The 244519-nt window shown below is 39.2% G+C and overlaps 2 protein-coding genes, 2 long non-coding RNA genes and 1 pseudogene across 10 annotated transcripts in view; 2 read left to right on the forward strand and 3 right to left on the reverse strand.

The window, feature by feature from the left end:
- Nucleotides 1–30083, reverse strand: part of LOC114886584 — a 259298-nt gene extending 229215 nt beyond the window's left edge. For 2 of the 3 annotated variants that reach the window (XR_003791364.1, XR_003791363.1), the window contains exons 1-2: nt 29444–29665; nt 22296–22346 (exon numbers count right to left, since the gene is read on the reverse strand). This is a non-coding gene — a long non-coding RNA (uncharacterized LOC114886584). Of the gene's footprint in view, nt 1–22295; nt 22347–29443; nt 29666–30008 lie in introns of those variants that run through there. The other variant, XR_003791365.1, reaches the window with a different exon arrangement.
- GRM5 (glutamate metabotropic receptor 5) overlaps nt 1–34283 on the forward strand; it is a 555198-nt gene extending 520915 nt beyond the window's left edge. The window contains exons 9-10 of one of the 2 annotated variants that reach the window (XM_029207228.1): nt 13410–13505; nt 29468–34283. In XM_029207228.1, the coding sequence (XP_029063061.1) occupies nt 13410–13505; nt 29468–30356 (985 nt within the window). In that variant the 3' untranslated portion in view covers nt 30357–34283. The remainder of the gene's footprint in view (nt 1–13409; nt 13506–29467) is intronic. The other variant, XM_029207229.1, reaches the window with a different exon arrangement.
- Nucleotides 34284–40738: 6455 nt separating this feature from the next.
- LOC114887542 lies at nt 40739–41135 on the reverse strand (annotated as a pseudogene).
- A 70339-nt stretch (nt 41136–111474) lies between these two features.
- On the reverse strand, nt 111475–202257 carry LOC114887275. 2 transcript variants are annotated; one of them, XR_003791519.1, is made up of 4 exons: nt 202044–202257; nt 154578–154734; nt 113472–113533; nt 111475–112781 (listed from the first exon to the last, which is right to left on the reverse strand). It is a non-coding gene; the product is annotated as an uncharacterized LOC114887275 (long non-coding RNA). The 2 variants fall into 2 exon arrangements; XR_003791518.1 differs by having other exon boundaries at nt 113418–113533.
- Nucleotides 202258–202335: 78 nt separating this feature from the next.
- Nucleotides 202336–242982, forward strand: CTSC (cathepsin C). Of its 3 annotated transcripts, XM_029208051.1 has the most exons (7): nt 202336–202615; nt 205062–205207; nt 222762–222928; nt 225938–226093; nt 228287–228402; nt 235144–235275; nt 242029–242982. In XM_029208051.1, the coding sequence occupies exons 1-7, from the start codon at nt 202444–202446 to the stop codon at nt 242529–242531; spliced, it is 1392 nt and encodes a 463-aa protein (XP_029063884.1). In that variant the 5' UTR covers nt 202336–202443; the 3' UTR covers nt 242532–242982. The 3 variants fall into 3 exon arrangements, with proteins under 3 accessions (XP_029063884.1, XP_029063887.1, XP_029063886.1); XM_029208054.1 differs by lacking the exons at nt 222762–222928; nt 225938–226093; nt 228287–228402; nt 235144–235275; nt 242029–242982 and adding exons at nt 210197–210281; nt 211942–212292 and having other exon boundaries at nt 202355–202615; XM_029208053.1 differs by lacking the exons at nt 222762–222928; nt 225938–226093; nt 228287–228402; nt 235144–235275; nt 242029–242982 and adding an exon at nt 210197–211087 and having other exon boundaries at nt 202355–202615.
- The last annotated feature ends 1537 nt before the right edge of the window (nt 242983–244519 follow it).

Below are 244519 nucleotides of genomic sequence, written 5' to 3' on the forward strand. Positions count from 1 at the left end.
AAAGCATCAGCAAGTCTCCTAATGTAACACAGCTAGTTTATGATATCCTTATGAGATGGAGGCAAACTCTGGGAAGCAGGGGTAGATTCAAGTTTTGTGAGACTTAAAGTTCATGCAGTTGGGGTCGGCGGGGGGGGCTCTATTTAAGAGAAAGGTTGAAAAATGTGAATACAAAACTGGGAACAGGGCCTTGCAAGGGACTACTGTGAATGAGGGGCCCTGATTCCCCATTAGCTTCAGAGCAAATCTGCTTCCATAGAGAAGCACGGAGGTGTGGGCTCCAATGGCTCTCAGATGGAGAAAACCAAGTTGCTAAGGGCAAACTGTAATCGAGGTCAACACTGAAGAGGGATCAGGCTTCCAATCTTCTAGGGTAGTAAGGGTCAAAAAAAAAGCAAAGGCAGCGGCTCAAGCCAGGAGATCAGGAAAAAGATGAAAAGCTTTGAAAAACAGCACACTTGCCTGTGTCCCTTAAGCCATTTAAAATTTAAAGACAGAATAGCACAACAAATGGCCCAGTTAGTGTTTATAACCAGCATTTTAGTGACAATATGCATCATAATTAACCAATCCAGTAACCTTGGGCAAGTTCCTTAATCTCCCCGTGTCCTAGTTCTTCCTCATTTGTAAAATAGGGATAATAGAAGTACCCAGTTCAAAGGGCTGTTGCAATGATTAAATCAGTAAACTTTGGTATAGAATGTGTCTGGTCTATTCCGAGGGTTCAGTAAATATTGGCTCTCACTGTCATTATTACCCAGCTTGGTCTGACTCCAAAGCTTTTCCAGTTTCCATGCACAACGTTAGGAAAAGTTCCTGCTGGAAAACTACACATCAGTCTTTAGGAAGAATAAATTACTTTGTCTGAAAACTCCTCAACCCTAAGATAGCAACCAGCAATGTTAAATTAATGCTACTGCAATGTTTCTTTCGGCTGGTCCTGCTCTCATATGGAGACCCTCCTTCTGGTCAACATTCTGCTCCTCCCTGAAAAGTTTTCCCTATTGAGGATGTTGTGTAAGCTTGTAAAGCACCTTGGAATTAGTTTTAAAATCTGTATCTTTTCTACTGATTGTGAAACAAATAGCAATGTCAAAGGAAAGTACACAATGAAAAGGCAATGACTTAAAGATGATTCATATCTGAAAACAAGTTCTTATCCTAAGTGAGATTAAAATACAACCTTTGGGAGTTCTCTGGAAGCTAAATGAAAGGGTTTACTCAATACAAAATTTAACACTTTTCCACAATATTGCTATGCTGTAATTTATTAAACTATTCTCCAGTGGTTTGTTTTCTCTTGTTTTGTATAGTTTTTGCCATTTTATATATCACTGAAGGGAAAAATCTTTGCAAAGAAGCCTTCAAGCTTCTGTTGAATTCTTTCTTTAGGATAAACTCCTCTGAATAGAATTACTGGGTCAATATAGCTGATTCTTTACATTTGAATTGGTTATTTGCATCACTTCTTCAACTGTCAACTTCTACCTTCCTTTTATTTTATAAAGGACAGAGTACTATGTTCCCTGGCAGCTTCTCAAATACTTATGCAACTTATATTCATTTCTGACATTATTTTCTGGGCCTATTGATCGTGCTCAGTTTTTGTTTTTAATCTGAAATCTCTGAATGAATCAAATTGACATTTCAAGTCTGGGCAAATGCTGTTTTTCTGTACATGGAGACCACAAGATCTGCCAGAACATGTAGTAAACCACTCTAATATGTTTACTTATGTATGGGCACAGAGAGGGCAGAAGGATGAGACTGAAGTGGGGAATTCCTTTGCAATATTGTTTTTTTTTTTCTTTTTTGGCGGAACGTGCTCTCACCGCTGTGGCCTCTCCCGTAGCGGAGTACAGGATCCGGACACGCAGGCTCAGCGGCCATGGCTCACGCGCCCAGCCGCTCCGCAGCATGCGGGATCTTCCCGGACCGGGGCACGAACCCACGTCGCCTGCATCACCAGGCAGACTCTCAACCACTGCGCCACCAGGGAAGCCCACCTTTGCAATATTACTTTGTGATAATGAACTAGATTTGGCCTTACTCTTCCTCTCTGAAGATTCACTCATGAGAACTTCCCTTCTGCTTACATCTAGAATTCTCCTTGGACCAGTCTGACTTGAAAGGATGACTTGGGCTTTCCTTCAGCTCTCTTTGTAACACCTTAGAGTGGTTGAGATACCCTGCCACATCCTGTCTGTCTTCTGCTGTCACACAGTCTCCCACACATCAACGCTGATCTTCTTCTCAGAGATGCCTCTTTCACAGCCTTCAGACTTTTGGGTATTCCTGTGTATATGCAAACTCCTGTCAGAGAAATGGTGGGGGCCTGGAGGGTGATTTATTCCACTCAGCCACGGTGTAGTCAAATTTAACCTTTGAAAAAATAAGTTTATATTGTGCTCAAAACCTAACTCTACTAAGTACACACTGCTACTTGCACGTGTGGCCTTTTCAGTCTCTCAAGTGGGTTATCAGATTATTTAGATAAGGTGTTTTTCTCAGCATAAAATGAAGAAAAAGGTGAGGCGTTAATAACGAGCATGATATCTGGAGGTAAGACATCTGGTTTCTAGCCCCATTTCTCTGACTTACCACTTATGGGGCCTTGGACTGGGAAGCTTTCTATTTTTTTTTTTTTTTTTTGTGGTACGCGGGCCTCTCACTGTTGTGGCCTCTCCCGTTGAGGAGCACAGGCTCTGGACGAGCAGGCTCAGTGGCCACGGCTCACGGGCCCAGCCGCTCCGCGGCATGCGGGATCTTCCCGGACCGGGGCACGAACCCGTGTCCCCTGCATCGGCAGGTGGACTCTCAACCACTGCGCCACCAGGGAAGCCCCGTCTGGGAAGCTTTCTGAGCCATAGATTCCGTATCTGAATAATAATTACATTACTTAGTTTGTTGAGAAAATTAAATGATATAAGAAAAGCTTTCTGCAATATTTTAAATGCTATTCAAATATATTTCATAGTTTCTCTCCTTACTTTATCACTGTCAGGATCAAAAAGTAGGATGATCCTAAGGGTAATGTGTCAATAAATCTGAAAAATAAAATGTAGTGTGTGCACTCTGCCTCATACATCTTAAAATTAGAAACTGTGTTTCTGGGTGATCGCTAAAGATATCACCTAGGGTAGGTGTTCGATGAGAACTTTGCCTGGAGACCAAAGGTCTAGCCTGGTGTTTGAGTAAACCAACACGGGAACAAGGTTGAATGTGCCCAGAGCTGTTACAAAGGTTGTACTGGTACAGAGGGAAAGTGGGGGCAATGACTGGACCGAAGTGAAGATTGAAAACTAAAGGCAGAAACATCCTGTCCAAAGCCAGGGAGGCAAAGGGAAAGGGAGAACTGAGAAACATAAACTGGCTCCTAAATTTGCTATAATCGGCTCAAATAGGATGGCGCCTGGAAGAGAATTCCAAAATCGTCACTGAGTAAAGCCACGACCACTTTTATGTGGATCTATAACTGACTAGGTAATGGATAAGTACATAGGGACACTAAGCTTTGTTTTCTTCATTTGTCTCTTCTTTGTTTTTCTTGATGTTTTCCTAGTCTAGTGACATGAAAGGTAATTGAGGGAAATATGTAGCAAATCTATGCTGGCCAATACCAATTCTGCAAACACACGCAACAAAAAATTTATCTAAGTCCTTGTAAGTGCTCGGACTTGTGATAGTTCCCGCTAGTTAATCAGTCTGAGAACGCAACACTGAACAGATGGCTATTTGGGGTTCCTGGACTCAGTTCCAATTATGGGAGGGTTCTCCCCACACCAACAAGCAATTCTTTGAACACCAACTGGGTGTCCTGACAATTCAACTCAATTGTGACACTACCTACCCGAAGACAACATCAGATCCCACAGGTTAAGGGTTCAGTCCCACAAGTCTGCCCTCCCCTACAGCTGTCACCAACCAGCTACAGATTGGAGGTTCCCACGACCCCTACCTTGGAAGTCAGAGCCAGTCCCAAGTCCAAGTTGTATTTCTGACTGACTGGGGATAAATCAGAGGTTCCCACAATCCCCTCCTCAGCTTGGATAAACTTGCTATATAGTGGCTCACAGAACTCAGAGAAACACTGTACTTACTAGATCACCGATTTATTGTAAAAGGATAGAACTCAGAACAAGATGGAAGAGATGAACAGGGCAAAGTATGTGGGAAGAGACACAGAGCTTCCAGGCCCTCTCCAGACACTGCACTCTGAACATCTCTACATGTCACCAACCTGGAAGTTTCCAAACCTGTCCTTTGGGTTTTTATGGAGGCTTCCTTACATAGGTATGATTGATTAAATCACTGATCATTGGCAACTGAAATCAATCTCCAGCCCCTTTCCCTTCCCTGGAGGTCAAAAGGGTGGGATTGAAAGTTTTAACCCTCTAATCACATGGTTCGGTCCACTGGTAACCAGGCCCCATCCTTAGCTGAGTTCCAAAAGTCACCTCATTAATATCACAGAAGACACATTTATCACTCTCAATACTTAGGAAATTTCAAGAGTTTTTAGAGCTGTGAGCCAGGAATGGTGGAGAAAGACCAAATGTATATGAAAAATATATTTTGGTCATCTGAAATCTTATAAATCACAATACTGCACTAGCTGTGACTACGGTTACCATAGCTTCTGATAAGTGAACAGCAGTGTTTGTACCATGGTTATAAGGGCCAACTGTTTAGGCATTCTCTAAATGTGGATTATTGAGAACATAATACTGTGTTTTACCCCGTCTCTCTCCCTCCTTTTTTTCCTATACAAATCTAACTCTATGAAGACTCTTACACTTTTTATATACAATAATATGTATAAAAAAGGAACACTATTTAAAAGAATACAAATGGTTAGGTAAGATAAAGTATTTGGTAGTAACTTTGCTTCTTTAGGGTTTTCATAAACACACACACACACACTTATAAATACCTAAGCATAAGTAAATGTTATAAACAACCTCAGAAATTCTTGTACTCAGCCTTGGTAGAGAAAGTAATGAAGCAAGGTAAGAGGTAGGAGGATGCTGGCATTAGAGAATCTAAAATCTAATTCACAGTGGCTTACATTATAAAGAAACCAATCTCACATAAAAAAAGAAGTTCTGGGCTCCCCTGGCGGCGCAGTGGTTGAGAGTCCGCCTGCCGATGCAGAGGACACGGGTTCATGCCCCGGTCCGGGAAGATCCCACATGCCGCGGAGCGGCTGGGCCCGTGAGCCATGGCCGCTAAGCCTGCGCGTCCGGAGCCTGTGCTCCGCAACGGGAGAGGCCACAACAGTGAGAGGCCCGCGTACCGCAAAAAAAAAAAAAAGACGCTAATTCTGTGGCGCAGAGACATTGCCTGGGACCTATGTTCTTTTAATCTTCCATGCCACCATTTTTTGGAATGTTGCCTTAACTTCTCTCATGCCTGCTGCATGGTTGTAACATTGTCAGGTATCTTATCCAAACAACTGTCCACAGCAAAAAGGGACCATGTTTTCCAGTGCTTTCTTGATAAGACTAAAAAAATCATTAGAAATGTCCAGAATACCCTCTGCCATGATCATTGGCTGAAACTGAGAGTAAAATGGGTTACCATTATCATCTTAGCCTAATCAGCATCTAACTCCTCAATGTCAGAATGGGACAGCTTGGTATGAAGAAGGGGGCTACAGGAAAGAGAGGCAAATACTTTCTTTAAAATGAGGATCTTTTGTACAACCTTCTGTGTTTTACCTGCCAATCATTTTCCTTATATTTTTTGCTTACCCCATAAGCTTCCTGCCCACAGTGGCTATTTCACTTTTCTACCCATACTTTCACAAACCTCAAATTCCATCCCTTCTCCTCTCCCTGATTATCATTCCAACTTTGAGAGATCTCATGTTGTTTCTCATGAGCTTGCTCATCTTTCCTCCTCCCCACCTGAATATTTTCCCATAACATGGTTCTCCTTTTATTCATTCATTTATGCATATATTCATTCAACAAATATCATCACCTGTAATAAGCTCGGCAATGTCATAGGCACTGGAAAGATGGCAGTGAAGAAAACAGTCTAATATGCTTCATAGAGCTCAAATTTTTTTGAAGGTTCTACTGGGAAAAAAGACAGTCAATAAAACAAATAAGTAAAATATAAACTATGGTGGATAAGATAAAAGCAGGAAATGGTAGGAAGAGTGAGGTCACAGTTGCATTTTTAAACAGGGTGGTCACGGCAGGCTATACTGAGAAAGGAACCTTTGAGAAAAGATTTAAAGGAGGTAATCTCTCAAGATATTTTGTGGGGAAGCACTGAAGGCAGAGGAAATGACCAAAGCAAATGGCACTTTGGTGGGAGGATGCCTGGTGTCTTCAAGCAGAACGAAGTGGGGAAGGGGGAAAAAAGTAAGTTATGGGATCAGAGAAATAGTAGAGGGAGAAGATTATACAGGACTTTGTAAACCGTTATAAGAAATTTAGATTTACTCAGGGAGATGGGTTGAGCAGAGAAGCGATAAAAAAGATGTTTGTATTGACGGGATTATCCTGGTTGCTGTCTGGAGACTGGATATGGTTAGGCTGGGTTGGGTGGTGGGGAGGGTTTTCGTAAGGACAGAAGCAGGGCCAGTTTGGGAAGCCAGTATAATTTTCATAGTAAAAGATGACAGTGGCTTGGACCAGGGTAGTAAATAGAGGGGGTGGTAAGAAATGGTCAGATTCCGGGTATGGTGTGAAGATGAAGCCCGCAGTATATGCCAACTGGTTAATTATGAAGTATAAGTGAAAAAAGTGTGTTCTTTCCTTTTATTCTGTAATTGTTTTATCTCAAAACTCTACACTAGGTATTCCCTTTCCCCAAACATCTTTAATTTTTTTCCTCTCTTCCTTGGTCTCTTGGCCTAAGTCTACAAAGTTGCTTCAGTTTCCACTTCATAAAAACAAAACAAAACCAAGCAAAACAAACAATAACAACAAAGCCCTTTGGAGATTTGATAACCCCCAAAGTTACCTTTCCATTTTATTCATTTATTCATCCACGTATTCATTCCCAAGTTTTATTCACTCATCATCTTTTTGTAATTCTCTAGTTTTCTAGGTTTATGCTTAATCTTAGCTTCAAAACTCTGCCTTCTTGACAGAAATTTTGGTGTGAAAATCACTTACTGGGTTTTCTGTGGCGAAGTGATTTGTTCTATAACCACTTCAATAATTTTTATTTTTGAGGAAAAGACTCTTTCCTTCCATATCATTTATCTCTGCTCATACCATACTTCTATTCTGAATAACAGAATGCAGTTGAAGGAAAAGAGGATTTAAGTTTACTTCGTAAATGGGATGCATTTATAATGGTTTAAATGAGAGATTTCCTTTAAAAACACCCTCCTACACACTAACTCCCCAATCCTTCTCTCCTGCCCTATTGGTGACCATTCCATATTGAATTTACACAGAAAACATACATGAAATTTCCAACATTTTCCATCTTCCTTTCATTGACCTCTAATAGAGACCACTGTTGGGGTTTTTTTTTTTTTCTCTCTAAATATTTTAAAGGATGATAGAATAGAGTAAAATGTGTGTACGGTGGTTTCTACACATAGGAGAAAATGTCTCCCTGTGGTTTGCACTAAACTGAATGATACCTAGTGTGGGAGCAGAAAATGAGCTGGGCATTGTTCAGAGTTCAGAAGAATTAGCTCAACGCTCCTTCAAAGAGTGGAGTATGCGGCATAGTGGGAGTCAGTGTGGGAGAGAAGATGGTAAAAAGAAAACTATTTCTCAAGATAATTTTAGCCACTGGAAGGAACACCACTTTGGGCAGGACAAGGCCTTGACTAAATTATGGAGTCAGAGAAATGTGCCTCTGGCACCTTCAGCTTTCTCCTCTTCTGTCCCTTTTTTCCCTCTACTCCTGAGACCCCTAGGATCTCAATGCCGTTTTTCCCCTCTCATCTCAACCACATACTCAGAGAGTCTGCAATATGTATCATAAAACATGGGATATCTACTCACAACAGCACTTGCTTCATGAGCCTCCTCACTCGTGGATGATGGAAAATCTTTGCACTTGACATTAAGGGAAGGTGAGAGAATTTACCATGCAATCTTCCTAGCATCTCAGAAACAGTATCGTGTCGGGAAATTCCAATTACACATATTGGTCTTTGTTTCACCCACTGGACTTTTCCCTTCTAAACCATTTGAAGGCTCTGTCTGTAATCCCTATTTCTTGATAAAGACCCTCCTTCAATTTCAACCTCTTCATTAAACACTCCATTTACTGTATTTTCTTTACCTTAAAACCTGGTTCTCTCCTAAGGACATTCCTTCCCCTGTAGGTCTTTCATAGGCTACTTATCCTTCCACATCACATATTCCTCAGGGCACAGAGCTGGGGGTCAGCAACTCCATGCTACTTCCAGACATATTCCACATGTCATACAGAAATGTAAAAGTGAAAAACCACCTTCATTGAGGCTCTTGACATCTAGTTATCCCACTGAGGCTCTTGACATCTAGTTATCCCTCTATCTTTCAACTTTCTTTAAAATTACTATTCACTACCAACTTCTGGGTAAAGAATTTCTGTCCACCCCAAGCTCTGCTATCGTTCTGGGTTACTTTAGTGCCTATATAAAGAGGAAACCATCACCATGGGCTCATTTCTCAATTGTAATGATTAAATTCTAACGCAATTAGAATTATCATTTTAGCCATCCTACCTCTGGTAAACATATTACCTGAATCTCCCTCCCATAAGGAATCCTTATGTCTAATATCAAACTCTCTCTTTTCCTTCTAGCTTCAGGCATCATCCCCACAATACCTGCTCTTTCACCTAATATACACATTTTTCTTTGAATTTATTCATTTTATTCTGGTCTTTCACCTCACTCTGGACTCATTTATCCATTCTGGACCACGTAGCCTATATAGAAATTTCAGTAATCCAGTGTCTAGTAGATATTGGGAGAGACAGGGGAAAGGGAGTAAAGAAATGGAATTTTTTATTCAAATCATTATGGAGAAATTACATTTACTATCCAATCCTGAGTGATTACCCCCATATCTTTTAAATTCGCCAGATGAACATGGGCTCTTGTAGAAGTGAGTAAAGAGGAACTAGAGCTTCCTGGACAAAGGAGGTACAAAAGGAATCAAAAAAAAAAAAAAATCTTCATAGACAGCAACTAAAGCTAATTTCAGAACAAATCATTCTTAAATCTCTTAAACCTATTGTGACAGATTTTCACGCTAAGATTATGGCCCAGAAACCAAAGTGTCAAAGCTATATTGAGCACAGATCTACAAGTCTGGAGACTGTAAAGGGAAAAAAACAGCAGACTGAAGAACCCTGAATTCAGTATTTAGCGTATAGCAGGTACTCAGAAAACATTTAGAGGGAATGCTTCCACTAACAGTGTTAGAGGAGTTTCTGAACAGGTAGAATGAGCAAGTCTGTAACCCTGCCCTCCACCACCCCATAGTTCACCGGCTCTCTGTGGGCACTTTCAACTGTTCTCGCGGTATTTGCAGTCATCTGTATGCTAATGTCTCCCAAGTAAATAATAGTCCCCTAACTTCTGGATTCTTAAACCCATGTGCCTACTGAATTTGTCCAATTGTATGTCCCACCAGCATCTCAAACCCAATATTCCAAAATGAAGCTTTTTATTTCTTCCTCCAAATATACTCCTTCTCCTATATTTTCTTAACTTAGTTAAGTGCACCACCCAAGGCAGTAACTGAGGTAGCATTCTACACTTCTCTCTTAAACTCATCGATAATCCTACTCATTCTACCTCCTAAGTATTTTTGAAACTGTTCTCTCATTTTCCTCCTATTATCACTACCCCAAGGAATTATCTCAACATCTCTCACATGAACTATTACAATAGAATGAGTCGCTCTATCTCTAGTTCCATTCCCTCAAGTCCATAGTATTTTATCTAAATGTCAACTCTGACCACATTTTTTTCTTAGCCTCTCCATCCACACCGTGCATTTTACCTTGTGTTATTTACCCTAGGTTACAGGAAAAAACACCAAGCACTGTTTCCCCGTGTACACCATGCTGTTTGCTCTTGATTTTTCTTCTGCCTGCATACCCATCTTTTCATACTGCATTCCTACTCATCTTTCAAGATTTACCCTGGGATCATATCTCACTGAAGTTTTTCCTGCCGTTCTAGTATGGGTTAGGAGTCCTCCTTGCATCCGTTTCTATAATAAGACTTCTCACGTTGTTTGAAAATTATCTGCTTACATTTCATCCTCCCACTCCAGGCTATGAACTTATCAATGGCATAGAGTTACCCACGTGCTCCTTATCACAGTGCCTTGCACATGGGGTATTCAGTAAATGGTTTGAATGCTGTAAATTAAACATATGTAGTGCATCTATAGGAACCCAAATGAGGGAACACAATGTAAAGTCCTACACTAGCTCCTCCACTAGCCATCCTTATTAACTCTACTACTTATTCGCAAAATGGGGCCTAGAAGAGAAAAGGTAAATAATAAGTCTTCATAGTTTTGTTTCTAAAATTACTGACATTGTTACTTATATGGAAGATGAATGGAAATAAGATGAGCTTTGGAGTCATTTTCTAATACTGGGTTCCCCATTCATAAACCTTGTAAGCTTGGGCTTACGGACCATGATCCTCAAGGCCTGCCTCTTTGGAGTAAGGAAAATAGCACCTACTTTGTAGGGTAGTTTTAAGAATTGAAGATAATATACCAAAAAGAACCTGGAACATTCAATATTCTGTCATCATTATTATTTCTATTATGACCTTGAATATAACCACAAAGCATTTTATTTGAAAACTGAGTTAATATTTGTAAAGCACGTAAAACAGTACCTCAAAAGTAAGTGTGGACATGTGTGCGTAACTGTGTGTATATCTCTGCTTTAGTAAGTGCCTAAAAGATATATGAATTTATTATATAAGAGAAGTAATTTTCACTGATATTTTATTAGCTATAAACTCTGAAAAGCTTTAACTACTTTAATTGACAGTTCTATAGTTCTGCAATAAGCCCAAATGCAAAGAATTCTACACCTGCAGCAGAGATTATAAAAGCATTATTAGCTACTTTAAACAGTACATTATGGTGAATGGAATAATGAATAAGTGAATGAATGAAAATGTGGTTTAAGTATCTGGTAAACATAGTTAAGCTGTAATTATAGTTATAGACAGGAAGAAGTGTCCCATCCCAAAGCAAAGATAAGCTTCCCAATCTGTAAATGACATTTTCACCTTGGATACAAGAACTATTTGAAACTTCTAAATAAGTCTAATGTATCTCTTGCTTTATTGGAATAAGTTGGGATTTGTATTTTTTATTTTGTTTTGTAAAATCTTTTACCAAAAGAGAGTGGGTTATGAGAGAATAAGATGTTTCATAAGCAGGGGCACCTGGCAGAGTGTGTGCATATGTGTGTGTGTGTACATGAGAGAGAGAGAGACAGAGCGACATAGATAGAGACAGAAAGAAGAGCTTTGGGGCATGAACAGTGTAGATGTCCTAAATTAGCTATGAAAAAATTTAAATTAACTGGAAATTAGCCTAACAGAAGATATTCAAAAATACTTTTAAGGAACCCTTTGTAAGGAACCATGAATACTTCTATTATTCTATTAATATTCTTTGAATTTAAGCTCTAGAGCAGCATTCTGGCTATGCAACCCAATTCACAAATAAACACAAAATATTTTCTATTGAAATGTGGAATGTCCTTCGATGACTGGTACTTCAGAAGGGATCCTCTTCCAAGGTGTTTTCTTTGGTGAAATAAAAGCTGCTCAATCTGGTTTGGTCCGATGCTTTACCTTCTCAAAGAAAGTCTTTTAAGTTCTTTTCCTCTCTTCTTTATGGCTTAGACCTAAAGTTACTGTGTACATACTGTCTTCTCCCCTTCCTTCTCCCATGAGACTGTGAGCTCTATGAGGTAGGACCTGAAGATTATTTATCTCTCTATCCCTAGGACAAAGCCCATTGCCCAGAATTTAATAGATGCTCAACTAATGTTTACTGAAGAAGGTAATCCATTTTGCTTGATTTAACGAGCCATTTCACTTTCACTCAAATACTAAATACTTTTCACATCTAAGAAGAGAAAAACGTTATGAGCAAGCCCTTTACCCCGGGACAAATAATGATTTTAATTTTGTTGCCTTTTGTTTTATTTAACATGAATTTTGAGACAGCAGAAAAAGAAAACTTTTTTAAAAAGTGACTATATCAAGAGTAAACAGGCCTTCTGATAGTCACTTTATCACTGCCTGCTGAATAACAGGAACGTGGATGAAGTGGCACCAGATCAGGCTCCAGATTTAGAAGGGAAAATGTAATAAAGATAATAAACCTTAAGAGCCTTGGACGCTTGCAAGCTCTACTGACTATTACTCTCTACTCACTAGCCTTGTGATTTTGGTCAAGTCAGTTAAGTAAGTCTCAGTTTCCTCATTCGGCAAATGGGGATAACGATGCCTCTTTAATTACCCCACAGGCTTAAACTGATGAAATAAAAAGAGAGATTATTTCTGTGAAAGCATGTTGGCTCTGAAAACTGTCATACAAGTATAAGGGTTCATCTTGATGCACCATGTAGCAGACAAATGTTGGAAATCTCTTAACTTATTTTAGATGAAATTTCTAGTACCTTCCAGGTGTGGTGAATTGCTAAGTCTGATATAAAAGCTGTTTAAGCCACTCACCACAATGCAAGCAGCCCAATACTGACTGTCACACTTCAGCTTAATGGTTACGTAAACCTCTCACATCCAAGGAACGTCTCTTTTCTCTTTTGGCATCTCCAGTCTCTAGTATCATGCTCAGACACAGTACCACTCACTGAAGGTTCATTAATGATAAGAATAACTTTTTAAACTAGAAGGCAAACACATTATAATGGCTAAAAGTGTAGGTTCTGAACTTAGATTCCTGTGTCCAAAATCCTTGATCAATCTACTTAATCCTTATAATCTTAGGTTTCTGCTTCAGTAAAATGGATACAATAATAGCAGAGGCTCTGCCACAAGTTGTTGCCAGGACTACATTTGGGTCAAATTCCAGCACCAGGTCTGGCATATGGTAAACACTAAATTCTAATGTACTGATATTCATCTTTTTCTTAGAGGCTATGAATTACATCCTTTTTACCACTGACTATTAAATATGATCAATAGGCAATGTAACAGGGTAGATCACATGTGGCTCAACCAAGGAGTAACAAAATTACCCCCCAGTGTTATCGATATACCATCACAACCATCTATAGCATCACAGGTCAGCCACCGCAGTGAAAGCAGGAGCCCTGTTCAGGCGAGGGGCCACCCTCTGCAGCCCCAGCTCTTCCTCAGCCCGGCCACGGAAGCACACAATCACATCTCTCTGTTTGCTCCTGCCCCTGTTCGTGCTCACCAGGTACAAAGACAGGAGACTGGCCCAGCACAAGTCGGAAATAGAGTGTTTCACCCCCAAAGGGAGTATGGGGAATGGTGGGAGAGCAACAATGAGCAGGTAAGCAAAGTGTGAGTGGCCTGAGGTGGTGTGAACTAAATGTACGCAAGCTACAGGAACAGGTGGCTCCCTGGTCTGGGTCCTCACTCCACCGTGCCTCCCGTGCAGTGTGTCCAACCTGGGCCACCACTGGGTTTCTACGTGCGTTTGATTTGCAAAAACCCACGCCACCCTCGTGTGAAGTGATGGGAGCCTCCTGTCCCGGACGCTGCTGTTCCCCAGGGTTGTGCGCTTTGCATGTCTGAAGCCTTAGCTCACAGTCAGTGTCCCTGTGGGTTTTAAATTACTGGTTACATGCTTCTGTGGAGTTTGCAAAGTGGAAGAGATTGGAGGAAATACACATTTCAGGACGATCCAATTGCTTAACAAAAACAAATGCAAAAGCCTAGGACTGGTTTTGAGGGAAGGACTGCAATGGAGGGGAGACTCCAGCCCTAATCCCACAAGCCTGGGAATTCATCTGACTTACTTTGAATGCAATGTCATCTCACAGCCAAGGGCAAATGCCAGGCCAAACAAGTGAACTGTAGAGGCCAGAGGCTTTTCGTGAACTGAAATCAGGAAAGCTAGTCCTCCTCTAGCTACCGTAGCTTTGCAGCTCCCTTCCTTCTCTGTGTTTGGTGGTGAACACACCCTGTCGCTGCGCTGTGCATGTTCCGTCATACCAGGCCCTCCCAACCAAGCTGTGCCCAGGAAACTGGGGTAGCTGGAACTATAAGCATCGACTAAGCTTTGTTTGCATGAAATAAACGTGCTTTATTGCATGGCACTGGGTTTCAAGAAAAGGGCTCTGGAGATAAAGAAGGCTGGAAGAGCCCTGAGTTGGGAAATTGTCCCCCATGAACTAACTCCCCACCCCTAATTTGTTGTGGCTTTTCCCAATCCATCAGTGGTACTGAAGTGTGGGAGGGAAGCTCTCGCAAATCAGCCTGGATTAAAGGAAAGGGGAAGTGCAGAAGATACAGTGTGTACATATGTGTGCCCATGTGCTGAGAGCAGAGCTTGAGATCCCGCTGCAGAGCAAGAAGAGAATCTAATCCCGTGAACTTTCACCTCCAAACGTTGTTCGATTCCGCAGTAGTGGGTGCCTTCTGGTTTTCAAAATAATGTCTAACTTTCTACAAGGACACTGCACAACTTCTGGGGGCCGTTCACATCACAGTCTGTGAAAATGATGCCCTGAACTGTGCAGTGTACAGCCTGAGCCATCATTCACAGCAGCCCTGGCCAAGAGCTTGGCTGACTTCGTTCACAGCTCCCAGTAACAAGGCAGTGAGAGCACGTGTACACGTGCAGGCACATATGTGTGCACACTGGTGTATCTGATAGTCTTATGCCCACAATCCCTTTATACAGCTTTCTTTGGATCTCAGTGTGTCTGGAAGATAAACCTCAGTGGATCATTTTGTGGCGGGTAACTCAACAGACTGCTACTGGGGCTCCTAGTTTCCTTCTATTCAGATATGACTAAGTGGCACAATTCCTCTACTTGAAAATCATTCAGACAGCATCAGAGTCGACAGGACATGGTGAAAATGACTGCATCAAATGAGCGCAGGGGCTCTGTCCAAAGTGACTTGTAATTTGAGGCACTGTCTCGGACTGGAGTTCCCAAACGTAGCAAACTTGGCTGCCTATCAAACATCCTAAGGCAAAGTCTTGGTCAGCACAACCTAGGAATCTGTAGTGTAACAAGTTTCCAAAGTCATTCAGATTTAGTCAGTCCATAAACCGATATTCTGAAATAATCCACTTGTGTAGGAGATGAAGCTATTCATGGCAAACATAAGGTCTCAATTCCGTCATGCGGTATTCTTGAGAGAGTTTAGTCAGTGCTTGACTCTGATCTGATCAGCCTAGCGATTAGATTTGCTCAAGGCTGTCTTGTTTGAGAATGGGGGAGGTGGGGGCGGGGAGGAGGGAGACAGGAGACAGCAAGGGGACCCCAGCTTCCTTGGGTCAGGTCCAGATCTACAAAGGTAGCCACTCAATGTGTCTACACTGTAATGGTCTAAATTTCCCTACAACAGTAAGATACCGTAATTCAGCATTTGTTTGAATATAGCCAAGGTAATGGCAAGGCTTATAGTATATCAGTATAGATATGTCCTGCTAGGCAGAGGGAAACAGTGTATGCTGTAGTTGAGAGAGTTCTGATGGAGCAAACACCTCAGCCTCACAGATAAGCATAGTTAAGTAGAAACAAATGATCTTCCCTTCCTACTTTTTCTTTCCATTTCTTTAACATCAAGTAAAAACTGACAGAGAGAAAGCATATATGGGAGGAGTCCTATTTGTTTATATGAATACACACACAAAATGTTTATCCAAAAGAGATAAGTTTAAAATGAATATTAAGAGAAAGATATTAAGATATCAGAGAGGAGACAACTGCAATGTATACTATTTCTAAATAAGGGGTTAGAGTAGTTAATCCCAATTTGCTTGCTCTGGAATAGAACGGAAGGGCTGGAAAAAGAATAACTGTATGAGACTTTCATAGATACTTTTAGTACCAGCTGATAAGGCCCTCTTTCTTATCCATTCCCACTCCGCCCCCCAGTTGCTTCCCAGAGTCACAGTCAAGCATCCTATTTACTCTGCAAACATCTGGGCTGATTCTGCAGCCATTACCAAACAACCAGTCCCAGGGAGGGGCCGAGGAAAGCTCCAACAACCACAGAAAACCAGGAGTGTCGCCCGGCATCTCATTTGCCTATGTTTTCTATGATGACACTATAGAATGGACCGGACCCTATGAAGTCATGCCTGGGGAGATTCTTGCAGAGCCACGCTGCCGGCAGGAGAGAAGGAGTTTTACAAGGCGTGCAGTCATAGCACAACAGCATGACCTTATCTGCAACACTGGCAGGGCCTTAGAGACACCCCCTCACATCTCCCCCCTCGACCCCCCACTTGGAAAGGGAAAGGAACACTGTATGTATCCATAACACTCTAGCTTCCTGAAATACTATGTCCCCGTTTTCCCTTTATGTGAACATTCTTTTTCTTTCTGCCTGACTATAGCATAACTTGTCACCTTTTCATATTTTCACGGTGGACAGTCTAGGTGTGTTTCAGAGCAGTCTTCCTGATTGCAGGAGAAGTGAAAGAGAGTCCTAAACAGGGAGGTGCTCTAAGAACCAGAAATTCTCTAAGCACTGTTACGTGGGAGTTCATACGGAGATGGTCTGCTCTCGGGATTGGCTAAATCCTCAACAATGAATGTTACTATTGCCTGTCTCAGCAGGGGGATTCCACCTCAGTGCTCCCTGGCATCTGCATTCTGATGTGCTCATGTTACACCCCATGAAGGAGAGGCAGAGATATTGAGTCTCCCAGTCTCTCTTTGAGAAAGGGCCCCCTTAATCAAATGATACAGATCTAAAGCCCCCATTCAGTGCCTGAAGGAAGGAGGGTGGTAGGGAGTTATTTTTACTGTTGCTACATCATGATATCAATTATGTGAAAGATCAACCCCTAGTCAGTTGAGTAACTGATTTTCACCTAGTAGATGCAGCATCTAATTTTAGTGGGTATAACTGTTCAATAACACCTTAGGGAATCTAGTAACAGCAATGTAATAATAGTCATTATTAAATGAGTAAGGAACTCAGATTTGAAAGTAACCCCAAAATGTGATATCTGTGTTAGGATTTTTTTGCCTCTTATTCCTTCAATTATTTCTTCCTCCATGTAATGATCATTTACTAAGCACCTACTATAAGCCGAGCACTGCCAAGACTCTGGAGATAAATGGATGACCAAGTCAAGACTAATGCCCTTGAAAATCAATTGTCTATCGGGAAACAGAGCCAGAAAAACAGATCACTGCAGTGCAATATGGAACCCCTCTTCCATAGAACAATTATTTATCATATTAACTCCTCATTTAATATCATAAACAATAACCAATGCCAGTGCAAATAGAATTAAGAGTAATAGAAACTAAATAATAATAAAACAAACCTGAATCGAGTGTTCAGAAACAGCTAGGCACACAGTTATATACAATTCAGAGTCCATAAAATGCTCAATCTAAAGACAGAGTGGCAGATCGGATAAAAATACAAGAGCCTACAATATGCTACCTACAAGAGACCCACTTCAGGGCAAAGGACACACACAGATTGAAAGCAAAGAGATGGAAAAAAGACATTTCATGCAAACAGAAATGACAAAAAAGCAGGGTCCCAACACTCGTATCAGACAAAATAGACCTTAAAACAAAGGCCATAAAGAAAGATAAAGAAGGACACTGTATAATGATAAAAATTCAGAGTCCACGGAAGAGAAAGAGGCTGCCTTTGCAGCACAGCAGAGGCCAGCTGGGTGCTGAGCCATAGGCTAGGATGGCTGCAGTAGTCTTCTCTTCACTCCTCCCCAAAGTCAACTTCAAATTAATGTTATAACTTATATTTAGAGATGTTCTAAAACGAGTAAGACTAATAATAACAATTGCTTCCATTACTGTAATTACTATGCATCAGATACTGGGGTAGTCCCTTCACAAATGTTATACATTAAGTTCTCACAAGAACATTATAAGCAAGATATTTTTCCTTTCCATGGCATATATGAGATCACACAGTATTTGTCTTTATCTGCCTTATTTAACTTAATATAATGCCCTCAAGTTTCATTCACGTTGTCACAAATGGCAGGATTTCCTTCTGTTTCAAGGCTGAATAATATTTTCTTTATGCACATTTTCTTTATCCATTTGTCCATCAATGGACTCAGGTTGCTTCCGTATCTTGGCTATTGTAAATAATGCTGCAACGAACATTAGGGTACAGATATCTTTTCAAGATATTGATTTCATTTCTTTGGATAAATACCCAGCGTTGGAATTGCTGGGTTCACATGGCAGTGTGATTTTTAACTTTTTGAGGAACCTCCAAACTGTCTTCCACAGTGGCTGCACCAATTTATATTCCCACCAAAGTGTGCAAGGGTCCCCTTTTCTCCACATCCTTGCAAACGCTTGTTATTTCTTCTCTTTTTGATAAGAGCCATTCTAACAGGTCTGACGTGATATCTCATTGGGGTTTGGATGCGCATTTCCCTGATGATTAGTGACGTTGAGCACCTTTCCATGTACCCGATGGCCATCTGTATGTCTTCTTTGGAAAAATGTCTCTTCAGAAGCGACACATTTTCTTTATCCATTTATCCACCAATGGACATTCAGGTTGTTAGGCTACTATGAATAATATAGCAATGAACATGGGGGTGCTAATACCTCTTTTGAGATCCTGATTTCAATTTTTTTGATATATACCCAGCAGTGGGATTGCTGGATCAGGTGGCAGTCTGTTTTCAATTTTTAAGGAACTTCCATACTGTTTTCCACAGATGTTGCAACATTTTGCATTTTGCACAAGGGTTCCAATTTCTCCACATCCTCACCAACACTTGTTATCCTTTGTGAGTTTTTTTGATTAATAGTTATCCTAACAGGTGTGAAGTGATAATACTGTAATGTACACTAAAAAATTTAAGAGGGTAGGTCTCATTTTAAGTGTCCTTACCATAATACAAGGAAGGAAGGGAAGAAGGAAGGAGGGAGGGAGGAAAGGAATGAAAAGATACATCATGAGGCACGTGAAGCAACCCAAAGGGAACGGAACTGGAATTGACTTAGTGCCTCACACCTGTGGCATGGCCCATTTTATGCAATAAGCAAAAATAATCCAAAAAATTGCTTTCTTAAATGAGGAGCTTTGTATACGTAATAAGCATGTTAGTGGTAGATGTCCAACCAGGATTCAAGCCTCGAATCCAGAGTACTCTTCATACATCAGATTTAAGTTACACGCATTAGCTGAGGTGCTTTAACTAAGGTCAAAAGGAATATTTTGTCTAAACAGAAATCATTTTTTCAGCAACCACTGTAGAATTCCGGGGACATTCTCTTATCCTACAGTCCCTCAGGAGTCATTTCTGCAATGTTCAGGTGAATGTTGACACAGAACTTTGGAATTTATTATCAGGTCATTTTATGGACACAAACTTGGGTGTTGGCATTTCCCTTGCTGCTCCACAAAGGTACGTCTTGTCAGCCCTTTGGTTCAGTGTGTATCTTGGCCCTCAGCACAGAGACAATATTGCGTGGCGGCAGTGATCTGGATTTAGGGTCATATTTGAGGCACTGTTCTGCCTTTTGAGTTAGACAACTTAGTTAAGTTCCATAAACCTCAGTTTTTGCATCTATAATACAGGTTAATAATACCTGCCTATACCAAGCACTCAAGGTGAAAGAATTTACCTCATTTGCCTGACACTCCCAGCCCACCTACTCTGCATCAGGTACCATATTAAACACAGGAGATGCATGTAGTTGCTGCCCTTGGAGTGTTCCAAGTTTTGTGCAGGAACATACCTATAAATACGTCATTAGAAGTGCTATGTCAAACAGCTGTTGTGAAAGTCAAATATAATAATACAGATGAAAACACCTTGCGGAGTAGAAAGTTCTATTCAAACGGGAGTTACTATCATTCCAAGAATCTCCTTTGCCATCAATCCCAATCCCATGTTTTATTCAAGGTTTAAATCAAGCTGGATTCTTCCTGGAAGCTTCAGCCCACAGGCACGAAACAGCTGTGTCTTCTTTTTTTTTCTTAAATTTATGTATATTTTTATTTTTTTTTGGCTGTGTTGGGTCTTCGTTTCTGTGCGAGGGCTTTCTCTAGTTGTGGCAAGCGGGGGCCACTCTTCATCGCAGTGCGCGGGCCTCTCACTATCGCGGCCTCTCGTTGCGAAGCACAGGCTCCAGACACGCAGGCTCAGTAGTTGTGGCTCACGGGCCCAGTTGCTCCGCGGCATGTGGGATCTTCCCGGACCAGGGCTCGAACCCGTGTTCCCTGATTGGCAGGCAGATTCTTAACCACTGCGCCACCAGGGAAGCCCAGCTGTGTCTTCTTTTGTTCTTTCTTTACTCACTTGCAATCTGGGCATTATAGTGATGGCTGGGGAAAAAAAATCATTTCCTGTTTTGGAAAAGAAAATCTTCTAATCTTAGTTGAAGCACCTCAACTAAACCTAGAACTTATATCTCAGTACGAGGAGTTTAGTTTTGAGTCTGGCTTACTGAATTATGGATCGAAAGAAATAGCTTACTTTGAGAAAGAAAACTCTGTGATGATCCAGCAAACTGCCTCTGCTTGGCACACGCTCCTGCATGCCCTTCGTTAGATGCTTCCTCTTTATAAGAACTTGGGGGAAGTAGCAGCAATCCTAGACCATCAGGCACTTTAATAACCCACCCTGATTGGCCATGGAACATTCTGAAAAGGCCTCCGCTGCTGTTAGACCAAAGGTAAGTTAAAATAGGGCTGAATGGTTCTCCTCCCGCTAGGATTTTATTAGGGACTAAATGCCTACAAAGAGATGTCCTCTGAGGGAATTATCTTAGAAGCATGCAGCCACTACTCCTGCTCCAGCTACTTAAAAGAGAGGCGAAAGTCCACCACGGGGTTGTTAGAAGGGTTTCACAGGGTTAAACACATGGAATTAGTTTCTTTGCCGTATATGCGAGATGTATATTAACTGGATCTTGTTTATCCATGTTATTTTAACATTCCCCAGGCTTTAAGACCTCGGTAAGCTCACTTTATTTGCAAATCCTTCCCTGAAACTTCTTTCCCCCGTGAGCAACCCTTTCTCTGAATTCCTCTAATACCAACAAGAAAAACCCAAAGCACAAGGACAAATGTCTTTTTTTCACAATGGTTTTCATATCAATATGTTCCTTTCCATCCTCATTTTGGCCACAACTGTTAGCATCTTACACTGTATCCCTGCACTATTAAAACAAGCTCTTAAATCTGCTCTGGGTACCACTATTGCTTGTGTCAAATCTTCTTGGTTCCTCATTGCCTGAAGGACTAATTAACTAAAATATTAATTAGGCTTGAACGTCTTCCTGAAGTAGGACCAGGACTGGGGCCAGACAAGGAATAAGGTCAATGGATGAAGCTGTAGTGAAGGTTTAAAGAAGATTACGGCATATATGGTTCCTGAGTTCAACTGTTTTTGTTGAGCTCGAGAAAGATGATCAAATCCATAAAATATTAAATAACAACAGAGAATTCTTACAGTTGAAGAATAACAAAGTGATGGGTACTTCTTGATATATTCATTTATTGATTGATCAAGCATGTAGATGACATATGCATCTAATAATCAGAGCATCTTTCTGGTCTAACATATTAGAGCACCCATTTATGCCAGACACTAATAAGAAGTCCAAGGCTGATTACTAATGAGTTATTAAGATAGCAAAAGAAAGTATTGGGTTGGCCAAAAAGTTCGTCCGGGTTTTCCTGTGCGATGTTTCGGAAAACCTGAACGAACTTTTTGGCCAATCCAATAGAAGAAAGAAGACTCTTGTAGGTCATGGGTGGCCAGGAAGAATTTTTACAGCAGACAAAAAAGTCTAAACTCTACCTTCTGATGCCTTAACTTCTTACTCTATACCTACACAGTCACACTGGACTACTGGTTATTTCCTGGAAAATTCTTTGTGGATTCCTGGACTTCTGTCACTGCTATCCTTCCTGGAAAGCAATGCTTAGCACTCTTTTTTTGGATTTTGCCATAACCTACTAATCATTCAAGGCCTAGGTGCAATCTGCCTCCTGTAGGCAGGCAACATTCCCTGGCCAACCCCCTCCCACTAGAAATGATTTCTTCTTGTGAAGGTCTGAATCCCTTGTGATCCGTCCCCTCTAAGAGCTCAATGAACTGACTGCTTGTTCCCATGCTCCACCATCCCTCACTCACCTCATGTTTAGCATCCTTCCTCCTGGCCATCTGCTTCCTCATTTCAAGGTCCTAGGTAAAAGGAAAACAACCTCTATCAGAATACTGTAATTCATATTGTTAGCCTTCTTCTGTAAGTATGTTCTCTTGAAATCAATTACACCCTCTTTGAGGGAAGTCTCTTACATCAGTAACTCTCAGCCGCAATACCAAAAAGCACCGATGAATCAAAATCATTGGCAAAGGTACCACAGATCACTTACTACCAATGTTAGATGAAATACCAAAATTTTCAAAATAGTGCAGATTTAAGATTATCCCTGAAATTACACCACTCTCATTTACTGGTATTCCAAAATAAGTCAGAGAGAAAATAAGTGTGCTACACACAGGACAACTGTCTTCTGTTGAATCACAACATGAAAAAAAAAGGCTGAAACTGCCTTATAATATTAATGTATATGGCTGTAAGCTTCAAGGGCCTTCATCATCAAGGCATCCAGTCATCATCCTTGACAAATATAGGTGCTCAATCAACCTGTGCTATTTGAGTTAGCAACCAAAGGGAGATGCAGGGTGTTTTCTTGAGACTGCAAAATATATTGCAGTGTCAAGATTAAGAAGTAAAGCAGGGCTTCCCTGGTGGCACAGTGGTTGGGAGTCCGCCTGCCGATGCAGGGGACACGGGTTCGTGCCCCGGTCCGGGAAGATCCCACATGCCGCGGAGCGGCTGGGTCCGTGAGCCATGCCCGCTGGGCCTGCGCGTCCGGAACCTGTGCTCCGCAGTGGGAGAGGCCAGAACAGTGAGAGGCCCACGTACCGCAAAAAGGAAAAAAAAAAAAAAAATAAGAAGTAAAGCAATACAGGGTGAGTAAGAGAGAATATAAATCAAATTACTACTAACTTATCTACTTAAACACACATACCATCACAGGTAACATCTGAGGCTCTCTGCCATGGAATAAGGAGAGCTCACTTCAAAAAACAAATATGGACAGTGTACTGTCATGGAAAATGGAATTGAAAATCATGACATGGTATTAGTCCCCCCTTTGTCATTTTCTGTGTAACCCTGGGTAAATCACCTATTCTGAGTCTCGGTGTTCTCATTTTTGGAAGGAGGATAAACACTTTGATCCTATCAACATCTGATAATCAGCGTTCCTAAAAGTGCTTTATAAAGCACTATGAAAACAGGTGGTATTGCTTTGATTATTATGCCTCTATCAGGTAATTTAGTCCTTGACTTCATTTCCATTTACCCAAGTGTTTTTCTCTATATGGGCATCTCTAATGCATGCATCATCCTGGCCATTTAAATTGTTTTTGACAGCAGAATAGCTATTTACATCCATTTATGCTATAACTGGGTAAATTTATATAGATGATTCTGCCATTTTCTTATATATTACGGTGTGTTTTTCAGTGTAATTGTCAAAATCAAGATGTCAGGTTTTAGGCAAGGCTCAGAAAGAAATTCTCCCACCGAATTTAGAATGTCTGAATGTAAACAACATCAGATTCCTCAGTATTTTTTAAAACTATATTTCCATATTTTGTAGTTCAAAACAAATTACTGAAAGCAAAATAGACTGATTTATAAAAGTTTAAGATAAAGCAGAAACTAACACACCCCTGTGAAACAATTATACTCCAATAAAGATGTTAAAAAAATTTTAAAAATTGAAAATAAAAGTTTAAGAAAATGTGCAGAAAATGGAACTGCAATTGCAAATTTTCTGCTTATAATATTCCTTACTTCATAAAATTATTTTATTGACCTAATACTGTCTGATGTCATTCCAAACACATATTTGCTAATGATGTTACAAGGTTTTTGTATTTTTTAAATACATTTTTGTATTAGGAAGCTCATAACCTTACTGTACCTCTCTTCTGGCTACCCCTTAACTCAAAATCACAAAAAAGAGAGAGGTTTAGTAATGAAGATAATTTTTTCATAAAAATAATTTTTTGATTTTCAGAGGATACATTTGATTTTTCTTATGCCCTGAAACTATGCAACTTAGGAAAGTATTAATAAACAATGTAATGTAATAAAAGGAGGATAAGGGCCTAGTTTTTTTTTTTAATTCAGTGAAATATTCTGAGAATCTTAATTGCTTATATGCCATTAATAAAACCCTAAACGAGTACTGAGGGAAAAAAATCACACAGATCATTCAACAGCCATTTAACATGAACACAAAAATTCTAAATCCCTAGAGTTTTTTGACAGTCAAACTCTCTCTTTACTAACATTTGCTTCCTAACGATGGTGCGCCATGGCAGTATGCTCTAATGCCTGCAGGTTTTGGGGGTGAGTAGAGAAATTGGGAGAGGTCATTGAGCTGACATTTGGAGCCTGCTTGAAATGAATAAGTTAGTTAAGTGTCCCACATGGAAGAGAAGAGGGAGAACAAACTTCTGAGAATAAAGGTAGAAGGTGTCATTTTGGCAAACCCAAAATCTAAACAAAAAGCAAACAAACAAAAAAGCCTAACCCTCTAATAACCCTCTTTCTTACTGAAAGGCTGAATTTTGTTGTTTTTGTTTTTCCAGAAATAAAGAGCAAATCATCATAAAAATGAGAACACTAGACTACATAGTATTATATATGGCAAAAGGGCTGATTGGTGCCTGCAAAGACCAAGGTTTCTGTGTTGTTTTCTTCTCTTTTGTTTGGCCAGTTTGTCCTCCTTCCCAGATGTAGCAGACCATTGGTTCTCTCTCTCCCTCCAATCTTCTTTCCTCTTCCTCCTTTTCTAATGCCCAAAATATTAGCTGGGGAAGGTGAAGTGCTGTAGACAGGTAAGGAAAAGTTTGTTCCTTTTTCTTACCTCAGGCCCTAGGACAAATGTATAATCCTGATGTTTAAAAAAAAAAAAAAATTATCAGCCTAAATACTAATAAACAACATTTTACCTCCACTGAATGGAAAGTTTGATGGCGATAACCCCTTGCAGAGGTGCTATGCTTTATAAAACACCCTAATGTATATTACTGTTTTGGCTCCTCCCAGAAATCACGTGAGGTCAGAAAGGGTGGTTCACTTCTATTTTTTACCAATAAGCAAAGAGGTTCAAAGGTATTAAATGACTTGCCCAACATCAGTCATGGCCAGATCTTGGAGCCACATTCTGGGTCCCCTACTGGTAACTGCCTCAACAAACTGTCATCACTGAGAAGTTTCACTAAAACAGATATATACGAACTACAAAAAAGAAATCAACACTTCCTTTGTGATTTTCATGATAGATATCAAGATCTGTCTTGTTGTACTTAGTTTCTGAAATACCTTTTCATACAACCTCTTCAGTACACACTGAGTACTAATGATTACAGAGTTATATAAGAAGTAGATGGATCCTCAAGACAAAAGAATTTCATTAATATTGAATGATTTTTAAAACTTAATTCTAACAAAAGTAATTAGTATGAATTTTTAAAAATGGAATGCATTTATCCACTCAAGTATTAGCCAAAAAATATTACTAAGCAGGCAATGCACTGGGTATTGTGGATATAACAGGAAATGAAGAACCTTCTGTCTCTGCCTTCAAAACACTCCATCCAGCAGATGAGATGGACATACAACAAAGAGTTATTCAGTGCCTATGGCAGGGACAATGGGAATCTAACCCAGTCAGGAGCGGGGTCAGGAAAGCTTCCTTCAAGAAAAAGCAATTAAGGAAAAGTCAAAAAAGAAAAAAAAAAAAAAAGATAGGAAGTACTTAGGTAAAAAAGAAGGAAAAGGCAGAGGAGGCAGCTCAATGAAAGATCAGGAAGAAGTAAACTTTGGAAGTGGAATAATGTTAAATTTAGTGGAGGAGAGGTGATCACCCAAGGTGACAGCATAGGGTGAGAAAAGACACGCCGCAGAAAAAAACCCCTGTAACTCCAAAGCTGGGTACAATCGGTCAGGGTAAGAAGGAACAACCAGAAGTATGTTATGGCCTTACCATAAATACTTACTTTGCACTGAATTCTCTGTTCCTCAACCAGAGCTCAAAACAGCCTTGGGTACAGTCGGCCCTTCGTATCCCCTGGGTATCAATTCCAGGAGCCCCAGCAGAGACCAAAGGCCAAGCTGCTCAAATCCCTTACCTAAACGGTCCTCAATGGATACAGTCGGTCCTCAGTATCCTCAGGTTTCGCATCCGCAGATTCAACCAACATTAGACCTGACTGCTTTGAGTTGCATCCGCAGATGCGAAACCGCAGAGGGCCGACTGTACTATATTATTTTTGTTTCTTGAAACTTAGTATTCACACAGAATGCAAAAAATAACATCTTCGATACCTCCTCCTTACCGGAACCTTTCACTTTCATTGTCTCATTTCATCTCCTCACAACAATCTTCACCAAATGATATACTATCTGCTTTTTTTCCTGAGGCTTAAGGAGATTATTATTTTCCAAACATCTAGAATGGCAGATCCAGAATTAGAATACAGATTTTAGGATCCTTCGTCCATTGCACTTTCCATACACCACACAACAGCCCTGTTGCCTTAAGAATCCTATTCATCCATCAAATGCTCATTAAGATCTCGCTGTGTGCCAGTGAACAAGGTAGATAAGGTCCCTGTCTTCATAGAAACTACATTCTATTGATAAACAGATTAACGTCTCTTGTAGGTCAGTTTTTTCTTAAGAATCTCCATTTGCTTTGGAGAAAAAAATATTCCATGACCCAAGAAATGAAATGAAGTGCTCAGATTTGGACTCCATGTCTCTGGTGTGTCCTGTGTCCATTTCCTTTGTTATTCAGATTGTCTGGTACACTCTCTCCCAAGTGGCCACAGATCCTGTGACACTGTGAGCAAAGACATGGCCAGGAAAGATGGCAGTACTTTGTACAGATTGCTTGGTTAGGACAGTTTCCTTCTCCCACATTGAAAACCCAAAGGTTTTTCAATCTGCTCTCATGTTTGGGAGCCCGGCTACATGTGATTCCAATGACTGTCACTGTTAAAGTTATGTTCCGTCAAAACCTCTCTGTGCTGGGAGCAAAAACTTTCCTAGAGCTTGGTAGAATGAATCCAGTTATACTTCTAGTTTCTAGCCCATGCTTTGTGTCAAAAGTGGCCTCAGCTACCTGAAAAACTAATTGTCCCTCCGGACATGTCTGTTTCTTATCTTGCCAGTAGGAGAGAAATGGGGTTGTTGGCAACCATCCTCCCAATCAAATCCCATAAATCATCTGTCCCATTTCTTCTGTGCCATGTTCCAGAAGTTAGTGGACACTTGGGAAAAAGAAAAGTAATGCACTGAAAACATAAAGGGTGGCAGGTCAGGTTAATGCAAAAACATAAAAACAAACCCTGAAACTCTCTGGGAAGGAAGTTAACAGGTTGGCAGGGTCCCTTCTGCTGTGCTGGGAATGCACAGCAACCTCCAAACCTGGAAATAATTTGTTCATTATTTGCAGGAAAAGGGGTGAGGGTGGAGGATATTTCACATTCAAGAATTCTGAAGGACACCAGGTTGCAATACACTGGGTATATTAAATGGAATGAGATTTCAGTGCAAGGAGCAGAGAAAGGAAGACCACAAAGTGGAAAGGGACAGATGAAGACATGGGGAGCAGTGTGGGAAAGAGGCAGGAAGCGTGTTGTTATAGGAGCTGCAGAAACAGTGGTCCCTTATCAAGGGAGTGGACGTCTCAAGCAAAAGAGAATCTCGAAGTTGCAGTTGGCAGTCCCAAGGCACGTGGGCTCCAAACACAATTCAGTCCCTTGTCTGATAAAGGCAGGTCAGCCCTCCAGCAAGGAGGCCAAGGGAGCAATGGGAACCCAGGGAGAAAGGATAACTTCTTGTTAGAACTTCTCAGTTTGTGAAACACCTGCTGCAGAATCACTTTAGGGAGCAGGCGGCTGAGTGCCTGTAAAATGCATAGATCCGTGGAACCCAATCTGGACAATCAGAATCTCCTGGGGTTCACCCGGGTATTTGACAAATACCCCAGGTGAGTCCTATGCACAATTAAGTTTAATAGCCACCAGCTGAGATGATAAAATTGGGTGGTCAAAGCCTTTGTTCAGAGACTGCCCAAGGCTATCTCTTGGTCACAGCACCTAGAACAGAGCTGTCTGGATGTAGCAGAGCCCCTAGTTACAGAGATCTTGTATTCCTTTGTGGGAAATCACACCAGGATCTCTCCATATAAGATCCCTGAAGGTCAGAGCATATCACCTGACCATAGGTGAGGCTCTCGATAGTTTGTGGTTCCAGGTAAGGAAGGCACAGTCAGGCTCTGAGGCTGAGGCATCAGCCTCATTAGATTCTTTCTTCACCAGAGCAGATTTCAGTTCCCAGAGTAGAGACGAAAAAGGACTACTTGGGAAAAAGAAGAGGGAGAAAGGTCCTAAGAAACCATGTCAGTCAGACAACACTCATCGAGACCCTAATTCGAAACTATAAGCTAGGTGCCAAAGGCAATAACACTGCATGCTCCCTCACAGAATTGTTATTCAAGTTTTAGGCCTTAAAATAAATGCGTGAGGAAATTTCTACCAAGTAGAAGAGTTCTAATTAATTACAAATTAGTGTATGTGTTCTCTGAATTTGTATCTTCCACCAGATACGCCAGACTAAGTACAAACATGTTCAAAGTCAGGAGTTCTTACAGAAATCCCTAGTTAAATGCACCAACCATGGGCGTGCAGAATAAAAACTGAATTGGAACCACTGTCTGCTTCCTGGTAACCCCTGACTCCTACCCCTTCCCTGCCCTCCGATCACTGGGTTGAGCTGAGGTCCTAGTTCTGTTTCCTTTCAGAGGCTGCCCACTTTGGGAAGCCCGTGCCCTGTCACCGGAACGTCTGCACACAACCACAATACTGCAAGCCCTAGCTTCTAGGTCTGCGGCCTAACCAGCTGTTGCACTCACGAGTGGTCTCAGAACTACTGCAGAATCCCCATACACAGCCCTTTATCCACACTAATATCCCCTTTGACACACTCCGTGGTCATGATGAACGGAAGACCAGATACAAGAAAGCAGCCTTTCACTCAAGCAAGCAAAAGCCACGTCCAAGATCTCTTTCCCTGGTGTCCTTTGATGCCCTATTTCCTGAGAAAACAAGAAAAGCCCTCCCCAGTCCGAGTCCCACGGCCGCCCACCACCGGGGAAGCCCTCCCGTCCGGGGCCTCGCGGAGTCACCTCTTGTCTCTCTTCTCTCCGCAGCTCCAATGGAAAATCTGTCACGTGGGCGCAGAACGAGAAGAGTAGCCGGGGGCAGCACCTGTGGCAGCGGCTGTCCATCCACATCAACAAGAAAGAGAACCCCAACCAAACTGCCGTCATCAAGCCCTTCCCCAAGAGCACGGAGAGCCGCGGCCTGTGCGCGGGCGGCGCGGGCAGCGGCGCGGTCGCGGGCGGCGCAGGCGCGGGCGGAGGCGGGCCCGAGCCCCCGGACGCCGGCCCCAAGGCTTTGTACGACGTGGTGGAGGCCGAGGAGCACTTCCCCGCGCCCGCGCGCCCGCGCTCGCCGTCGCCCATCAGCACGCTGAGCCAGCGCGCGGGCTCGGCCGGCCGCACGGACGACGACTTGCCGTCGCTGCACTCGGAGCCCGCGGCGCGCAGCAGCTCGTCTCAGGGCTCGCTCATGGAGCAGATCAGCAGCGTGGTGACCCGCTTCACTGCCAACATCAGCGAGCTCAACTCCATGATGCTATCCACCGCCGCTCCCGGCCCCGGCGCGGGCGCCCCGCTCTGTTCGTCCTACCTGATCCCCAAAGAGATCCAGCTGCCCACCACCATGACCACGTTCGCCGAGATCCAGCCGCTGCCCGCCATTGAGATCACCGGCGGCGCGCAGCCCGCGGCCGCGGCCCCGCCGGCTGGGGGCGCTGCCCGGGAGCCCCCGGCGGCCGGGCCCGAGGCTGCGGCCGGCAAGCCGGACCTCGAGGAGTTGGTGGCTCTCACCCCGCCGTCCCCCTTCAGAGACTCGGTGGACTCGGGGAGTACCACTCCCAACTCGCCAGTGTCCGAGTCGGCCCTCTGTATCCCATCGTCTCCCAAATACGACACACTTATCATAAGAGATTACACTCAGAGCTCCTCGTCCTTGTGAATGTCTTTGGAAACCACGCTGGGTTCCCAAACGGAGCCGAGACCTCCGGTGTTCCCACAGACACAGTCGCCTGATTAAGACCCGAGGTGGAAGACGCCAAGTACACCTGTAATGGAAACAAGAGATTAATAGTGCTATTCAACATCAACCGACGAAGACACCAACTACAAATCTTTTGGCAGATCTTCTTCTAGTGGCCTTAGAAAACATGGGCTTTTAAGAAACACTGCTTCTGTTTTTGAGGGCTGACAAGGAGTCTGTTGAAACAGTTACATACTAAGTGCTTTGCTCTAGGGAAGCAATGAGTGTGAAACAGCGTAACGGAGGGGAAAAGGCATAGTTAATAAGCAACTGTAAAAATATATGTTTTGTTTGTTTACGTTAATTCTTTTCCCAGAAGATTCTTTGATTCACCAAACATGAATGTACATTTTCTAACAAACTCAAAATCTGGGACCAAAACGTCAACTTTTCTCTTCCTCTTTTTTTTTTTTTTTCGTTTTTTCTTTCCTTTAAAGACCTTGGAAAGCAGTACTTGGGCCCAGTATTTACTGAGGCCTTGATGTGAGTGTGTCCCATACACAACACACAACTGTATGAAGAGGGCTGCGCTGATGTATGTAGGGCTTTTACCAGACTTTCCTCTCCAATTTGGTTGTGACATCCTCTTCCAAAAGCCTGCATCTTGGATTCCACCTAGTTATTTCAATTCACCTCCATTAACTAAGAAAACCAGTGGAAGATTTCTTGACTATTTCACCATGTTGCCAATCAATACTGGAGTAGCAAAAAATATTTTCTGGAATACTGTTTTGTAATTCCCTCACTGGGGTGCATTGTGTAGCTGGAAATTCTCTTTATAATAATAATAATTCTTGAGCTCCAGCTTGGCTATCTCTTTCATGAAATGTGGCCACTCCTCATTATGAATGCATTGCCAGCTAAAATATTTAAAGTACGCATTTGGGCTTCTTCATTCCTTTCTTTTGAAAACCTGATGCACAAAGAGCTCCTCTGTTCTTTTCAAGTCCCACCACTGGAAGAATGGTCCATAGACCCAATGAAGACATTGTCATGATTGGAGGGACTGTTCAAAAAATTAACACAATCATAATACACTGGAAATTTTAAACTGTGTCAAGTCGGCGTAGCAGAGATTTAGCTATGCCAGTGAGCAGTGATTTTAACTTTTCTTGGCTGCTTAAACAGGGCAGCTATGAACTATGACAAATGTAGATTTTTCAAAGCAATACAGAAAACTAAAACAGAGGAACCTTAACGAATATAAACCACACAATCTTTCTTAGCCATTCCAAAAAGAGGCAAAGCAATTATTAATATTTTCCTTTTTAAAATAATTATTAATTTTGTGCACTTCATACTGTCACTTTTTAAAAACTGCAGAAAAGAGATTTAAAGTTATAATAGAAATACCTGTGCTTTGATAGGCTCATACAGGTAGAATTCATAGCTCAAGACCTGCATCCACTGTCATCTCTTTCTTCCTCCCATTACAGCTATCCTCAGGTGCCAAATGTTTTTGATTTTTAAATAAGGATAGTAATAAAAGGAGGAGGTGTCCTATAAATTTAAAGTTCAGTTGACCCAGCCTTATACTAAAGATAGCCTTATGAAAAAGATTTGCTATGAGGCAGAAGTATATTTTTAGCAGAGAGAAAGATAAATAAAAACCTTTTTCCTTTAGCTCAATATCCTTATTTTGGTAAGTATTTTTTATCTCACATCTACTTAAAAAAAGGAATTGAGAAATGGAAATATATCCATTAGCGTAATTTATCATTCCCCACTTTTAAAAGTTATAATAAATATACTTCTCCACTTTACTTTCCTGATAACTGTTCTTATATTAAATTATATTAAATCAAATCTCCCAATAGAAAACATTAAAAGCTAACATTAATTTACTAAAATATAAAATTTTTTAAATCAGACCTCCAATGACAATTTAAAAATGGTATCATCAGAGCCCCTCAATCCCAAATATTATAATGACTCTTGAAACAGTGAACCTAGCTAAGTTTTATGGTTTCATTGAAAGCAATGTCTGCCTCTACTTTAAAAACAAATGTAAATATTTTGAGTATTAATATCCCTGGATTCTCATCAAAAGGGTGGCATTCACCTGGGGATTACTGTCTTGATTTAAGTATCAAAACCTTTCTAAGTATGCTGTATCTGAGTTTTAAAATTTTGTTTCATAAAACACTTACGTTGGTTTCCATTGTATTCTTAAGTACAAGTTTCACTGTGTTGACCAATAGAAGAACATTTTTAAAACTTTCTCCATGATCAAATTCCTTTCTAATTTTTTAGTAACATATTTCTTTTAAAAGTACACTACCTTGTGAGAAAATCCGTTAGAAATTAAAATTTAATGCGAATAAATTGCCATCTGATAATTCCATATGAGCTAATAGTCAATTGTAATAAGAAAAATAATTTATTCAATTAGAGGAGAACAAGATGTATTTTTCAGTGTATTTATATAACCCTTTGCCACTTCATTCAATACATTGTATAATATATAATATTATTAGTAATGCATTCTTGGGATCTTTTATTTTGGAATGATGCTAACTCTGTCTCTTTGCCAATTCTAATACCAGGTTCCAAGTAATAAGTCTACAATACAAAGAGAACTGAATATTCATTCTAGGGCTAGGATATGAACTTCACAATTCATTTGAGTACCTATTTTCATTGAATTTCCTTGAAAACAGTCTGTTCCTGGTGCCCAGTGATAATTCAGTCAGGACCAGCATGACTAAAAGGAAGGGGAAAGTACAGTGGAATGCTAAGTTTCAGAAAAGTGACCCTAAAGGACAGTTTGGTCCCAGAATGAAAAAAAGAAGATCTAGTTTGATCAAATTATACGGACTATCTAAGAAGTCCACCCTTCTTCTATTGTGGGAAAGAGTGGTGGCAGCCTGAGAAGACTGTATCTGCATTGGAAAGAACCAGAACCAACTCTCTGGGGTAGGGGTGGGGAGCAGAAAGGGAGTGTGGAAAGGAAAACAGTATGAGATTTGATTGAAGCAAAGAAAAAAAAGAAACCCCCCAATGTGCCAATCCTTGTTGGTAACAGTCTTTCCCAAATTTCTGCTGTTACCAGCAGGTGATCAGGTAGACTAGGCGCTATTTCTGACTGTCCATGAATTGTATAATGGCTCTGCTGCAGTTCTGTGACTTCCAAACCAGGAATTAAACACTTTTTAAGGAAAAAACATTTCCTGTGCTAGTCTCCCGGCAAAATGTACATGTTTTGGAGACTTCAAAGGTATTACCTGAGTTCACATTTAGCCACAGCTTATTAATAACCCTCAAGCTGTCAGAATCTCTATAGTTACCATTTACAATTTTATACTGTGAAAAAATACAGATCAGTGAAAAGCATAAAGACAAGTCGGAATTCACTTTAAAGAGGGTCTGAGGCCTGGCAGATGCTCTACTATCTGTTGAAGAACGAAGCATGTATAAAATAGTTGGCTGAATTTCACTGATCTTCCCAATGTGAACAAATATACTATGTATATTGTGTGTATTTCTAGAATTCAATGGCAGCTGCTGGTGGTGTTGTAATTAGAAATCTATATAGAATATAGATGTTTTAGAGAGATGGTGCCAATCCTAAAAGATTTGTGTGGGCTACAAGTGCTTGTACTTACTTTTTTCTGCACTTTAACTGATTTGGTTTTAAAATGATGTGCACATATCTGTCTTTTTTTCTGTTGTTGCAGCTTGTGCTATTAAAACGATAGAGAATGTTAAATTATTTTGATGTGAATTGCAAATGATTTTTTTCATAAAGTTTAACATTTTTATCAGCATTGTTTTGCTTTGTACTTGTATAAATGTATTTTATTTTAGTATTTTAAAATACACTTGCCTGTTTCTCAGTTGTCTAAATCATGTTAGAGCTGGTGTTTGTGAAGTCAGTTACTTTTTGAAATATATTAAAAAAAGAAACTATGATATGACTTTAAGATTCTTCCCCTTAAATGTTTAGATTGTTGTCTTAATAGCGTTTTCTATGACCCAAAGAGCCATACTATTAATTCATCTTAAATTCTGAATGATCTACACATTCGAGTTATGGGGTTTACAAAGCAGCCTGTGGACAATAGATTAAAATGAAAATATAAACCAACCACAAACCAACCAGAGATGCTGTCCCCAGAGGCACCTATAAATACCTTTTAAGACATAAATAAATAGTTATATTAAAACAAGGAAGCATTAAAACAAGGAATATAAGTTCTTTTTGTGTCTGGAAATACCAATACAAATTATAGGTATAGTTCCACAATTATCTGTGTTGATAGATGTAACATCACAAAAATAATATAGATTATGCACATGTGTGTATATATATGTATGTATGTGTGTGTATATATATATCCGTGTCTGTATATGTATATAAACACACACATCAATATAGATATTTTACTTTGAGTCCATCTGTATATGTTTATATGTGTATGTATGTATGTATGTCTGTGTGTGTATGTGTGGGCATGTCTATATAATTTTGCCAGAAAAAAAAATTACTTGTCAAATCACTTTTTACTTTCATAGATTCTTAAGCAAATTTACACCCCCTGAAAACAACTTGGCTAAAACCTAAAAGCATAATGTAGACTATATGAATGATGTATGGAAGAGAAAATGTAAATTTTAAAATATAGCCTCTCTCTGCTTCCCTACATTGTATTATTTGTACACATTTAATATATATATACATATATTCTTATATAAGTTGATACAAACTATATTTGAACTTTAAAAAGAAAGCCATTTTTTGGTCAAACTCTCTAATTCAGTGTCTTCTATTCTGAAGTAATCCAAATGGGCATATGTTTATATAAACTTGAGATTGAGGTAAGATATCTAGACTACATACATTATCTCCTAAAGATCAAAAGAGTTGTGTAAGACTCCATAGAACCAATGGAGGCCAGATAAAACCAGCTGATGCAATAGAAATTTAAGTTAAAATTAAATTTAATTTAATTTAAAATTAAATATTTTAAATTAACTTTTACTCCAGACCCAACACATTTGGTTTTGTCATGACATCTAAGTCTTTTTGTATGAACATTTATACAAATAGGCTAGTTATGTGGTATATATATCAGAGACATTTGGCTTTTTTATATATAACTTGTATTTTTACTCATTGACATAAAACAAAGCCTTACATAACTAGCATGTTTCTATAACAGGATAAATGTTATATAATAAATTATATGACTGATATGTTCATGAAAATTGCAATTTAATATAGTAAATTGTCTTTTCTGAACTGCTGAACCGTAATAAGTGTTTCACAAAATAAAAGTTTTAGATTTTTAAAAGTTTGGAAATCATGGTAACTCCAGGTTGGACGGCTGCCTTCATCTCAGAACTTGCCACTCTTCTTTAAATATGCTAATATGCATTAACCCTGGAAGTTTTTTTGGGTTTTTTCTTATAAGTAGTCTCCTCAGAGTAGAACTTCATAGTATGAGTTTTGGAAATGCTATGATATAAAATTTATAATTTGTAGACACTTTTTCCTTTAGTCTTGAAAATTAATTGCTATTTCCATGATGATCTCCTAAGGATTTTGGAGAAGAAAACATGGATTGATATCATCAATCATTTCAGAGCCATTCTACTGAATCATGGAAAGCCTTGCTACATTTTATTATCCATTTTCCGCCTATTTTCTGATTTCTCAGAGCTCTACCAGCACATTAACTTTACTCCCAGGGGTCAAGCTGAGGATTTTCTTTTTCTTTTTTTCAATCGACATGTTGGATGCTTTCCTTAACTCCCAACAGCCTCAGATGAAACAATATGTGAGATAGTAGCATTAGTAGATGTTAAGTAGCCAGTGAACTATATTCCAAGAGCAGTAGAAGGCTATTGGAGTATCATCCAGAAGTTATTTTAGAAACTTTTTTCACGTGTTTTCTAATTTACCTAAGTAATCAAAATTACACGGCCGCATCTAACACATGTACCATACTAATGCATTTCTACTCCTGCATGTTCAAAATAATGATTTCTACCTTTTACCTCCCTGTATGTTGTGGTACTCTCTGTCATATGCTTTCTGTCTCTAAAGAGCTCAAATCACATCATTAGCCCTAGTGCATTAGCCCATTCTTCAAGGAGGCATGAAACACTCTAAATGTATGCAGAGAGAAAAGGTCTTATTCCGGGAATACAAATACCCACTCTAATAACACAGGACAAATCAGCAACAAAATCAGGGGAATATCCTGACTAGTTCTATTCTGTCCGTATGAGAGCAAGAAGGCTTTCTTGATCTTTGCATGGTAACAAAAAGCCCCAAATTCAATTTTTTAAATATAAGAGAAGCCTGAGATACAACCATTTCAAACTGACTAAGTTGGGGTCAGGAACCCAAGAAAAATGCAAGTAATAATGACTAGGCTAATAAACAGATAAAAAGCCTGAATAAATTAAAGGAAGCTGAGAGGCCCTAAGAAAGAATAATGCAATTGTGTTACTGAGTGATGTTATTTGCTGAACCAGCACCATCAGTTAACCCAGCCCTGGTATATGCAAAACACTGAGAGAGGCAAAGGCAAAATAAACAAAGGTGGGTATAGGAATATTAATGTCTGGCAAGAAGTAATTCAAAATTAAATTTATTAAAAGGGCCAAAAGGGATATTTTAAATTGATAAACGTCTACTCAGAAGATAGAACAGTCATGAACCAATATGTGCTTTAAAATATGGCTTTAAACCATACAAAGTAAAGATTATTAGAAACACACACACACATACACGAATTCCACAATCACAACAGACCTCTTTAATATATTTAAATCACAAATACATCAAGAAGCCAAAAAAATAATAGAGGAAGCAAGTAACAAAACCATGAATAATCAAATTTATTTAGAACTTTGTTGGTATTAAGCAGAGAACAGACATTCTTTTCATCATCCATGAAACATTCATAAACATTAACCTTGAATTTGACCACGAAAGAGACCTTAACACATTTCAAAAAGCAAAAATCATACAGGCTACATTCACTGACTAAAAGTCATAAAATTTTGAAATTAAAAAAAAATGATATCCAAAAGAAACCCTGGGGATATCTCATCTAAGAGCATTTTTGGACTGAAGAGGAAAACTTAACTAAAATTATATCCTACATAGAAATGAACTTAGAGAAAACCCTGCATACAGTACTCTAAAGAAAAATGCTTTACTCTAAATGTATACATTAAAAAATAGACTAAAACGGCTGGGCCCGTGAGCCATGGCCGCTGAGCCTGCGCGTCCAGAGCCTGTGCGTCCGGAGCCTGTGCTCCGCAACGGGAGAGGCCACAACAGTGAGAGGCCCGCGAACCGAAAAAAAAAAAAAAAATTGACTAAAAATAAATTAACTAAAATTTCAGTTGAAGATGTTGAAAAATAAACAATAAAAAAAGAAAATATAAATAACATTAATTAAATCGAAATTAATACAAGAAAAAAAATCTACTGAAAAATTTAAAGTGATCATTAAAACCAGTCTTTTAATTTTAAAAGACCAACACATTGACAAACGTTTGTCACGCTTAATCAAGTAAAAGAGAAACCACAATTAATACTGTGAGAAAAGAGTCATAGCTACAGATATACAAGATATATAAAAGAAAGCACTAGGTAAAACTTTGAACTAATAAATTTGAAAATATAGGTGACATGATATTCTAGGAAAATATAAATCATCAAATTGAAACAAATACAACTTGAAAACACAGATAAACCAATAATGATAGAATATCATGAAAGGGAATTTAAAAATATTTAACTCTAAGTGGCATATGCCTAATCATTTTAGGAGAATTTCATCATGGTATAGAACACGGAAGTACATGGAAATATCTATAGCTCGTTTTATGAGGCTTTTGTAACTTTGGTACACAAATCAGATAAGGAGGGACATAAATAGAGTTATAAGCTATTCCCATAAACATCGATTTTAAAATCCCAGATAAACTATTCACACATCAAATTGTGAAATGTAATAAACTAATAACACTTCATGACTAACTATAGTCTACCATAGGATTTTAAGTGTTGTTCAATATTAGGAAATAAAAAATGTAGTTTACTACATTAACATATTAAAAGAAAAATGTAATCTATATAATAGATAAGAGAAACATTTGATAAAAGTAAACACCAATTCCTGATTAAAATAAAATAAAACAAATTAACAACTAAAAATAAAAGGAAAATTTCTTAAGGTGAAAAAATTCTATTAAAAACCTATTGCCAACATGATACTAATAGAAAAATATCAGAAGAGTTCCCATTACATCAGGAATGAAAGATGTATTCCATACATGCACAATTCTAAAGTGACAATGAAATTTTTGTCTCAAACAACACATTTTCTGAGAGTTAAATAAAGTGCAAGCATCAGTTGTATTGAGACAGTGGATTTACTTGGGACAACTGCTTATACCTTTACTGTCCTGAGCAAAACAGGACACAGGCCCACTCTAAATCACTACTATTTAATATGGTATTTGATGTCCCAGAGAAAACTCTAAGTCAAGAGAAAGAAAGTAGATATTAATATTTTGAAGAAACAAATCTACTATTAGCAGATTCATCAGCCCATAAAATCTAAAGCAATCAAAAAATAAAATATTAAGATTAAAAATAAAATGTTAAATGTAATGATATGAACAGGCAAAAATAACTAGATGAGCTACCTGACTTTGGGCAAGCAATTTCTTGTCATGGCTTGTTCAAGAGCATCATAAAACCTGCTAAACTAGTAGGAAAAGTTAAAGATATAAAGAATAATTTTTTAATTGGGAAAAATACTGTAAAGTGTGCTTGACAAAGAGGAAGTAAAGAGGAAGAACGTAGGTGAAAACAATATCTTGGAAGACTTCCCTAAAAGATTTCCAAAGAACAGAATTTTAAAGGGTCAGTAGATGCTGACCAGATGGATACAAGAGAGGAAAACATTCAGGCACAGGGAACAGCCCATCCACTGACACAAGATAGTGCATGGAGTGTTCAGGGAAGTAGCATTAGTTTAATAACTAGAGCTCCTCGGGAGGCTTAAACAAGATAATGTACATTATGTGCACAGTGTTGTGCACATGGAGTATGTTCCTTCGATGCTATAGCTGCTTTAGTAGCAGTACTGGCAGTGCTGGATATTTAGATGTAATAGAATACTATACAAAATACATGTAATCACGCATCTATGTAAAATTGGTTATTCTACTTTTATTCCTGAGCATATGTGCATCATTCTCTAACAACACAAATAAATTCAACCATTCAGAACTCAGAAGGATCCTAATCTCGCATGATCACACACGTGCATGCAATTGTTTGCTGTAGCAAATATCACAAAAAAATGTAAGAAAGAACTTGATATCGACATTTACAATCAAATTAGACGAAATGAAAAAGTGAATTAGTAAATCACCTATGCTTTGTAATTAATAAAAGTAAAAAAATAATACTCAGTAACAACAAAAAATACAGAGAATGTAACAAAGGCGTGACATTTGAATCAAGATATTTAAAACTGCGAAGGAAAAAGGAGAAAGGACTTTAGAAATACATAAACTACATTGTGTATGACTTTAGTCAAGCGCCTCCTTCAGTTCTGCAGCCTCCTCCACTCAGATAAACGCCCTTCTCTAGATCTTCTTTTTTCTTCTATAAGCTGAAACAGTTGTATTAAATCAATCTTTCCAAGATTTTCAAAGTTATTCTAGGGCCTTCATGCAGTATAATCATCCATTTTAATCTCTCTGTCTCTTTTTTTTTTTTTTAACTGTGGTGATAACACTTATCATCAGATCCACCCTCTTAAAAAAATTTTAAGTGTACAAGATTGTTAACTGTGGGCAACAACTTTGTACAGCAGATCTCTAGGACTTATTCATGTTGTACAACTGAAACTTTATAACCATTGAATAGCAACTCCCCATTCCCCCCTAACTCCTGTCCCTGGCAATCACCATCCTACTCTCTGCTTCTATGAGTTAGACTATTTGAGATACCTCATATGAGTGGAATCATGCAGTATTTGTCCTTCTGTGACTGGCGTATTTCACTAAGCATAATGTCTTCAAGGTTTATCCAGTCTGTTGCATATGGCAGGATTTCCTTATTTTTTAGGCTGAATAATGTTCCACCGTATTTATCCACCACATTTTCCTTTTCCATTCATCCACTGATGGACATGTAGGTTGTTTCTACATCTTGGCCATTGTGAATAACTAAAAAAGAACGAAATATTCAAAACCATGTTGCCCAAGACCCTCCTAGAGAGTACCTTTTTTATTGTTTGTTTTTAGGGAAGTCTGTGACTTTACTTGAAGGGGATGAAAGGGAAGGAGTGGGTGACCCTGATGTCAAGCCAACTGTGGTCCATGGGCCTGTAGGTGATGGAGTACTCGCTCAAGTAGCAGTGGAACATCTCAGGCTTGATTTCCAACTGGTTGAATGTCTCACGCTATGGACACCTACCGTGCCACCCACTGCCTCGCACAGAATGATCACGCCCTGCAGGTGCACCTTCACTACCTCTGGCTTCTCTGCGGGGGCCTTGTGCAGGCCTGTAGGCAGGAAGTGCTGCCTCCCCTGCAGGTTCCATGCAGCAGCCACCATTGGCTGCCGATAGGACATGTCCAGCAGCTGGTCAAGATCCCTACCATGTAGGTCAACCTGAGGAAGGTCCACTCCTTCTTCTGCTTCACTTCCACCATCCCGTCAGTTGTACAGAAAGATTGTTTTGTTTTCACTGCATTTATTAGTAACATAAAGAAAACACTGAAACCAAAAAAAGAAAAAAAATTCATTCTCAGTTCTCCAAATGGCTCTTCTCCCTCCCTCTTGCCCATACAAACTCCGAACCCGTTTCCTCAGGGACAGTTCAAAACTGGACCTGTTTACTGCCATTTTCACAGAAAACAACCAATGCAGAGAGCAGCAGCACTGTCTAGATTCCACCCAAATGTAGGCTGGGGGAGAGTTACAGAATTCAAATGAAAGGGCTGGTGACCTCACAGTGGTGTAGTCTAACTAAAATGGGCTGGACAGGAGATAGGGTAAGCCTCTCAGGGGCCTTACAGAACATCTCATGGGCCTGAGTCAAACCCAGATTAACAGACACCAGGAGAAGGATGTGAGGACGAGGGGTGCAATTTTCTTGTGGAAAGTTTCACAATTCTCCCATGTTGGGAGGGGGGGAAAGTCCAGAGGGCACCAAAAGCCTCATTTGTTTTGGCAGAAAAACTTACTCTAGTGTTGGGAAGTCACAAAAATGCCACGGATACTGAGAAAGGCCAGGAGGGGATTCACAGCTAAGAATGAGATGTGTGGCTTCATTACACCTTCATTCAGGATACTAAACACTATTAGGTATTGAGTTGCTTTTGACTATTTTTCAGCTTAACATTGGTTTAAACATAAACGTGTCTGGCTTAATTTAGAAACAAATCATGAACATTATAAATATAAGCAATTTGATTTTTTAAACTCCAAATATACTTCCTAACATCAGATCATGAAAGCAAGTTGTTTTTGCCATAATATGTAGTGTCATTTCAACCTACCTCTAAATTACATTCAATATCTAAACTACACATGGAATAACCCCAAGTCTTATTTTATCACCAAAACATGATTTTTCTTGCAAATATAATTTACAGTACATTTTAAGAAGCTTTTTGATAAATGAAACAATTTGAAATTTGCCTTTATATACAATTTATTCAAACAACAAATACTTAATGGGTGTCTGCTATGTGCCAGGGCACTTTTCTAGATTCTGGGGATCCAGCAATGAACAAAACAAAAATTATGTTTACATGGACCTTACTTTTTATTATGTGCATGAATGTGTGTGTGTTGGTGGAAGAGACAAAAAACACAAAAATTAAAAAGGAAAATGATTATAAAATGATATAATATATATATGATATAATATATATATAATGATATAATATATATATAATGATATAAAATGATATGATTAAAATGATATAAATGATATAAAAATATATCATTTTTATGATATATTCATATAAATGATAAATTCATATATATGATATATATATTCATATAAATGATATATATTCATATATGTTCATATAAATATATATTTATATATTTATATAATATTTATTATATATATTTATATTTATATATATTTATCATATATAATAAATTTATTATATATGATAAATATATATTTATTAATATATATTTATAAAATATTCATATATATTCATATAAATGATAAATTCATATAAATATATCATATAAATGATATAAAATGATATAATATATATAATGATATAATATATATATAATATATATAAAATGATATTATGTATATATTATATATAATATAAAATGATAAGTGCTATGGAGAAAAATATGGTGGATAAAGGAGACAAATTCAGGAAAGGGGAGTAATTTTAAATATGTTTATCAGGAAAGATTTTACTTCTAAGTGATATCTGAACAAAGACTTGAAGAAGGTGCAGAAGCAAATCATGAACATATCATGAAAGAATATGCCAGACAGAGGAAAGAGTAAATGCAAAGATCCTGAAGAAGGAGTAAGTCTAGAAATGTTAGGAAGTGCAACAAGTATAGTATGGCTGAAAGAGAATGAGCCTTGAGTAGGATAGTAGGAGCTGATATCAGTAAGCGCAGAGTCAACTCATACAGAGACTTGGAAGATAATATAAGGAAGTTGGCTTTTATGCTGAAGGTTTTGAGTGAAAGAAAAACATCTGGTTTATTTTCAGAGAAGCAGTCTGGAAGCCCTGGAATAAATTGTTAGGAGGCAAAGTTAGAGGCAGGGAGGCTGGTAAGAAGCTCTTGCAATAAACAGACAAAATGATAGTGACTCATAGACCATGGTGGTGGCAGTGGAGGTCATGAGAAGTGGTCATAATTGTCTATGTGTATAAGATAGACTCATCAAGATTTGCTGATGGACTGGATGTGGGACTGTAAAACATATATTAATTACTGAAGATAATAAGCAAATTGAAGATAAGAGCAAATCCTACTATTTATATAACATTATTATATAATACATAAAGATCAAGATTAAATTATCTAACTTAAAGCTACTTCTTAATCATTTACCACCTAAAAGGTATGATTTTTTAATTCTAAGGGATGTTGTGAGATTCCATATCACTGTGAAAGTGATGGTATTTCATCCAACAGAACAGTGCACCTTGCCCTAGGATATGCCATCACCTGAAGCATAGGGGCAACTGGAACCCTTAAGACACTCCCAAACAAGTTGCAGAGGTTGTGGTTATCTGGGAAATTTCCCTGGAGAAGGTAATGCTGGAGGTAGGACTTGAAGGACTGTTATGCAAAGGATATTCTTGGCAAAGGAAATAGCACGTACAAGTGCATGAGTGTGAAGTTCAACCATCTATGATAAACATGAAGGGACTTGGTAGTACTCAATATAGAGTGCATGAGGAAGGATCAGGAAAATGGCTAAGAAGGTAAAAAGAAAAAAAAAGGAAAAGGAAGAAAGAAAGGAAGAAATAAAGAAAGGAAGGGAAGGAGGGAAAGCGGGAGGAAGGACAGAAGGGAGGGAGGGAGGGAGGGAGACAAAGAAAGATGGGCTTACATGCTTTGTTAAGGAGTTTAGACTTTAAGGTGATAATAAGCCATTGAAGGTTTTATAGAGTAGTTGGTATGGACAAGTTTTTTTTTTTTTTTGTAATATATGATTCTGAGAAGAGAAAACAATGGAAAATAAATGGGGAAGGAGAGCTAGAGACAGGTGGATCCATAGGGAGGCAATCTACTTGACAAATAATGAGAACAGGAACTGTGCAGATGGTGAAGAAGTGGTAAATTTAGGAAATCTTATGAAGGAGAATTGATATGAATTAGTGACTGGCTGGATGAAGTGAGATGGAGAGGACAAGAATGACACCTGGGTGTCTGGGGTGGTAATTAATAGAAAGCAGCATCAATTACTGAGCCAGGCAACACATCAGGAAGAGCAGGTTTGTGATGAGTGCCGTTTGGGAGTTGAGATGACTGTGAAACTACAGTCCACATGTCCAGTAAGTAGTGTAAAATACAGGTAGAGCTCAGGAAAGAGAAAAAGTTAGGATCTCAGCAAATAACAGGTGACCAATGCAAAAAGGTAATTGAAAAGGTGTTACTAAAGGAAATATTTACAAAGGTATGAGCAGGGCTAGGCAACTAACTAGGGATTGGCAGGGACTGGTAACAGTAGGAAGTGGCCATGACCCCTAGGACTGAGGGGGTAAGAAGAGAAAGGGTTTACTGAATGGGTAAGACCTGCAGCTGTAGGAGAGGGTCACCTGAAAGGCGCTGTGGTCTTTGGGATCTGGGCGATGCCACATTCCCCCTATTTAAAACTGCCCACGCATCTCAGATGGGCTGCCTAGAACTATGGCAGTTGACTGTATGAGATACACTTACTCAGGAGAGGGTAGTCAGTCAACTCTAATAGCTGGTCCTTTGCAACAGCCTAGGTAGACTGCCCATTAACAACACTTGAACCAATTGTCCTTGCATTAAGATGGCATTACATTTCCACGTAACACTGATAACTGTTCATCTATATAATCCTAACTGCCTGATAACCAGTGCAGTTAGTTAAACCTCTAAATCATTAAAATTAGAAGGGACTATAGAGACCCCCTGCTAAAGTTTATTATTACCACATCTCTGGATGTGCATGCTGTCTAGGAACTAACACGTAAAGGGAATACATAGAACCAGAAAATAAACACAACTATAAGGCATTCATTTTATAATAAAACAATTACACATACACTGTAGGATAGAATGCAACTAAATCCACATGAATTTTAAAGATAAAGCAGAAGACCTGAAACAATTCCAAGTGTTCATGTTCTTCTTCCACGAGGAAGAATTTGAGAAGCATTATTTCCACTTTTCTCATTGGCCTTGATATTGGAGCCCACAGACCCAACTCTGTCAATTTAAAGTTTCCATGACTTTGGGCAAATTATTAAAATTCTCAGAGCCTTGGATGTCTCATTTGTCTCATGATGATAACCTAAACATAAGTGTTGGTATAAAGATGAAATGAAATAATTTACGTTAAACACCCAGCATAGTGCTCGGCAACACAGTGTCTAAATGTGCGCTCTTTCCACGATCAGCAATTCTTCCACTAGAAATGTGGTTGCACAGTGTTGCTGATGTGTGCAACGCCACAATTAATTCATGAACGAAGACCAAGAAAGGGAAAGATGGAGCATCTGCTATGTGACTGTAACTGGACATGGAACATACTTAATGGCATTTCATCCATACAAATGCCCTTGTGAATTAGACTGGAACCCACTCCCTAGCTCCCTTTCCAGAGGCTTTCTGCTCCAGCATGCTGATTCCCTTTGGTTTGGGTCCTCTACTGACTCAGTATGTAATTGCATTAACTTCCAATGACAGAGAAGCCCACAAAGACATTCACATCTAATTTGCCCTCTCACTGCAGCCTCTCTCCTGCTTACCATGGTGACAGGTGGCTTGAAAATCATAAGTGGATGGGATTCTGGAGAAGCAGAACAGAGCAGCTGGCAGGCCAAGGTCATAAAGGCACTCAGATTCAAATGATTTTAGAATATTGGAATCGGATTTGAAAATCTTTCTTCTTCCAGCTTCTTTCCTAGAGAGAATAATTTAGGATGGTCCCAGATGATTTCTCACTTCTCTCAACTAGAGAATATCATACACTTACGCAATTGCTAACTTGGAAAACACTCGCATCAAAGGGGTGAGACATGATGTATAGCAGTATTTCCCTCAGCATACTCCAGAGATGCATCTGACGCACTTCTGGCTCAGATGTCCCGGCCAAGGGATTGTAGCCCCTGCTAACATCATCCATTTGTGGACAATAGGCTAAAAATTCGTTCTGCCAACAGATGGCAAGGCTGCATGGGATAGCATCTGTACACTAAGGGAAAATGGTCCTCTTTCAAGATTATTCAGTTATACCCCATCTTGCCCTCCCAAGACTACTGTGATTAATTTAAGTCAGTTTTGCCAACACTGCTGCTCAGGAAGGACATGCAGAGCATCAAGAGGGACATTCAGAGTGCTGAGGAACATGCAACTATCTGAACCAGGCAAAGAACTCAATATAAACTCACCTCACCAGGTGTCTGGCCCTGACTGAAGTGACAAATTGTGTCTGGACAAAGAATGGGAAGAAAGGAAGAAAAGGGAAAGGATAAAGCTTAGCAAGTTTTTAGCTAACATTTTTATTTTAGAGTTTTCAATAGATCAAAAGTTCATGAACTGTAGCCAAAATTCTTGCAAATGAAAGAAATAGAAGGTTGGCCCAAATTTTTTAGAGGACTAAGTATGACAAGCTTTCTACAAAGAGCAATGACTTAACATGTCCTCAGCTCTATTTACTAACATTGTTTACTAACAGTCTCATAATTCTCATCAGTGAGATATCCTCCTTTGCAGGATTAGTGGCAGCTAAAGCAAAATAATGTTTGCGATCACTGTCATTCATGAGTTGTTAGTTATTATTATCAATTTTAATAATATACAATCCCATTCTAAATAAGACTTGTATCAGCTTTTTGACAGGAACGTGATCAGACAGCTAATATGCTAAAATGCTAAAACCTGAACTAGGTCTTCTAACTTTCAGTCTGGATATAAGGGCTACCTCTGTGACACCCATTCCCTCCTCTTTCTAACTGAACTCTTGCTATATCACAGCAATTTGCAAAAGAAGTTGCACTTTCAGGTCACAGAGGTACATAGCTAACTGTGTCAATTTCTTAGAGAAGCAGAGTCACGCAGTTAAGCCTTTCTCTCTCTCACCTTTCCCCTTATGTCTGCATCTCCCCAGAATGGCATTAGCTGTCACCTGCTTTGGTTCCGTAGGTTGGAGTGTGAGAAAACAGTGTGCAAGCAGAAGTACTTTTAGTCTGAGTAAACACTGGATACACAGCAAATTGAAAGGCAAACAGACGGACTGTGACCTGGATTGGGGTCCAACAGACCTGGGTTAAATTTCGACTCTCATCACCAACTAGCTATTAGATCTTAGGCCAAGTAATTTAATTTCCCTGAGCCATGTTTTATTTTCTGTAAAATAGGAAAAATAATAGCGCCAAGCCTATCTCAAGGTTGCTTGGATGATAAAATAATATAATAATATATACAAATGCCCTTATCATTATAAAGAACTATAAAATGATTAGCCGTTAGCTGTTATAGTAGGCATTAAAACGCTAAAATGTTTCTGCTCAATCTGCTATCAACTCCATTCTTCTAATTGCTCAGCCAAAAACTGCACCCTTGACTCCTCTCTTTCCTTCCTTCCTTCCTTCTTAACTTTTTCATACCATCATAACTGTCATTTGATCTACATTCAAAATACATACAGAATCAGAACACTTCACACCAATCTACTTCCATAACCTCTTGTCTGAATTTCAGCAGTAGCATTCCGACAGGTCTCTGCTTCCACCTTTGCCTCTCTTCCTCCCCTTCCTTCCCTCCCCCCCACCCCAATTTTTTCAGCACACTAGCCAGAGCTATTCCTTTCAATACAAGTCATGACACTCTATTGCCCAAAACCTTCTGGGATCTTCCCACATTACTGGGAATAGAACCTGAAATACCTACAATAGGTTTCAAGGTCTTTTTATTCTTTTAAGGCTATCTTGCTAATGAATCAGAACATATATGTCAACACAATTTGCGGTCTCTGAAGACTAACTAAGAGGCAATGAAACCATTCACCTCCAGCTTTAACCTTCCATGGGGCTGGGACAGATCTCAAGCCAGTTTCCTACCTGTTATTATTTCTTTGCTAGTTGACAAGATGCGGCTTTGCACGAGGCTCTCAAAGTCCTAGAAACAAACCTTTCAACATAGGCGACATCTGGCACCCACATGGAATCCTCCAAAGCTCAGGGGAATCACTTTACAGTCAAGTCAAGAGAAGGGAGAGTTGACCTCTGGTCCAAGCCCCAAAGAGACCACGCTACACTGTCAGGCCTCTGTGTCTAGGTGTGTGGTGTTCTCTTGGCCTGGACTGCTATTTCTCGTTCGTCACTTGTCAAAATCCCACCCACTAGCCAAGGCTGACCTTATATAACACTGCCTTTCTGGGTCCTTACCTAATCTGTCTGGTCAAGAGTGGTTGTTCCTTCCTCTGTCCCAACCAAAATTTCTCCTTCTCAGTTAGTTTATAAATAATTTTCCCCATCTTAAAATACTGAGTAAGTCTGCTAAGTACTGATAGATTGTCACTTCCTTGAAGACAAAATTAGTAACAGTAGCTCATTATAACATTAATTCTCAAGGTGAGTAGGGAAAAGCTCCTTCAGAATTTCATAGTGGGGATTAAAGGATGATAAGAGAAGACCACACTTTCCTGCAGGGTACAATATCCTCTCAAAAAGATCTTTGCTCTCCTCTCCCCCACAAAAGTCTCTCTTCAATTTATTGACTCAATTAGGATGTTGAAGGCTGTAAACTAGACCAGCAATGCCCAAAAGTAGGTCAGGGATAACTGTACAGCAGAATCATCTGGGGTAAATTTTAAATACCTGGATTCCTGAGCTACTTCTCTAGAAGTCCCTAGAAATTCAGATTAAGTATAAATTAAGATTAAGATTAAGGTCCTGAGCCAGGACCTAGGTATAATATTCAGCATCAAATGATCAGCAAAGTTTGGCAATAACTAATATAGGGGTGAATTTTAATAGATTTTTAAGGGAAAGGGAAGACTATAAATGATAGAAGAAAAATAAATAAAAGGAAAAAGTAGATGTAGAAAGTCATCAGTGTGACCCAGCATGGCACAAGAGAGAAGGTGACCTAGGTAGAGGATGCAATTTTCCAACTGAAGCTGATTTTTTCTTTGTCTTGCAAGTGGGGAAAAATTTGGTTTAGGTTTAGGTCACCACAGGGAATAAACATGTGGACCAAAGATTATGGTGTTCTTTCCTTTGGAGGTTATATTTCTCAGTGTACATTAATAAATTGACAACCTAGTAACTATACGTTAGTCTATGTGGGATTGTTTACTGTCTGTTCTAAGAGACAAAATTAGGTTTCTGAATCTGCAAACCTCCAGGCCTTGAAAAAGAGGACCAGGCAGAGATTCACCCCATTAAAAAACCATACATTGGCACATGAAAAGCTGCTCGACATCACTAATTATTAGAGAAATGCAAATCAAAACTACAATGAGGTATCAACTCACACAGGTTAGAATGGGCATCATCAGAAAATCTACAAACAACAAATGCTGGAGAGGGTGTGGAGAAAAGTGAGCCCTCTTGCACTGCTGGTGGGAATGTGAATTGGTACAGCCACTATGGAGAACAGTATGGAGGTTCCTTAAAAAACTACAAATAGAATTACCGTATGACCCAGTAATCCCATTGCTGGGCATATACCCAGAGAAAACCGTAATTCAAAAAGACACACGCATCCCAATGTTCATTGCAGCACTATTTACAATAGCCCGGTAACAGAAGCAACCTAAATGCCCATCAACAGACGAATGGATAAAGAAGATGTGGTACATATATACAATGGAATATTACTCAGCCATAAAAAGAAATGAAATTGAGCTATTTGTAATGAGGTGGATAGACCTAGAGTCTGTCATACAGAGTGAAGTAAGTGAGAAAGAGAAAGCCAAATACCGTATGCTAACACATATATATGGAATTTAAGAAAAAGAAAATTTCATGAAAAACCTAGGGGTAAGACAGGAATAAAGACACAGACCTACTAGAGAACGGACTTGAGGATATGGGGATGGGGAAGGGTGAGCTGTGACAAAGTGAGAGAGAGACATGGACATATATACACTACCAAATGTAAGGTAGATAGCTAGTGGGAAGCAGCCGCATAGCACAGGGAGATCAGCTCGGTGCTTTGTGACCACCTGGAGGAGTGGGATAGGGAGGGTGGGAGGGAGGGAGATGCAAGATGGAAGAGATATGGGAACATATGTATATGTATAACTGATTCACTTTGTTATAAAGCAGAAACTAACACACCATTGTAAAGCAATTATACCCCAATAAAGATGTTAAAAAAAAAAAAAAGATGTGGTACATATATACAATGGAATATTACTCAGCCATAAAAAGGAATGAAATTGGGTCATTTGTAGAGACGTGGATGGACCTAGAGACTGTCATACAGAGTGAAGTAAGTCAGAAAGAGAAAAACAAATATTGTACATTAACGCATGTATGTGGAATCTAGAAAAACAGTATAGATGAACTGGTTTGCAAGGCAGAAATAGAGACACAGATGTAGAGAACATCTTGGTATGTTCTGGACACCAAGAGGGGAAAGCGGGGTGGGTGGGGGAGGGTGGGATGAATTGGGACATTGGGATTGACATATATACGGTAATTTGTATAAAATAGATAACTAATAAGAACCTGCTGTATATAAAAAAAGTACATTAGTAACCGGTGGAAACCCCTAAGTACCCTAACATGCTTTACTCATTAATATATAATTAATACACGAGAAATGAATAATAGGAAAGATCTGGAAATCTAAATACAGGTCTTGACTCTGTGACCAACTTGCTTCGTAATATTGGTCACTAGTAAGTACCACTTATATACTCAACTCCTATGTCCCAGATATTTAATTATCCCACCAATCCTACAAAAGAGTTATGTGGCATATACCACCAGATTCCTACACCTTAGCAATTCTCTCCTTTGTACTTAGAAAGAGAGTCCCAATTTGATTTCAGGCTCTTGATGCATAGAATGTACACAGAATGACTGGAACTCTAGCAGCTGTCTTGGACTATAAGATGACTTTAAGGATGGAAGCCACTTGCTAAGGATTCAGAACAGAAATAACCTGAGTTCCTGATACTAGAAGACACTATACATTCCCTGGATAATCTCCCTCTGTAATTCTTTTACAAAATAAATAAATAAACCACTGTAATTTTAGATTTTCTTTTTATGCTGCCAAACATAATCCAAAGTGCTACAGAATTGGATTCTCAGTTTAGATTTAGGAAACCAGATACAGAGAGGTTATGTAATTTACCTGACATTACACAGCTAGTGAGTATTGAATAGAAATTATTCACCTGCAATATGTTTTTAAGGCCAATTTTCTTGAATCTATGCTATAGGATCTCCAAAAAAAAAAAAGATTTTTTGTTTAGTATAGAAGAAGCAAACTAATATCTATTGACACTGTTTATGTGCCAGGCATTATGCTAGGTATTGTCAGATATATTATCTTATTTGCCTTTAAGCTTGGCTTTCTCTATATCTAAAAATTAAGTGATTTAGTTAAATTATCTCTTCATTTCATCTCTATAAACCAAAACCAAAGACCTTTCCTACAGTCTAGCAGGGAACACTTACCAATCTATAACCAATGTTTTCTCCAAGTCAGGCAGCTCCACAGGAGAAAATGATCTCTTCATCTTTGATAAACACTCATACATGAGAGTCAAACAAGCCAAACTTGTTCTTTTCCTCACTTTCCTTTCAAAGTCACTCTCACACTGTAGAAGTGGTATTAGAACCTTAAGACCCATTGGAAAGAGGATGAAAGAAAATAGAAATAAACAACTCTCCTGCCAGAGGAAAGAGATGAAAAATGAAAGAGAAAGGCTCTTTCTCCAAAGCAGCAACTTCACATTACAAGGTTAAATAAAGAAGAAATGCACACAACACACACACACACACACACACACACACACACGTGTACATACCACATAAAAATAGAGCAAGTAAAAATTGAAACTAGAGAATTATGAAACCACCAAACACCATTCTATATTTAAGTACAATTAAAGTGTTAAATGTAAATATAATTAATTAATTGAAATTTTAAAAAAGAAAAAAATGATTAAGCTTGAGATAAAAATGGACTTGCTAAGCTTAGAAGCAAGGAAGAGATCACAAAGGTGGGAAAATTAATATATTTGATTATTTTTAAAAATTAAAGGAAATACAAATGACAAATGGGAAAGAGTTGAATTTTATGAGAAATAAAAGAATGGCACATTACAATGATAAATAATAACTTGTAACACATTAAGCAAACATATTTAAATGATAAATCTTAATGTTAGGCAAAAGATAATTAAACAGGTCCCACTGAGGATGGGGAAATAAAGTATACAGCATCTGTAAAAAGAATTTTGGCAATCACTGACTATTTACCCAAGAAATCAGACCAAATTTTCTCTTATAAATATTTTCATTTTTTCAAATATTTTATCAAGTATGAACTTGGACTCTTTCTTTAAATAAAAAGCACTCTTAAATTATAAATATTTACTTCCACTGAAGATATTTATCTAACAAAATGCACAACAAGCTCTGTAGACTTCCAGAAATGATGGTAATGCTAGATTTATCATAAGAAGCATGAAGTTTCCCAAGGGCGCTACCTGGAAGTGTTCCAGGTAGCGCCCTTGGGAAAGGATTTATCTACAGGATAAATCCTTTAGAATGTGAATGTTTTAGTATGATGGCTAGCACAAGAGTCTTACCCATTCATTCACTCATCCATTCAACTAATTGTTTTTGATTATCTACTATGTATGAAGTATGGTGCTAGGCACTATGGATGTGATGGTGAACAGAAAACATGTCAGTTGCCACCCTTGTGTATCATCTAGTGCAGTGATACAGATAAATTAATCAAATTATTACACAAACTAATGGGAAAACTGCAACTGTAGAGATGTCCATGTCTTCAACGAAACTGCATGGTACTCAGAGAACAGACACTAGAGAAATGAGGCAATGACAAACTCTTATTTTGTTGTAAGTGTAATAGAAACTTTACATTCACAAATTTGACGGTCTTGATTTCAACTATTCCCTGACACACTTGAAGGTCTCTGTTATTTAGCTAATGAATGAGCCTTCCTCACTGTGGCTTTGCTGTTCTCTCTTCAAGGCTTTGGAAGTTTGTGAAAATATCTGAATTCATCCCTTATGAATCACAGGGTCCATCCTACAGCTAGTATTTCTCCCAGGATTGGAGCTATCTTGAAATTAAGGCTTTAAAGGACCTACTGACTTTAATTGCCATGAAATCAGGATCTGTCTTATTCACAGCTGTATCCTCCCTCTACACCTAGTGCCTACCATATACATAATACATGATTCTTTGCTGATGAGCTGTTGGGATGGCTGATTTAAAAGAGCCATAAGAAGGTTCTGAAAAAGTGACTTGCGGGCTTCCCTGGTGGCACAGTGGTTGAGAGTCCGCCTGCCGATGCAGGGGACGCGGGTTCGTGCCCCGGTCCGGGAGGATCCCGCGTGCCGCGGGGCGGCTGGGCCCGTGAGCCGTGGCCGCTGGGCCTGCGCGTCCGGAGCCTGTGCTCCGCAACGGGAGAGGCCACAGCAGTGAGAGGCCCGTGTACCGCAAAAAAAAAAAGTGACTTGTAACACTGTCTATTAGTCAGAATTAGCTGGTGGGCTTAAAAAAGAAAGAAAAAAGAAACCATGTCCACGTGTACTAACTCCTACAAATATGGAACCGGGATCTCGAGGCATGGAACTCAAAAGTCTGTATTTGTTACAGAACCCAGGTGATTCTGATGCAGTCCATTGGAAAACTGTATAAAGGAACATTTTGGAGGGTTTAAGGATTACTGAGTATTACTCTCCTTTTATTTTATTTTATTTTTTTTACTGACCTTAGCACTGTGACAAAATTGATGGGATACCATTAAATATGACACTAATGATGTAACAAGGTAGAAGAATACCCCACGTGAATGGCCAGAAATGTATAGAAAAAGAAATAGAAAGGAATCTATTTGTCTACAAGAAAGGCTAGATATAATTCATTTTTCAAAAATAGAAAGGTAGTTATTGTCAAACTCCACATGCCATTTATTTCCCCAATAATCAAGTCATAAAGTATATATTGAGTGCCAATGAGGTTTCCTGAACCTGCCTGTGCTGGGAGTGGGAAATCTGATTTTATAATATTTGTACCTCACATCCTGAGGGCATTTAAATAGGGATATGGATACTTATGCAAATCCACGACTGAGAAAATAATATATGATGGGAAAGGGGGACAGTAGAAAAGGTCTTAGATTCTTTGAGCATTAGGTATAATGCTGGGTTTTGATGATGTTGAGTAATCTACAAATATCTCATTTAAGGATTTGATAATAATCACTTTAGAGATGAGGAATCTGAGCTCTTAAAGTGAACTGAGATCGAGATGGTGGAGGAGTAGGACATGGAGCTCACCTTCTCCCCACAGATACATCAAAAATACATCTACATGTGGAACAGTTCTCACAGAACATTTACTGAATGCTAGCAGAAGACCTCTGACTTCCAAAAGGGCAAAAAAAAAGTCTCCACATAACTGGGTAGGGCAAAAGAAAAAGGAAAAGAGAGAGAGAGAGAAAATGGGATGGGACCTGCACCTCTGGGAGGGAGCTGTGAAGGAGGAAACTTTCTGCACACAGGGAAGTCCCATCACTGGTGGGGGACAGGGTGAGGGTGAGCTTTGGAGCCTCGGAGGAAAAGGCAGTGGCAGGTGTGCGGAGGGCAAAGCAGAGAGTAACCAACACAGAGGGTTGGTGCTGACCAGCACTCCCCAGCCTGAGACGCTTGCCCGCTTGCCCGCTAGGGTGGATGGGGGCTGGGTTCTGAGGCTCAGACTTTGGAGGTCAGACCCTCGTGAGAGGACTGGGGTTGGCTGTGTGAAGACAGCCTAAGGAGGCTAGGGTGTAGTGTACCAGAACTGAGGGAGTCTGGGAAGAGCCTGAGCCCACAAGAGAGGAAAGGGACCATTGTTGGGGGCTACACAAGTAGAGAGGCGAGCTCACCATAGGAGCTTCTTTGTTCAGTCACAGGCAGCAGGGCACTGCCTACATGAGCTCCAGGGGTGGGCGTGAGCTGCAGCTGCTATCTCGGACCCCAGAGGTGGGCGTGGAACACTATTGCTGCCACCGCTGCCACAGAAGGTCCTGTGAGCAAGCTCGGGTCACTGCCCACACCTTCCCAGGAGCCTGCACAGCCCACCACTGCTGAGGGTCCCACGACCCAGGGCTAACTTCCCTGGGAGAACACATGGCGCACCCCAGTCTGTTGCAACTTCCTGCTTGCCTCTGCAGCCACAGACACTTCGTGCACATCCCAGTTGTGCCCATCTTATCCCTACCTGGCCTGAACGAGTACGTGTACCCCAATCAGCCTCTGCTTTTGCCCCCTCTCGCCTGGGCGGGGAACAGACACCTGAGGATGGCCCACATGCAGAGGTGGGGAAAAAACAAAGCTGAGCCCAAGGGAAGGTGCGACTAAGGAAGAGGAATGGAAATCTCTCCTTGCAGCTGCTAAAGGCACAGATTAAATCCCTGCAATCAGACTGGTAAACACTGCACCTGTGGAATATCTGAATGGACCATGAGTGTTCCCACAACTGAGACCAGTCTAGCCTTAAAAGCTGTGGACTTTGGGGGCAAGTACACATGGGAGTTGGGCCAGGTCAGAGTCTGATCTGCTCCCACAGTGCCCACAGCAGGTCCAGAGACCTACCTAGAGGTATTGGAGGGCCTCCTGGGGAGGTGGGGGTTGGCTGTGGCTCACTGGGGGGACAAGGACACTGACAACTGAGGCCCCAGGAATATATTATTATTACTCTTATGTTTTTGTTTCATTTTGTTCTGTTGTTGTTTTTTATTATTTTTTTATTTTTTCTTTTACTTCTTAATTTTTAATATACTTTCTATTTTTACTTTACTTTTTCACTGTTTTGTGTTTTTTCCCTGTTTTTCTTCTTCATTTTTTTTATCTTTTAAAATATATTTTTAATTTTTCTATTTTTACTTTACTTTTTCATTGTGTTGGGCTTTTTCCTGGCTTTAGTTTTTTTTTCACTTGTTTTGTTTGTATCTTTCTTCTTTTTGGTCATTTTTGTGTCTTCATTTTATGTTTTCTTTCCTTTTTTATTTTCTTATTTTTATTTTTCTTTTTACATTTTTAATACTAAATTTTGAAACTCGGTATGTATTTTATTTTATTTTTCAAATTTATTTTTGGCTGCATTGGGTCTACATTCGCTGCTGCACGCGGGCTTTCTCTAGTTGTGGCAAGTGGTGGCTACTCTTTGTTGTGGTGCACAGGCTTCTCATTGCGGTGGCTTCTCTTGTTGTGGAGCACAGGCTCTAGAGCACAGGCTCAGTAGTTGTGGTGCAAGGGGCCTAGTTGCTCTGTGGCATGTGCGATCTTCCCAGACCAGGGGTCGAACCCATGTCCCCTGTATTGGCAGGCGGATTCCAAACCACTGTGCCACCAGGGTAGTTTCTGCTTTTTTAAAATTGCTTTCTGCTTTGGTTTTTGTTTTTGTTAGTTTTGTTTTTATTGTTTGTTTTTGTTTTTCTGTTCTTGTGTTCCTTTGGTTCTGTTGTTTTTTGTTTTCTCTGTTTTTTTTTTCTTTTCTTTTTCTGTGTGTGTTTGTTTTGGTTTTGGTTTTTTGGTTTTGCTTTTACTATTTGTCTTGGGTTTTGCTTGTCTGCTTGTTTTCTTTTCCTTTTTTAAATTGTGTTGTTGCTGTTTGTTTGCTTTTGTCTTTGCTCTTCGGGTTTTCTTTGTCTGTTTGTTTAATTCCCCCCATTTTTTTCCCATGCTGTGTGGGTTGTGGGGTTTTGGTTCTCCAGCCAAGGGTCGGACCTGAGCCTCCAGGATGGGAGCACCATGTCCAGGATGCTGTACCACCAGATAATCCCTGGCCCCAGGAAATATTAATTGGCGAGAGCTCTCCCAGAACTCTCCATCTTGACACCAAGACCCAGCTCCACCCAACTGCCTGCAGGCTCCAGTGCTGGAAGCCTCACTCCAAACAACTAGCAACACAGGAACAAAACCCCACCCATCAGCAGACAGGCTGCCTAAAGTTTTAGTAAGTTCACAGACACCGAAAAACACACCACCTGATGCAACCCTGCCCATCACAGGGACAAGACTCAGCTCCACATACAAGAGCACAGACACAAGTCCCTCCTACCAGGAAGCCTACACAAGCCCTGGACCAACCTCACCCACCAGGGGCCAGACACCAGAAGCAAGAGGAACAACAAACCTGCAGCCTGCAGAAAGGAGATCTCAAGCACAATAAGTTAAGCAAAACGAGATGACAGAGAAATATGTTGCACGTGAGGGAGCAAGGTAAAAACCCACCAGATCAAATAAGTGAAGAGGAAATAGGCAATCTACCTGAAAAACAACTCAGATTAATGATAGTAAAGATGACCCAAGATCTCAGAAATAGAATGCAGGCATGGATCAAGAAAATACAAGAAATGTTTAACAAGGACCTAGAACTAAAGAACAAATAGTGATGAACAACACAATAGCTGAAATGAAAAATACACTAGAAGGAATCAATAGCAGAATAACTGAGGTAGAAGAACAGATAAATGAGCTGGAAGATAGAATGGTGGAAGTAACTGTCATGGAGCAGAATAAAGAAAAAAGAATGAAAAGAAATGAGGACAGCCTCAGAGACCTCTGGAGCAATATTAAATGCACCAACATTCAAATTATAGCAGTCCCAGAAGAAGAAGAGAAAGAAAGTGTCTGAGAAAATACTGGAAGAGATTATAGTCGAAAATTTCCCTAACATGGGAAAGGAAACAGCCACACAAGACCAGGAAGCACAGAGAGTCCCATACAGGAAAACGCCAAGGAGAAACATGCCAAGACACATGTTAAACAAACTAACAAAAATTAAATACAAAGACAAAATATTAAAAGCAGAAGGAAAAAGCAACAAATAACATACAAGGGAATTCCCATAAGGTAATCAGCTGATTTTTCAGCAGAAACTCTGCAGGTCTGAAGGGAGTGGCAGGATATATTTAAAGTGATGAAAGGGAAAAACCTAAAACCAAGATAGTTCTACCCAGCAAGGATATCATTATTCATCATCAAGATTCAACAGAGAAATCAAAAGCTTTACAGACTAGCAGAAGCTAAGAGAATTCAGCACCACAAAACTGGCTTTACAACAAATGCTAAAGGAACTTCTCTAGGTGGGAAACACAAGAGAAAAAAAAGACCTAAAAAAAAGAAATGCTAAACAATTCAGGAAATGGTAATAGGAACATACATATTGATAATCACTTTAATGTAAATGGATTAAATGCTCCAACCAAAGGACACAGACTGGCTGAATGGATACAAAAGCAAGACCCATACATATGCTGTCTACAAGAGACCCACTTCAGACCTAGGACACATACATACTGAAAGTGAGGGGATGGAAAAAGATATTCCATGCAAATGGAAATCAAAAGAAAGCTGGAGTAGCAATATTCATATCAGACAAAATAGACTTTAAAATAAGGACTGTTACAAGAGACAAGGAAGGACACTACATAATGATCAAGGAATCAATCCAAGAAGAAGATATGATTGTAAATGTTTATGCACCCAACATACGAATATCCCAATACATAAGGCAAATGCTAACAGCAATAAAACGAGAAATCAATAGTAACACAATAGTAATGGGGATTTACACCCCGCTTACACCAATGGACAGATCATCCAGACAGAAAGTTAATAAGAAAACAAAAGCCTTAAATGACACATTAGACCAGAAAGACTTAACTGATATTTATAGAACATTCCATCTGAAAGCAACAGAGTACGCTTTTTTCTCAAGTGCACACGGAACATTCTTCAACAGATCACATCTTGGGCCAAAAATCAAGCCTCAGTAATTTTAAGAAAATTGAAATTGTATCAAGCATCTTTTCTGACCACAACGCTATGAGGTTAGAAATCAATTACAGGAAAAAAAAAAAACTGTAAAAAGCACAAACATATGGAGGCTAAAATATATGCCACTATGAGACTGATGCACTACCTACTGCACTAACAAGGCATGTTAGAAGAATAAAATACCTAGGAATAAACCTAAGGAGGTAAAAGACCTGTACGCAGAAAACTATAAGACACTGATGAAAGAAACCAAAGACGACACAAACAGATGGAGGGATATACCATGTTCTTAGACTGGAAGAATCAATATTGTGAAAATGACTATACTACCCAAAGCAATCTACAGGTTCAATGCAATCTCTATCAAATTACCAATGGCATTTTTCACAGAACTACAACAAAAATTTCACAGTTTGTATGGAAACACAAAAGACCCCAAATAGCCAAAGCAATCTTGAGAAAGAAAAATAGAGCTGGAGGAATCAGGCTCCTGGACTTCAGACTATACTACAAAGCTACAGTAATCAAGATAGTATGGTACTGGCACAAAAACAGAAATATAGATCAATGGAACAGGATAGAAAACCCAGTAATAAACCCACACACCTATGGTCACCTAATCTATGACAAAGGAAGCCAGAACATACAATGGAGCAAAGAGAGCCTCTTCAATAAGTAGTGCTGGGAAAACTGGACAACTACATGTAAAAGAATGAAATTAGAACACTCCCTAACACCATACACAAAAATAAACTCACAATGGATTAAAGACCTAAATGTAAGTCCAGACACTATAAAACTCTTAGAGGAAAACATAGGCAGAACACTCTATGACATAAATCACAGCAAGATCCTTTTGACCCACCTCCTAGAGAAATGGAAATAAAAACAAAAAAAAACAAATGGGACCTAATGAAACTTCAAAGCTTTTGCATAGCAAAGGAAACCATAAACAAGACAAAAAGACAACCCTCAGAATGGGAGAAAATATTTGCAAATGAAGCAACCAACAAAGGATCAATCTCCAAAATATACAAGCAGTTCATGCAGCTCAATATCAAAGAAACAAACAACCCAATCCAAAAATGGGCAGAAGACCTGAATAGACATTTCTCTACAGAAGATATACAGATAGCCAACAAACACCTGAAAGAATGCTCGACATCATTAATCTTTAGAGAAATGCAAATCAAAACTACAATGAGGTATCACCTCACACCAGTCAGAATGTCCATCATCAAAAATTTTTCAAGCAATAAATGCTGGAGAGGATGTGGAGAAAAGGGTACCCTCCTGCACTATTGGTGGGAATGTAAACTGATACAGCCACTGTGGAGAACAGTATGGAGGTTCCTTAGAAAACTGAAAATAGAACTACCATATGACCCAGCAATCCCACTACTGGGCATATACCTTGAGAAAACTATAATTCAAAAAGACACATGTACCCCAATGTTCATTGCAGCACTATTTACAATAGCCAGGACATGGAAGCAACCTAAGTGTCCATTGAGAGATGAATGGGTAAAGAAGATGTGGTACATATTCACAATGGAATATTACTCAGCCATATAAAGGAACAAAATTGGGTCATTTGTAGAGATGTAGATGGACCTAGAAACTGTCATACAGAGTGAAGTAAGTCAGAAAGAGAAAAACAAATATTGTATATTAACACATATATGCAGAATGTAGAAAAATGGTACAGATGAACCTATTTGCAAAGCAGAAATATAAACACAGATGTAGAGAACAAATGTGTGGACCCTAGGGGGTGCGGGAGAAGGGCGGTGAGATGAACTGGGAGATTGGGATTAACATACAGGCACCACTAGTTGTAAAATAGATAACTAATGAGGACCTGCTTTATAGCATAGGGAACTCTACTCGGTGCTCTGTGGTGACCTAAATGGGAAGGAAATCCAGAAAGAAAGGGATACGTGTGTACATATGGCTGGTTCACTTCACTGTGCAGCAGGAGCTAGCACAACACTGTAAAGCAGCTATACCCCAATTATCAATCAATCCATCAATCAAATACCAAAAAAAAGAAAAGAATTGAATCACAAGACTATTTCATTCCCGAGTCTATGCTGTTTCCTCAAGGAGACACAAAACTAAGATGACACTTCCTGGTTTTCCTTGGGACAGTCCCATTTTATGCCTATTGTCTCAACATATCTTTGACAGCATCCACTTTCACTCTCAAAAATATCCCAATTTAGTTGATAATTATGTGGTCTCTACATATGCTTAAATATTAGATATAAGTAGACTACAGATGTCAAAAATGGGCAAGATTTGGTGGACCTCTATGAGACATACTTGGAGTCAGACAAATCTACATTCTAATCCTTGCTCTTCGACTCAGTAGTAGTACCATGTGTTAGACAGTTAGGTAAAGTGGAATCTTGGGCCGGTGACTTCACCTCCCTAATACTCAGTTTCATCAACTACAAAACGGAAATAATAATGCCACCTTCGTCATAGGACTGTGGTGAGAACTGAAATTTCAGGAATAATGTTTACATGACACAAACTAAAGGGTAGATAAAGAAAATAGTTCCTCTCCAAGACATAACAAGGACAGTTTCCCAACTGTCTGTTGACCTTAAATAATGGAATGAGACCCATACTCTTGAAAAGGGGCAGGGATAATCATTCAAACATGACATGCTTAATGCCTTGTGGGAAAACATTTTCACTTCAAATCACTATTTTGATCAACACGTCTGGGATGTGGCTTCTTTCCAGAGAACTAGCATTTGACGTGAAGATGACACATGCACAAGGCCTTCTCTTTTTGTCTGGTAGAAAATAACATGGTTTAAACTGTCCAGTGTTTATCTCTTTTCAACCTTCTTCTGTGATTTGTTTTGGGATTAAAAAAATATCAAGTTCCTCAGTTGTAGCCTTTCAGCAGCATGTTGGTTCGCATTACCTGAGAGATGAAGTCTACCCATCTAATTTCTGCAAGTTTTCCTGCCTACCAGTGCTCATATAAAAGCCAGCAAAAGAATGACAAGTGTTAGGGACTGTTTTTCTCTCTCTGAATGATTGTCACTTTAGATATAGATATTACTGAATCCGGCATACGAGAAATGTCACCTTAGGTCTCAGCCTTCCACACTTTTTACCTCTCCCAACTGGCCTTTTTGTTGATCTGAGTTTAACCCCATTCTACCCTAAATGCTTGGTCTTGAGGCAATCATTGAAATGACTGTAATCCCATTCCCAGTCCAGTCAAGGCTTGAGGAATGGGTGTGAGACACTAATCAAGCCTATGAGATCCTCAAACATCTTTCCATACAATATCTTCACCCCCCTGCCATAGTTCTCTATCCCTTTGTCCATTAGGATACTGCCGGATGCAAACACTAGCACATGTCAACTCCACATGGCTTACACTAGAAAGAAATGCATGATCTTAACTAACAAAGTATCCAGAGTGAATCTTGGTACCAGGATTGTGACTCTGGTTCTCTGGGATGCCATCTTCCTCTCTGAGAATTTTGTCCTTGGATAAGTAGTAAGATGGCTTCAGCAGTGCTAGGTGTGACATCCAAATATGCCAATGCCCAGAGAAAGAAAGAGAATGTGTCCTCCTAGATCACCCTCTTACTAGCAGATAAGACTTTCCCAGAGCCCGTAGCTGACTTCCTTTATAGCTCATGGGCTTGAATTTTTCTGATATCAGTTCCTCAGACCTTGACTGGCACGGGAATGGGATTATATAGTTATTTTCTGATTGCCTCAAGACAAAGCACTTAGAGTAGAATGGAGTTAAAAATCTACTTTCCTCTTACTACTATCCTCTTACTTTCATTCTATAACACTGTCAAAGTTTGTTGTTTGTGTGTTGATTTGTCTGTCACTTTATCACTGAAATTTTAGACTCTCCCATATAGTTGGCACACAATAAATATTTGTCGAACGATTATTTTGATATTATCTGCAATAAAGGTCACTTCCTAATTGAAAGAACTTTTATAACATTTTACATTCGGATGAGTAACATTACACTTAGCTTGCAGCAAGTTAAGAAAATGAAGCCATACATGCCTAAAAAAATAGGAAACAGTAGGATGACACATGATCAACCCCATGCTGAGGAATGCAATGCAGACTTCCCACAGTCTAGCCTTCTGAGAAAGTAGCTCTCTCTAAGGACAAGGACGCTCTTTTTTCTGGAGGTCATTCAATTTGAGTCCAAACTTATTTATTGGCAAATGAGAGGCAGTGAGCAGAGAGGAAAGAATCTGTGTCTTATAGTGAGACTTGGCCTATAGGTCTGCTTAACACTCTCTCTCAGTGATTTTGGTCCTTCCTCTAGCATTCACTCTGAACCTCAGTTTCATTATCTATAAAGTAGGAAAACCATACAAAGTTTGCACACCTCATGGATCTACCCACAGTCAGTTGTGATCAACTAGGGTCACTATAAAATGAATTTTTCCTGCAAGTTATGTCGATTCTAGGTAATTGACTTTACTTACCCGCACCTTTTCCTCAGTTTTTTCCCCTGTGTTTGCTTCTGAGTCTTCTGATTTTGCATCCATCTAATTTTTTAAAATTCACTGATTAATTTTTCCTAGGCTTTGACGTAAGGTGTACTTGTGGATTCTACTTTGACTCTCCCCTCTTTGGTTTGTAATGATATAGATTGGCTTCTGGAAACCACTACCTGTATCAAAATAACCCCCGACACTTACTTTCTGTCCTCTGCCCTCCCAGGTAAGTTAGCTTAACCTGATATTGGGGCTAGACTCAGGCAAAGTCATATGTGGAAATAGTGTTTGTGGCAGCTGTTATAAACACTATAGCAGTAGCTCTCAAACTTGAGTGGGCATCAGACTCACCTGGAGGACTTGTCAAAACATTAATTGTTATATCTTGTCCCCAGAGTTCCTGTTTCAATAGGTCTGGCATGAGGCTTGAGAATTTACAACTCTTATCAGTGATGTATCAGGTGACACTGATACTGCTTACTGAGAGACTTCAGGAACCACTACTCTAAGGACCTTACAAATGTTCATTGTAGCTGGAGAGGGAGCAGCAAAGTAGACCTAGAGAGGATCTTTCCCCTCAAGTTCAGTTACATCAGCAAACAGAGAGAGGTAACTATGTGCCAGGTATTAAGCCAAGTAAGTATAGGTTTACTAAGGTGAAAATACAGTTCCTGCCCTTAGGGAGCTTATAATTTAGAGAAATGAACATGTGAACAGATGCTGTCCAGAACACACAAAAAAGCCTGTGCTATAACTATGCACAGGGTACTATGGGAGAGTGGATGAGGGGAGATAACCTGGAAGGGGGGTCAAGGAAGGCTTCCTGAAGGAGAGGATGGCTTAGCTGTCTCATTAAGCTTACAGTACAGCTTAATGGTGGAGAGAGGTGTATGGAAGTAACCACTGTGCCAACAGAATTAAGAAAGGACATGATGAGGGTTTATGAGAGGTGGATGCACAGCGGAAGGATCATCTGTCAGCCTGGGACATTCTGAAAGGCTTCTTGGAAAATAAAGTTTGTGATTCAGCCTTAGGGAATGAATAGGATTATTACAGGCAGAAAAGATTCCAGAGGGAACAAGTTATCAAGATACAGAAGATCTATCAAGACACAGATTTAAGGAAAGTAAATAATCAGTCCAGTGAAGGTAGAGTGTAAGCGATGGCAAGTATGCATTGGAAAATGAGAACTGAATGTTGCATAGGGGCCTGATCATAAAGGACTTCAGACTCTAGATGAATAAGCTTGGACACACTTCTCTACCTGGAGATTCTGGGGAATAGGAGAGCGCAATGGTCACCTGTTACTCAGGTATGGCAGATCAGCCCCATGCTACAATGCTGTTCTGTACCTACAGTTACCTGCTCTGGAACCAGTGTAAAAGACAGATAGACACAGGTCTGCATTCTAACAAGCCTTGTGATGAGATGAGGCTATATGGAGGAGGACAGTAGCAAAGCATCACGATGCTAGAATCAGTAGGACTTAGTGGCTGATTAGATTTGGAAAATTAAAGAAAAAGAGAAGGCAGATGATTCTGATTTTCAAGTTGGATTGTTTGGAAGGTGATGATGTTCGAAGCCACTTCAGTGGCTGGCCATTTTGACCTGGCATGAGCTCCAAAGGGGAATTTATTATAAGCAGAGTAACACCTAACAGTCATTGAGCATTTACAGTGCCAGGCACTACTCTCAAAGCATTCTAGTCATCTCATTTCCTTCCCAAAATAGTATTGATGAGCTGGGACGATCTTCATCCCCATTTTACAGATGAGGAAAGTGACACCAGAGCTTTTAACCAAGGTCACATAGCCAGTAAGTTGTAGAGGTAAGATCTGAATCCAAACAGCCCAGGCCAGAGTCTGTGCTCTTAATCACTAGTCAACATTTCTTTGCCACAGCTAATCTTTGTCTCTCAGAATACTCCCCTTCCCCGAAGGAATAGTGCCAGCTCTCAGGAAGGGCTGAAAATAGAGATGGGAAACGGCTGGCAAAAACGTGGTACTCATCTTTTATAGCCACCTGGTGTAGTATGGTGATACTGCAGGAACATGGCTGCCCGTAGTTCCCAAGTTTACATGGCCGAGTTTTAGCCACAGTGGGTCTCTGGCTCTTTCTCTCTCAATTTTATTCTTATTTTTACTCTCTCTTTCTAGACTCCAAATTCCTAGCAAAAGAATTCTGACTGAACTATGATTACATGCCCAACTGCGGTTTAGCCATTGGGGGCTGGGAGGGCTACTAACACAGCTGCTTGAGGGACCATCTCTATGTGAAAGAGACATTTTATTCCTTGACAATCACTGTAAATTGTATAGAGAGTTCCAAAATGTTCTATTATCAAGCATCCTTGGACTTGAAATTTAAAAGGCCTGATTTTAGATCTGTTTTATGCAAAAGCCATTAACAACAAGTTGTTTATTCTCTCTGGGTCTTCATTTCCTCAAAAATAAAGTATCCATAATCATCCTTGCCCAGCCTACCTCACAGGGTGATTGTGAGGACCAAATAGAATAACTCCTCCTCCTAGTATAGCCAAGGCGAGTAAAGTACTTATCATACAGAAGCATTATTTTAAGTCCTTTACATATTATTGACTTAACTCTCTCATTAATCCTATGAGATAGGGGCTGATTTATTCCCCTTTCAAAAATGGAGAAACTGAGAAACAGAGAAAAGAAAAGCTTGCTCAGGTATACAGCTACAAGCAATGGGATATAGCTTTTGAGGCCATGTTTCAACAACTCCTATCATGGATGTGAAAACACTTAGTAATCTATAAAGCACGACTCAGACATGAGAGATTGTTAGTACTCTTAAGCACCACATTTTAATACCAGAAAACAGTGTTATGGTCAGAGGATCAAACAAATGCAATGTGATTGAGCATTTGGATCTTTGTTTATACAAGTTTTTCATATGCTGGTGTTGTCCTATTTTGGTAGTAGTAGGAAAGAAATGTTTTCAATTTTGGCTCAAAATATTCCATGGAAGTCTTTCGGGAAACATTGTGTTTGGCTTTTGTGACAAATATTTTGATGCCTCCATCAGAAATTTTGGGTTCATTCAGTTTCATGGCTCATAAAATTTGCATAATTTATTGCTGTTTTGGGACCTCCATCTCACTCAGTTCTAGTTACAGAGTAAGGTCCCATGGCAAAAGAAAAGGAAAGTGTGAGAAAAATGCTAACAGTGACTGAGTCAAGGAGCAAAGAGCCACAGGACCATGGCAGGGAGCCAGGGTGGTGCGGAGAATCTCTACCACATCCCAAAGGAACATGCTCTCTTGAAAAAGATTAATCAAGATGCTTTTTATTTATAGGAGAGTTACCAAATTAAGAGAAAAGGGCGAGGGTGTTGTCAGGATACAGTGGGGCTCAGAGAATGATGTATAGGCCCTGTGGGACCACAGGACACCTGGAAGCTGGGCTGGAGCTCCAAGGAAAGGGCAAGAGTGTTGACCAGAAGGCCCACCGCTAATGTGATTGTGGGCACAATTTGCCTTTCTTTTCTGTGTTTAACTAATTTAGTTCATCGATAAGGATGAACCAGATTTAAACTACAACTTATCTTTTTGCAGCAGTTTGGATGGCCAAACTTTGATCCAGGCTTTCACCCGGGGGTAATCAGCTGTTTCCCAAGTGGATATTCAAGGTGTGCCCAGTGTTCGCTCAGCCAGAACTGCGGGCATAGGCTGTTCTAGTAGAAAAGGCTGCGGCTCGGCAAACACACTAAACTATCCAACGCCATTCCCTAGCCCTGACTAATTGTGCCTTTATGTAAAGGTGGAAAGATAGCACAAGGCAGATCATTTTTCTTCACAAAACTTGAGCTTTCTTTTGAAAGATCAGAGTATCTAAAACAATAAAACAGAATTAAAAGAGAAATTGATGACTATGAAACACTTTATGGTGCAGTAAAGACAGCAGATGCCATAAAAATTTGGAGAAAATGAATCCAAATGAACAGAGAGGGCTTCCTAGGAGAGCTTGGACATGCCCTAGGCCTGGAAGGACTGCTGTGTTTGGAAAGAGATATGAAAAGGCCATTCCATGTAGGAGAGAGTGGGAAAGGGGAGGTTTCTTTGATTCGTAGATTCATTTATGCAACAGTTATTCATTGAACTTCTCTTATGAGGCAGATCCTGTGCTGGGATGTGCAGATGTGAAAGGGTGCTCCATACATTCTTTATGAATGGATCGATGGAGAATCTGCATAAATTGGAGAGATATGTTAGAGAAAGTAGAAGATGCAAATTTGAGATGAGGCCAAGTAATATAGAGAGGCTTGAAAGCCAAGCAATGGACTTTTAGGAAACAGAAACCTATTAAAGATGCCTAACTTAAGAAATGTCAGGATGCAACTGGCATTTAAAGAAGGTGAATTGAGCTGAGATGTACACGCAGGAGGTAGAGAAACCAGCCAGAAGAATATGGCCACAGACTAGGTATGAATTATTGAGAACCTGGTCCAGAGCACAGAGAGAGGAAAAGACTGACATGAATGATATTCTAAAGGAAGAAGACAGGAGAAGATAAATCAGTGATCTTCTGAGGTCTTCCTGCCATAACTAGAGGTGGTAGACAGGTTAGAGGCTGAGGAATTGGGAGGAAGGGTGTGTTTGGGCATCTTCCTAAATGTGATGTAATACTAACAGAAAATAGTAAACACTTAAAGCCCCGATTATAACTCTGTTAATGACATGGTCAGGGTGTTTCTTCTCTTGTTCCTTTCTGTTTTTTCCTAACTCATTTCTGGCACCTGATTTCCAGTGGATGCAGAGAAAAGAAACAGGTCTAACATCAGGCTTCTTCACATCTTCCGTGAATGACAAGACTGCACTTAGAGGTCCTTGTGAAGAGGATGGCTGTCCCCAAGTTGCAAAGTGTTCCTATGTGGTGTGGAACAACTGGCTGTTTCCTCTAGAATACACAGTTCTTTCATTGGCTCATTTCAGCAGAGGCCATCACACTGAGTTAATGTCTTTGGCTGAGCAGGTGAGAGGGATGGGGGACAATGCCCAGTTACCTAGGATGAATGCCAGCCTTATGTCACCCCACCTCAAAGGAAACATCTGTTTGTTACTCACCCACAGAGTAAGGTGTGCTCCAAGAATACAGCACCAAGGACGTACATCCAGATTAGAGCAGAAAAATTCACTGGAGCCAACTTACTAGAAAAAAATAAAATTAAAAGTGTATTACTAACTGCCAGAATACTACCTTCCTTTCCCCTAAATGTTTCCAATTCTTAAGCCTCTTTCTTTGGCCAAAGTAGAAGACTGCCATGCCATGTTCCTTCTGATCTCTATTGCAAAACTCTTGTTTTCCAACAGAAAGTAAGTCAAGCATCTTCATAGAGAGCCTAACCCAGAAACTCTGTCTCAGAGGCAGTGTCTGGGGACAACAAGTGCTGTGTGTTGGGATCCCCCAAAGTCCACTGTCAGTAGAATTTCAGTTTTTGAACAGAATAATTTTAACCCAAACAGAACTGGGAAACCATGACAGCTAGGCTGTGGATGGCACCAAATAAATCTGGTTGAAATAAAGACAATTCAATCCCGCTGATGTCGAATTTTTGGAACATGTCTCTCAAGTGAGCTTTTGAGTCCATATGGTCAGGGCAGCTTGGGGAATGATTATATGTTTCACTTTACAGTAAATCCTTACTCAGATTCAACCTCATTCTTAGAGTGAGGTAAGTAACTCTATCCATTGCGGTCTCTCCATCTTCAGGTGTTTCCCAATCTTAATCCATCTTGAGTGCGTCCATTAACTGCAACTCTGCTAGCAGCTCATCAAGGCCAAAAACACAAAGTCTGAACTTTACAACTTGATGCCCTCCACAGCCCAACCCAAATCTTTACTCATTTGTCTTCCCAACACAGGCTGTGTCTCATCACTTCTCTCCACCTCCTCATCATGTCCTTCCTGCTGCCTGGAAAACACTTGCGTCTGATTCCAAATATTTACATGAAATCTTTATTTCAAAATCCAAAGTGTGGAGATGGGGAAAGGGGGTGAATCGTCGTTAACTACCTGCCAGACACTATGCTGTGTACTTTATATAATGATCTCATGTAATCCCCCAACACCACCATGCTAGTATTCCCATTTTAGAAAAGATGTAAATGAGGCTCGTTGAGCTAGAGTAATTTTTCCTGATATCACAGCTAAGATTCTAAATCAATTTGTCCAAAGCTTGAGCCCTCATTCTCTTTGATGCTGTTTCTTTGACTTTTATTAGCCTGTGCCTGGGATCAGCCCAATTCACTCTCTATCCTGGCCCTGCTTGTGGTCACTGACCGCATCCTCACTATTCCTCTTGAGCACTGAATTCCCTTACCCACTGACAGCTCCTTGAACAAAGAGCCTCTGAAGAAGGTGCCTTTATGCTTATACTCCCTATAGGTGTTTCAGAATCCTCTCTTTTTGACCAGTACCCACAAGGACCCAAATGAGTCCATCCTTACTTGATTCCTAAGGTTGTGTTGTTTCGAAGGCCAACCCAAGGGAGGTCCCAAACTAAAACACATCTGACCATATTTAAACAAATTAATAGCCAATGAGTGTCAGCTTTGTGGTTTCAAGAACAAGGATTTCTAGAATTTTTTTTATTATTTATGTACTGATATATTTAGGTATTTATAATAAATACATAAGACAGTACATATCAGAAGTGTAGGCTGAACACACAGATGTGTAACCATCACCCTAGAAGCCCACCTCATGCTTCCTTTTAGTCTCTGCCTCCCCTAAATATTAACACTCTCTTGACTTCTCATATTCTAGATTTCCTCTTTCTGTAACTTACATACATTGAATAATACACTTTGTACTATTTGTGTCTGGCTTCTGTCAATTAACAATGTATCTGTGATATTCATTCATGTGGTTGGAACATTTGTAGGTCATTCTTATTGCTCTTTGGTTTAGCACTCTCTTGATTTGCTTAGTTTTCTACTCTTAGAAATGATGAAAATGCTTTACTTCCAAAGGTTAGAAGAATCCCATATATCAAATGTGCAATATTTAATACATAATTATATTTTCTAATTTTTTAACTATACTGCTTTTTTGTCCAGCTTTATTGAGGTATACTTGACACATAAGAACTGTATATATTTAAGGTATACAAGGTGGTGTTTTGATATATGTAAATTATTGTGAAATGATTACTAAAATCAAGCTAGTTAACATATCCACCACCTCACATAGTTACGATTTTGTGTGTGTGTGGTGAGAACACTTAAGATCAAATCTCTCAGCATATTTCAATTATGCAAGATGGTATTAACTATAGTCATCATGCTGTACATTAGATATCCAGAACTCTCTCTCTTATTCCTCTCTAATACATCTCTTATTCAAACTAAACCTTTGTGCCCTTGGATCAACATCACCTGGTATCTCTCACACCCCTACCCCTGGCAACCATCATTCTACTTTCTCCTTTTAGGAGTTCAACTCTTTTAGATTCCACATATAAGTGAGATCGTGCAGTATTTAATTTTCTATGTCTGCTTATTTCATTTAGCATAATGTCCTCCAGGTTCATCCATGTTGCTGCAAATGTTGTTGCAGGGTTTCTTTCTTTTATAAGGCTGAATGTTTCATTGTATACACACACACACACATTTTTGGTTAGTGGACTATATAGTTAGAAATTGATTAATAAAATCATAATGTCTAAATATTCATTTGCTTGTTCAAATATCATTAATCAAAATCTTCCTCTGTGCTGGAGAAATAGTAAATATTTTTGTCCCACTATTATAATCTTGTTACTTTGCCCTCCCTATTATGTCCCTCAGAGTACTTCAATTCTGTGTTAATGAGTACAAACATTTAAATGAGAATTATACAAGTACCAATAAATTCTTGATAAGAAATTACTTTAATAATTCCATTAACCCAAATTAATTTCTTTTTTTTAATTGGAGTATAATTGCTTTACAATGTTGTGTTAGTTTCTGCTGTACAACGAAGTGAATCAGCTATATGTATACCTATATACCCTCCCCCTTGGACCTCTCTCCCATCCCCCTCTATCCTGCCCATCTAGGTCATCACAGAGCACTGAGCTGAGCTTCCTGTGCTATACCGCTTGTTCCCACTAGCTATCTATTTTACACATGGTAGTGTATTTACGTCAAACCTAATCTCCCAGTTCATCCCACCCTCCCCAACCCCCACTGTGTTCACACGTCCATTCTCTACATCTGCGTCTCTATTCCTGCCCTGGAAATAGGTTCATCTGTACTATTTTTCTAGATTTGACATATATGCGTTAATATACGATATTTGTTTTTGACTTACTTCACTCTGTATGATAGACTCTAGGTCCACCCACATCTCTACAAATACCCAATTTCATTCCTTTTTATGGCTGAGTAATATTCCATTGTATATATGTACCACACCTTCTTTACCCATTCATCTGTCAATGGACATTTACGTTGTTTCCATGACCTGGCTATTGTAAATAGTGCTGCAAAGAACATTGGAGTATATGTGCCTTTTGAATTATGGTTTTCTCACTGTATATGTCCAGTAGTGGGATTGCTGGGTCATATGGTAGTTCTATTTTTAGTTTTTTAAGGAACCTCCATACTGTGCTCCACAGTGGCTGTATCAGTTTACATTCCCACCAATAGTGCAGGAGGGTTCCATTTTCTCCACACCCTCTCCAGCATTTATTGTTTGTAGATTTTTTGACGATGGCCATTCTGACCGGTGTGAGGTGATAACTCATTGTACTTTTGATTTGCATTTCTCTAATAATTAGTGGTGTTGAGCATCTTTTCATTTGTTTGTTGGCAATCTGTATGTCTTCTTTGGAGAAATGTCTATTTAGGTCTTCCACCCATTTTCTGATTGGGTTGCTTGTATTTTTGATATTGAGCTGCATGCGCTATCTGTATATTTTGGAGATTAATCCTTTGTCCATTGCTTCATTTGCAAATATTTTCTCTCATTCTGCACATTGTGTTTTCGTCTTATTTATGGTTTCCTTTGCTGTGCAAAAGCTTTTAAGTTTAATTACGCCCCATTTGTTTATTTTTGTTTTAATTTTTATTACTCTAGGAGGTGGCTTAAAAAAGATCTTACTGTGATTTATGTCATAGAGTGTTCTGCTTATGTTTTCCTCTAAGAGTTTTATAGTGACCAGTCTTACATTTAGGTCTTTAATCTATTTTGAGTTTATTTTTGTGTATGGTGTTAGGGAGTGTTTTAATTTCATTCCTTCACATGTAGCTGTCCAGTTTTCACTGCACCACTTATTGAGGAGGCTTTCTTTTCTTCATTGTATATTCTTGCCTCCTTTGTCATAGATTAGGTGACCAAAAGGTGTGTGGGTTTATCTCTGGGCTTTCTATCATGTTCCATTGATCTATATTTCTGTTTTTGTTCCAGTACCATACTGTCTTGATTACTGTAGCTCTGTAGTATAGTCTGAAGTCAGGGAACCTGATGTCTTCAGCTCCGTTTTTTTTCCTCAAGATTGTTTTGGCCATTTGGGGTCTTTTGTGTTTCCATACAAATTGTAAAATTTTTTGTTGTAGTTCTGTGAAAAATGCCATTGGTAATTTGATAGGGATTGCACTGAATCTGTAGATTGCTTTCAGTAGTATAGTCATTTTCACCAGGAAGAATTAGAAAATATAAACAGACCAATCACAAGTAATGAAATTGAAACTGATTAAAAATCTTCCAACAAACAAAAGTCCAGGACCAGATGGCTTCACAGGCGAATTCTATCAAACATTTAGAGAAGAGCTAACACCTAACCTTCTTAAACTCTTCCAAAAAATTTGAGGAACACCTCTAAACTCATTCCACTAAGCCACCACCACCGTGACAACAACACCAGACAAAGATGTCACACAAAAAAGAAAACTACAGGCCAATATCACTGATGAACATAGATGCAAAAATCCTCAACAAAATACTAGCATACGGAATCCAACAACACATTAAAAGGATCATACACCATGATCAAGTGGGATTTATCACAGGGATGCAAGGATTCTTCAATATATGCAAATCAACCAATGTGATACACCATATTAACAAATTTAAAAATAAGAACCATATGATCATCTCAGTAGATGCAGAATAAGCTTTTGACAAAATTTAACACCCACTTATGATAAAAACTCTCCAGAAAGTGGACATAGAGGGAACCTACCTCAACATAATAAAGGCCATCTACACCAAACCCACAGCATACATCATTCTTAATGGTGAAAAACTGAAAGCATTTCCTCTAAGATCAGGAACAAGACAAAGATGTCCACTCTCACCACTATTATTCAACATAGTTTTGGAATTCCTAGCCATGGCAATCAGAGAAGAAAAAGAAATAAAAGGAATCCAAATTTAAAAAAAGAAGAAGTAAAACTGTCACTGTTTGCAGATGACATGATACTATACATAGAAAATACTAAAGGTGCCACCAGAAAACAACTAGAGCTAATCAGTGATTCTGGTAAAGTGGCAGGCTACAAAATTAATACACAGAAATCTCTTGCATCCCTATACACTAACAATGAAAGATCAAAGGAGAGATTAAGGAAACAATCCTATTTACCACTGCAACAAAATTAATTTCTTGATCAGTTTTCTATACAGTACACTTACAATATTTCCAATTTTTTCATGTGAATAAAAATATTGAAATTAAAAGAAAAAAGTTAGAAGAATCTCACATGAACATTATCTTAAGGGAAAAGAAGCCTAAAAGTTTAGAGATTGTGAGGACGTATGCACCATTGGACCCAATATTTTTCAAACGTTTTTGCATCCAACTAACACTTAGTGATGGTGTACCCATGGGCAAGTCAACTGACCTTATCTATAAAGTGGAGATGATTTCTATCCCAGAGAGTTGCAAACCAGATTACAAATTATGATATTTGTGCAAATTCCAAGTAGTATGCTTGACATATAGTAGAGAGTCAAGTTTATATATATTGAGTTAGCCAAAATGTTCATTCGTTTTTTTCCATAAGATGGCTCTAGTAGCACTTAGTTGCCTTTAACTTTATTCAAAACAATTTTGTTAATTGTATGTGATAGCTGTCATATCAGCGTGTATTAAAAAAAAGATAGCAAAATTAGTGAATTTTTGTGTAGCCATTTTAATATTGAAGATGGAAGGAAAAAAGCAACATATTTCAAGAAAGGTAAAAACACAACTGAAACGCAAAAAAAGATTTGTGCAGTGTATGGAGAAGGTGCTGTGCCTGATCAAACATGTCAAAGGTGGTTTGCAAAGTTTCGTGCTGGAGATTTCTCGCTGGACGATGCTCCACAGTCGGGTAGACCAGTTGAAGTTGATAGCAATCAAATCGAGACATTAACTGAGAACAATCAACGTTATACCATGTGGGAGATAGCCGACATACTCAAAATATCCAAATCAACCGTTGAAAATCACTTGCACCAGCTTGGTTATGTTCATTGCTTTGATGTTTGGGTTCCACATAAGTTAAGCGAAAAAAGCCTTCTTGCCCGTATTTCTACATGTGATTCTCTACTTAAACATAATGAAAAACTTCCATTTTTAAACAAATTGTGATGGGCGATGAAAAGTGGATACTTTAGAATGGAAGAGATTGTGAGGCAAGTGAAATGAACCACCACCAACCACACCAAAGGCCGGTCTTCATCCAAAGAAGGTGATGTTGTGTATATGGTGGGATTGGAAGGGAATCCTCTATTATGAACTCCTTTGGGAAAACTAAACGATTAATTCCAAAAAGTACTGCTTCAAATTAGACCAACTGTAAGCAGCACTCGACGAAAATCGTCCAGAATTGGTCAACAGAAAACTCATAATCTTCCATCAGGATAACGCAAGACCACACGTTACTTTGATGACCAGGTAAAAACTGTTACATCATGGCTGGGAAGTTCTGATTCATCCGCTGTATTCACCAGACATTGCACCTTCAGATTTCCATTTATTTCGGTCTTTACAAAATGCTCTTAATGGGAAAATTTTCAATTCACTTGAAGACTGTAAAGGGCACCTGGAACAGTTCTTTGCTCAAAAAGATAAAAAGTTTTGGGAAGATGGAATTATGAAGTTGCCTGAAAAATGGCAGAAGGTAGTGGAACAAAAGAGTGAACATGTTGTCAATAAAGTTCTTGGTGAAAATGAAAAATGCGTCTTTTATTTTTGCTTAAAAACCGAAGGCACTTTTTGGCCAACCCAATATTTCAACTATAACTGGGTAATTGTGCTTGTCTGGTCAACCTCACTCAACACTTGTGGCCATCAGTATAAATTACCAGTTGAAAGCAGGGAGGCAGTATGGATGGGCTATAAAGAAAATTTGTCTTCATTTCTGAACACCTGAATTTTATTACTAACTTCCCCTCTTCCTACCTAAGGCTTAACATTTTGAGCCTCTATATTATTATCTGTTAAATGGGGATATCTTGCATATATACCTCACAGATTTATTGTAGTAATATTTGCATGCAGAAGTCCTCTGTAAAATAAAATGCTTTTAAAATCCAAATGATTCACTTACTATAGAAAGGACTACAGAGAAATACTGTGGCATCAACACTTAGGGGAGAAGCCACAGTGGTTTTAAGTAGATTCTTAATAGCTACACCTTATAGAGAATCTACAGTATGCCAGTCACTGTTAAGAACTTTATAAAAACATTCACTGATTCACTTAATTCTCACAACAATCAGGATTTAGCATTCCTCCCATTTTCACATGAAGAAATTGAGGTTCAAAGAAGTTAAGCATCTTATCCAAGGCCACTTGGCAATGAGTAGGACCAAGGCATAAGTCCAGGTCTGTCTGGCTCCAAGGCTCATGCTCTCTGTACCACGTGGCGCGACTACAGCGATGCGAAATAACAGATGCTGCCCAAATTAAAATTACGTAGAGTTATGGTAAGAAGATTGGCATGGGCTGTGCAAGGTGGGTGGGACAGATGCTAAGACTGGGCAGAAGTATGTGTACTGTCTGAGGGAACCAGGACAAACAATCAAAGAACGTGCTTATGAAAAAAAATCTGGTGCTCTCAAAATGTTAAAACATTTTGTTTGAATAGAATCCTTATTTCACTGTAATGAGGAGCAGTCAGAGATTCAGTGAAATATGGACAGTGAGGCAATCAGGAATGCTGTTGAAAGTTACACTGTGCCTGGTCTCAGATAAACCCCCTAAGTAGAGAGTGACCTTTAAATGAGCCTCATTTACATGTGACCCTGCAGTCCATTAATGTCTCCTTTGCCAGCATTTTTAAATTGCTTGTAAAAATGTCACACAACTATTTAAAAGAAACATGGAGGAGATTTTCAACCCTCTGGCTAATACAGTCACAGAATACCTCAGGAATAAAAGATGTTTTATTGGAAATAGCACTCTTTTTTAAAAAATTTATTTATTTATTTTGGCTGCTTTGGGTCTTCGTTGCTGTGGGTGGGCTTTCTCTAGTTGTGGCGAGTGGGGGCTACTCTTCATTATGGTGTGCTGGCTTCTCATTGTGGTGGCTCCTCTTGTTGCGGAGCACAGGCTCTAGGCATTTGGGCTTCAGTAGTTGTGGCTTGCAGGCTCTACAGCACAGGCTCAGTAGTTGTGGCTCCCCAGCTTTGTTGCTCCACAGTATGTGGGATCTTCCTGGACCAGGGCTCAAACCCGTGTCCCCTGCATTGGCAGGCGGATTCTTAACCACTGTGCCATCAGGGAAGCCCACTCTTTCTTTTTTAATTGTGAGTAAAGGTACTAAAGCAACTTCATTAATTTAGCTAAAGTTGAATTTTAAAGGAGCAAAGAAACTACTCAATTCTGTCTATACTACCTGGTTGAACAGTTCTTCCTGAAAATATCATAAAATGGAAACTTTAAAAAGGAAACAAAATGATAGGGATTCTCTAGGAAAATCTTTATTGTATCTTCCAAGCAAACTTTTAGAGGAAGTCATTTCCTTTTCTTTTCTATGTATCATTTCAGCCCTTTTGTGTTTTTACTGATCATAAACAATAATGCATTCTTGCTGTAAATATTTTAAGTGATACCAAGATTATACAGAAAAATGTCATCATCTAAACATAAACATTGTTAGCATTTTGATGAACATTCCTCTGTACACACGTATCTTCTCTGTCTCTCTCATGCACGTGCTCTCACACACACGCACATATATACACATAATCCTATATAAATGGAATTAAACACATGTAACACATTTTATTGACCTTCTTTGCAAGTGTCCATGGATATCTTTCCAAGTTTTTATTATCATGTTTATTGTATGCTTAGCATTTCATTATATGTATAGATGAGGCTTATTAATAGTACTGATTAAATATGCTGAAATCAGAGTCCACAGTTTCTATCAATTCATAACAAGTCCCTTTCTCTCATACCATTTTAAGGTCTTTACCCATAAAATAAGGAATTTGAAGTAAGTGACGTACCTAATGCTGATATTCCACACTACTGGCACATAATGCCTTGAATTTCTCTTTCCACTTATATGTGCCCCATCTTCCCTCACCTCCCAGAATGAGACAGAGAGCAAGAGACAGAAAGAGAAGGTGGGGAGATAACTTCATTTGGGAATTAAGAGATTCCCATGGAGAACTTTAAAAAATACCATGACTTTGGAGAACTGGTAGGACTGAGCATGTGGCAGGATGTGGATAAAGGCATTTGAAAAGCAGGCGACAGCACAAATATGGGCACTGAGGCAGGATAGAGCATACTGGTAAAACTGACGTAAAGGCTACTTAGAGGAAAGTAACAATGAGGAGGCTGGGATCATCTTATGGAGGAAATTTGTAAATTGGGGGAATTGTGAGAGTGGGAAAGAGAGGGATAGGTGATGAAAGTTTTGAGGATTTTAAGTGGGAGGAAGATAAAATAACAAGGTCAAAAGAATTTCTCTTGCCCCCGTTCCCTCATCTTTTTCAAGTGGTTCCGGAGAAGAGAGTTACTAGATTCAGAAAAACCAGTTGGGAGATTGCAGAACCTGATGGTATTAGCAGCGCTGGGATGGGCAGGCAGCAGAGGTGCCCCATAGCGCAGTCAGTCTTTAAGAGCATGGCTTTTTTTGAAAAACAAGGATAATACTATCGTCTACCTTCATGAGAGTCTCATGAGGATTAAATGTGGTAATGTTTGTGTATAGCAAGCACTATATGTGTTTGGCAGAAATCATATAAAGAAGTGAAGAATGAAAGAGACATTTCAGAAATAGAGTAGGTTGGGCATTTACGGGAAATTTTTGATTCAATGAGATAAGGAAAGTAAAGATGACTCCAACATTTCTAGTTAAGGTTACTGAGAAAGAAAGCAAGCTAGGAACAAGGGAAACCAGGTTTGTAGAGGGAGACCATGAAGGATGTCTGATTCATGGTAGGTGAATTATAAGGTATGCAAAGGATATTCACATGAAATATGCAGCTAGAGACTTAAAACAGATTATGGGACTCAGAAAACCAAGGAAAGGTGCAGATTTTGGAGTCATAAGCTTCATGTATCATTAGGAGTGATTTTCAGCTTGGGATGTGATTGGTAGAAAATTCTATGTGTAAAGAGATAGAATGCATGCATCCATCCAATAAATAAATATTAGAGGTATCTAAGATGTGCATGGTAGGAATATAATTTTAACATTGGTCCTGAATAACAAGGATCCATTTGACACACAACTTAAAATAGTCTGTTATACCCTCCAAGAAACATGAATGATACTGTGTTTATGACACTCGACTAGCCTGTAATTTCCAAATGATGATTTTCTGACTGGACTGCATAAAACAACAGCAAATTCTCTACTTAATGGGCCTCAATGCAATCAAACCATAGACACATCAGAAAATTCTATTGCACTATCATCAGAGAAAAAATAAACAAAACTGCACTGTGATGATTAAATGAACTTGATAAATCAATTAAAAGTTAATTTCCAGGAAATTCCCTGGTGGTGCAGTGGATAAGGATCTGCCTGCCGAGACTGGTACAAGATGGTGGAGTAGAAGGACATGTTCTCACTCCCTCTTGCAAGAGCACTGGAATCATAGATACCTGCTGAACAGTCATCGACAGAAAGACACTGGAACTCACCAAAAAAGATACTCCACATCCAAAGACAAAGGAGAAGCCACAGTGAGATGGTAGGAGGGGTGCAATCACAATAAAATCAAATCCCATAACTGCAGGGTGGGTGACTCAAAAACTGGAGAACACTTATACCACAGAAGTCCACCCACTGGAGTGAAGGTTCTGAGCCCCACGTCAGGCTTCCCAACGTGGGGGTCTGCCAATGTGAGGAGGAATTCCTAGAGAATCAGACATTGAAGGCTCGTGGGATTTGATTACACAATGTCAACAGGACTAGGGGAAACAGAGACTCCACTCTTGGAGGGCACACACAAAGTAGTGTGTGCATTGGGACCCAGGGGCAGGAGCAGTGACCCCATAGGAGACTGAAAAGACCTACCTGCTAGTGTTGGACGGTCTCCTGCAGAGGCAGGGTGTGGCTGTGGCTCACCGTGGGGACAAGGACACTGGCAGCAACAGTTCTGGGAAGTATTCAATGGCATGAGCCCTCCTGGAGTCCATCATTAGCCCCACCAAAGAGCACAGGTAGGCTCCAGTGTTAGGTCACTTCAGGCCAAACAACCAATAAGGAGGGGAGGCAGCCCCACCCATCAGCAGACAAGACGATTAGAGTTTTACTGAGCTCTGCCCACCAGAGCAACAGCCAGCTCTACCCACCACCAGACCCTCCCATCCGGAAGCTTGCACAAGCCTCTTAGATAGCCTCATCCACCAGAGGGCAGACAGCAGAAGCAAGAAGTACTACAATCCTGCAGCCTGCAGCATGAAAACCACAATCACAGCAAGTAGACAAAATGAAAAGGCAAAGGAATATGTCCCACATGAAGGAACAAGATAAAACCCCAGAAAAACAACTAAATGAAGTGGAGCTATGCAACCTTCCAGAAAAAGAATTCAGAATAATGATACTGAAGATGATCCAAGACCTCAGAAAAGGAATGGCAACAAAGATCGAGAAGATGCAAGAAATGTTTAACAAAGACCTAGAAGAATTAAAGAACAAACAAACAGAGATGAACAATACAATAGCTGAAATGAAAAATACACTATAAGGAATCAATAGAAGAATAACTGAGGCAGAAAAACGGAGAAGTGACCTGGAAGACAGAATGGTGGAATTCACTGCTGCAGAATGGGAACAGAATAAAGAATGAAGACAAAAGAATGAAAAGAAATGAAGACAGCCTAAGAGTCCTCTGGGACAACATTAAGCACAACAAAATTCACATTATAGGGGTCCCAGAAGGAGAAGAGAGAGAGAAAGGACCCGAGAAAATATTTGAAGAGATAATAGTCAAAAACTCCCCTAACATGGGAAAGGAAACAGCTACCTAAGTCCAGGGAGTGCAGAGAGTCCCAGGCAGGATAAACCCAAGAAGAAACATGCTAAGACACATAGTAATCAAATTGGCAAAAATTAAAGACATAGAAAAATTATTGAAAGCAGCAGGGAAAAACAACAAATAACATACAAGGGAATTTCCATAAGGTTAACAGCTGATTTCTCAGCAGAAACTCTACAAACCAGAAGGGAGTGAGTGGCATGACATATTTAAAGTGATGAAAGGGAAGAACCTACAACCAGGATTACTCTACCCGGCAACGATCTCATTCAGACTCAATGGAGAAATCAAAAGCTTTACAGATAAGCAAAAGCTAAGAGAATTCAGCACCACCAAACCAGCTCTACAACAAATGCTAAAGGAGTTTCTTGAAGTGGGAAACACAAGAGAAGAAAAGGACCTACCAAAACAAGGGCAAAACAATTAAGAAAATGGTCACAGGAACATACATACAGATAATTACTTTAAACGTGAATGGATTAAATGCTCCAACCAAAAGACACAGGCTCACTGAATGGATACAAAAACAAGACCCATATATATGCTATCTAAAAGAGACCCACTTCAGACCTAGGGACACATTCAGACTGAAAGTGAGGGGATGGAAAAAGGTATTCCATGCAAATGGAAACCAAAAGAAAGCTGGAGTAGCAAACATATCAGATTAAATAGACTTTAAAATAAAGAAGTCACAAGAGACAAGGAAGGACACTACATAATGATCCAGGGATCAATCCAAGAAGAAGACATAACAATTATGAATATATATGCACCCAACATAGGAGCACCTCAATACATAAGGCAACTGCTAACAGCTCTAAAAGAGGAAATTGACAGTAACACAGTAATAGTGGGGACTTTAACACCTCTCTGACACCAATGGACAGATCATCCAAACAGAAAATTAATAAGGAAACACAGGCTTTAAATAACACAATAGACCAGATAGATTTAATTGATATTTATAGGACAATCTGACCAAAAACAGCAGATTACACTTTCTTCTCAAGTGCGCACAGAAAATTCTCCAGGATAGATCACATCTTCAGTCACAAATCAAGCCTCGGTAAATTTGAGAAAACTGAAATCATATCAAGCATGTTTTATGACCACAATGCTACGAGATTAGGAATTAATTACAGGGGAAAAAACGTAAAAAACACAAACACGTGGAGGCTAAACAATACGGTACAAAGTAACCAAGAGATCACTGAAGAAATCAAAGAGGAAATGAAAAATACCTAGAGACAAACGACAATGAAAACATGATGATCCAAAATCTATGGGATACAGCAAAAGCAGTTCTAAGAGGGAAGTTTATAGCTATACAAGTCTACCTCAAGAAACAAGAAAAATCTCAAAAAATCTAAACTTACACCTAAAGAAACTAGGGAAAGAAGAACAGACAAAACCCAAAGTTAGCAGAAGGAAAGAAATCATAAAGATGAAAGCAGAGATAAATGAAATAGAAACAAAGAAAACAATAGCAAAGATCAATAAAACTAAAAGCTGGTTATTTGAGAAGATAAACAAAATTGATAAACCATTAGCCAAACTCATCAAGAAAAAGAGGAAGAGGACTCAAATCAATAAAATTAGAAGTGAAAAAGGAGAAGTTACAACAGACACCGCAGAAATACAAAGCATACTAAGAGACTACTACAAGCAACTCTATGCCAATAAAATAGACAAAATGGAAGAAATGGACAAATTCTTAGAAAGGTATAACCTTCCAAGACTGAACCAGGAAGAAATAGAAAATATGAACAGACCAATCACAAGCAATGAAATTGAAACTGTGATTAAAAACCTTCCAACAAGCAGCCGCATAGCACAGGGAGATCAGCTTGGTGCTTTGTGACTGCCGGGAGGGGTGGGATAGGGAGGGTGGGAGGGAGGGAGAGACAAGAGGGAAGAGATATGGGAACATATGTATAACTGATTCACTTTGTTATAAAGCAGAAACTAACACACCATTGTAAAGCAATTATACCTCAATAAAGATGTTAAAAAAAAACCTTCCAACAAACAAAAGTCCAGGACCAGATGGCTTCACAGGTGAATTCTATCAAACATTTCGAGAAGAGCTAACACCTATCCTTCTCAAACTCTTCCACAATATAGCAGAGGGAGGAACACTCCCAAATTCATTCTATGAGGCCACCATCACCCTGATACCAGAACCAGACAAAGATATTACAAGAAAAGAAAATTATAGACCAATATCACTGATGCATATACATGCAATAATCCTCAACAAAATACTAGCAAACAGAATCCAACAACACATTAAAAGGATCATACACCATGATCAGGTGGTATTTATCACAGTGATGCAAGGATTCTTCAATATACGAAAATCAATCAATGTGATACACCATATTAACATATTGAAGAATAAAAACCATATGACCATCTCAATAGATGCAGAAAAATCTTTTGACAAAATTCAACACCGATTTATGATCAAAACTCTCCAGAAAGTGGGCATAGAGGGAACCTACCACAACATAATAAAGTCTATATACAACAAACCCACAGCAAACATCATTCTCAATGGTGAAAAACTGAAAGCATTTCCTCTAAGGTCAGGAACAAGACAAGGATGTCCACTCTCACCACTATTATTCAACATAGTTTTGGAAGTCCTAGCCACGGCAATCAGAGAAGAAAAAGAAATAAAAGGAATACAAATTGGAAAAGAAGAAGTAAAACTGTCAGTGTTTGCAGATGACATGATACTATACATAGAGGGTCCTAAAAGTGCCACCAGAAAATTACTAGAGCTCAAAAATGAAGTTGGTAAACCAGCAGGATACAAAATTAATGCACAGAAAACTCTTGCATTCCTAAAAACTAATGATGAAAAGTCTGAAAGAGAAATTAAGGAAACACTCCCATTTACCAATGCAAAAAATAAATAAATAAAATACCTAGGAATAAACCTACCAAGGGAGACAAAAGAGCTGTATGCAGAAAACTATAAATAGACACTGCTGAAAGAAATTAAAGACGATACAAACAGATGGAGAGACATACCATGTTCTTGGATTGGAAGAATCAATATTGTGAGAATGACTATACTTCCCCAAGCAATCTACAGATTCAATGCAATCCTTTTCAAATTACCAATGACATTTTTTACAGAACTATAACAAAAACTCTAAAAATTGGTATGGAGACACAAAAGACCCCAAATAGCCAAAGAAGTCTTGAGGGAAAAAATGGAGCTGGAGGATTCAGGCTGCCTGACTTCAGACTATACTACAAAGCTACAGTAATCAAGACAATATGGTATTGGCACAAAAACAGAAATACAGATCAGTGGAACAGGATACAAAGCCCAGAGATAAACCCACGCACCACCGGTTCATCTGTACCCTTTTTCTAGGTTCCACATATATGTGTTAGCATACGGTATTTGTTTTACTCTTTCTGACTTACTTCACTCTGTATGACAGATTGCAGGTCCATCCACCTCATTACAAGTACCTCAATTTCATTTCTTTTTATGGCTGAGTAATATTCCATTTTATATATGTGCCACATCTTCTTTATCCATTCGTCTGTCCATGGACACTTAGGTTGCTTCCATGTTCTGTCTATTGTAAACAGAGCTGCAATGAACATTGTGGTACATGACTCTCTTTTGCATTATGGTTTTCTCAGAGTATATGCCCAGTAGTGGGATTGCTGGGTCATATTGTAGTTCTATTTTTAGTTTTTTAAGGAACCTCCATACTGTTCTCCACAGTGGCTGTATCAATTTACATTCCCACCAATAGTGCAAGAGAGTGCCCTTTTCTCCACACCCTCTCCAGCATTTATTGTTTGTAGATTTTTTGATGATGGCCATCCTATCTGGTGTGAGGTGATCCCTCATTATAGTTTTGATTTTCACTTCTCTAATGATTAATGATGTCGAGCATTCTTTCATGTGTTTGTTGACAATCTGTATATCTTCTTTGGAGAAATGTCTATTTAGGTTTCCTGCCATTTTTTTTTTTTTTTTTTGCGGTATGCGGGCCTCTCTCTGTTGTAACCTCTCCCATTGCAGAGCACAGGTTCCAGATGCGCAGGCTCAGCAGCCATGGCTCACGGGCCTAGCTGCTCTGCAGCATGTGGGATCTTCCTGGACCGGGACATGAACCCGTGCCTCTGCATCGATAGGCGGACTCTCAACCACTGCACCACCAGGGAAGCCCTCTGCCCATTTTTAGATTGGGTTGTTTGTTTTTTTAATATTGAGCTGCATGAGCTGCTTATAAATTTTGGAGATTAATCCTTTGTCAGTTGCTTCATTGAAAAAATTTTCTCCCATTCTGAGGGTTGTCTTTTTGTCTTGTTCATGGTTTCCTTTGCTGTGCAAAAGCTTTTAGTTATGTCCAATTTGTTTATTGTTGTTTTTATTTCCATTTCTCTAGGAGGTGGGTCAAAAAAGATCTTGCTGTGATTTATGTCATAGAGTGTTCTGCCTATGTTTTCCTCTAAGAGTTTTATAGTGTCTGGCTTTACATTTAGGTCTTTAATGCACTTTAAGTTTATTTTTGTGTATGGTGTTAGGGAGCATTCTAATTTCATTCTTTTACATGTAGCTGTCCAGTTTTCCCAGCACCACTTATTGAAGAGACTGTCTTTCCTCCATTGTATATTCTTGCCTCCTTTATCAAAAATAAAGTGACCATAGGTGCGTGGGTTTATCTCTGGGTTTTCTATCCTGTTCCGTTGATCTATATTTCTGTTTTTGTGCCAGTACCATACTGTATTGATTACTGTAGCTTTGTACTGTAGTCTGAAGTCAGGGAGCCTGATTCATCCAGCTCTGTTTTTCTTTCTCAAGATTTCTTTTGCTATGCAGGGTCTTTTCTGTTTCCATACAAATTGTGAAATTTTTTGTTCTAGTTCTGTGAAAAATGCCATTTGTTGTTTGATAGGGATTGCATTGAATCTGTAGACTGCTTTGGGTAGTATAGTCATTGTCACAATGTCGATTCTTCCAATCCAAGAACATGGTATATCTTTCCTTCTGTTTGTATCATCTTTCATTTCTTTCATCAGTGTCTTATAGTTTTGTGCATACTCCTTAGGTCGTTTTATTCCTAGGATTTTTATTCTTTTTGTTGCAATGGTAAATGGGAGTGTTCCTTAATTTCTCACTCAGATTTTTCATCATTAGTGTATAGGAATACAAGAGATTTCTGTGCATTAATTCTGTATCCTGCTAGTTTACCAAATTCATTGCTTAGCTCTAGTAGTTTTCCAGTAGCATCTTTAGGCTTCTCTATGTATAGTATCATGTCACCTAAAAACAGTGACAGCTTAATTTCTTCTTTTCCGATTTGGATTCCTTTTATTTCTTTTTCTTCTCTGATTGCTGTAGCTAAAACTTCCCAAACTTTTTGGAATAAGAGTGGTGAGAGTGGGCAACCTTGCCTTGTTGCTGATCTTAGTGGAAATGGTTTCAATTTTTCACCATTGAGAATGATGTTGGCTGTGGGTTTCTCATATATGGCCTTTATTATGTTGAGGTAAGTTCCCTCTATGCCTACTTTCTGGAGGGTTTTTATCATAAATATGTGTTGAATTTTCTCGAAAGCATCTTCTGTATCTACTGAGATGATCATATGGATTTTATCCATCAATTTATTAATATGGTGTGTCACATTGATTGATTTTCATATATAGAAGAATCCTTGCATTCCTGGGATAAACCACACTTGATCACGGTATATGATCCTTTTAGTGTGCTGCTGGATTCTCTTTGCTAGTATTTTGTTGAGGATTTTTGCATCTATGTTCATCAGTGATATTGGCCTGTAGTTTTCTTTCTTTGTGACATCTTTGTCTGGTTTTGGTATCAGGGTGATGGTGGCCTCGTAGAAGGAGTTTGGGAGTGTTCTTCCCTCTGCTATATTTTGGAAGAGTTCAAGAAGGATAGGTGTTAGCTCTTCTCTAAATGTTTGATAGAATTCGCCTGTGAAGCCATCTGGTCCTGGGCCTTTGTTTTTTGGAAGATTTTTAATCATAGTCTCAATTTCAGTGCTTCTGATTGGTCTATTTATATTTTCTGTTTCTTCCTGGTTTAGTCTCAGTAGGTTGTGCTTTTCTAAGAAATGTGTCCATTTCTTCAAGGTTGTCCATTTTATTGGAACAGAGTTGCTTGTAATAATCTCTCATGATCCTTTGTATTTCTGCAGTGTCAGTTGCTACTTCTCCTTTTTCATTTCTAATTCTATTGATTTGAGTCTTCTCCCTTTTTTTCTTGATGAGTTTGGCTAATGGTTTATCAATTTGTTTATCATATCAACGAACCAACTTTTAGTTTTATTGTTCTTTGCTATTGTTTCCTTTATTTCTTTTTCATTTATTTCTGATCTGATCTTCATGATTTCTTTCCTTCTGCTAACTATGGGGCTTTTTTGTTCTTCTTTCTCAAATTGCTTCAGTTGTAAGGTTAGGTTGTTTATTTGAAATGTTTCTTGTTTCTTGAGGTAGGATTGTATTGCTATAAATTTCCCTCTTAGAACTGCTTTTGCTGCAGCCCATAGGTTTTGGGTCATCGTGTTTTCAATATCATTTGTTTCTACGTATTTTTTGATTTCCTCTTTGATTTCTTCAGCAATCTCATGGCTATTAATTAGTGTATTGTTTAGCCACCATGTGTTTGTAATTTTTACAGATTTTTCCCTGTAATTGGTATCTAGTCTCAGAGCATTGTAGTAGGAAAAGATACTTGATACAATTTCAATTTTCTTAAATTTACCAATTCTTGATCTGTGACCCAAGATATGATGTAACCTGGAGAATATTCCATGAGCACTTGAGAAGAAAGTGTATTCTGTTGTTTTTGGATGGAATGTCCTATAAATATCAATGAGGTGCATCTTGTTTAATGTATCATGTAAAGCTTGTGTTTCCTTGTTTATTTTCATTTGGATGATCTGTGCATTCGTGAAAATGGGGTGTTAAAGTCCCCTACTATGATTATGTTACTGTTGATTTCCCCTTTTATGGCTGTTAGCATTTGCCTTATGTATTGAGGTGCTCCTATGTTGGGTGCATAAATATTTACAATTGTTATATTTTCTTGAATTGATCCCTTGATCATTATGTAGAGTCCATCTTTCGCTCTTGCAATAGTCTTTATTTTAAAGTCTATTTTGTCTGATATGAGAATTGCTACTCCAGCTTTCTTTTCATTTCCATTATGCATGCAATATCCTTTTCAATACCCCTACTTTCAATCTTAATGTGTCCCTAGGTCTGAAGTGGGTGTGTTGTAGACAGCATATATACGGGTCTTGTTTTTGTATCCATTCAGCCAGTCTATGTCTTTTGGTAGGAGCATTTAATTCATTTACATTTAAGGTGATTATTGATATGTACATTCCTATTACCATTTTCTTAATTGTTTTGGGTTTGTTATTTTAGGTCTTTTCCTTCTCTTGTGTTTCCTGCCTAGAGAAGTTCCTTTAGCATTTGTTGTAAAGCTGGTTTGGTGGTGCTGAATTCCATTAGCTTTTGCTTGTCTGTAAAGGCTTTAATTTCTCCCTCAAATCTGAATGAGATCCTTGCTGGGTAGCGTAATCTTGGTTGTAGATTTTTCATCCCTTTAAATATGTCTTGCCAGTCCCTTCTGGCTTGCAGGGTTTCTGCTGAAAGATCAGCTGTTAACCTTATGGGGATTCCCTTGTATGTTATTTGTTGTTTTTCCCTTGCTGCTTTTACTATTTTTTCTTTGTATTTAATTTTTGATAGTTTGATTAATATGTGTCTTGGCGTGTTTCTCCTTGGATTTATCCTGTATGGGATTCTTTGTCCTTCCTGGATTTGATTAACTATTTCCTTTCCCATAACAGGGAAATTTTCAACTGTAATGTCTTCAAATATTTTCTCAGTCCCTTTCTTTTTCTCTTCTTCTTCTGGGACCCCTATAATTCGAATTTCGGTGCGTTTAATGTTGTCTGAGTGGTCTCTGAGACTGTCCTAATTTATTTCCATTCTTTTTTCTTTATTCTGCTCTGCAGTAGTTATTTCCACTATTTTATCTTCCAGGTCACTTACCCATTCTTCTGCCTCATTTATTCTGCTATTGATTCCTTCTAGAGAATTTTTAATTTCATTTATTGTGTTGTTCATCATTGTTTGTTTGCTCTTTAGTTCTTCTAGGTCCTTGCTAAACGTTTCTTGTATTTTCTCCATTCTATTTCCAAGATTTTGGATCATCTTTACTATCATTACTCTGAATTCTTCTTCAGGTACACTGCCTATTTACTCTTCATTTGTTTGTTCTGCTGGGTTTTTACCTTGCTCCTTCATCTGCTGTGAGTTTCTCTGTCTTCTCATTTTGCTTAACTTACTGTGTATGGGTCTCCTTTTCACAGGCTGCAGGTTCATAGTTCCCATTGTTTTTGGTGTCTGCCCCCAGTGGCTAAGGTTGGTTCAGTGGGTTGTGTAGGCCTCCTGGTGGAGGGGACTGGTGCCTGTGTTCTGGTGGATGAGGCTGGATCTTGTCTTTCTGGTGGGCTGGACCATGTCCGTTGGTGTGTTTTGGGGTGTCTGTGTTCTTATTATGATTTTAGGCAGCCTCTCTGCTAATTGGTGGGTTTGTGTTCATGTCTTGCTAGTTGTTTGGCATAGGGTGTCCAGCACTGTAGCTTGCTGGTCATTGAGTGGAGCTGTGTCTTAGTGTTGAGATGGAAATCTCTGGGAGAGCTTTTGCCATTTGATATTATGTGGAGTCAGGAGTTCTCTGGTGGACCAAGGTCCTGAACTCAGCTCTCCCACCTCAGAGGCACAGGCTTGACACCTGGCCAGAGCACCAAAACCCTGTCAGCCACATGGCTCAGAAGAAAAGGGAGAAAAAAAGAAAGAAAGAAAGAAAAAATAAAATAAAGTTATTAAGATAAAAAATAATTATTAAAAATTAAAAATAATAAAAAAGAGAAAAAGAAAGAAAGAAGAGAGCAACCAAACCAAAAAAGAAATCCACCAATGATAACAAGCCCTAAAAACCTTACTAAAAATAATAATAAAATAAAATAAAATAAAAGCGGACAGACAGATCCATAGGACAAATGGTAAAAGCAAGCTATACAGACAAAATCACACAAAGAAGCATACACATTCACACTCACAAAAAGAGAAAAAGTTAAAAGATATATATATTGTTGCTCCCAAAGTCCATCACCTCAATTTTGGGATGATTCTTGTCTATTCAGGTATTCCACAGATGCAGGGTACATCAAGTTGATTGTGGAGATTTAATGAACTGCTACTGAGGCTGCTCGGAGAAATTTCCCTTTCTCTTCTTTGTTCGCACAGCTCCAAATGTTCAGCTTTGTATTTGGCCCCAGCTCTGCGTGTAGGTCACCTGAGGGCGTCTGTTCTTCGCTCAGACAGGATGGGGTTAAAGGAGCAACTGATTATGGGGCTCTGGCTCACTCAGGCTGAGGGGAAGGAGTGGTACAGAATGCAGGGCGAGCCTGCGGCGGCAGAGGCCGGCGTGACGTTGCACCAGCCTGAGGCACCCCGTGTGTTCTCCTGGGGAAGTTGTCCCTGGATCACGGGACCTTGGCAGTGGCGGGCTGCACAGGCTCCTGGGAGGGGAGCTGTAGATAGTGACCTGTGCTTGCACACAGGCTTCTCAGTGGCTGCAGCAGCAGCTTTAGCATTTCATGCCCATCTCTGGGGTCCACGCTGATAGCCATGGCTCGTGCCCAACTCTGGAGCTTGTTTAGATGGTTCTCTGAACTCCCTCTCCTCACGCACCCAGAAACAATGGCCTCTTGCCTCTTAGGCAGGTCCAGACTTTTTCCCGGACTCCCTCCTGGCTAGCTGTGGTGCACTAACCCCCTTCAGTCTTTGTTCACGCAGCCAACCCCAGTTCTCTACCTGGGATCTGACCTCCGACGCCCAAGCCTCAGCTCCCAGCCCCCACTCTCCCCGGCGGGTGAGCAGACAAGCCTCTCGGGCTGGTGAGTGCTGGTCAGCAGCGATCCTCTGTTCAGGAATCTCTTCACTTTGCTCTGCACCCCTGTTGCTGCGCTCTCCTCCATGGCTCCTAAGCTTCCCCCCCACCACCCCCCCATCTCTGCCAGTGAAGCGACTTCCTAGTGTGTGCAAACTTTTCCTCCTTCACAGCTCCCTCCCAGAGGTGCAGGTCTGATGCCTGTTTTTTTGTCTCTGTTTTTTCTTTTTTCTTTTGCCCTACCCAGGTATGTGGGGAATTTCTTGCCTTTTGGGAAGTCTTCTGCCAGCGTTCAGTAGGTGTTCTGTAGGAGTTGTTCCACATGTGGATGTGTTTCTGATGTATTTGTGGGGAGGAAGGTAATCTCCACATCTTACTCTTCTGCCATCTTGAAGGTCTCCGGAATTATGTATATTTTAAAGTTAGATCTTAGCTATGAATCCATCTAGTCCTATTGTTTGTTAAAATGATGCATCTTAGTTACATCTCTTCTTGGAAACTGGTTGATTCAAGTGACATATGAGGCGGTCATTTTTGTAACATATATTGTTTGGAAATTATATATTTCTTCTAGATTTGAAAGTTTGAGTTTTGGGCCAAAGAGTTCCACATAATATTTTTATATATGGTTTCCTCATTTTCAAAAAAAAATTTTTTTACTACCTTTCAGACTACCTGAGATTTTAATACATTCAATCTCTTTACTTTTGACTAAGTGAAAAAAATCATTTATTAGATTATGTTAAGGGATGCGGATTATTTATTAGAATATCATATTTAAATTAGCTGCCTCAATTTTATTAAAATTATATTTTACTACTAATTCAGAGTTTTACAGATATCATTGAGCCAACTTTCAGAACTCAATAAATTAAAAGAAATACAAAATGTTGTTATGCCTTTCATGTTTCATCTTATAAACACATTTTCATATTAAGCAACATAAGCCTCTAGGAATTGTTACTTTGCTTTGTTTCAAATGGTATGTAATGTTTCTTCATTTCTAGAGTTTCACTTCTCCTTCATGGATTCTTTGTGTTGATTTATACATTCAATCACTTTAACTGTTTATTGAATTAATCTTTGAGGTTTATTACTGATATGTCTCTTTTTGGTAAAGAGAAAAAAATGAGCACATTTGTGAAAATAGCATTTAGAAAAGCCAAATTTAGCTTAAAATTTATTTTTCAAATTTTTAATGACTTCCATTTCATAATTTTCAGCAAATTGAATATCCAAGGGCTGATACCATTTCTAAACCACTTCTCCAGCTACAGCAAAAGGAGCTGTCAATTTGGCTTACATATATATTCTTCCAATTTCCGATTTCTAGACCCTCAGACACATTATTTAATCCTCCTTGATGTTTATGTTTTGACTAGGAATAAATATAAAGTTTATTGAAAAAGATGATTGAAATGATTTACCTAATTATTGTGTGATCTAGAGATACTTTTATCTGGAGATAGTGCCAATTAAAACATCTGGAAAATTTCAGAATCTTGGCTGAAACTCCCATCTCTCTCTTTAGCATATACTGCACAAAGATTTAATACTGTTTTCAAAGTTCTAAATAATCTCATTTTTCTGTCATAAATAATATAATTAGATATATTATTTCAGATAATGTCCTTTCCAGTCCACAGCACTAACATAAACCATAAAAATCATTTCAAAGTTATGAATTTTACGTTTTAAGTAAATTTTTAAAACAAGTGAAACAGATGAAATATTGTTGATGGTGACTAAATTTTTAAAAGCATTTCTGAAGTATAACAAACACACGTAGAGAAGTGCATACATTATGAGTTCATAGCTCTGTAAATTATCACAAAAGAATGATGGTTACTGACTGTTTTTTCAAAGCCTTCCCTAACTATCCCATATGAAAAAGAAATTACAAACTCAATGTCTCCCAGAACTCCTGCTTCCTTTTCTCTCTATAACACTTACTGCCATCTCACGTAGAATGTATTTCCTATTTTATTTGCCTGGACTCTTAAAATAGCCGCCTATTATACTTCCACCCTTATACTGTCTTGGTTTTTAAGTTCTCAAAAATTCATTTTACTATTTCAGTACTGAAATGGCCACACTGTTTAGTTTTGTTTTTGATTGAAATTTGTTCATATCACTTGGTAACTAATGTAATAGTACTTGTGGTACACAGCAAGGTTAATTAATAATAAACATTATGACTTCATGGGTTTACGCTGATCATCTTAGGATGCCAGAGACTGCTTGCGGATTGGATTCCCATCATGGTGGCATCTGTGAAATACTCAACACTGCCTTCCATTTGGCCTAAATCATGATTAGTTGCAAGGCTGCTCCAAAGATTGTTTATGAAACACTTTGTGCATTAAGTAAAGCACCAATTCATCATTATCCTTGAATTATGCTGTGAATAATACTTCTGAGTTTAGATGAATCCTCTGAATGTATAGGAGAAAAAAAAAGACATTAATAATGAACTAGTCTAGACATTTATCTGATATTGTGCAAAACTTAGAAAAGCCTTGAATATCTTTTGATGATATGGAAGTTAGTAAAAAATAAAGACAAATTAATTTGTATTTGGGGGAAGAAAAACTAATTTATTATTTTAACCAAAAATATGAGTGACTTATAATTGCTAGTAACATAAAGGTTGGATACAAATGACACTCAAAAGTTTTATCATTAATAATTGAAAGTGCTAAGCATTTATTATTTCTCTCAGGATGCCACTCATGTTCTGTTTAAAATTTATGGTTCAGATAAGGAATATGTACAATTATCAATGAGGAAATTTTCTTTAAAAGAACATGAATCAGGGCTTCCCTGGTGGCGCAGTGGTTGAGAGTCTGCCTGCCGATGCAGGGGACGCAGGTTCGTGCCCCAGTCCAGGAGGATCCCAGGGCCGTGGAGCAGCTGGCCCCATGAGCCATGGCCACTGAGCCTGCACGTCTGGAGCCTGTGCTCCACAACGGGAGAGGCCACAACAGTGAGAGGCCCGCATACCGCAAAAAAAAAAAAAAAAGAACAAGAATCAGTTTCACATAATAAAGCAGTCAAAAAACAAAAACTTGGGAAAAATTCTTAACCACAGGTGGTCTACAAACCCTATTGGAGACGATCTTCAAAGCACCTTCTTTCAGATGAATTTTTGTCTGTCTGAAAGGCTCTATAAAACATCACCTTACATATTTTTGGTGTCTTAACAAAGGACCTCACAGCCCTACCCTAATTTTGATCTTTGACTGGAACCCATTTCTTAAATTCAGAATTTTTCAACATCTGGAGAAGTTGGGAATGAGATGCAGTTATATTTTTGAACCCAGCAAGTCCTGATTCCTTTAGATTTAACTTTTTTTTTCCCCTTTAACTCATCTGTTTCCTCTCACATTTATTATGGCAGTGAGAGAAAAACAGGTGGCACTTTCAACACGCTTCCTGGAAACCTCTGTGATTACATCATAGAGTTCATTAGGTATGTATCTTATTTTCCACATTGATGCAGGTGACAGTGTTGCCAAACTCTCCACTACTAAGTAACAAGGGTCACCTTTCCTCCAACTACCAATAAATGTTACTCACTTTCCTTCAAGCCGTCACTGATGGCCTCCTCAAAACTCTTGACTTCACTAAAACTCTTTTTTTGAGTCCCTCTGACTCTCACTCACTGCATAGTTCCAAAGCTAATGATCTCTGTTTTAGGTTTGTTATAGTAGTATGCAACTTCTGGTACCCAAATCTCTTCTAGTTACTCTTTTGCTGAATAACAACCCCATATCTAATGACATAAAGCAACTACCATCTTATTATAGTCATTGATGCTGTGGGTTAGGAATTCAGAAATGCTACTGCAGAAACAGGTTGTTTCTACTCTATATGTCTAGGGCCTCAGATGGGAAGGCTCAATGGCTAGGATTGACTCAGCAAGTAAGATCTGGAGTCATCTGAATGATTACTCACATGGGTAGTGGATTTTGCTGACTATCAGCTGGGACCTCATACCTACGTACTAACACCTGAAGTGACCACGCTGTATGGCTGATTAGGCTTTCTCATGACTGGTGACTGAGTTCCAGAAGGGAAAGTCCCAAGAGAACAAGAAAAAGCTGTGTCATGTTTTCTGACCTAGCTTCAGAGGTCATACACATCACTCAGCTGTCACAGACCCAGCCAGTGTCAAGAGGAGAGAACATAAGTCTCACCTACCTATGGGAGGAATGTCACATTGTAGGAAAAGCATGTATGATGGGAAGATTTTTGTGGCTGATTTTGGAAAATACAGTCAGCAACAAGAGTATTTCCAAACTAAATACACCATAATTTCAAGAGTTGAAACAGAGAGGAATCCAGCAGAGATGGCATATATAAATTATAAATTTTGAGAAGAGCTTACAAGGGACTATTTGCAAATGTGCAAGTAGGGTATACTAAAATTTCAAGGAATAGTGTACTATCCAAGGCAGGGCACTGTTTCCACCCTTAAGTTGGAAACGGCATACCTAGTTTTGAATTATGCTATCTGCATTATTTCATGTATTGCTCCTTTTTATTTTTCAGCAGTATATTTGTAAGATTCATTCACGTTCTTGCATGTAGCTCAAGTTTATTTTCCTAACTGTATAGAATTTTCTTTTATGAATACAGTACAACTTGTCCATCCTCCTGTTGATGGCCTTTTTTTTTTTTTCTAGTTTTGTCCATTGTGAACCAGGCTGCTCTAAATATTCTTAAACATGTATCCTGGTGCACATATGCATGGATTTTTTTTAGGATATATACCATGAGTGGAATGACTGCATCATAGATTATGTGCATCTTCTTTACTGTTATAATGCCAAACCATTTTCTTGTGCAATTGGGTCAATTTACAATACCAATAAGATGTTATTGTGAATAAGATTATCTTTTGGTTGACATCCTTGATAACACTTAGTATTCTCAGACTTTTCTATTTTTGTTTACCACTCTGGTGTAGTGGTGTGGTTTAATTTTTCTTTCCTGAGTACTGATACAATTGTGTTTTTTTTTTAACGTGTATTGACCATTTGGATTTCCTACTTATAGAAGGAAATAACAGTTCAAGTCTTCAGCTTAATATTGAGTTTCCTGTCTTACTCGTACTGTTTTTTTAGATGATTTAAATACTCTCAGACAAGCCCTTTGCCAGGTATATGTGTTGCACATAACTTTTTTCTTTTTCACTTTCCTTAAGATGACAATCTTTCATCATATGGTTATTTTTTTTTCTTTTTTGTTTTGCTTAAGCAATTTTTCCTTAATACTAGGTGGTGGTATTTTCTCATGTGATCTTCAGAAAGCATTATAGTTTTTCCATTTTTATTTAGGTCTACAAACTATCTGAAGGAAACACTTTTTTTTCATGTGTGGGAAGCATCCAATTTTATTTATTTCCCTATGAATACTCAATTGTCCAAAGCACTTATTGAAAAAGATGTCTTTTCCCCATTGCTCTATATTTCAATAAGAGAAGAGTCATCTCACATTTGCTGTAACAAGTGATACACTTGGTTTTATTCCCTGCATTTTACTCTGTGTTCATTACATAAGTTTTTCTTTTTATTCATTAAAAAAAAATTTAGTTTGGTTTTGTTAAATATTCCTAACAGCGAATCTTCTAGTTATTGCATTGGTTGCAATCTGGATAGGCTGAGAATGTTCCAAATCATGAAGTCCTTGTTCCTTTTTTGCTTAACAGTTCTTCCCTCAATCTCTCTTCCTTCTTTTATTTTACTAAGCAACAAGAAGGAACCAGGTCATGCCATCAATCCTTTGCTTGGAAAGGTACCTGGGTAAATATCCAATTTCATTGTTTACAGGTTCTGCTTTCTGCATAGCTGTAGGATACAATTCAGCTAAGCTTTCTGCCACTATATAACAAGACTCTTCTTTCCTCCAGTTTCCAATAACATGATCCCCAGTTTCTCCCGATCCTTCATCAGCAATATCTTTAATGCTCATATTTCCACCAACAGTCCCTTTATAATTATTTAAGTGTTCACTAAGACAATATAGGTTTCCTTTACCATGATTTTCACTTTATTCTGAGTGCTCACTAGAAGAGTCGTAATGTCCACATTTATACTAACAGTCTGTTCAAGGCAATGTAGACTTTTTTCTATCATGTGTCTCAAAATTCTTTCATCTGCTGCCTACTGCCCAATTCCAAAACCACTTCCACATTTTTAGGTATTTACCTAGCAGCACCCCACTTCCAGGTACCAAAATCTGTGTTAGCTTCCTATTGCTGCTATAACAAAATGTCACAAACAATGACTTAAAACAATACAAACTTATTATCTTATAGTTCTGGATGTCAGAAATCTGAAATAGATTTCATTTGATTAAAATCATGGTGTTGGCAGGGCTGAATCCCCCTGGAGATTAGGGGAGAATCTGTCTCTTTGCCTTTCACAGATTCTAGGGGCCTCCTGAATACCTTGGCTGATTACCCCTTCCTCCATCTTCAAAGTCAGCCAGGTAGCATCTTCAACTTCTAACTCTGCCACTCCTTCCCCCCTTGTGATTATACTGGACATACTAGATGATCCAGGGTAATCTTTCCATCACAAGATCCTTAACTTAATCACCAAGTTCCTTTTGCTTTCTCAGCTCAGGTAACATAGTGTATTATTGAGGATTCTCCAGAGAGAGAGAGAACCAGTAAGACACACACACACACACACACACACACACGTGTGTGTGTATATATATACACACACACATATATATGTGTATGTGTGAGTGTATATATATAATTTTTTTTTTCACTGGTGAACATCAGTTTTGTTTTCTATTAAGGCCTACTCACATTATAGAGAATAATCAAAGTCTACTGATTTAAATGCCAATCTCATGTAAAAAAATACCTTTATGTATGTAAAATAATATTTGACCAAATAGCTGGCCTAGTTGACGCATAAAATTAACCATCACACATACAGTCTAACTTCATTTTATTGCACTTTGCCTTATTGTACTTCGCAGACACTGTGTTTCTTACAAAATGAAGGCTGGCAACCCTGCGTTTTTCAGGTGATGCTTAGAATTTTTTAGCAATAAAGAATCTTTAAATTAAGGTATGTACCTTTATTAGCCGTAATGCTGTAAGACACTTAATAGACTAAAGTATAGTGTAAACATAACTTTTATATGCACTGGGAAACCAAAAAATTTGTATGACTCACTTTATTAGGATATTCACTTTACTGCGGTGGTTTGGGATGGAATCCACAGTATCTCCAAGGTATGCCTGTAGTAATAGGTTTCAGGGATTAGTAGTTGAAAATCTTTGGAGGGCCATTATTCTGCCTACCACAGTGATGATTTTAAAATGTGAAGAATGAAAGAAGTGAAATAAGAAGACAAAAGTGACAGGGAGGGGAGCACAGGTATAAATAGAGTTGTAAAAGAGCATTTCAGACAGATAAAATGTGATTTGAAACAGTGTGGAGGTGTGGGGGGATAGATGGGAATGTGGATGTCAGAAAAAGTGACAAGAAACAAAGCTGTCTGTAGAGGTGGCCATGGGCCAGCTTATAGACATAAAGGGTTTGTCTTCATACAGGGTTTTGATTTTTACCCTGAAGTGAATGAATCACTGGGTGTGGAGAGTGGGACTATCCATTTTGTATCACTAAAGAGTTTGAAGTAGGGAATGATGAGATCATAACTGTATTTAAGGAAGACCACTCTGGTACAGGTGTGAAGGCCTGCCTTCCAGGGAGAACCACTGGGGGTAAAGGAAAAATGAACAGTGACTGAAAAAACACTTTAACAATGGCACCGAAGGGGAAGGATCACAAGGCATGATAAGACTTGGTGATGGATGAGCTCAAGATGATAAATCAGGAAAAATATGCCTGCCAAGCATTTTAAATATTATGTTCCTATCTAAGACAGAAATGTGATTATAAAGACAATTGATTACATTATTAGAAGACAATGTAGGCAAATGGCAATGTTTTGTTAGAGTGATGATACGTGATTACATTCTAGGAAAATGTCATGGTCGATTGGTAGGAAATGATGGGGGCTTATCGTTACCAGAGACTCTCAAGGGAATTTCAAAGAGTCTGGAGTTAAGATTGCTTTTTTGGTAGTCCCAAGGTGAGAGGAGAAAAGGAGGGTTTGTTGAGGATCCTAAGAATGAAGTGGAAGCAATGGAAGTCTTCCACCTTATAAGACAGATAAAATGAGGAAAAGACTCACAGACATTTAGTACCTATTTGTGATGCACTGTCACAGGAAAATTACATATACTATTTTAAATCTTAATAATAATGACTCATCTTTTATTGAGCATGGTGTCAGGCTTCAGCAAAAAAGTTTGCATGCACTTATCATTTAATATTTATGTATACCTGGTATGGTGTATATGTTCTGTTAGTATTACCATTGAAGCTTAGAAAGCTACAGCATATTACCCCGAGTCACATAGTGGAGAACCAAGAATTCAAACTGAGACCTCTCAGACTCTAATAGCTGTTTGTTTGGTTTTTGTTTAAGGAAAGAAAGGCAGGTTCCATCTTTCTTTACTGACAAGGTCTCACTTGATCTAAATAATGGGCCAAATAGCAGCTATGATGTAATGTACAAAAAGCATAACCAATAGCCTCAGGGTTGCATCTACAAATAGACAGTGGCTAGCTGTGCAACCTTGAGCAAGTCTTTACTCTCTCTGTGTCCCATTTTCCTCATCTGAAAATTAAGTCTGTTTTCCATCCCACTGATCCACTGACCAGTACAGCAAATTGTTTACTCTTTTGGGACTATTCCTCTCACCATTCTTCTCTGTGCGAATGAAGCTCAGATTTCCCTTCTTCCTGACACATACTCTACATTCCACTTGGTGGATGGTGACCACCGAGTCTGCAGTATGATTTGGTTTGCCAAATATCAGACAATGGATCCTTGAAAGTCCCTTCCAGATCATAAAGCCTAGTAAGGTGATGTAGCTGACGATTTTTGCTTTTTTGTAAAAACTGTAAATGTATTCAGCTGTGAAAGAGAAATACTATTTACTGAGACTCTTCTGAAGGTGCATTTCATTTTGTGCAAAGGAGAAAGCCCACCGGAAGAAAAAAATAAGGCTGGGGGAATTTTTTTCTCTATGGGAGAGATTATAGAAATGCTAAAGTGCATCAAGGACAATGGAATGTAGACAATATAGATTCACTCCAGAACTTTGAGATGTCTTCATACTCTGGAATTAATTACAGAGAGTGGATAAAAAGAAATGAAGGCTTCCTGGAGTGAACCCAGAAAAAGTAATTTGACATTTGCAAAACTCTTTGGGCCTGGATCCCCCAAAGATGAACTGTTTATTTTACTTAGAAATTTAATTTAATTTAACCACAGCTGCCAGTGACATGGAAGTAGCAGGTGGGCTTTTAAAGGTAAACACTGAAGTACAGAAAGCTATTATACCAAGGGAATCACAATCTGTGACAAGCTGAAAAGCAGTATCTTCCTTCAGTAGAAGTGTATGACAGGGTTTGGGGCTGTTAAACCATTGAAGTTCCTTGTAATTGAGAAATTGCCTCTTTCACACTGTCTCTCAGACACTCACTTGGCTGTTTTCAATGGAATATGCCGATGGAAAGCCACAAAGGTGGCAGTGGGGTGATGTTCCCTTTAATGCCATCCCCAAACAGACAAAAGTTTGAGCTTTCCAAGGGGAGGCATCACTGGGCTGGAAACAGGCAGGATTATAGCACAGAACCTGACAGCGCAGGAGAGAGTTCTATAGCCCAGTGACTTAGGGATGGGGCTCAGTGGGTAAGTTGTGTCATTGCTGCTTGTAGGTGGATTTTGTGTCCCTCTTCCAATACATCTCCAACTCTACCTACTCCCTGGAGAAAGAATGCAGAATATGGAAGCAACGTGTACTTCTGTTTGAGAATTTACGTAAGTGAAATTAAGGAGTGGAAAGAAAAACACAAGTCCATATGTACTGGCATGAAAAGTGGATTAGAGGAACAACTCTTTTTGTGGCCTCTCACAATGTGACCTCCATTTTGTTATTAATGAGAGAATTGCCTTAGATGATGTCAAAGTCAGCCCTAAAAGTTTATTTCTGTGGATTAATAATTGCTTGTTTATTTTAGTTGGGGAGAGGAATTTGAGGGATAAAACAAGAGTAAGTATGTAGGAACTGGGAGGTCCTTTTAAGAAATAAAAGAGAAAATTGACCTAAGTTGATTATGGTGGCTGGTGATAACATAACATTGTACCTACTGACTGACTCTTGAATCCGCTTCCCTGTCTCTTTTGATCAGTTACCCATCACTATTCATTGTCTCAACCATTACAAACTTCCCCATGGATTTTCCTGCCTCTCTCTATTCTTATCATCTTCCAATTTGTTTCTATACTGCAACTGCTACCGAGTCCAAGCTCATACTGCTCGCTGCACAACAGGCCAATAAACTGAGAGATGACGTGTTGGGGCAAGGAACAGTGACTTTATTGGGAAAGCCAGCAGACCAAGAATATGGCGGACTAGTGTTCCAAAGAACCATCTTACTTGAGTTAGAATTCAGGCTTCTTTTATACTAAAAGGGGAGGAAAGGGGTGGCTGTTTGTTTAAAACTTCTTGGTGCAGGAATCCTTTGTTCTTATAGCTAGCCACCAGTGGTCTGGTCACAATGTTACTGTAAATCTCCAACAAGACAAATGTTACTCTCTGTCCTGCAACTTTTTATGTCTATATGAAAGGAAAAGTGTTATACCTTTAAAGGTCAGAGTCTGGAGAATGGACTACCATGTACTTTTCAGGCTACAGGCAACATTCTTTCAGTCATTCTTAGCCAGTATGACTAAACACAGGCAACAGAGAACAAGGGTTAGAGCTAAAGGAATAGGTCCAGTATGGAGTCAGGTTTGTTCTTTGCTGTTACATAAACAGAGAGATACTTCCCAAAATGCAAATCTCCCCATGTCACTCTTTGGCTTACAAATCTTAAAATGTTCACCATTAGCTTCAAAATAAAATCCAAACTCCTTAGCATGTTGCACAAAGCCTTTTGTGATATGGCCTCTAGGAAGTGCCACCAGTGGCAGGGCTAAGGACAAAGCCTGCAAGGACTGTGAGTTGTACTTATCTGAAGTACTCTCAGAAATGTTCTTGGGAGAGGGAACAGGAGTCATGTACAAAAGGAAGTGCATAGAAGCTAGCAAAAATGCCTAGCATCAAATTTGAAGGGTTGAGGGGAAAACGCATGAGCCCAAATTAGAAAGAACTGAAGCAGAACATACAGAACTGGTACAAAGAATGGGTAGCAAGGAAGCTGCTGGACAGTTCTGTAAGGTGAAGGTGGAGCTCTTCACTTACATGCTATCACCTGTCTGTTGTGGGACAGAGTGAGAATGTAAGGGGGGCAGGAAGGTCTCCACACAGCATCCCTTTCCAGCCTCAACTCCTGCCGCTTGCCCCATCTATGCTCTCCTCCTTCAGTGAAAGAGGATGCTGAAAAATACTCTGCTCTCTTGCACGACTTTGCTCATGCCGTCCTCATTCTGGAATAGACTTTGTTTTGTTTTGTTTTCTTCTGCCTAACAAACTATTTTTCAACCTTCAAGACATGGCATAGATTTCAAAAATGGAGTGAACCCTTCTACAGGCCCTGACACAGTTAATTGTTCCTTCTCTGTGCCTCAATAGGACTTGCACATACCTAAAAGATATCACTCATCACATACTATTATTATTTGTTAATGTAGCTGTGCCCACACTAGAATGTAAGTTTCTAGTAAGGATATGACTTATTCAATATACTAAATGTAGAAGAGAGTATTCAATATACTAAATGTAGGAGAGGAGAGAGAAAGGCATTCTCCTTTCTCATTGATTGAACCCAAAGGACTAAAATCGAGTTCTATATTATTTTAATTTTTCTGACTTCAAATAACCTCAGGGAATGTTTTCTTCTGATTTAAAACAGCTATACCAAAAATGTTCTTCTCCTCTACCCATTAGAGAGAGACCTGCATAGAAGAAAAGGTTAAGGAAGCTAAAGGGCTTTAGATCAAAATTCTAAAGATATGGGGTAGATTCCAACTTGAATCTGGTACCGCATTGACTTAAAGAAATGGTTTTAAACTACCTCCCAGAGAAAGATGACTTAGTCTGCCTTGGGTGGGTGGTGAGTACATAGTAAAGGGAGCTGGAGTTGGATCTAGTACTGCTCATATCTCAATAATACCTCCCTTGGGATAAGAGGCTACATATCTAGAAAGCTGGATTTGGGGAAAGCACCTCAAAAGACATGAATATCAAAAATCTTAGATTGATGGTTTTTTCATTGCTCTATTATCTTTCTGGGTTGAGGAGAATATTCACTGTGAAGAAGGATTCATTAAAGAATTTTTTTTTATTTTTAAATTATTTTTAAAATATTTATTTATTTATTTACTTTTGGCTGTGTTGGGTCTTTGTTGCTGTGCCCAGGCTTTCTCTAGTTGCGGTGAGTGGGGGCCACTCCTCATTGTGGTACACAGGCTTCTCACTGCAGTGGCTTCTCTTGTTGTGGAGCACGGGCTCTAGGCGTGCAGGCTTCAGTAGCTGTGGCCCGTGGGCTCAGTTGCTCCGCGGCATAAGGGATCTTTCCAGAAGAGGGCTCGAACCTGTGTCTCCTGCATTGGCAGGTGGATTCTTAACCACTGAGCCACCACAGAAGTCCCAAGAAGGATTCATTTTAAGTAAATTCAATTCTGCATCTATTTATTAGGTTTCTACTGGGATAAAAATTACTGTACTAAGTTGGAATTATAAAGGATAGATGGAGTCATGTTTGAATGAATGAATGAGGCAGTACAGAAGAATGATTAAATGCTTTCGCTTTGGAGCCAGATAGATGTGGGCTCACAAGTCAAGTCTTCCATTATTCTGTATAATATATTTTGGTGTTATAAGCAAAATTAAAAGACTAAGGTATGTGGATCGGTTAAGGTGATTCCAGCTGAAAGTAACAGACTACCTATCTAAAAGTGGCTTAGGGCTTCCCTGGTGGCGCAGTGGTTGAGAGTCCGCCTGCCGATGCAGGGGACACGGGTTCGTGCCCTGGTCCGGGAGGATCCCACATGCCGCGGAGCGGCTGGGCCCGTGAGCCATGGCCGCTAAGCCTGCGTGTCCGGAGCCTCTGCTCCACAACAGGAGAGGCCACAACAGTGAGAGGCCTGCGTACCGCAAAAAAAAAAAAAAAAGTGGCTTAAACCATATGGTAACAAAACGTCTCACACAATGGAGAAATCAAGAGAAAAGGTGGTGCTAAGATTAGTGCTATGACCTATTGACATTAACAAGGACCATATCGTCCCACTGCGTTGTGGGTTAAGTTGTGTCCCTGAAAAAAGGTATGCTGAAGACCTCTCCTCCAGTGTCTAAGAATGTGAACTTATTTGGAAATAGGGTCTTAACAGAGGTAGTCGACATAAAGTGGGCCCCAATACAATATGACTAGTGTCCTGATAAAAAGGGGAAATTTGGACACAGAGATGGACATTCACAGAGGGAAAAGGTGGTTAACAAACACAGGGAGAACACCATGTCAAGACGAAGGACTGGAGTGATGGATCTACAAGGCAGGGAAAGCCAAAGGTTGCCAACAAATCATCAGAAGTTAGGAGCAAGCTAGGAAGGATTCTTGTACAGGTTTCAGAGGAAGCATGGCCCTGCTGATACCCTGATTTCAGACTTCTAGCCTCTAGAATTGGCTAGAAGTGAAAAAGTTTGGATTATTTTGCCCAAGATGGATGGGCAGGATAAGAGAAAAGGCATATTGATTTTTTTCTTTTATTCCACTTTTTAAAATTTATGATTGTGTCCCAAATCTTCTTGATGCAAAAAAAAGTATTCACCTTGTAGAAATACTTTTTTCTTACATGATAAAATGTTAGAGATGCTTGTATAATTTAGAGATATGAGACATATCTAATATTTAAATAGATATTATTTACTATTCTATAGATAGTAAATTTATTTCCACTTAGATAACTTAATACTCTTTTAAAAAGTTTATATAATGGGACTATAAATCCCATGTTTTATAAACTCTTTGAGATATTCAGTGGCTCAGTAGTCTTTTGTTATTGACTCTCAGTTTTACATTAAAATAAATTATCTCAACAAATACTAATGATCATTTTTTAAGCATAAACCCTATGCTTAGCATTAGGAAAAGAAAGACAGCAAAGTTCCTGCTTTCAAAGAACTCATAATCTAGGATGGGATACACATATAAATAAAATTAATCATAATATACTGAGTTAAGTACAGTAATAAGGACAGGACTGCAGAGGTGTGATTATTTTATTGATGTTTCTTTTTTAATGAATTTTTATCCCTATGTCTTAGTTTTCTTTCCTGCCATAAAAAAATATAAGAAACTTAGTGACTTAACACAATACCCATTTGTTAGATCAGAGTTCTGTAGGTCAAAAGTCTGGGTGAATTTGAATGACTCCTCCGTTTAGGGTCACATAAGACAGAATTGAGGTGTCTGTAAGTCAGGCTATTTATCTGGAGGCCCTGGCGAAGAATCCACTTCCAAGATCATTCAGATTGTTGGCAGATGCAGTTCCTTGAGGCCATAGGACTAAGGTCCCTGCTTCTTTCCTGACTATCAGCTAGAGATCACTCTTGGCTCTAAAGACTAGTCCTCTACACTGGCAATTCACAACATGGTCGTTTGCTTTCTTCCATACAAGCAGAGCCTGTCTCTCTGACTTTGCCTTCTGACCTTGCTCCATTTTTAAGGGTTCATGTGGTTATGCTGGATCCACCTGGATAATCCAGGATAAACTTTCTATTTTAAGTTCAATTGATTCTATTTTTAATCTCTTTGCCTTTCCTGTGGGTGATTTTATTAACTTTATCTTCCAAACATTTTTCTTTTACTTTGAATACTATATTTTAATTTCTGGCAACTCCTTCTTACTTTCCGATTGTTCAGTTTTAAAGCTGCCTGATTACTTCTCATGGATAAAATGTCTTTCCTTATCTCTGCAAGTATTAATTTTAATCTCTTACAAATTTTCTTCTACTCCTTTCATAGTCTCTGTTTCTTCTAAGTATCCATCACTTTTCTTGTTTATTTTTTGTTTTGATTTCTCTCTTTTATTTTGGAAGTACTGTGTACACATTCAGGGCTTCTTGACTGATATATATCACTCTAAACTAACTGGAAAGTATTCTAGACTTTATGTTTGGCTTCCCCAAATTTCAATATATGTTGGTCTTTTTTCTGTGTCAGTTAATGTTTTTTTCCTCTAGAGAAGAATCTCTAGTCTTCCATCAGGGATATATAAGCTTAGCTACTTTTTTTGTTTGTTTGTTTTGTTTCATTGTTGGTTTTTTTTGCGGTATGCAGGCCTCTCACTGTTGTGGCCTCTCCCGTTGCGGAGCACAGGCTCCAGACGCACAGGCTCAGCGGCCATGGCTCACGGGCCCAGCTGCTCCGCGGCATGTGGGATCTTCCCGGACCGGGGCATGAACCCGTGTCCCCTGCATCGGCAGGCAGACTCTCAACCACTGCGCCACCAGGGAAGCCCTTAGCTACTTTTGAAGCTAGATGGACAAAGGAGACTAGGATGGGAAAGCTTACCTTCTGTATGTAGACTTTAATTTAATCACTCTGTTTTAAGTTCAGAGCCTCACCTCTTTGCTGAGTGTCCCCAAATCCATAGCTTCTCTATTTTAATTTTTCAAGAAAATATACCTCCAATGTGCTTCACTGGTGGAGAAAGGGACCTAGGTGGACTAAGTTCTTTTTCGCAGGCTTCCAAACAGTCCTCTTGTTGTTAGCGCAGCCATAAATCTCAATATTTTTTTTTTAACTTGGGAAAGAAAAAGAATACAATTATTAACCCAGTCCCTATTACATCTCTGACAGTGTTGCCACTATATTTACATTGTCTCATTTAATCCTCTCTACTACCTTATGAGATACATTATCCTTATTTTACAGAAGAAGAAGCTGAACACAAAGAGGCTGATTAAGTTTCCCAGTGTCACACAGCTAGTACATGTTGGGAAATCAATATAACTTCTTATTGGAGTTCTTTATTCTTCTACCAAACTTTGTGCAAAGATTCCCATGTAGGGCGCCACAGTATTAGGAATGTCCCTCTTGTTTTTCTTTATCAGCCCATACTGATGACTTCTGAGATGCTCCTTGACCTAAAACCCATGATCCCACCCTCCTGATTCCCTGGGGCATAGGCATCTTTTCTAATTTGGGTAATGACAATGGTTGCTATCCATGCTCTTTAGGTGCACTGCACAGGCGTTCCCTCTGTGATCTGGGGAACTTCCTGGAGGGTGGTCATTAGTTGGACATGAGACAATGGACCATGAGAACAAAGAAGAACCATAGCTTCTGTTTCCCAATTTAGAAAAAAATTTATGAGGAAATGAATTAGCTTGAACATTTTTTTTTGAAATGGGAAATGCAGAAATAAGAAGTGAACAAATTAATAGTTTGATAAATTATTCTGCCACACACTACCACTTTAGAAAAATCTGGTCACTTCAGCACTCTAAACAATGCCACTGATTTTTAAAATTATGTCCTGTTGTTCTTCACTGAGGCGACTTGCAACTGTACAATGTGAATTGCTTCTTTGGAGAGCTTTGCAATCTTTCTAGTAGACTTCCCTTCCAGATGTTTCATGATGCTGTGTCATGACTTTTTTTCTCTGAACCTCTTGAAATCTACTTCTTGAAGCAAACTTCAGACTGCTGTCTTCCTTTCTCTGGCTATGAGATCAGCTAACAAACCTGGCAGCTTCTACCCAAAGGCCAATCTCTTTCTTTTCCCTATATGTTGAGGCCCCAAATATCAGTTCCCCAAGACACTTTATCTTCTTCTCCAGAATGAAATTATCTAAAAGTCAGGAAAGAATTTGTCAGAAACTCTTCTTTGAGCCAACGGAGTGTTTTGACAAATGTTACACATTGGCTTTGTGTCCTTTCTTGGCCAAGATGTGTTGTTCATTTCTGTAGCTGGTTCCTCATGCTTATAATGGGCACCCACTGTGATACACCTCTGTTTCTCTCCTGCCATCCTCATGAAAATGGACTCTAAAATCTAATGGGCAGATTTCCACAGTGTATACACTCTTGATACACAGAACTCCAAATCCCAGCATTAAAAAAAAATAATAAGGCTCACACTTAAGTCACCATATTCCAATCTTGAGTTTCAACCCAGCAAGTCTCAGTAATCCTTATAAGATTAATATTTATTATCCAAGGTAATAATCTCCATTTCATAATTTAATATATAGGTTTTATCCTGTTTATTACTTTTTTTTTTTTAATGAGCAGATACTTGATATATTTTCCTTTCTTCACTTTATCTCAATGTATTTTCACTCACTCTCTCCCTGGTTTGGTGCTGTTTAATTGACAGATAAACTATCTAGTAGACCATAAATTCTCAAAGCTCACAGTACATAATGAGCGCCTGTAGAATGAATTTAGAGTTGCAAATTCAATGACTTCCAATCCCCTTTTCCCAATGGGCTCAGTAGGTTTATGGTAGGACCCAGGAATTGGTATTCTAGGCAATAATTCTGATGCAGACTACCCTTTGAGAAGTACTATTCCAGACAAACAAATGTTCCCCCTTTAGTGAGACAAGCTACATTATCCAAGAGGCCATTATTGCAGTAACTTAAGCTACTGTCCAGAAATCCAAATGATTGCCAATACCATCTGTGTAGCCAAATGTTCAACTTCAAGACAGTTTTTCTCTTCTAAAATCTTATGGATAGAAAAATACGTTGAAAATACCTCCTAGGATCTGTAGTCCCTTTACTTCCTTTAACTTCCTACTCAACACTTCCGAAAGAATTCTATTTTCAGATGTCTTTAATCCCGATATAAGTCAGCAAGAGTGAGAAATGGTTAGCCATCTTGCTAAAGCTATCCTTCATATCCTTCCCTTATACGATACATGCTTTGGAAAAAACAAGACATCTCCTAAATGATAAAGATGTTTACATTCACCTGCATCTAAATGAGTCAGCAGAAAGTTACCAACAGCCATGCCAACTTATCCATGCCTCCTGTGATCAATGTCAAGCTTTCCTTTTCCCAATAGTGATTGAAAATCATACTTTTTGGATCATGTCTTTTCCAAAAGATCTGAAATCTCTAAGTCAGTGGTTCTAAACCAAGTGCAATTTTGGACCAGGGGACATTTGGCAACGTCTGGAGACATCTGTGATCGTCACGAATGCAACTAGGAGTGCTACTGGCATCTAATGAGTAGAGTCCATGAGTAAACATCTTACAATGCACAGATAATAAATATAAATTGTACTGATACTGAGAAACTCTGCTCTATATAAAAGAAGCCTCATACCTGCCATGAATACACAATAACTATCATATGCTCTTTAACAATTTTTGTTGCTTATTAAGTACATACATCCCATTAGATCAGTATTATAGCTTCTCAAATTTCATTCTCATGTCAACTGAAGCGAAATGCACAACCTGATTATGTTTTATTCAGCGAACTTGCTGAGGACTTAAGCCCAGAGGACAGCCTCTCAGATAGCACTGAGGGACTGCTCCAAAGAGGTAAGGGAGGAGCCAGGATACACAGGAGTTCAAACAAACAAAAAAAACCAGGTAGTTGAACATCAAAAGATTACTGCTAATTAAAGAAAACCAGACATCTCAAGTAAATGAATTTAGTGCTTTTCTGTGTATGGGAAGATGCAAGAGTCTGGGCTCCTTGAAATCATTCCTTTGATATGCACCCTAACCATCTGGGGCCAGTATCCTGTTTTTCTTCATCCTGAACCCCCTCAGGGTGCACAATTGGGGGTGGCTGCACGGCTGATGGCGTCAACATCCTTTGTTTACTGATGTGGCAGGTGGCATTTTGTTTGTCCACACTTGTAACTCAGCTTTTGGCTTCCTTATACAATCTTTTAATTGCATACATGCCTCTTTTTCTTCACCTGTCTATATTAGAAACATGATTGTGGACATCTGTGTTTTTGTATGTCCAGCAACTCTTCCTTTCGAAGAACAATATCTCGCCTGCTTCATCTATGTGATTTTTACAAGTCTGACATTCATGTAGTTCCCTGCTCTCTTGAACACATGGGGCCCAAAGCTAGGGCAATCTCTCTTTTTCTACTGGGAATGACACACTTACACACTTGTGTGAAGACACACAAGAGCACAAGATAGTTGTAACTGATTTATCCAGTAGCAGCACTAAAAAGAGGAGGGTCATACATTGCTGCTGTTACAAGTTGAACTGATTCCTGTATCTGTGAACTAACTATTCAGAATCCTTCCACTAAATACCCTTTCCTAATTTAAAATCATTAGAGACCCACACTGCTGCTAAAAGCCAAAGAACCTACAGTGAAACAAACCAGGACGCCATGGTCCTCCCCACCCCCTACCACATCCTCAGCCTGCCTTTTGTCTGTAGAAAAACTTGAGCCAAAAAATAAGTTTAATCAGAGAGGTGAGAAAATGCAAAAAACAAAGGAAAGCAGTCAAACAAGACAAAATAATAATAGTTTGGTCGTTAAGCAAAGTCAAGGACCTTTAGTTCCTCCTCACAGATTATAGATGATATTCTGAGCCGTATCCTTGAGCTGTTTTGTAGATACTGAAACCCGCACCAGGTGGAAGAAGTTAACTACGTGATGCCCAGACTGCAGCCATGACATAAGCTGCCACAATTCCGAGAACTGGCCTCAAAAAATGGAAATAAACTGACCCTGGAACTGAAGATTAACTGTACTTAAAACAATCAAGATGACGCTGATCAGATCACCGAATGAACAATTTCAAGATGACTGTCAGAGCTGACCATGCTATTTCTGCATGTAGCCCCCTCGCTCCACCTATACACCTCTAAACTCCCCTTTAAAAGCTGTTGCCCACTGGTCGTCAGGGGAGGAGTTGGCCTTCGGACATGAATCCGCCCTCCCCGCCCCCTGCCTCTTCACTGGCTTTAGAGCAGCAAGCAGCCCCGACCCCACTTTCGGTAACAATAGGATACACTTTTATCACCGATCTGCTGATACAAAGAAGAAATATTCTCCCAACTGCTTGCTTCACCTCTTCTTTTGGAAAGAAACCAGCTTGAATTAGTTGACAGTTAGAACTTACCTCTGATGAGGAGAAAAACTTCATAGGCATCCCTCAAAGCTCTGAAGTGTTTGTCTCAATGTCCACTCAGAGAACAGAGTATTTCAGAGGTGCTACTCAAAAGCTGGTCTGCCTTCCAAGGCCATCAGCTACACCTGTGGCTTGTTAGAAATGCAAATAAGGAGCTGACTGCAGTGGTTCTCAAATTTCAACATGCTGAAAAGTCACCTGGAAAGCTTGTTAAGGATGCCCGGGTGCACCCCACAGATTTAGTAGGTCTGGGATGAGGCCCAAGAATTTGCTTTTTCTAACAAGTTCCAGGGTGGTGCTACTATTGCCCTTATTCTTTAGACCACATTAGAGCAGAACAGGGAGACTTTGTCACTTCTTCTGCTTCTAACCTGTATCTTATCTGACATAAAGCTCAGCTGCTTTCAGTGGCAAATAACAAAGGGAATTTATTTCCTCATACAAATTGTAGTTTAGAGGTTTAAGGGCTTCAGCTGTAGCCCAATTATGTTGCCAGCTACCTGGTTCTTTCCAAGTAAATGACCTCTTTTTGAATGTAACTGAAAACTGTGAAGCTGCCAGGTGTGGACGTACTTACCAACTAACCACCATTCCTCAAATTTACCTTCAATCCTACTCACAGAGCATTTTTAGCACATTTTAGGGCCTCAAAAAAAGTAAATGTTAATCTGTCCTTCCTCCTCCTTTAAGGATGTCTATCTATTATTTCTGCTCCAAACAATTTATTTTTTCCACTTCCACATCCTTTTGCTGTACCAGAAAAATTCCTATGCATAGAGAGTGGAGAACAAACGGACATGGTCGTCCTTTCTTTCTTTATTTATTTGTGGTACGCGGGCCTCTCACCGCTGTGGCCTCTCTCGCCGCGGAGCACAGGCTCCGGACACACAGGCTCAGCGGCCATGGCTCACGGGCCCAGCCACTCCGCGGCATGTGGGATCTTCCCGGACCGGGGCACGAACCTGTGTCCCCTGCATCGGCAGGCGGACTCCCAACCACTGCGCCACCAGGGAAGTCCGGTCCTCCTTTAAAAAGCTTTAAAGTCCAGCTCAGATGACTTCCTAAGTTTTCTTCACCCTCTCCCCAAACCAGCTTAGGAATCCTTGCTACTCAAATCTTTCCTCTTATACAATGTATCACATTTTACTATGTATATATAATAAATGCTGTGTATATAGAAAAATATGAATAAGTATAAATTAGGCTCAATTATGTAGAAATGTTACCTGAAAACTGGGTTAGCCTCTTGGTGGTGTCGCCAAAAGACACAACCAAGCCAGATTGCTGGAGAAGGACTTATTACTTGCTGCAAGTAAGGAGAATACCAGGGATTTTTCCCAAAGAAGTGGCTCTCTGAACAGCGAAACTGGGGAAGTTTAAGCTATTGGTACATGCATATTCATGAAGGGGCTTGGATGACAGAGTCCAAGCTCTAGTTGATTGAAGTCATGAGGGTCAGAAAAGGTCAACATCCCTTAGATTCCAGTTGATCCAGTTGTTGAGATTTAAATTCTGCAAAACAGCCAAGACAGAGCTTTAGGTTAGTCTTTACCATTGAAAGAGAACTGGGAGTCTTTACAACTGACATATTATCTTTGCTCTTATTATTTCTCTCATCTGATAACAGTCCTTTGTTTCTGAATTCTTGTGTCCCCTTAAGATCATTTATTACTGAGACCTGTTCAAAGTCAAGCATTATGGCCAGACTTAGATCACCAAATGGCTTAGGCCTAAAATGGCTTCTCTTATGTCAAGAAAGCCATGCTTGGTTCTCTTTCTCCAAGGACCCCCCTACGCTATCTGCCTACAGAAAGAGATAACTGGGGGAAAATGACAATGTGGCTATAAAGGCCATGGGTTTTTGTAACTTGGATCAGGATCCGTCCAGTTGATCTTAGTGGGATACTCTCACTTTGAAATATGAAACACACAAGGGTGATAAAGATTGGTAAAACATAAAAATCCCATAAAAGAAATCATGTTATGTTTTATTAAATCCAAATCTTAAAATATCTGATGGTGTCTTGAGAAATCAATAACATTGTATTCTTTTTTAACAATACTCTTCTGCCTTGGGATACTTAACTATATTAACTGTTATTTCCCCATGTAAGCAAAAAGGAAAGAAAAAGCTATAAGGTCCTTAACTGGATATGTCTTCAGTTGAATAAATGCTCTGAAGAGTACAGAGTTGATTTATACCTCCACTTGAGCTATTTGCTTTACTGATGGTCTTTCCTTCTTCCATCCAGCCTGGTAAAGCCCTGTCAAAGAAAACAAACGACTTGGACTCAGTGTGTCCTGTCAGCGTCTACTTTCTCTGGAGGCCTTCATGCTCTACTCTCGTGCATGTCTAACAGTCACCTCTCAAGGTAGAGGAGAGAGTGAGCACACATGGCTGAGCAAATGAGAAATAAAAGTACCCAAGTTTTCGGAGAAAGTGCTGAAAAGGAGAAGCTGTCTCACCCCCCAACTCACATTGCCTTTAGGTTTCTCCTTTTTGACCTTTTCTTCTCTCAGCTCATTAACTCAGGCATTGGCATAGCCAAGGTGACTTTTTTCTTTTAACATCTTTATTGGAGTATAATTGCTTTACAATGGTGTGTTAGTTTCTGCTTTATAACAAAGTGAATCAGCTATATGCATGCATATATACCTATATCCCCTCCCTCTAGCGTCTCCCTCCCACCCTCCCTATCCCACCCCTCTAATGGTCACAAAGCACCAAACTAATCTCCCTGTGCTATGCGGCTGCTTCCCACTAGCTATCTATTTTACATTTGGTAGTGTATATATGTCCAGACCACTCCTTCACTTCGTCCCAGCTTACCCTCCCCCCACTCGTGTCCTTAAGTCTATTCTCTACGTCTGTGTCTTTTTTTTTTTCAAAGAACTGCTTTATTATAATTATGTATTTATTTATTTTTGGCTGTGTTGGGTTTTCGTTTCTGTATGAGGGCTTTCTCTAGTTGCGGCAAGCGGGGGCCACTCTTCATCGTGGTGCGCGGGCCTCTCACTATCGCGGCCTCTCGTGTTGTAGAGCACAAGCTCCAGACGCGCAGGCTCAGTAGTTGTGGTTCACGGGCCTAGTTGCTCCGCAGCATGTGGGATCTTCCCAGACCAGGGCTTGAACCCGTGTCCCCTGCATTGGCAGGTGGATTCTCAACCACTGCGCCACCAGGGAAGCCCCGTCTGTGTCTTTATTACTGTCCTGCCCCTAGTTTCTTCAAGACCTCTTTTTTTTTTTAGGTTCCATATATATGTGTTAGCATACGGTATTTGTTTTTCTATTTCTGATTTACATCACTCTGTATGACAGACTCAAGGTCCATCCACGTCACTACAAATAACTCAATTTCGTTTCCTTTTATGGCTGAGTAATATTCCATTGTGTATATGTGCCGCATCTTCTTTATCCATTCATCTGTTGATGGAAACTTAGGTTGCGTCCATGTCCTGGCTATTGTAAATAGTGCTGCAATGAACATTGTGGTCGATGACTTTTTTTTTTTTTGCGGTATGCGGGCCTCTCACTGTTGTGGCCTCTCCCGTTGTGCAACACAGGCTCCAGGCGTGCAGGCTCAGTGGCCATGGCTCACACGCCCAGCCACTCCGTGGCATGTGGGATCTTCCCAGACTGGGGCACGAATCCGTGTCCCCTGCATCGGCAGGCGGACTCTCAACCACTGTGCCACCAGGGAAGCCCCATGACTCTTTATGAATTATGCTTTTCTCAGGGTATACGCCCAGGAGTGGGATTGCTGGGTCATATGGTAGTTCTATTTTTAGTTTCTTAAGGAACCTCCATACTGTTCTCCACAGTGGCTGTATCAATTTCATTCCCACCATCAGTGAAAGAGGTTCCCTTTTCTCCACACTTTGACCAGCATTTATTGTTTGTAGATCTTTGGATGATGGCCATTCTGACCAGTGTGAGATGATACCTCTTTGTAGTTTTGATTTGCATTCCTCTTATGATTAGTGATGTTGAGCATTCTTTCATGTGTTTGTTGGCTGTCTGTATATCTTCTTTGGAGAAATGTCTTTTTAGGTCTCCTGCCCATTTTTGGATTGGGTTGTTTGTTTTTTTGATATTGAGCTGCATGAGCTGCTTGTAAATTTTGGAGATTAATCCTTTGTCAGTTGCTTCATTTGCAAATATTTTCTCCCATTCTGAGGGTTGTCTTTTTGTCTTGTTTATGGTTTCCTTTGCTATGCAAAAGCTTTTAAGTTTCATTAGGTCCCATTTGTTTATTTTTGTTTTTTTTTCCATTTCTCTAGGAGGTGGGTCAAAAAGGATCTTGCTGTAATTTATGTCTTAGAGTGTTCTGCCTATGTTTTCCTCTAAGAGTTTTATAGTGTCTGGCCTTATATTTAGGTCTTTAATCCATTTTGAGTTTATTTTTGTGTATGGTGTTAGGGAGTGTTCTGATTTCGTTCTTTTACATGTAGCTGTCCCGATTTCCCAGCACCACTTATTGAGGAGGCTGTCCTTTCTCCATTGTATATTCTTGCCTCCTTTATCAAAAATTAAGTGACCATATGTACATGAGTTTATCTCTGGACTTTCTATCCTGATCCATTGATCTATATTTCTGTTTTTGTCCCTGTACCATAATATCTTGATTACAGTAGCTTTGTAGTATAGTCTGAAGTCAGGGAGCCTGATTCCTCCAGCTCCGTTTTTCTTTCTCAAGATTGCTTTGGCTATTTGGGGTCTTTTGTGTTTCCATACAAATTGTGAAAGTTTTTGTTCTAGTTCTGTGAAAAATGCCATTGGTAGATTGATAGGGATTGCATTGAATCTGTAGATTGCTTTGGGTAGTATAGTCATTTTCACAATGTTGATTCCTCAAATCCAACAACATTTTATATCTCTCCATCTGTTTGTATCATCTTTAATATCTTTCACCAGTGTCTTACAGTTTTGTGCATAGAGGTCTTTTGTCTCATTAGGTAGGTTTATTCCTAGGTATTTCATTCTTTTCATTGCAATGGTAAATGGGAGTGCTTCCTTAATATCTCTTTCAGATTTTTCTTCATTAGTGTATAGCAATGCAAGAGATTTCTGTGCATTAATTTTGTATCCTGCAACTTTACCATATTCATTGACTAGCTCTAGTAGTTTTCTGATAGCATCTTTAGAAATCTCTTGTATAGTTTCATGTCATATGCAAACAGTGACAGCTTTATTTCTTCTTTTCTGATTTGGATTCCTTTTATTTCCTTTTCTTCTCTGATTGCTGTGGCTAAAACTTCCAAAACTCTGATGAATAATAGTGGTTAGAGTCGACAACCTTGCCTTGTTCCTGACCTTAGAGAAAATGGTTTCAATTTTTCACCATTGAGAATGATGTTGGCTGTGGGTTTGTCATATATGGCCTTTATTATGTTGAGGTAAGTTCCCTCTATGCCTACTTTCTGGAGGGTTTTTTTTTTTTATCATAAATGCATGTTGAATTTTGTCAAAAGCTTTTTCTGCATCGATTGAGATGATCATAAGATTTTTCTCCTTCAGTTTGTTAATATGGTTTATCACATTGATTGATTTGCATATACTGAAGAATCCTTGCATTCCTGGGATAGACCCCACTTGATCATGGTGTATGATCCTTTTAATGCGCTGTTGGATTCTTTTTGCTACTATTATGTTGAGGATTCTTTTTTTTTTTTTTTTTGCAGTACACGGGCTTCTCACTCTTGTGGCCTCTCCCATTGCGGAGCACAGGCTCCGTATGCGCAGGCTCAGTGGCCATGGCTCATGGGCCCAGCTGCGCCACGGCATGTGGGAACTTCCTGGACCGAGGCACGAACCCGTGTCCCCTGCATCGGCAGGTGGACTCTCAACCACTGTGCCACCAGGGAAGCCCTGATTTCCCCTTTTATGGCTGCTAGCATCTGCCTTATGTATTGAGGTGCTCCTATGTTGGGTGCATAAATATTTACAATTGTTATATCTTCTTCTTGGATTGATCCCTTGATCATTATGTAGTGTCCTTCTTTGTCTCTTATAATAGTCTTTCTTTTAAAGTCTATTTTGTCTGATATGAGAATTGCTACTCCAGCTTTCTTTTGATTTCCATTTGCATGGAATATCTTTTTCGTTCCCCTTACTTTCAGTCTATATGTGTCCCTAGGTCTGAAGTTGGTCTCTTGTAGACAGCATATATATGGGTCTTGTTTTTGTATCCATTCAGCCAGTCTATGTCTTTTGGTAGGAGCATTTTATCCATTTACATTTAAGGTAATTATTGATATGTATGTTCCTATTATCATTTTCTTAATTGTTTTGGGTTTGTTATCATAGGTCTTTTCCTCGTCTTGTGTTTCCTGCTTAGAGAAGTTCCTTCAGCATTTGTTGTAAAGTTGGTTTGGTGGTGCTGAATTCTCTTAGCTTTTGCTTGTCTGCAAAGTTTTATGTTTTCTGTGAATCTGAATGAGGTCCTTACTGGGTAGAGTAATCTTGGTTGTAGGTTGTTCCCTTTCATCACTTTAAATATGTCCTGCCACTCCATTCTGTCTTGCAGATTTTCTGCGGAAAGACCAGCTGTTAAACTTATGGGGATTCCCTTGTATGTTATTTATTGTTTTTCCGTTGCTGCTATTAACATTTTTTCTTTGTATTTAATTTTTGATACTTTGATTATATGTGTATTGGCACGTTTCTCCTTGGATTTATTCTACATGGGACTGTCTGCTCTTCCTTAACTTGATTGACAATTTACTTTCCCACATAAGGGAAGTTTTCAAGTATAAGCTCTTCAAATATTTTCTCATTCCCTTTCTTTTTCTCTTCTTTTCTGGGAACCCTTTAATTTGAATGTTGGTGCATTTAATATTTTCCCAGAAGTCTCTGAGTCTGTCCTCATATTCTTTCCATTCTTTATTCTGCTCTGCGGTAGTTATTTCCACTATTTTATCTTCCAGGTCACTTATCCATTCTTCTGCCTCAGTTATTCTGCTATTGACCCTTCAAGAGAATTTTTAATTTCATTTATTGTGTTGTTCCTCATTGTTTCTTTGCTCTTTAGTTCTTCTAGGTCCTTGTTAAACATTTCTTGTATTTTCTCCATTCTATTTCCAAGATTTTGCATCATCTTTACTATCATTACTCTGAATTCTTTTTCAGGTAGACTGTCTATTTCAGGTAGACTGCCTATTTCAGGTAGACTGCCTATTTCCTCTTCCTCCTTTTGTTTGGTCTGCTGGGTTGTTACCTTGATCCTTTATCTACTGTGTGTTCCTCTGTCTTCTCATTTTGTTTAAATTACTGTGTTTGGGGGTCTCCTTTTCACAGGGTGCAGGTTCATAGTTCCAATTGCTTTTGGTGTCTGCCCCCAGTGGGTGAGACTGGTTCGGTGGGTTGTGTAGGTTTCCTGGTGGAGGAGATCGGTGCCTGTGTTCTGGTGGTTGAGTCTGGATCTTGTCTTTCTGGTGGGCAGGACCACGTCCGGTGCTGTGTTTTGGTTTGTCTGTGACCTTATTATGATTCCTGGCAGCCTCTCTGCTAATGGGTGGGGGTGTGTTCCTGTCTTGCTAGTTGTTTGGCATAGGTTGTCCAGCACTGTAGCTTGCTGGTCTTTGAGTGGAGTTGGATGTTAGCGCTGAGATGGAGATCTCCAGGAGAGCTTTCGCCATTTAATATTACATGGAGCTGGGAGGTCTCTTGTGGACCAATGTCCTGAACTGTGCTCTCCCACCTCAGAGGCACAGGCCTGACACCTGGCCGGAGCACCAAGACACTGTCAGCCACAGGACTCAGAAGAAAAGGGAGAAGAAAAGAAAGAAAGAGAGAAAAAAATTTTAAAAAGTAAAATAGTTATTAAAACAAAAAAATTAAAAAATTATTAAACATTAAAAAAATTAAAAGTAGTAAAAAAGAAAGAAAGAAAGAGGGCAAAAAAACTGAAAAAGAAATCCAACAGTGATAACAAGTGCTAAAAACTATCCAAAAAAATAAAATAAAATCAGACGGAAACCTAGGACAAATGGTAAAAGCCAAGCTATACAGACAAAATCACACAAAGAAGCATAAATATACACACTCTCAAAAAGATAAAAAGGAAAAAAATATGTATATCTATATATAAAAAAAAGGAAGAGAGCAACCAAATCAATAAACAAATCTACCAATGATAATAAACTCTAAATACTAAACTAGGATAAATATAAAACCAGAAACAAATTAGATGCAGAAAGCAAACCCCAAGTCTACAGTTGCTCCCAAAGTCCAACGCCTCAATTTTGGGTTCATTCGTTGTCTATTCAGGTATTCCACAGATGCAGGGGACATCAAGTTGATTGTGGAGATTTAATCCGCTGCTCCTGAGGGAGAGATTTCCCTTTCTCTTCTTTGTTCTCACAGCTCCTGGGGTTCAGCTTTGGATTTGGCCCCACCTCTGCATGTAGGTTGCCTGAGGGTGTCTGTTCTTTGCTCAGAAAGGACGGGGTTAAAGGAGCAGCTGATTAGGGGGCTCTGGCTCACTCAGGCCAGGGGGAGGGAGGGGTATGGGATGCGGGGCAAGCCTAAAGCTGCAGAGGCCAGCATGATGTTGCAACAGCCTGAGGCACGCTGTGTGTTGTCCTGGGGAAGCTGTCCCTGGATCACGGGACGCTGGCAGTGGTGGGCTGCACAGGCTCCTGGGAGGGGATGTGTGGTTAATGACCTGTGCTTGCACATAGGCTTCGTGGTGGCTGCAGCAACACCCTTAGCATTTCATGCCTGTCTCTTGTGTCCACATTGATAGCCATGGCTCACGCCTGTCTCTGGAGCTCATTTAGGTGGTGCTCTGAATCCCCTGTCCTCGCACACCCTGAAACACTTGTCTCTTGCCTCTTAGGCAGGTCCAGACTTTTTCCCGGACTCCCTCCTGGCTAGCTGTGGTGCACTAGCCCCCTTCAGGCTGTGTTCACACAGCCAACCCCAGTCCTCTCCCTGGGGTCTGACCTCCGAAGCCCGAGCCTCAGTTCCCAGCCCCCGCCTGCCCCGTCGGGTGAGCAGACAAGCCTCTCGGGCTGGTAAGCGCTGGTCAGCAGTGATCCTCTGTGCTGGAATCTCTCCCCTTTGCCCTCTGCACCCCTCTTGCTGCGCTCTTCTCTGTGTGTCCGAAGCTTCTCCCCCACGACCCCTCGTCTCTGCCAGTGAAAGGTCTTCCTAGTGTGTGGAAACTTTTCCTCCTTCACAGCTCCCTCCCAGAGGTGCAGGTTCTGTCCCTATTCTTTTGTCTTTGTTTTTTCTTTTGCCCTACCCAGTTACGTAGGGAGTTTCTTGCCTTTTGGGAGGTCTGAGGTCTTCTGCCAGCGTTCAGTAGGTGTTCTATTGAAGTTGTTCCACATGTAGATGTATTTCTGATGTATTTGTGGGGAGGAAGGTGATCTCCACGTCTTAGTCCTCCGCCATCTTGAAGGTCTCTCCAAGATGACGTTTAATGGTTGCATTTTAATCTGTTGCTGTTAACAGTAATGATGGAGATTGTGGTCTGGTGAGTTGGACAAGAACCGAGAAAGTGCCAAGACTTTACAGTGAGAAACAAAGACTGTCCTTCTATTGTTTGGGTCATTCACCCTGGACAGATGGGCAAACCACAACTAAAGCAAAGTAGTGAGACACCTGCCTGCTATTTATATAGGAGAGGATCAATATTTTGTGGGATCAAAAGCTCTTATAATTTGGGGCACCTAAGAAAAAAGGACACAAAATAACAAATTAAAAAGTGGGTAACAAAGTGTTTAGAAAATGGCAAAATATGGAAAATTAAAAATGTAAAAGGGCTGACAGATACTATAACCATCATAAAATCCAGAAAAATAACATAATATTCTTATTAACAGGCCGTCTCTTCCACCACTATAATGGTTCCCCGCCCCATATATATGTCCAATTCCTTGTGCCATATATGGAGCACTTTTACATTGCAATAACTCTGGCCCAGCAGGTTCTGGAGTTAAAAGACACAATCGACTTAACTGATGTGGTTAAAATGTATTGTGACTGCAAATTTTACAAGGCATATCAACATATTAATAGTGCTCCTAGAAGATGACCTGGAATGGGCCTGCTATAGACTGAATGTTTATGTCTCCCCAAAATTCGTATGTTAAATCCTAACTCCCAATATAATTGTGTTAAGAGGTGGTGCTTTTGGAAGGTAGTTAGGTCATTAAGGAGCCTGCATGAATGGGACTAGTGCCTTTATAAAAGAGACCCCAGAGAGTTCTCTTCCCCCTGCCACATGTAAGGACACAGTGAAAAGACAGCTGTGAACCAGGAGGCAGGATCTTAAGAGACACCAAACCTGCTGGCACCTTAATCTCAGACTTTTTAGCGTCCAGAACTATGAGACATTTCTATTGTTTATAAGTCACCCAGTCTAGGGTAGTTTGTTATAGCAACCTGAACAGGCTAAGACAGGGTTCAAGCAAGAGAGGGGCCCTGATATTTTAGGTTCATTATCTTTACAGTAAATCCATCCCATGTGCTAAGTGTACTTTGCTAGGAACTTGACTGTTAAAATTCAGTGACTATTTTGAGATCCTGTAGTAGAAAAACTGGAGAGATTTATGAGGCACATGACAATGTGGAAGGTATCCTAATGATTTATTTACTTTCATCTTAGAATTCTGATCTATGTGAATGCATTGCATATTCAAAAATTAAGTAAATCATTTTTAAGTAAAAATTTAAAAAGAAACCTATAAGACATGGTTCTACTCTCACCCTTGATAAGCTTCTTCAAATTATGCTGGGGTGATAGAAGAGAAGAAAAAAACTGAGAAGTTTGAGAACTCTCAGGAATCTAACAGGGATACAGACTCTAGTTCCTGTGAGCAAACAGGATAGAAAGGTAGTCAAGAGGGGCCACTGTGGCCTCAGGAGATCAGTCCATTCACAAAAGTCCATTCATAAAATCTGGTTTAGAGTGAGAATAAAGGCCCAGACAAGACACTTGTTGCTAAACAGGGGTTCTGCAACTGGAAGGTCATGCAAGGCCCAGTTGAACGGGCTGGACCAAGGTAACCAGAGGAGGAAGTTTGCCTCCAAGAAGACTCTTGCCACTGGCTTGCCCCATGCACACTACACAGATCAAGTGGTCCACCACAAGACAGATTCTACACTCAATAGGAGATAGCCTTAGGCCACAGATGTGTGACAGGCTTCCTCATCACTCCTGTATGAGCTCTTGACCTACACAATCTGTAAACAAAATAAAATAATTGTCATTTTAAGCCACTACCTTTGGGGAGGTTTCTTATATAGCATAGTAACCAGAACACTTTTCTCCATCCATTTATTTCTGAAGCAAGGTACTTGGTAGGCACTTTGAACATAAATTATTTTTAACATGTTGTTAGGTGAGTATGCTGAGAAGCAGTGTAAGACCAGCAGTTGCCCTAATTCCAGAGGCGGAATGCATTTCGGTGCTGCTGTACAAGCGTATTCCAGGAGTGCTGAACTCCCACCCACTACCTCTCCAATCCCGCTGTGTTCTTGTTTCTCTCTGTCCTACGTGCACGCCATTACTTTCACCAGGACTACTCTCCCCTGTATCTCATTCCTTCCATTTTGTTCCTCCCTTCCATCACCACCTTCTTTATCCAACTCCCTACAGTATAAATGATCCTCTTCTGATTGCACAGACCCGTGCTTTCGTCATTGTGAGTGACCAGCACACTGCATAATAACTGCCTTTTTGCATATCTCTCATATGATTATGAAATTGTGAAAGAATTTCAATCCAAAATGGAACCAGATGATATGAAATGGAGAATCTCATACATCTACCCTCAGAAGAATGGAACTTAAGAACTGAGACTGATTTCTGTATAGGTCTCATTTACTGAAAACCAAGACATCTCCTGACCAATGATCATTTGCTAAGAATCTGCCCCACCCTCAAGCCAGTGAACTTACTGCCTGGACTCTGGCTGGACTTCTCCCTCTTCACACTGTTGCCCATAAATGCAGCCTGCCCCAAATCCTCATGGACTCACCTGTAAGTTGCTGCAGCGCACGTTTCCTGAATTGCAGTTCCTCTGCTATTTTCAAATAAACTCAATTTCTGGTAATTTGAGATTGCTCCAGTTTACCTCTTTATTTATGGTTGACAAAATCCTTAAAAGGTGTGGAAAAATTCCTGTTCATTGTCATACTTCTAAAGCTCTAACATGCACATAAAATTTGGTATATAGTAAGTCTTTATTATTTACTCGCTAAAAGGATTAATGAACTATATAATATGTCCTTTACTGCAGGGATTCAGTTAGATGACTCCTTACCCCAATATAGTTTTTCTTAGCATGTGTTGTCCAAATGGAACTGAACCTTCATTCCATTCTCAGAGAAGAGCAGCAACCATTCTGTGAACCAATATGAAGAAGTGGGCTGGTAAAAGCCACTGGATCAAGAATAAAATACCTAGGAATAAATCTACCTAAGGAGACAAAAGACCTGTATGCAGAAAATTATAAGACACTGATGAAAGAAATTAAAGATGATACAAATAGATGGAGAGATATACCATGTTCTTGGATGGGAAGAATCAACATTGTGAAAATGACTCTACTACCCAAAGCAATCTACAGATTCAATGCAATCCCTATCAAACTACCACTGGCATTTTTCACAGAACTAGAACAAAAACTTTCACAATTTGTATGGAAACACAAAAGACCCCAAATAGCCAAAGCAATCTTGAGAAAGAAAAACGGAGCTGGAGGAATCAGGCTCCCAGATTTCTGACTATACTACAAAGCTACAGTAATCAAGATAGTATTGTACTGGCACAAAAACAGAAAGATAGATCAATGGAACAGGATAGAAAGCCCAGAGATAAACCCACGCACATATGGTCACCTTATCTTTGATAAAGGAAGCAGGAATGTACAGTGGAGAAAGGACAGCCTCTTCAATAAGTGGTGCTGGGAAAACTGGACAGGTACACGTAAAAGTACGAAATTAGAACACTCCCTAACACCATACACAAAAATAAGCTCAAAATGGATTAAAGACCTAAATGTAAGGCCAGAAACTATCAAACTCTTAGAGGAAAACATAGGCAGAACACTCTATGACATAAATCACAGCAAGATCCTTTTTGACCCACCTCCTACAGAAATGGAAATAAAAACAAAAATAAACAAATGTGACCTAATGAAACTTCAAAGCTTTTGCACAGCAAACGAAACCATAAACAAGACCAAAAGACAACCCTCAGAATGGGAGAAAATATTTGCCAATGAAGCAACTGACAAAGGACTAATTTCCAAAATTTACAAGCAGCTCATGCAGCTCAATAACAAAAAAACAAACAACCCAATGCAAAAATGGGCAGAAGACCTAAATACACATTTCTCCAAAGAAGATGTACAGACTGCCAACAAACACATGAAAGAATGCTCAACATCATTAATCATTAGAGAAATGCAAATCTAAACTACAATGAGATATCATATCACACCAGTCAGAAAGGCCATCATCAAAAAATCTAGAAACAATAAATGCTGGAGAGGGTGTGGAAAAAAGGGAACCCTCTTGCACTGCTGGTGGGAATGTGAATTGGTTCAGCCACTATGGAGAACAGTATGGAGGTTCCTTAAAAAACTACAAATAGAACTACCATATGACCCAGCAATCCCACTCCTGGGCATATACCCTGAGAAAACCAAAATTCAAAAAGAGTCATGTACCAAAATGTTCATTGCAGCTCTATTTACAATAGCCCGGAGATGGAAACAACCTAAGTGCCCATCATCGGATGAATAGATAAAGAAGATGTGGCACGTATATACAATGGAATATTACTCAGCCATAAAAAGAAACGAAATTGAGCTATCTGTAATGAGGTGGATAGACCTAGAGTCTGTCATACAGAGTGAAGTAAGTCAGAAAGAGAAAGACAAATACCATATGCTAACACATATATATGGAATTTAAGAAAAAAAATGTCATGAAGAACATAGGGCTAAGACAGGAATAAAGACACAGACCTACTGGAGAACGGACTTGAGGATATGAGGAGGGAGAAGGGTGAGCTGTGACAAAGCGAGAGAGGCATGGACATATATACACTAACAAACGTAAGGTAGATAGCTAGTGGGAAGCAGCCGCATAGCACAGGGATATCAGCTTGGTGCTTTGTGACCGCCTGGAGGGGTGGGATAGGGAGGGTGGGAGGGAGGGAGACGCAAGAGGGAAGAGATATGGGAACATATGTTTATGTATAACTGACTCACTTTGTTATAAAGCAGAAACTAACACACCATTGTAAAGCAATTATACCCCAATAAAGATGTTAAAAAAAAAGAATATATTGACTAATATATTGAATTTTTGTAATACATAAAAATATTTTGGTAGTTGGAAAAATCAATGTAGAAAGTTGTACATGATAATTTAGAAGAATGTAAAACAAGTAGCCAGGTTTTAAAAGGAGTAATTAGTAGAAGAATGTATGTAAGGGATATTCACCAAATGTAACAATGATGTGAGGGGTATTTACTTAAAGTAATCCTTGCTTATTGATTTAATCTGTAATCACCCTTGTATTTTGTGGTTCAAGTTAAAGTTTAAAAGGTGAAAAAAAAAAAAGCCACTGGATCGATTGATCTGGTTATATAAAGCCACTGGTCAAATTGACCTGGCTCCTTACATTCTGTGACCTCCCTATAATGGCCCAATATGAAGGGAAACCCAGCAATCCTGTTGGAAATAATGAGGGCACCCCTCATTAGCCCTAGGAAGGATTGGTTCCAGGACCCCCACTGATACCAAAATTCATGGATGCTCCAGTCCTTTATATAAAATACCATACAGAGACCCTCAAGATGGCAGAGGAGTGAGGCGTCAAGATCGCCTTCCTCCCCACAAATACATCAGAAATACATCCACATGTGGAACAACTCCTACAGAACACCTACTGAACGCTGACAGAAGACCTCAGACCTCCCAAAAGGCAAGAAACTCCCCACATACCTGGGTAGGGCAAAAGATAAAAGAAAAAACAGAGACAAAAGTATAGGGACATGACCTGCACCACTGGGAGGGAGCAATGAAGGAGGAAAAGTTTCCACACACTAGGAAGCCCCTTCACTGTGGACTGGCGGAGACTGCAGGTGGTGGAATCGGGGGATGTTTCGAAGCTACAGAGGAAAGCACAGCAAGAGGGGTGCAGAGGGCAAAGCAAAGAGATTCCCGCACAGAGGATCAGTGCTGGCCAGCACTCACCAGCGCGAGAGGCTTGTCTGCTCACCCGCCAGGACGGGCGGGGGCTGTGAGCTGAGGCTTGGGCTTCGGAGATCAGATCCCAGAGAGAGGACTGGGGTTGGCTACGTGAACAAACCCTGAAGGGGCTAGTGCACCACACCAGCTGGGAGGGAGTCCGGGAAAAAGTCTGGACCTGCCTAAGAGGCAAGATACAAGTGTTTCAGGGTGCGCGAGGAAAGGGGATTCAGAGCGCTGCCTAAACGAGCTCCAGAAACGGGCGCGAGCCGCGGCTATCAGCGCAGACACCGGAGACGGGCATCAGATGCTAAAGGCTGCTGCTGCAGCCACCAAGAAGGCTGTGTGCAAGCACAGGTCACTATCCACACCTCCCCTCCTGGGAACCTGTGCAGCCCCCCACTGCCAAGGTCCCGAGATCCAGGGACAGCTTCCCCAGGAGAACACACTGCGCAACTCAGGCTGGTGCAATGTCATGCCGGCCTCTGCCGTGGCAGACTCATCCCGCATCCGCACCCCTCCCTCCCCACCCCCACCCGCGCCTGAGTGAGGCGGAGCCCCCTAATCAGTTGATACTTTAACCCCATCCTGTATGAGCAGAAAAACTCAGGCGACCTACACGCAGAGGCAGGGCCAAATCCAAAGCCAAACCCCAGGAGCTGTGCAAACAAACAAGAGAAAGGGAAATCTCTCCCAGCAGCCTCAGGAGCAGCAGATTAAATCTCCACAATCAACTTGATGTACCCTGCATCTGTGAAATACCTGAACTGACAATGGATCATCACAGAATTGAGGTGGTAGAGTTTGGCAACAGCGATATATATATTATTTTCTTTTTCTCTTTTTGTGAGTGTGTATGTTTAAGCTTCTTTGTGTGATTTTTTCTGTATAGCTTTGCTTTTACCGTTTGTCATAGAGTTCTGTCTGCCCGTTTTTTTTGTTTTTTCTTTTTTTTAGTATACTTTTTAGCACTTGTTTTCATTGGTGGATTTTTTCTTTGGTTTGGCTGCTCTCTTCTTTCATTTTTTTTTCTTTTTTAATAAATATATTTTATTTTAATAACTTTATTTCCTTCCTTCCTTCTTTCCTTCCTTCCTTCCTTCCTTCCTTCTTTCCTTCCTTCCTTCCTTTCTTCCTTTCTTTCTTTCTTTCTTTCTTTCTTTTTCTTTTTCTTTTTCTTTCTCTCCCTTTTCTTCTGGGCTGTGTGGCTGACAGGGTCTTGGTCCTCCAGCGGGTATCAGGCCTGTGCCTCTGAGATGGGAGAGGCAAGTTCAGGAAACTGGTCCACTAGAGACCACCGGGCCACATGTAATATTAAACAGCAAAAACTCTCCCAGAGATCTCCATCTCAAAGCTAAGATCCAGCTCTACTCAACAACCAGCAAGCTACAGTGCTGGACACCCTATGACAAACAACTAGCAAGACAGGAACACAACCCCACCCATTAGCAGAGAGGCTGCCTAAAATCATAATAAGGTCCCAGACACCCCAAAACACACCACCGGATGCGGTCCTGCCCACCAGAAAGATCCAGCTTCATTCACCAGAACACAGATACCAGTCCCATCCACCAGGAAGCCTACACACCCACTGAACCAACTTTAGCCACTGGGGGCAGACACCAAAAACAACAGGACCTACGAACCTGCAGCTGGTGAAAAGGAGACCCCATACACAGTAAGTTAAGCAAAATGAGAGACAGAGAAACACACAGCAGATGAAGGAGCAAGGTCAAACCCCACCAGACCAAACAAATGAAGAGGAAATAGGCAATCTGCCTGAAAAAGAATTCAGAGTAATGATAGTAAAGATGATCCAAAATCTTGGAAATTCAATGGAGACAATACAAGAAACGTTTAACAAGGACCTAGAAGAAATAAAGAGTAAACAAACAATATGAACAACACGTTAAATGAAATTAAAAATTCTCTAGAAGGAATCAGTAGCAGAATAACTGAAGTAGAAGAATGGATAAGTGACCTGGAAGATAAAATAGTGGAAATAACTACCACAGAGCAGAATAAAGAAAAAAGAATGGAAAGAATTGAGGACAGTCTCAGAGACCTCTGGGACAACATTAAACGCACCAACATATAGGGGTCCCAGAAGAAGAGAAAAAGAAAGGGACTGAGGAAATATTTGAAGAGATTACAGTTGAAAACCTCCCTAATGTGGGAAAGGAAATAGTTAATCAAGTCCAGGAAGCACAGAGAGTCCCATGCAGGATAAATCCAAGGAGAACACGCCAAGACACATGTTAATCAAACTATCAAAAATTAAATCAAAGAAAAAAATATTAAAAGAGAAAAACAACAAATAACATACAAGGGAATTCCCATAAGGTTAACAGCAGATCTTTCAGCAGAAACTCTGCAAGCCAGAAGCCGGTGGCAGGTCATATTTAAAGTGATGAAAGGGAACAACCTACAACCAACATTACTCTACCCAGCAAGGATCTCATTCAGATTAGATGGAGAAATTAAAACCTTTACAGACAATCAAAAGCTAAGAGAATCCAGCACCACCAAACCAGCTTTACAAAAAATGCTAAAGGAACTTCTCTAGGCAGGAAACACAAGAGAAGGAAAAGACCTACAATAACAAACCCAAAACAATTAAGAAAATGGTAATAGGAACATACATATCAATAATTAACTTAAATGTAAATGGTTTAAATGCTCCAACCAAAAGACACAGACTGGCTGAATGGATACAAAAACAAGACCCATATATATGCTGTCTACAAGAGACCCACTTCAGACCTAGGGACACATTAAGATTGAAAGTAAGGGGCTTGAAAAGGATATTGCATGCATAATGGAAATCAAAAGAAAGCTGGAGGAGTAATTCTCATATCAGACAAAACAGACTTTAAAATAAAGACTGTTACAAGAGAGAAAGATGGACTCTACATAATGATCAAGGGATGAATCCAGGAAGAAGATATAACAATTGTAAATATTTATGAACCCATCATGGGAGCACCTCAATACATAAGGCAAATAGTAGCAGCCATAAAAGGGGAAATCGACAGTAACACAATCGTAGTAGGGGACTTTATACCCCACTTTCACCAGCGCACAGATCATCCAAAATGAAAATAAACAAGGAAACACAAGATTTAAATGATACATTAAACAAGATGGACTTAATTAATATTTATAGGACATTCCATCCAAAAACAACAGAATACACTTTCTTCTCAAGAGCTCATGGAACATTGTCCAGGATACATCATATCTTGGGTCACAAATCAAGCCTTGGTAAATTTAAGAAAATTGAAATTGTATCAAATATCTTTTCCGACCACAACGCTATGAGACTAGATATCAATTACAGGGAAAAACCTGTAAAAAATACAAACATATGGAGGCTAAACAATACAGTACTTAATAAGCAAGAGATCACTGAAGAAATCAAAGAGGAAATCAACAAATACCTAGAAACAAATGACAATGAAAATACAATGACCCAAAACCTATGGGCTGCAGCAAAAGCAGTTCTAAGAGGGAAGTTTATAGCAATACAATCCTACCTCAAGAAACAAGAAACACCTCAAATAAACAACCTAAACTTACATCTAAAGCAATTAGAGGAATAAGAACAAAAAACCCCAAAGTTAGCAGAAGGAAAGAAATCATAAATATCAGATCAGAAATAAATGAAAAAGAAATGAAGGAAACAATAGCAAAGATCAATAAAACTAAAAGCTGGTTCTTTGAGAAGAAAAACAAAATTGATAAACCATCAGGCAGACTCATCAAGAAAAAAACGGAGAAGACTCAGCTCAATAGAATTAGAAATGAAAAAGAAGAAGTAACAAGTGACACTGCAGAAATACAAAGGCTCATGAGAGATTACTACAAGCAACTATATGCCAATAAAATTGACAACCTGGAAGAAATGGACAAATTCTTAGAAATGCACAACCTTCCGAGACTGAACCAGGAAGAAACAGAAAATATAAACAGAGCAATCACAAGCACTGAAATTGAGACTGTGATTAAAAATCTTCCAACAAACAAAAGTTCAGGACCAGATGGCTTCACAGGTGAATTCTATCAAACATTTAGAAAGAGCTAACACCCATCCTTCTCACAGTCTTCCAAAATATAGCAGAGGGAGGAACACTCCCAAACTCATTCTACCAGGCCACCATCACCCTGATACCAAAACCAGACACAGATGTCACAAAGAAAGAAAACTACAGGCCAATATCACTGATGAACATAGATGCAAAAATCCTCAACAAAATACTAGCAAACAGAATCCAATGGCACATTAAAAGGACCATACACCATGATCAACTGGGGTTTATCCCAGGAATGCAAGGATTCTTCAATATATGCAAATCAATCAATGTGATACACCATATTAACAAATTAAAGGATAAATACCATATGATCATCTTAATAGATGCAGAAAAAGTTGTTGACAAAATTCAACACCCATTTATGGTAAAAATCCTCCAGAAAGTAGGTAGCAAGGGAACTTACCTCAACATAACAAAGGCCATATGTTGACAAACCCACAGCCAACATCATTCTCAATGGTGAAAAACTGAAACCATTTCCACTAAGATCAGGAACAACACAGGGTTGCCCACTCTCACTACTGTTATTCAACATAGCTTTGGAAGTTTTAGCCACAGCAATCAGAGAAGAAAAAGAAATAAAATGAATCCAGATCGGAAAAGAAGAAGTAAAGGTGCCACTATTTGCAGATGACATGGTACTATACATAGAGAATTCTGAAGATGCTAGCAGAAAAGTACTAGAGCTAATCAATGAATTTGCTAAAGTAGCAGGATACAAAATTAATGCACAGAAATCTCTTGCATTCCTATACACTAATGATGAAAATCTGAAAGAGAAATTAAGAAAACACTCCCATTTACCGTTGCAACAAAAAGAATAAAATACCTAGGAATAAACATACCTAAGGAGACAAAAGACCTGTATGCACAAAACTATAAGACACTGATGAAAGAAATTAAAGAAGATATAAACAGATGGTGAGATATACAATGTTCTTGGATTGGAAAGATCAACATTGTGAAAATAACTATACTACCCAAAGCAATCTACAGATTCAGTGCAATCCCTATCAAACTACCACTGGCATTTTTCACAGAACTAGAACAAAAAATTTCACAATTTGTATGGAAACACAAAAGGCCCTGAGTAGCCAAAGCAATCTTGTGGAAGAAAAACAGACCTGGAGGAATCAGGCTCCCGTACTTCAGACTATACTACAAAGTTACAGTAATCAAGACAGTATGGTACTGGCACAAAAACAGAAATATAGATCAATGGAACACGATAGAAAGCCCAGAGATAAACCCATGCACATATGGTCACCTTATTTTTAATAAATTAAGCAAGAATATACAATGGAGAAAAGACAGCCTCTTCAATAAGTGGTGCTTGGAAATCGGGACAGTTACATGTAAAAGAATGAAATCAGAACACTCCCTAACACCATACACAAAAATAAACTCAAAATGGATTAAAGACCTAAATGTAAGGCCAGACACTATAAAACTCTTAGAGGAAAACATAGGCAGAACACTCTATGATATAAATCACAGCAAGATCCTTTTTGACCCACCTACTAGAAAAATGGAAGTAACACCAAAAATAAACAAATGGGAGCTAATTAAACTTAAAAGCTTTTGCACAGCAAAGGAAACCATAAACAAGACGAAAAGACAGCCCTCAGAATGGGAGAAAATATTTGCAAATGTAGCAACTGACAAAGGGTTAATCTCCATAATTTATAAGCAGCTCATGCAGCTCAATATCAAAAAAACAAACAACCCAATCCAAAAATCAGCAGAAGTCCTAAATAGACATTTCTCCAAAGAAGGTATACAGACTGCCAACAAACACATGATAGAATGCTTAACATCACCAATCATTAGAGGAATGCAAATCAAAACTACAAACAGGTATCACCTCACACTGGTCAGAATGGCCATCATCAAAAATCTAGAAACAATAAATGCTGGAGAGGGTGTGGAGAAAAGGGAACCCTCTTGCACCGTTGGTGGGAATGTAAATTGATACAGCCACTGTGGAGAACAGTATGGAGGTTCCTTAAAAATCTCAAAATAGAATTACCATGACCCAGCAATCCCACTCCTGGGCATATACCCTGAGAAAACCATAATTCAAAAAGAGTCATGTACCACAATGTTCACTGCAGCACTATTTACAATAGCCAGGACATGGAAGCAACCTAAATGTCCATCGACAGATGAATGGATAAAGAAGATGCGGCACATATATACAATGGAATATTACTCAGCCATAAAAGGAAACGAAATTGAGTTATTTGTAGTGGGGTGGATGAACCTAGAGTCTGTCATACAGTGTGAAGTAAATCAGAAATAGAAAAATAAATACCGTATGCTAACCCATATATATGGAACCTAAAAACCAAAAATTGGTTTTGAAGAACCTAGGGGCAGGACAGGAATAAAGACGCAGATGTAGAGCATGGACTTAAGGACACGAGGTGCGGGGAGGGTAAGCTGGGATGAAGTGAGAAAGTGGCATGGACATATATACACTACCAAATGTAAAATAGCTAGTGGGAAGCAACTGCATAGCACAGGGAGATCAGCTCGGTCCTTTGTGACCACCTCGAGGGGTGGAATAGGGAGGTGGGAGGGAGACGCAAGAGAGAGGAGATATGGGGATATATGGATATGCATAGCTGATTCACTTTGTTATAAAGCAGAAACTAACACACGATTGTAAAGCAATTATACTCCAATAAAGATGCAAAAAAAAAAGAATAGCGTATTACCATGAACACAGTCAGCTCTCCATATCTGTGGATGTAAAACCCGCAGAAACAGATGGCCGCCTGTACAACTTGAGAAAGATGTGTGCACTCTCTCCTTTAGGCAGCTCTTCTATTAAGCCTGGGCCAGTATGGGCCATGCCCCTGCCCTGGTGCCATAACTTAGACCTTTTGGTAGCCGAGGTGAAGGGAAAGGTCTGGCCCTACAAAGGCCCTGAAAACCCCAAGCTGACCTTGAATGAGATTGGGCAAGGGTGTTCAGTGGCCTCAGGTAGAGAGAAATCTATAATCAAATCACCCGACCCGATACTGGCTCTGCCACATACCTCCTATGGAATATGGGGAGTCAAACTCATTGATAAAATGAGGTAAATAGTAATAACAACATCACAAAAGTCTTTTTGACATTAATGAGCTGATGAATTGGTAAAATGTTAATCCTTTTACAAATGTTAATTATTGTTGCAAGCAAAATGGTAGGTAAAACATAGTAAAAACATCAGCAAAAGATGGATTACTATCTCTATCTATACAGCAAATAAATGGCTCTACGATTTACCAAAGGCCTTGGGCAGGTCAGCTAATTTCTGCTCACATACAAAATGAGGATAAAAGTTGCATTTACCTACAATGTTAATAAACCTAGCACCTGACATACACTAAATTCTTATCATAGATTCATGAAACATGACTATGTACTCTTAAATCCTCTTTGGAAGTTTAGGGGAGGGAAATATATATATATACATATATATATTTTAAATTTATTTTTTGGTTTGTTAGAATTAGAGGAGGCTTCATGATGAAGGAAGTATGTTGACTGTGTTTTGAAACATAGGTATCTTTTGACATAGAGAAAGCTCCGAGAATTTGCTTCTAACCCAGAGATGTAAAGAGGTACATTTTGCCAGCTAGCTGTCTTTCTCAAAAAGTTAGGATGATGTTCTAACCTTTCACTATAAAATATGACAGGAAAGAGGCAATGGGGGGAGGAGGGGAGGGGAGGTAATCTGAGGATTTCTAGTCTGTCCAGCCCTTAGCATTTCACAAACTGGGACCCAGAGAGGCAATGTAGGAACTGGGCCCAAAGCCTTTGTTCCAGGGAAATTTCAAATAGAGGATCAAAATTTAATTTCAAAATTGTTCACTGAATCACCCACTCTGCTTTGAACAATTGGAAATATGATAATTAACTTTTCCTACATCAGGGTTAGACAGACACACATACACACACACACACATACACACACACACAGTTTTACCGGCTCATCAGCGCAGGAATCCAACTCTGACTGGCTTTCTTACTCTACCACCCACCCTCCCTTAGGCAATTTCAGCCACTCCCAGAAAAAGATCTAGCTAATAGAAGTGTAGCCCAAACAAATACTTTACAAAAAAAATGAAAGAAAAGGCAAGAGAAATGTTATTGTATATCCCTGTGGACCTAACCAAAATTAAAACTCTAAAGTAAGCTTTATTCTATTTCATAGGCAACAATTCTATTTTTAAAAGGAAATCTGTTAAGGGTAAGGGATTAGGAAAATGGTAATAAACCGAACGAAAAAATAAAAGTCCTCGAGGGAGTGTTTCACAAAAGAGAGAGTTGCCTGCTGAGGAGTAAAGGAAATTGCTGGCTTCTCCAAGCCACTTTGGAGGATGGGGCAAGGGAGATCAAGGTAGATACTCCTGCCTGGCTAACAGTGAACTCCTTTAGGACTTGCTGGCAAGAGGAAGCTGTGGGCGAGGTGTTTGCCAGGCAAGTCTTGTCAGTAAAGTGATTCCTTAAGTCTTCAGGTTCCTTCCTGGAGGTCATGTGACAGGTTATTTCCTGGTGTCCAATCTAAAGACTCTGGGGCCAAAAACAGCTGTCACCCCACCTCCACCCCCCCCCCCCGCCACCTTGTTATATTTCCTGTGCTTGGGGCTTTTTTTTTTTTAATTTAATTTATTTATTTTTTGGCTGCACTGGGTCTTTGTTGCTGCGTGCAGGCTTTCTCTAGTTGCGGCGAGCGGGGGCTACTCTTCGTTGTGGTGCGCGGGCTTCTCATTGCGGTGGCTTCTCTTGTTGCGGAGCATGGGCTCTAGGTGTGCCGGCTTCAGTGGTTGTGGCACAGGGGCTTCAGTAGTTGTGGCCCTCGGGCTCTAGAGCGCAAGCTCAGTAGTTGTGGCACATGGGCTTAGTTGCTCCGCAGCATGTGGGATCTTCCCTGGCCAGGGCTTGAACCCGTGTCCCCTGCATTGGCAGGCGGATTCTTAACCCCTGCACCACCAGGGAAGTCTCGCTTTGGGGCTTTTTGACTAAGAAAGAATTCTCACTTGAGTTAAAAGAAATAAACACACGAAGACACCACCCTCCCAAATCCCAAATATACTTTAATGTAGGGCTAGAGTGTGGCACATCCTTTTGAAATTCAGAGCAGGTCTCACTGAAAAAAAAAAAAAAAAGCATTCCTCTGATTTTTACCTATGGCTTTCTCTGCTGGTTCAGTTAAATCCTCTGTTACCCTATTGCACAAAACTCGCTCTTGTAGGTTTCTCTAATTTTCTGCAAAAATTCCAAATAATTGTTATTTTCAGACCTCCTGGTCTATGAAATCTAAATGTACAAATGGAAAGAATCTTAGGGATTACCTGAGGTTGTCCAACCCCTTCAGACCTAACCAGAGGTTTGATTTTCCCAAGCAGCAGAGCTCAGAAAGCCCTTCAGAGAAAAGATGCTGTGACCCTCTCTGGGCATGATTTCAGGGGGCAGATGTCAGTGCTTCAGACCTCCGTTCCCAGGCTCTTTGCATTCTACCTCAAAGCCTCCCTGTGTTCCTGACTCCTTGTATTAGGGCTTCTCTTGACCCTGCCCACATCCAGCCCACTAGCAGGAAGGCTGAGATCACTTACCACTTGGTTTGGATTTCAATACCAATATTCACTCTGTTTATGGAAGAAGATTTGTCCCTTACTTGGAGGCTTTTTAGGCACTTCCCATGAATGTGATCAGAAAGAGGGGTTTAAGAGAAAGCCTCAAAATCACACCAGGAAAGCATTTACTCACTTGCTGCAAACAGAAATCAGAACTTGGATGAGGTAAAACATGGGCCAAACAGAGTTTGGGAATTTATTCCTCCCTGTACCCACGTGCCTCCTTAGCATGGACACTCAAGCTGTTTCTAACTGCCAACAAACTTGTCCTGACATCCTGTTCTCACACACTAGGGTTCTTTGCTTTCTCTTTTAATTCCTGTCTTTATGCCAGCTGGAAATTCTGCTGTTACAAAAACTAAACACGACTCAAAAAGAAACCCACAGAAAAGCAAAACAAAGAAACCCAACTCCTTCTCTCCCTTCCCAAGTCACATCTCTGCATAGCCTGTTCTTTGACTACCCATGTGACCACAGTTGCTCATCTGGTCTTGTCTGCCATTAAGGCCGGGGTAGTCTTCCCCTGGAGTCTCCCGCAGGCTCATTGCTGTTTTCCATCTCTCCACAGCTTCATTCTGGGCCAGAGGGCAACATTTTCTAACCCCGACTGCCTCCTCTGGGCTTGCAGGAGTGAGGCCTAAGCCAAATTATGAAATCTTCCAAGGTCTTTGGGTCTTGGCCTTCCCATGCTCTTTTTTTTTTTTTTTTTTTTGCGGTACACGGGCCTCTCACTGCTGTGGCCTCTCCCGTTGCGGAGCACAGGCTCCAGACGCGCAGGCTCAGCAGCCATGGCTCACGGGCCCAGCCGCTCCACAGCATGTGGGATCCTCCCCGACCGGGGCACGAACCCGTGTCCCCTGCATCGGCAGGCGGACTCTCAACCACTGAGCCACCAAGGAAGCCCACCCCATGCTCTTTGATACTCTTTTTCCAGTTGGAAAATCAGGCAGGTGTATTATGTAAACACCTAAGTATACTCTCTTATATGAGTTGTAGTGTTACTAAGTTAGCAATACAGTATGACATAGGCAGAATGGGAAATAAGCCTTGAACATTTCTTAATTATCTCTAAAATATTTCTCTCCATTCTCACTATGTTGTTCTGGTCCAGACCTTTATCATCTTTTACTTGGACACTAGCATCCTGAGAAATCTGCATGTTTCCTGTCTGTCTCTAGCCTCTTTATTCTATGCATTTCACACTCCCACCACTGTAATCTATAGAAAATGAAGGTCTGCCTATATTGAATCCTCTGCTTAAACGCCTCTGTACTTAAAAGATAAAAGGTAAGTTCCAAAAGATAAAAGCTAAGATCCATAGCATGGCATTCAATTCCCATCTCCTGGTCCAACCCAAGGCACACTTCAGGTGACAGGAACTGCACACATAATATTGTTTCTTGACCACTCCATGCTCTACACACCCTGGGTCTTTCTCCTGGAATGTCATTCCCTAATTTCTTTCCTAAAGAACTTTTTATCCCTCTAAGCTAAGCACAGAGATTCTACCCAGGCATCATTTAATTCAGAAACATCCACTCGCATAACATCCTGTGAATAACTTATTCATAGCACTTGACACTTTATATTTTTCTTAAGATGTGTTGGGCTACTTTACTATCAATATTTATAAAAGTATTTATTGCAGATGATTTGGAAAATACAGGAAAATATGAAAAGAAAGCCAAATGAAAGCGTCTAGAGATAGTCTACTAACGGTTTGAGGTATATTTTCCAATCTTTGGCTCTATGCATAGATTCATATTTTCTTCTCTCTTGTTCCTTCTCACACAGCACACACATATACACAAAAACACCCACTCGCCGATCTAACATATTTTGTAATCACTTTCATTTTCCACTTAAAAACACATTATGAGCTTTGTTACAAATCCTTAAGTGTCCAGAGAGTAAGCTCCGTGAGGGATTGGAATGTGTGTGTATAAAACAAATACAGAGAGACATTTAGATGAGTGAATAGCATAGGCTCTTAAGGATTATTTGTTGAACTAATTTAATAAAGAAAATGATGAAAGGAGAGAGCAAAAAGAATATGAGAAGAACTAGAGCACATGGAAGGTAGAGAGACAAAGAGAAGAAAGTCAGAAATCATTTGAGCAGGGTGTTTACGACTTTTAAAGTTTTTATATACTTTATAGTTGATTACCACTATAGCCTTCTGAAGTAGCTATAATAGTTATTTACAAATCAGGAAAAGGAAACTCAGAAAGGTTAAGTGACTTGCCCTCGCTTGTGCACTTAATAAGTGGCAGAGCTGGTTGTGGGAATCCATAAACTGTATTTATCTTACTCCACATGACTTCTGAAAAAGAAAAAGCAGCAACAAGATCCCTGCTGAGGTCTGGGAGCTCAGAGCAGTGTTCCTGCCACCTGTTGTGGCGCCTGGCACGTAGCTGGTGCTAAGTAAGTGACTTTTGAACTGACTGAGGAGAAGGGGTGAAAAAGAACAAACAAGCAGGTGATGGTCAGTATCTGGGTTTAGGCACCCTCAGTCCGCTTTTCTTCCTCTTCACCATGCTTGCCTGATCGGACAAAGCAGGAGATGCTAAATGCCTGCTTCCAGTCTACACCAGCTTCATAATTCTCCACGAACGCAAACGGATTATGTTAAATGTACTGGTTCCCTTTGCTCTTGGAAAATGTTCAAAATATTCTCCCAGCTTGAAAGGCTCCTCATAATAGGACCCACAGCGTCCCTGTCTTTATGTCTCATTTCTGTTCTCTTCTTCATTCCAAACACCTCTAAATCCCTGAAAGTACTGGCACATTCTTCCCCTGCTCTTCTTTAGTAACTATTACTTTGATCCTTTCTTTACTGACTCTATTAGTTTTCTATTGATGTGTAGCAAATTACCACACAGGGAGCAGCTTTATACAAATCTCACTGCTTCTCTGGGTCAGATGCCTGGCATGGTGTGGCTGAGTCCTTTTCTTAAGGTCTCACTGGTCTAAAATCAAGGTATTGGCCAGGGCTGGGGTTCTCCTCTGCAACTGAGGTTGCTCTTCCAAACTTACTGGTTATTGGCAGAGTTCATTTCCTGGTAGTTATAGAACAGTGGTTGCCATTTCCTTGTTACATTGTTCCCTTCCACTTCAAACCAACAACAGTGCATCAGATCTTTCTGGTGCTTTGAACCTCTCTGGTTTCTGCATCTGCCTCTCTCTTCTGTTTTAAGGGTTCATGTGATTACATTACACACACTTGGATAATCAAGGCTAACCTCACTATCTTAAGGTCATCTAATTCATTTTTATTTATTTATTTTGGCTGCGCCATGAGGCTTGTGGGATTTAGTTCCCCAACCAGGGACTGAACCTGGGCCCCCGACAGTGAAGGTGTCGAGTCCTAACAACTAGACCTCCAGGGAATTCCTGGTCGTCTAGTTTATAAACCCAATTAGATCTGCAAAGTCCCTTTACCAGGTAACATAACGTATTCACAGGCATAACACCAGAGGGTGAAGGTCATGGTGGTCAAATTTCTGCCTACCCCACTGATCACTCCAAATTTGGCTTAGTGTCCTTATAGGACCCATGCCCATTCATTTCTGGACTGTAAGCTTCATGAGGGCAGCGACTGAATCTATTTCACAAGTCAGTGATGTGTTGGAGCCAGCTTGTACCAACTAACAAGTGCCTATCAGTAAATATTCAGACATTTTGCAATCCGGCTGTTAAACACAGATATTATCAAGAAACAAAAGTTTGTAATCAAATAAATTTTATTTTCTAAAGGGAATAATCAGACTTATCACTTCCTATTTATTGTACTCCTGTTTACTCTTATCTTTTCTGTTGAGGTTATCTTCATTGATTGTGTCTCTGTGGTGGAAACACTATTTATTGATGTGCACATCTCTTCCTAACTCCCTGTTCAGTGATGTCACATTGGTAGCTTGAAATTGGCCGTAGTGGTTGTATTTATACCGTGGAAGTCAGAAAACACTAGCTGACGGTTGATTTATTGTTTATTTCTCTATTTTTTTTTTTTTTTTTTGCCCCATCGAGCAGCTTGCAGCAACTTAGCTCCCCGACCAGGAATTGAACCTGGGCCCTCGGCAGTGAGATTGCAGAGTCCTAACCACTGGATCACCAGGGAATTCCCTAGTGTTTATTTCTTTTGTCATAGGTGAAGAAACTAGGTAGGAAGGGTAATAAGTTTGCCCAGATTCAATCAGCTAATATAAGGTAGAAGCCAACATGGTCTGAACCCACAGCCTGGACTCTGAACAACTACACTGAAATTGAAGCGAGAACAAGGCTGTGAGTAGGTAGAGTTTAAAGCCTTGCCCCTGGCAGTGTGTTCAAAGGGCCGGAAGAGGCAGCACCTGGGAACTTGTTAGAACGTTGACGTTCAAGTCCCACCCCAGATTTACAAAGACAAAATGTGTCTTTTTAAAATGCTTTTACAATATACCCTAGAAATTCCAATGCACCTTAAATTAGAAAACCACTGTTTTGGGAGGCAGATGTACCAACAGGTGACTACACTACGGATTGTCATTAGAGCTAAAGAGGTAGAGAAATACTGTCGGGGTTTTTGCAAAATTGAGGTGGGTGCTTCCTCTATCCTGTGGCACATTACAATCACCTACAGAGCTTTATATAATACCAGGGCCTTGGCCATTTAAAAATAATTCCAATATATAGCCAGGATGGAGAACTTATCAGAAGTGCCATGTTACTTACACCAGGCTTAGATGGATACAGTCATCCCCAGTTATCAAAACAAACAACCAAACCAATGTCTGTGGCTCTGACCCTGGATCTTAGAGGCTCCAACCATCTCCTGCCCAGGGCTGTAATTGCCCCTCTCCCCCAGATTGGTTTCCTGGCCTTGCTCTCCACGCAAACAGCCTTGCCTTCCCACCCCAAACAGACCCTCTGGCTCCTAGGATTTCACGTCACATGCCCCTCACCGAACACATCCTCTTTTCTCCTTGCCGCTAAGCCATGTCCTTCCCTTTTTTTTTTTTTTTTAGCTCACATGACATCACCTCTGTCACCAGGATCAAATTTTACCACAGATCCTTGAAAACAAACCGTACAAAATAAACAGAAGGATTTAAGGGAGGCTACATAATTGTTTGTTCAAATCAAGCATTCTCCTTTTTTAAAAAAGCTAGATCCCTTTTGTCTGGGTCCTCTGTTGTGTGGTTAACAATCCAAGGCCCACAAAAGAGCGCCGAGCTCCCTCCCACACGTACTGCTTTTTCTCCAGTACCAGGCCGTGCTCTGGTCAACCGCAAGGCAACAGTACTCGACTCCTGCTGGGCAGCTTTCAAAACAGGTCTCAGAAGAAGCCAGGAACAAACTGATGCTTCTCGTTTTCTCCCAACAATCCCTCCCCAGGGTTCAGATTTACACAGCGACTCCTGTTATCAACTTTGATCTCTTTAAAGAGGTCCCTTGTCTCTGTCTGAGCGATACAAAGCCTCTGTGAGAACAGCAGTAAGAAAGCTTATGATCTTCCTCTCACGTGATCAACAGACTGATTGCGTCTTCTGGTTTAGTGACTTCCTCTTTATTCACGCCAGCTGCTGAACAAGTTGCCAGTAATCCTGATTGGGGATGTAATTGGTTCTTTGGACTCTGTTCCATTCCTAACCATGTTTCAAGCTTGTAATTAGGTAGTGGGTTATGTAGACTGAAAAAAATGGTTCAGCTGAGTGCAAGAGAAAGTCTTTCCAGGTTACTCTTTCATCCTAAAAATTCATGAAGGCATGCAAACCAACTTCACTTATTTCCTCTTTTGTTTCTCAGAGAAAAGGGTTTTTTTTGTTTGTTATTGGGGGTTTTTTTTGGGGGGGATGGGTGTTAGAGGTGATGGGTGGTGGCTTACAGAAATTCTAGGAAAAAGACATGGAAATGAATCATATTTAAAACAAGCAAACTGAAAGTCTCTAAGAAGTCCAGCAAAACTCCTTTGACAATTGAAAAGTTTCAGCTTGATATGAGCCCTCACTTGAACTTTGTTATTTAAAATTTCCTATATTTAAATTATAAATTCTAGGAACATAGATATTTATTTATTTATGCATACATACATTTAAGCATGAATTCATTCATTTATACCATAGATATTTACTGAATGTTTGATATAAACAATAGGTTCAGAGTAAACAGAAATAAATAAGACATATTCTCTGCCCTCAAGTAGCTCATAATCTAAAGGGACAGAAAAGCGTAAAGATATAAATTCTCTAATATCTTACGTGTGCTAAAATGGACATTTCTAGAGAGCACAATGGGATCCCAGCAATCAACAAACACTGTGATCAACTCTATAATGGTGGCGGTAGCTGGGTGGGAAATTTTCTTAGTAAAGCAAAAGAAATAAAGAGGAGGAAATTTCTAGAAAAAAAAAACCTTTAAGATCACCTTTCTATAATAAAAACTGAGGTGCTCAGGTATTACGTCTAGCTTGCCTCATTTTTTCTGCAGATGACAGCACAGTCCTGACCAGGATCAAACTGTACCACAAATCCTCAGAAACAAATCTGTACAAAATAAACAGAAGAATTAAAGGGACGGTATATAGTTCTGTTTGTTCAAATCAAGTATTCTCCTTTTCTTTAAAAAAAAAAAAAGCCTGTCTAGTGCTGTCTTTTACATGATACCCATACATCAACTGGGGTAACCCTACTCCCTGAACTAAGAATACTCAGAAGTGCCATGCCACAATCAAAGCCGTTTCTAAGAGTTCTGTGAATCCCTGGAGGACTTAGGTTTCCATTATCACTTCTAGCTCTGAGTTCCTGCTCCCACAAATCAGCTCTATTTAAGCATTATTTCACCTTCCTTGCGTAATGCCCCCGATTTACATCACTTTGGCTCAAGTATAGAATTTCAAATCTTTTCCTTGATCTTAAAAAGCACCACCAACAAAATCATGTTGGTAGGGTTCTCATACTTGTAACAACAGTGTAAGGAGCAAAGAACCAAATCCCTGTGAGAACCCATGACCCATTTGAACCAGTCCACCTTTGTCTTTTGGCCACCAGGACACAGTGGTGTCACTTGCTTATTCTTCATCTTGGTGGTGTCCATCCGCCTTTCCCACTCTCTTCTCCTTCCAGGTGGGCCTCCTGGCTTGCTCCTAGGAACTGCAAATTCTTTTTACACTGTTCAGTATAATATGGTACTCTCCAGTCCCACTCCCAAAATTCAGCTCGAGATTACTTTTGCTTATTCAAAATCCTACAGGGTCTGAGTAACCCTGGGATGGTGCTTTTGTTCTCAGGAGAAATTACACCTCTAACACAATCTGCTTTTCTTAGAAGGTACTTACAGTTTTATATAGCAATCTCCTCCTACATTACACCCAGCACTCTTCACATTTGAGGATGACATTACTATTCATCAAACTCTGCTTTCTTTTCTTCTTACTTTTGTTCTGGTTTTCTTTGGAACTGGTTTGCAAGAAATCCAGTTCTGTTACCGTACAGCCACGCCTCACTATGAACTCCAAACATAGTCAGATCATAATTTTGTTGAATTTGGATGCCTTAACTCTCTAGACACCCAAAACACTCAGGAGCAAGTATTATCCACCAGTCATGATATTTAAAAATGTGCCTCTATCTCCGGATTAATTTACTTGTTCTATAAACTTGAATCATGCACCATACTTTAAATTAATCTTTGTTCTCTTCTAGACGAGTTCACAGTCTGACCAAATATAAATCCCAAAATGGTTTAATGAAAGGGACCATCTTTGGAATTAGTGCAAAGCCTCTCAAGGGGGTGGCTTTAAAGGGACAATCTTCTTTTGTAGCCTATTTTCAAGTTCATTAGTCAGAACATTAATTCCATGCTTTGCAGTTGTGCCTCGTACTACACGCTCTATCTCCTGGGATAGCATGGTGGAATACCCTTTGAAAAGAAAAAAAGAGTTGTAGAAATGGAAGGTTTAAGATTCTTCCCCCACCCCCAGTTGTGACTTAGAAAATCCTCTGCAATGTTTTTATAGAGCCTGAAGCATTATAAATATTACTCTATATTATAATCATGCAATTACTGTCTGTCTCCTCTCCTAGACATGAATCTCTGCAGGGCAGGGTTAGGGTTTACCAAAACTCAGTTCCTAGCATAGGAGACTGAAACTGGCAGTGTACTCACAGGAGCTTTATGGAAGAAAAGGGAGAGGAGAGAAGAGACAGAGAAAAGAAGCTATTATGACTATCCTTTGTGGGAGGGAGATTATTCTACACAATTGCTTCGATTTGGCATCTGGGAAAATCTCCCTTCAGAGGTGTGGTCAATCTTATAGTTTGTGGATGGCTTAGTACCAGGATCTCAGTTGTCAGCTACCCCAAGTTGGGTATAGTCTAGGCACTGGGATTAAATATCTTTTGTAAGATGGGCAAATAATATTAAAGACTTGTAGATATTTAAAACCAATTTTTTTGGCCAGGTGACATGTGGGATCTTAGTTTCCCGACCAGGGCTCCAACACGCACCCCATGACGTGGAAGCTCAGAGTCTTAACCAGTGGACCGCCAGGGAAGTCCCAGTCTTATGGATATTTTATGCCAAACTCTACTACATCATACTCCATGAACATCACTGCTGCTGGTGACCAAAATGGGATTCTAACCCTAAGTTTTATTTTGTTAAAATGCTTTCAATTTGTCATATCTTAGTGTTATCGGCTGAACTTTGTCCCACTCCCCAACTGATATGTTGAAGCTGTTACCCCCAGTACCTCAAAACGTGACTGTATGTGGAGATAGGACCTTAAAAGAACTGATTAAGGTAAAGAGAGGCTTTCAGGGTGGGTCATAATCCATCTGACTGTTGTCCTTAAAAGAAACCAGGACACACAAAGAGACACCAGGGGCACACGTGCACAGAGGAAAGACCATGTGAGGACACACACACAAACAACCATCTGCACGCCAAGGAGAGGGGCTTCAGAAGAAACCAATCCTGCGGACAGCTTGAGGACTTCCAACCTCCACAACTACCAGAGAATGAATTTCTGCTTAAGTCACCCAGTCTGTGTGGTATTTTGTTATAGCAGCCCCAGAAAAGTAACACACTTAGAAATATCACTGATCCCTAGCAAAAATTATTAAGGTTAATCTTGATTCTTCCATTAACCAGAAAATATTCACTTTTTAAAATTTAACTTTAAAAATTGAATGAATGGAGTGAGTTACAAAGTACAAGGATCTAGAAAAATATTTCCAAGTTAAAATTAAAAAGAAACCTACCTGGATGCTCCCAGATAAATCTATTATCTTTGGAAAATCTGAGTTTTCTCATTTCTGAAATAAGACTGTTGGAAAGATAACATTTTATCCCTTAACTTTAAGAGCCTGTAATTTACTGCTAAGTATATCATTGGTAATGCTGGTTCTGATGGTGGTGGTAAATAGTAAAGGGATTCAAGCCAGGATTTCACCAGCCACGAGTATAAGAAGATTTTATAATCAACATATGGCATGTGTTTGCATTGACTTGAAGACTATCATTAGAAACTAACTTTTTCAGAAGACTAGGAATCGATCATGTGATTATATTTTATTACAATCGGCTAGATTATGCTCCAGTAACAACCAAACTCTGAATCTCCATGGCTTAACAGCTGACTTATTTCTCTTTTCACTGTACATTTCCAGTGCCTGTCAGCACTGCTCATACCAGTCACTCAGGGGCCCACACCGATGAGGGTTTAATCTTCAACAATTACTCTGGCAGGGAATAAGATGGGGCAAATTGAGCATGGCTCTTAAAATTTCTGCTTAGAAGTGGCCATATGCCACTTTCATTCAGATTTCATTGGGAAAAGTAAATCACATGGCTATGCCCAATATTAAAGTAGGTTAGGAGTATAATTTTTCTATATGACAGAAAGGACAAGAAAGGAAATATTTGTGAATAGCTTGGAGATGATGATAACCAAAATGCTAAAGGATACTCCCCAAATCTGACTGTATTCATGGGTAAACATGATTTGGAAATTTTAAGCTATCAGCTCTAGGAAATGCTGCTTTAAGCTTGAGAGTTAATTTTACTACAAGAAGAAGAAAAACAAGGAGGGGGAAGAGGGGGGAGAGGAAGAAGAGGAGGAGGAAGAAGAGAAGACGTATTCCACATACTAGGAAGCAAGCTTCTGAAAGTCATTACTTCAAGAGGTGGTATAGACTGAAAAATGGCTTCAGAAAAAGTCTAGATTAGTACATGGAGTTGAATCCATGCCAACCAGTAATGAGAAAAATTTATGATATCCCAATGTCCCCAGTCATTGAATCACTCAGTTTTGTTTTGTTTTGTTTTAAGCTGGGAGTTAACACATTAATATCCAATGTACTAATAATAATTCAGTAGTAACAGCACTTCTGGGTGCTCATAGAAACAAATATAATGTCTTGAATTTTCTGTCAGCTCATGTTTTATTTATTCAGTCAGTGAAGGGGGACAATCAATTTCATAGCATAAAATACAGCAGTGCCAAAAAATCTAGGAAAGCAGCTCTCAAAATTGTTTATTATGTAAATTGTTCTGAATACATAGTGGATGTAGTCTCTCTGCTAGGCACTTCACACATAGTATAATGTTTACTCTTCTCCTCAACCTGCAGCTGCAACGTGCATGACCCTGAGCTGTTCCTAGAGGCCTGTAGGGCCAAGACTGATGGACACTTGACATGAAACCATCCTCCTTTTTTGGGAAAACTTTGGGTTTGATCAATTGTCATTAGTGGGAATAATCTAGGGTACAGTATCAAAAAAGCCATCACCCCAAAATTACTTAATTAACAAGGAAAGAAAATCATGTCCATGAATTATCAACTGGGCAGACTTTAGTCCCCAGTCCCTAACTTAAGATAAGAAGAATATCATTTCAATACACCTTTGAAAAAAAATAAAGAATTCTCACCAGAGGAGGGCCAAGAAACAAACATAAGAGATATCTGAAAAGATTCCTTTGATGATATACATCTCTTGAAATTCCAAATTTTACACTGTTTTGTAAAAAGAAGAAATTAGTTAGCTAATTAGTCTGGCAAAAGAAAGAGTCTGTTCTGATCATTGACCAAGACTCTCTGAAAAATGTTATTGGTTCTATTTTACAGATGAAGAAACTGAGGCTCAAAAAGGTCAAATCATCAGTTCAAAATCCAAAGTTGACCTTCTTTATTTACCTCCTTCACTTTCTGAGCCCTTTTTACTTCTTCCTATCTACCTCAAATGCCTTTCTTTTTCTGCTCGCTGCTAGAATTTCAAAATCTGGGATCAGAGAAGACCCCAGTGGGCTGCATTCTCAAGAAACAATGACACACATCACTCCAGCTTTTCCCCAGGCCCTTTATTTGCTTCCTAAGAGATTAAGACAGAATTTTACTTTTTAATCCTTATACCAGGATTTGTATTTCAAAACCAAGTTTGAGATTTTGATTGATTTTTGATGAAAGAAGGAATCCTTCATGGTGAGATTATGAACTTCAGGGAGAGAGAAATGTCAGTGACGGCTTTCCTGGTATCCTTGAAATCACACCACCACAGCATCAGCCTACATAGAGGGATGGCCTTGCTCTGATTCTTCCAATCCAGGCACCAGAAATCTGCTAGGCAAAGATGGTCATTATTGAGTAGGGCCCATGAATCAAGAAATTTAATCCCTCCCACAAAAAAAAGCTTTCAAAAAATATAGGGTGTGAGGGAGATGATTTCAGACACCTAATCCAACCACAATGTTTAAAAAATGGGAAAATCCACAAGCATCCGTGTTCCCATCTGCTCAGAGGTAAGTCATCCACTCTTTTAGCCTTTTCTGCCATTCACTCAGTCTGTGATTCTCCTCTTATTAAAACATCTGGTTACTCCTACAGATGTTTCCAGACTGACTAGTGCACCCTTTCTTCACAGCTGGCTGGATCCCCATCTTGTAAAAGAGTCTGATCTCTTTCAGTTGGGGCTCAGGAGCATTTCAACACAGGACTAGCATAAAGATAATTTGAACTAATCAGAGGTCTGCAAAGGAAACAGCTATGTACCAAAAATTGTGCTATAATCCAGTCAAAGAAAGACAGGGACATGAATAGAGGGGCTACTTGCCAGAAACCTCTGATCCTGCCCTGCTTTTCCCAGAGCTATTTGGCAAACCAGCAAGCACTTGAGTGTAATTTCTTCATTGGTACTTGTCTCCTTTTCTTCCCCAGTGATGCAACTTGCTTACTCACCAAAGTCTCAACAACCTACTTAAGCAAGCAGAAATGGGAATTTCCATGGAACATATTTCTAGAGAACTTCTGATGTTGGCCATTGAACTGGAAGCAGCTGTGTTATCTAATGTACACAAAATGCTAACTAACCCCTTTTGCTACCATCACTCTTCCACTCCAATATTTTAATGTTCAACCAGAGAGACTAAATTTAGAATATGCCTCTTTTCTGGGAGCTCTAAGTACATCTAAAGAGCTAAATCTGAGAAATAAAATCAGAAACTGAGAAGTGACCTGGAAACAGGATTTTTCCGGGGCTCCTCATTAGATGTCTCAGCTCAGGGTACTTTCAGTTGACTCACAGCTCAGCAAACTCCTATGGAAACCTACTATGAGCTGCTAAAATAGTAACATGGATACAAAGAGAAAAAGACGAGTCCCGGACTAATGTTTTTCACAGTCTGATGGAGAAGATAAGTAAAATAATTCATATCTAAAACCTAGATGATTCTAGAAGGCGGACACTGCCAACTGGTGTTAAAAATCATCTTCAGAGAAGAGCTCTAAGCTCCTCAGTCCATGATGCTGGTGATGTTGTGTTTCTTGATGTCAGCATGCTCAGTTTGTATAGCTACATGCATTTTTCTGTATGAATTTTTTATGTATATCTGTATTCTATATGTACTATTTTAATTCAAAAATCTTTAAAAACCCGTTCGACTAATTACATAAATTTGGCTCTAAATCCCCAGCATTGTTTCTAATAATCATCCTAATAATATTTAACATTTGACCAACTTAAATACCTTTGTCCAACAAGGACGGATAAACACAAGTAAGCAACAACAACGACAACAAAAATGGCTTCTTTGATTAAATATGACAGCGTGCCAGGCACCAGACCAGGCACAGGAGATCAAAAGTCACAGTGCAGGGGAGAAGTCTCGTAGCGATCAGAGGTCTCAAACGGAGACTTAGACTGCCTGTGCTGTTTTCAAGCATACAGTACAAAGGGGGGAGGTGGGAAGAGAAAGAAGTATTTGAAGATTTTGGGGTAAAGCATGCTCTTTCTGATTAATTGCTAACCACATGACTAGCTAGTGGCATGTGCCCACCTGCTTCATACACTTATGCCCACTTGCAGGGCCCCAACTAGTTCTAGGCTCTTCTATTCTCAGGGTTGCCATCTGCAATTCTAATTCTCATGTCAGCATCAAGCTCTATGAGGAATCACTGAGCAACCTGTAAGATCTTCAAGCAGCAATTGTGCAGTTAACACAGATCTATAGGCAGGGCTTGGTAGTGACCACACCAATAAAACAAAAATCAACCATCCCCTTTATAGGCGGTGTGGAAAGTCCAGTGAATCTCTCATTAACCTTCTAAGTAGCCACGGTCATACAGTCAGCACTAACCATCCTCATAAAATGAAGGAGTAAAAGTAAAAATCATAACCGATCTTTACTGTTTTTTTTTTTTAAGTGGTGGACTTATTTGTATCTCAGGATATTGTAAAATGTTTTCTCTTGCCCTTGTCTTTTTCATTTTGTCTCCATCCTGGCTTCCCTCCCCGAGCCATAGCTTCTGCTCCAATTGCCTTGTTGCTGTTTATAAAGCTGTGGCCACCCAGCCTGTGAGGTGGAAGATGGCAGTAATTTTATCTTCCCCATTTTGTATGCCCACTGCCTAAAACACTGTTCAAATATCAAGCAGCCACTCAATAAATGTGGATTAAATGAGGAAGAAAATACAAAGAGCAATCAAATTATGTGAGACTAAATAGGCATGGGGACTTAAAACATAAGAATCCATTTAATCTGCTAGAAAATTCTAGCCCTCAATAAAATGTTAGAATTGGAAAGGATCTTATATATCATTTGGTCCAATATCCTTATTTAAAAGATGAGGGTCATGTGCACATAAGTCACAGAGCCAGCCAGGGCGAAGCAGGCACAGACCTCCCTCCAGGAGGGAGGTAAATTTCTTGTAAATTTCTTCACCTCAGAAGTAGTCTTTTCTGATTAACCTCCTATTCTCATCACTTGCATCTCTGGTATTGTCTCAGTCAGCCATCCAAAATGGTCTCATGATTTTTCTCCTGATTTGTTTTATTGTCAGTTAATGTGGCTTTGTTTTTTAATGAGTCACACTCTTCTCGATAACTATAGTGACCTTTTCTCGACCTTCCACTACTTCTCTTTTGTTTTAAATATTCTCTAAGTTGCCTAAATTTTCACCATCCTTTTCAAGTTTAAGGGGAAAAGAAAATCACGCATAGTGGAAGGGGGTTTGGAAATTCTATTGTCAAAAATGATGTGAATTGATTGGGGGTGGGGTTGGCAGTGGGGGGAGGTACAGCGTCCCAGACTGGTGAGGAAATACCAGAGCCTAGAAAACGCCAAGCCAGACGGGATAGGGCACGCCTTCGAGATCTGGCGAAGAGGTCCCAAAGGACACTTTTTGCAAAGGAATAAAAATAAGTGGATGAGAAAGCTCACCTGGGATATCTTTCAAAAGAAGTAAGCAATGTAAAAATAAAACAAAGTCCACAGTTGGTAGATTCATTCAAATATTCATTTATTCAACTGACATTTAGACAGCACGTTCTTTTGTACCTGACCTCATACCAGATGACTGGGCTGTAGTGGAAAGAAACAAACCCTTCCTCAAGGAGTCCAGGTTCAAGAGACAAAGGAATGTTAAAGGAAAGTTCTCAGATGCATTGATTTTGAGCAAAGGTCTAGGTTTATTTGAAACTTGCCACATGGGTACTAACTTCAAAGAAAGCCTGTTCAAATCTTGCTTCCACAAAGAGAATCTTTATATTGACAGAAATAAAACAAAACAAAAACACCGTCTTGATGAGATTGTTAGTCTAGATGCTAGAAAGGAATTCTAAAAAAAGTTTATTGATCTAGTCCCAAGATTGTTTAAAGGGTTTAAATTTGTAAAACTATCATACGTATATCCATTTTTGTAGGCTAAACTCTAATTTCACTGACCTGGGAATTAATCAGATATACTACCAATTAGTAATGAAAGATTGCTCAAGTATGTTAATCAAAAAGTAATTATGCTTTTCCTCAGGTTTGAGGCACTTCATTTCTTTTTCAATTCCTAAAATTTATCCTCAGAAGAACGTGAGACAATATAAAATGAACATAATAATGTATACTCTACCATGAATAAGGATAGTGACAGAAGTTTTTTGTGACTAATAAGAATTATTAACAAAAACAAAAAATAATAGTATTAAATATTCAATGTCTATTGCTACAAGTTATGAAGACACATGATCAGTCCCTACTAGGAGAACTTCAGTGGTTTTCTATCCTCTACCACACCCTAGATGGGATGTTCTATCAAGTAATAAATTCTCTTCAATCTGACTCTCATTCACCAAATAGTCTTACCAGTATTTGACTGTCAGTAAAAAGTACTTTGTGGGCAGGGAGACCTGGTTTGAATACCTGCCCCACCAATTAACCAGGTTTGAAGGTTAGGAAAGTTATTTAAACCTTTGAACATTAGTTTCCTCATTGTTAAAATGGAAATAGTTTCTCACTTAATAGAGTTGTTAAGGTTACATAAAATAATGCATGTGAAAGTATTCGGCACAAAGTAAACATCCAATAAATTATAATCATTTTAGTTAAATCGCCATCATCATCACTTTTTTTTCCAGGCAGTGTGGGTACACCTTGCCCATTGCATGGGGTAGAAATCAAAGCATTAGATTTGAATCTAAGCTCCAAAACTTATTAGCTATGAGATCAAGGTAGGTCGTTTAAAGTTTCTCATTTAAATTCTTCATTTATAAAATTGGGATGAAGTAAGAACTACATCACAGAGTTGTGGTGACAAGTAATTGAAATAATACCAGGAAGTGCCCATTAATGAGTGGTTCTTCACTAAATGATATTCCCTTTACTCAGCATGTCCAGATCTGGCATTCTGGCTAATGGAGAGGCATTCCTATGCTATAAATGAATAAATTGCCATTTAATTTGTCAGTTCAGTAGTTAAGTACTTTTACTTTTTTTTTTTTTTTTTTTTTGCGGTACGCGGGCCTCTCACCGCTGTGGCCTCTCCCGTTGCGGAGCACAGGCTCCGGACGCGCAGGCTCAGCGGCCACGGGTCACGGGCCCAGCCGCTCCTCGGCACGTGGGATCCTCCCGGACCGGGGCGTGAACCTGCGTCCCCTGCATCGGCAAGCGGACTCTCAAACACTGCGCCACCAGGGAAGCCCAGTAGTGAAGTATTTTTAGTGTGAGGTTTGTCCTCTAGAGCCTCTAGGGCCTGCTCATCCCTGGAGAAGGTGATCAAATCACATTAAAGAACCTGCAGAATTGTGGACAAAATCACTTATATTAGCAATCTTTGTCCACATAAGTCCTGCCCCATGAAATCATCTGTCCTCTGGTTTAAAATGAGTATAAGCATATTAAAAAGAAATGAAAAACAGAGTACTGAGTTCCATATTGTATATCTTAGAGGGAAAAAAATGGTTGGAAAATTCCTGTGGGTAAAGTCCAGGAGACTGAGTGCAATTTGGGGTTCAGTTGGTTGCTAGGCATGAGAGTAGTTTCTCAGGAAGTCGCACCGTCTGTTGTTACACCCCAGGCTCATCCCTGGGCCCCAGGCATTGATCTCTGCTGCATGCTCCAGCCATTCTGAGCTACCTGCTATTCTCTGATGATTTTGTGATTCCTCATTTCAATGCCTTTGTACCATCTAGTCCCTCTAGTAGAAGTGGCTCGGTGCCCCTTTCCCTTACCTTTTTTCTGCACCTGCATATCTTTATGACTCAGCTCAAGTGTCACTTCCTCTGCAAAGACTTGCTTCTATCACACCATCAAGACCCTTTGTCTGTGTTCCTTTGGACTCTGTCTTGACTTTCACTACAGTCATCCAGGGAATATCTTTTTAGGCCCCGTCTTCTTTAAAGCACTGAATGTTGGTACCATGTCTATTCCCCACCCCCCCCACACTTTTTTTTTTTACCTCAAGCCTAGCCCACAGTAAGTTCTCACTAATACTTAACTGGAAACTGACTGGTCAAAAATAGAAATAAAAATATGGTCAAAGTTCCAAGCAGAGGTAAAAATAAGCAGCTTTATCTTTAATTGGAGGGTAGAGGGCAAGTGTTGGGATCTTCCAGTATGTTATTCTTAGCAAGTTTTCTGTTATCTGTTTCATTTTGGTTTTACTATGGGGCACATGTTTTTTAATCTCTAAAAGGGGAATAATAATTACCGTTCAAGATGACTGTAAGATTTGAAAAAGGTAACATATGTGAATGTGCATAGTGTGGTACCTGAACCAAGGTAAGGGGTCAAGAGATGTTGTTATTCTAACCAAATTATCAGCAGTCTTCTTTAAAAAAAAAAAAACAACTTACACACAATAACTAGTGACTGACACAGACCTTACTGAAGGTTTCAAGGGAAAAATAGAGAAAAATGTTTACGTGTCACTCCCCACCACAAACCACAGAAAATCCACAGTGGAAGACCTCTTTTTGGCCATAATACTATTGGAGATTTCCTCTTGGACCTCTGAGTAACTACCCAGGAGTAGAATATCTGGATTATATGATAGATGAACTTTTAAAAACATTGCCAAACAGTTTCACAAAGTGATTGTACCATTCTACATTCCCACAAAGAGTATATGAGAGTTCCAGTTTTTCCACATCTTTGTCAACTTTTGGTTTAGTTGGTCTTTTAAAATTTTAGCCATTTTATACCTAATATCCATAATGGTCTTATATCTCTAATACATAAAGAACTGCTTAAGTTAACATGAAAAAAAGCAAAAATGGTTATGAGTCTTGAATAAGCACTTAACTAAAGATGAGACAGCTAATTCATCTGCTGAGAGTAGAAGCAGGAAAATCCTAAGGAGAAAGATGAAACTTTAAATTAAGCCATGAAAGGAAGGAGAACAGTTCATGACCAGAACACAGAAGGATTCCATGGCAACACTGGGAGCCCTGTTGAGGCATTATTCAACAAGGCTGCACAATTTCTCCAACACTGTTCAGTTTGTTGGGAATAGCAGCGGACAATCGGGGTCCAAGTCAGAGATAATGATCATCACAAATTATTCAGCCCGGCATATCAGGGTGGGATAACTGTTGAAAGAAACAATCCCCAAATTCCAGTGACTTACCTCAAAATAGAGTTTGTTTCTCACTTGACATTGAAGTGCAGGTCAATGGATGGTCTCTGCTCCACACAGTCACTCAGGTACCCAAGATCCTTTTATCTTGTCTCTCCTGCAGGCCTTTGAAGTTCTCTTCATTCATCCAATGGATGCAGTAAAAATGCTAGGATTAGACATGGAAGGATTTAATGAGCCAGGCCTGGAAGTACTGCTCATCGCTTCCACTCAAACTTCACTGGCCAGAACTTTATCATTGGTTTTAATCTAATTGCCAGGGGAAGTGAATAAAGAAGTTGTATGTCCTGGAGATAAGGATAATGAAGCTACTGGTGACCATTTTCAGTCTCTGACACACAAGGCAAAAGTCAGGTACCAGAATATTTTTGAATATAAGATAAAAACAGAGACATGGGAATTTTTCAAGATCAGTTCATATAATGACATCTCTCATTTCTCCTTCTGAAAGTCAGTTCATGCCCCCACCTTCTTAATTTCCTTCACACTTAGCGCCCAGTCTTCCTTTTTATCTTATTCTTGGCATCATTCTCAGTTGTACACTAGCGTTCAGGTTCCCCCATCAACTCTCAGCTCTGTGCCAAGAACTCCCCTTTATGCTTGAGTTCACTCCCTCTACTGAGATCCATTCCAGCTGCCTGTGGTCTTATTTACACTTGTGCTCAGGTAGTTGGTTTCCTCTGAACTTTTCTTTGCCTATTCAAAATCCTATTCACTCTTCAAGGCTCAGCTTGGTTCAAAGGACACCTCTCTGGGAAGCTTTTCCATAATAACCAAACACCTGGGCTGTAGACATGCTTTTTGATTCTAGATCTTCCATTTATTGATTTTAATCTTGGATTGTGAACTCAAGAACTTTGAGGACCTTTTTAATTCATTGTCAAAATGGAAATAAGAGTTGTTTTACATAATAATGGTAACTATTCAAACCTAGTATATAAAAGTGCAAAGTATCTAATGTATAATAGATACTCAAGAATCCTAAATGCTAACATCTATTCTGCTCAGAACTTCTTTGGCATTTTTATCAATCCTTTCACATATTACCACATTTCCCTTTTATTGTGGGTGTCTATGCACTTGTCCTCTCTTTGTATTGAATTCTGGATCATGAGCAGATGTTTTTTCTTAAGAGTGTGTGTGTGTGTGTGTGTGTGTGTGTGCGTGTGAATTCTTAATTGTACTGAGCACATGTGTTCATGGCACAGATCCAATAAATGTGTTCTCGTCAGAAAAGTTCTGAGATTCTCATGCCAAAAGGAGATGGTGAAAAGACTTAAACTAATGTGTAGAAACACACAGAAGTTCTTTTTTAACGAGAAAGAATCCTGTATAAGCAAGCACAAAATACATCTCAGTAAATATGGAAGTACTATATGAACTCTATCATGTTACACAAATACAAAGGATTATTATTACAAAGTAGAATAAAATTGAAGTTAAAGTTTTGTGTGTTTTCCATTACCATTAAGAGCCCAGTTCATAACTCCTTTTTTTTTTTTATAGCTTTCCTTCCCAGGAAGTGAGGCAGAATGATTCCCATTTGAGAGAAATTAAACTTGTTGGTCATTTTCCACCAAAACATTGCTTGATAGAGCCAAATACAATTCTGTAAGCGTTCCTCTTTCCTAAATACTGCAGGAAAGCCCCATGGGCATCTGGTTTAAGCAAATAGAGAGAAACATGTGACCAATTATGCATGTAAGCAGGAGGGAAACTGGACAAAAGATTCAGAAATTGAGGGTCCACAGCAAACTAAGTGGTCTTTACCATGTTTTGTGTATTTCAGATACACAGATCTTTTTTCATCATACATGAAGCTGAAAAAAATAAATATACCAAACTCTTGCATTGTATGTAATGCTCATCTTTGTATAGATCTTGTTTCCAAATTCGCTTTTCAGGAAGTGGATTTACAGCTTTGAAGTTGCTGCTCCTTACGTGTTTCTAAGAAGCTAAAAGTTACCAAGTTAGCACATGGAATTAAAATCTGGAGCTCAAATAAAGAATAAAGACAACTAAAAATATTTCATGCCCTCATTTTTTTGAAGCTTTGAAGCGCTTTTTTTTTTTTTTTTTTAACGAGTTAATGTTATGGCCCTAGTTGAAAGTACTTCTATCATTGTCATTTTATTCTGTACAGCGTTATACTAACATGGAATCTAGGTTGCTTCTGATTAAATAAAGACTGGAGGAGACAGAGCCTTTTCAGGTTTCAAGGTCTCCTGCCTACTCTAGGGACTTTTGTAGTTAAACAAAATGCAAGGGTATCAAAAATGTTTATATAACTTAATTAAATTAAAATAGATTCTGATAATTAACAGTAACACCTATAGGGCAAAATGCGTCTGCAGAGTGCTCAGTCTTTTACATGTATGCACTGGCATTCCTTCCATAACAACGATATATTAAGCACCTACTATATGTGAGGCATGGTAAGAGTTGCCTTGCAGATTACACATATTGGCCAGAGTGCAATCCCTCACCCTCTCCACCACTCACCAGAGCACAGACACTTCCATGAAAGAAATTCTAGAACCAGTCATCTTGGGAAAAGATATGGCCAGCTAAATCTATCACCCTGTTTTTCTTAGTCATGTCCCAAGATTTAAGGCTCTCTGCTCATCTGCCCTTTTAGGTACTCAGTCACTCTTATCCATCCAGCCATCCTTCCACCCATTCAAAATGATTCAAAAGTATGCATTGACTTAGTGTGAGTTAGGCATTTCTTTAAGGGATGCAAAACAGATATGGTTCCTATTCCCACAGTACTTTAGTAGAAGAGATAGTAATTAAATACCTAAGTAGTTATGTACTAAAATAAGAGCTATGGTAGAGAGATATAATATGCTATGAGAGAGAATAACAGTGAGGTCTAATTTAGTTTGGGGACTTAGAAAAAACAAAACTTTAAGAAAGGAGCATTTAAACACATATATATGGAATCTAAAAAAAATTAAAAATTGGTTCTGAAGAACCTAGGGGCAGGACAGGAGTAAAGATGCAGATGTAGAGAATGGACTTGAGGACACAGGGCGGGGGAAGGGTAAGCTGGGACGAAGTGAGAGAGGGGCATGGACATATATACACTACCAAACGTAAAATAGATAGCTAGTGGGAAGAAGCCGCATAGCACAGGGAGATCAGCTCGGTGCTTTGTGACCACCTAGAGGGGTGGGATGGGAGGGTGGGAGGGAGACACAAGAGGAAGGGGATATGGGGATATATGTATACGTATAGCGGATTCACTTTGTTATACGGCAGCAACTAATACAATTGTAAAGCAATTATACTCCAATAAAGATGTTAAAAAATAAAAATAAAAAATAAATTGGTTTAATATAATAAAGGCCAGGTGTGAGGGATTTGTTCTGCTGATGTGACTCAGCAGAGCAGAGAGGTTACAGAATTGGCTGTAGCAGCATCTTCTTGATTCAACAGGAAGATTCCTGATCATGATGGAAGCAGCAGCATGTAGAGGTACAGTTTTGGGGGTTCTTTTTTGCATGTGGGATATTAGTTCCCCAACCAGCGATCGAACCCATGCCCCCTGCAGTGGAAGCGTGGAGCCCTAACCACTGGACTACCAGGGAAGTCCTGAGGCACAGTTCTATGCTGAAGCTTTGGGAGTCATTGTTAAAAGTTCAGCCTAAAGTCTGTTACATAATTTATTCCCAGATTTCTGTAAGTCATTTAACACACATTAGTAAATTTCTTTCTCTTTGCATTAGCTACAGTGGATTCAGTACTATGCAACCAAAAAGACACAGTATTGATTTATAAAAGGAAAACATGCCTAGGAAGAGTTGTGAAAATAGTCGAAGTCAAAATTTCCCAAACTGATCTGAAAATGTTAGTGATCTGAGAGACGTTTAAATAGGTATTTAAGAATAATGGATTTCTTTTCCATAGGACTTCTCAAAAACTTTGAAATTGTTAATTTGTGTTGTAAATCACACTGTGCATCATTTCCCCAATGCATTTCACCAGGAAATTATTCATTTCAGGGGAAACCTATTATCAGCTTGACAAACACAGACAGAGTTTGTGAAACATTGGTCTAAATAAAATACCCAGCAGTCTGAGCCAACAACCTTTGCTTTTGTTCCAAGCAATCTGTTTTCAGATTGTTTTTTTTTTTGTTTCCATATATCTTGTTGTCATGCTATAGTAGGCAGTTTTCTGGATAGGGATATCAATATCCAAACAGTATAAAAAGTATATACTCATTTTGTAAGTTGGCAGCGTTATTTATTTGGACAAAGTAATTTCATTTCCGCTTGTCTAGAGTAGTGAAAACCGGATACAAAAGGAAGCCCAGCTTATTTTATGATCCCAAAGAAATCAAAGTGAAAACACTAACATAAATATATTTTAACTTTATTTCTCAGCTTACTTGTGGTTCCAGAAGAGTTCAATGGGGATAAGAATTTTACAAGAGGCAGAAGGTACTGAGTGTTTTTGTGGTGAGATAGTATTTGAATACTACATTTGAATACTAGAGCTTGTAAATGTATAGGCTTTGGATCAGCCTCAGCTTTGCAAAATTAAGGTCATTCTAGTGCAATGTCATAAACATTATCATTTTCTAGAATAGAGGGAAAAATTAATTCAGCCTAGAGTGATAAGGAAAGACCTCCTCACAGAACGTGTGATGTTTAATACCTAGAAGGCTTGTTAGAGCTTGTGTTGTATAGGGTAGAGTGGAATGTAAATAAGATGACTGAGGGTGGGTCAGTGTGATTATAGACTCTGAATGTAATTTCTGCATGTCTAATGGATTCTGAAAATCACAATCAAGGCTTACACTTTGGCCATATAGCATCATGTGAATTAAGTGATTAGAAAAGGATCATAACGTAGAATGTCATTACTATGATTAATTACCGTGAATAAACTTCATGCCTCTGTCTTAGGCAGGCCCTATATGCCTGGCCTTGGAGCCACAAGTTTTCAGCATTCCTGCTCCCCTCCACGGTTTTTTGTTTTTTCTTCTATCAGAGTCAACTCTTGGACAGGAAAGAGTTTCCTACCCATCTCCCAGTAGTAGCTGAACTCTGCTTTGTATCAGTCCAGGAACCAGGGTCCAGAAGTTTTTCTTTCACCTTTCTCAGAGGCAGATACCCTTCTCCCAGAAGGAGAGGATATTTTTTCCTAGGTTCCAGGGATGGGAGAATTTCCTAATTTTCCTCGGGAACAAAGAGCTTTTACATCATCACTTTCACGTAAGTAGAGGACCTTTCCCTGGGCCCTGTGCGTCGGAAGGGGTACTGCCCCTCCCCCAGTGGGTTAGAACTGTGTTCTATGTGAGACGTGTTTCCAAGGAAATGAGTACAAAATTTGCAACTTTGCCCCAATGACAACCAATCACTAACTGAACACCTGCACACTAGTTTCACCAAGGGGTCTCTGTGCTGCCTTCAGCCCTGCAACCAGTCTTACACAGGAACACCTCTGGAGACCTGTGGAATAGAACTTGTGAGTTAGCGTGAACTCTCCTTGTGTCTAGGTTTTCGCACTCATTCTAAACTGATAAGCTCTCCTACACATTGATTTTGAGTATTTGGTAGCTGATTTCCTCTTTACCTGCTGTGATGACAGCAATACCTTCCTCTAATGTTCTGTCAGAAATGAAATCGTTCTTTAGATTCATCTCTTCTCAGAGCCGTATGCCATGCATTGGAATTCAGCTGGTTTACCTTGCAGTCTCAGCTCTCCTATGGTTTCAAGAAAATTTATGATTTTATCAATTGCCTAACATTTTCTCATTGTTAAGACAGTAGTGACATTTACTTGCCACTTTCTACATCCTAAGCTGACTTGGAAATCCTCATCCACTAGTTTTAGATCAATTGACAATTCTTGCCTGAAATTGTTACTACTACTGTGTTCATAAATTTTTCCAATTTCATCATCCCTTTCTCATTTATTAATTGACATTTGAGAGCTTGTGTTTTGGGAAAAAAACAAGTGGGAAAGGGTTGTCAAGTGTCAATGAGTAACAAGGAGGGCACCCACATTAGGTTTCCTGATATATATGAACTATGAAGAAAAAGTAATGACTGCTGTCAGTAAGATCTAGGAATCCTGGAAACACCACTGACTACTGGTCAGTTTCTGTTAACCTCTCTTTAATTAATTAATTAATAACATCCTTATTGGATTATAATTGCTTTACAATGGTGTGTTAGTTTCTGCTTTATAACAAAGTGAATCAGCTATACGTATACATATATCTCCATATCTCTTCTGTCTTGCATCTCCCTCCCTCCCACCCTTCCTATCCCACCCCTCTAGGTGGTCAAAAAGCACCAAGCTGATCTCCCTGTGCTATGTGGCTGCTTCCCACTAGCTATCTATTTTACATTTGGTAGTGTATATATGTCCATGCTACTCTCTCACTTCGTCCCAGCTTACCCTTCTCCCTCCCTGTGTTCTCAAGTCCATTCTCTACGTCGGCATCTTTATTCCTGTCCTGCCCCTAGTTCTTCAGAACTTTTTTTTCTTAATTTAGATTCCATATATATGTGTTAGCATACGGTATTTGTTTTTCTCTTTCTGACTTACTTCACTCTGTATGACAGACTTTAAGTCTATCCACATCACTACAAATAACTCAATTTCGTTTCTTTTAATGGCTAATATTCCATTGTATATATGTGCAACATCTTCTTTACCCATTCATCTGTTGATGGACACTTAGGTTGCTTCCATGTCCTGGCTATTCTAAATAGAGCTGCAATGAACATTGTGGTACATGACTCTTTTTGAATTATGGTTTTCTCAGGGTATATGCCCAGTAGTGGGATTGCTGGGTTGTATGGTAGTTCTATTTTTAGTTTTTTAAGGAACCTCCATACTGTTCTCCATAGTGGCTATATCAATTTACATTCCTACCATCAGTGCAAGAGGGTTCCCTTTTCTCCACACCCTCTCCAGCATTTATTGTTTGTAGATTTTTTGATGATGGCTATTCTGACTGGTGTGAGGTGACACCTCATTGTGGTTTTGATTTGCATTTCTCTAATGATTAGTGATGTTGAGCATTCTTTCATGTGTTTGCTGGCCATCTGTATATCTTCTTTGGAGAAATGTCTGTTTAGGTCTTCTGCCCATTTTTGGATTGGGTTGTTTGTCTTTTTGATATTGAGCTGCATGAGCTACTTGTAAATTTTGGAGATTAATCCTTTGTCCGTTGATTCATTTGCAAATATTTTCTCCCATTCTGAGGGTTGTCTTTTCATCTTGTTTATGGTTTCCTTTGCTGTGCAAAAGCTTTGAAGTTTCATTAGGTCCCATTTGTTTATTTTTGTTTTTATTTCCATTTCTCTAGGAGGTGGGTCAAAAAGGATCTTGCTGGGATTTAGGTCATAGAGTGTTCTGCCTATGTTTTCCTCTAAGAGTTTGATGGTGTCTGGCCTTACATTTAGGTCTTTAATCTATTTTGAGTTTATTTTTGTGTATGGTGTTAGGGAGTGTTCTAATTTCATTCTTTTACATGTAGCTGTCCAGTTTTCCCAGCACTACTTATTGAAGAGGCTGTCTTTTCTCCACTGTATATTCTTGCCTCCTTTATCAAGGATAAGGTGACCATTTGTGCGTGGGTTTATCTCTGGGCTTTCTATCCTGTTCCATTGATCTATATTTCTGTTTTTTGTGCCAGTACAATACTATCTTGATTACTGTAGCTTTGTAGTATAGTCAGAAATCTGGGAGCCTGATTCCTCCAGCTCCGTTTTTCTTTCTCAAGATTGCTTTGACTATTTGGGGTCTTTTGTGTTTCCATACAAATTGTGAAATTTTTGTTTTAGTTCTGTGAAAAGTGTCACTGGTAGTTTGAAAGGGATTGCATTGAATCTGTAGATTGCTTTGGGTAGTATAGTCATTTTTACAATGTTTATTCTTCCAATCCAAGAACATGGTATATCTATCTCTCCATTGTTAACCTCTAGTTTTTCATGTGAAAAATGGGGAAATAGTACCTATATAATTAAGTGATTAAAACAAAATACAGAGTATTTTAAAAATCTAGTATTATGTCTGACAGAATAATAACTCAATTAACCCTTAGTTTCCTTTCCATTTCCCCTTCCATCAAGGATCTTGATTTAGTGCAAGTGAAATACGTATAAGTGTAGCAGTGCTATGACAAGAGATGTACAAAGGGCTATCCTAACACAGGGGAATTATTTCTTCCCAACCGGGGAGAAGGTTAGAGAAAGATACACAGGGCAAATGAGCCTGCAGTGCTGGAAAATGCATGGCCTAATCTGTCTACTTGAAATGAATGATAATAATCACATTCTAACGCTGACTTCCTCTCAATCTTCTCAAAATACTTCACTCACATTAGGAGATGGAGCTGCTATATAAGCCTTGATGATAGTTTTAGAAAGCATTAGACCCTCAAAACAAAACTTTTTTCATGAACAAACTCTTGTTGGTCCTGACTCTGGACTCTCCTGTCTATGGTTAATACAGAGAAAACCACTCTTAAGTCCACTCCAATTGTCCACTCTTAAGAAACTAATAGATGGGATCCCTGTCCCCTTTATGTCTTCTATGCCCTGCAAAACATCTCAAAATCTATTGCCTATCTTCCTCTTCTGTACAGTTTATTTTTTCTAGCAGCATTCACTGTTGTACCAGACGCTAAAAAAGGCGCTGGGAATACAGAAGCAAGTGCAAGTGTATATCCTGCTCTGGAGGAGTGTACAGATTAGAGAGAAGTCAGACAAATGAACAGACAGTCTTTCACAGTGCTATGGATTCCAGGCCCTTCTTCCTCCATGTTCCCATCTCTAAACAAACACCACCAGTAAAAACATGAGCAAACTTCGTTTCAGTCACATTTGATACTGTGTATAAAATTCTTGGAACTTTAAAAAAAAAATAGGACATTACAGTGAAATTATGTCTCTCTTATCTGGCACTAAGATATCCATAGCTCTGGTTCAGGAAAAAGCTACAGAACCAGAAAAGCAAATGTGACTAATCCTGCAGAAAAAGAGACAGAACTTGGAGGCAGGAGAGAGCAAAGCTGACTGGTTCAGAATCAGTTTAGATGACAAGATAAACCATTTGATATAATCTGAACCTAAGGCCAACATATTTCCTGTTGTCATGATTATATGAAGGATCTTCCCTAGTGGAGATGAGATTATTGTTTTTGTTTTTGTTTTTGTTTCTTCGGTACGCAGGCCTCTCACTGTTGTGGCCTCTCCCGCTGCGGAGCACAGGCTCCGGACGCGCAGGCTCAGTGGCCATGGCTCACGGGCCCAGCCCCTCCGCGGCATGTGGGATCTTCCCGGACCGGGGCACGAACCCGTGTCCCCTGCACCGGCAGGCGGACTCTCAACCACTGCGCCAGCGGGGAAGCCCTGTTTTGTTTTTTTAGGCACTCCTATGACTCTGCTGACTGAATCCCTAAAGAAGCGACATCAATCAGCTGGATTCCTTAAGCAGTGGCTGTTAGTGTAATTTCGATGAATTCAGTGGAATTACTTCAATAATGCTTGACCCAGTCACACTCTTTTCATTCCCAGTTTGTTGACTGCACTGTACTCAAAGAGAGATGGAAATATCTTGGCACATAATTTCCTACTGGTGAGAGAAAAGTCAGGAAGGAAAGCTCTTCCTCACTTTGAATATTCTACGTCCCTCCCTCATGAAGATGAGAAAACTGATCCACTATCAATGGTTTTCCTATTTTGCACGTTTGTGACCAAAGATTCACATTTATCAGATGGCCAGCCAAGGTTAGCAGTTCATTCTGTGACCACAGATTAGTTTTTCTCTCTATGCATAACAAAGGAACTTCTGCAGACACCAAACCTTGAAAACATCATGTCTTTACTGAACAAGATCATAATTAACTAGCCCAGACCCCTGAACTACATAGTTATTTTATCACCACAGGTTTGAAATCAGGAATGATGTAAGTCCCCCAATTTTCCCAAAGAAAAATAAAGTTTTGTGTCAGAGGGAAGGTACTGACACTTTAAGTGGAAGACCATGATTGAATCAGCTTTTTCAAGACTTCTTTTCAAGTAGTCTCAGAAGAAACAGGTAGGTTTCATAACCCATGCCTCCCTGGACCTAAGAGCCAAAGGGAGAAGATCATACTTATTACTTAGAATTACGTGAAGCTTGCACAAGAAGGAGAGACCAGAGTTATAGCTTCAACAAAACAGACTTCTGAAGACACCAAGTGGAGAAAAACTTAAAAGCTTATTTTAGGATTTTAATTTAAAAACGAATAGAAATAAATGTCTTTGTCATGACGTATGTATGTACAGTGTTAGGCAAATACTGAAGTACTAGGCTATAAGGTTTATTCTCTTAATCTCCAAGAGCGGTTATAGGAAATAATACGTATTGATTTCTTCACAATTCCTTGTTTGGAGAGATTGCAAGTAAACATGATAAATGTACACCCAACCCCTGACTAAACTAAAGTTTTACTAAATAGTTTCACTTTGGTACTCTGTGGACATTTGAAGCCCCATCCCAATTATTTCATCAGTCTCCTGCATGGCTCACTAAAAGTCACATTAAGTCATTTTATTCAAGAAAAATATATGAAATATGTACCTTGTACAAGGAATTATACAAGACCTCATTTGGGAGAGAAATATAGAGATAAATTACATATATATGTATATATATATATATATATATACACATGTGTGTATATATATGTATCAGATACAGATACAGATAAAAGAAATTATATATATATATATATATATATATATATATCAGGTACAGATACAGATAAAGGAAATGATGGAGAGGAAGAAATCATTGCTGCTAGTGGAGCTGGATAAGGAAGAACCTTAGGATTTGAATTGGCTCTTGAAGGACAGGAGGATTTGAACATGGAGAGAGAGAATAGGACATTCTGAATAGAGAAAAGAATATGAGTAACAGCATGGCTCTTGGGGGCTGAGACATATATTTGAAAGAAAATATTCAGCGACATGTTTGGAAAGGAAGATTGGGGCCCAAGAATACTGAGCAAAGGCCAGGAATTTCACCAACAGTGAGAACTGGAGTTATGCTCGTATAAAACAACTTGACTCTATAAAACATACTGTCTCCTTTTCACTCAGGATCTATTTTTTTGAGTTTATTCCCTTTATCTGAAATTCTCCCCCATCTTCTTGATGAAATAAAAATTCATATTTTAAGGTAAGACAAGAAAAATTTAAACATGAAGTTTTCTCTGCCTATCTGGACCTCCTCCCTCTCCTCTAGAGTACATTGTGCATCTATCTGCATGAAGCATTAACCAGACCTCCTCAATGGCAGAAATACCTGCTTAACCATGAAGAACAGTTTTCCTTCTTCTGGCACCAGCCATGTAACTCCTTAGAAGATAACATTTCTTTCTCAATCCTGTAAGTGGTCACAATGATCCATCATTCATCTTGTATGTGCAGACATCTTTGGTGAACTTTTTGTACAGTGCCAACAGATCATTTCCCTTGAAGATAGCAACCGGTGCAGGACAGACTGGTCAGACAACCTGGGAAAATACCGGGCTGCACCTAATGAAAGTTCTTAGCTTAAATACTTACTTATGACCTTATTTATGCTACTAGCTATCTTACTTGTATTCTGCCTATTTTATAAGATTATTGTTTCTTGCATTACCAAATATGTGACTGACCCTCAGATAAAATTAATGATGATTGGGTACTTTAAACGATTGATCAAATATATAGTTCTATAACATCAATAATTATAATAGTGTAACTCTAGGATACAGGAAGAAGCAACAAGAGGGAGCCATTTCCTGGACCATAACAGACTAGTTAGACAGGCGGTCCAGAGGCTTTTGATTACTGTTCAGGGCCTAGTCCAATAATAGCACATCAAGTGGCCTATCAATGAAATCCTCTCCTGACCTAGGGATGAGCATTCTTAGCACCGGGGGACAAACTGGTCATGAAATGCTTCCCAAATCTTGGTCAAAATTAAGACTGAAAGGGAGAGGATTATAAAATAAAGAATGTTGCCACCATCCAGTTCTACAAGAATCAAGTCATTAGCCACTGCAGTCGCTGGAATTCAGTGCGAAATCAGGATGAGACACTGTGCTCTGGGAAACTGACAGAGCTGGACCTCAGACAGCTGGATGTTTTCAGGAGAAAATTTATGAACCCAGTTTCTTCCCATATTTAGAAAAAGCACTAAAACCATTAATTAAGATATCTGTTCCACGTGAATAGCGGTAACCTTCTACCAAGGTGAGTGCTTGACTGCACGTACCCCTTTGCCAAAATCACATATATACTGGCCTCCCACTTCACCTCTTTGGTGTTACAGTCCTCAGAGCTTTATGAAAGACTGCCTCCCAGGTTATAATCCTCAGGTTGGTGCAAATAAAATTTTCCATTTCTTTCTTAGGTGCTATTGATTAAATTTTCATCAACATTCTCATTCTCCCACCTCTCTCAATATCCCTGACCGTTTTTTTCTACCTAATTCATATCCATTCTTTGGGTGTCAGTCTAGATATCACTTCCTCAAGGAAATGTTCCTTAGCTCATCTGATAAAGTTAGAGTCCCTTTTTGTAAGCAGTCATAACACCCTGCTTCTACGTAGCAGATATCAAATTTTAATTACATAATCTTTACTTAATGTTTATTTTTTTCTGCTATATTCTAAAGCTTCATGAGGGCAGGAATAATTTTTGTTTTACTTCTGTATATCCAGGGCCTAGTAAACTGTCTTGTTCATAATGGAGGTTCAATAAACAGTTCTGTAACAAATGAACAAATTAAATGAAGATATAAAGACAATAAACAATGTGATAAGCTAAAAGCAGAGAAGATAAAAACTTTTAGCATTAATAAAAGCATAGGTGTGTATATATATATATATACATATATATATGTATATATATATAATGTGATAGTACAGTTTTCAGCCAGGGCTTAGCTGATAGATAAGTCTTTAAACTACGTGCTATAAGGAATTCACTAATTTGAGCAAAATCAATTAAACACCAAATCTGTAATATACATTTGAGAAGGTACTAAGAGTATAAGAAACAAAATAATAGTTCCATATATCAAGAGCTTACTGCTTATCAGGTTATCCATGCATTACCTTATACAGAGATGAATAAGACATGATACCAGCCTGAGGAACACATCATTGAGGGGAGAAATGGTAATGGGTAATGCAAATAATTATCTCTAAATTAATGTGTAAACATTATCTCTAATTAGGATAGAAGTAATTACAGTGAGTTTTAGAAAACAGAGAGCATGGGAGAGATTAGTTCCGTCTGGTAGGAACAAAGAGAGATTCAAAGAGGTGGTATTAAGCTAGGCCTTGAGTTCAGAGGGTAGATAAGACACAGAGTATAATTAAGTGTATTTTTGAGAAAAGTTGCCCGAGAAAAGGCATGAAGGTTTGAGAGTAGTTGGCATATTTCAGGAACGAATGAGTAGTCTGTTGCAAAAGGGAAGAGGATGGGGAAATATTACAAGATAAAGGAGGAAAAATAAAATTGGGGTCAGATTATGGAAGTCTTAGCATATGCTGCTAAAGGGTATGGACTTAGGGCTTCCCTGGTGGCACAGTGGTTAAGAATCCGCCTGCCAATGCAGGGGACACGGCTTCAAGCCCTGGTCCGGGAAGAGCCCACATGCCACAGAGCAACTAAGCCCATGAGCCACAACTACTGAGCCCACGCGCCTAGAGCCCAGCTCCGCAACAAGAGAAGCCACTGCAATGAGAAGCCCGTGCACCACAATGAAGAGTAGCCCCCACTCGCCGCAACTAGAGAAAGCCCACGCACAGCAAGGAAGACCCAACACAGCCAAAAATAAATAAATAAATAATAAAAATAAATTAAAAAAGAAAAGAGTATGGACTTGACAATATTCCATAAACTGTGTGGAGACTTCTGAAGTTTCTTTAAGTGAAAGACTGAGTGAGATCAAATTTATGTTTTAGAAAGAGCTTTCCCTTTGATCCAAGTCCTTGTGATTAACTAAAAGCTTAAGAGGAGATCCCAATCAGAGAAAGGCTGGAATTGGTTAGGAAGCACCATGGGTTTATATGCAGGATAAATATCACATGATTTTGGCATTCGAAGACAGCTGATTCCACACTAATCTTTCACTCACATATCTGCACAAAGATCACAACTACCCTCAGCAATACTACCTCCACAAATCAAGGGTAAATATACAGTCATATATCCTCTCCCTTTCTCATATTGAAGAAGTCAGTATTCCAAGGTTCACAACTGTTAATAAATGTATTATTTTTTATGTCTATATTCCCTATAGAATTGTAAAATCTTAAAAGATAGAATACAAATTTTGCATAATTTGAGCACATAAAATGAAATTAATATTTTCTCCTCAGATTTTTTCTTTTTAAAAAAGAAAACAAGTTTTTAAAATATTCAAGCAACCTGTTAGTTGCTTACCCCACTCGCCATTGAAAAGTACCAATGACACTTGCTTTAATGTATTATCATATTTTTTTTATGCATAGACAGACATACCCACATATTTTCTTTGAGAAATAAGTTTGCCAGACCATGCATATTTTTAGCAATCTAACTATTTTTTAATTCAACAGACTATCATGGATAGTCAAGTTAATATTTGCAAATCTGACATATACTTTTATAAATAACTATAAAATTATACAGTTTGAACATATAAATATACTATATAAATATAAACAAACTATTTTTAAATTAATGGGCATTGAACTGGGTTTCTAACTATTAACTCAAAAATTACACTGCAATAAATATTATTTGACTATATTTGCACACTTTCAAGTATTCATTCACATGCTCATAATCACTCCTCTTAGCATCGTGTCTGCCTTTTAAATTTTGATTTTTCCAAATCACTCTTCAAAACAGGTATATGGGGCTTCCCTGGTGGCGCAGTGGTTGAGAGTCCACCTGCCGATGCAGGGGACATGGGTTCGTGCCCCGGTCCGGGAAGATCCCACATGCCGCGGAACGGCTGGGCCCGTGGGCCATGGCCGCTGAGCCTGTGCGTCCGGAGCCTGTGCTCCGCAACGGGAGAGGCCACAGCAGTGAGAGGCCCACATACCACAAAACAACAACAACAACAAAAAAAACAGGTATATGAATTTATACTACCACAAAAGGTTTAATGGACTGCCCATGTTGCTACCTGTGCTGTCCCACATGGGAACCACTAGCCACATGTAGTTGCTTAAATTTAAATTAAATAGAATTAAAACTTCAATTCTAAGTCACACTAGCCATTTTAAGTGATCAATAACCACTTGTGGTAATTGGCTGCCATATCGGACTTCACAGATATAGACCATTTCAATCATCACAGAAGGTTCGACAGTGCCACTCAAAACAGCGAACACTGGATATTATAGATCTTTATATTTTGGGCAATATAATAAATTTAATAAGGTCTCATTTTAAATTTTATGTTTTTATTGAAATTATAAGTATTTAAAATGTGTTAATGATTATATTTCTTTTAGTAAGTGGCTGTTCAGTCTTTCTCCATTTTTCTATAGGATTGTTTGACTTTTATTATTAATATTCAAGATAGTTATTAAATGACAATATATCAGAGCAAGAATAATTTAAATAATATTACAGTGACATTATTTGACCCATCAAAAGGTTTTTGCTTCATAATAAGTGATAAATTATATATCTATTCATCAAAATAATTTTCTAAAGATCTTACATCGACTTGATTAATAAACTTGTGATTATAAAAACAAAACTGCTTTTCTTAAAGGATTAAATACATCTTAAATAAGCTTAACTTTATTCCTAGTTTTCCATAACTAAGAAGGCTTTATTGAATTGAAAGACAAAGAGGCTATATAAGTCCTCAAATACCTGGAAAAGGACCATACATTAAAGATGATGTTGTACAACCCTCTCCCTCAAAATATAAGTAAATGTGTACCTCTGTCTGGTGTAGATGTAGAAGTGTAGAAAAAAATCAAAACATGAATAGGATTTTAATGCTTTAGTTTTGTTTTTGTTTGTTTGGTTTTTTGGCTGTGCCACGAGGCATGTGGGATCTTAGTTCCCTGACCAGGGATCAAACCCGCGCCCCCTGTGTTGGAAGCGCAGAGTCAACCACTGGACTGCCAGGGAAGTCCCAATGCTTTAGTTTTTTTCTTTTTTTAAATTTTCCTCTTATTATATTTATTTTTTTATTTAAAAACTTTTATTTATATTTTTATTGCATATATATATATACAATATGTTATATATTTATAGTGTATATATATATAACACAAAATTTACTGTTTTAACCATTTTTAAGTGTACAGTTTTGTGGCATTAGGTACCAATGCTTTAGTTTTAATAATCAGAATTTTGTGCTAAGAGTTACTAACAGCTGGGTGGAAAACAAACAATAACAATTTCAACATTTCTACAGCACTTTATAATTTTCAAAGAATTTCCCATAAATCACTCTTGAGCCAGAATAGACTAAAAACAACAATTAAAGTTTTGGGAAAGCTTGTAAGTGCAGAGTTAGAAGGTTGAAAATTTAAGTTACAGAAAACAGAAGAGACTTTCTTGGAATCTTATCCTGGCCAACATGCAAGAAACAGAGGCTTGTTCTGATTGGTCCTGATAGCACTCAACAGAGGCACTGCCATCCAGGATGTCCAGGAGCAACTGAGCCTTCTAGTTCTGAAGCCTAGAAAAGCACCAGAAGCACTGGGGGCACTCCCAAGGAAGTCAGGGGAGATGAGAAACGAGTCACAGTTTAAAAGAAAAGTTCAAGCCTGGGATCAGAAAGAATGGACAGTATAACCCAACATGGAAGCTATAAAGGTTTTTAGACCTGTAAAATAATAACGATGGTGATGGTGATGACAGCCCCCTATGCTAGGTAGCCACACTTAATATTCACAACAATTTTATGAAAAATATAATAGCTTTGTCATTTTACAGAACTAGCTCAGAGGTGTCATACATTGCCAAAATCTAATCAGGAGCAGACCAGTGATTGTAATTAAGATCTTTTAACTTGAAGTTCTATGCCCATCACCACCACTCTCCTGCCTCTGGAGGAGTAAAGTAGGTTGGCATAACTTAATATTAACTTATTATCCTTAGGCACAACTGAAATGAGTGACAAGCCTGTCCTTTAATAAGTGAATATGCACAGTTTGAACTCCAACATTCCAGATGCTGTTGGGAAGCAGTTTGAACCCTCTTTGGTGGACGTAAAAAAAAAAACCATGGGTTCTGCAGAAGAGAATGAGAAAGACCACACAGTCTAGGCTGTGGCCTCTGGTGGGGAGAAACCTGTTCTTCATTTAGGTGTTTTTCAGAGGCAGAATGTGTGGCGCTTTGTGTAAGGAATGGAAGCTTCTATTTAGGGGTGATCTCAGCCTCTCCATTAAGCTCATGCCTCCTCTTTGCCTTTGCTCCCCTCACATCAAGTACCTCATCAGTGCCTGGTCCTGTGTTCTTTTCATCCTTCTTGTTTCCACCAAAATGTAAAGGGAAATCTGGGGACATATGAGGGAAGAATAACTTGATCCTACCTAAGGAGAACCAACTGAGGATGTCCAGGGTTGCGGTAACAACAATCAAGGAAAACTTGTAACACAGGGTTCATCCCCACTTGACTTCCGTACTTGGGTGGGGATGCATCTACTATCACAGTGAGATGGTATCACTCACTAGTGTTGCTTGACATCCTTGCTAACAGCCTGTCAACTGAGTCCCGGATGTGAACCTAAGGCTTTATTCTCTCTGAATTTCCTCAACTATAAATTTGAGATATGTATCTAGCTGGAGCTTTTGGAGGATTAAACATAATGATTATGTAATCATTAATCAAGTTCCTGAATTGAAAGAGGCAATTTAGAGTTGTTTTTTTTTTTTTAAAGTAGTAGTGAATCATATCCTCCTTACAAAATCTCTCTGAACTTACCTTTCTCGTTGGTAATATAAGGATACTAATACTGTAGTGTTATTGTGAGAATGAAAGTAGGTGTATATGCAAAGTGCTTGGTTAGTAGGAGATACACAGGAAGTAAAAGGTATCCATGTAACTGATTCCCTTCTAGAGTAGACCATTCACTGAGAAAGGGTACATATACCCTAAATGCTCACCTATAGGGCAATAATTATGTCCATTTTGGGACTTCCTTTTGATGGAATATTCAAAATAATAGTTATTAAATTAGGTAACAAAATATGTTGGGAAAAATAATAGCAGGTATGAGCTCTATGTAAGAGTGAAGAAAAACATGTGTGCACACAGTCTGTTAGCTCCCTGAGAGCAGAGATATGTGTGTGTGTGTGTGTGTGTGTGTGTGTGTGTGTAAGCAGAGATGTGTGTATTTGCATATATACTGTAGTTGTTTGGCAAAGTTCATGGCATAAAGTATTCAAATAATATATGTGGGGGGAATAAAGAAACACAGAGAAATTTTTAAAATTACTTTAAATGCATTAAGGTTGAAATTTTGCTTTAAACGTTTTCTTTGAGCTTACCATATAAAAATTCGGGTGATAAAACCCATTGCCTCATAGAATATTCGAGATAGTCCTTACTTAGAAGATTGCGGAGCATGCATCTCAGCTTCCCCTACCCTCCACCTCAAAGCAACGATTGTTAAGAGCTTTCTGGTTATCTCAGACAGACAATTTATTTCTTTGTATATACAAACCTGAAATCACACATATTATTTTATCAGGTAACTTTTCACATCATGCATTATATCCACCTTTCCATGTCTATATGTAAAGCTCTATCTTATTCTTTTTTGAACAGCTCCACAAATGTCCATAGTACCCATTTTCCTTAATTTACTTAACCACTCTTCTATTACTCACCATTTCACTATTATAAACAATGCTCTAATGAACCCACAGCCCATGGAAGTGCAGTGTCAAAGCACTACATGTACTTAAAATTTTTATGAATATCGTCAATTGCTCTTAAGAAAGGCTATATCTATTGCTGTGCCCATCAATAATGCAGCAAGGTACCTATTTTCCAACATCTTGACCCAAAGTGGATATGATCAGTCTCTTTATTACAATTTTATCACCTTTATAAGCAAAAATTGATATCTCATTTTAATATGCATTTTGAATTAATTGGTAAAAATTAAACTATTTTTATTTCACTTAAACTGCTTATTCATATCCGTGGTTCATTTTTCTATTGGATTTTCTTTCATTATTAATGAAGAATATATATCTGCTCAAAAGGAAGATTGAAATGAAATCACTAAAGAGCCCTGTTAAATGTAAGTCTTTTCCCGGGAGAAATAAATCATTTACAGCTGGGGAGTAAAGAAAAGTCCAAAGGGGAGCAGAAAAGATTCAATCTGACAATTATAGCAAGAGCTAGCTTTGCGCTTATTCCTTCCCTAAAAGCAGAGAAACCCTCCTGTGCTTGAAAACAAGCAGAAAGTTGAGGATTGGGCTGGGCTCTCAGTTTTCTACTGGGGAAGGAAGCTTCTACCAATGTTTCAGGTACTTCAGGTTGAAGAGATGTCAGTTCATCCACTCATTAGGTAATTGCTAGTTAATAGGGATATTACAAGACAAAACAGCTGTGACAGTCCTCAAAAGCTGGGTAGAAAGATAATTAGAATTCTTCTTTCCCTTTTTCCTTTTCTTCAGTAGAGGTTGGGGCATAAGGGCAGGTGGATGAATGAAGAGCAAAGGTGGACAGGGCTAAACATACAGACTGATAAATTTTGGGAAACTTGTCAGAGTGGCAAGAGACAAGATGCAGAGCTGGTGAACATATTTGGGTTATTAGCAAACATATCAATGGTAAAATAGTTCCTAAACCATAATTCTTATATCTAGTTTTTTGTTGTTGTTGGTTTTTTGTTTGTTTGTTTGTTTTTTTGTGGTACACGGGCCTCTCACTGTTGTGGCCTCTCCCATTGCGGAGCGCAGGCTCAGCGGCCATGGCTCACGGGCCCAGTCGCTCCGCGGCATGTGGGATCTTCCCGGACCGGGGCACGAACCCGTGTGCCCTGCATCGGCAGGCGGACTCTCAACCACTGTGCCACCAGGGAAGCCCGGCATGTATATTTTGATTGGGCATGTGAGAGTTTTGTCAGCATCTAGAGAAACCATTTCCTCTTTTCTTAAAGCCACTCCAGTGTCAGTTTACTCTTCCCCTGGATCGCTACCCCACCTTCCGGAGCTGCTCAGCCCCTCTCACAGCCTCAGTTCACCCCTGTGAGCTTATGGGATCTACTGGGGTGGTATTTGCTCTCATTTCACAACAAAGAAAGTTAAAAATGACTCCACTCACCAAAAGGTGAGAGATCCTGCAGTTTGGGGAGCACTGCAAGACTGATTTTGAAGTTTTCCCTATGAAAGTGATACTTGTTAAATAACAGAAATATTTCTTCAACTGTTACAGATTCTCAAGGGATAATATGCAGAGAAATAGAAGCTCACAATAATGTTAGATTTTTCAGATCTTGGAGGATAGGAAAGTTTAATTTCACTTTTATACAATAAAAATTTGCGTGCATAAGGCATGTGGTATAATGAAAGAGCATAAGAATTGGGCACTGACCTGGATTGAATGCTTACCACTACCTACAAGCTGGGGGCTGTCTGCAAGGTGGTAACGTGTACATTGTTACATTTATTTGAGGTTTTTATGAGGACTGCATCTTTCAAAAATTAATACAAAACATCTGAATTAGCAGGTACTATCCTATTTGTGCTAAGACTCAAATAAGAAAATTTTAAATGGCTGGAATTTTGTTAAGTCTTTATACAGGGAATTATCATTCCTAAATCTAATTCAGAGACTTTCATGATTACAAAATACTCTTTCCTGATTATTCTAAGCCACATTTGACTCACACAGTACAGTTAAGTCAAGGCAGACCCAGTGAGGCAGGATCTTAGCCAAGATCGCCAGCTAGATAGTAGTTAAGTTGGGCCTGAAATCTGGTTTTCCTCACTCCTGAGCAGAGAATACCAAAAGCTGCTTCTCAAAGATGGTATGCAATAGTCCTTTCCACCTTTTCAAATATAAAATAACCACTTTAAATAATTTTTAAAATGTCACTGACAACCTCCATTTCACCTCTATCTTATTAGCCGTACCTTTAGAGTTAGTTGCTAAAGAACATACATTTTGGGACTTCCCTGGTGGTGCAGTGGTTAAGAATCCGCCTTCCAGTACAGGGGACGTGGGTTTGAGCCCTGGTCCAGGAAGATCCCACATGCCACGGAGCAACTAAGCCTGTGCGCCATAACTACTGAGCCTGCGCTCTAGAGCCCGCAAGCCACAACTACTGAAGCCCGTGCACCCTAGAACCCGTGTGCTGCAACTACTGAGCCCACGCATCAAAACTACTGAAGCCTGTGTGCTCTAGGGCCTGTGTGCCACAACTACTGAGCCCACATGCTGCAACTACTGAAGCCCACGCACCTAAAGCCTGTGTTCCGCAACAAGAGAAGCCACCACAATGAGAAGCCCGCGCACCGCAACAAAGAGTAGCCCCCGCTTGCCACAACTAGAGAAAGCCCACAGCAATGAAGACCCAACGCAGCCAAAAAAAAAAAAAGAAATTTTGACTAAACATTTCTATAAATTGCCTCACAAATTTGTACCTTATTAATCACAACAGGATCTATTAATACACACATATGAAAAAGAGCCATGCATATGAATATGTGACATATTACCTATTCACATACATATTGACGCATTTTTCTCCCTACACCCCATCAAATAACTTCATATGATTTGTATTTGGAAATTACGGTAATACAGTTCTTCTTCTTTTATTTTTTTTTTTTTAAAGAACATGAGTTTGTTGAAGGCATGGAGGGCAGATTCTTGGAAGAAATATGAGGAAGGTCGATTTTGTTTATTTTGCTCCATTTCCCCTTTCCTCCTGTCTAGCTCTCAGGAAACCTCCCACACTTGAGGGCTCTCCTGCTATGATGCTCTCTCTGCACTCTACCGAACTCTGAATCCCCATTTCATCCCTTTTCCTAGTATCACTGAGGGGTTGTATAGGAAAAATAATCTTAGTCAACAGTGAAATTAGAAGTGATTTAAAAATTTTTTTTGGTGGAGAGATTATGATTTAGGCATGTTTTGTTGTAGTTTTCAGAAATGTTTGCATATTAACCAGGGACAGTTCAATTCAATAACCCTTTATTAAAACCTAGTCCAAGCCTGTATAGTACTAGTTATGGTGTCCCTCCCCACATATGGAATAATAACATGACAGAATTTAAAGTAGACTGGAGATTAGATAGCTGACTAGTCTTGAACTGTCATTTAATAGAAACTGGAGCCCAGAGAAGTTGTTACAACTAATTAGTGGCAGAAACTTCCCTAGATTGGCTAACACTTATGGGTCACTATGTAGCCAACCTTCCATTTTTCACACTACTGTGAGTATTATGTGCTTGTTATAATAATCTTTGCTGAAACAACACTAAGAGTTATTATCAGTTAAAACGATAAAAATAATGAAAATAACGGCTTTGAGGAGACAATTCTCCATGGCATTTCTATACATTTTGTGATAGATTACCTTTTCAAGATTGTTCTCTTGGCAAAAAGCCTTGGAAGCTAGAAATACTGTCTCCCTAGAGGCCAAAGAACAGACCTGTTTGCTGGCCAGGACAGTAAAGATGAGACGATTCCCTCTTCTTCCTGGAGACATTCCAGACAATAAAGATAATATCTTTCTTTGGAGGAGAGGTGAAGCTGATTTGCCAGTAACCCTACAAAAGATCAGGATATCCTCATCTGAGAGTTCCTCAGCTGTGATCCAGATCCACAGCGTGAGCAGTATTTATCTGGACCCACCCCTGCCCTGCCCCTGCTTTAGTACTATAAAATAAATGATAATAATTTAAAAAATATTATTACAAACTCTTCATAAACTGACTTCTATTAGCTGTATGTATTTCCTAATAGCACACACTATATTTCTGCTCATCTCTGTATAGGCATTTTTCCCCTGATTTTCCTGTTACAGATGTACTTTAATATCTTTGTTCTTAAATTTTTTCTGTATTTTCTAAGATTTTTGGCAGGATAGATATCCAGATATGAAACTGTTGAATCAAAGGCTAGAAATATTTTTTGAGATTCTTATTTCAGGTTACCAAAACACTTTCCAAAATGTTTGAATCAATTTACATTCTTACTACCCATGTCACACTGTGTTTTCATAACTACGTATCTTTCACTTCTTCCCCATCACTCATCATGATAGCTATTCTGAACTTTTCATACTTCCTCAAATTCTTCCTGCCTTTCTATATGTTTTCCCTACTACATAGAATGTTGCTGACATATAGAACTCTTACCCTGGAGATCTCAATTTATGTGTCATTTTCTCAGAGAATTCTTTCCTGACTCCCAAACTACCATGTTACTACCATTACATCTGATACTTCCCTTTGTGATATGTATCCACATGTAGCTGTTTAATTGTTTTTTTCTTGGCTTGAATTTAAGCTCCAGGAAAGCAGCAATCTCATTTGGCATGTTCTACACTGAAGCCCTGGTGTTAGAACAGAGCTTGACACACAGTAAGCACGTAATAAATATTTCCTGAATCAATCTTTTCAAATTTCATAACAATCCAGTGAAGTTTCAAGGGAAGAATCACAGGGATAGTTTGAATTGACCTCCTCAAAATCACCACGTGAGGGGCTTCCCTGGTGGCGCAGTGGTTAAGAATCTGCCTGCCAATGCAGCGGACATGGGTTCAAGCCCTGGTCCAGGAAGATCTCACATGCCGCGGAGCAACTAAGCCTGTGTGCCGCAACCACTGGGCCTGCGCTCTAGAGCCCGCGTGCCACAACTACTGAGCCCATGTGCCACAACTACTGAAGCCCACGTGCTTAGAGCCTGTGCTCCGCAACAAGAGAAGCCACCACAATGAGAAGCCTGTGCACCACAACAAAGAGTAGTCCCCACTCGCCACAACTAGAGAAAGCCCGCACGCAGCAACAAAGACCCAATGCAGCCAAAAATAAAATAAATAAATTTATTTCAAAAAAAAAGATCACCACGTGAGTTAGTGGCACAGATATAATCATAACCCAGCTTTCCTGGCTTCTGGCAGATACAGGAAATACGATCAATGCTTCAGGAAATTTTTGAATATCATTAAAAATAACATATCTCATGCAAATTGAGATCTTAATCAGAGATAATCATAGAGATTCTCTAAATATATTACTGTCTCTGTAGAAATGTATCATACTGCCTCTGAATCAATTATTTCCCTATTAATGGATTCAGCTAAACCAAATCAGGAATTATATATAGAGGGAAAAATTGTTTTCCTGGTCTTCTAGGGAACCAGAATGTTGAACTTAACATTGTATAGGAAATGAAATTATACTTTCTTTTTGACTTTGAGACATGTCATGTGAATCATGTGCAAATGACCTTTTTTTTATTAGCTCTTGCAATTATGCAACAGGCCTGCTGTCTATAGCCTAAGTTTTTCAAAGAAAAATCAATAAAGAAATTCAAACATGGCACCATAATTCCTGTTTATTCCTACTTATTCAGGTGCTAAGCAACTAGAAAGTTCAAGCTGTGCTAATGCATCTGCTTCCTTTTATAAGGATATGCAAATGATAGCTTGACATAAGAAACTTATTTACATATATATATATTTTACATCTTTATTGCAGTGTAATTGTTTTACAATGGTGTGTTAGTTTCTGCTTTATAACAAAATGAATCACTTATACATATACATATGTTCCCATATCTCTTCCCTCTTGTGTCTCCCTCACTCCCACCCTCCCTATCCCACCCCTCTAGGTGGTCACAAAGCAAGAGCTGATCTCCCTGTGCTATGCAGCTGCTTCCCACTACCTATTTTATGTTTCGTAGTGTATACATGTCCATGCCACTCTCTCACTCTGTCACAGCTTACCCTTCCCCCTCCCCATATCCTCAAGTCCATTCTCTAGTAGGTCTGTGTCTTTATTCCTGTTTTACCCCTACGTTCTTCATGACATTTTTTTTTCTTAGATTCCATATATATGTGTTAGCATACGGTATTTGTCTTTCCTTTCTAATTTGCTTCACTCTGTATGACAGACTCTAGGTCCATCCACCTCACTACAAATAATTCAATTTCGTTTCTTTTTATGGCTGAGTAATATTCCATTGTATATATGTGCCACATCTTCTTTATCCATTCATCCAATGATGGACACTTAGGTTGTTTCCATCTCCTGGCTATTGTAAATAGTGCTGCAATGAACATTTTGGTACAAGACTCTTTTTGAATTATGGTTTTCTCAGGGTATATGCCCAGTAGTGGGATTGCTGGGTCATATGGTAGTTCTATTTGTAGTTTTTTAAGGAACCTCCATACTGTTCTCCATAGTGGCTGTACCAGTTCACATTCTGACCAGCAGTGCAAGAGTGTTCCTTTTCTCCACACCCTCTCCAGCGTTTATTGTTTCTAGATTTTTTGATGATGGCCATTCTGACTGGTGTGAGATGATATCTCATTGTAGTTTTGATTTGCATTTCTCTAATGATTAACGATGTTGAGCATTCTTTCATGTGTTTGTTGGCAATCTGTATTATCTTCTTTGGAGAAATGTGTATTTAGGTCTTCTGCCCATTTTTGGATTGGGTTGTTTGTTTTTTTGTTATTGAGCTGCATGAGCTGCTTGTAAATTTTGGAGATTAATCCTGTGTCAGTTGCTTCATTTGCAAATATTTTCTCCCATTCTGAAGGGTGCCTTTTGGTCTTGTTTATGGTTTCCTTTGCTGTGCAAAAGCTTTGAAGTTTCATTAGGTCCAATTTGTTTATTTTTGTTTTTATTTCCATTTCTCTAGGTCAAAAAGGATCTTGCTGTGATTTATGTCATAGAGTGTTCTGCCTATGTTTTCCTCTAAGAGTTTGAGAGTTTCTGGCCTTACATTTAGGTCTTTAATCCATTTTCAGCTTATTTTTGTGTATGGTGTTAGGGAGTGTTCTAATCATGAACATGTACCTGTCCACTTATCCCAGCACCACTTATTGAAGAGGCTGTCCTTTCTCCACTGTACATTCCTGCCTCCTTTATCAAAGATAAGGTGACCGTATGTGCGTGGGTTTATCTCTGGGCTTTCTATCCTGCTCCATTGATATATTTCTGTTTTTGTGCCAGTACCATACTGTCTTGATTACTGTAGCTTTGTAGTATAGTCTGAAGAAGGAGGCTGATTCCTCCAGCTCCGTTTTTCCTTCTCAAGATTGCTTTGGCTATTCGGGGTCTTTTGTGTTTCCATACAAATTGTGAAATTTTTTTTCTAGCTCTGTGAAAAATGCCATTGGTAGTTTAATCAAGATTGCATTGAATCTGTAGAGTGCTTTGAGTAGTAGAGTCATTTTCACAATGTTCATTCTTCCAATCCAAGAACGTGGTATATCTCTCCATCTATTTGTATCATCTTTAATTTGTTTCATCAGTGTCTTATAATTTTCTGCATACACGTCTTTTGTCTCCTTAGGTAGGTTTATTCAGTTTATTCAGTTTTTCACCATTGAGGACGATGTTGGCTGTGGGTTTGTCATATATGGCCTTTATTATGTTGAGGAAAGTTCCCTCTATGCCTACCTTCTGCAGGGTTTTTATCATAAACGGGTGTTGAATTTTGTTGAAAGCTTTCTCTGCATCTATTGAGATGACCGAATGGTTTTTCTCCTTCAGTTTGTTACTATGGTGTATCACATCAATTGATTTGCGTATATTGAAGAATCCTTGCATTCCTGGTATAAACCCCACTTGATCATGGTGTATGATCCTTTTAATGCGCTGTTGGATTCTGTTTGCTAGTATTTTGTTGAGGATTTTTGCATCTATGTTCATCAGTGATATTAGCCTGTAGTTTTCTTTCTTTGTGACATCCTTGTCTGCTTTTGGTATCAGGGTGATGGTGGCCTCGTAGAATGAGTTTGGGAGTGTTCCTCCCTCTGCTATATTTTGGAAGAGTCTGAGAAGGATAGGTGTTAGCTTTTCTCTAAATGTTTGATAGAATTCGCCTGTGATGTTAGCTTTTCTCTAAATGTTTGATAGAATTCGCCTGTGAAGCCATCTGGTCCTGGGCTTTTGTTTGTTGGAAGATTTTTAATCACACTTTCAATTTCAGTGCTTATGAGTGGTCTGTTCATATTTTCTATTTCTTCCTGATTCAGTCTTGGCAGGTTGTGCATTTCTAAGAATTTGTCCATTTCTTCCAGGTTGTCCATTCTTTTGGCATAGAGTTGCCTGTAGTAATCTCTCATGATCTTTTGTATTTCTGCAGTGTCAGTTGTTACGTCTCCTTTTTCATTTCTAATTCTATTGATTTGAGTCTTCTCCCTTTCTTTCTTGATGAGTCTCGCTAATGGTTTATCAATTTCATTTATCTTCTAAAAGAAACAGCTTTTAGTTTTATTGATCTTTGCTATCATTTCCTTCATTTCTTATTCATTTATTTCTGATCTGATATTTATGATTTCTTTCCTTCTGCTAATTTTGGGGTTATTTTTGTTCTTCTTTCTCTAATTGCTTTAGGTGCAAGGTTAGGTTGTTTATTCGAGATGTTTCCTGTTCCTTAAGGTAGGATTGTATTGCTATAAACTTCCCTCTTAGAACTGCTTTTGCTGCAGCCCATATGTTTTGGGTCATCGTGTCTCAATCGTCATTTGTTTCTAGGTATTTTTTGATTTCCTCTTTGATTTCTTCAGTGATCACTTTGTTATTAAGTAGTGTATAGTTTACCCTCCATGTGTTTGTATTTTTTACAGGTCTTTTCCTGTAATTGATATCTAGTCTCATGGTGTTGTGGTCAGAAAAGATACTTGATACAATTTCAATTTTCTTAAATTTACCAAGGCTTGATTTGTGACCCAAGATATGATCTATGCTGGAGAATGTTCCACGAGCACTTGAGAAAAATGTGTATTCTGTTGTTTTTGGATGGAATGTCCTATAAATATCAATTAAGTCCATCTTGTTTAATGTATCATTTAAAGCTTGTGTTTCCTTATTTATTTTCATTTTGGATGATATTTCCATTGGTGAAAGTGGGGTGTTAAAGTCCCCTACTATGACTGTGTTACTGTTGATTTCCCCTTTTATGGCTGTTAGTATTTGCCGTATGTATTGAGGTGCTCCTATGGTGGGTGCATAAATATTTACAATTGTTATATCTTCTTCTTGGATCGATCCCTTCATCATTATGTAGTGTCCTTCTTTGTCTCTTCTAATAGTCTTTAGTTTATCTTTCTTTCTTTTCTTTTTTTTTTTTTTGCAGTACGTGGGCCTCTCACTGCTGCAACGCATCCCACTGTGGAGCACAGGCTCCAGACGTGCAGGCCCAGTGGCCATGGCCCACACACCCAGTCACTCTGCGGTACGTGGGATCCTCCCAGACCAGGGCACGAACCCGTGCCCCCTGCATCAGCAGGCGGACTCCCAACCACTGCACCACCAGGGAAGCCCTAATAGTCTTTATTTTAAAGTCTATTTTGTCTGATATGAGAATTGCTACTCCAGCTTTCTTTTGGTTTCCATTTGCATGCAATATTTTTTTTATCCCCTCACTTTGTCTGTATGTGTCTCTAGGTCTGAAGTGGGTCTCTTGTAGACAGCATATATATGGGTCTTGTCTTTGTATCCATTCAGCTGGTCTGTATCTTTTGGTGGGAGAATTTAATCCATTTACATTTAAGGTAATTATCGATATGTATGTTCCTATTCCCATTTTCTCAATTGTTTTGGGCTTGTTATTGTAGGTCTTTTCCTTCTCTAGTGTTCCTTGCTTAGAGAAGATCCTTTAGCATTTGCTGTAAAGCTGGTTTGGTGGTGCTGAACTCTCTCAGCTTTTGCTTGTCTGTAAAGGTTTTAATTTCTCCATCAAATCTGAATGAGGGCTTCCCTGGTGGCACAGTGGTTGAGAGTCTGCCTGCTGAGGCAGGGGACACGGGGTTCGTACCCCGGACCAGGAAGATCCCACTTGCCACAGAGTGGCTAGGCCTGTGAGCCATGGCCGCTGAGCCTGCGCGTCCGGAGCCTGTGCCCTGCAACGGGAGAGGCCACAACAGTGAGAGGCCTGTGTACCACAAAAAAAAAAAAAAAAAGAAAAAAAACTTTGAATGAGATCCTTACTGGGTAGCGTAATCTTGGTTGTAGGTTTTTCTCCTTCATCACTTTAAGTATGTCCTGCCAGTCCCTTCTGGCTTGCAGAGTTTCTGCTGAAAGATCAGCTGTTAACCTTATGGGGATTCCCTTCTGTGTTTTCTGTTTTTTTTTTTCCCTTGCTGCTTTTAATATGTTTTCTTTGTATGTAATTTTGAAAGTTTGATTAATATGTGTCTTGGAGAGTTTCTCCTAGGATTTATCCTTTATGGGGCTCTCTGTGCTTCTTGGACTTGATTAACTATTTCCTTTCCCATATTAGGGAAGTTTTCAACTATAATCTCTTCAAATATTTTCTCAGTCCCTTTCTTTTTCTCTTCTTCTTCTGGAACCCCTATAATTCAAATGTTGGTGCATTTAATGTTGTCCCAGAGGTCTCTGAGACTGTCCTCAGTTCTTTTCATTCTTTTTTCTTTATTCTGCTCTGCAGTAGTTATTTCCACTATTTTATCTTCCAGGTCACTTATCCGTTCTTCTGCCTCAGTTATTCTGCTATTGATCCCTTCTAGAGTATTTTTAATTTCATTTATTGTGTTGTTCATCGTTGCTTGTTTCATCTTTAGTTCTTCTAGGTCCTTGTTAAATATTTCTTGCATGTTCTCTATTCTGTTTCCAAGATTTTGGATCATCTTTACTATCATTATTTTGAATTGTTTTTCAGGTAGACTGCCTATTTCCTCTTCATTTGTTAGGTCTGGTGGGTTTTTATCTTGCTCCTTCATCTGCTGTGTTTTTTTCTGTCTTCTCATTTTGCTTATCTTACTGTGTTTGGGGTCTCCTTTTTGCAGGCTGCAGGTTCGTAGTTCCCGTTGTTTTTGGTATCTGTCCCCAGTGGCTAAGTTTGGTTCAGTGGGTTTTGTACACTTCCTGGTGGAGTGGACTAGTGCCTGTGTTCTGGTGGATGAGGCTGGATCTTGTCTTTCTGGTGGGCAGGTCCACGTCTGGTGGTGTGTTTTGGGGTGTCTGTGGACTTATGATTTTATGTAGCCTCTCCGTTAATGGAGGGAGTTGTGTTCCTGTCCTGCTAGTTGTTTGGCATAGGGTGTCCAGCACTGTAGCTTGCTGGTCGTTGAGTGAAGCTGGGTGTTGGTGTTGAGATGGAGATCTCTGGGAGATTTTCGCCATTTGATATTATGTGGAGCTGGGAGGTGTCTTGTGGACCAGTGTCCTTAAGTTTGCTCTCCCAACTCAGAGGCACAGCTCTGACTCCTGGCTGCAGCACCAAGAGCGTTTCATCCACATGGCTCAGAATAAAAGGGAGAAAAAGTAGAAAGAAAGAGGATAAAATAAAATAAATAAAGATAAAATAAAATAAAGTTATTAAAATCAAAAATAATTAAGAAAAAAAATTTTTTTACAAGTACAAAAATAAAAAACGGATGGATAGAACCCTAGGACAAACGGTGAGAGCAAAGCTATGTAGACAAAATCTCACAGAGAAGCATACACATACACACTCACAAAAAAGAGGAAAAGGGGAAAAAATAATGAATCTTGCTCTCAAAGTCCACCTCCTTAATTTGGGATGATTTGTTTCTATTTATGTATTCCACAGATGCAGGTACATCAAGTTGATTGTGGAGATTTAATCTGCTGCTCCTGAGGCTGCTGGGAGAGATTTCCCTTTCTCTTCTTTGTTCACACAGCTCCCGGGGCTCAGCTTTGGATTTGGACCTGCCTCTGCATGTAGGTCGCCGGAGGGTGTCTGTTCTTCACTCAGACAGGACGGGGTTAAAGAAGCCGCTGACTCGGGGGCTCTGGCTCACTCAGGCCGGGGGGTGGGGGCAGGGGCACGATGCGGGGCGAGCCTGCGGCGGCAGAGGCCAGCATAACGTTGCACCAGCCTGAGGTGTGCCGTGCGTTCTCCCGGGGAAGTTGTCCCTAGATCCCGGGACCCTGGCAGTGGCGGGCTGCACAGGCTCCTGGGAGGGACGTGTGGATAGTGACCTGTGCTCGCACACAGGCTTCTTGGTGGTGGCAGCTGCAGCCTTAGCGTCTCATGCCCGTCTCTGGGGTCCGCACTGTTAGCCGCGGCTCGCGCCTGTCTCTGGAGCTCCTTTAAGCAGCGCTCTTAATCCCCTCTCCTCGCGCACCAGGAAACAAAGAGGTGAGAAAAAGTCTCTGGCTTCTTTGGCAGGTCCAGACATTTCCCCAGACTCCCTCCTGGGTAGCCATGGTGCACTAACCCCCTGCAGGCTGTGTTCACGCCAACCCCCGTCCGCTTGAGAAATTTATTTTTTAAGGCAACTCTCAGCATGTGCCACATTGTGGTATACTGGTATAATGGAACAGGACAGGTTCAAGAATCTGTATCTTAGAACCACAAAATATGAGCCAATGCTTGTAGTAATATCCATCAGGAATGGCCATGCTGCAGTCTCAGGTAGCTCTCAGTTCTCTAGAGGACTTCAGGACTGTCAACTCCAGGTTTCTGATCAGTTTTGCAAAGAGCTGGGGTCTCTGCCCTGAACCCAAGAAACAGAACACCAATTTGGCATGTGGTCCTGGAAGTAGAAGCTAAAATTGGTTCTGACTTGGGAATGGTTGAAACAAAAACTCATTCTTCAAATTTTAGACACTCAAAATTTCCTCTTCCTCGCTTTCAACATAGTATTAACTTTCTTGGTCCTCCTTCTGATTCTCTTAACTTTTCCTTCATGAACTCCTGTTCTTTAGCTTAGCTGTTACATTTTTGCTGATTGTTAAGCTGTCTTCAACCTCTTTCCTCCACTTTCCCCTGTGTTTTACGGGCTTGCTTTGGGTGACCTCTACTCCCAGGTCAACTCTCATTTATTTGGTGAGGACTAATAAACACTGTATTCAGCCAATACCTAAAGTAGTCTGAATACCCTTGCAGCTATTCTCAATGCCTGTCTATGCCCTGAATAGAGTAGATGCTCAATAAATATCTGTTTTATTGATCTGAATGACTGAATGACCCCTTCCCAGGGTAAGCAATATTTCCAGCTTATTACTAGATATCTCCATTCTGACATCCCACAGCTACTTGAAATACATGTCTCCATGTGTCTTTACTTTCTTCCCAAAACACCTACTCTACCATCATTTCCTCTTACTTTGTGGCTGCAACACTAGTACCATGTTGAATATATATTTATTAAATAAATACAGCTTCTATAGTTAAAGAAGTATTATGGTTTTTATTTATGGACAACTATTTATTCAGAATATCCCCTTAAGTCTGCATATAAGTAAGGTAGTGTGGTACAGTGGGAAGAACTGGGCACTGGGACTCAGACAGACTTTGGGAATCAGCCAAGCTTTCTAGCTCAGCCACTTACCAAGTATGATATTTACCATGATACTTAATCTCTCTTTTCTAAATACTTTTTCATTTCTAAAATGAAGTGAATAATACCTACCTTATGTGCAGCTGTAGGGAAAAGTGTGCACATGTACATAGTGTCTACACATAGTAGACATTCAATAAATGGTAACTGTTATCATAACAAGTAATTACGTCTGCACATTTTGCCTCTCTCCATGTCCTCACTTTTCATTCAATATATCTGTTCTTCTTAGTTCACTACTAATACTCGTCAGTATTCTGTATTCTACACTGTTGAGAAGGCCTGTTAAAATCATAAAAATCAGGGAGGAAAAAATATATTAAATGAAAAGCCTAAAACACCTAATAGCAGTGTGAATTTGCATTTCAAGCATTTTCTCCCTCTAAACTTAATCTTAACTAGGTCTTGAAACAAGACAACACCCAGAGAGGCAAGTAGGAAAAGGTACTTTTGAGGTTGCAGGCCTAAATAGAATTTCTAGAGGAGAGGGCTAGGGCTATTGTGGGACACCTATGAATAGGCAAAAAGCATAGGTTTCAAAGTAGATAAAATATGCTTACATGGAAATGTACCAAATAACAATGCAATTAAAATATTAAGAACAAAAGAGATAAATGAGAAGTTTATTAGAATAAATTTACCTTGAGATATTTCAATTGATCTTTTAGAATTGAAACATGTAATAGACAAAAAATTAAGCATGGTCATAGAGTGACTTAATCACTTTGAGTGTATATCAAAGTTCTTTTGAGTAGAGAAAATGTAATTTTTAAATGTTTCTTTTATAAAACTCAGCCATATATTAAGCCAGAAAGACATTATTAATAAAATTTTAAATGCTGATATTATACATGCCATATTCTTCAAACATAATCTAATAGAAAGAAGAAAACAAACTAATATAACTAGGTAAAATAAGAAATGAACTCCTAAATAACCTATGTAATCAACTGGAAATCAAACCTAAATTATAAACTCTTTAAATTACAAGGATAAAAAAAGTATGTCAAGTAATAACTTGTGGGATACACTTAAAACTTGCCTCAGAAGAAAACTGTGAGGCTAATACACCTTTATTATTAAAGGAAAAGACTGAAAATTAGGTGTTAAGGACTCATACTAACAAAATTAAGAAAAGAAAAATAAAACGAACCAGATAAAGTAGGAACAAAAAAATTTTCCAAATAAAAGATGAAATCGGTTAAACAATAAACAAAGATGTTCAGATGGATGAATATATCCAAAACTGGTTACTTGAAAGTAATATCCCAATTTAATTTCAATGAATGTTCCATTAAGTTAAAAAAACAGTAGAGAGGAGATTGGTTCAAGATGTCAGAGTAGAAGGACGTGCACTCACTCCTTCTTGCGAGAGAACTGGAATCACAAATAACTGCTGAACAATCATCAACAGGAAGACACTGAAACTCACCAAAAAAAGATACCCCACATCCAAAGCCAAAGGAGAAGCTGCAATGTGATGGCGGGAGGGGCAAAATCACGATAAAATCAAATCCTATAACTTCTGGGTGGGTGACTCACAAACTGGAGAAAACTTATACCACAGAAGTCTACCCACTGGAGTGAAGGTATTGAGCCCCACGTCAGGCTTCCCAACTAGGGGGTCTGGCAATGGGAGGAGGAATCTCCAGAGAATCAGACTTTGAAGGCCAGCAGGATTTGATTGTGAGACTTAAACAGGACTGGGGGAAACTGAGACTCTACTCTTGGAGGGCACACACAAAATCTTGTGCGCACCAGGACCCAGGGGGAAGAAACAGTGCCGCATAGGAGAGTGAACCAGACCTACCTGCCAGTATTGGAGGGTCTCCTGCAGAGGCAGGGGGTGGCTGTGGCTCACCGCGGGGACAAGGACACGGGCAGCAGCAGTTCTGGGAAGTATTCCTTGGCGTGAGCCCTCCTGGAGTCCGGCATTAGCCCTACCAAAGAGCCTGTAGGCTGCAGTGCTGGGTCACGTCAGGCTAAACAACCAACAAGGAGGGAAGACAGCCCCACCCATCAGCAGACAAGATGATTAAAGTTTTACTGAGCTCTGCCCACCAGAGCAATACCCACCAATCCCTCCCATCAGGAAGCTTGCACAACCCTCTTAGATAGCCTCAACCACCAGAGGGCAGACAGCAGAAGCAAGAAGTACTACAATCCTGCAGCCTGCAGCATAAAAACCACAATCACAGAAAGATAGACAAAATGAAAAGGCAGACAATTATGTCCCACATGAAGGAACAAGATAAAACCCCAGAAAAACAACTAAATGAAGTGAAGATAGGCAACTTTCCAGAAAAAGAATTCAGAATAATGATAGTGAAGATGATCCAGGACCTTGGAAAAAGAATGGAGGAAAAGATCAAGAAGATGCAAGAAATGTTTAACAAAGACCTAGAAGAATTAAAGAACAAACAAACAGAGATGAACAATACAATAACTGAAATGAAAACTACACTAGAAGGAATCAATAGCAGAATAACTGAGGCAGAACGGATAAGTGACCTGGAAGACAGAAAGGTGGAAATCACTGCCGCAGAACAGAATAAAGAAAAAAGAATGAAAAGAAATGAAGACAGTCTCAGAGACCTCTGGGACAAAACTAAACGCAACAACATTCGCATTCTAGGAGTCCCAGAAGGAGAAGAGAGAGAGAAAGGACCCAAGAAAATATATGAAGAGATTATAGTCGAAAACTTCCCTAACATGGGAAAGGAAATAGCCACCCAAGTCCAGGAAGCACAGAGAGTCCCAGGCAGATTAAACCAAAGGAGAAACACGCCAAGACACATAGTAATCAAACTGACAAACATTAAAGACAAAGAAAAATTATTGAAAGCAACAAGGGAAAAATGACAAATAACATACAAGGGAACCCCCATAAGGTTAACAGCTGATCTTTCAGCAGAAACTCTGCAAGCCAGAAGGGCGTGGCATGATATATTTAAAGTGATGAAAGGGAAGAACCTGCAACCAAGAATACTCTGCTCTACCCAGCAAGGCTCTCATTCAGATTTAACAGAGAAATGAAGTTTTACAGACAAGAGAAAGCTAAGAGAATTCAGCACTAGCAGACCAGCTTTGCGACAAATGCTAAAGGAACTCCTCTAGGAAGGAAAGAGACTAGCAACTGAAAACAACCCTGTACATATATAGATTGCTATATTGAAACCACATGGGAACAGCAAACCCCAAAACTACAATAGATACAAACACAAAAAAGAAAAAGCAACCCAAACACAACACTGAAGATGGTCATCAAACCACAAGAGAAGAGAACAAAAGAGGAAGGAAAGAAAAAAGATCTACAAAAAAACCCCAAAACAATTAAGAAAATTGCAATAGGAACACACATATTGATAATTACCTTAAATGTAAGTGGATTCAATGAGCCAACCAAAAGACACAGACTGGCTGAATGGATACGAAGACAAGACCCGTATATATGCTGTCTATAAGAAACCCACCTCAGACCTAGGGACACATACAAACTGAAAGTGAGTGGATGGAAGAAGGTATTCCATGCAAATGGAAATCAAAAGAAAGCTGGAGTAGCAATAGTCATATCAGAAAAAACAGACTTAAAAATAAAGATTGTTACAAGAGACAAAGAAGGACACTACATAATAATCAAGGGACCAATCCAAGCAGAAGATATAACAATTGTAAACATAATATGCACCCAACATAGGAGCACCTCAATACATAAGGCAAACACTAACAGGCATAAAGGGAGAAATCTACAGTAACACAATGATAGTGGGGGACTTTAACACCCCACTTTCATCAACGGACAGCTCATCCAGACAGAAAATCAATAAGGAAACACAGGTCTTAGATGACACATTAGACCAGATGGATTTAATTGATATTTATAGAGCACTCCTGCCAAAAGCAGAACACACATTCTTCACAAGTACACACGGAATGTTCTCCATGACTGACCACATCCTGGGCCACAAAGCAAGCCTCAGTAAATTTAAGAAAATTGAAATAGTATCAAGCATCTTTTCCCACCACAATGCTATGAGATGAGAAATAAACTACAAGAAAAAAACTATAAAAAACACAAACAAGCGGAGGGTAAACAATATGCTACTAAATAACCAATGGATCACTGAAGAAATCAAAGAGGAAGTCAAAAAATACCTGGAGACAAATGAAAATGAAAGCACAACAATCCAAAACCTATGTAATACAGCAAAAGCAGTTCTAAGAGGAAAGTTTATAGCAATACAATCTTACCTCAGGAAACAAGAAAAACCTCAAATAAACAACCTAACCTTACACCTAAAGCAACCAGAGAACAAAGAACAAACAAAAACTAAAGTTAGTAGAAGGAAAGAAATCATAAAGATCAGAGCAGAAATAAATGAAATAGAGACAAAGAAGACAATAGCAAAGATCAATGAAACTAAAAGCTGGTTCTTTGAAAAGATAAATAAAATTGATAAACCTTTAACCAGAATCATCAAAAAAAAAGGGAGAGGACTCAAATCAATAAAATTAGAAATGAAAAAGGAGAAGTTACAACTGACATCACAGAAATACAAAGGATCATAAGAGACTACTATATGCAACTGTATGCCAATAAAATGGACAACCTGAAAGAAAAGGACATGTTCTTAGAAAGGTACAGTCTCCTCAGACTGAACCAGGAAGAATTAGAAAATATGAAGAGACCAATCACAAGCACTGAAATTGAAACTGAAATTTAAAAACTCCCAACAAACAGAAGTCCAGGTCATGATGGCTTCACAGGTGAATTCTATCAAACATTTAGAGAAGAGCTAACACCCATCCTTCTGAAACTGTTCCAAAATTTGTGGAGGAAGGAAAACTCCCAAACTCATTCTATGAGGCCACCATCATCCTGATACAAAAACCAGACAATAATACCACAAATAAAATTACAGACCAATATCACTGATGAACACAGACTCAAAAATCCTCAACAAAATACTAGCAATTCAAATCCAGTAATTCATTAAAAGGATCACACACCATGATCAACGGGGATTTATCCCAGAGATGCAGGGATTTTTCAATATCTGCAAATCAATCAGTGTGATATATCACATCAACAACTTGAAGAATAAAAACCATATGGTCATCTCAATAGATGCAGAAAAAGCTTTTGACAAAATTCAACACCCATTTGTGATAAAAACTCTCCAGAAAGTGGGCATAAAGTGAACCTACCTCAACATAATAAACGCCATATACAACAAACCCACAGCAAACATCATTCTCAATGGTGAAAAATTGAAAGCATTTCCTCTAAGATTAGGAACAAGACAAGGTTGCCCACTCTCACCTTATTATTCAACATAGTTTTGGAAGTCCTAGCCATGGCAATCAGAGAAGAAAAAGAAATAAAACGAATCCAAATTGGAAAAGAAGTAAAACTGTCACTGTTTGCAGATGACATGATACTATACATCAAAAATTGTAAAGACACTACCAGAAAACTACTAGAGCTCATCAATGAATTTGGTAAAGTTGCAGGCTACAAAACTAATACACAGAAATCTGTTGCATTACTATTCACTAACAATGAAAGATCAGAAAGAGAAAGTCAAGAAACAATCCCATTTACCACTGCATCAAAAAGAATAAAATACCTAGGAATAAACCTACCTAAGGAGACAAAAGACCTGTACTCCGAAAAGTATAAGACACTGATGAAAGAAACTGAAGAAGACACAAACAGATAGAAATATATACCATGTTCTTGGATTGGAAGAATAAATATTGTCAAAATGACTATACTACCCAAGGCAATCTACAGATTCAATGCAATTCCTATCAAATTACTAATGGCATTTTTCACAGAACTAGAACAAAAAATCTTAAATTTGTATGGAGACACAAAAGACCCCAAATATCCAAAGCAATCTGGTGAAAGAAAAATGGACCTGGAGGAATCAGGCTCCCTGACTTCAGACTATACTACAAAGCTATAGTCATCAAAAGAGTATGGTACTGGCACAAAAACAGAACTATAGGTCAATGGAACAGGATAGAAAGCCCAGAAATAAACCCACGTACCAATGGTCAATTAATCTACGACAAAGTATGCAAGACTATACAATGGTGGAAAGATAGTCTCTTCAACAAATGGTGCTAGGAAAACTAGACAGCTACATGTAAAAAAATGAAAGTAGATCATTCTTTAACACCACACACAAAAATAAGCTCAAAATGGATTAAAGACCTTAAATGTGAGACCAGACACTATAAAACTCCTAGAGGAAAACACAGGTAGAACACTCTCTGACATAAATTGCAGCAATATCTTTTCCAATCTGTCTCTCAGAGTAATGGAAATAAAAACAAAAATAAACAAATGGAACCTAATTAAACTCAAAAGCTTTTGCACAGCAAAGGAAATCATAAACAAAATGAAAAGACAACCCACAAATTGGGAGAAAATATTTGCAAATGATGTGACCGATAAGGGATTAGTCTCCAAAATTTACAAACAGCTCAGGAGGGTTAATATCATCAAAACAAACAACCCAATCAAACAATGGGTAGAAGACCTAAACAGACATTTTTCCAAGGAAGACATAAGAATGGCCAAGAGGCACATGAAGAGATATTCAACATTGCTAATGATTAGAGAAATGCAAATCAAAACTACGATGAGATATCACCTCACACCAGTCAAAATGGCTATCATCAAAAAATCCACAAACAATAAATGCTGGAGAGGGTGTGGAGAGAAGGGAACCCTCCTACACTGTTGGTGGGAATGTAAATTGGTACAGTCACTATGGAGAACAGTATGGAGGTTCCTTAAAAAACTAAAAATAGAGGTATCATATGACCCTGCAATCCCACTCCTGGGCATATGTCTGGAGAAAAACATGGTCTGAAAAGATACATGCACCCCAATATTCATTGCAGCACTGTTTACAATAGGCAAGACATGGAAGCAACCTAAATGTCTGTCAACAGAGGAATGGATAAAGAAGATGTGGTACATATATACAATGGTATATTACTCAGCCATAACAAAAGAATGAAATAATGCCATTTGCAGCAACATGGGTGGACCTAGAGACTGTCATACTGAGTGAAGTAAGTCAGGCAGAGGAAGAGAAATATATGATATCGCTTATATGTGGAATCTTTAATGATACAAATGAACGTATTTACAAAACAGAAATGGACTCACATACTTAGAGAATGGACTTATGATTACCAGGGGGGCAAGGGTGGAGAAAAGGGATAGTTAGGGAGTTTGGGACTGACATGTACACCCTGCTATATTTAAAAAGGATAACCAACAAGGACCTACTGTATAGCACAGGGAACTCTCCTCAATGTTATGTGGCAGCCTGGATAGGAGGGGAGTCTAGGGGAGAATGGACACATGTATATGTATGGTTGAGTTACTTTGCTGTGCACCTGAAACTAACAAAACATTGTTAATCGGCTATACTCCAATATAAAATAAAAAGTTAAAAGAAATAGTAGAGGGGTAGCCAAAACATACAATTTTAAATTGATACAGAGTGGGAGCTGAGAAAAATATGTAAAAGAAGAACAGGAAGCGAACTTACTTTAAAATAAATCAGTAAAACAAAACAAAATATTCCAGTACTTACAGGAACTGAATATATTCAAATTTGGTGTTTAAATTTAGAGGGAAAATAAGGTTTATTTTATAAACAGCACCGCTACCACTGCCTAAATAAAAAGACCTGTATGATACCATATACAAAAGCAGACCTTAGGTGCTTCCAAGATACAAATTTAAAATTAAATGACAGTTATTTAAAACATTTCAACCAATTTGAAACAACTTAAAATATCAAAATTTAAATTTACAACAATTTAAAAGATTTAAAACAACTCAGGAAAGAAAGTAAGCTTATAAGGAAGGGACATGGTTGTCACTTTCCTATGGAAAGAAAAGCAGCTGTAGAAAGGATGTATACTCAAAAATTCTTACTGCAATATTGTTTGCAATGGCAAAAAACAATAATGCTAAAATACCTGGAAACAACCCAAATGCCCATTTAATAATACTTAGATTTGTTACATGCCTTAAGTATTGCTTAAAAACAAAATTCAACCTGTTAGGGAACTGTTAACAGAAACCACCTGCCTTGGCCAGGCCTGCTTGCCTGAGTTGTCTCAGGATAGGAGGTCCGGATAAGGAACACAGTGCTGCCGCTGAAAACTAATGGGAGAATTTGGGAGGGGCCAAAAGAGGGAGGAGATGAGCAACCTCCCAGAGTCCTTCTCGCTGGAATCCGTCTTGGCTGAAAGATGCACATGCCACCAGGTAGGACCCTGAGTCAAGCCAAATATAGGCCAAGCAAGATGACTGGCCAGAGACAACCCGGAAACTAACCCCATTACCATAACATCTGAGTTCGAGTCATGTAGCAGAGCAGTTCTCCTGGGTTTCCTTATCCTGCTGCTCTGCAACGAGCCCCTTTCCAATGAAGTCTCTTGCTTTGTCAGCACATTTGTATCTTTGGACAATTCATTTCCCAGTGTTAGACAAGAGCCCACTCTTGAGCTCTGGAAGCAGTCCCCCTTCCCGCAACAAACTGAGTAAATTTGAAGACCCGATTGGCTTTATTCAAGGATTCATGAATCTGGCAGCATCACATCTAGTAAATAGAAGAGAGCTCTGGGAAGTGGCACAAAATGGAAGGCTTTTATAGAAAGGAGGGTGGGGCAAGAAAGTCACTAGCAAAAAAACACACAAAAAAAGGTTCTTTTGGGCCAGGACATCTTCTTTAGAGGGCAGGGACTGGCAAGGGTTTTATCATGCAGATTGCCTCTTCTTCCTCTGAGGAGTAGGCTGGAGATGGCTGAGATTACCTCATTGGTTCTAACCAGAAAATTCCAAACTGGTTGATTAAGATTACATTTGGGGGAAAATCAAAACTGCAATTAAGTTAGGTATTAAATCTATGTTTTGGTATCATGGGCTTTTAGCACATGTGATGCCATTTTGGACCTGTGGTGTTTTTTTTTAGCAGTACCATGCAGCTATTTTCCTTAAAATGAATTCAATTTCTTGATGTGAAGAAACCTCTGTTATGTGTTTTTAAGAATGAATTTCATTAAGAATGAAATAAGGTTGACAAGAATGAAAGAATGGAGACTAAGTGACAGCATTGCTCTAAGTATTTCATATTTTAACTCAGTCAAAACTTCACTACAACCCTATGAGGTAGGTACTATTATTATCCCAGTTTTGCTAACAAGGAAACTTGAGTCAGAGAAAATAAATAGCTTTTCTAAAGTCACACAGGCAGTAAGAAGTGGTATCAGGATTCAAACCATGGCATTCTGGATCTAGACATTATGTGTCCTGCTCCTTATGCATATTTTAAGTGGCTGGGGAATTTTCGTAAAAAATTTGTAAGTATACACACCAAGGAGGGAACATAGGTTGCCTTGCTTGGCAGGGTATAGATGGAAAGAAAAAGGGGGGGTAGGGGAAAAAATCTGTAGCACAATGGCAAAATATATTTAATGTAATTTATTGAATATTATTATCTCATCATATAATAAAAACATAAATACATCCTTTTAGAAAAAGGACCAGGAACAAATGAAAATGATGATAAATTTGAAGGCTTTTTTACTCAATTTGTTACCTTAATTGTATATGAACTAAAGTTATTCATTTATATATTGAACTATTTTTAAATTCTAAGGGTTGTTTAAAAAATGAGAGAAATGCATAAATCAGTGTGATCTTGTCAATTAAATAAGTAAAAAGTAATAATAAATAGTAAGTCAGCTTATGTTCAACTTATTAAAATGAAATATTTTAAATATTCCCATACCATTACCTGGGTAAGTAACGTGATTCTTGGAAAAGGAATGCCCTTTCTCACCTTGGAGAAACTGATAGTCTTGACCTTTAAGTCAGTCACCCTGTTCTGGTTTTGTTCTCTTCATGCCAAGACTCTCTACAGTTTGCTATTCTAGAATTTACCTTGTTTGACTTCATATTTCCCTTTCAGCAATAACCTAGAGAAAGAAGGGAAGTCAAATTGAACCGCAAAACTTTGAAACTAAAATGCTAAGATATGGTTTAGCTTTCCTATTGTCCAACATGTGTTTATAACTTGACTTCCTGATAGCATATGAAGTAGTTTTAGGTCAACTTCTACAACTTACAAACTAATCCACACAGGCATATAAACTTAAAATTCCAGGTTTTGCTGGGGCTGAAAAGTTGGTCCCTATACTTGTTGAATATCTCTGAAAGTTAACAGTATGAGATGAGAAATATAAAATTTATCTAGTGACAACATTTGCCCCATGAAAATTTGCTTCCAATAAACCTGATTCCTAAAGTTGGAGAGTAAGGAGTTTCAATCAACATTTAATAAATATTTATTGAGCATCTACTATGTCCTGGTAATATAGTGGTGAACAAGACAGACAAGGCCCAAACCTCATGGAGCTTCTGTTCCAGTGTGGCAGATACATAATAAACAAGAAAGTGCAATAATTATAGGCATTTATAATTTTTACATAGAAATAAACAGAGTACTAATAAAATGAATAGCTAGAGAGGGCCACTTCAGATAGCATGGCTAGAGGAGATAAAATATTTTTCAGTGAGAATGTCATACAGTGAGAATGAGCAGTCATGGGAAAAACAGCAAATGATTTCAGGTAAAGAGACTAGCGAAGTGGAAAGGTAATGGAGACAGAAGGAATCTAGCGGGTTTGAGGACCAACAGAAGGCAAGGGTTTCTGGGACAACTGGGAGGATGAAGGGATAAGTTGGGCATATTGTACAGGGTCTTGCAGAATTTTATTCAAAGATGATACAAAAGGTAACCTATTGGGAAGTATTCCACTTGTCAATATTGGGAGTATCATGATATGGTTTACATTTAAATAAAAAATAACAATGGTGAGAGTAGACTCAGTATGATACATTGGCTGATCAGCTTGGGGTGGGGGGGGGCTGGGGGAAGGAAGAGTCAAGGATGACACTTAGGTTCCTGGCTTTTACATTGAATTCAACAAAAAGTGGATGAAATTAGAAGGTAATTTTGGTTGACTAGCAAGAAATGATAGCCTATTGGACCAGAGTGGTGGTGGTGAAAAAAGAGCAAAATAGAGACATTCATTAAGTTCACTGGCTCTTTAGGGTTGCTCTTACTCTGTGTGACCTATAGGATAATCCTGGTGTATCAGTAAAAAGTAATGCTTCTCAAAATTTTCATTTCAAAAACATGGTTTATTTATTTTTAATTTATTTTTTAAATACACATTTCTTCTTTTATTTATTTATTTATTTTATTTTATTTTTGGCTGCACTGGGTCTTTGTCGCTGCGCGCAGGCTTTCTCTAGTTGCAGAGAGTGGGGGCTACTCTTTGTTGCAGTGCGTGGGCTTCTGTTGTTGTGGAGCACAGGCTCTAGGTGCGTGGGCTTCAGTAGTTGCAGCACACGGGCTCAGTAGTTGTGGCACGTGGGCCCTAGAGCATGTGGGCTTTAGCAGTTGTGGCATGTGGGCTCAGCAGTTGCAGTGCGCGGGCTCTAGGGCACGCAGGCTTCAGTAGTTGTGGCACGTGGGCTCAGTAGTTGTGGCGTGCAGGCTCCAGAGCACAGGCTCAGTAGTTGTGGTGCGAGGGCTTAGTTGCTCCGTGGCATGTGGGATCTTCCTGGACCAGGGATCAAACCCATGTCCCCTGCATTGGCAGGCAGATTCTTAACCACTGTGCCACCAGAGAAGTCCTCATGGTTCATTTAACAGAAGGAAATAATGAAATGAGAAAGGGATCAAATAGTAGAGATTATCTCAGTAATTCCTGGTTTCACAGCTGCCTCAACATGTATCTTCTGTAGAACTTTTCTTTCTCTTAATTTTATATCTGACTCCATCAAGAAGCAGATAAAGCTTCACTTGCTTAATTCCGTTCTAACAATCTAACTTAAAAACAGAAGCCTTTTTTGGTTATCCGATCTATACTTACTAGCAGTTTGACCATGGAAGAATCACTTATCCTTTCTGAGCTCCAGTTTTCTTATCTGTAAAATGGGAGTAATACTATCTGGGAGATTACTATCAAATGGACATAATATGTGAATGTACTGTGCAAATGACGATGAGCTTCCTTCCCACTTATCTTCCCGCCTTCCTTCTTTTCTTTCATAAATTTTATTGAGAGGATGAATGAGTAAATATTGGCTATTGTCCAACTCTGACAAAAACCTTGAGGTACAAAAATAATATAGTCCTCCTGTCAAGAAGCATGGACTCTAGTGGAAAAGGCAATCAAATAATTACTGTGAATTGTGAACTCAGGAACATGAGGTCACAGAAGAGAGAGTTTTGACATCTGCCTAGGAGATCAGAAGGACAGAAACAAAGTACAGTACTTAGGGCATCACAAGAGCTGAACAAGTGGTGCTCTCTTTCTCACACAATTGTGTAATAATTAAATGAGATGATATATGTGAATTACCTTGGTAAAATGTAAAGTCCTAAATAAATGACATTATTATGGTTGTTATTCTGACCACCAATGACAGAGGTGTATACAATACCAAATGGCATTCTACATTGATATGTCAATTTTTTTTTCTATTTCTTTGATCCTTCTTTGTTTTGATATACATTCCTGAACAGTGGCTTTCAAACTTATTCACAAGGCAGGGAATATGGGAATCATGATGCTCTTTGCCAAACACCATGAAATACAGAAGTATTTATGTCCATGATACTATTCATTCATTCAACGGATATATGAGAACTTACTGTGTGCCAGAAATTATTCAGGGTGCTAGGATTACAAAGGAGAACAGGATTTGGAATCTACTGTCTAACTAATAAGGATAGCTTTCTAGTAGAAAGATACACAATAATAAATGTAGTCAGTCAGTTCTCTGTAGAATCTGTATGAACTCATTTAGTCTTCTCAAAACTGGAGGTAGTCATAGGTCTATAACAATTATGCACATGTTATAGATGAGAAAACCAAGGCACAAAAAGAAGTAAAATAACTTCCTCCAGATCAAATAGGTGGTGAGTAGCAAAGCCATGCTTCAAACTTAGGCAGTGTGATACAAGTCCTTGCTGTTCATCTCCAAGCCAGTGATTCTCAAGCTGTAGCTGTGTCAGGATCCTCTGAAAGGGGATTGTTAAAACATAGATTGCAGGGACCTGATTCATAAGGTATGGGGTGGGGGTCAGGAATTTGCATTTCTAGCAAATTCCAAGGAGATGCATATGCTGCTGGTCATTTTGGTCCTGGGACCACAGTTTGAGAACGAATGCTAAGCAATGCTCCTTCTCTATAAACTTGCTTATAATGATCTGAGACTAGTACCAAAATCTGGTTTGTATATAAACTGACTTTTATATCATTTTAAATATATCGAATTTTTAGGAATGCAACTTCTAGATAAATCAACAGGAAGGTACTTTGTTCTGCTGGGAACTTGACCAAGAGTTTTCTAGCATGAATAATGGAGGTATGATATTTGAATGACCATCTGATAAGGCAACTGTGACATTCATCAAGTTATTATTATCTCTGGATCTTCATTTCCCAATAGTAAAATGAATCTATTAGATTAAGAGGCCTCCAAAATCCTTTTCGATTATATTTATTAACTGAATAGAGATGTTTTCAACTTTCTTCACAATTGTTTGTGCTACTTTGATCATGCCATCAAAGAAATTTCCAACTTGACTGTTCAGCTCTTCAAAATTGATGATCTAGTGAAAGTTTTAACGTTTTAACAACCAATGACACATTTTCCCAGAGATTAGGAAGGCAATGTTACTCTGTCAGTTTATCTCTAAACAGTAAGTGTGCTAGTTTAATTATATGCTTCAGCTTTTCATCCTAAGTAACGGGGAATAAAACCTAGAAGTAGGGTGTTGGCTCCACCCTTGCCTTTGCAGTTTGTGACTACATTAGAGAGTATTTTCATTTAGGAGCTTTCAAGGGAAACTCCTTTTGCCAAATCAAAATTGGCTTTCCGGCCTGGAAACCAAGATAAGGCTATTAAGTACATTTATTTTAACACCCCAGGACACTTCCTAAGTATTTTCAAGCCAGAATTTGGAAGACAAAGGTGAATAATGTCGACTTGCTCCCTTTGAATGCTTACAATCTGGTGGAGAAGGTGGACATCCAAGTATTTATTTGTAACCAGTGTTTTAAGGGCAAAATGCACGTGCCCTAGAGGGCAGGGGCACAGAAAAGTCTGTCTTGTTCATCACTTGTCCTTGATGTTGCACAGGGCCTGACACCTAAAAGGCTCTGTGCACAAAAGGAGCCCCAACTTCCAACAACAGCCAGGAAAGACAGAGGAGCTCTCACAGAAAAGGATGATAATTAAACTGAAGGAGGAGGCACCTGGAAACAGTGCTACCTTATAATTACTGGCGATGAGACTGACACCCTGGAACCTGCTCATAAGACCAGCATTCTCCCACCAGCTCCCTTCCTCACCCTGAGGGACTTGCTTCCCCTCTGGGCCACCTGCTTTTCAGCTGCAAAACAAGGGCTTTAGTGCCTGTGCGTGTTTGCGTGCGCGCAACTAAATCCTATAACGTTAGCGGGCGGAAAAAAATCCTAATACACAAAAACTGCAAGTTTGCACTACAACTGAATTCCCCAGTGGATAACAGGCAAACAACATTAACAGGAAACCGACAAAACCCAGCAAACAAAAGGAAGTGAAAGTTTTGGAAAACGGAAGGAAGAGCAGTTCTCAAACAGCTGGGCTGGCTCGGGGTCGCACGTAAAATAGTTCTGAGGATAAAAGTTAGCTGAGTGAGGACGAAGTGGGAAAGACGAGCGAGTAAAAGAAAGCTCCACTAGTTAGGTCGCTCTTTCTCTGGGCCTTTTTCCTACCTTCGGTACCCCCTCCGCCCCCCCCCCTCACCGCGCTTCTCTGTCTCTGACATTTAGCCTCCCCTCCCCCTCACCTCTCTGTCTCTTCCTCTCTCTTTTTCTCTTAGTCTCTCTCTCTCTCTCTGTTACTTCTCAAGGAGCGAAGGAGCGCAGTCTGGGGCGCGCACAGACCAGCTGTGGCTCTGCAGTCCTCTTTGGAGGTGTCCCTTGGCAACTGAACCTGGTGCTGGGCTCTCTGGGCCTGAGGTCCGACGGCCGCCAGGTGACGGGCGCGCTCTCCAGAGGCCCCTACCTAAGGGGCGGTGCCACTAGCAGGCGCCCAGCCCCCGCGGCCCCGAGACCCCGCCCCCCTCCGGGTTGCCGGTTTCCAGCACCTCTATTTTAAGGCACTAGCACAGCAGCTGTGGCCTCAGTCCCCGCCTTCAGTGCTTTGGCTCGCGTGACTTCCCCACTTCTCCTAAGGGCCTTGCCAGCATGGGTCCCTGGCCCGGTTCGCCGCTCGCCGCCCTCCTGCTGCTCCTCTTCAGCGCTAGCAAGGTGCACTGCGACACTCCTAACAACTGCACCTACCCTGACCTGCTGGGCACCTGGGTCTTCCACGTGGGCCGCAGCGGTTCTCAGCGCGAGGTCAACTGCTCGGTTATGGGTAAGCCGCCGGCGCCCTTGCACCCGCTTCCTTCCTGTGCCTACCCGGGGCACCTTCCCTTCGGTCCCTGAGCCGTTCCCTGCAGCGCCCCCGCTAGGGGGAGGCCAGGAGGTCCTGGCTGGACTTGGGGTCCATGGGGGGCGTGCCCTCTACCGCTCCAGGGCAGCGACGTCAACGTGGAGCTGCTGAGAACGTCTCACTTCGCTCGGTCTTGGTTATTCCCGGGCCCCCAACACTTTTTGCAAGAACTCCCCCCCGCATGGTTTCCGTTTCTTGTTTTTGGGTTTGTTTGGTTTGTTAAAGAGTTGAGACCGTGCAGTCTTATCTCCTCATCCCATCTGCAGTATTTTATTGTGCCAGTGAAAAATGAGCTCAAAGACTCTTGAGAATATAGCTTTTAGTTTCCTTTTATTAGGTTGTGGGAAAGAGCCCTTAAGCCCAGAGATTTTTTTTTTTTTTTTTTTTTTTTGCGGTACGCGGGCCTCTCACTGTTGTGGCCTCTCCCGTTGCGGAGCACAGGCTCCGGACGCGTAGGCTCAGCGGCCGTGGCTCACCCGTCCAGCCGCTCCGCGGCATGTGGGATCTTCCCGGACCAGGGCACGAACCCTTGTCCCCTGCATCGGCAGGCGGACTCTCAACCACTGCGCCACCAGGGAAGCCCAAGCCCAGAGATATTGATGTGGACCTGAGAAAGCTTCTGGTACCACTACACAGTTGCATGTATTGCAGGGGGGTTAGTGATACCCACCACGGTTCTTGGCCTTCGCCAATCAGAAATTGACTACAGGCCAGACAAGAAATTCAGGCAAGGCTTTATTGGGCCCCTGCTGCAGCAGGGCTAGTGAGAACAAGTAACAAGCTTGTTCCTTATGTGGGGTGAGGGTATGGGGTGTGTCCAGTGGTGGGGGGGAGGGCTGGCTTGGGTGGTTTGCCCACCCCTCTGGGGGTGTTGAGTGCAGGGGGCATGCGCAATACCCAGTGTTAGCTCCGGACACCCAGTTTTTGCACAGGGCTCTTCAGAAATGGCAGTTAAGTTTTTTGCTTTTTTGTATCTTTTTGTCCATAATGGGGCCCAACTGTGCATGCACGCAGTTATTTTTAGTCCCATATAGTTTCTTTGTATTTTGTTGCTGGAGCAGGTTTGTCCAGGTGCAAGCATTGCAGCACTTCAGCAAAGGGTCCCAGGTCCCAGCCTGTCTCAGTAGTATATAAAAGTTTTGTGTTTTTTTTTAATACCTCTTTGGCCAATAATTATATTTTGAAATGCCCAGAGCCAAGCACAGTGCCAGGGCTCATGGAAGGCTCTCAATAAATATCTAGTGTTTGAACACCCTGGAACATTCCATATGCCCTCAGATAACATGGCTATCCCAAGGACAAAGAATTTAGTGAAGGGAGAAGAAAAAACACACAATCTTGGGTCAGGAGAGGCACTCTCGTTCTGCCCAAACCTTTACCACACTGTGGCTTGTGCAGAATGAGTGAAGCTCTCAACTGCAGTTTCCTTGTTAACGGAACAGAGATTGCCAGGTCATCTGTCACTAAACAGACTTACTCAACTGTCCAACTCCAAATGACTGTGTGGCATTTCGTAGTACTGGGCATTATAACCATTTTCTCTTTTAAAAGTTGAACTTGGAGATCCAAAGCAGAAAGGAGATCAGGATTTGCAGTGTTCTGTCACATGGAATCCCCTATTTCTAAGCATTAATCTGAAACGTGGAAAAATTGTCCAAAGTGTGGAAACCTCCAGATTGGACACAGCAGAACCCTTTTCAGGCAACCTCTCTGCCTATATTCCATACCTTTGACCTTAATCTAATCAATTAAAGACACCCACAGATCTGAGTCCCCATTTTCTGAAGGTTAAAAGTTTAGTTCCATTCGGCACAAATTAGCTGTATAGGATAAAAACCTTGAGTTTGCTGAATACTTTGAAAGGATTCAGATTCTGAGGTTCTGAACTGTACAGCCATTTAGAAGAAAGATATCCATCCCATTTCTTCTCTGAAGAGATCATTTCCTTTGTTCTTATGATCTGGTAGCAAGTCTTTTTATATTTCCACTTTTTGATTACCATTTTGTCTTCTCATTTCTGCTGGTCATTTTCAACATACCCCATTTCTCCTTTTCTTCAGTGGAAAAATTTCTTCAGTGTTTGGATGCTCTGGGAAGGTAGTGGCTGTACTTTTTGGGGTCTCTCTGCCTGCTGGGCTACTTGACGTATCTTTTGAGCCTTTGCTTCACATTCTTGCCTGAGACCCCTCTGGGATTATACAGAGGGAGGCAACAAAACGGGGACTCTGATACATTCACAAGCCAGATCCACCCACATTCAGTAGCATGAAAGGAAAGCAGCTTAAAAATAATGGAAATTATAGAGGAGCTTTTACCTCCCATTGAAGTCCACATAATTTTCCTTTGTTGTGCATTTTCTTTTCTTTAGGACCACCAGAAAAAGAAGTAGTGGTGCACCTTAAGAAGTTGGATACGGCATATGATAACTTTGGCAATTCTGGTCATTTCACCATCATTTACAATCAAGGCTTTGAGATTGTGTTGAATGACTACAAGTGGTTTGCCTTTTTTAAGGTTAGTTTTGTTGGAATATACATTCATATTTTCAATGATTTGATAACTGAAGCTTCTTCTAATGAGGAGACCCTCAGTATTTTAATTTTAGATTAAGAAGATAACCAGAATGGATACCAATTTTCTGAAGAGAAATTAGATGGTGTAATTTTGCCACTTTATTTAAAATTATAACTTCAGTAGGTTTAAAAAAAAATACATGATCTATATTTGAGTATGTATGATCCATCTCTATTTAAATTTACATTTTGGTAAGTATGACTAAATTCTTTATTTTCTTTATAACTACACCTTTATTTCTAATTGTTGCCTTAGTCACTTGGCTTTGTACTGAATCTGTTGGAAAGATAGGGTTTTTATTATTATCTTGAGGTTATTATACTGTTCCTCTTATCATCGTTTGTTAGCTTTGAGAAATTGACCTAAATGACTCATTGAACTAGTATAATGTACTAAATATATTAATGTGAATAATTTATTTGACTAAAGTGGGACAGAGATGGAGAGCCTTGGAGTTACTCCTTGGGCTAATGAAAGCAGAAGGTAGCCTAGCCAGCCCAGCTTGTTTTCTTCTCTCACTAGGGAAGAACTGTTGTCCATTCTTATGGTCTTACACATTGCTTCTAATTGCAGACACACTCTAAGGTAAAATAATTGAGCACAAATTGCAGTCCATCCCAGATATCCTTCTGAAGTTGGAACATTTCCTATTAGCAGGGTATTAAATGGTTTAACTAAATTGAATACGCAAACCTGAGACTAGCTGTTTCTTATTCTAAATAAAGTATAAGTAAAGACAGTTTTTCATGGGTTAGTGTCGGTAGCCTTTAAAACATCTGTTAAGAGTTGGCCAATTACAGGAATTTGTGGGAAGGTGAGGGAATTATTCTGTTAAAGATGATGAAAGACAAAGCACCAGCAAAAGACTAATTTCTGAATTTATTGTGATTGCTCATGTGGGTTGTGGCTTAATCACTAACTAGGATATGTTGTTAACATCTGAGCCAACCAAATTTCTAAGAATAGTAATGCCCAATTTTTTTTTTTTAAACTACGAGGACCCCTTCTTAATTGAAAAAAGAAAAGAGAGATGGGAAAAGTTGTCTCCCCTCACCTGGATTGGCTGTCTGATATTCAGCTGGTGGGAACCAGTCCATCCATGCTGGCCATTGAGGGCCAGCAGTCTGTTTTATTAGTTGAAGCCCATGCTTGACCAGTTATTAAATATTTTTAAATATCACCCCTAGATACTATGTATTTTTAAAAATCATAGCAGTATATGAGTTTTAAAAATTGTAGTGTGTAGGCAATAAATGTGATTCCATCTGAATATAATTCTTGGTCTGCATATTGATGAGCCTAGGGCTTTGTAGACCTTTGTAGGTACTCCGTTACAGTCCTTCAAAAGTTCTTTGCCTTCAGGTGGGGAGTGAATTGCCTATGGAATTGAGGCACAAGGAAAGAAATATTCAAGACAGTTGTTACCATGTACCTTCCTCCTTCCTCCACTTCTTCCTCTTGCCCCTCCTTTTTCCCACCTCTCCCTTCCTCTTCTCCTTTTGTTGATACAAAATAGGTAATCGATATTTGTTTAAAACATGAAAATGAAGTAGAATTCAGTTGAGAAATACGTTGCATAAATTACTTAAGTACAAGATAGGGTGTAGTATATAAATAGATGAGTGAATAGTTTTACCCATTTGGCTTAGAAGACTTTTCATTCTTCAGTTCTGTAGAATTGGAGAAACTGGTGGTGGAACTTCTAATGACACCATTACTTACCTGAGGCATAATCAGAAACAGGCAAGGGCAGTTTCCCTCCGGTAACATTTTCCCATCAGTCTGTCTGCTCTCAGCTTGAATAGGAGTCCGGAGATGGTGGGGACAGAGGGAATGGCTGGTAGCTGAATGAGGAATCGGAACACTTCTTTGTACAGTTGACCCTTGAGCAACACAGGTTTGAACTGCGTAGGTCCACTTATACAGAGATTTCCTTTTCAATAGTAAATACTATAGTAAATATATACACAATCCGAGGTTAGTTGAATCTGCAAATGGTGATCCAGGGTTGGTTGATTCCTTAGGTGTGGAAACCTGTATATTGAGGGCTGACTATAAGTTATAGGTGGGTTTTCAACTACTTGGAGGGTTGGTGCCCCAAACCGTGCGTTGTTCCTTTGTTCAAGGGTCAACTCTATTTCTCTTTAAGTCACAGTATAAGCAAATTTGGTATTTTTCTGTAGCCTCAGAACATTAGTTGCAGATCAATAAAGGCTTTTTAAAGCCAAATGAAGTTGTACGTGTTCTCAACCATATGTGGGAAGAGTCAGTGTATACACTGTTGTAGGGTAGAACCCTACCTGATCTTATGCTTCTGGACAGCATTCTCTTATTAGGAATAAAAGTAGAAGAGTGTTCTTCTACTACTGATTTCAGTGTATTTTTTAAAGTGTTCATTTGACCAGAACCATTATCAGGACCATGTTTTCTTTTCCTCCTAAAAAATCAGCCACTCTGGTCAGTAGTTAGATCATGTGATAAGGATCATAATTTCAATAAGCAGAGCAGGACGTACACAAGATACTTGATTTTAAACTTTCTCTGAACACAATCAAGTAGTTCCAGATAAACATATTTTGCAGAGTGATAAAATGCCATGTTCTTTTAGCAAATCCAACTGAAAAAGTAATGGGGAGTAGCAGAATTTAACAAATTTAAGAAAAATGATAAAGTGGAGTTGACTTTACATAATAGGGCAGTCAAACACTTTTGGAGTGATACTTGTTAACATAAAAGGCTTCCTGGATTTTACTGTAAGCCTCGGTGTATTTCCTACAGTGGTGCTGGGGAATCCATGCTGGGTGTGTAACTCAAGAAAGCTCACCCATTTAATGAATAAAGCATGTGAGATTTTTTTCCTACAGATTTTAGAAGTATCTTTTAAATGAAAAATAATTTATTTTTAAAAAAGAACAATTATCAAGATATAAGCAGTGTTTTACTATTCAAGTTTAGGTGCCTTATGTAAACTACACCATAATCCACTCAACCTACTGCTATTGCAGAAATATCTGACAAATTTTTGCCATTTAGACCCTCCACTGTTATTCTACAAATCAGTTGGATTTCCAGGAGTCTCCCTTAACTCATAGCAGACCCTACCACTTGTTTCCTTTTGCCATCTTCAGATATGCTTTCATGAGGTTGTTTCTTAGAGTTGTTCCTGCTAGTTTGCTGAGCGGGTGTTACATGCAAGGTATTCTATTAGGTTCCTGCTCCACCTTCTGTTCCTCTGTTCCCCCAGACCAGCCTGCAGCTCAACAGAACAGACAGCTTCCGCATCATTCTCCCTGCATGCCAACTTTGGAGCAGTTGTGACACCACTTTTATTGCTAGGAACTTGCTTTTATTAAGTTCTACTTATTCAGGCCCCACCTGGAAAATAAGCAGAATTTTTCATGAATTGAGGTTCTTCGACCTTTTTTTCCTTGGTTTTAACTGCTTAAGAAATTGGGAGTGGAGTGGGGATTTTTTTTTTTTTTTTTTTTTTACATAGGACTTCAAGCTAGATAAAAGCTTGGAAGGAAATCTTGACACTGGAAATTTATACATAGTTTGAGTTAGGCAGGAAGCACTAGGTTTATATTTTTGAAAGACACTTTTTTTCTACTCAACTTCCAGCATAGATTCAGTTATCAGAAAACTTTGGTGGGGTTACAAACTCACATGAATTTAGGGCTCACCCAGGCAAATACCTAAGCATTTAAAACAACTTTTGTAAAACAATAAGGAGTTATTCAACCTATGGCAAAATGGAAACTTTCCTAGAGACATTCAGATTCAGTTTTCCTTTAAAATAATGCACTGGCCAAAATAAAAGACCATCTGCACAAGCCAGTTTCTAAGACTATCAAATTTTAATAGCATTACCATTTGATTATAATTGGCACACTCCAATAAATTTGCACTCTTTAAAGGTACCTGCAGATGAAAAACAACCAACCTCTTATATAGAAACACGCAATGTAACAAAACAATGTAAAGGATGTTTGATTATGGCTGACTTTGTGATGGGTGGGTAAGCAATTGGTTTTTTCTTCTTTACACTTCTGTGGAATTTGTTCATTTTTAACCATGAGCATGTATAAAGCTCCTCTACACTGTCCTCTACCGAATTGCCAAGGAAGGAAGTGGTATGAAACAAACTCAGCTTCAAAGAATACCCTCAAGTTGCATAAGCTTTCTAACCTTTTACTGTTTCTCACTTTACTTTCTCTGAGGCTGTAAAAGGAGGCAGTAGCGAATGAACTCAGATTTTATTTTGAACATTAAGCTACTCAAGGGCTGAAGAAGATGCATAGAAGGGAAACTAGACTCATTAGGCTGAAAACTGAATTTGGGGGTAGTTAAGCAGACTTCACTGATTTCTAGTTGAGTTTCTGTTTGGGACCTACCAGTCTTTGTAGAACTATAAGCTAAAAACACTACCCTGAGTATTTCTAAAGCAGGTTGGTACTCAAAACAAGAACAGTATGTTGGGAAATCCATACCAGAGGATTTATTTACCCATTTTGTGTGCTAGTGACTTACAAATTTCAAGCTTGTCACAACAGTTAGAAATGTGAATCATGTGTTCCTACAGTAAAGGATTTGGGAGTCTCGTGCGATTTTTCTGTTGTGCCTTCTGGGTTCATTTTCAAGATATAACAAACTTTCAGAATATTTGTTATTGGGATAGATTTACCTGTTTTAATACAGATTCAACACACCAAGATGAGTTTGTCTTTTTTAAAAAAAATAACTTGATGTTTACTTTTAAAAGTGTTTAAATTGAGGAAAAGAATCAGAAGTTAAGCACTTAGCACATGTCTGGGTATTTGTTTTCTTTCATGATGTTGCTTAATCTCGACGTAATGACTCAGTTTTCCATTGTAAACCCTTCTTAATCTCGACGTAATGACTCAGTTTTCCATTGTAAACCCTTCGTAGGATGTCACTGATTTTATCAGTCAGTTTTTCATGCAGCTGGGAACTGTGGGGATATATGATATGCCACATCTGAGGAACAAACTGGGTGAGCTCCATTGAAATATTTTTAACTTTCTTACTAAAAGCAAGCTTCCCTCCTCCTTGGTGGCTTATGAAAATTAATGTTTATTTACTCATCAGGGAGAGGAAGATGGAGAACAGAGAGATTATGGTTTTCTTATAGATTTCTTGCTTGAGCCTGCTTATTTGCTACTTCTTATCTGCCTGCACTATTTATTTTCATGTTAGCATGTTCTGTTTGCACACATCAGATTAGCTTTCTCAAGCATGATGCTTATAACGTAAGTGGACATGAAACCAAAAAGATAAAGACCCAGTTAAGGAAAGGTTGGTTCAAATTCAGTTCACATCCTTGAAGTAGCTATGCTGCCTGAGGTTGCTCATTCTTTTCTAAAAAGACTCAAGAGGGACCCATGTGAACCATGGCATTTTAGTTGTCTTCCAGTAGAGAAGGTGGCTCTTCCAGAGGAACTGACGTACCTGTTAGTCATCCCTTTGAGACATCACCTATCATTTTTTAAACTGGTTCCTTCTCAGAACAGACTATTGACTAGGGAGAAGAGGATCTTTTTCACTCTGTACATTCTCCTCACACTTTCAGGATAGATGTTTTAATCATTGCTCTCTCTGGATCCATAAATTTAGATGTCTAAAATTTTGATGGAAAAATGGGTGGTTAGAGAGAAAAAGTTAATAGGGACTTACCCTCCCTTACATTTCATATAACAGATTTTCCCCTTTCCCTTCCTCTTTTACTTAGCTCTTAAGTAAGGAAGTGAGATATGAAAAAGGGAACTGGGGCAAGTGTTGAAAGCACCATAGCCTTATCCTGTATCAGCATTTTTCAAACAGTTTAATGGGCCAGCAGTGGCCCACACATGTGCCAGGAAGGGATTGCTCATAAGTTGTATCACTTCATCTTGTTAAGCTTTAAAGGTTGTTCTAGGCAGCCACTAATAACACATCAAAGTGAAAATTAGAGCTGAAACCAATAAGCTCTTTCTTCTAAATTTATTTCTGGTAGTTGAATAAGTGTAGACTGCCTTAGTTTTCTTTCAGAACTTCTCACAATCTTTAATATACTGTATGGTGATAGCTGAGAAGGGAGATATAATAGGAAGGTTTTCTAAAATAAGTTTACCATTATTTCCTCACAAAAATTTAAGGTATTCTCAGAATGCAGTTTACAAAATTCTGTCTTAAAACTTTCATTCTTTCGCCTTATTAGGGAGATGCTTCTACCAGCAGAAAAGATTGACCCTAGTATTTGATCTGTAAATGGGATAAATAGCCTTGTACCTAAAAACATTGATCAAAGTAGCATTAAGCCTACATTTAGAATTTGTAAGGTGTAGATGTTATTATGTCTCGGTTGCTAGATTAGCCTCTTTCTTAACTACATTTCAAAACTATATTAGGCTTATTTGGTAGCATTTAATTTAAAATGCATCTGCATGTGCGCTTCTTGAGCATGTTGGCTGCATGCACGATATGTATTGCTTAAGCATTCAGCTGTTGAGAATGGCGGCTTTTTGTGAATGTCTTAAATAGCATGAAAAAATACCTGCATCTGAAATACTAAATACTAGTATTTTTTTTTCACTTAAAGAAATTAATATGTTTAAATTTTTAAGAGACAGTATGATCCTTGTTGGCTTGTAACTCTAGTTTTTATTGTCTTTTAGTTATTAAATAGAGCATCTGTTGAGGGGCTTTTTTAAAACCACAGCCAAAAACAGACTTTGGGGCTAAGAGGCAAGAGGCAGAGCAGCATGCGGCAGTGGACCTACCTACCTCTAACAGCTAGCAGAGGCCTCTAGCAGCTACAGTCCCTTCTGGAGTCTTTATGTGCATGTAACATACAAAGGAGTCCTGGTAACCTACCTCCAAGGCAGCTGCCCTCCTGAACACTTCCTTGGAAAGCGGCAACTGCCATTCTGGAATGTGAACAACCAAAGACCAAGCAGGAAAAAGAAAAAAAATCTGGAAGTCTTAGGTGGCTTCGCCCTTCAGCCTTTGAATGAAAGGAACAATATGCAACATACGTTTCTTTCTTATTTTCTCTTTTGAAAACTCTTCTGTTGAAATGATATTTTCAGACTGCTTTTAGGACTTGACATTTATTTTATTTTGTTAACAGTGCAAATTTTACTCACAGTTAAATGAACTTCCCAAGTGCCTTCTCTTTCTCTAATTACCTTGAGGAGCCCCCACACCTATTATAAAAATAAAATGAGGCTTCGGAATATCTTGAGATGTACAGATACATCATGGGTGGGAAGATGGTCCCAGGGGGACATGTTTGGGGGAGGAGGCTTTCTGAGATCAACCAAACCGCTGAAGGGTCTCTTTTTATAGATCATAGATCTGCAGTACCCCTGTCCAGAAAGATGGTATGATTAATACATTTTTTTTGGTGTTTTTTAAAATTAGGTGCCAGCCTTGTGCTAAGAACTTGACATGCTTTATGTTACAAAAATCCCATGAAGTAGATATTACTAGCTTCAATTTTCAGATAGGGAAAATTAGTCTCATACAGTGTTTAAACTCACACAGCTTCTAACTATAGAGTGATATGGGCTGTTTGTCAAGTTTGTTTCACAAACAAGTATTGGTACTTGAAGTCACATTTTGGGCAGGTTTTCTGGTGAATCCTAGTCTGTAAGCATCACAAATGTTAGTTCAGTGCACTGTATTGGCTCTTGTTGAAATTTTAGGAGAAGAATTGGCTTGAACCTTAGATTTCCTTACCAAATGAGGCTACTGACTTTCTTTCCTAAGCCCAGGTCCCTTATTCAAGACAAAAATTTACTTTCTCCTTCTCTTTATGGTTCTCCAAATTGAAAGAGAGTTTTGTAACCTTCAAGTTAAGTACCCTTGTTAAGTTTACTTTTCTTTTTTTTTTTTGCGGTACGCGGGCCTGTCACTGTTGTGGCCTCTCCCGTTGCGGAGCACAGGCTCCGGACATGCAGGCTCAGCGGCCATGGCTCACGGGCCCAGCCGCTCCGCAGCATGTGGGATCTTCCCGGACCGGGGCACGAACCCGTGTCCCATGCATCGGCAGGGGGACTCTCAACCACTGCGCCACCAGGGAAGCCCAAGTTTTCTTTTCTTAATTACACTATTGTTCAAACTGATTGCTGTCTTTTAGGTCTTTCCTGTTAATAAACAATGGACTAGTCTCCTCCTCATTTGTTTAGAGCTGATTAAACATCAGCCTTGGCAAACCAAAAATGTGGGGCTACACCTAATTCTTATTGTCTGGGAGGACTTTTCTGCATCCCTTGAATTGCTTCTTGAGTGGAGGAGTCTTTCTCTAGATAGTAGGTTGTCATTATTACTTTATTGGTTCAGATAATTATTTATATCATTTGAGAGGCACTGGTCTGCTGTTCTGAGAAGGTTATATCTTATAAAAACTAAATAAGAGTACATCCGACTGCCACCTGGATACTTTCTTCTCTCCTGATGATTCTTTTTTTTTTTTTTGCGGTACGCGGGCCTCTCACTGTTGTGGCCTCTCCTGTTGCGGAGCACAGGCTCTGGACTCGCAGGCTCAGCGGCCATGGCTCACGGGCCCAGCCGCTCCGCGGCATGTGGGATCTTCCCGGACCAGGGCACGAACCCGCGTCCCCTGTATCGGCAGGCGGACTCTCAACCACTGCGCCACCAGGGAAGCCCTATCCTGATGATTCTTTGTCACTCAGGATCTTGATGCCACCTCTGTGAAATTCCCCAGCTTTCTCCCTTACTGGGAGGAATGCTCTTATTTTGGTTCCAATTGTACTTTGCAGGTATCTCTGCCCTGGTAGTACTAACTCTGCTGTAAAAGGAATGACTTGATAGCGTGTCATCTTCTTCCAGACTGAAGATCTCTGTATCTTCAGCACCTAATGCATGTAGAACTTTATCTTGGAACTTTAGTTTGGAAAATTATCCACATTTCTCTTGTCTTTTCAAAGACTTCAAAAGTAATACCAGCTTACAAAGAATTAATTCTGTAGGGTTCTAGAAGCCCAAATCAGGAACGGTGCCATGTTTATATTTTTGGTCCTCTGTTCTAAAAAAATATTAGGTTACATACTTACAGCATTCTGTAAGAGTTGTGTATTTTCAAACTGATTGTCTGGGTGTAAATAGTGACAAAGCAACCAATGTGTATAAGAATATATTTAGCAAGGCATCTAAAATCACTCCTACTAAAGTGTTTTTTTTTCCCCCTGTTTCTTTGAGTATCTTTGCATCTAAATGTTTGGTTTGATTATAAAAGAGAAAACTTGGGTACAAAATTGCAGGTATTTGTGTTAGTAGGCCCCATAATAGATTACTGTTTAGCATTCTCTGTTGTAATTGCCTGTTTGTCCTTTCCTCTGGCCTTTAAACTCCTTGAGGGCAATGATCAACGCTGTATTAATGACCATTTTATTCCTTATGTATAGTTCAATATGTGATAAATAATAGGGCTTCAATAAATATTTGTAAGAGAAAGAAAATTGAATAATATACCATTGTGTTGTTCTGTTGTTTTATTGCTGTGTTTCTGAAAGTATTTTTACTTTGTGTCCTTAGAGGCTATGGTAGACCCTCAGGCCATAGTTTTTGAATGACTTTGTAGAAAACAGATGAGACTTTAACATTTTATTCTGCTTATATATTATATTTTAATTTTTTGTGTGAGACTGTAGAGGCTAAGATAAACCTCAGAGTTAAAAATAGTAAAGTTCTAACTTTCAGAATTACTAAAAAGTAAATTAGCTGTCAGGGGAAATAGTGAGCTTTATCTGTGACTGCAGTGGTTCCCCAAAGCCTGGATAACCAAGGACTCAAACTAGCCTAGGGTGCTGTGGGCTGTGCCCCCACCCCCTCCTTAAGAAGCACCAGCTAAAGGTTAGAGTCGATGAACTCTAAAATTTCTAACAACCTTACAGTTTAAGAGATTATGAGCAAATAAGTGAGGAATGAGCCAAGGGACTTTGTCTACCTTGCTGGGTGTCAAATTGCTGTTTTCTGAACTAGTTCTGGAACATATGTTTTGGTTTAAATGGAACATCTTTTCAGCCCTGGAAATAAATTTATCGTCCTCCATTTTCATATGTAAATCTGATTGCCAGTTCCTTCAGTAAAATGCTGGAGGTTATTTGGTTGCAACCACTGCAGCAATTTCTTGGCAGTCTCACAATTCATTAAAATTCAACTTTTTAAATAAATGGTTAAGTCTGGTTAGTGGGCAGAAAACGAAAGCTAATCCTTGAAACTGCCAGGGAAGTTTGTTTCTGAGGTAAGATGTGACACTCTTGGTTGGGTTGGAAAAATATCAATTTAGGAAAAGATGCCTTCTTCTCCTTTGTTGCCATCTAATGGCTTCATTCACACTCCAGACCTGACAGCAGATGGAAGCAGTTAATCTGCGCTTACGTAGACATGTACAGACATGGCAAAAAATTGAATAAACACTCTTTGTTCTTCAGTATTGCTGGAATGTAATCTCTCTATATGTGTGGTGTATCATCAAACCATTTAACTTCATGCAAGGTGTTCTTTTCTGAAATGGTGAATGATATTGATGGATTAGACCTAGATGTCCAAATTTTTAATAGGTATTCCATACATTTTAAAATTTAAAAATTATATACATGCACTACTATACTAACATGTTTGCTATCAAACATGAAATAATATTAAATGATTAAATATTTGATTTATTTATTGTCAGAAAAACATGTCCTGCCAAAATATATCTCATTATGATATTCTTTGGGAACAATGTAAAACTATGTTTCATTATCATGATTTTGTTGCCAAAAGCAATGTAAGGATTTCTGTTACCTGTCATTTTTATTACTGCCAATTTTCAACATTTGGAAACAATTTTCTAGTTAAAATGTTTCAAGTAAAGAATTTTAATTTTGACACATTTTGTTAAAAGTATGAAAGTGTCACTGGTAGAGTTTAGAAGAATTACTGTTTGGTATTTAAATGATGTTTGGTGTTAAATGATGACAATTTAATGGGCAAATTTTAAAACGGAGACATTTGCTTTATTGATAAAACAGATTAAAAAGTGAATACCGCAACACTGGAACCATTTCAAAACATGTTTTCAAAAACTCATACCAGGAATAGGGCAAATGTAAGCTTTGTTATTTTCTTATGTTTTCTTATATTTACATCATTAGTGTTTGCAAATCCTGGTTTCTTTGCAAGTATTATTTTAAGCCACATGTTCATTTTGTGCGAGTTAGCTTAATTACATCATATGTACATAAGTGAATTTAAGCAGGCACATGTAAAAGGGAATGTGCTGTGTCCTAACCATCTTTAGGCAGCATACTGCACATAACAGGTGAACATCTGACATTGGAACTGAGTGGGGTTATCAGTGTTGCTTTGTATATTAAATAATAGTGGAGGTTGGTTTTCAATTTTATTTCCATGCTACAAATAGAAATCGAAATTATAAGATTTTTCTTTCTGATATTTTAATGGATTGTCTTCTCATTTTGGAAAATCACTGGTTGACAGGATAAAACCCATATCAACTGCTCAGTTGACAGTTTAGGCTAGAGTGTAAGTTCTTTGACAGCATGAGTAAAGTCTTAAATGGCTTTGTATCCCATGTGGTAACAGTTGGTAGTGTTTATATTGTTACTTGTTTAGTGTTTTATAACTTTTTAAACTCTTCAAACTTCAGTGTCATCCTTATTCTCAATAGGAATCCAGTGAAGTAGAGATCATTCCCATTATCAGCTGAAGAAACTGAGGCTCCTTAGTTGCGACTTGCTCAAGGTTACATAAATGATAAGTGGCAGAACAGGGATTTAAAGGGCAGAGTCCTTTTTCATTAAAGTACATTTTTCTCATAGCTAGTGCATTACATAAAGGAAGTATTCAAATATTTGCTAATTGTAATCAGGAAAACAGTGGAACAAAAGGTATAAGTGATTTCCCCCCCACCCCTTAGTGTCAAAAAGCAGTTGAGAAAGAGATCTGGGATAAATAACTTAAGTTCCAAAATATCCCAACCTTTTCTTTTTCAGTAGGTTAACATTAGTAGGTAATTGGATGGAATGGGAGAATTGATAAAGTGAATGGGAAATTGAAGACAGGTGGTTTCAAGAATGTTTGGCAACCCAACGTTAATCTTGAAGAAGCAAATGGAGAGTTACTGAATCCTAGTAGTTTTCTAAACCCAAGTGCTAGGGTTTGGAATTCCTTCAGATTTTATGCAATTATCTATTTGTTGCAATAGAAATTGGCATAAATGAATAGAAACTTAAATTATGCCATCTGTGCAAGGCAGTATTCAGAGACTGATGTTTATATAAATAAAATAAATGAAAACCCTTAGAAAAAAAATTAAGCTACATTTCAAGCTGGATAGTGTGGCCAAAACTTCAACTTCTTAATTGGTAATAATGTCAGAAATCACAAAAGATGTATTTTACAATAGCAGGAAAAATGACAAACATTGAGAACATTCAAATCAAGAAAATAACGGGGGCACAGTGTGTGGTCCTCTCAAATTAAGGTACTGAGTACTTGGCTTCTGCGGGGGTTAAATATCTCTTTTCTACTAAGTTGTAGCTGTCCTGCACAGTGGCATCACAGTCCTGTCCTACCTTTCATAAGGTAATTTCAGGTTCTAAAAGAAGACCGAATTATTTTAGACTGGGAAAACTACAGAATAAAATAAAATAAAAATTTTAAATGGAAAATAATTCCATCAATTTAATGTATAAGAAGTGGTACATAAATGGATAGCATCTCTTGGTAATTTGCTAAGTAAAAACAGTTGTAGTGTTTTAGGATTATTTAGGGTTACTTAGAATGTATAAATATTCTATGTAAGTAAGGAGCATGTCTAAATTATTTACCTGGCTTTGTGAATAATAAATAAGAAATCCACAGATGTAAGGACTGTGTAGTTAGGAAACTTGAAGGGATATTTTGGAACTTTCAGGTCAACTGAAATTTACAAGTAGGGAAGCAGAGGTTTGGGGAGGAAAACTGACATTTCTGAAGTAATAGGTGAAGTCAGAACTTGGGTCTCTGTGACCCACATCTTTTAATTATAAATTTCTTTTAATTATAAAAGTGTCACTCTTCTTTTAATTATAAATTTTTCTAAGTTTCTTGTGTTATTGTTTAAATAGGACTTGGCATTTGTTGTTCTTTCTGTTATTCATTTATTTATTCACTCATTCAATAACTAATTGCTTTCTAGTGCCAGTGTCCTAGTTAATGAATAAAAAATCCTCTTCTCACAGTGGTTACGTGGAAAGAACAACCCTCACAGGCTGTTAGGAAAATTAAATGGGTTAGTATATATAAAATGCAACCTATGAGGTTGAGTCTGTTATCATCATCCTGATTTTATAGATGAGGACATTGAAAGTACAGAGAGGGTAAGTAACTTGTTCAGGATCACACAGCCAGTAAGTGGCAGTGCTGGATCCAGTCCAGGTAGTCGAGCCTACAGACCAAGTCCTTTACCTCTGCCCTGTATCAAAAACCCTTGACAGAAAGGGTAAAAAGACTGGACTAGCCAGGACAACATAGACACCTGAATAGTGGGAAATCACCATTAGGGCTACTGGAGAATTTAAGTGACCCCCTAAACAGGGTCTTGGGCAACAGTTTGGATCTGACTCATGAGAGCCAATTAATTTCCAGCTTTGTTTTTTAAAGGAAATAATGAATAAAGCAATGATTCTTGTAACCTTTAAACTCATATTTTAATTCTCTCTTCTCTAACTTTGCAAAGTCACTTTTTTTTTCCCATGAAAAACATAATGCCTATTATCCCAAAAGATCATTGTGAGGCTCACATGATAATAGATGAAAACCCTTTGCAAATTGCTTAAGCATTTCCTGCATGGTTTCTAGGTATCTCCTCTCCGTGTTTTTGGCAATTGACCTGTATGTTTATTTCTCTAGCACTTTGTGAGAAGACAAAGTGTATGAAGAAATGTTGCATGGTATTTGGGAAGAATGCTTGGTTATAAATTCTAGTTCAACCATCTCTTTTAGGTCTCTTTTTTTGTCCCCCGAGACTGTATTATCTTTATGTTCTCTTGAACCTCTAAGATTTCTGAGTAATCTGTAAAATGTTTATAAAGTATGATGTGATAGGTAAATGTTAAGGTCCTGTAGTTCTGTAACATTGATGGTGAAGGGTATAGAGTTGTTGAACAAACAGTAAGGCCTCATGCTTCAGTGATATTTTTCCCCCTCCAATCAAAATAACAAATCAGCCTTTTCCTCACAGGGGAAGTTCATTTGGTGTTAGCCATCATGCTTATAAGTTGTGCCAACTAGGTGAACAAAAAGCACACTGATGAGAAACATGGGGCCCATTTCTTCTAACTTGAATGCCCCTGACTCTTTTGGTACATTGAGAAAGTCATTTCATCTGTGATCTAAATTTTCTGCTTAGGTGGGGAAATTTCCCAGGCTTTTTCAAGCATGGTTAACTTGCTGGACCACATGATTTGGGTTCAGATAAATAACCACGTTATTTACATGTTTGTTTATTTCATTGGATTCCCAGCGTCTTAAGGTCTGGGGCTGCATCAATACATATGTGCATGTGTGCCTAGCACCTAGCACCTAACATGATGCCTGGGAAATATTATGTGACCAATAAGCATTTGATAAATAAGTGAAAGAACTTAGCAAAATACAAAATAGGTTATATAAATCATGTTTTTTTTCAGGAAGTGTAGTCACAATCCTAGACAGGTCAGAGTTAGTCTCTAGCAACATCTGAACCATCCTTCGTAGATGTCCTCTTCTAGGGCTTTGTAGGCTATGTTTTTTATCCTTAGGAAATTCATCACCTTTTTAAAGTGATGAATTTCACGAAATGTATATAACTATCTTCATTTTGTAAATAACCAAGAAAATCCCACCCAAAGATCATTTTCACCTTTCATTTTTTAAAAATCGTATTTCATAAAAATTTTACTTATTTGCACTCCACTTAAGTACTATCTTGTAGTTTTTTCCTCTTAATACATCATAGGTTATTTTTCTTTCTTTCTTTCTTTCTTTTTTTTTTTTTTTTGGCTGCACCGCACAGCTTATGGGATTTTAGTTCTCCAAACAGGGATCGAACCTGGGCCCTTAGCTGTGAGAGCGTGGAGTCCTAACCACTGGACCACCAGGGAATGCCCAGGTTTTCTTTTTTATTTATTGTTCTATACAGAGAGGTCAGCAAACTTTTTCTTAACAGGGTCAGATAGTAAATGTTTTAGGCTTTGTGAACCTTATGGTCTCTGTGGGAGCTCCCCAGTCCTGCTGCTGTAGCACCAAAGCAGCCAGAGATAAGATATTCAATACTATAAACAAGTGGGTCTGGCTGTGTTCCAATAACACTATTTATAAAAGCAAGCAGCCTTCCCTAGCCTCTTCTACTGTAATGAACATCTTCCTGTGTTTAGGCTTTATTTTTCATTTATGTGTATTTGACAATTTCTACAAGGTAGCTCTGAAAAACTCTTAAAGCCTTGTCAGACTGCTTTCTAACAACAGCACTGGTGGGGGTGAGCAGTGGCCTACCCCCGGCTGGCCTGTCTGCATCATACAAGGTTGCCAATATCGAACCGTTTTTGATTATAAAAATAGTAGTTACAGGTAGTTCAGCATAATAAATATAAACTTTATTAACCTTTTCATGCAACATACCCTCCAGTGTTGCAGCCTGGTCGTGTCCTAGGCCTTTATTTCAGTGTTCCTGTATCCCGAGTTGGGACTTTAGCAGGGAAATGAGGAGTGGTGAGCCAAACTCATGCTAGTGGAGATATTCTTAGCCAGAGGTAGGGAGACTGGCTTCACAGTGTTAGGAACCACCAAGGAAGAAGCAAAATGTACATATGAATAGCCCAAAGTAACTTATCTTGTGTGGCAAGAATCCCAGGATTCAGACCTACCTCTTTTGAATTCTTTAGGCCATACATTTTTAACTCTATGCCTCAATATGATTTGAATTCAGAGTCAGGTGCAGTAAGGTAGTTTTACCTTTAAGAGTAGTTTAGCCTACACATTCCTTTAAACTTGGGGTTTGCAGACTATAAGTCTGTTTTTGTAAATGAAGTTTTATTGGAACACAATGTAGTTCATTCACTTATGCATTTCCTGTGTACCTTTCACACTGCAGTGGTAGAGTTGAGTGATGACGACAGAGGACTGATAACCTGCATTTACTGTTTGGCCCTTAAAAAGAAGTTTGCCACCCCCTCAGCATAGGTAAAGTAGCATCCATTATATTAGATTCAGTCCACAAACTACATCCCGAGGGCCAAAACCAACCGTGTACTTTTGTAATGAAAAGCATTGAAACACAGCTGCTTGCCGTGCTGATTTGTTTGTGTTGCCTTTGAACTGCTTTTGTGCTTCTGTTCCATTAAATTAAGTCAGTGCCTGAAATTGTCTATATCCAAGTCCCTTCATAAAGAAATTTAGCGTGCATTATTTTCCTTTCTTCCTCCCATGCTCTCATTCTGGATTATATATCCTTTCCTCCATGAGGACATGTGATAACATGAGGGCTTTTAGGCTACGGAGCCAAAGCATCTGAGTTCAGATCCTAGATCTATCACTATATACAGTTGACCCTTGAACAACATGGGTTTGAACTACGTGGGTCCACTCATATGCAGATTTTTTTCCCATAAATACGTACTTCAGTACTACATGAGCCGAGGCTGGTTGATTCCTTGGAAGCAGGGCCCAGGATAGGAATGGCAGACTGTAAAGTAATATGTGGATTTTTGACTGTGGAGAGTCGGTGCCCCTGCGTTGTTCAAGGGTCAACTGCGGTTATTTTTCAGCGTTAACATCGACATAAGACAACGGGCCATATTAGTGAAATAAAGTGGAGAGAATATTTAATAATCAGGTTACTTTAACTCCCTCATGATTAGAATATGCTAATAAATTGGGAGGTTAACAGAAGAAAATATTTTAATATTTTGGAAAATTTTCACCATATGTTCTTGTATTTTTCTGGAATATATCTTCTCTGAGTGGAAAAGTAGTCTGACAAACTGAGCAGAATTTTGTTTCTGCCACTACACAGCTCTGTTACCTTAAGTAGGGGCTGCTTACCCTCTCTGAACTGAACCTCCACTTACTCACTGGTAAAATGGGATTATTGGTGCCTGTCTCCGCATAGGCTTAATGAGGTAACTTTTGTAAAATGCCTGGAATGGGGCAGATGCTCTAAAAATGTTAGTTTCTTTCCCTGCCTTTTGTTCCCCAGAAGTGTTTGTTATGTAAATTTTGCTTGGTAATCAGTGATGCTAATCGTAGAAAAGTTTATTTCTCTTCCTTTTCTAGAACAGTTCGCAAACTGAAACCTCTCAGTTTTTGTTTTGGTTGGCAGTGGCTGGTCCCTAAGATGAAACGAAAAAGGGGTACCTTTACTGTGAATGGGAGACAAGGAAACAGACCTGAGACAGGAACACAGATTCACTTGGCTTTTCCTTTCCTTATTTGATTGCAGTATAAAGAAGAGGGTGGCAAGGTAACTAGTTACTGCCATGAAACCATGACTGGCTGGGTGCATGACGTGCTGGGCAGGAACTGGGCTTGTTTCACAGGAAAGAAGGAGGGAAATACCTTTGAGAATGTGAACGTGAACACAGCACACCTCGAGAATCTCCAGGAAAAGTGAGTTGTCGTAAATGAAAGTTACATATAGTTTTTTATAATATGTATGTCTGTCCTAATTCTTGGAAAATTTAATTTGATTATATAAAATTTATTTGACTTAGAAACATAAGCCATGTTATGTACAACTTTCCTGGAAAAAGACATTGAGTGATAGAGAAGAAAGTAGTTTTTCAAAGTACTTCAAAAGTAATGGACCAATGATAGCTTTAAAGAATAGTTATATAAAGGACCACAGAATTGCAGTGACTTATACAGAAAAGTCATTTTATTATTGCCATGTAATAATATGTTGCATAATACTTGTAGATACGTATGTTTATGTTGCAACAAATACAGGTGGTGCTAATTGAACATAAGTTTTAAACAAGGAAATAAATAACTGAAATTAAAGTTCTTAGTATTTATGTAGCGTATTAGTTTCCTGGGGCTGCCATAACAGAGTACCACCGACCGAATGGTTTAAGCAAAAGAAACTTATTTTCTCGCAATTCTGGAGGCTATAAGTCCAAGATAAGGTGTCAGCAGGTTTAGTTTCTTCTGAGGCCTCTGTCCCTGGCTTGCAGATGGCTGCTCACTGTTGTTCTACATGGTCATCCTGTCTGTGTCCTAATCTCCATTTCTTAAAAGTACACCAGTCATATTGGATTAGGGCCCACCCATATGGCCTCATTTAACCTTAATGTCCTCTTTAAAGGCCCTGTCTCTGAATACAGTCACATTCTGATGTACTGGAGGTTGGAACTTGAACACATGAATTTGAGGAGGACACAGTTCAGTGTATAACTTTCAGTTAAAGTTTTTGTTGAGTTAGGTCCAGTTTAAGTAACTATGAACCACACAAGAGATTTCAGACTTTTATTAGTTTGGAAGGAAAAGATAAATATTAGCAGTAGCAAATTTTCTGTTTTGTTTGGTTGTGAAATCCACTGAAAGTGTACATGAACAAATCATCCAAAGCCAGACCACACTGGCAGTGAATGACTCTGCAGCAGAGAAGGTGGGGGGACATGAGTTCAAAGAGGACAAATCGCACTTGTCTGGGGAAGTACTCCCCAAGATTTAGACTAATTCATCACCTCCATTTTGAACTTAGCTTTTAAATTGCTTTGTTTGGAGTGATCCTTGAGCAACACCTTTCCTATGAAGGTGTTCACTTTTCACCCTACTACTTTGTACTTTTCTGACATTTCAAACATTGCCTCATTTAGTGAAGAAGCTACTAACCGGAGTGCTCAGAATCTATGTTGCCTCACTTGTAAAGTAAGCATTTAGGGCTAAATTACCATAAAGGTCTCTTTCAGCTCTTAATGATCTGATTTCAAGATAGACATTTACAACTTAAAATATATTCCTGTGTCTTAAGAAACAACAACTGCAACTGGCTTTTGTTGTGTGTTAGTGTTGTCAGAAATAGAATACAGGCAGTTTTATAATCTGTTTAATAAAGGTACCTCTCTGGTTTCACATTTTGCAACAAATGGGAAAGGATTTTGATAAAAACTAACACATTATCAATGTGGTTGCACATTTTTCTTATTATTTTCAGTGCTCCCAGGTTTTTTGACTATATCAAAATACTCTCTCTGCGAACATCTAAATTAAAAGAGAAAGAAAAGTTCAAAATATGCCTAACATGTTACTCAGGTTACGTATATCTTGCTTTGCATAATTGAATGTTACTGAAAGTCTTGGGTAGTGAGTCACACTTAAGTTACAGAATGTTATGTATGTATGTGTGTATGTATGTATGTATGTATGTACGGCTGCATTGGGTCTTTGTTACTGTGCGTGGGCTTTCTCTAGTTGTGATGAGCGGGGGCTACTCTTCGTTGCGGTGCGTGGGCTTCTCATTCCGGTGGCTTCTCTTGCTGCGGAGCACGGGCTCTAGGCGCACGGGCTTCAGTAGTTGTGGCTCATGGGCTCTAGAGCACAGGCTCAGTAGTTGTGGCTCATGGGCTTAGCTGCTCCGGGGCCAGAATCTTTTTTAGTAGAAATAACACAGTGAATTCTGTTAATTCCTAGCACCTGGCACATATGTGAGATACATGTTTAAGTTAAATGAATAATCAACTCCCTCAGTTCTTTTGCTTTGTAAACATGCTCTTTGTGTGTTAGACTTGTTTACATCTATATCCAAGCATTTGGCATCAGGTAAACCAGTGCCTTTCAGATTTTAATGTTGCTGTGAATCATCTGGGGATCTTGTTAAAAATGTAGATTCTGATTCAGGTGGCCTGGGTTGGATACTTAAGAGTCTGCATTTCTAGGAAGCTTCCAGGTGCTTCTGCTGATACTGGCTCAAGAACCAAATTTGAGTAACAAGGATATAAACCAAATGCCCCTATGGAACCATTTTTTTTTCATCATGTGGTTATAATGCTTGCCATGCTATATATATTGTATACAGTTTTGCTGTCCTCCCCCCCTCCGCCTTTATTCTTTATTATTACAAAGTTTAAAAGGTACATTGTAGAAATTGTAGAGGGTGGGGGAAAGGTGATGATCCTATGTCACCACTCAGAGATAACCATGGTTGTATGTACTTATGGTGTAAATATAAATGTTCACTTTCACAAAAATTGATTAATTCTATATAAACTTCTTTGATATTCTGCTTTTTTGTTTAATATAGTGTGAAGTCTTCCATATCACTAAATAATCTTCCAGATATTTTTACTGAATAAACTATATAGCAAATGAAGTACCATTATTTATTTAATCCATCCCTTACCTTAGAATATTTATGTTTATAATCTATCACTGGTATAAAAATGTTTCACTGAACATCCTTATACATACATCTTAGTTCACTTGAACTTTTATTTTCATAGGACACATTCCAATTCTAGGCTATTGATAGAGATATAGAGATTGACATATCCAGTTGCCTTCCTGAAAGGTTATACCACTTTCCACTCAGGCCCACAGTATAAGACTGCCTATTTTAACGGGATCTGTTTACATCAGTAAAGAGTGTATCTGAAGCTGTCTTACTTTTGCTGGCAGGTATTCTAATAGGCTCTACAAATATAACCACAACTTTGTGAAAGCTATCAATGCCGTTCAGAAGTCTTGGACTGCGACTGCATACATGGAATATGAGACTCTTACACTGAAAGAGATGATTAGGAGAGGTGGTGGCCACAGCTGGAGAATTCCAAGGTAATAAAGCACATCTCTTTATCACTAATAAAGGTATTTGTATCAATTGATATCCTCCTCCCTGGGCTGTTCATCATTTTATTGGTCATCGTAACTTAGACTTTTTATGTTATCTTTTCCCTGACCATCTCCCTTTCCTATTCATACAGACTCGGATGTTCTCCAAGCCCTATTTATGGGTTTTGCTTTCACAGCATCTGCCATTTCCTTTACTCTCTTTCCATTTTCTACACTTTGGCTTAGGGCTTTGTCATCTCTATCCTGTATAATGGATCAGCTTCCTGCCTTCTCTGTCTTTGGTTTCTACCCCTCCCTGTCCCCACTCTTAGCCATTCTATGAAATACTGCCTGTTACATCTTCTTACACCCAGCTATGATTGAGTCACTACCTATTGTCTAATGAATAAATTTAGCCTGGTAATCAAAGCCACCTAAATTTGCCCATAACTGTATTGACTACCTTGACCTGCTTTCAAATAATATGACAGAAAATTCCTGAAAACTTTCACCTACCTCCATTCATGACACTCCCTTTGCCTCAGATACCCCTGAACTTACCTATAGAAACTGTCAAATTTGCCACCTGTAAAAATCTCAAAATCCTTTCTCTGTTTTTAGGTCCAGCGAAAAATATTCCATATTTATCAATATACCTCTGCTACCTTCAGCCAGAGTGACATTTCCCATCTTTAGTTTATATACCCCATGGTGTATTTCTTATGGAAAATTATACCGTTCTTTGAATTTATACAGTCAGGAATTTGGTAGATTTATTCCCTCAAAACTATAGCTGGATTTAACAGACTATGTAGTTTCTCTCACAGTTCTACCCATATCTGAAAAGAATCTTATACAGTGTTTCTCAAAGTGTATTCTGAGGAATGACTAGTGTGTGAGATGCTCTGGTTAGTCGAAATTGGGAATGGGAGCATACCGTATTCCTTCTCAGATTCACTAAAGTGAAAGAGCCATCCTGTATCTGTGTGAGACGAGAATCCAGAGGAGGTGGGGTCAGCCCTGGAGCCTAGGGAGACTGGGACTCCTGTCTGGAAGATTGAGCCTCAGACCCAACTGCTTTGCCATGTGTCAGGTGCCATGTTTCTGAAGAACTCTTGTAGAAAAACGTATTGTTTATGGACATCTGAGTCCAGAGCTCTCTGCAGATTCTTCGAAGAATCTGGACCCAAATGATTGAAAGCCAATAATGTATAGTGTGCCTGTGGTGTTTGTAATTCTCACTTCTCCATCTCCCTGATTTCTCTTTCACTGTCTTCATTTTCACACCACTGAGCTTTGTTGTCACATTGCTTTTGTTTTATCTGTGTGTGCATTGATGGGCAAACACTCTGCCTTTATAGGTCGTTAGGAAGAAGGAAGTTAACAATTGCCTGTTTTGTGCTAGATAGTCACCTAAATGTATCAGCAGCGTATTTAGTCTTAATGACATGGATGGTGATGATGGTGGTGGTGATCATCCTAATAGCTTAATAATTTAGTAAGGACTTATCAGAGACAAGGCCATGTTTTAAGCACTTGTTAATCATTATTCCATTGAATTTTCATAACAGTCCTTTGCGGTAGGCATGATTGTACCCATCTTAATAGGAAGTGATCATAGTTTTGTGATGTTAAGGTCTTTGACGAACGTTGCACCGCTAGTAAGTGGTAAAGCCATTTGTGGCCATCTTTGTGTCTTACTTTCATCTGTTTATGGAGCTAGTCTGCCTGCTTCTACTTAGATCTTTTATTCCCATGCCTTCACTTCTTTTACAGCTACCAGCACCACCATCTCCAGAGTCAAACATCAGTCGTTCCTCTATGTTCTCTAAATCCTTTGTAGGCCATCTTCAATTTCCCGCATCTGCTTTTCTTGGACAAAATCTATTAAAAGTAAGAGAATGCGGCTATTTAGACGTACTAAAGTTAGCAAATGGCAATACACGAAACCAACATGATTTCACTGGGGAAGATTACTAGATCCTGAAAAAGAAATGGGTAATTTATACAACTTAGTTGTATAATTGACACATTGTATAGTAGACACATTTTTGTATAAGAGACACATTGAAACACTGCTAGACAAGTGCTCTTTGGATCTGAATCTACATTCTAGCCAGCCAGGTGGTTGAAATCATGGAATCATCCTCAAAGGAAAGAATATATATTGACATCAAATGTCTATTTCCATCCTAGTCCCAAACCTGCACCAATAACTGCTGAAATACAGAAAAAGATTTTGCATTTGCCAGCATCCTGGGACTGGAGAAATGTTCATGGTACCAATTTTGTTACTCCTGTTCGAAACCAAGGTAAAAAAAGAAGCCTGATTTTGTTTTTCGTTAATTCATTCTGAAATATTTATTAAACATTTACTATGTGCCAGGCTCTCAGATTTTGGGGATACAGAGGTGAATAGGTTATGATCCACTTCAGTAAAGAAATGGAAAATATATAACTAATGAATACTCACTTCTTTTTGTGTCCATGACAGACTTTGGTAGTAGATAATCTCTCCAGCAGAGCTCAGCATTTCTTCAGTATCCTTCTCAGTGTGTTCCAAGTAGCTAATGAAATTAGAGTGATACGTAAGCCAAACTCATTTGCCCTCCTAGTCACAGAGACTTGTGTAGAAACAAAGAATTGCATGCAGCCAAAATTGGTCTTCCTTCTGCAAGTGGTTTGCTGGAATCCTTTTTTTTTTTTTTTAACTTGAAGTATAATAGATTTACAATGTTGCATTAGTTTCAGGTGTACAGCAAAGTGACTCAGTTTATATATATGTATTCCTTTTCAGATTCTTTTCCATTATAGTTTATTAAAAGACATTGAATATAGTTCCCTGTGCTATACAGTAAGTCTTTGTTGTTTATCTATTTTATATATAGTAGTGTGTATCTGTTAATCCCAAACTCCTAATTTATCCCTCCCCTTTCCCCTTTGGTAACCAGTTTTTTTCTATGTCTGTGAGTCTGTTTCTGTTTTGTAAATAAGTTCATTTGTATCATTTTTTAGATTCTACATGTAAGTGATATATGATATTTGTCTTTGATTTACTTTACTTAGTATGATAATCTCTAGGACCATCACGTTGCTGAAAATGGCAATATTTCATTCTTTTTTATGGCTGAGTAATATTCCATTGTGTATATATACCACATCTTCTTTATGCTGGAATCCTTCTTTACTACCTGTCTGCCCACTCTACCCCTTTTTCCTCCCCCCCATCATTTAGTCTTTAATTACTTTAGGAGCCCAGAAAATGAATCCTTAAATTTTTTTCTGGTAAAGTAGATTTTTTGAGCTGTGTAAAGACCTTTCAATTAACTTTACCCCAGGATAAGACATATAATGGTAAGTATTAACTCAGCTTCCTGAATGGTGGGCTGGAGGCAGAGCCCAGGTTTATCAAAATTATCACTGTAATTGCATTTTATGTTATTTTTGGAAATTGGATACAGGATGAGTAGATTTAATAACATTTCCTCTCATAGCACTTGAGAGCAAATTACCTTATCCTAAATTTTAGCCAACAATGATTGGAGAATCATTTATATAATACTCAGGTTTATTACTTCTAAGCTCATTTTGAAGATAATTACAGTACACATGACTGCTTTGTTACTATAAAATGGGCGTAGTATTTACTGTCTGGAAACATTCTGATTAGTGTCTCCTGAGAGAGGATTATAAATTTATAACACCCAAAGATAAATTGTCCTTCCCCTTTCCTAAAATTCAGTGCTAATCAGCCTCTCCCACTTCTCAACATTCACCACCAACCCTTCAGTTCATCCTGACTGAATTCTTGCAAAGTGTTCTGAATATATGGAGCTTTGAGCAGGTCTTACAGCAGCAGTGTTCCTGTCCTTCATCTGACACCAGAGGTCTCATCTCTTTGTCTTTCCTTTGTACCAGTTAATCTGAGACTCTTTGGCTCTATATAAAGTGTGGGTCCTGAAATCCATCCCTACCTTTTCTGGAGATAGCTTCCTTGGAAAGGAGGGATTGGAAATGAGAGAAATTTGAAGGTAATTGAGAAATGAATGGAAAGTCGATTAAAGGTTTGATATTAAGAGAGGATTAAAATTTATTCTGTCATCAAACAGGTTTCCTATCCTCATTGGAGGGGATTAAGTAAATACTGCATGTCAAGTGTTGGTTATTGAGGGCTTGGCACATGGTTGTTTCCACTGTGTTGCAGTGTTTATAGAGTATCTAATACGTTAGGAATTTTTTTTTTGGCTGTGTTGGGTCTTTGCTGCTGTGCGTGGACTTTCTTTAGTTGTGACGAGCAGGGCTACTCTTCATTGCAGTGTGCAGGCTTTTCATTGCGGTGGCTTGTCTTGTTGTGAAGCACCGGCTCTAGGCACGTGGGCTTCAGTAGTTGCAGCACGCAGGCTCAGTAGTTGCGGCACGCAGGCCCTAGAGCGTGCGGGCTCAGTAGTCGTGGCGCACGGGCTTAGTTGCTCTGCAACATGTGGGATCTTCCCGGACCAGGGATTGAACCCGTATCCCCTGCTTCTTAACCACTGCGCCACCAGGGAAGTCCAGGAGTATTTGTTTGTAATGGCTGAGGATATAAAGACCAATATGACATGGTCCTCATCCTAGAAACTACAGTTTAGCAAGACCTGCAAGCAAAACATTAAAATACAGTATAATAACTGCTTTAACAGGGCGTTTTTAAAATTCTTTAGGAAAAGGTTGAAAGAAATATTTAGTTCCACTCACTTCACAAAATATATGATTGACTACTGATGAGATAATTATTCAGGGGAAGGAAATTAGACTTTCTAAAGCTATATCCTTTGACAATGGTTTTCTTGTGGCTTGGTAAAAGGTATTGTCATCTCTAATATTCCGTATTCTTTGAGTGTTATAAATATGGTTTGTACAGACATGGGCAATTTAAAAACAGAGGGCTTTGACAGATTAATTGCTTTTAAACTGATCCCTCATCTGTAGTATCTTGTTAGGTGTCTGAGAAAATAATGTACTTAGTTGTTCCTCTTTTGATTTCTTTTTGGTTTTCTGTACTTTAGGTTGGGAAAAAATTATTTTCTATTCCTACTAACTGGACTACTTGGAAATTTCCACTAACTTAAATACACCAGTGTTCTATATAACCTAGAATTCAAAATTACTCACAGTTAAGGGAATTCACAACTTTTCTCTATTTGGAGAGCAAATCAAGATTAATGAAAAAAAAATATGGCGGGGATGGGGGCAAATTCTTACCTTTACACGTGTTAACATCTCTAAGCACTAGCCATGTAGCCAGGATTTACTTTGATGTGTGAGAGGGAAGAGAGCTAGGAAGTTGCAAGAGATGGGACTTTCTTTGTTCTTCTCCCAGCTGTGCTGTCTTTATTTATTATTGCATCTTCAAGAGAGAAGGGGAGTGTCTTTCAGGTCACATTAATTAGGAAATGCAGAGGGTTTTCCTAACTTTAAAATCTAGTTTGTTTAAGTCTTGTTCTAACTACTGTTTATATTAAAGCTGGAAGGCAGGGGCCTTAAACTGCTCCACCCTATTCCTTTTACACACAGGAGAAAAAGAAATGCCAAAAAGGTCAAATGACTTGCCCAGAGTCACACAGCTGAGTGACAGGGTGGGAGGGAAGAGAAAAAAAGAATCCTGGCTCCTCACTCCCAGTTCAGTGTTCTCCCCACTGTTAGAAGTTACAGCTGAATATAGTTAAACCATCTGACAATCACATACCTATTTGAGATTGTGGAAATATGATTACCGTAGAGCTCTGTCTGGATCGTCTCCCCTTCTTCTTCTTTATTGCCCTGTAGTCTTCTTAAGAGAAAATGGTCCTTTTATTTATTTTTATTTATTTACTATTTGTTTATTGAAGTATAGTTGATTTACAGAATCTAGACTCTGGCCCTGACTTCTGAAGAGGCATTACTTACATTGGCAGCTGACCTTCTGGGAACATCAAGGGCTTGAGGAAGTTTATCTCCTTTCCTCATTCCTGTGATTTCTCTGTTAACAGAGCACATTCTGAGCCCTTGAATGTACATGGGGCCTGTCCCTCCCATAATGCTGGATGGTCAGATGAGATTATTTCTGTGGCTGCCCTGGGCCAAGAATGCTAAATGGCCAAATTGGGGCCATTTCTAGACTCTTGTGATGTTATTTATTGAAAGATCCTGATGTCTCAAGAAAGGAACACTGGCCTTGGCCATTTACTGTCACTCATCTAGTTCTTTGACATTCTGTCATTTGAAAGAGGAGTCCTAAGGGTAGTATTATTTGGATGGTTTTGAAAACAAAATGTGCACGTTAATTTCATTCTATTTAGTAACTAGAAGACAGGGAAAGGAAATTGGAAAATTCTTTAAAGTAGATACTGATCTATAAATGGAAAAAGACAGTACTCTGCATTAGGAGACATTTAGATGCTAGCACCTGCCACCCTTTAGTTTTGTGACTTTGGACAGGTCAGTGCTTCTTTTTGAATCTCAGTGTATGTATTATTGAGTAGGTTGCACACTAGATGAATCCCAAGGCCCCTTTCCAAATGTTTCTCTTCTAATCTTCATAATTTAGGTGATCCCTCAGTGGCAAAAGCAGTATGGATAAATCTGAGATGTTTACGGGGAGAATTTTGGGGACCATCAGAATGGTAGCAGTTACAGGGTGATAGGGCTCTAATGGACTAAAAGTAAATATTAACTGTTTCCATTGAAATAACCTTCTTTCCTGGATATAAATATGTATCCACTTATTCATAATTTGACTTTTCTTTCTACAAAGATGCACTGAGTTCCTTCATTGCATCAGGCATCAAGGTGAAGAAAACAGATTTCCTGTAAATACTCAAAGAAATTCACAATTTAGTTTGAGGAAAACAGTATTAAGTAATTCAAGTAGGCTTAAGAATGAGGGCTTCCCTGGTGGCGCAGTGGTTGAGAGTCCGCCTGCCGATGCAGGGGACACGGGTTCGTGCCCCGATCCAGGAAGATCCCACATGCCGCGGAGCTGCTGGGCCCGTGAGCCATGGCCGCTGAGCCTGCGCGTCCGGAGCCTGTGCTCCGCAACGGGAGAGGCCACAGCAGTGAGAGGCCCGCGTACCGCAAAAAAAAAAAAAAAAAAAAAAAAAAAAAAAAAGAATGTTAGAGGTTGAGCATAGAGTATCCTGGCTTTCCTTTGTACTCAGGGAGGGACATGAATGAACAGTTACCTGGAGAAGAGAAAAACAGTGCCCCTCATATTTTTAATGGACAGTGTTCTTCTTAATACTTTTCGGAGGAAGACATTCACTAAGTAAATTCAGACTTATTAAAGAGAACAAAGGCAGCATTCTCTTTATGTAGAATGAGTGTTTTGAATTATAATATTGTCTGTTCGTTCGTCTTACTTTATGTGCACAAGGGAGTGCTTACCATTCAAGTAATTTGGTAACTAATTAATATTAGTAACTTGAGTAACATGTCAACTTCATTTAATACCAGTGTCTCACGTTTGGTACAAGCATATCTCCACATAGAATTTGTATCAGTGGCAGAGGTGAAAGAGGCTGTATCATAATGGGGATATTAAGTTATGCTCGTTTCTTTCTAGAATTGTAACAAGTGGAAATCCCAGTTTTGTTACATACATTCCATATTTTATTCTGTGTATTTCTTCTACTCACACATATTGAAGAAACAGATAAAAATATTTTTATATAAATTACCTCATAATACAATATTTTTTCTTCTCTTGAAGCAGCAACTATATTCCTAGCATATGCTTCTTAAGTAAATTTATTTTGTCTTGCCAGAGCATTTACATATTAAATAAAGCTGTTTTCTTCTCCCTTCTCCCCTACCTCCATACAGCTACTTTTCAATTTATTTTCCATTTCACTACCTCCATCTGCTTTATATCTTTACGTCCTTACTGGCCACCTTAAATACCATATCTATCATTGTAATTATTCTCTTACCTCCTTGGACTTTGTTGTATTTTGCCTCCTTGACCCTGGTTGAATCCAACTCTCTACTATAATACACCCATACCTGAGCCATTATTAGGGTTAATTCCACATAACAAGGGCTTTAGAAAATGCCTCTCTGGAGATATTTAAAAGCTTAGCTTATATGTATCCCTCCATTATTTTCTCTCAAGTTGATGGCTCAGAATGTTGCAAATGTAAATCATTTCTGCATTATTAAGAATACTGCCAAATGGAAGCAACCTAAGTGTCCATCAACAGATGAATGGATAAAGAAGATGTGGCACATATATACAGTGGAATATTACTCGGCCATAAAAAGAAACGAAATTGAGTTATTTGTAGTGAGGTGGATGGACCTAGAGACTGTCATACAAAGTGAAGTAAGTCAGAAAGAGAAAAATAAATACTGTATGCTAACGCATGTATATGGAATATTAAAAAAAAGGTTCTGAAGAACCTAGGGGCAGGACAGGAATAAAGATGCAGACATAGAGAATGGACTTGAGGACACAGGGAGGGGGAAGGGTAAGCTGGGACGAAGTGAGAGAGTGGCATGGACATATATACACTACCAAATGTAAAATAGATAGCCAGTGGGAAGCAGCCACATAGCACAGGGAGATCAGCTTGGTGCTTTGTGACCACCTAGAGGGGTGGGATAGGGAAGGTGGGAGGGAGACGCAAGAGGGAGGAGATATGGGGATATATGTATATGTATAGCTGATTCACTTTGTTATAAAGCAGAAACTAACACACCATTGTAAAGCGATTATACGCCAATAAAGATGTTAAAAAAAAAAAGAATATTGTCAAATGCTTTGCAGAAGTTAGGAGGTTTTTTTCTCCCAAAATATTTTCAAGGAAAGCCCCATATAGTAATGTTTGCCTTTTGGTAAAAAAACTAAAATCTTAATGTTTGCCTGTAAGGTCAGTAGCATTCTTTGATTGAATCTTCTTCATTGTGCTGATCCTTATGAACAAAAACCGCAACACTCAATATAAATATATTATTGTATGTCATGCACTTAAGGTTTCTATGATTCTTTTTGAGTGCGTCAAAGGTCTCTTGGGTTATATATCCTTTTCTATCACCAGGGTCTTGTGGAAGCTGCTACTCATTTGCTTCTATGGGGATGATGGAAGCAAGAATCCGTATACTAACCAACAATACCCAGACCCCAATCTTGAGTCCTCAGGAGGTTGTGTCTTGCAGCCAGTATGCTCAAGGTATGTGTTGTATTTCAGGCACTGTTTACCTGTGTGTAGTTTGCCATTGTTGGCAAAGGCATAAGGATAGGATGGTAGAGAGATCATAATGTCTTCTGTCAGAAAACCTGGGTGCGATTCACAGAAAGATAGACAACATGAAAAGGCAGAGGGCTATCTATGTACCAGATGAAGGAACAAGATAAAACCCCAGAAAAACAACTAAATGAAGTGGAGATAGGCAACCTTCCAGAAAAGGATTCAGAATAATGAGGGTGAAGATGATCCAGGACCTTGGAAAAAGAATGGAGACAAAGATCAAGAAGATGCAAGAAATGTGTAAAAAACACTTAGAAGAATTAAAGAACAAACAAACAGAGATGAACAATACAATAACTGAAATGAAAACTACACTAGAAGGAATCAATAGCAGAATAACTGAGGCAGAAGAACGGATAAGTGACCTGGAAGACAGAATGGTGGAATTCACTGCTGTGGAACAGAATAAAGAAAACAGAATGAAAAGAAATGAAGACAGCCTAAGAGACCGTGGGGACAACATTAACTGCAGCAACATTCGCATTACAGGGGTCCCAGAAGGAGAAGAGAGAGAGAAAGGACCCAAGAAAATATTTGAAGAGATTATAGTTGAAAACTTCCCTAACATGGGAAAGGAAACAGCCACCCAAGTCCATGAAGCACAGAGAGTCCCATACAGGATAAACCCAAGGAGAAACACACTGAGACACATAGTAATCAAACTGGCAAAAGTTAAAGACAAAGAAACATTATTGAAAGCAGCAAGGGAAAAATGACAAATAACATACGAGGGAACTCCCATAGGGTTAACAGCTGATTTCTCAGCAGAAGCTCTATAAGCCAGAAGGGAGTGGCATGATATACTTAAAGTGATGAACGGGAAGAACCTACAACCAAGATTACTCTACCCGGCAAGGATCTCATTCAGACTCGATAGAGAAATCAAAAGCTTTCCAGACAAGCAAAAGCTAAGAGAATTCACCACCACCAAACCAGCTCTACAACAAATGCTAAAGGAACTTCTCTAAGTGGGAAACACAAGCGAAGATAAGGACCTACAAAAACAAACCCAAAACAATTAAGAAAATGGTCATAGGAACATACATATCGATAATTACCTTAAACGTGAATGTATTAAATGCTCCAACCAAAAGACACAGGCTTGCTGAATGGATACAAAAACAAGACCCATATATATGCTGTTTACAAGTGACCCACTTCAGACCTAGGGACACATACAGACTGAAAGTGAGGGAATGGAAAAAGACATTCCATACAAATGGAAATCAAAAGAAAGCTGGAGTAGCAATACTCATATCAGATAAAATAGACTTTAAAATAAAGAATGTTACAAGAGACAAGGAAGGACACTACATAATGATCAAGGGAACAATCCAAGAAGAAGATATAACAATTATAAATATATATGCACCCAACATAGGAGCACCTCAATACACAGGCAACTGCTAACAGCTATAAAAGAGGAAATTGACAGTAACACAGTAATAGTGGGGGATTTTTAACACCTCACTTACACCAATGGACAGCTCATCCAAACAGATAATTAATAAGGAAACAGAAGCTTTAAATGACACAATAGACCAGATAGATTTAATCAATATTTATAGGACATTCCATCCAAAAACAGCAGATTACACTTTCTTCTCAGGTGCGCACAGAACATTCTCCAGGATAGATCACATCTTGGGTCACAAATCAAGCCTAAGTAAATTTAAGAAAATTGAAATCATATCAAGCATCTTTTCTGATCACAATGCTATAAGATTAGAAATGAATTACAGGGAAAAAAAATGTAAAAAACAAACACATGGAGGCGAAACAATACGTTACTAAATAACAAAGAGATCACTGAAGAAATCAAAAAGTACCTAGAGACAAATGACAATGAAACGACTATCCAAAACCTATGGGATGCAGCAAAAGCAGTTCTAAGAGGGAAGTTTATAGCTATAGAAGCCTACCTCAAGAAACAAGAAAAATCTCAAATAAACAATCTTACCTTACACCTAAAGGAACTAGAGAAAGAAGAACAAACAAAACCCAAAGTTAGCAGAAGGAAAGAAATCATAAAAATCAGAGCAGAAATAAATGAAATAGAAACAAAGAAAACAATAGCAAAGATCAATAAAACTAAAAGCTGTTTCTTTGAGAAGATAAACCATATTGATAAACCATTAGCCAGACTCATTGAGAAAAAGAGGGAGAGGATTCAAATCACTAAAATTAGAAATGAAAAAGGAGAAGTTGCAACAGACACCCCAGAAATACAAAGCATCCTAAGAGACTACTACAAGCAACTCTATGCCAATAAAATGGACAACCTGGAAGAAATGGACAAATTCTTAGAAAGGTATAACCTTCCAAGACTGAACCAGGAAGAAATAGAAAATATGAACAGACCAATCACAAGTAATGAAATTGAAACTGTGATTAAAAATCTTCCAACAAACAAAAGTCCAGGACCAGATGGCTTCACAGGTTAATTCTATCAAACGTTTAGAGAAGAGCAAACACCTATCCTTCTCAAACTCTTCCAAAATATTGCAGAGGAAGGAACACTCCCAATCTCATTCTATGAGGCCACCATCACCCTAATACCAAAACCAGACAAAGATGCTACAACAAAAGAAAATTATAGACCAATGTCACTGATGAATATAGATGCAAAAATCCTCAACAAAATACTAGCAAACAGAATCCAACAACACATTAAAAGGATCATACACCATGATCAACTGGGATTTATCCCAGGGATGCAAGGATTCTTCGGTATGCGAAAATCAATGTGATACACTATATTAACAAATTGAAGAATAAAAACCATATGATCATCTCAATAGATTCAGAAAAAGCTTTTGAAAAAATTCAATACCCATTTATGATCAAAACTCTCCAGAAAGTGGGCATAGAGGGAACCTACCTCAACATAATAAAGGCCATATATGACAAACCCACAGCAAACATCATTCTCAATGGTGAAAAACTGAAAGCATTTCCTCTAAGATCAGGAACCAGACAAGGATGTCCACTCTCACCACTATTATTCAACATAGTTTTGGAAGTCCTAGCCATGGCAATCAGAGAAGGAAAAGAAATAAAAGGACTACAAATCGGGAAAGAAGAAGTAAAACTGTCACTGTTTGCAGATGACATGATACTATACATAGAAAATCCTAAAGAGGCCACCAGAAAACTACTAGAGCTAATCAATGAATTTGGTAAAGTTGCAGGATACAAAATTAATGCACAGAAATCTCTTGCATTCCTATATACTAATGATGAAAAATCTGAAAGAGAAATTAAGGAAACACTCCCATTTACCATTGGAACAAAAAGAGTAAAATACCTAGGAATAAACTTACCTAAGGAGATAAAAGACCTGTAAGCAGAAAACTCTAAGACACTGATGAAAGAAATTAAAGATGATACCAACAGATGGAGAGAGATAGCATGTTCTTGGATTGGAAGAATCAATATTGTAAAAATAACTATACTACCCAAAGCAATCTACAGATTCAGTGCAATCCCTATCAAATTACCAATGGCATTTTTCACAGAACCAGAACAAAAAAACCTTAAAATGTGTATGGAGACACAAAAGACCCCGAATACCCAAAGCAGTCTTGAGGGAAAAAAGCAGAGCTGGAGCAATCAGGCTCCCTGACTTCAGACTATACTACAAAGCTACAGTAATCAAGATAATATGGTGCTGCCACAAAAACAGAAATATAGATCAATGGAACAAGATAGAAAGCCCAGAGATAAACCCACGCACTTATGGTCAACTAAGCTATGACAAAGGAGGCAAGGATATACGATGGCAAAAAGACAGTCTCTTCAATAAGTGGTGCTGGGAAAACTGGACAGCTACATGTAAAAGAATGAAATTAGAACACTCCCTAACACTATATACAAAAATAAACTCAAAATGGATTAGAGACCTAAATGCAAAATTGGACACTATAAAACTCTTAGAGGTAAACATAGGAAGAACACTCTTTGACATAAATCACAGCAAGATCTGTTTTGATCCACCTCCTAGAGTAATAGAAATAAAAAACAAAAATCAACAAATGGGACCTAATGAAACTTAAAAGCTTTTGCACAGCAAAGGAAACCATAAACAAGACGAAAAGATAATCCTCAGAATGGGCGAAAATATTTGCAAATGAATCAACGGACAAAGGATTAATCTCCAAAATATATAAACAGTTCATGCAGCTCAATATTAAAAAACTAAATAACCCAGTCAAAAAATGGGCAGAAGACCTAAATAGACATCTCTCCAAAGAAGACATACAGATGGCCAAGAGGCACATGAAAAGCTGCTCAATATCACTTATTATTAGAGAAATGCAAATCAAAACTACAATGAGCTATCACCTCATACCAGTTAGAATGGGCATCATCAGAAAATCTACAAACAACAAATGCTGGAGAGGGTGTGGAGAAAAGGGAACCCTCTTGCACTGTTGGTGGGAATGTAAATTGATACAGCGACTATGGAGAACAGTATGGAGGTTCCTTAAAAAACTAAAAATAGAACTACCATATGACCCAGCAATCCCACTACTAGGCATATACCCAGAGAAAACCATAATTCAAAAAGACACATGCACCCCAATGTTCTTTGCAGCACTATTTACAATAGCCAGGTCATGGAAGCAACCTAAATGCCCATTGACAGACGAATGGATAAAGAAGAAGTGGTACATATATACAATGGAATATAACTCAGCCATAAAAAGGAACGAAATTGGGTCATTTGTTGAGACGTGGGTGGATCTAGAGACTGTCATACAGAGTGAAGTAAGTCAGAAAGAGAAGAACAAATATCGTATATTAACGCATATATTTGGAACCTAGAAAAATGGTACAGATGAACTGGTTTGCAGGGCAGAAATTGAGACACAGATGTAGAGAACAAATGTATGGACACCAAGAGGGGAAAGTGGTGGGGGAGGTGCGGGGGGGTGATGAATTGGGCAATTGGGATTGGCATGTATACACTGATGTGTATAAAACTGATGACTAATAAGAACCTGCTGTATACAAAAATAAATAAAATAAAATTCAAAAATTTGGAAAAAAAAAACAAACCTGGGTGCAAGTTCTGGCCCTGTCACTTATTATCGAGTGGTTTCTCATGGAATTCACTGCACCATCCAGCCACATGTCAATAATTGCTATATTTTGAGTAAGCACTGGCTCTTAGGAGCCTCTTACATGCATTACCCAACAGTGCTCAAACCCTGAAAGAGTAGCTGTTATCCTGTTTATAGACAAGGAACAGACATGAAGTTGTTCTATAGTATTTTGAAGGCCACTCAGCTTCTAAGCATGAATTTCAGTCCCAAATAAGGTCTCATTCTGAAACCTAATTCTGGAGAGAAACTGGTTTCTCTCCAGAAGGATTTAAAAATTGTGTACGTAGGCTTCTAGAACAGGCTATACATAAGGTGTATAGAAAGCCCAGCTGCCGTTGATTCAGGGAGAAACATTCTCATTTTAAAGTTGTCTGCTGTCAACCCCAGGTTTGGCTACTAGAGACTCTCAGTTCACCAGTGAAACTGCTGGTGAATGATTGTCAGTGAGCCTTTCCTTCTTTCTAAAATACTTATTAAACTCTGACATTGTGACTTTTGGGCCCTGGGGACTCTGAAGTATCAAGAGAGTCCTTACCCTCATGAAGCTTACAGTTAAGTGAGGAAAATAGAAATTAAATAATTATAAATGAACAATGAAGAAAAAGGGTTCTGGATGTGTATACAGGCATACCTCATTTTATTGTGCTTCTCAGATACAGCATGGTTTTTGAGGGTTTTTTTTACACATTGAAGGTTCATGGCAACCCTGCATCGAGCAGGTCTGTCACTGCCATTTTTGCAACAGGATTTGCTCACTTCATGTCTCTTTATCACATTTTGGTAATTCTTGAAATATTTCCAACCCTCTGCCAGCAAAAAGATTATAACTCATTGAATGCTCTGGTGATGGTTAGCGGTTTTTTTTTTTAGCAATAAAGCATTTTAAAATTAAGGTGTGTGTACTGTTTCTTAGACAAAATGCACACTTAATAGACTACAGTAGACTGTAAACATAACTTTTATATGCACTAGGAAACCAAAACGTTTGTGTGACTTTATTGTGATATTTGCTTTATTGTGGTAATCTGGAACTGAACCTGCAGTGTCTCTGAGATATGCTTGTAATAGGGCCAGGACTGGAGGAAGAATATGGGGACCTAATTTAGACTTTTCTGCAAGAGGCGGTCAGAGAAGACTTCCTTGAGGAAGTGTCTGGCTATTTAATAATGACAATAATAGCGAACTTTTATCGCTTTTACATGAAGTAATTCATTTAATCCTACAAGGAAGGTGCTATTGCTATCTATATTTTACAGATAAGTAAACAGAGGTACAGAGAAATTATCAATTCTTAACCCAGTTTTGGATTGAGCCTATACAGTCAGGCTTCAGAGCCTCCCACTTAACCACAAAGCTACCTTCCATATGAGGTGCCGAATAAATGTCTGTCAAATAGATGGCTGATGGGTGGATGAATGAAGTGGTATTTAAGCTAAGAAACAACTTCTAGGGGTGACATAAAGAATAATTAATGGCATAGAAAAGAAAAAATATGAAATGGGACAGTTTCTTTTGTACCTCTTTCTAATAGAGGGTAATAATAACTCTGTGTGTTCTTTATCCTCAGGCTGTGAAGGTGGCTTCCCATACCTCATCGCAGGAAAGTATGCCCAAGATTTTGGGCTGGTGGAAGAGGCCTGCTTCCCTTACACAGGCACAGATTCTCCATGCAAACTGAAAGAGGACTGCTTCCATTACTACTCCTCCGAGTACCACTATGTGGGAGGTTTCTATGGGGGCTGCAATGAAGCCCTGATGAAGCTTGAGCTGGTCCATCATGGGCCCGTGGCAGTTGGGTTTGAAGTCTACGATGACTTCTTCCACTACCACAAGGGGATCTACCACCACACTGGTCTGAGAGACCCTTTCAACCCCTTTGAGCTGACCAATCACGCCGTCCTGCTGGTGGGCTATGGCACTGACTTGGCCTCTGGACTGGATTACTGGATTGTTAAAAACAGCTGGGGCCCTGGCTGGGGTGAGGGTGGTTACTTCCGGATCCGCAGAGGCACCGATGAGTGTGCCATTGAAAGCATAGCACTGGCGGCCACACCAATTCCTAAATTGTAGGGTGTACCTCCCAGCGTTTCATACTGATCACCATCAGTCATGAAAGGAAACTGACTTATTCGCAGACTAGAGACTTTTACCATATTGCTACTGCAATGTCAAAAGGTTACAAATAGATTCCTATGAAGAGTTGTGCCTTTAAAATTAAAACTGCCCTTGACTGTAATATACTTTCCCATTGAACACCAGCCTGTTTTTTCCTAAATATTCAGTGAAGTGAGGTTTTTATGGATGATGGTAAACTATGAAGTAATGGATTTTGCTAATCATTTGTGATTCAAACAGATGCTGTATTTTTAAAAGTCTATGTGAATGCACAGGCTTATTTTTTAATTGTATAAATCATGAGAAAATATGGCAATGATTATTAAATTTAAAAATTTTTTGTAAATATTCAGGTGATATGTATTATGAAATTTATGTATGTGCTTAAGAGAATTTTTAATCTTGACTCCTTCAGTTGTATTTACTTCTCTCACTTATGTAAATACTTTTAAAAGGAAAATCAGGGTATTTCAACTAAAAACAAAATTATGAACGTTTACAATAGGGGGTATACTCAGTTAATGTCTAGTGAACCCTGAAGTTATCTTCTGGAGATTTGATGAGACAGAGATTATAAAGAAAAGATACAGGAGTTTTGATAAGAGTCTGGTTATTGGTGTATCTTGCATTTGGAAGTATTGGTTAGCCTTCATTCGCTGAGCAGTAATAGCCTAATTAGTGGAATATTAGCAGTTTATATTTGGTCAGATCTTTGGGATCTCCAAGGGATATTTCACAGTGATATGAAATCTCCACACTGAGTAGACAGATAGGATCCATTAGAAATAATAGATTAGGCAGAATTAGGCAAATTAGAGCTCTAAACCATAAAGAACTACAAGGCTTTTAGAGCTGAAAGGCACCTTGAAGATGGTTCAGTGTAACTTCCTCTTAACCAGAAAAAGACACTGAGGCTTATACAGAGGGCAAGTGACTCATCCAAGGTCACACAGCTGGTAAATGATGAGTCTAGATTAGAACCTAGATTTTCTAAGTCTCGTTCTCCTTGAGTGACTTAGACACTGAATCTCTGTGCTTTCCACCAGAGTATCCAAAATCACCAGGGATACTAGATGCATAGTTGGAAGTTTCACATTGACATGTTAAGTCTCAGTTTTGTCTTAAACCTCATGTACTTTTTGTATTGCAATTCACTACAATGACTTTTTTTCTTTTTTCTTTTTTTTTTTCCGGTACGCGGGCCTTTCACTGTTGTGGCCTCTCCCATTGCAGAGCACAGGCTCCGGATGCGCAGGCTCAGCGGCCATGGCTCACAGGCCCAGCCGCTCCGCGGCATGTGGGATCTTCCTGGACTGGGGCATGAACCCGTGTCCCCTGCATCAGCAGGCGGACTCTCAACCACTGCGCCACCAGGGAAGCCCTACAATGACATTTTTACTCTTCTTAAACTGAAGGGTTATTCGAGGAGTTTGCCTCGTATTTAAAGTGTGGCTTCTTGGGCCTCCTGGTACATGGCTGCATACCTTTGACCTTTTTAGCACATGATGCCAAAGAAGCAGACACTCTGAATGGCAGGCATAGCCAGAGTCCTTATTACCTGGAAGGCCTCCAAGGAGGTATATTTTCCTTGTTACTGTTACTGGTGGAATGTAATAATTATAATCCTAATTTATGCCTAGCCTTGTTGCTACATGAAAGTGTAAATAGACTTTGAAATCAAGCAGGAATTTATTTTTCACTAGAATTTATAAAGATATACTACCTGTCAGCTTAATAGCTAAGATTTTCTTTAACCCATTAAGTGTGAGCTCATCCTCTGGTGTTTACTTGGACAGCAGCCAGTTGACACATGTGAGAGCACATCCTGAAGGTGAAGAGCACCCATGCTTTTGCACAATTTCAGGTGATATGTATTATCATATCATATGATATGTACATATCATATCATATGATATGTACATATCATATCATATGATATGTAC

Source organism: Monodon monoceros, unplaced genomic scaffold, assembly GCF_005190385.1.
Source record: "Monodon monoceros isolate NGI ecotype Baffin Bay Population unplaced genomic scaffold, NGI_Narwhal_1 Super_Scaffold_7, whole genome shotgun sequence".
Taxonomy (NCBI): Eukaryota; Metazoa; Chordata; class Mammalia; order Artiodactyla; family Monodontidae; genus Monodon; species Monodon monoceros.

Bases quoted from the DNA above. Each gene is read 5' to 3' on its own strand.
- CTSC (XM_029208051.1), top strand. From the start codon at position 202,444: ATGGGTCCCTGGCCCGGTTCGCCGCTCGCCGCCCTCCTGCTGCTCCTC. The intron at 202,616-205,061 runs GTAAGCCGCCGG...TCTTTTCTTTAG, and splicing joins GGTCAACTGCTCGGTTATGG to GACCACCAGAAAAAGAAGTA. The intron at 205,208-222,761 runs GTTAGTTTTGTT...ATTTGATTGCAG, and splicing joins AGTGGTTTGCCTTTTTTAAG to TATAAAGAAGAGGGTGGCAA.